The sequence below is a fragment of the Manacus candei genome, unplaced genomic scaffold (assembly GCF_025592945.1).
Source record: "Manacus candei isolate 608988 ecotype Guabito, Panama unplaced genomic scaffold, ASM2559294v1 h1tg000057l, whole genome shotgun sequence".
Taxonomy (NCBI): domain Eukaryota; kingdom Metazoa; phylum Chordata; class Aves; order Passeriformes; family Pipridae; genus Manacus; species Manacus candei.
The window spans coordinates 11,488,792-11,749,802 of NW_026138105.1; the positions used below are offsets into that span (position 1 = coordinate 11,488,792).

At 47.3% G+C, this 261,011-nt stretch overlaps 7 protein-coding genes and 2 long non-coding RNA genes across 13 annotated transcripts; 3 read left to right on the forward strand and 6 right to left on the reverse strand.

Moving 5' to 3' along the window:
• Positions 1-7,634: 7,634 nt before the first annotated feature.
• On the forward strand, positions 7,635-10,345 carry PPDPF (pancreatic progenitor cell differentiation and proliferation factor). The gene is made up of 5 exons (XM_051803415.1): positions 7,635-7,782; positions 8,600-8,688; positions 9,473-9,547; positions 9,704-9,800; positions 9,997-10,345. The coding sequence occupies exons 2-5, from the start codon at positions 8,634-8,636 to the stop codon at positions 10,106-10,108; spliced, it is 339 nt and encodes a 112-aa protein (XP_051659375.1). The 5' UTR covers positions 7,635-7,782; positions 8,600-8,633; the 3' UTR covers positions 10,109-10,345.
• A 4,838-nt stretch (positions 10,346-15,183) lies between these two features.
• SRMS (src-related kinase lacking C-terminal regulatory tyrosine and N-terminal myristylation sites) lies at positions 15,184-23,517 on the reverse strand. The gene is made up of 8 exons (XM_051803401.1): positions 22,778-23,517; positions 20,408-20,529; positions 19,417-19,583; positions 18,363-18,501; positions 17,766-17,924; positions 16,656-16,837; positions 16,347-16,503; positions 15,184-16,136 (listed from the first exon to the last, which is right to left on the reverse strand). Exons 1-8 carry the CDS (start codon positions 23,131-23,133, stop codon positions 15,943-15,945), a joined length of 1,476 nt encoding a protein of 491 aa, XP_051659361.1. The 5' UTR covers positions 23,134-23,517; the 3' UTR covers positions 15,184-15,942.
• Positions 23,518-24,793: 1,276 nt separating this feature from the next.
• On the reverse strand, positions 24,794-71,634 carry LOC127478134 (peroxidasin-like). 2 transcript variants are annotated; one of them, XM_051803384.1, is made up of 23 exons: positions 66,849-71,634; positions 57,597-57,668; positions 49,923-49,994; positions 49,592-49,663; positions 47,321-47,392; positions 45,743-45,814; positions 44,006-44,175; positions 41,788-41,905; positions 40,026-40,195; positions 39,270-39,542; positions 38,989-39,105; positions 37,186-37,344; positions 35,946-36,058; positions 35,490-35,646; positions 34,704-34,812; positions 33,769-33,926; positions 31,025-32,528; positions 30,426-30,560; positions 29,680-29,888; positions 28,808-28,922; positions 28,440-28,533; positions 27,866-27,983; positions 24,794-26,527 (listed from the first exon to the last, which is right to left on the reverse strand). In XM_051803384.1, the coding sequence occupies exons 1-22, from the start codon at positions 67,010-67,012 to the stop codon at positions 27,888-27,890; spliced, it is 4,221 nt and encodes a 1,406-aa protein (XP_051659344.1). In that variant the 5' UTR covers positions 67,013-71,634; the 3' UTR covers positions 24,794-26,527; positions 27,866-27,887. The 2 variants fall into 2 exon arrangements, with proteins under 2 accessions (XP_051659344.1, XP_051659345.1); XM_051803385.1 differs by lacking the exons at positions 57,597-57,668; positions 66,849-71,634 and adding an exon at positions 56,706-56,977.
• A 146-nt stretch (positions 71,635-71,780) lies between these two features.
• PCMTD2 (protein-L-isoaspartate (D-aspartate) O-methyltransferase domain containing 2) lies at positions 71,781-83,235 on the reverse strand. Of its 2 annotated transcripts, XM_051803409.1 has the most exons (7): positions 82,968-83,235; positions 82,927-82,937; positions 79,892-80,220; positions 78,517-78,619; positions 76,602-76,773; positions 75,562-75,685; positions 71,781-74,034 (listed from the first exon to the last, which is right to left on the reverse strand). In XM_051803409.1, the coding sequence occupies exons 3-7, from the start codon at positions 80,196-80,198 to the stop codon at positions 73,652-73,654; spliced, it is 1,089 nt and encodes a 362-aa protein (XP_051659369.1). In that variant the 5' UTR covers positions 80,199-80,220; positions 82,927-82,937; positions 82,968-83,235; the 3' UTR covers positions 71,781-73,651. The 2 variants fall into 2 exon arrangements, with proteins under 2 accessions (XP_051659369.1, XP_051659370.1); XM_051803410.1 differs by lacking the exons at positions 79,892-80,220; positions 82,927-82,937; positions 82,968-83,235 and having other exon boundaries at positions 76,602-77,667.
• LOC127478153 (uncharacterized) lies at positions 81,892-91,251 on the forward strand. The gene is made up of 3 exons (XR_007907127.1): positions 81,892-82,889; positions 89,190-89,330; positions 89,839-91,251. It is a non-coding gene; the product is annotated as an uncharacterized LOC127478153 (long non-coding RNA).
• A 5,299-nt stretch (positions 91,252-96,550) lies between these two features.
• On the reverse strand, positions 96,551-156,330 carry MYT1 (myelin transcription factor 1). 3 transcript variants are annotated; one of them, XM_051803388.1, is made up of 23 exons: positions 156,293-156,330; positions 137,348-137,448; positions 130,073-130,127; positions 128,160-128,190; positions 124,862-124,924; positions 123,845-124,092; positions 121,963-122,832; positions 121,197-121,331; positions 119,712-119,802; positions 119,075-119,188; positions 117,414-117,628; positions 114,671-114,876; positions 113,515-113,784; positions 112,718-112,872; positions 110,191-110,253; positions 109,904-109,972; positions 105,594-105,656; positions 104,931-105,014; positions 100,443-100,664; positions 99,937-100,028; positions 98,920-99,023; positions 98,660-98,803; positions 96,551-97,035 (listed from the first exon to the last, which is right to left on the reverse strand). In XM_051803388.1, the coding sequence occupies exons 3-23, from the start codon at positions 130,125-130,127 to the stop codon at positions 96,895-96,897; spliced, it is 3,435 nt and encodes a 1,144-aa protein (XP_051659348.1). In that variant the 5' UTR covers positions 137,348-137,448; positions 156,293-156,330; the 3' UTR covers positions 96,551-96,894. The 3 variants fall into 3 exon arrangements, with proteins under 3 accessions (XP_051659348.1, XP_051659347.1, XP_051659346.1); XM_051803387.1 differs by lacking the exon at positions 156,293-156,330 and adding an exon at positions 155,719-155,861 and having other exon boundaries at positions 114,671-114,795; XM_051803386.1 differs by lacking the exon at positions 156,293-156,330 and adding an exon at positions 155,719-155,861.
• Positions 156,331-221,029: 64,699 nt separating this feature from the next.
• Positions 221,030-236,269, reverse strand: LOC127478144 (uncharacterized). The gene is made up of 9 exons (XM_051803405.1): positions 236,187-236,269; positions 234,390-234,565; positions 227,739-227,919; positions 225,778-226,065; positions 225,623-225,682; positions 225,078-225,428; positions 224,291-224,366; positions 223,744-223,830; positions 221,030-222,997 (listed from the first exon to the last, which is right to left on the reverse strand). The coding sequence occupies exons 4-9, from the start codon at positions 225,950-225,952 to the stop codon at positions 222,550-222,552; spliced, it is 1,197 nt and encodes a 398-aa protein (XP_051659365.1). The 5' UTR covers positions 225,953-226,065; positions 227,739-227,919; positions 234,390-234,565; positions 236,187-236,269; the 3' UTR covers positions 221,030-222,549.
• Positions 236,270-238,701: 2,432 nt separating this feature from the next.
• On the reverse strand, positions 238,702-248,461 carry LOC127478154 (uncharacterized). Its single transcript, XR_007907129.1, has 3 exons — positions 247,863-248,461; positions 242,082-242,216; positions 238,702-238,825 (listed from the first exon to the last, which is right to left on the reverse strand). It is a non-coding gene; the product is annotated as an uncharacterized LOC127478154 (long non-coding RNA).
• A 5,308-nt stretch (positions 248,462-253,769) lies between these two features.
• On the forward strand, positions 253,770-255,193 carry NPBWR2 (neuropeptides B and W receptor 2). Its single transcript, XM_051803408.1, has one exon. It carries the CDS (start codon positions 253,883-253,885, stop codon positions 254,879-254,881), a length of 999 nt encoding a protein of 332 aa, XP_051659368.1. The 5' UTR covers positions 253,770-253,882; the 3' UTR covers positions 254,882-255,193.
• The last annotated feature ends 5,818 nt before the right edge of the window (positions 255,194-261,011 follow it).

A 261,011-nucleotide genomic window follows, 5' to 3' on the forward strand; every position in this document is an offset into this window, starting at 1 on the left:
AATTATGGAAGTACTGGTCTAGTGAGGCTTGGACCCCTTATGGCAGCTTGGGGTGAAGGGCCAGGATTGGAGTGGGGCCCAGGGCCACCAAATACCACATCCTTTGCTCTGCCCCTGGTGGGGCCAGTGGTGCAGAAGGTCTGTGCCCCCACAGGTGCTGGGAGGAGAGGGGTACCCTCTAAATCAGGTACCCTTAGGAAGGTACTCTTACCTTCCTAGACTGAGGGTTAAAAACTTACACATCATGTAGATTAAAATGTTCCTGACCTCTCATTAATGCTGGAAGGGAGGCTTTAAAAAATAATATAGCTTACTGGTATTATCTTAGAAGTATGATAGTAAAGCTATCTTTTACTTCTATTTAGCATTCCTTGCACAACATAATATGTACTGAATGCCAGAAAAAATAAAAAGAAATTTCCAAAGAGAAGGGTCTAAGAGTCTTTAAAGGGATTGCCCCAGCCTTGTTTTGGGATAGGGGTAGCAGTGTTATCACAGGTCTGGATGTGCTGGAGATGGACAGCAAGTGTGATAATGTGTGGGAGGGAGAGTTATATAAACCCCTTATTCTTTCTATCCATATCTTATTGCTTTTCCAATAAATAATCTCCTCCTTTTTTACACAAGGGCTGCAGACAACCTGGGAACTGCCCTCAGCAGGGCAACAGCTGCATTTGCCAGTGAAGATGGGGATGACAGAAATCCAAATCCTTCTGATGCTGGGCCAGGTGAGCATGGGATGGAACTCTCCGCTCTCCTTTCCTTCTCCTGTAAAGAGAATTTTAATTTTCACCCCTTTTCCCAGGCAGGAAAAAGAGAACCGGGCAGTGCACTGTTCTTCTGCACTGAAATAGAGCCTGACGACCCATCAGGCTATAAATAGTCCAGGACCTGAGTAGGAGAGAGGGCTGTCAGACCTGGCTAATCCCAGCTCTGTTAAGCCACTTTACCCCCAGCCTCCGAGAAGCTTAAAGCCACAGCTCTGAGCCCAGGTCTGGCCGGCGCCTGGGGAAAAGGGTTCCACTGAACACATGTGCTCCCTGGGGACCACCAAGCTCCACTGTCATGCCCGAGTGCAATCATTTTCCCCTCTGAAAAACAGTGGCAATTTGTCCTTAAATATTCAGCCATGTAAAATAACAGAGACCTGAGCAAGAAGAATCTGAGGGCGGTTGAAGTTTAGCGCCTTGTCTCCATCCATCTGGTTCCAGATTCAGGTCCCAGCTGAAACAATTCCTGTGCATCATATTTAGGCTTGATTCCCCCACCCCAAAAACCATGACCAAATGATTTAGGGTGACTCAGGAAAATAGGAATGCACCCCATCCCCCAGAAGGGATGGACAGGCTGCACGAATACATGGCAGGTACCTCTTACCCCTTTCATCATCACCTCGACCCCACCCAGCCCACTGACCCCAGGCTGGGATTTGGTGCTTTAAGCTATGCTAAAATTTTCATTTGCCCAGAAAAAATAACTGGGATTTATTTTTTTCCCAAAGAGCCCCCCCACGATGTGACTGGGAGAGTGAATAATCCACAGTGCTGTTAATTTGTATGGATCTGGGATGAGAACACCCCAGGCTGCCTGCCTGGATTTGCCTTGCACTGGGGGTGTTTCTGCCCAGGAATAATGTGTTCAGCTCCCTAAGTACTTGTGGGTTTGTTGCTATAAAATGCATCAGGTCTCCTCTGAAGGTGAGGCTTTGGGCAGGGCAGATGGCAGCCACGAGGAATGCCAGCCCTGATGTCACTCCAGAAGCTCTGCTCTCACTGGGGAAAAGTTCAGGCTGGACACAGGAATAGCTGTAAATTGCTATTTTCTTCCTTCTTCCTGTGCAAAGCAATAGAGATGCAGTCCTTGAAAGGAAGAAATGCAGGGTCTCATGCTGGGCTCATGAAACAGCCTTCAGAAAAGCAGATCAAAGGTGGGTAGGGCAGAGATTGTCCTCTAAAGTGCGGTTTGTGGATAGAGTGGACGCTGTTAAGTTTTCTTCGTCTGATGGTAAGGCTTCCAGCTCCTTCCACACCAGCTTTGGAGGCTTTGCAGATGCTTTGGACTCAGTTCTTTCAGCATTTACCACCTGCTGAAAGTGGAGGCTCAAAACACCAAGACACTGGCCATCCTCTCCCTGTGTGTACAACATGCATCCCATGGGAATCCCGACTGCCGGTGCACATAAAACAGGCATTCCCATTTCAGTTAAACCCCAGATTAGCTGGTGTTAAGACAGGATGGGATTTCCCTCTGAGTGTCCCAGGGGTTTCTAGGGCATGTTTACCGCTGGCTTTGAGGTCAACCTTTCCAGGTCCCCATATTGATGTGTCATGACTCTCCCTGTGTGTTTGCCTGGCAGCACTCCTGGCCTGAGGCACAAATAGGAAAAGATGATAGAATTAGGGATTCACAGAATGGTTTGGGTTGAAAGAGACCTTAAAGCTCATCTCATTCCAATCCCCATGCCGTGAGCAGGGACACCTTCCACTAGGCCAGGTTGCTCAAAGTCTCATCCAACCAGGCCTTGAGCACTTCCAGGAACTGAGTAGTTTTCATGGAACTTTCAATGTGAGCAGGATTTTCAGCTCATGCTCATGTTGTAGGTCTGGAGAGGGTAAATGAAGACAGGAGTGATGGGACAGAAAGGCAGGGGAAGGAGGAGCAGGAGAGTATTTTGAGGTCCTGCACTCAGTGCATGCTTCTGATACCTTTAAATTGGAGCCACATGTTTAAAAATAAACTCTGGAAGTGATAACAAGATGTTCAAGCCCTCCAGCCACTCGACCAGCTGGGGATGGAGTCTGGTGTCATCCCTGATGGATCAGCAGTGTATCTCATGCAAGGCAGGCTGCACCCAAGGACCCACCATCATGCTCACACTGCTGGGACCTGCCCAGTGAGGTTTTGGTGTAACCACAGCCATCGGGTGTCCAAAGTGGTCTGAGGCAGCAATGCTGAAGGGACAATGCCTAAAGGCCTTGAAAACTGCCCCCATTCATCCTGAGGGTGGGTGGTAGCACATGGCTCCAGGTGTGCCTTGGGAATGCTCCTCCAGGAACCCCTTTTCCACCAAATGGCTGAGTTGTGGGGTCAAGGCTGTGGAGGATAAAACTGCTCAGCCTGAGCTGCTGCCCTTCTGGGAAGCAGCCAGGATGAACATTTCCACGCTCTGAAATATCTTTTACCACCAGAGAAGGAGAAAAGCACCACTTTGATGAATCTCATCATGGACACTGACATTTCTGGTGCCTGAATGCAGCATCTGTGGGGGCTGTGAGAAGCTGATCCCTTAAATCTCCCTGTGTGCCAAGGAGGGGGCAGACCCCAATCTAGGTCAATCCCAAGTGAGATAAGGCACCTCTGCTCTGTGGTTTAGGGCTGTTTGCAGGATGCCTGGCTGCTCCTGGACCACTCTGGGTTTATAAAAAGCTTGTCTGGTGCTGTATCAAGCTACAACAGATTGATGTGTTTGTTTTGGCAGCTCTGCACATCTCCCATTTAGGAAAAGCCTGATTAATCCCGGGGATGGCTTTTCCTGTAAAGCCACAGCCACTGAGTGAAAAGAGCCCTGGCTGCCCATATCTTTGAATGGCTTTAGTAAAGGTGTTAAAGGGAATACCTGGATAGCAGCATAAGCTCTGGATGCATCCAGAGGGTGAAATGAGGATCAGAGAACTTAATGAGAAAACTTGTTGCTGAATCAACTCCCATCAAAAAGCCCAAGGATTTATTTTAGGGAATAATTTGTTTTCATATGATGGTAGTGACTGGTAGTTGACATCTCCCCCAATCCCACAAAGGAGATGCTGGTCTAAGAGTTTTCTGCAGAGATGGATCCTGCTCAGTGTTGCTGCTGGTTTCTGAAAGATGGTTTTCCAAATTTTAGAGGAACAGAGAGACCAAAAGTCAGGAACTTGAGGGACCAAGTTCACCGAAAGCCTCTGGATTACAGTGAACAGCTGTCGTCTCTCTTCACTGGCATTTCCAAATTGGAGATGTCCCTTTTGCATAGGCAAATCAGACAGTTTGTGACTCTCTACCTAATTCTTTCACCAATGTGTGCATTTTCAGATCAGAGTCAGAATTTTGGGGGGTCCTGATGCCAATTCCCTGTACCTTCTGGGAAATGAGCCCTTGGCACGAAGTGCAGGTGAAGACAACAGAGCTGCTCCCATCACTGCAGGCACAGGATGTGCCATCCCCAGATCTGGCTTTGGTTTATTCTCCTGCCAGGGTGGCACTTGGGTCACTGCTGCACATATCCCAGAAAGGCAGAGCATGATTTTCAAGTGACAGGTAGAATATGCTGCTCAAGCATTGTGCCTAAGGAAAGCATTTCCAGGACATTCCCTTTTCTGATTTAAACCCGTACAGGCAGGGAAAGGTGCCCAGGCATTTTGTGTCAGGTCACAACATGACCATGGGCTTGGTTTCACAGATGCTCTGGCTCCAACCCTGTCAGGGGAGGTGAGAGGAGGTGGCCCTAATGTGGCATCTGGGGTGAATAATTTGGGTATTTATTATCCATAGGTGGCAGCAGCTGCCTGCGCTGGGCGGATGCCGCCCTAATCCCAAACCTGGCACTGAGTAACTCAGCCGGGAAAATGCAGCGGAGAAGGAGGAGGAGGAGAAGGAGGAGGCGGAGAAAGAGGGAAGGAGGGAGAAAAGGAGGGCAGAGTCTGAGCGCAGCTCCTGCCTGCTCCCTCCTCTGCAGCAAGGGGGCCACAACAGAGGGAGAACCAGGGAAAGCCCTCGGTGGTGCAGGATCAGGCTCTGTAGCACTGTAGAGAGCTCAAGTCTGTGTTACTGAAGAGGCTGCCCAGAGGAGTTGTGAATGCTCCATACCTGGAAGTGTTCAAGGCCAGGTTCGATGGGGCTTGGAGCAACCTGGACTAGTGGAAGATGTCCCTGCCCATGGCAGTGGGAGTGGAATGAGATGAGATTTAATGTTATTTCCAACCCAAACCATTCTGTGATTGTACTGCTGTGCTGGGAGCAAGTGCTGCCTTCTTATCCAGGAAGGAAATCCTGGACGGTGGGAAAGGGGCTGCTGAGCAACTTTCTCACTATGGACCAAATTCCTGAAGCCATTGAGATGTCACACCCCTAGAGGGAATCTGGTAGCAGCATGAAGCCTCTTTGGCTGGGGACTGGGGTGCCCCATTGTCCCCAACATTAGCAAACATCCATTGGTGATGGCCCAGGAGTGCTGAGGGAGTCCAGAAGCAGCAGCTCCTTCAGTTCCGCAGCCTTTGCTGGCTTCCAGAAATTTCTGCCAAGTACAAAATGACACAAAAGGTTGTTTCCCAACAGCCCACACAAATGGCAGATAACAAAAGCCAATTGCCAGAAGCCAAAAGCGAGATTAAAAAAAAAAAAAAAAAAGAAAACACTGAAACGTTGCTGAAAAGAGAACTGAGGGGAGAGTTGCAGTCCACTCAGAGGCTCTAATTAGAGGAAAAACAAAGAGAAAATCTATCCAAATCTTGTCATCTGCTTGCTTTAAAACCACTGATTCCTGATCAATACAAATAAAATATATCTTTGTCTTCTCAACACACCCAGAATAGGCTTTGTGCTGGGAAACCAGACTGGCTGGTCCATCAATCCCTCTAGCTGCTTTGTCCCAGTCATGCTTCTCCCACTGCTTCATTGAGGCAAAATGGAATTGATTTTGGGATGAAAAGCAGAGCAAGGCATGTTTTGCTGGAAACTGATCCCCCTGAACCAGCAAAGCCCTGATTCACCTCCTGTGGCTATGGGTGCGACATCACACCCCCAGTGCTACCTGCTTAATGAACTGATCCTTTAAAAGCAGCCCCAGACATGGGTTTAGGTGGTGTTATTACACAGAGGGACTGGGACAGGGTTGCTCATCCCTGCTCTATCATTAATTTAAGCAATTAGCCCGGTTAGGCTCAGTGGGGTACACAGCCATCCTGTACCCACTGGGGAGAATATACTCCATTAGAGAATATAATCTTTATATCAATACACACTTATTGCTCTGTACATTATTCGAGGAACTGAGGATGGCAGGAATTCTCTTGGGAATTGAGGAGGAACCTGGGAAATGACACTGGCTTCACTAAAACAAAAGTGACTTTTCAGGTTTGAAGCATCAAATTTTTAGCCTTCTTATCTTTCCCTTCTGGGCCAGAAAAATCTCCCAAGCCTGTGCCCTAGAGCTTTCCATGGTGTGTGCAGCCAGCAGGGCTGGGAGCGAATGGCCTGGGAATGCCAGGACCTTGAAAACAAACCACCAGTCAAACCCAGTCATGCGGCACAAAAGCAAATCCTAATGCTGGGAATGGAAACAGCCACGTGCCTGTTGGTGTTTGTATATTCAAAGTCCACCACAACTTTCAGCCAAATCCTTCCCTAGAAAGCGCTGAGTCAGTATCCTAAAGGGGAAACTGAGGCACGGCTGGAGGAACTTGGTCCCGAGCTGGACCAGGTGTGCACTTGTGCTGGCTCTTAAACCTCTGAGGGAGAATTTGAAAATAAACAATTTGCTTACAGACTTGTGGTGCCAAGGCTCTCCCTGAAGCCATCCCAGCTGATTTCCTGGGAGTGTGCACATGGGCTGTGCCAGGGATGGCATCCACCCCAGTGGCTGTGGCAGCAGTGGTGCCTTCTTCTTGGGTAAGGCGGGGACATCTGGGGACATGGGTCACCTGGAATGTCCCCATGCCAGGGTGCTCCTATCCCGCAGAGAAACACAGTCCCAAGGATAGCTTGGACCTTTTGCTGCCCCGTGAGCTGGGCAGAGAGATTGATGACCTGGAGCAACCCAGCGCTGCCTCCCCTGGTTCTGGCTCCTTGCCCCAGTGCTTAACGAATAACTCAGGATTAATAGGAAAAATTGGGGCTGGGAGAGGAATGAACCTTGTTGTATGGAGAGTTTGTGCCAGAACCACCCCAGGCTGGGATATGGGCTCTCTCCTGTCCCCAGTCCTTAAAATAGCTAAAACATCCCCTTCCAAAAATGGTTTCCCCACGGCTGCACCTGAAAGTGTAAAATTTTATTGCAAACCCCCAGTGTGCTGGGCCACAGGAGTGGCCCACAGGAGCCACTCTGCTCTGGAGTGGCTTTTGGGGAAAAAATAAATGAGTAACCCTTCAGACACAGCAAGTACCAAACTGCCTTTGTGGAGACACTGCAAGGCTCTGGCATCTCTCTGAGAGTTTTGTTCTCAGTCCCAGTTCCATTCCACACGGAAAGCAATCTTCTGTGAAGTTTCTGTGTTCCTCTTACGTGGATACGTTTCCTCATACACACATCCATTGCCTTGGCTCTCTTGGACTCTCACCCTGCACCACCAGTGATTTATGGAATAGCATCTGTGCACTGGTACCCAAATATGGAGGAGTTGGACTGTGGTATGGGCTGTACTTTGGCCTTGCTTCAAGCTCTTTCCTCTGAAATAAAACATTCTCCCCCAAAACGGACACAGCCCAGCCTGCTCAGAACCCCTCAAACCCATATTTATTTATTCACTTTTACTCCAGTTTTGAAGTCTTTTTAACGCCACGCCAGATTTCAGCCACCGCTCTGTGGACAATCGCGACACTCCCCCCCGCGGGGAAGGGGTGTGGCCGGCCACGCCCCCACGGCGATTGGCGGATCCCGCGGGAGGGCGCGGCCGGAGGGCATTTAAGCTCGGCTCCAGGGCGGAGCGGCAGCGCCGCGGCTCAGGCCGTGCGGGCTCACCGAGCGGAGCGCAGACCCCGCGCCCTCCCCGCCGGACCCCAGCGGACCCCGCCGCCCACAGCCCAGCCCAGGTGCGGGGGGAAACGGGGCGGCCCGTGGCGATCTGGGGGTTTTTCTTCGAGAGGGGTTGGCGCTCGGATGCTTTGGGGTGAAACTTCTCCGTGCCTCAGTGTCCCCCGCTAAGGATGGCCAGGTTGCTTCTCGCGGGTGGTGTCCCCCACGCAGTTCCAGCTGTTGGGATCTGGCACCCTTGGCTTCCCTGAGCCCTTTTTTTTTTTTTTTTTTTTTTGAGCTTCCTTGAAGAAAAAGCAGGGGTCAGACTGTGGGAAGAGTCAGCTCCGGGCAGGAAGGTGCTTTGTGCAAGGAGGAGAAAGTTCAGTTCTCTCTAGTTCAGAACTGGAATGAACCACAACAAAGGTGAAGGGTGGGCAGGCTTGTCCCGGCTGTGGGTGATGGGGAAGCTGCCGAGGGCAGGCTGGGGCTGGAAACTCGTGCTGGAACACCCTCGGTATGTGCCCCAGCTGAACATTTCTTTGCTCCTTATGCAACATCCGTCAAGGATTTCATAACTCCAGCTGTTGATACAAGGAGGGGAGTTGGATTCTTTCAAGAAAAACACCCGCGGGGGGTCGGGAAGGGGCTGTGCGGATGTGCCGGGCTGTGCTCTGGGAAGGCGCTTGTGTACGAGGGAATTGTGTTGCACGTAGTTCTTAGAGGTCTGTGGATTTTAATCCCTGTGCAACTCTGCGAGCACCAACCACGGTTCCCAGCACGGGGCTGCACGTCCCATCTCTCCAGAAGCCACGATGTTTCCATTTACACCCTTGCAGGTTTCTGGGGTGCAGGTGTGGGTCAGGGGGGTGCTGACAGCTGCCTCTGTGCTCGCAGGTTTAGATCTGCACGGCAACCAGGATCAAGAGCCATGGCATCCATCCCATCCAGCGGCTCGCTCATGGCCACCCACAACTACCGCAGAAGTAAGGGCGGGCTGGGGGCTGGGGTGGTCTCAGGATGCCAGAGGAGCAGGCTGGGGGCTCTGCCAGGGGTTAGGGGGATATGGCTCCAGCAGAGATGGAGCTGAGCTCAGGTCTGTGCTTTCAGCTGGAGCACCGTGTGAGCCTTTGCTGAGAAAAGGGGACAGCCAGCAGTGTCCCTCCTGCTGCCCAGAGCCTCCTTTGGGCCCTGCAACCCCTGCCCAGCCATACCAGGTGGTGAGGGATCTCAAACCTTCACTTGTTGCTAAGGTTGTAGGGAAAGGGAGGTGATGGCTTCACCTTGCGCTGTTGCTATAGAAATGAGCTGCAAAACCAGTCTGGGCAATAGTTGCTACTGGTACCTCTCCTGGCAGAGACTTTCTGGTTTAATGGATTGCTTAAACCAGAGAGAGCTAAAGGATTCCCCTTGAGCTGAAACAAGCAACAGGCTTATAACTGTTGGACTAGAACACAGGAATCTGCAGCCTCTTGGCCTCAAGTCATCTGCATAGGCCTTCCAAAGCCACTAAATGATGTCCTTGGGGTTGCAGGTGTTCTCCTGCAGAGGTGTTCAGGTGTTTTTCCTGTCCCTGCTCTTGGAATCTCATCGGTATTCCCTTCCTAGTGTTTTTTATTGACCTGGCACTAAACCTGGGCAAGTACTGGAGTGAGCTAGTGATGAGACTGAGCCGTGTCACCTAGGGACAGTCACACCAAGGTCGTGCTTTGCTCCTGATGGCAAGACCAAGGAGCAGCAGTGGTTCTGATGGCCATGATTTCTCCATAGGGCGCCTGAGCTCCACATCCAGCAGCAGCTCCTGCAGCTCAGAGTACTCTGGGGAAGTCACCCCTCACTCCCTGGGTAAGTGCCACCTGTCCTGGCTCAGGGGGGGACTCTGCTCCCAGCCCCTCCTCTGCAAATCTGACTGGAGGTGACCCAGCCTCTCCCATGAGATGAGAGTAGGGTGGCCGTGGGTTGCACTGACCTGGACTTTCCCTGGCATGCACTGTCCCCCAGACCTGCCCAAGTCTGACCCCGGCCAGTGGTGGGCCAGCTTCTTCTTTGGGAAGACGACTCACCCGACCATGACAACCGTGTCGGAGTGCCCACAGAGGTGAGTGTTTTGAGATGACACGGGGGGAGCACCAGTGCAGCACCCAGGACAGTTGGGTGCATCCCCCTTGGTGCATCCTGACCCCATGGGCCGTGTCTGTGCACAGAGCACCCACCCCTTTGCTGCAGGAGTCAGCACAGAGCCATAACGCCACATGTCAACACCGGCCTGACCCTCTCTCTGCTCTGTCCTGCAGCTCAGGAGCTCTGCGGGTGACAACAGGACCAATGACTAGTGGCCTGGTGCCAGCCCCGGGCGCGGGACGGAGGCACCACATCAGCGAGCCCAGCTCTGAGCCCTCAGTGTGAGCCGTGAGCGGGTCGGCGGCTGCTCCGCATCCGGCGGGCACAGCCCCCTCCCCGTAGAGTAGCTGGCTGCTCCAGGGCAAAGCTGCTGCCTCGTGAGGGAAAAGTGCAGCAAACCCCGACGATTCCACACCAGCCTTTTTACTCTTTTCCCGGTGTAACTAAGCAGACTTGGTAACACGTTTTATTACCTTGAACTCCGTGCAATGGCAACTAATAAACTTGAGCAGCCTTTTAAAACTCTGTGGGTTATTTTCCTTGGGTTGTTCTTCGTGCGTGGAGGGGAGAGGGCAGAGGGGTGCTGGGGGTAATGGTGGGGCTGGACCAGGGCACAGCACAGCTTCCAATGCAGGAGCTGGTGATGCAGGATATCACGTGCCAGTGTGACTCACCGGTCCGTGTGTGTTTTGTACGTGAGCAGGATCTGGCTGGGCTGTGGTGATGCTGCAAATGCCTCCCCCCACCCTTTTCTCCTTACTTGGCTGCACAGCCTGTCGCTGCTGGCACTTGAACTTGTTTTGCTCCCTCAGTACGTTGCTGCCCTGCCCTCATGCCTTGAGGGGTAGGAGTGAGTGCCAGGGCCTGAACCAGTCTGGTTGGGGCTGGGGGAAGGAACTGAATGAAAAGTGAGCCTTCCATAGTGAGGGGAGAGATGAGGCTTGCTCAGGGTGTGCATTTTGTGAGTCTTGATGCCAGGCTGGAGCTCGTGGTGCGGGTGGCAGCTCGGAGTGCACGGGATTTGGCAGCCCTGGATCCCAGCTGGCCCATGTGCTGTACTGCTTTAAAGGCTGTTTTGGCTGATTTTTACCTTGAATTAGTCAGCTTGGCTGCTTGATCCTTCTGTTATCAGCCTAGCAGTTGGGAATACAAAAGCCTGCTGGTGCCAGGGAGCACCTTTGTTCCTGCTGGAGGCAGAAAAACCCTGGCAGAGCTTGATTTAAAGGTGCCAAATCTTCCTGCTCTACTTCCAGCCACAGCATGAGGTGTGGGGCTGTCCCTGTGTGCACCAGGTGCTGCAGCCCCGATGGCAGCTGAGGTCATGGAACCCCCAAGCCATGACTTTTCCCCATCCGGTGCCCCGAGGCAGACAGGGAGGAGGGCAGGGAGCAGCTGGGGAGGGGGGATTAGGGGGGGCCAGGCTGCTGTGCTTTCTATCTGTGCTGCAGGGGCATCTGAGGTCACTTCTCGCTTTGTTCCTTGTTTCTGGTTGGGAAAAGTGTTGAGTAAGCTTTTCCTTGAGCTCTGCTTCTCCTTGTCCTCAGGGCGGAGGGTCTGTGTCCCTTGTCCCTTTAAAGGGCCAGGACAGCAGTGGGACCTCTGTTCTCCCTGTGTAAGCATGTGCATCTAAAGGGAATGACCATGGAGGGTCCCAGCAGCCTTGGGCACACAGTTTGGACCTTGGAGGTTGCCAGCACCCTGTGGGTGACCCCCATGTCCACAGCAACACATCACCCCACAACTGATCTGATGCAACTTCCAGCCAGGAGGCAAACTGCTGTCTGTGGGGTGGCTCCACTTGTGTGCAGGGGGCTGTGTATCACAAGAGGCACATGGCAGCCTTTAAACTTCCCAGAACACAGGAAAATCAAGCAAAAATAAATCCTTTCTGAGTAAGACAAGACAAGGCTTTTTGTCTGGCTGGCAAGCTGGAAAGCATGGCTGTGGCACTGCTCCAGGGCCTTCCTTGTCTCAGCAAACCCTTTTGGGTGCTGCTCACCCCCGAGATGCCTCAGGGCAGCAGCAGAGTCTCCTCAACTGCTGGTTCCCAGCAGAAGCCCCACTTTTTTTTTTTCCAAGCCTGCAGGTTACAGTGTGGACACACAAAGGTAAAGTCAATATTGCTGTATTTGCTTTTTGGTCTCGTGATCAGTGAGGGTCAAGCCCAACAACTATCCCCAGGCACCCAGGGGAGGAAGTGGCAGAGCACAGGTACCAATCCTGCACCCCTGCTTTTCAGCTGGGCACGCTGATCATGTTGGATTTACAGCAGTGACTGCAGAACCTGCCTGTGGCTGCCCTTATGCCCATGGCTCCCTGTCCAGTGGAGTAAAACTGCCTGGAAAACCCCTGCTGAATTAAAGGGTGTTTTTTCTGAATGTCTGCAAAGTGTCACAGACTCAGACTCCTTCTCTGGTGGGACTGAAGAAACAGGAACAGCCCCCCAGATGTGCTCCCAGGCAGCTTCATGGTACTGCTGAGAGCAAAGCCTTTGGCACTGCCTTGTTTGCTTGGGCTTGAAAGGCTTCTAGTGCCTTTCTTGCACCTCCACAGCATTCAGACATATTTATGAAAAGCATCTGACAGCCAGGCAAGTTTATTTTTGTTCTCTTTCCATCTCCACTGCTGTGGGTGTCGGTCTCTTTTCCCAAGTAACAAGTGATGAGAGAAAACTCTCCCTCCACATTTCTATGAAATGACCTCAAATTGTGCTGGGGAGGTTTGGATTGGATATCAGGACAAATTTCCTCACTGAAAGAATTATCAAGCATGAGAACAGGCTGCCCAGGGCAGTGGAGCCACCATCCCTGGAGGGATTTAAAAGACCTGTAGATGTGGCACTTGGGGATGTGGGTTAGAGGTGGGATTGGCAGTGCTGGGGAATGGTTGGACGAAATGATATCAGCAGATTTTTCCAATCCCAGCAATTCTATGATTCCAGCTGACTTCCTGTGTCTTGTGTCATTGTGCTGCCTGCTGTGGTGAGACAGCAAGAGAGATACAGCAGTAGAAACAAGACAAGCAAAGGGGTTTCCCATACACTATACCCCTCCCTAATCATCCTCCCTCTTTCCACAGGGCTTGCTATCAGAGGGGCAATGCCATCTCCCATGGCACCAACTCCACTGAGATTGTCATCCCCCCTCTGCTCCCCCAGAGGTGTTTTGACTTTTGATTAACTCGCAAACTTGGTCAAAAACTCCCAGGTTTCTGCTCACTCTCATCCCTTGCAGTGCCCCTTGTACCACCTCGTTGCCTCTGGTGAGAAATATTTCCTTTCATTCCCTGCCTCTTGCTGCTTGGGGTTGTTTTGTTGTTTTCTTTTTTCCTCCAACAGTTTTGCTTCCCCCTCGCCCTTCAAAGGCTGATGTGGGATCTTAAAAATAGAAATGAGCTGTGCAGCTCAAAGACCTTGCATTAGCCTGACACTGTTTCCACATGCCATTGGGTCAAGGCTCCAATCCTTGAATGCACAAACAGGGCACATGCCAGACTGCAAACAGAGCAGCAGAATGGCTGTAACAACAGGATTTGCAGTGCCCTCTCCAGAGGGGTCCATGAAAGACTGGGGCCACACCATCCCTGCCTTTGTGCAATGGATTTAAGGAAAAGCCTGGTCCAGTTTTGGAGGGAGCTGCAGTGCCCAGCCCAGGCTGGGATCCTGAGAGCAGATGGGAAAATTTGGGCTCCCCCCCACCCCCACCAACTCTGTCTACTTTTAGAAAGCAAATAATGACTCGGAAAAATGCCAAAACCCAGCAGACTGTGCTGGAGGGCAAACCCAGGTAATGGATCAGCTTTTCGTGCAGCAGAGGAGGAGGAGGAGGAGGAAAGAAAAGCTGCTGTGGGCAGCACCGTGTCACGATGCCCCCATTTCCCTGCTCCACATCCCCATCAGGTCACTGCAGCAGCTGAGTGAGCTGTTTTGGAGCCATGTGTTTGACGAGCTGGTGCAGGCAGGAGGCTGCCTGCAGCTCTGCCAGCCCCACTGACCTCTCCAGGTATCCCACCATGGACCACGGTGTCCACACCAGCCCCATCACCCTGTACCAGCCCCAGCAACCCGTCACCCCATGCACATCCTTCTCCTCCTGCTTATTTTTGAGCTCAATCTGGTGGCAACCAGACCTGCAAATTGAATGTCTTCCTATTTCTGCAACCTGGTCTAGTGGAAGGTGTTCCTGCCCACAGCAACAAGGTTGGAATAAGGTGGTCTTGAAGGTCCTTTCCAACCCAAATCTTTCTATGATTCTATGCTGCAGCAGCCCCACTGTGCCTGTGCCACAGGTGTCCCTGCCCTTCCTCGGTGTGCCATGAACTCCTCACCTGCCAGACACAGAGTCGGTCTTTATTTTCTTGCAGGACCTGACTGTGTATAGGTGTTCTCTCTGCTCAAGTGTTTGATCAGGCTGAAAAATCCTTGTACAAATTAGGGTTTCCTCTTGCAACCGTGTCCAAACCCAACCTGTTGCTTTTTCCACCCGGGAACACTCGAACCGGGAGCTGCCGCCTTCCCAGGGCATGGCTGCAGTTCCACGGGCTCAGCAACCGCCTCACCCTCGCTCGGAAGCATGAGCAGAGCAGGATTCATCCCTCCCCTAAACCACATTCCTGCCTCCCCTTTCCAGGCCCCTCGTGCACTGAGACTTGCTCAATTAACAGCCAGACTTGTTTCCGCCGTTCCACACAGCACGGACACTGCCCAGGCGTGGGGAGCGTTGCATAAACTTTATTAACTTTATAAATTCCAACACAGCTGTTGGCTCAGTCCCAGCAGCCACCTGCAAACAGGCAAAATAGGCTCATCAGGAGGAATTCAGTGCCAGCTGCCTTTCACCCACAGCACTTCGTGCTCCTGCCACCAGTGCCATGAGTGTGTTAGTGCTCGAGCAGCCTCACTCAGGCCACCCTGGAGAGGCTGCCTGCACCAGTCTGGAGTCTTGGCATTGCTCCCAGTGCTGCTTTTCCATGAGTCCTTCCACTGCTGCCAAGGACAGCCTGGCCTCTGGGAGTGTGCATGGGCAGGATGGGCAACAGGGACTTGGCCGGAGCAAATGCTCCCCCGGCTTGGGAGGGACCAGAGGCTCAAGGTTGCCCTGTAATGCTGTGCCCTGGGATCAGTGAGGAGCTGGGGGTGGTGGGATCATCTCCTGGCTTTGCACCAAGGGTGGGGTAAAGAGCAAAACTCTCTTTTGAGTGAAGCAGTTTTACCTTCCCTGCCTGCACCTGGGATAAGAAGACATTAGATAATTTATCCCAAACATATATTTTTCTTGGAATTAACACACGATGGTGAGTGAGACAAGGATCCAGAGCAGAGCAGCCCAGAGAGGAGCTGCCTGTGCAGGGTTCTCAGGGCAAGCAGAGGCACACTGGGGTTTAGTGTGTACCTGGATGAACAGAGTCCAAAGAGACAAAAGAATGGTTATATTTGTGGTTCCAAGAGTGGGACTGGTTGCAAACCATTGCTTCCTTGAACCTATCCTTGATGGGTTCCTTGAACCCATCCCTGAAAGTGTTCACATCCAGCTTGGAAGGGGCTTGGAGCAACTTGGTTTAGTGGAAAGTGTCGTTGCTTATGGCAGGGGGATTGGAAAAAGATGAACCATGAAGATCCCTTCCATCCCAAATCAATCTATGATTCCTGGGAGGGAGCAGAGCAGTGTGGTATGGACAGAGCATCCAGCAGTGCCCTGTGAGGACTCCCACGGATGGATGCACACACATTTATTGATAAATACACTGGACACACACTACAAGAAAAATCAAGCGGAGCCACAGCTGAACATGAACTGCAAACCTTCATGTTGGTGTGGGGAGTGGCAGGTACCTCCCACCCTACTGGCTGAATGAAGATGTAAACTCTGGGTGATGCCTCTGCTACCACGGGGCTTCTCCAGACTGCTACACAGCCAAGTGCTGGCAATGAGTTCTCCACAACTCATTGCCTTTTCCCTTTGCCACCTCCCTGCATCCTGACTGCGAGGGACCATGGACTGTTTTTGGGGGGGATGTGCTTTCCTTGTAGCCCTGTCAAAGGGCAAACTAGTAGAAAGGAACTTCTTGGCAAGAGCTGGCCTGGAGGGTCTTGTGCAGGAAGGATGGTGGGAAGGGGTCCCTCAGGAGAGGGAGCTGAGCAGCCTTCTGTAGATGAAGCCCAGCTTCTCCCGCAGGGCCAGGAAGGTGGGACGCTCCTCCGTGTTCCCACTCCAGCATTCCAGCATGATGCTGTAGATCTCAGGAGGGCAGGAGCTGGGCCGGGGAAGGCGGTAGCCCCTGGTGATTTGCCGTACAGTTTCTTGGTTTGTCATCCCTGCAAAGAAGGAGAAGATTGCCCTGAAGGATGTGGGAGATCCTCCAGCCCATACCACCTTCCTTCCCCCAGCTCCTGCACCCACTCTACAACCACAGCAAATCCCTGTAAACCATGCCTAGAGTGGACAATAACTTGCTCATGCTCCAGGAGCTGCTTCCACATCCCTTGTGGAAGGGACAATACAATAATTCATGCTGGCAGCCCTACCTTCATACGGGATCTGTCCATATGTGAAGACTTCATAGAGCAGAATCCCGTAGGACCAGACATCGGACTTGAGGGAGTAGGTGCGGTAGTTGGCTGCCTCTGGGGCTGTCCACTTCACCGGGATTTTAGTGCTGCTGCTGGTGGAATAAATGTCATCCTGAAAAGCAATGGGAGATGGGACATGAGGGATGGGATGATCAACACAGAGACTGCTTTTGGGGCTTTGCTGGAGCTGCAGATTGGGAAAGAGGATGGCAGGGAACAGCTGCAGCACAGGGCAGCTTGGTGGCCCAGGGTAATGGGACTGACCTTGAGGAGCCGGGCAAGTCCAAAATCAGCAATTTTGCAGGTGAGTTCCTCTCCCACCAGGATGTTTCGGGCTGCCAGATCCCGGTGGACAATGTGCTTCTCCTCCAGGTACCTCATCCCATCTGCCACTTGGCAGGCGATGTTGAGCAGGTGGGAGGTGCCCAGGGACTTCCCTTCAGGACCTATTAATCCAGATGATCCAAGAGTTGGGGGCAATCTACCAACATCTGTTCTGGGTGTTCTGGTTTGGAGGGAGACCCTGTGCTGGCAATGTGGGACTAGGGGAGCATGTAAAACCTCGAATTGGAGGTCCTGGCTAACTGTCCTGGTGGTACTGTTTGGGAAGTTCAGCACAGCCATGTGCTCCTCAGGAATGGAGCTCTGAAAGGCACCACGTGCTGCAACAAAGATGCAACAGATTCATGTCTTGTTCAAAGGTAAAGGTGACCTTCTGCCATGCAAATCTCCCACCAGGCTTCTCAACCTGTTGTGCCTGTGAGCTCCAGCTCCTCCAGCACCAAATGCTTCTGGAGCCCCAACCAAAAACGAGGCCAGTGTGGGTGGGAGGAGTTGTACCCAGTAGAAAAACAGGTCTCAGTGGGAGCAGTTGTTTCCTTTCAAGACTGATTACTGCATCAGGAAAAGAAAGGCCAAGAAAAATAACCTGATGGTAGGATGATGAGTGGATCATGGCCTCTTATGAGCTCTGCACATGAACAAACCCATGGGGAGGTTTGGCCATTTCATTCCCAAAGAAGGTGGAGTTGCCCAAGCACAGCAGTAGGATTTGTGTGCACTGGTGGGAGCAGGCAGACCATGGATGGGTAAAGAAGGAGAAATGAAGGTCCCTACCAGCATTCTTGGGCTCCCAGGGGCTGATATGGACCCAGCCCACATGGACACCAGACCATGTTTTTGGGTCTTGGGGTCACCCAAGACCGTCTCCATCAAGTGCCCATGGATTGATCTGTGTTACCACTAATCTGAAAATGACCAAAACCAGACTGGTGCTCTCTTAGGGTCCCCATTCAGATTCACAGGGCACAGAAAGCACCCCCAGACCAGCAGTGCCCCAGGAGCCCTCTCCCCGTGGCGTGGCACGGTACTCACTGTTGAGGTAGCTGTGGAGGTTGCCTTTGCGCATGAGCTCAGTGATGATGTACACGGGCTCATCCAGCGAGCAGACAGCATGCAGCTGGATCAGCTTCTCGTGCCTCAGGCGCTTCAGGTTCTGAATCTCCTTGGTGAAGTCTTCTGCTTTCATGTCAGCTGGGTGAGAAAGCCAACACGGCCATTGTGAGCTACTGTCTCATGTGGCTGTTGGCACCTCAGCACCCCCAACTTGGATAAGGACCTTTTTCCTCCCTGCAGCCCACCCCTGCCTTCAAAGCTTATGTCTGCACAAACTGTGTCTCAGACCCAAACAGCCAAGAGACATTTTCCACGGGGCATTGCATCCCATTGTCACAAACCCATTTGACTTGACATGATCCCAAACCCACTGACTGCAGCCACTTTATAGTGATGCAGCCCAAGCTTAGGTCTGCCCACAGAAACAGTCCAGCGGCTCCTTGCCAGGTCCTACCATAATTTGCCTGATTAAACAGTCACAGTGACCAAGAGGATGAGGAAACAAAAGAGTGTGACTGATGTGGCAGTGAAGGACAGACCCAGCTGGCCGCTGTTAACATCTGATTCTCCACGTACCTTTTATGATCTTGATGGCCACTGGCACCGTGTTCCTCCACAGCCCTTCCCACACCTCTCCGAAGTAGCCCTCTCCCAGCTTCCTCCGCAGGGTGAACTCCCAGCGCGGGCGCTCCCAGCCATCCCTCTCAGGGGGGGTCTGCCAAATGGACATGGAATGACACTCTTGGAGCAGCCAGCCAGGCAGGACCTGCTGTGGAGCCTGCACCAGCTTTTGGTGGCCCACAGAACAGGACATGATGCTGCCCCATCTGTGTGCACAGGGGTTGCAGCCCGAGCATTGCTTTTCCCTCTGCTAAAAGTTCACAAAGCACATGGGGCATCATCTGCCTGACCCCTCCTCCCCCAAGTGTGCAAGGGGGAGATTTGGGAGACTACACAAAATATCAGGAGTTCAAGTCATAATTCACTCCTAATCAGCCTTCAAAAGTGGCTTTTTTCCATTTCCACAAATAAATAAAAATAATTAAATTAATATTATTGCGTAATATGGCTGATTTAGACTTCAGCTCATTAGGTATTTCTTTTATACTACACCTTTCAGTTTCACTCTTGGATTATTCACATGTTTAATTGCTATTTCTAAGTCGTAATCAGTGGATGGAATTCTAATCAGGAAATGAGTTGGCAATTTGGGATTAATACTGTAATTAGATTTATGAGTGCCACACTAATTGGTATGAAAACTATATAAAAGCAATGTGTAGGTCTTATATTTTCAGGAAAAAAATGGAAGCACAGGTATTTCCAGAATCAGTATTGAAGGGATTTGTAACAACTTGGTTTCTAGTCTTTGAGATGGAGAAGACATTTCAGAAGATTCTGTTAATTTTTCCCTGTCAAAAATCCATAGAAATGCCATGCCCAGCCTTGGCGTGGCTGATAAAAGGTGATGCTGGCAGCAACGCTAAAGGTGGGCTTTAAATTTAGTTTAATAAAGCTCAAATCCCAAATGGACAGAGTAATTATTTCTATTTTCCCTAGTCTTTCTTCCCTTTTTTCCATCCTGCTCATCCCTGGGAGCCGGGCTGCTCCGTGCCACTGGCGTACGCACCGCGGGGCTGCAGGGCTGCAGCAGAGGGCTCTGGATGACCTTCCAGTGCTCCATGTAGAAGGCGAGGAGCTCCTCCATGTTGGGGAAGGGGTGTCCCTTCTGGATGTAGAGGCTGCCCCTGGGGCTCTTGCAGATTCGGAAGTGGCTGACCTTGGTGTGGTTGCGCACTGTGGGGAAGCCCAGGTTGGGGAAAACTCAACTCATGCAATCAACAGCTCCTTCCCACCTTCCTGCTGACTTCACCCTCTCTCCTTTCCAGACACCCAGTCTTTTAATCATCCTGAAGCAACACAACTCGCCCCTGGAGTGTTATATCCCAATCCCCGCATCCCTTCTCTTCCCAACTCCTGGCTCAGAGGACTCCTGCCCGTGGGTGAGCTGGGCTCCTTTGGACCACAGAGGTGATGTTTTTTTATTAGGGATTATTTCCTGTGGAAATGGCGTGCTCAGAGAGCAGCAGAGGTGTTCAAGGTGGATAAACCAGTGGCAGCTGGGACTCCCACAGCCTGAGTGGGATGGGGGGTTTGCCATGAATTTCTCAGGATTGCTTTTATGTGGATAGGACCAGACTGTAACAGCACTGCCTGGTCCAAACCCCTCTGAATTCAGATTTTGGTCTGTGCAGCCCAGGCTCTGATAATCTGGAGTGGTAGCATATTTTTAAACAACCTCGGATGACAAAAGCTGTTGGAATGAAATCCTGGGAGTTAGTGCCATGACACCATCATTAAGTCGTGGGGAAATGTTTACAGCTTTCCTACCCCGGACGGGAGCCACGCACTTTCCTTTACCGCAGTAATTCTGCAATCCAGCCCTTCTCTGTTAGTTTTGTGCTCTCAGAAAGCAGCTGGTTCACTTCAGTAAGGTGCTGAAAAGTGCTTTAAACTTATTCCCTTGTTTTTCACCCCGCGCTGACCAAGCCAGGAGCTGCCTTAAGGAACTGGTTCCTTTCCCTGTGCTAATTTTCTCTGGATAATTGCCACAAAGTCACCTGAGAGAGAGTATTCGCCCTTGCTGCTCTCACTGTCCCGGACAAGGAAGGAGCCGTGCTGGTTGGGAGGCGAGAGGAGGAGCTGTTCCGCTTCGTTTCGGCTAATCCTGCTGAAGTACCAGCTGGGGAGCAGAGCAGAGGGGTCAGTGCAGTGTAAGGGGATGGTGCATGGATGGAGCTGCATCCATATCGGGGCATCCTGCACCTTCTGAGCCAGGGAGGGGGAGCAGCTCCTGGGATCCCACTTTTTGCTCATCCTTGCAGCCACCAAGCCAGTGGCACAGCAGCCAGTCCATGTCTTAGAACTTGTAACTGTGGCTGCCTGCATCAGGGCTGTTTCACTGAGTGGGTTCTGCAGGCACTCGCTGCAGTTTATAGCAGCTCACTGACTGCAAACCATTTCATAGAATCAGAGAATCCAAGAATGGTTTGGGTTGGAAGGGACCTTAAAACTCATCTAACTCCACCCCTCTTGCCATGGACAGGGATGCCTTCCACTAGACCAGGTTGCTCAATGCCCCATCCCACCTGGCTTTGAACACTGCCAGGGATGGGGCATTTCCTCCATCAGTGTCTGAACACCACTGTATTGAGCTGTCCAGGTCTCAGCCCCATCCCAAACCCAGGAGGTTTGTGCCCGTGGCTCAGTGCAGCACCTCGGCCGACAGCCTGTGGTGAATGAAGCAACAACCACCTGGTGCTGTGTGCAGGATGCTCTGGTGGGGTTATACCTGTGTCCTGCCACGAGAGCAACACCTGCAGGCACAGGATCACTTTGCACTTCTTGACCTGCGGTTTATAGACAGAAACAGCTCTAAGCCCATGAGGAAATGGCATCAGTAAAAACATCTGGTAGTGCTGGTTGGGGACTTCACAGCACCAAGCCGGGGGGAGGATGGGAGAACCAGCCAAACCCCTCTGATGTGTCACAGCACTGAGATTCATCACTGACTCCCCATCAAGGACAGGCAGGTTGGCTGGTTGCGTCCCGATGCAGCGGGATGCACGGGAGCGTGTGGAACCCCATCCAGCCTAAGGCAACCAAGACGTGAGAAGCTGAAGGTTTCGTCATTAGCTGGGATCGCCAGCGTCTGAGAAGCCGTGCAGGAAATTATATGTGATGGGGTTACAGCATCTGCACAAATTACCACCCAGCTCCGACCTGCGGCTCCGCGGAGTCTGCGTGCTCCTTACTGCCATCCGCCCTCCCAGCCTCGGCATCCTCCTCACCCCTGTCCTCGGGACGGGGCTGGGCACCAGCTGTGCACGGCTGGTGCACACACACGTGCACGCAAACACACACACACGTGTACACAAACACACACACACGTGCAAACACATACATATGCACACAAACACATACATGTGCACACAAACACACACGCTCCGCTTGTAGCCTGTCCAACTGTCCCCTCAAAGCTCACGCAGGGAAGGTCTCTCCCATCCCACCGGCTGCCAGCATTGCCTCTTCGCATTGGGGACCCTTCTCAGGCTTCTCCCGCTCCTCTCTTTCACCCCCGCTCACACAGCACAGGGCCAGCGCAGGGGTCTCCAGGGACACACCCGCCCCAGCCCTGCGCTCCCTGGCACTCGGCGTGACTCAGGGCCAGGAGCAGAGGGAACAGCAGTGTCTCGGGGCGCTTTGCCCGACGTGTCGGGACCAGACTGCCTTATGCAACAATGAGCCTGGGCTTTCCCCAGCTGACAGAAGGCTGAGATATCACCCCGAGCTCCGTGTCGGCTGGGAGAGGCACCGACAGGGAGGAAGCCCCCAGCTCCAGATAAGCAGGAGCCAGATGGCAGCAGCAGCAGCACTACATCTTGGTCCTACACATCTCTGGGCTTCCTGGCTTGTACCAACCGAAACTGCTTCCTCCCATGCTCCCGAGCCCTTTGGAGCTGGCAGGGCTCAGGTACAAGTTTTCCCAGCTCACTCCCTCCCTCCCTCCCTGCTGCCTCCCCTTTAATGCAGGACTAGAGGGAGAGCAGCCTGTTTATTTGGCACCATAGCTGCAACCTGTGCCCACCCCGACACCGCATCCCAGCCCAGAAACACCCCATCCTGTGCGAGGGTGATGCGGCCGGGAAGGGGCACCGGCACCTCTTCCCCTTGGCACATCCCCCAAATCTCGCTTGCTGTGCCGAATACCTCTCCACCACACTACCAGGAGCTGCAGGAGTTCCAGGACCGGGATGCCCAGGGCAAGGTAGATCCCCGCTCAGTCCCAGCACCACTGATGGCGAAAGCAGGGGACGAGGAGCCCGTTGTCCCCATCGCTGCGGAGAATGAGCGCTGCCTTTCCCTGCACAGGGATGCGCTACCCTGGTCCAGCCCCATCCCCCTAGGGATCCAGAGCATCGGATACTTACGGGCGGTGAGCTGAGGTGCCCTGGCTGAGGTTGGCCACGTAGGCAGCAGGGACGTAGCCCATGGCCGGCTCCCCCAGCAGCCGCCGGGCTAACACGTACTCCCCCTCTTCTCTGAGGACACGCAGTTTGTCCCCTGCGCTTACGCTCAGTTCCTCGGAGCTCCGGGCTGTGAAAGCGTATAAAGCGATACAGAGAGAAGACTTGGGGATGAAGGAAATGGAGTTCGGCTCCGAGTGCAGCGAAACGGAATCAGAACCAAGATACCCCAGGGAGCAGCTCTCCGTCACGGCACGGGGACGGAGCTTGTTCCAGAAGGATGTCAGGAAGCTCAAGCGCTTCCTGACAAACTGCTCCATCCCCGGTGATGCGGTGGGTGCGGTGGGCTATGCCACCGCGCTTCGGGGGGCCGGAGGAAGGGGTGATCCCGGGCTCATGCCGCCGGCCGGGCAGCTCATCCTGCCGCCCCGCGTTCTTCGCACGCGTCTGGGCGCTCGCCGGCCCTTCCCGGCGAACTTCCTATTTCTGAAAGTGAAACTGGTTCATCTGGTGAGACGAGTCTGCAGGCGGGATGAGTCTGCAGGCAGGAGTCCCACGCTCAGACCCACGGGCACATCTGGGAGACGGGCACAGCTGGAGCAGGGCTCGCCGCTCTCGAAGAAGGAGAACGGCTGTTGTTTTATCTATTAATTATTTTAAAGTGTGCTCTTTGCTTGTTACCAGAGCACCATAAACACAGCTCTCTGTTGTTCAAGCAGCTCTTGTCACAAGTGGCTGACTCCAGCTAATATTCTTCATCTCACTTGTGTGGGAGGATATTTTCTTTTTTCCATAGGACAATAATTGCATCTGCAAACGCGCGGGAGTTAAAACAGAATTAAGGAAATAACTTCAGAAGAGATCTGAAGTGTTTGGATATTTCCTGGGTGGATATTGTGGGGTTTATAACACAGGATCCTTTCTTCGTTCGGTCTACAATGACCTCCCAGCGTTACCACACTAAAATATTTGCCTCCTCCCACTAATTCCCCCTTGCACAGGACCTCTAGGGAATCCCCTTCCCAGTTCCACTGGGATCTGCTGCTGGCTCAGCCTCCACCAGAGGTGGGTCCTGTCCAGTCTCAGAAGGTCCTTGCCTGATGCAGGGGTTGGATCAGCCTCAGGCACCTGCAAGCATCCAGAGCTGAGCCCTGGCACACAACCCCCAGCTCCGGATGTGTCAGCACACCCACCCTCCCCCAGAGCTGGTCACACTCAGACACTGACATGCTCCAACCACAGCCATCAGCCAAAGGACAGAGTCGCCCCTCACATCTTCCTGAAGCAACTGAACATCACTGCTCTGGGGAGAAATCCCAACTGCAACCCCCCAACCCCTGCCTGGACTTTGTCATTTAACTGTTCCATCTAATTAGTGGGAGTTTTGTGCCTGGTCAATCCACTCCTGGCTCTGAGACCATTATTTTGATCCTACTCTTCTTGCAGTTGGTCTGGGTAGCTCATTTTGGGTGTGTAGTTGGGATTTGAAAGAGGCTGCTCAAAAAGAAATACAAGAAGTTAATTGTAGGGGTCTGGGCTGCAGACTGCAACTGGGTGGTGTATGAGGAACTAGCTGAACCCATCCCTGGGCCAGAAGCTCTAGATCTGCTGTGTCCTGCATCCTGGGTGTCCCATAATGGCCAAACAACCTGCAAAAATGCCTTACCCTCGGTGCCACACAGGGATGTGTAATGTTTCTGTGCATTTTTCCCACCTAAGCACTAGGAAGGGAACTGGGGATGGAGCACAGAAGGACTTGCAACCCAAAGGGAAGGGACAGCCCCTCTGCTGTCCTTCTGCAGCACTTGTGACAAGTCTGCTCCTCATGTCACGCTCCATCAGGAGCAAAATAGGCTGCTTGGTTATGCATTGCTGATAAGATCCAGTATGGAATGTCTATGCCTTAGTGTTTAGAAAGAGGACTTCTGGTGTGCAGGAGACTGGAGACTGATTTACCTTTATTGACCTTTGCCAGATTAGATTCTCTAGTGGTACAAGTGATAGACAAGTGCAGCTGATTTATAACACGCAAGGCTTTGGATGTTGATTTGCACCTAAATGAAAGAGTACTTCAAAATGACAAACATCCCTGAGGACTAAATACTGCCTCTGAGCTGAACCTACCAGACATGCACAACACAGACTCATCCCTGCAAACCTCTGTCTGCACAGGGCACACATGCATGGCTCAGTCCCACGCCAGGAAAGAGATGATAAATCACGACCACTTTCTAGTATCTTCTTTTTATTTTCCTCTTAAGTTCCAGGAGCATTTCTGCTGCTTTAAATCCCCTTTGGTACTATAAAACACCTAAAAATAAAATTAAAAAAAAATAAAGAAGAAAAAGCACGTTCATAGAAGTTTCTGGTCCTCGTGCTGTGGGAAGGCAGGTGGGAGGACACAGGAAAAGTGAGAAAGATAAGGAAGGCACAGATATCTGATGGATCAAGTATTTTATCTTCAAGTCCCTGTGACCAGCTTACAAGGAGGTATTAAAAACCAATCTGTCCACAGATTTGGGGCTGTGGTGGATACACAGGGACTTGAGTTCTAGCACCACTAAAAAGCACCTCCAAAGAGCAATGAAACCAGAAGACGTGTGCTGTAGATCTGGCTGCACAGTCCTGGTTTGGTTGCAGAGCACCTGGGAGCCATAAACACAAACAGCACTTTGCATTCACCCATGTGTCAAACACTACAGCGTGTCCTGCCAGCCTAATTGACAGAAACCAGCAGCTCCCCTCCACTAATGAGAGCGCCCATTACATCTAATTAGCTGAGGTTCTGTTCCAGGTCCTGTTACGTTTACACTTGAAATACATCTTCCAGCAAAGAGCCTTTTGGGAGGGAAAAAAAAGGAAGAGAAACATAATTCCAATTAAACTCTGAAAGGGGCAGAGAGCTGGGGAATGCAGGTCATGCTGAGGAAAATGCTTTTGGACATTGGACATGTAACAGTAGGTCACTCGAGGGGTCACGTAACCAAGGATGTGCCACTTGTCACCAATGACTGGCAAAGCACAGAGGGTGATTGTGGGCAGCCACACCATGCCTGGCACCCTGTCCTGAAGCATCCAACCATCCAGAAGACTTCCCTGGGCTTTGGGTCACTTCCTCACTGCTGGCAGGGACTGCAAGCCCAGTCCAAACCCAGTCCTGAGGTTCCACTTGGTCTTTCTGATGGCATCAGAAGATGGATGGGGGTTTGGGCTTCCTGTTTATTTATCTTTTCTTTTTTCCTGATTTCTCCAGACATTTCCTGACACCACAGTGTGTTTGAGGAAGGTTTTGCCTCTTAATAAATTGGTTCAGTTGGGTGCCTATAGGAATTTTCAGACATGTGGTGGGTGACGACAGTGGTGCGTGGGAAGAGGAGCAGAAAAGGGGCACTAAAGCAACTTCAATTAGTCTCCATTCCCCTGGGGGCTGTGGAAGAAAGAGGCATCTTGGCAGACTCTGGGCTGTCACCATCCAGGGCAGAGCCCATCCCCAGGAAGCTGACAGAGGCAGGAAGGATCCAGGGGCTGAGGGGCTCGTGGACAGTCAGTGCAGAGGGTTCAATACAGGCAAAAGTACAGTGGTCCTGGGATGGGGAGTGGCACAGGAGGTGTGAGAGGAGGCAGAGCTTCGTGGGGTCTTGTGGTGGCTTTCTGAGCCCTATAGGAGTGGGTTGGAGTGGTTGGTGGAGAGCAGGAGTGCAGGTCACAGGGCACCTGAAATGGCACAAGAAAGCAGAAAAGCTCTGTGGGAGGCAGCTGGAGGCAGAGAGAGCTGTTTGTGCAGTGCCTGGTTGGTCTGGAGCATGTAGGACTGCAACAGGAAAACCCTTTAAACCCACAGTAATACTTTTCAGGGACCCCGTAAACCCTAGAGTGCTTTTCAAGGATCTGAAATGATAGCAAGGAAAAGCCAACTCATATGTCACACTGCACTCTATGTCACACTTGTAAAGCAGAATCACTGACTGGAAAATCTATAGGGACCAACACACCTAATTATGCTGGAAAACTGTGGCCAGCCTTTAGGCTTCTCCTTCTGCTTTCTGCTGAGATTATCAGCACAGACCAACCTTTGCTTGCCCCATCCTGTCATCTAACTTCCAGAGGATGCTCCTTCTAGTACAGACTGCCTGGCAGAACAGCACTTACTGCTTATCTCCCCTGCTCATGACCCTGCAGTAATCATTTGCAACACATAAAAACCATTAACCACCTTCTCCAGACTGGCAGGTGCCAGCAAGCTGTTCACCCTCTCTCTCAAGGCTGTAGGGATCTCCATGGAAAGTGGGATAAGGAAGCTCAGGTTGTCCTCTCCACGCCCCTGAACGCCTGGAGCAGAGGTCTGGCAGCTCCCTGCCAGGACCCTGCCATTGCTGAGCAGCAGCTGGAGTCCCCAGCCTGGCAGTGCTGACAGGGACTTTACACACACACACCTCACAGTTGTGCTGCCCTGGCTGGGGCTGAGCAAACAGGGGACTGTTGCCTCCAGAAGAGAAGTGCACAGTGACTCAGATGGTGAGGGGGAAATCTCTGCCAATATGTAAGCAAATGATGGATTGCTCCATCTGCCCAGATGTCCTTGTTACCCTGGGGAGGAACCAGTCCATCTACTCCATCACTGAGCTGTGTGATATCTCTCCCCACAGAGGTCCTTTGGAGGCTGTTGGATTTGGGGTTATAATATTAAGTGTTGTTAGAAGAAACCTACCCAGAGTCCCAGGAGAACAGGCCCGAGAGACCTCACCCATCCCACCTGGTCCATCCTATACTTATGTCTTTCCCCATCTTTGCCAAACCAGTTCTTAAAAGACCTCCAGGAATGGATACGCCACCACGTCCCCAGACAACTCATTCCGGTGAGTCACTAATCATTACCAGCAGAAATGACTGTCTAACCTGCTGCACTTAAGCCTATTACTTCATGTCCCATTCATCACCACATTGCTCCATTCCTTTCTGCAACATCCTCTCCTGCATGTGAACACTGCTGAGGTGTCCCATTGCATGCTCAGCAGATCCACATTGACCCCAGCCCAGAACAAACACACTGACCTTATTCAAAGAGGCAACATGGTCATCTTTTTCTCCATTTGTCTCCAGTTTTCTTGACCTGTCCTTGTGTGCTGGTGTTCCTGTGCTGCCACCTCAGCTGGCTCTCTAGTGCGTTCACCTGGGGATGACAAAGCAGCAGCTCAAAGAGGAGTCTGCACCACTGCAGAGATAACCTTTAACCTGTCCCAAATACAAGGAGTCTGCACCACTGCAGAGACAATCTTTAACTTGTCCCAAATACAAGAAAAAAATGCTGGCTCAAATTTTCTTCACCAAGGTTCCATTTGCATTTTACCCTACAGTTGTAGAGGTCTGAGCTCACAGAGCGCAGCTTCATCTCTTCTCTCCCTATCCCACCTCTTCTGTACCTGCCACTAGTCCCCCTCTGATGGGTTGGTTGCTCTTGGCTCTGAAGGACACAAGAAGTCACAGGGGCTGCCTGTAGCAAATAGGTAAATCTTGCTCTTGGCTCTGAAGGACACAAGAAGTCACAGGGGCTGCCCACAGCAAATAGGTAAATCTTGCTCCTGAGATGACTCCATGTTAAGATAAAGATTGGGGCACCAAGTTTTACCTGTTTCCGTAGGGAAGCAACTGTCTTCTCCAGTTCAGCCACAAGGGACTCAAGGTTCTCTCTGGAGGAAGGGCTTGGGGAAGGCACCTCGTTTCTGGGGTCAGGGATAAAAAGTGAAAGGGATTATGCAAACAGCAGCTTCCTGGCTGAGAAAATCATTCCGCCTCAAACAGCCCAGGTATTTACACATCAGAGCTGAGGTCTGCACTGAAACGCTGGAGGACTGGACAAGCTCAGCACCCAGCTACTGATACACCCCTGACCTCCAGACCTCTGCAGAGTGCCAGTTTCAGAGGTCTGAATGGACTGAGTTATTAAAACCTTCTCTTATGTTTCATAAAATGGAGATAAAAGTGGTGATACTACACCTGGGGAAGGCAGGCTTGTGCTTGGCAGGGTTTTCCTCTGGGTAGCTGAAGCCAGGAGACCTCTTCCTTCGGAACCGCTGAGAAAGAGCCCTGAATTGCCCTCGTGTTTGGCAGTCTTGGGAAGGAAGGGAAAGTCTGCAGTGAGCACTTGTGTTTAAAGCAGAACACAAGGCAGAGCTGCCCCCCTGTACCATCCACCCTTGACACAACTCTCAGGCTGAAGGGAAGGAGGCAACAAAGGTGTGCAGGGATTCCCATGTCTCAGCTGGACATCTGCACCCAAAATACAGAACAAAAGGACCGTGGCAGGATCTGTGGTTTAATGGAGTTTTAGACTCACAAATGGATCTGTGAAGTGGCATGTGGTAGGGACCTGCATACCTGCTTCTGTGTCTCCCCCAGCCAGAGACAGAAGCCCACAGCTAGGTGGACCTTCAGTCAGGTTCAGTGAAGTTAACAGGCTTCCTAGAGAGGTGGCCAATGCCACAAGCCACTCAGGGTTTAAGAGGCATTTGGACAATGCCCTTAATAATTTGCTATAACTTTTGGTCAGCCCTGAATTGGTCAGGCAGTTGCACTGGATAACTGTTGTAAGTCCCCTTACAACTGAAATATTCTATTCTGGTCTATTCTATTCTAGTCTAGTCTAGTCTAGTCTAGTCTATTCTGTTCTGTTCTGTTCCATTTTAATTCTATTCTACTCTATTCCATTCCTATTCTATCCTATATTCTATTTGCACCCATTTGCTGACACAAGGTTCTCCCGGTGTAGCAGGAAATCAGCTGCAATTTCACACCAGCTGATGGCGTGTGACAAATGCCACCCAGAGCAGCCCCCGTGTCAGCTGGTGCTAGAACAGCCTGCTCCTCACCCTCACAACAGTCCTGCCACAAGCGGAGGTCCACGGCAGGGATCTCCTCACAGCTGACCATGCCCTGCAGGTACGATGCCACCCGGAAGACATCCCTCTGCAGCTGCTGGATGTGGTCACTGTTGTCACAGATGACACGAGCAAGGGACGTCTGTCTGATCTGAGTCAGCTGCGCCGGCGTGAAGACTCCGGGATTCTCATACCAAAATCTGCAGTGGGTTGTAATCACACCGTGACTCAGGAGTCAGAGAAGAGGGAGGGAGGGAGGGAGGGAGGTTGAGAGAGGAAAAAGAGTTCCCTGACATCTGTGTTGCAGCATGACCCATCTCAAGAGAAGCTCCTGCTCTGGTGTCAGGTGGCTGCAGACACAGAAGGCCTTTTCTGAACCCACAAACCTCCCCATGCTCCTGCCCTTAGTGCATGACCAGGCAAAGACGTGTCTCATTCACACAAACAGCAAACAGGAATTAAAAAAGAAGCTCCTGCAGACATTTGCTAGCATTTTCATGAGATATTGGACACACCCTCAATGATGCCCAGTGTTTTTCAGTGGAATGAGAATCATTAAATCACAAATGAACACCTTGACAGTAACTGTGATAAGTCCTTTTGCAAATGCACTGGACTGTTCTTCATATCACAACACAATAAATAATAAAAATATTACAGATTCTGCTTCTCCCTGTAAGGAGCGAAACCCCCAACACAGAATACCAAAGAATTTGGGATGACTCCAGTGGCAATACCTGTCTCCATCCCTCAGCCTTCTGAACTGCGTCGTTAACAGGCACATCAGTGTTGGTCCAACTCTGGTCCCAGGGACAAGATCCTCCACCATCAGCGCTGGAAACAGGTCAATATTTTTGGCAGTTCCATATAAACTGCACGATAACAGATATTAAAAGAAAAAAGTTAAAAGTCTATCAAAGAGTGGAGATAATATAAATCTGATACCAACATTGGAATTTGTATGCCAGGAACTCATCTGGACAATATTTATAAGGGTTTTATCTGAAAGACAATGGGATAAAGGCCTGCCTTGGAAAGAGGCAACCAGGGCAGATAGGACATGGTTTAGTCTGACTGGAAAATAGCTCCAAGGCTCAATCTGCTCCCAAACTACACCACAGCAGTGACTGACAACATTCCACCCAGAACCAGACTGATCACTTGGAGAGACCTCATTTGTCTTACCCCATTGTTAAATCACAGCTATTACCCTATCTTAACATCTGTGGGTGGCAATATCTGGAAAGGTTAGTCCATGGGTGTCCTGGGAGGAGCAAAAACTTTTCACTGACTGATCTCCAGTCATTTTGATGCTTCAACATCCAAGCTACAGTACCTCCTGAGCTTTTCTCTGATCTCCAAGTTCTTTATCTCATTTCGGAGGTCCTCAAATTCCTGTGCAGATGAAAGGTTGCAGAAGACCCTGAAGTCATTGTAGGGTGGGATGCCGTGGTCTCGCCCTCTCTGGATGTTGATAGCAGCCAAGTCCAGGGAGACAGAGTGTGCCATGGAGAAGAGTTTCTCCGTCAGCTCCATGTTGAGGAGTTCAGAAGGGACCCGCATTTTCCCAGGAACCCCAAACAGCCCACGGAGGAGGGGGTCAATCCCCCCCTCCTGTGTGATCCTGAAAGGGGAGAAGAAGGCCTTGTGCAGGGGGATGTGGCCTTGTTGGATGGGCTGGAAGGTTTCGTTCAGCCGGTACAGGATGGGGTTGATCAAGGTGTGCCCGAAGCGGAAGGCAGCGGTGGCAAAGGCGTTGAGAATCCCCGCATTGACATTGGGGTCGTAGCCTTTGTACTCACCCAGCATCTTCATCCCAGCCTCCCCAAGGACCTTGGGCAGCCACTGGGCATAGGTGATGTGCTGCATCTGGGCACCCACAATCTTCCGTGCCTCGTGGTACAGGAGGTCCCCGTCCCAGTGGGGATTGAGGGCGGCCAGCTCCGTGGCGACGCGGTTGTGCTCCCTGAACCACAGCGTGTGCATGGCCGTGAGACCCAGCTGCTCGTTGGCACGGTGGTCTCCTGCCAGGAAGCACGGCACGGGGCTCTCGTTCTCATCTCTCATGCATTCCGTGGGTGGCCCCACGGCAAAGGGAAGGAGATGCTTCCCCGAGCTGGGCACAACCTGCCCGCGCTTCAGCAGCCCGCTCTGGCTGCTCAGATCCCGCAGCTCCCGCGACTCCTGCTCCGTGCTGCCGTAAACGTTGGAGGCATCGATGTAAGACGTCAAGTGGTTGATCTGCTCTCTGGCATAGACAGAGTTCATCAGCAGGGAGGTCATCCCGCTGCCGCACACCGGGCTCGAGCGCACGAAGAACATGCAGCGCCCGTTCCTCACGCGGGGGTCGTTGGCGGGGACCATGACGGAGAAGCACGGCGGGTCGTTGCTGCACACCTCGCTGCAAGGTGCTCCGTCCGAGAAGCGGGACATGCTGATGGCTGCCACCGTCTGGTCCATGTCGTGGTCCAGAAACTGGCCCCACTGCATGAGCATGTGTGTGAACTGGTCGTCGGGGGTGATGGTCTCAGTCCCGATCATGGCAGTGGAGACGAGGCGAGGTAGAGGAAGGGGCAGATCCCTGGCATCTTCTGCCAAGGAAAACCCCCGGGGGAGGTTAAATCCGTTCTGGTAGGCGGGTTTGAGGAGCCTCTGGAAGGCTGTGAGAGATGCACCCCACATTGGGTGCTGGAGGTTGTTGCAAGAGCCGTCGTGGGTCCTGTACTTCTTGTGGAAGCAGATGTCGGAGCAGTTCGGCGTGCGACGGTGGGCAGAGCAGCCCGACAGGTTGGCAATCATGTTCAGGTAGTGAGGGGACACCAGGTCATTGTAGCGATAGCCTGCAATGGGAAAGGCAAAGCACCAGGTCAGCTGTCACCTGTTGGTTCCTACTATTCCATGTAAGGGCTCTGTATGTGAAAGCCACTGCTGGGACTGTCAGGATGGGCACAGGGAGGTCAGATCCCTGAGTGTGGTGTTGCAACATAATTTAAGGAAAGCAGAGGAAGCACGTCAGGCCCACAAAGAAGAACAGAAAGGGAAAACAGTTTGGTATTAACTGCATGGAGCTGGAAACCACAAATGTTGTGACTGGCAGAGCAAACTGTGGGGGTGGTCTCGGTCTCCACTGTAGGTTTATTTTATGGCTCTCTGGGTTATTACTGCCACCACGAGCTCCATCACCCATCCAAACTCTACGTGACGAGCAGCAGGAAGCCATGGGTGACTGCCAGGGCGCTGCGCTGTGTGAAAGCGCTGAATAATGCTGCACTGTGGGGATGCTGACAGGGCAATAAGGAGGAGAGGCTGCCAGTCCAACCAGCCCAGACCAGACCTGCCACCTGGAAAGAGACTCCTTGCACCCTGGAATACAGCCAGGCAGGAAAAAATATTTACAGGACCCAAACACACATGCCTGCTACATGATGATTCACACGTATAGGTAGAAACATGCAGTGTACGGGAATGTCTGTTGTAGATCGAGGAAGTGGATGCTTGGACTTTACTAAAGTACTTTTGGTGTTATATTGCTTTGTTCCTTGCTACCCTATCTTGATAAAAAGAACCAGAGTGGTTGAAATGCACCTGAGTTTATAGCTAAGGGGTCAAAGTAGTAGAAAGACAGAAGAGTGATATCCCCCTTTCTCTGTTACGGCACCCAAATACCCCAGAATCCACAGTAATTTTCTTGTTGCTACGTGGAGGGCAGGAAAAATCTGGGACCATGCTGCTCAGGGTCTGAACTTCAGACCCACAAAGATACTCCTTTATGAGTTAGATGGATAAATATTTTTTAAAGATTGGGGCTTTTGTAGCCAGTCAAGAAACCTTTACAGAAATGGGGAACTGAAACAGTTTCCTGACTATCAAGCTGGTATGGTGAATGCAAGATCAGCCTTCCAGCCATTAGGAAAACCATGAGATGTAGAAAGAATTGCAATCCAGAAAACACATTTCTTATATACCCAACATTTATCTGGATTTTTGGTAAACCCTTATAAACTTCCTGGATATCTACACATCATTGTTTTCACTTCAACTAATGCACAATATTAAGAAGGGAAATGAAATCTCTCCCACCTGTGACATTCATATCCACAATGAGCCCTTGCTGCACGTGTTCCTGAATCAGCTGCAAGGTCCTTTCAAAGATCTCCCCTGCCCTGGCTGTCTCGATGGTGTAGGGGTCCCGGGGGTAGCGGAAGAGAGCCAGGAGGTCATTGGGTGTCTTGGGACGTCTGTTTCCAAGAATTAAAAGTGATGCAGGAACATTAAAATTAATCAACTCTGCTCAGGGCAATGAGACTCTACAGGCAGCAATAGTCGGGCCCTAAGCCTGGTCTGGTGCTTGGCCCCCAAACCATTGCATAGACCAACGTGACTTGCCTGCACATGGCAGGTGATTAAAGAAAGGATATTTTTCCCCAGGAAAATGCACATATTTAATTCCCTCAACATCTCTGGTTTTTTCCTGCGATAGTAATTTACTTTTCACTTTTCAACAGCTAAAACCCAGAGGGTTTGGGGCTTAATAGAACCTATCCATCTTTTCAAGGAAAACATATATTGGGGTGGAAGAAGAGGGAATCACCATTCACTCGAGAATTCATTTTTTATTGAAGAAATGGTTAGAACTGTTATATTATTATTTCTGTTCACCCTGCAAAAAGTCAGTTGCATTTATAAAATGACTAGGCTGATTATTTTCTTTCCTATTCACTATCTCCAGAACCAGCCCCAGCTGACAAAATTTACATCGCAGACAGAAGTGACATAAGAGGCATAATATTAATGCATCTCATTTTTCCAGAATCCCAAATGCCTGTTGGGAAGCTCCATCACATCCTCACACCTCACACGTGGTGCAGCTCGAACCTCCAACACTCAAAACAACACCACAGTTTTCATTTGCGGGTTGTCAACGATAAAAGGAGGTTGGAGAAAGCTTCGTTTGTCACGGGTTTTTTATCACTTTTCCGCCTCAAGTCTGAGATCAGGGCACTTCACAGACTTACTTGCTGAAGAGCTCGGTGCGTGTGGAGTTGATGGCGTGGTCCACGCTGCTGATGGCCTCCCGCAGCGACGTGGCTACAAACGTGTCACCGCTCCGACCGACGTCCGTGGCTTTCCAAAGCACAAAGAAAGAACAAAATACCCTAAATTTACTTTGATATTAATTGCTCTTCCAAGTTCAAGAAAATCTGTGCACTCCTCCTTATCCATTACAGTTTCCCTAAAGCCTGGGGCAGGAGCTGGAAACCAGCCACTTCTTTCCCATCCCCATTGAAGGTATTTGGTCAAAGGTCGGACTTGATGATCTTGGAGGTCTTTTCCAACCCCATCAATTCTGTGATTCTGTGATTCTATGACTGACCAAGTATTTAAACCTCTGCATTTGCAGTGACAATGTTGTTCTGCTCCTCCCTGCCCCGGTGTACGAGGTTACAGTCAGATGATGATTTGTGAGCAAGTTGGTACATTTTTTAATTAGTCTCTCCCTCCCAGCAGAGGCAATAACTACATATACACTGTCAGCTGGGCTTGCAGGAGGAGGTTTAAGACAACACCTTTGGCTTTGCAGGGAGCAACTGCAGCTCAGCTGAGAAAACAGCAAGGGGCAGCCGGGAGGTACGTGGGCTGTGACAATGGAGCAACCCTGATCCAAGGGACCTGTCTGAAAAGAGGCTAAGGAAGCAATTTCTTGTATAACTATCTGTACAAAATGTAGATGTCAACACAGCATAGTACCCCCTTAGAGGAGATCAGGATAAGTTTGTGAAGGAGCAGTGGAGGTGCCGTACCGGTGATGGTGAGCTGCATGGCACTGGAGGTGAAGCCAAAGGGGTTCCTTGCTATGCACTCGTATCTGCCCTGGTCAGCCACACCAAGATCCTGAATGGAAAGGGTCCCATCTTGGCCAATATGGAACTTGCCACTCTCTGTGATCTGGATACCCTCCTGTTGCACCACCAAAAGACAGAAAATGTGTCAGTGGATGGAAAGCTCCCCCCCATCCCAGCCCTCAGCCTGCTCAGCAAACCCGGAGATGGATGTGATGAACAAAAGTGGCCACCAGATGTTAGCATTGCTCTTCCAGTGAAACCAGAAAGCCTTCCAAGGAAATGTCAGTCTTTATTCCACAGACTGATGTAACCAGTGAAGGTGGGAAAGGTGTTGAAGGAGGGAGTTGTTAAATGCCTCCCAGAGGAGCCACCCTGCTCCCCAGTGACTGTCAAGCACATGAAATCTTCACATACCTTGACCCAGGTTATGGTGGGCCGTGGGTCTCCCTGGGCAGCACAGGTAATGGCAACATCCTGGCCTGTCTCTGCCACCACATCTTGGGGGGGCTGAAGGAACACGGGTATCACTGGGCAACACAGAGGAAAGAAGTCACCAGGGCAAGAAATGCACCAAGGAAAATAGAGAAATCTGAGTGTAAAACCCTTCAGCAGGGGCAAAGCAGGGCTGGGCTCCTCCTGCTCTTGAAAGGATTCTGCAGAGGGGTGACAGCTCACCCCGTGCTCTCTGTCTTGCTACCAAGCTCTCTGTTCATTTATTTATGTAATTGATGTTCATTATTTTCTGCTCCTCTGAGTCTCTACTTGGGACAATTACACAGGAATGTGCTGAGTCATTTATAACCATTCACTCAAAGCCTTTCCAGAAAGGATGCTCTAGCTGAAACAGGGATCATGTCTTGATTCAGGCGCTGTCAGATGAGGCTCTCTGGAAGTGTTAGTCAGGACAGATTAAATAATTATATTGATCTTGCTGGTCTTAAAATATTCTGCGAATTTTGTGCTTGAAGCTTCACTGATTTCATGCTTCTAGATAGTGTCCTACCCTCCAGTCTGCCATCAGTAAAATTCTACCATGTTTGTGAACAAATAGGGAAGTTTGCTTACTTAGAACAATTATTTATATGGGAGCAAAAAGAAAATTCAGGAAAAGCTTTTAAAAAAGGAGAAAAAATTAAGCTTTAATTAAGCTTAATTAAGCAAAAATATTCCTCTGTGGCTTGTATTTTACAGAGGTTTAATTTTAGAATACCTAACTTTAAGCTGAACCTATGACCTGGCAGGTAATGTTTAAGACAAATGTATCTGGAGTCAAAGTCAAACGTTCCTGAGAAGGAATAATTTTGTTTTGAAGACTATTTTATTTTTAAAAGAATTTTACAATTATTTCTATGGGAGAGACAAAACTTAAAAATGGCAAAAAAAAAAAAAAGAGAGTAAGAATTTAATTCATACACTTTTCTGTAAATGATACGGTATTCCTTTGCCAAAATAATTTTCTTCCTGACAACTCCCAGACCGAAGCGGCTCCTTCCAATTCACAAACCTCGGCACTCCGAAAACCTCTCTTAACTTTTCCCACCAGCTGATGGAGCTCTCATGGAAAAGCAAAATCCCATCCCACGGCAGACAGGGCAATTCCCCGCCTGGTCAGACGGTGTGTTATTCACCAGAACCTTTGCCAGCCCTTTTTTACCTCGTGGGGTGACCGAGAGCTGCACCGGGAGGGTCCTGACCCCGATGGCACTGATGGCGTGGCACTCGAACTGTCCCTGGTCGTGCAGAGCCACCCTCAGCACCCGCAGGGTGCCCGTGGAGAGGATGCTGTGCCGCCGGTCGTTTGGCAAGGGCCCACCTGGGCAAACAAGCAGTTTGTAAATTCTCTATGAATGTCTCTGTGAGATGTTTCCCATCCCGACACTAGAGGGATCTGCATGATAGTTACAAATTTCGTTTCCCTCCCGACATCAGTCACCCTGAAATGCCATCTTTATCACACCAAATTTTCTCATCTGAGCAGCTGGGCAGGAGCTGTAACCCTTTTTCTTTCCTCCTAAGTCTTTTCTTAGTGCAACCTGCAGATTTTGTAATACAGCAAATAATTATCCAAATTATCCAATTATCCAAACTGGCTGTTTCATTAAATAAACAGAAAGATTTAGAATTGTCTTTTTGAATTAGTTACTGTGATTTTCTTCAGTTTGGAAACTGTTGTTTCAACATTTTCTCTATTTCAGAAGAAAAGCTGAAAACTAAACTGCTTTACCAAACCCAAACAAAATTCTTAAAACTTCTCAGTTTGGCAACCTATTTTTTTTTCCCCCTCCAAATAAGGGCTCTTATTTATTCATCCTAAATACCAAAATCCCCACACAGTCAAAAGTGGCTTTGAGACAAGCAATACTCCATCACTTGTCCTTCTCTTGTCTTACTTTTAGCACATGAAAGCAGTGCAAAGCCTGGTTGATTTTTAATTTTTGGCTTGCTGTGTGCAAACCTAGTTCCAATGCAGTTGTCAATCTTACTTCTTGTCACTGTGCTCCTTTCCACATCTCTAAAATATATTTTCTGGGAAGTGGAGTAAAACAGGTTAAAGGAGATGGAGGACATGCAGGCAGAGCAGAATTTCAGCTGGTCCTTCTTAACTCTGCACCAGGGCCATTGCTGTGGAAGCTGGAATACAACACCCGTGAATTCTCCACAGCACTAAACCATTAATTATGGCTTGTGAAGCATAAGGAAAAGTTGGAGGACCTCTGGGCCAAGTACTATTGGCTTCTGTCCCAGAAAGTGTTGGATGAGATCAGTTCAGTGGAGCCAGCACTAACAATTATTTGGGACTTTAAAAGTTCACCACCTGTTGTCCCAAAGTCCTTCTTCCTAAGCTAAAAGAAAACTCCGAGGTGTGTCAGCAGTGAATGGGGTTCTTCTGCAATGTGCTCCCCAAGAGCAGCAAATCAATGGCAATGACAGAGAGCTGGCACATGGTGAGACTGCTGAGGGAAGTGGTGGAATCATGATCCTTGGAAGTGTTCAAAAAAACAGGTAGATGTGTCATGTAGGAACATGGTTTAGCAGTTAACATGGCAGTGTTGGGTTAATGGTTGGACTTGATGACCCTAGAGGTCTTTTCCAACCCAAACAACTCTGTGACTGACACCCACTGACTTGGAGTGCACAGACCTTGCCTTTTCAAAGGAGGTAGGAAGTCACTGCAGAAAGAAATTTGAGGCTTTCCACGGGTTTCACGCTGATGCAAACCAGCACACTCCTTCCTTCTGATTCTGTGTGTCAAAGGCCCAAGAGGCTATTTCCTCACTGCTTAACATCATCCTTGGTGATCTATAACACACCTCCCAGTGTGACTAGCCCTGTGCTGATAACCATCTGTCCCGTGCCACCACTGCAAGTCACCACCCTGGACCATCAGCTCAGTTGCTCCCACCCACATCCCATGGATGATGGCACGGGAGAAACCACGAGTCAAGTGAGGCAGTACCTGCCCTTGTCCAGGTAATCACAGGTGGAGGGTGACCCTCAGCAGAGCAGGGGAAATCCACACTTTGTCCCTCAGTTACTGTCTGATCAGTAGGAATGACGAGAAACCTGGGAGAATCTGGAGGGGAAAGCAATGATTGCGCAGCAGGAAACACCCAGGCAACAAACTCGGGGAGTTCACAGGAGCAGAACCAGTCACAGGGTTCAAATACACCGTGCTGACCAAACACTGTGCCCCAGAAATGTCACAGAACATCACAGAATCAGTCTGGGACTCCTCACCTTGCACGATGATCCTTGCTGTCGCCTGGATGGAGCCCTCGGAGTTGGTGGCATTGCAGTTGTACTGCCCCTGGTCTGAGAAGGTGACGTTCTGAATGAAGAGTCCTCCAGAGCTGGTGATAGTGAAACGGGAATCCTGTGGCAAAGGAGAGCCTGTGCCGAGGGTCCAGCTGATGCGAGGGTGGGGGTGCCCAGAGACTCCACACTCCAAGGTGACGCTTTCCCCAATCAGCACTTCAGTGTTCTGAGGCTGGATCACAAAAGTGGGCTTGGCTGGAAGGAAACGAGTGCTTTAGAAACCAGCTCTGCTGCCTGCTCGGTTGCAGGCAGAAATTGCTTGGACTCCTCATGCAACCCAGCTAACAGTCACCTGGCTCTTCCCTGACCTCCAAATCCTCGCTGTGAGCGATGCCCTCAGCACTAAGTCCTCCTACCACCTCCTCACACCCACTCACCTAGTGCTGGAGCATCCTCTCTCCCATGTCCCCTTCACCCTTGATAACTCTGTGCTGCAGAATTCCTGCCAGACTTAAACTCCCTCCCCAGTCCCAAGCCACCTTCAATCTCTAAATCCCTTTCCCCACCACAGTGAAGGAACCCCCCTAAGCTCAGGCCACTCTCAAAGTCATTGCTTTGTTAGATACTCTCTCCCTCAGAACATCTTGGCACATACAAAGCTGTGACTAACTCTGATTTAGCTCCACTCCCATCCCCAACCCGAGCTGGGTCATCAAGGGGTGCACAAAGCTCCCTTACATGGGGTGCCAAAATAGCGCAGCACAACTTCTTGTGTCTTGACCTCCCCAGCTATGTTCTTGGCCATGCACTGGTAGACGCCTTTATCCGACTCCTTGGTATTCTGGATCATCAAGGTACCATCTTGCAACAGGTTCAGGCGGTTGTCATCTTTCATGTCAATCTTATTACTGAAAAACAGCCACAAACGGGCAAAATCTGGAAGGAGTAAACACTGGTGGTCCCCCTCAAGCTGCTGGGAGGGGCAGGGGCTTTGCTTGCATTGCAGTAAGTTAGTGTTTCTTGGAGGTATTCTGAGACTTCATGAGATTTACAGCAAGAATTCTGATTCACAGCACTGAACTGCAGCTCCAGCTCTGATTTGCTCCCTGGGTGTGCTGCTTTTTCTCTCACCACTGATTACATATGACATTTACAGCCCATCAGGAGAGCACACTGTTCCCATGCCACGGCACTGCTGCTATTGTCAGGGCATCTCTGCCTGGAAAGCCTGTTCTCATTACTTTCTAAGTGCAAATATTATAATGAACTAATATTGTTATTGTGTACAGCCACTTCTATTCAAAGTCAAGGCTCAAAGGCCTCAAGGGAGCAAAAAGCTCTGAGTAAGTCACCAGGGGACCCCAACACAGCTTGGACTCCAACCCAGCCTGAGAGCTGTGAAACATCTTCCTTCTTTCTGCAATAACCTGCAACTCCTGGATCCCAGCCCGTGGCAGAAGGTCCCAGTGCTGCATCCCATTTGTCCCAGCACGAAGGAATCTTGGATGGCTGCAGATGACTGAAAAGGGAGAAGGGACCTTTGTCCCCCTAGGACAAAGGCTGAACCCACTATGCAAACTAATATGCTTGCTGGGCATTTATTTAATTCCCCTGATGCCTCCTCACTCCAGTCATATCTCGTTTGTGGAACATTTATTATCATTACCCCTCTTACAATGCTGTCTTTGGGAGCCTGCCAGCATTTCCCTAACAAAACCTTCCTTCCCGGGGGACTTAACTCAGCCATAAACTTTTGCTCTGGGCTGAAACTCTGCCTGGTGGGGGGTTTGCTGAAGAAGCACACATTGATCATTTTTATTAATAACCGAGCCCTGCTCAGGCTCCACCAGACAAGAAGCTCGTAAAACAGCAAAGCAGCTTCACTTCCACAGTGGGCAGCTGCTTGAGCACAAAATATTTTATTGTGTAGCATTTCCCAGAACACTTTGGCATCTAGCACAGCCATGTACTTTTTCAGTGTTTCTGTACAGAAGGATAACCTATACACCGATTTGCAAATTCTGTCTTTCAGTGCAGCACAAAAATTTTTCTCTTTGAAAAAAAAAAAACCATTCTCCAGCACGATTGGCCTTTGTGTGAAAAACCTAGAGACTAGAAGCAATTCAGCAGTTAACAAATGGCAAGCATGGTGGCTTAGAGCAACATGAAACACTAATTTTATTTTTTCCCTGATCAAAAGACAATTGCTTTCAGCCTGCAGAGCATGTTTATAGGAAAGTTATAAGCTCTTGGAATCCATTACAAATGCAGATGAAATATTTCAAGTGCAGATGAAAACATCACTTGGATTACGTGGTCACCAGAGAATGCTATTAAAAGAAAGGTAAATACAACCCATGGAACAGCCATTTCTTTTTTCTTTTCCTTTCTTTTTTTTTTTTAGCATAGTGTGAAACAGTTTTTGTAATTACAGGCAGGCACTGAAGAGCTCAGTGCTTGAAAACCTTTGCCACCCCAGGGCTCATTGCATGAGACTTACTTGTTGTGCAGCCAAATAATCGCGGGCTTTGGATTTCCTTCTGCCCTGCAGGTGAAATAAACTGTGTTTCCCAAGAGGACGTCGACATCGTGGGGTTCTGAGGTTATTCGAGGCCTCTCTGCAAAACACCATTTGAACAGAACACAGTCCAGAGCAGCACAAAACCACCTCCAACCCAAGCAGGGCAGAGTGGGTCACACAACACCCATCCTGCAATGCCCCAAAACAGGTACCAGCAGAGCCCCAGGCACAACGGTGTCCACTCAGAGCCACCCCAAAACTTCTCACTAACACCAAATGTATGAGGGAATAGCATCATTCATCTGAGCCTGCTAAAAGCCCTGGAGAATCAAAGTGGTTGTTCCTATTCCCAGTTTGTTGGGCAGTGTATTAGAACCTCCCACAGCACAGAGAAAACCAGATCTGGCTGTACACTGGTTCATCATAGCTGCCCCAAGAGCTGGCCCCTGTATCTCCCAAAATAAGCAAAGAAGTCAGTGGCATCCTCATTTGGGTTGTTTTTCTGTCCCTGGCAGCCTGCTGCTCTCAGCAACTGCCTGCTCCACCTGAACACAGTGCCAGCTCCCTGCAAACCACACCACTTCCCTCCCAACAGGATTTCATTCATTACATCCCTAATTCACCAGCCCTATCCAGCCAAGCCTTTCACTATGTGCTTCACTTTAAGTTGTACTAAGCAAGTTAAACATTGAAAGGATGTGCTAAAATAGGGAGGAATTTATGTACAAGCTCTGCAGTGCTTGTTCTTGATTCAGGGAATGCTTACCCATTTAACAATCCACATTCTCACCAGCAATCCACTGAAACCAGAGGGATAATTCCTAAGATTGAGAACCTGCCACCTCCTCCAGCAGAAGGTCAGTGTCCTTACTCCTTAGACCACAAGTCAGTGGCTCATGAACTGATCCCCACAGGCAACAGCAGCACAGACCAAGCCCAGCACAGCCCCAGAGTACAAGGTGCTGACCCAGTGCAGATTTGCCCCTCTGGCTCACATCTGCTCACAGCTGAGGGTCAAATGGTGCCAGCAGATTTCGGACTGACTCAGATATCAGCTGCCTGCATCATTAGAGCTTTGTACTGAATTATGGATCACTTGCCTTTCCCAGCTGGCACAACACCAGCATGAAAACCCAGCGCCAGCAAAATCTTCCCACCAGGTGCTCTGGCTAATTTGACAGACATCCCACTGTGAGCCCATGCCTAAACCAGAACAAATTTGCACTAACAGCTGTACTGTGGCACTGGGTGTGTGTCAGGGACAGCTTATTGTGTGGCACAGCCACTCACAGCAGATCCCATTCCATGTGTCTCCAGCTGCTTTCCCTAGACCCTTCCTATTCCCTGCTCCCTTGAGGTCACAGAACCACTTGTGCCAATTCAACTTTTTGCATGGCTGTGCCCTAAATTAAGCTGTGAAATGCTCAAGACTTTACAGAAAAAAATAATGAAATCATAGGAGAAAAGCTGAATTCAAGGGACAGCTCTTTGAAATCCAGCTGAGCTCACACATCTGACACACAGCACACCTGGACTGGCATATCCAGGAGGGATTTTCATGGCCAGCCTGAGTGAGTGGGAACTTCTCAAACTGATTCTACCAGCAGTGAAGTACCAGGGAATTACAATCAACATTGTGCCAACCTCCACTTAAAAATCAGAGTTTTGTCTTTTTCTATATAAAATATTTAACTTCGGAATTTTTCAGAACAAAACCTAATTCAAAATTCTAAATTTAAGGAATAACAGCCTAACAAATGCCATACACCACACCAAAGTCAAACACATTCAGCTATGTATCTACCATGTGCTCCCATAGGTTTCCAGTTGTGTTTCCAGCCAACTGCAGCTCTCCCAGTGTTCCCCTTCTGTTCAGCCTAATGTGGGATATTTCCTCTGGTTACTGGTTTAGCTATGGATGGAGCAGATCCTTTACCATCCCTACTCTACCTAAAAACCCAGGACAACACCTGCCAGCCAAAACAGAGCTGACTTCAAACCCCCCCCCATGACTGTCAGCTTTTTCTGCGTTATCTCAATAACTCCTGCAACTCCCCTGGGATTTTCCCATTTCAGCAGTAAAGGAGGAAGAAGGCAGATGCTAGGGGGAGGAAAAGGGGTGGAGGAAGCAATTCCCAGAGCAGAGCCCAGCTCCATGGGCTGAGGGTGGCCGGTGGAGGGGTCTGGCCTGGCTCACCGCAGTTGAACTCCTGGGCGGTCAAGGTGACGATGGAGCGGCCGTGCAGGTCCCGAGGAGCCTCACAGGTGGCAGCTGTCTGGATGCTGCCCTGCTCGGCGTATTTCTTCAGCAGCTCAGCCAACCACATCAAGTCACAGTCACAAAACAAGGCGTTGGAGTCCAGCCGCCTGCAAGGGCCGAGGAAAAGGGCAGCTCATTTCCCAGCCTCCGACCGCTGAGCCGCCTCCTGGAGGCCAGGACACAGGAGGGGAACAGTCCTCGGGAGTGAAGGGGGCATCTGGTTGTTTTTCCCTGCATTTGATCATATCCCATATAAAGTTTGAGGTATCTCATCCCTGTGACGGTTAAATAGGATGCTTATCCAAGCAGAAGGATTTAATTGAAAAACTAACCTTACCAATTCCAGTTTCAAATGAAAATAATTCACTTAAACTGGATTATGAATTTTTGGCCTAATTTGAGGCAAAGAAAGACACTGATATATTAGGGTTTCCCCCTGGAAATTTCAGCCTTTACTGAATTCTATAAGAACAGCAGATAACACTGACTCTGTTAAAGCTTTCCATTTTCTTTTAGCCCCCAAAACCTCCCCCTTGTTTTTCATGTGCACCAGGTCAGTCCCTTTCTGTGACCAGCTGTGAGAGGTTGTAGCATTTCTGCACAACCATAAGAACTTTTATTACTGCAACATAAGCCTGAACCATGTGGAATGGAGCTCCAGTGACCTCCCAGTGCACTCACCCTCTTTCCCTCCACTGACCTCATTCCTACGAGCAGCGCTATCCATAAGGATAAATAAGGACTACAGGGGGATTAGTTCATGCTTCCTTCCCCACTGACAGTTTTACAATCAATGGGTTTGAGCCATCCAAAAAAGAAAACAAAAAACAACAAAACCATGGAAGAAAGGTCTAATGCTTTCAGGGTCACATATTTGAGAATGTGAGATTTCACACAAGGCCATGACAGAACATTTTATAGACATCCCAGCTTTTTCTCTGACACCTACAGACAGCATTTCACAAGTTTTTCCCTGTTAAAGAGAAGTGAAGCATTTTACCTGCTTGCAGAAATCACTGAGGGCTGCAGTGAGAAACATTATTTTATTGCACTTGAAAATCATGGCAGGACACCAAAATTCTCTACCTTTTGCATTTTTTTCCCCCAAACACATCATAGAATTTGTTTCCAGAGATCATAAAACCAAAGCAAAGCTCTGGGGGTTTAAGCAAGAAAGAAGAAAGCTTAAGAGACAGCCAGGTTATGTGGGAATAACACACTGGGGAATTCCTGCATGGAAGGAGAATCATGCACCTTGGCACCACTCTGATTATTTTCAATCTAGAAAACAAGCCTTTTCTTTTATGACTATGATTTTTCCTTCCAGGTTAGATACTGATCTACAGACATGATCGAGGTCATATCCGTGACCTGCACTTTCCATATTTTTCAAGGATGTTTTACGGGGTCAAACCGTTGTGAAGACTTTCCAGGAACGCTCATTCCTGTGGCATTATTAAGCTGTTAGCTGATTATAATTAGCCACTAGAATAAAGAAACTTCTAACTGGTTAAATAAGCTCTCAGGTCCAACCAAAACTGTTTCATAAACTTAGCGGTGGCCTTAGAAGTGCAACAACTGAAAGCTTTGCCAACCAGGCACATTCTTCCTCAGGTCCTGGCCATCTGATCGAAGATAAACAAGTGCTCTTCGCAGGCAATGTTTTTTACTTACAGCCGTTTGAGGGATTCCAGTTGAGAGAATGTCCCTGGATGAATCTTGGAAATCTTGTTGTTGTGCAAGAATCTGAAATGGGAGAAGCCAAGCCAAAACATTATCCAGTATTTGCACCACGGGGGTGACAACATCCCAGGTCAGAACTCGGTTTAACCGCAGCTCAGTTTTTACATTCCGTGTTTGTTTCCATGAGCTGCAGGAATTTCACCCGTCTGTGGGTACGATGCAATATGCCAAAGAGGAGAGTGGGTGTGGGCTGGAAATGGTGAGTCAAGATGTGATGTAACAGGTTTAACTGGAACCTTAAAGTTTCTCTGCAAAGGGAGGAGAAAGGGCACGAAATCCCAGACCAGACGCACCCTCTGTGTTCTGTGCCTGGGTCAGCTCCAGGGGGACCTTTTCTTTCCCCCCTGCAGATGACATGACAACTTTACAAGGGCAGCCACTGGAGGATGGTTCCAGGAGAAGTTAGACAACTCATGCCTTAGACTCAGTGTTGTTATTAACCCAAACTCATGAGTAAATCTAATTCAGAGAACAGCCGCCCAAGCTGGGCTTATCTCTGAACAAAACTGAGCAAAATTTTCATTTTTAGAGTCTTAGCCCACAGACAGTACTCCCCAGTTCTTAGGGAAAAACTCTGCATGAAAATGCATCAGTGGGGAACAAGACGGGATAATTAACTTCCCATTCCCATAATGTTGGGGAAATTTAGTTATGTTGGTTACATCTAAAACTAATAAGAGATCATTCATAAAAGATACGAAGCAAATTTTGGAGATGGTAGAACAGGAGAGAACACAAAAGCAGCACAGTTTGAGTGCAAATGTCTGCACACACACATGTGTGCACCCGAGTTCAGCCTGGTTGCTGACAAAACCAGGCTGACAAACCTTCCTTTAAAATTTAAATCCAGCATTTTTGTTGGATCAAATACAGTGACTGAGATCAGCCACGCACTGATCCAGGTCTGAATTTTCCTAAGGGTGTGGGATCCCACGATTTTATTTCCCTGGCACACATGGATATAATGCACATTTCCACACAGCACAGAAGGGTCTGCTGGTTTCTCCATGGAGCGGGAACATGGTCTGTTGTCCTAGTGGCTACATTACTACTAGAAGCAATCCTGGGGAGCAGGAGACACAGGACTCCATTTCCCTACTGCTTTCAAGAAGGATACATGTTTTTCTTGTTAGATTTTTTTTCTGACTTTATCCCTTTTCCATCCCCTTTTTTTTTTTGCACACTCTGCCCAACAGTGACTAATGTTGCTGACCTTATGGTCAGAGTAAAATTTCACTTGGCTTGGCCAGTTCTAGGGCTTTCTGCAGATTTACCCCTGTTTAGATGGAAACCTGAACATAACATAAAAAGGGAAATTCCCTTCGCATCCTCAGTCACCCATCTACTTGGCAAGTATGTAAAATCTCCTTCTTTAAAGAAGTTTCTTTTTGCATTTCCCTCCATTTTGAAGATCTCACTTCATGCTACCAAAACTGTTACACAAAAAGAAGGAGTTTTCTCCCTTCTCCTCACCCCCTTACTCCCAAGAAATGTCCTATCTTTACTTACAGCCTTTCAAGTTTAGGCAGGTCACTAAAAGTCTCCAGCTCCAGACTTTCCAGGTTGTTGAAATGCAAGTACCTGTCATACAGAAATCACACAGATTGCAATTTAAAAGACAGAAGATCTTCCCAGATCAATCCACCAATGCCCCCCCAGCTGGACACCACACTGTCTCAGGGTAGATGTTGAGAAGCCAGAATGCACTTTAGTGTCTCTGCTTTCCAGATCAAACACAGTGGCCAACGTGGCTTTTCCCTATCCTGTCAATTATTTACTCTTTCTCTTAATAAACTAAAACAGAGACAGAAAAAAAAAAGGATGGATTTGCCAATTTGTTTTTCTCAGAAGACCAAGACCACCATCACTGTGAACTGCCTGTTGCACTGCTCAGGGTCAGGAGGAAACTACTGCTCATGGAGACCCAGCAGCAGCTGCTCCCATCCAGGTATTGTACAGTAATTTTCCCTGTCTTTCCCAACATATCCTTGGATTGTCAGGGAGGAAGAAATGGCCTGACTACGAGGCATTTGTCGCCAGCCTGGGAATAGCAACACTTCTGAGTGGAAAATGAGTTTGCTGAGGATTAATTTGTAGAAAAAGGCACTGAACAGCCTGATAAAACTTTGAAATTGGTCCCTGCTGAAGGTGGGACTGGAGATATCCAAAGGCCTTTTCCAACTTGCATTTGTGTGTGGTTCTAAAAAGGGCTCCCAGCACATGTACCCACCCAGCAGGAGCAGAAACATCTCCGAATGGCTGGTGTGGGGCTGTTGTGTTCTGTGGAGAGAAGGCACAGCCCCCAGAAACAGAGATGGTGCAGTCACCTGGAACACTTAGATCTAAATAGCACATCAGCAGAACAGCCCAGCTCTTGCTGATACAAGTTTATGGTTTTAGTTCCACTAAAACCTAAAGTGTGACCTGCTATTCCAGAGGCCTGGGAGACCTTGTGTTCCAGGTCACCCCTTGTCATCAGCAAAGCAAACCTGGGGTCTGCAGAGCAACTCACAATACCTGGCACTGCCTGTTCTCATGAGCTGTGACATTCACCACCACAACTGACATGTTCCTGACCTTTAGATGCATCTCTTATGGTTCCAAAGTTGCCTAAACTCTTCCCTCTTATTTTACACAGGCATAAATTTCACAGCAGACACAGATTAATCACAGATCTACAAATACTCATTCTGCTATTGTAGCTGATTGCATTGAGAAATAATTGCCTAAGCCTCCACATGGCTGTTTGATTTGTAATGGAAGGATTCATGATAAATGGTCCAGTATCAGAGCGCAAACTGGGAGACGGTGACTCAGATTCTGCACTGGAGGGTCACAGTGGGGAAGAGATGTGCGTGCTCTAATCAGGCTCAGATGTCTGCTGAAATTGCTTTGGACCTTGAGGAAACCATCTGATACTGCCCATCAATTGAGCTGTACTTTTTCTTGAAAAGTTGGCTTGGGGGTGACAGGAAAATGGGGGTAGGATTTGAGCAAAGCTAATTCTTCTGGAACTATGCCCGCCCGAGATTGAAAACAGATGGGACTTTCAGCGGGTTGTTTGTTGGTTTTGTTTTTTTTTCTTTTATTCGTGACATCAAGTCTGGAATGCTCATTGTTGAAATACCCCTGCTGCCAGCACCAGTTCTCTAAGCTCAGCTTAGAGCCAGTTTTGGCTTCCTATATTTTCTCCCAGGCATCCTTGCTCAGCTGGCCGATGAAAAACCATATTTTACACACACACACACCTATTGTTAGGCTTGCCTGACACTTCCCATTTCCACTTCTGCTGTCAGCGTGGAGAACAAGCTGGATCCTATCCCTTTTACAGCAAAATCTTTAGTTATATTCCAGCCCTATAAACATTGCTGTTGGGGACAATGCACAAATCAGAATGATTTCACCTTTAGTTTCTCTTCTTCAGTGAGGCAAATAATTCCTAAAATTAAAATATTTAGGAAGAATAAATAATAAGGAAGAAATTCTTCCCTGTGAGGGTGTTGAGGCCCTGGCACAGGTTGCCAACAGAAGCTGTGGCTGCCCCATCACTTCTTTTGTTTGGATCTATCATTTTCCCCCATTGCAATTTCCAGATGCTTTACAGGAAGAGACCTCAGTATTTACTAACCAAAATCAGTGCTGGGACCAACTGTTTTCAAATTAACCCGGTGTAGTCTGGCAAATCTGGCTGATCAAACAGAGCTTCATCCTACCCCTTGCTAAAGTGCCTGGTACTCTCCACATCTGGAAACACAGCAAGCAAGGCTCATCTGTACTTACAGCTGTTCCAGGGAATGGAGCCCGTGGAAGGCATGTTGCTGGATGCTCTGAATTTCGTTTTTATAAAGGTAGCTTTCAAAAGGAGAGAAAGGAAAAAGCATTAGGCCAACTCATCAGAAGCTGTGTTCTAAAAATACAAAGGAAACAATAATGAACCTCAAGTCGAAGCAGAGCTTGTTGGTTGGATTCAAGGGCAACGTTTCATAGCTCTGACACTGACATTAACATCCAGGAACTCCAAACACAAAAAAACATGTCCTTGGCTGGCAAACATTACAAGCGGGTTGGTAAATTTTAAAGTGGTTAAGAAAATACTGAGCTACCAACTCACAGGTATTTCAGGTTCTCTAGATCTTCAAAGGATCTTCTCACGATTTGTTTTATCTGATTATTGTTCAGCAGCCTGTTCAAATCAAGAAAGAAAAATACAAGTGGTGAATCGAGCACATGTGAGATTTGTGGCTTTTCTGTTCTCGGATGCCCACTGAAAATTCCTGAGCTTGCTTGTCAGAGAATTTAAGATTTAAAGGGTTAGCAGATCAAAGTTTGTGTATTCACACCAGCCAAATCAATGAGAAGGTTTCTTACCCAGAGGTGCCAAGTGCTTCCAATATGTACAGTGTTCAAAGTCTTTTGCCACAGGCTTTTTGTTCAAACCACTTCTTGCCACAGTGGTTTTCAGCCCCGAGTTACAATTTTGGCCAGGAAAGGGATGAGGGGAAGGAAGACAGGCAGAAGGAGGCAGAAGGGAGGGGGATATTAAATCATTGCTGCCACTCTTGTACAACCACATTGGTTTTTGGAGGTGCCTGGTTGTGTTCAACCTGGGAGCAGGGGAGTGCAGAGACAGTTTTTAAGAGTACAAATGTAGTTTAAAGCATCAGCTCACAGTGGAGTTATAGGAGCTATAAAATGGTAACAGCTTTGTTCTAATCACTTGGTAAACCAATATCTGCAAATGAGAAAGAAATAAATTCAATTCTGACTCCTGAGGCTACTCAGAGACAGCCTCTTTCGATCTAGGGAGCCTTGTGCCAGATTTTAATAAAAAACCTATGGACCACATCACACTGGAAAGCAATCTCTGACTTGTATGTGCAGTTGCCATGACTGTGCATGCAAATGATGGCCGGTGCCAAGGACCAGAAACAGCTCAGCCCTGTAAGAACCACGCTGTGCAGCAGTGGTAACCACACAGCTGAACGCTACAAAAACCTCTTCTGCAGCCACTGCCAAGCCCAACACCGAGCAAAGACAATAAATCACTTATAAATAGCTCTTTAATATATGAATTTAGCTATTCATCGTGGCTGCCCAACCGCACTCCTGTGGGTCTGTCGCTGCGGTATCCCACTGATTGCAGATCTGGTGAAGCTCAGAGCTGGTGGAGTTTAGAGCTGAATAGCCCAGAGCAAGGATTTTATCAGCTACACTAATTTTTAAAATTCCTAAATGGAGTTGTGGATGAAGAGATGTGACTGTGTGCTGCAAAGATTTCTTTTTCTACCATTGTAGGAAAAAGTGCAATTCCCTCTGCAAGCAGCCAGACCTCACAACGCTGGGTCAAATTTAATATGTGCACTAAATGTGCATTTTCTATTTTACAAGCTGATTTTTGTGATAATTCTGCTCCTCAGGAATGACCTGCCACCAGGCAGCAGTTGGGAAGACAGTTCAGCACTTTTCCAGCAGTAAAGCCTAATCTTCTGTCCCACTTTTCCAGAGAAAATAGAGCAGCCAGCCTCTGTCATTACTAGCCAAGGTCTCCACCTGGGAAAACCAGTTTGTGCAGGTAAATGATGGAGAGAAAAGACAAAGAGATGGGGAGAAATGGTAGAAAGCATGTGGGAAAAGAAGATGAAGATAAAATCAAACACCTCAGGGATGACAGAAAAGATAAAAGATGACAGAAATACACATGTGTGATGGCAGGTTCACAAGTTCCCACCAGGCACCTGAGTCACACCAGCTTTCTACCAGCTTGTTCTCAGGTGGAGAATTACATTAAGGGCCCAAAAAGCACGTGATAAACTCAAGTGCACAGAACTTTGGAAGTCAGATAATAAGGGTTTGAGAAAAACCTCATTATTCTTGATTTGACTGCCCTCCCTTGATCAACTGCCCAGATGTTGTGGATGTGGGTGCCACTCCCAAACTGCACATCACCGGGTTGGGGACAAGCAGCCTGAAGAGGTTAAGGCAGAAAGTTGCTGGAGAGTTCTGCACAGGTGGGAGCAATGGCTCAATACACACGGCTGAGGTCAAACAGCCCTATTTCCCTCATAAGGAAGCAAAAGTGATGTCAAGTCCTTGGGACACACGATCCTGCTTTGACAGCCAGTTCTGCTGAGTGGAAATAGTCTCTGAACACCAACCCAAAGGTCTGTTTGGTGACTGAACACCCAAGGACTGGAAATAACTGCCTGAGAGCAGTGCAGGAGAGGGCTTTTGTCTATTTACCCACGGCACAAAGACAACACAGGGCCCAGCCGCGCCGGCTTCCTTCCCCGCCTCTATCAGCACACTTTCATCTTTGGCCAGAGCAGGACAAAGGCAGCTTGTTCTCTGTTATCTAATCCTTGGCCCCACTTCTGAGGGCATGATGGGCTGACAGGTGAGTGCCAGCACCATTGTCACTCCCATGGATGTGAGCACCTGGATCCTGCCACGCAACCGGCATCGGCCACTCCCCTCACAAGGGACAGGACACAGTGACCAGGTCCTGGATCAGGTCACACCAACAGCCTGAGCAGCCCCACACACCACCGTGGTCTGGACTCCTTTTCTGACCATTATCTTTTGTGCAAGGAGTTCAGGCCAGAACTGATGTCCACCAGGATTTCAAATTGCAACATGCTGTCTGACTGCATTTCGGGGCTATTTAAAGGCATTAACCTAGTCTGTTTTGTTGTCTTGGCTGTTTTGGACAGTGCAAGAGAGTGTAATCAGCGATGCAGCCAAATAAGATGAATTCTGGAAGTTCAGATGGCAAGCAGTCCACAGGCCTCTTATCTCATCGTCTGATACTTAGAAATTTGTTCATTGCCTGATTAAAGAATAAAAAGAGCATGGAAGAAGCCATCTCTGCTTCCTGTGTCAGGATTCCCCATTGTAATGGAAGGATAAGTCCTGGAAAACATTAGAAAGTGAGATAATTGATGAAGTCCATCACAGTCCACATATTCCAAAATGCTGCTTTCAGAGAAATCCATAGACAACACAGCACATCTGGCTCCTAGAAAGACTTTGGATGGCTTCTGCACAGCTGTCTGCTCCTTGACTCCTGTGCAATTCATCCAGGCAGAGAAATGTGCAAAATCCTGGCATGACCTGGCTATGGATCCCAGCTGCAATCCACAGCAAAAATGCCCAAATTCCTGCAAACCTTAGAGGATTGGAAGCTAAGATCTACTGCTAACCAGATCTGCTGGGAATAAATGCTCTGGCAGACAGAGGCTGGAAAGATCATTATCATTATTTTAAGCACACCCTGTAGCAAAACAGGCTAAATTAAAAGTATCAGAAGCACATTTCCTAGCAAAATGATGTGGCATTTCCCTTCGTGCCAGATGGTGAATTGGGCTCCAAATAAGTAGGTGTACTTAATCACACAGGTTTTATTCCTGAAAAAATCTTCTGGGATGTTTGAGATATACAAGGACCATGAGATCTGGCCCAGATCACCAGAAAGAATATTTTACATTCAGCTTCCTTTAGGTTTTATGTCCTGACTGCCTCTTCCTTCTTCCCCACCCTCTCTCCAGGTTGCCAAGCACAGGCTTAACTTGCATTAAATGAGTAGTTTTCTGTTTTTTGAAGAATGTATTAAATGATGTGACAGTACAGAATTCAGACTCAAACCATGTACTCTTTCCTCTTTTTGTGTGACAAAACACATGCTACAGTCATTGTGACATAACAGCTATTTTTTTTCCTCACACCATTAACAGAAATCATCATGTAGTGCATTTAAAGCGGGAGAAAAAGTGAGTTTTATGTTCAACTGTGCATTCTCCCTTGTTGACAGAATGATCTGGAATAGCCATTTCCCATATTTGAGGAAGGAACTTTTATTCTGAGATCCAAGCAGACTCTGACATCCCCTCCTTGCTGTCAGGAGCACGTTCTCTCAAGAGCTACTAGAGGGTAAAACACAGAGACTCCACGTTACTGCTGTTGTTCATCCTGAGACCCTTCACAGGCATCTAGAGCAGAGCTGCAGAAATACCCTTTGCTCTCACCCAAGCAGCAAGAGAAATGTGATGTGAGCAATGGCACTGACAGGACAAAGGGTCAGGCAGAGGCACACACAGCGTGGTCTCCACAAGGTCCCTGTTCTCCTGGGTGCTTGTGCCTCAGGCAGAACAAAATACATGCTGGGGAAGTTAAGAATTACTGCTTTGGTCGCTGGGTTGGATGTTTCTAAAGATGATGCTGGAGAGACCCAAGTAGCAGCAACCATTTGGTTGTGATGGTCTTGGTTTGAAAATACAGAGATGGACCAACTGGGTCAACATGGCAGAGTTCTGACTCCTGTGGGAGCGTGTAAGGACCAGCCACACAGGGGTGTCATCTCCATCCCCACCCAAAGATGACCTAAAGGAGCAAAAACTGGAAAGCAATGAGAGGCTGTGCCTCACCACGAGCTCGTAGTGTGTTTGCTCTCTTTCTTCCACAGCCCAACACCTGCTCTGAGCTAATGTTGGCTTCAGTGATGCAGAGAGCGCTGGCAAACTCCAGCAAAACAGCTGTCCAGGAGCTGTGGTATTTTGTGGATGGCATACAAGAGGTTTTTTTGCCTCTTTCTCCCTTCTACCTTTTTTTTTTCCTTTTACCAAGGGGACATGTTAAGAGTTTAAAAATACACAAGGAGATCCTCACCAACATCTGCACAGGAACTGAGCAGAGGCAATAGGAAGGGATGAGGAAATCCTACAACTCCCTAAGACATTTAGCCCAAGAGGACTTCTCCAGTGCACACAACATTGCAGAGAGCCAACAAGGAATCTCCCAGTGGTGCAGGATTTAGGATAACCTGTGGTGCTGTACCAGGAGTCCCCAGCCAGAAACACACAGTGACTGTATCTCTTCCACAAAGAGGGTTTCTGTTTTTAATGTTAAAGTAGTGCTCTGTGATTTATCAAATCTCCCACGCCAGGGAAAAGCAGAGAGGAGCCAGAGGAAGGTTTGAACTGTTGAACAGCCCCACTGGACATCCACACAGGCTCCCAGCTCACCTCCCTGCATCCAATGCAGGCTACAAAGGCTTCCTTATCAGGGTGGTTTACAAACTGTCAGAGTTGGATATAGTACAGCCATCCTGCCCAAACGGAGATGCGGAACAGAAGCTTCACCAGAATCTGCTGCCCTTCCTCTGCCTTTGTAAGAAAAGGCTCTTCAAAACACATTTATTTGCTTATGGAACATTTAAGTCCCATGGCAGAAAGATGCAAGCTCAGAGCTCTGTACGCAGAACCTGAACTACTCTATCCTCCAAAGATCCCACTTCGAATTTTCTGGACAAACTTTCCCAGGAAGTCTCTCAGGGATTTTAAATGATTTATTCTCTTTATCACTTGAAGACCTGTCTAAGTCCTCAGGCGAAAGTTTGCCATCTAAGCAGCATCAGCAGATTCTTCCAGTCTCATCAGTTTTGATGTGGGAATTGGCCAAACCAAAGTTCCTGGAGAGAAATTTGCTTCAGGGGTGCGAGGTCTGACGTTCTCTCATTCAGTTATCGAGCTCCTCATCCTGGGAGTTAAATGCTACGAGTGTGAGAATAACTGATTTTTCCAGTGTGCTGGCCAGACCAGGAAATACAACTAAGCATAGGAAATACTATCTAAATGGAAATGTTTCTATTACACATCCAGTTGATTTTCAGAATTCAAATATAAAAATGCAGTATTTTGTCAGAGCAGTGTTTCACCTAGGCCAGTATTCCAGCTCTGATGATGGTCATAGGACAGTATTTAGGAAAAGCAGGAGTGTCTGCCCACCATCTGTGAAAACACATTGTTCTGGCATCTGAAATCATGAGATCAGGGATGTTAGGGGGTACATAACTGCCTTTAGTACCTGTTCATGGACTTGCTGTCCTTGAGGTCCCTGTCCAGGAGAGTGTGGATGTAGAAAGGAAAAAGAACTGGACAAATTCATGGAGCATAAACAGAGAGACAGGTCTTTCCTCCTCCATCAGGCTGTGTATCTATATCTGGCTTTATGCTGAGTGTCAGGAGTCAGAAAGACAGAAGCAGAAGTCTTGCATGTGCCAGAGACGTGCCCAGCCCAAGGCAGGGCAGGAACTGGGATCTCTTACAAAGCTCAGCAGGTTGGGTGGAGTATCTCTCCAAGTGAAGCCCTGCCAGCATCCTTATTTTCCCCAGGGTTCAGCTGAAACTCGCCTGGTGGTCCTGCAAGCTGCCTGCCAAACATCTGCCTGGATCACACAGGGATGACATCATCTGGAACCACTTGTTTCCTCGACTCAGGAGAGCTTCAGGGGTGGAAAAGCAGGGCTGGAGATCAAGAGACCTCAGGAGAGCTTTGTGATAAGGTAAAACCCTATGGACTCAGACTCTACTTTCTCTCTACATATTTTAGTCTCATTCATCACCCTATCTGACCCCATCTCAAATGACAGAAATCCACCCAAAGCATCCTTTCCCTCTATTATTTTTGGCAATTAAGTACCACGTGGTGCTGTTTGAGAGAGTAATATGGGCTGTTCTGGTGCTCTGGATGAACAGCATCACTGGTAATAAAGTTTTTGACCAGCCTACTAGTGGACCACCTGTCCTATGAGCAGGGGCCTGGGCTACAGTCAGGGTACTTTGAAGCATCCTGCAGTCATGGCTTGGCCAATCAGTCCCACACACGGAGTGGAACAATCTTTAGCAAATTTTGATTTTTAAAAGATAACTATTGAACAGGTCTCTATGATAAAGTCCTGTTGTATTACCACTCTTCCTAAACTACTTACAATTAACTACTTAACAACTGAATGCCTTTTTGCCCAGGTCTTCCTTCCTTCAGCTCTGGTACCGCCACAGGATCAGGGATTTCAGATCACTCAAGGTATGACAGAAAAAAAACAACTTGGACTTTCTCTTACCATTTGGGACCACAAATGTACAAATGTCTGTCGCGCAGTACAGGTTCCCAAACAAGCTGGTTTGCCTCACTGAGGAATTCCAGCTTGGACCTGGAAATCCTATGGCTGTTAGCACTGTGTTACAGCTCAGATAATTGGATCTGAGTCTCAACAGCCCAATTACATCCAGCACAGTGCTGTGCTGACACAGCTTCTGGTTCTGATTTGGGAGCTGCTGTGTTTTCAGCTTCTTGGCTACAGGGTACAGATTTACTCAGATCTGCCTTCAAAACCTGCAGCAGCAAGAACAAGCAAAGGCTCCCATGATTTCCTTTGAGAAGAGTGAAAAGCTCTTTAGTACAGTAGTACATCAATGTGAGCGAGGGATGAAAGACTGCAGGAACTGCTTTCTACTCCCATTCTTTCCTGGAGTAGGGCAGGTGTAGGCATCTATTCCAGGGCAAGGCACAGGGACAAGGTGGCATTTAAAAGATGTTTTCTCACTTCACTCAAACTTACATAGAGCAACTCATGTGGTTCCTGCATTCAAACAGGCCACAGGAAAGAGGAAGCTTTTAATAAATCCCTTCACTATTTTGCTTCCAGCCCAGAGCTTCTTCTGTGGGCTACTCTAAGGCCATACCTGCCCAAACATCCTCAGTCAGTACTGGAATGCATCAGATTTTTAATTAAAAGATAGGTTAATTGTGAAAAATGAAGGTTATTAAATGGCACGTTTAATTAAAAAAATCTAAGAAATATGATCCAGAGTAGGACAGAGAGAATTTTAAAGCTTTAGTTGGATATGTACAATTTGATTGAAATAACTAAAAGCCCAAGGGCACCTTTAAATTGCTACAGGTGACAGTACCAACACAAGTAATAAATGGACATCCTCAGAGTGGAACTTACAGTGTGTTGAGGTTCTTCAGTCTTCTGAAGGCTCCAGGTTGTATCTCCTTGATGTGGTTGAAGCGTAAATCTCTAAAAGCAGAAGACATAAACAGGCCATTAGCAATAAGCATCATCCCCACGAGGAAGGGAGGAGGGCTGTTGGGAGGGTCTATCACACTAGGCCTACATCAACAGGAAAAATGCAGACAAAGACCAGGGAACAGAGTGGAGAAGGAGTGGTAAAAATGGTTGGGGTCTGCTCTTGTCTATAGTGAGCTGGGACAAGCCTATATTGATAAAATTCTATAGTGTAATTTCACAGAAAACTGAACACTGAAAGGACTCAGGTGATCATTTCCATGAGCAGCAGAAAAGGTCTGCAGCAAAACACCCCAAGTTCAAGTGCAATTACACTTGCATCTCATACTAATTTGTAGAGGAACACTCATCATCACGTGGACCCATATTTTAGCTCCCTAGCAAAACTATCTTTGCCCTAAAATGGTTAAATCTGCTCAAATAACCTCATATAATAAGCATTTCCCATTTTGCTCTACGATGCTCCAAGACTCACAACAGCTTATCACTGCCTGCATTTCAGATTTGTGCCAACTTCAATTAGAATTCCTGGACCCCAGGGGATTCTGGCAATTTCCAAGGGCTGCCCACGGAACTACATCAACTTGGAACCCTAAAACATGGGGTTTGGATTGCTAATGAGATAATAAAATAAGAGCTAAGTGGTTTAACCTGGTTAACCAAGTAGAAACACTTCTATAGGGACTGTGCATTGATTTGGCACCTTGCACAGTCCAGTGTATTATAACAAATCACAGAAGGCTGACAAATGGGGTTTGCTGCAAGTTTCTGTCCAAAGCAAAACAATGAGGTTGATTTTTTAATCCTACACTGCTTGATCTATCCCATTTAGAGAACACCCAGCTATTTTTCAGTTTAAGGCAGCCTTTTAAGGGCATTTGCTTTAAGAGGAAAAATACACGAGTTGCCCGTCATTCCGGTGATAACTTACACATGGAAGCAGAGTTTAAAATAATAATTCTACAAATAGCTACAAGTCCAACACTTATTTTTAGACAGGCATCAACAAGAATTGTGGCCTTTATAAAATTCAGATTAGAAAGAGGTGCAGTCCTTGCAGGTGAGCCCAAAGTGACAGGGAGTATCTGGGGGGGCTGAACCAGTTTTGAGCAAGTACTTGGGATGAGGCTACACAATAAGTAAAGCTGATTTTATTCTAAGATCATAGAATCACAGACTGGTTTAGGTTGGAAGGGACCTTAAAGATCATTCAGTTCCAACCCTCTGCCATGGGCAGGGACACCTTCCACTATCCCAGGTTGCTCCAAGTCCCGTCCAACCTGGCCTTGAACACTTCCAGGGATGGGGCAGCCACAGTTTCTCTGGGCAACCTGTGCCAGGGCCTCACCACCCTCACAGGGAAGAATTTCTTCCTAACACCTAATCTAAACCTGACTTCTTTCAGTTTAAAACCATAGTCCCATGATGTAATGTTTCTTAATAATATAGTCCCATGATGTAATGTTTCTTAATTTGCAAACTTAATAGTTTGCAAAACTAGTTCTTTTACGCCAAAAAGTGCGTAAGAATGTTCTTACTTTTTAGGCAGAAAATGCATGGCAATTTTACTCGCATTACACCGAAATATTAAATCTCTGCTTTGTTACCCCTTTGTTATTAGCGAATGCAACAGAACACAGGCAAGTGGATATTGTCTTTTCGGTGGTGTTTTTCCTTTAACTTTTCCACTTTGACCAAAGGAATCAGAAGACAGATACAGTAAGAAATCTTTCCCCTCTCTTAGTGGTAAATATTGCACACAGAAGAGTTAGAGTGCAGAAAGAAACAGAGCTTCACAGTATTTCAAAAGAAGGTTTCTAATTGTAATTCACCAGCTCTATTTGTCCACTGCAAACTGCAGTCCCAAAGGATCATCCTTTGGAACTGTAGTTTTTAACTTCACCTTTGACATTTTCAGGTGTGTTTGGCTTTATTTGCATTGCTTCAAATGCATGTTTCTTGCCCTTCTTCTTGGAAGGAGTTCCACATCCTTCTTCCCTGATGATGTGAATTTGAAGGTATCTTTACAGAGTTTTCAAGGGAATGACTGACACCATAAAGGCAAATACAATTAAACATTGGCAACAGTGATAGCACAATGTGCTGCCTGTTCTCCATGGCCTCACTAAAAGGAAATGAGGAAAGACTAGACCATGAAAAAAGGTGAAGAAATACAAACTTGATTTATACACTGCAATGCACAGATACCAACTCTGCCTGCCCTGGGGGGTTGTAAAGGGCTGTGTAATTAGTCCAGGCAGCTGGCTACAGGTAATAGGGAACATTACAAATCCATGGAAGGAATATACAGGGGTCAGGGCTGGAGCTGTTGATGCTCATGGAAGGCAGCAGGGAGCAGGCAGTGAAGTGTAAAATACCACTCTGGGTCACAGGCTGCAGCCGGGGGAAAAAACCCTACAACTATTTTAATGACCAAAGACAACTGCAATCCTTCCCAGCCCTCCCTCACACTGAGGCACTCAGCTCCCACAGCTGAAACAAAAAGCAAAAGCCAGAACGACAGGTAAGAGAGAACACCTCTGAAAACACAGGAAAAAATAAACCACTGATGTGGATGTCCTTGAGCAGCCAAGAAAGTCCTTGGAGATGCAGAGGCACCTAAATCTTCCTCTTTACCATCTAAAAGCCCCAACACTTTGGCTCATCCACAGTGTTTTCTCTCCAGACCTTGCCTTAGCCTAAAGCACCGCTGGCAATGAATGTCATGGAGGGTTGCACTGGGAATTTCCTGGCTTGCCTGTATTTGATTGAGAACATTCCCTACAGAGTTTGCCTCCTCTTACACAGAAACACTTGTTTCTCTCTATTCCCAGGGCGCTTATTCTGGAAATTTACATTTCTTTTCACGAACAAGTGTGCTTTTCACAGGGACCCACCACACAGCTTCTCCCATGCCCAGCTGCTTCCAGCTGCCCTGTGCACCAGCAGCTGGGCTCCCTCACTCTTGCCTGCTCCTTTCTACCTGGGAATTTGCAAAATGGGGAGAAAAGTTAAATTCCTTGTGATTTAACTCTCTCCCATGTTTTCAAGGCCAGCAGTCTGGGATTACAAGATACCTCCCCATAAGGAACAAAGGGAATATCTGATGCTAAAAGATATCCCAGATTCTCTTCTACCTTCACACACACAGAGTGCTCACTGGAGGCCTGGGACAGCAGCTGTCCTGGGTCACCCAATACTGATCCCTCTGGACAACACCAGCTTGACTGGCTCAGCAGAAAATCTCACCAACCCCTTGTGCCAAAGCACCACAGCTCCCACAGGAAAGTGAGCTGGAATACATGGATAGTCTGGGATCTGCTATAGAAATAACTCGCCTTTTCTGAATTTGGGAACTCAATCCCATTATAGAGGCTACACAGAAGGCCAGAACTTGCAAATGGATTGGGAAATGGGTCTTGACAGAAAGACACTCCAATCTGTCTGAGGATCTCAGCTGCTATGAGAACAATCATCCCTGCAAGCACTGTGTGAAATAATTATCAGTGATTAGCATATAAAATAATCAATGGCTTTTACAAGAAACTTTCACTTCTGTTTAATCTATTGAGGCTTTCACAGACTCATGTATTACTATGTTAACTAAGCAGATAATTAGCTACAAAAGGCATTTTACTGCAGTTCCATGGAAATTACTGGGTTGGTTTCATGGAAGCATCTTTTGTGCACAGCAGTAATGCTGACAGTTCTGGAGCATTTCACCCAGAACTGGTTGGTAAGTGGCACCCACACAATCATTACCAACAATGACACAGAGAGTAAAGGTGGTTTTACAGAGGTAAGATGTTGAGGTTCCTTCCAGTGTTTCCTGAGGAAGGCATGGTGTGAAAGACATCCTAAACACATCCTAAAAATATCCTATAAGTCAAGTTTCCATATATAAGAAGAACCAGAACATTTACCAGAAAAATGCTCGTTTCTCTTGCTTATCTGCAGAACATCAGAGTCAGCTCTGCAGGTTCCCCCATCCTGCCAAAATACTCCAGTCCTGGCAAGAAGGGAAAACTGCCTTGCTCAGATGGAAATGAAGTCTTACAGACTCACTGTCATCAGCTCCCAAACTCAGGAATGCCCCTCTCCCACACGAGTCCCCAAATGGCTTTAATAAATGACAGCCTTCATCTCCCAGTCCCTACATGGACAGCTGAGCACTGCCATCTCTGCAAGGCAGATGAGGAGACTGTGAGGAGGCTCAGGGCTGGGGGCTTTCCAAGTCCTGGCTATTTTGGGGTGTACCAGCTTAAGACATTAAGATTTGTCTGTTCAAAGAGTGAAGAGGAAGGAAAATATGTTCAGCATGGAAATACAAGTAAACGAGACGACAGGATCATGGTCGAAACAGTAGAGAGCGAGCAGATGCAGGGCTGTGGTTCCCTGTTACACTGCCACACCACTCACATTTTGAAGTTTTAGGGGATGGCAACACTAGATTTTAATTAAGAAATTACCACAGGCATTCCTGAATGCAGCTTTTTAAGATTTCAGTTCCCATAAACAGGAGTCAGATTTTCAAAAGGGCTCCCTCTGCGTCACAATCCAGCAGCCAGTCCATCAAGCTGGTTTGATCCCACATTTTCTGTGCATGTAAGCTGGTGGGAATGCTATGCTTCAGAGCCTGGCCTGGAAGGCAGTGCCAGGGCAGGAGGCATCTGCTGGTGCCTTATCCCTGGTGGAATCATTTCAACTGACACGTGGCATCCCTTTAGCTCCTGCCAGCAGGACAGGAGCAAAGAACATCTCCAATGCATAGTTTTGGTCCTGGACACATATTCAAGAAGGAAGATTACATAAAAAATTATTGAGGTCATCAATCTTAGATAATTTGAGCTATTATTTATTAGCAGTGGGTATGGAGCTTAGGGTCTGATCCTACTCAAACCAGCTGAGTCTATTCTTGGGCATTCCTGGCACCCAGGAGCAGGACTCTCTTAACCTAATGCCTATTTCCTTTGCACCACCTAGTCAAGATATTTCCCATATCAGATGAAGACAAACTTCCCTCCTTCTGAAGTGTGTTCTGACCCTGATCCACAGGAAGTAAAAGAAACTCTTTAATATGCAGGATAGTTGTCGGTCTTTTGCTTTTTAAAGAGCATGACCATTTAAGTTTTTATCCAGAATACACACACAGCTCTTCCTTAAAAAGCAGATGATAGAATCCTGATATACCTATGGAGAGAAGGATGTGGTGAGGGCAATGAAAATACAAATAACTGAAGTGGGAACCTGATGTTGAAGCACTGGGAAGTTCAGTGAAGGCAGGATTCCAAACACTTAAGATAGCTACAATCACAAGAGTTAGGATGCTTTCATCAAAAGATGCTGGAATGTTTCTAGAAGGAAAATATGTTTTAAGTGCCTTCTCTCCCCATTTTCCTTCCGATGAAGGTACTTCTATAAATAGAAGATAAAGAAAATTTCGGTCACCTCTAAAAGGTTTAATAAGGATTAAATTCTGCAGTGAAAGAAGCCAGCAAGAGATCCCACCTGGCACATGCAGAATGTGTGGGTGTGTGTTTAATGGCTGCATATAAGACCATCACACACTGAGGAAATGAGTAATCCATTCTTCAACCCAAAACACACGACAGAGACCACAATGGGAGCAGCATTTCCAAGAACTCATTTGCTCAGTAAACCTTTCCCCAACAAATGTATAAAACTCCCTCTCAAAACTATGCTCATTAATAGCCTAAGAGAGATACACCCTGTCCTACTCCAGCCTTCCTCCTGCGGGAGGAAGAGAGGAACTGAGCAGCCACCAAACAATAAGCACAATGATGTGAAGGGAAACAAAACTTGTAAGCTGGCCATGCTTACACTGCCCAATTAGCAGCCAGGTCTGTGAACAACTGGGTCACCTTCAGTTCATGCCAGCAATGTGCTCAGATCCCAGATCCTGCCCCGTCTTTGCCTGTGCCCTCAGCTATGTTTCTCTAGCAGGACTCATTCATTATGTGCTCTGCATAATGCAGAAAGGAGAATAACCCATGGATAATTGGATTGCAATCCATTAGCTGCCAGCCAGAGGAGAACTTCTTTCCGTGGATTTCTTCCACTCGTGCCTGCACGTTTCAAAGCTTATTGTCTTAAATGTCACACTGTAGAATAAATGATGGAAGGTTAAGGATCTATTCAAATTTTTGGAGTGTATGTTCCACAGCTGCTCCCCTCCTTGGGCTGCTGGCTAAAAGAACTGCCTGGATCCCAGCAATAACCAGCGGATCACATCTGGATAATCATGTTCCAATTGAACAGAAAACAGACAAAATACGTTTGCAGTTCTACACCACGAATTTTTATAGCTTATCTGTACACGTGTAGTCATTCCTGCCATCCTATCACTCCTGCCATTCTATCCTCTGCTCAGGATAAAACTAACAGACTTCATTACCAACGATAAATGGTCTGCTGCTAAAACCAGACATTGGGCTGGATCCTCAGCTGTACCCAGCTGGGATTGGGAAGGGAGGAGGGAAACGGCGACCAAAGAGGAGCCAGTAACAGCTCATCAATCCTGGAACTGGTTCCATGCCAATCCCAGCATCGCTCGGAGAAGGCCATGGGCGGCTCCGAGTTCCGCCAGCTGGCTCCAGCCCCGAGGGGGCCATCTGCCAACGGGGCTGGTGAAGGACAGCGTGTGCCAGCTAGGAGACTTCCCGACTCTTCCAGGATTGTTAGAGAGAGGATGGCACGGAGTCACGGAGGTCAGAAAGTCCCAAACTCCCAACTTCAAAGCAAACTCCATCTGGAAACTGCAGCTGTTCTGCGAGGGAACCGAGCTGGAGCCTGGGATCGTGTTTGGAGCTGCAGTCACAGACTCAGTCCTACTCATACCGAAGGGTAAGTGTGGAAAATATCCCACATTTTCTACTCAGAATAACTCCACGATCAAGACTATTCTTGCTATAATTCTGAACGTTCAGTCTGACACAACAGTCCTCCCAGGAGAAAGATTAACATACCAAAAAGTTGGAGTAGTCAGGGCTTGGTTAAGAAGCATTCTTTGATCTTGTACAATTCAAAAAAGTTTAATTATTCAAATGTTATTTATAATAATACAACGGGACGCTGGCTGGGAAATGCATTTACATACATTAGATCTTCAAGATAGCCAGGAAGTCAGGATTTTTTACTTGCCACACACCACACAAAGGCACATGATCTGCCAACAGAGAGCACTCACCAGGCTCATGTGTCTTTATATCTTTGGGGATCTCTGCTTACCAGTATGGGGTTTGCTTAAAATTATGCAGACAGTAGTAAAAGAGAATAAACCAGATAAATTGCCTTAAAAAATACTGGTCTACAGTCACCTCATTTTGGAATATTACTACTTTTACGTCTCACACCTGTACCATTTAGTTAATGTTTTAAAACCCAGTTTCCCATTCAAAGTTCTTGCTCTTCTGTTAAACTAAATAAACCTGTTTTCCAAATGGTTAAGCAGGGAAAACATGGACCATTTACAAGCAGTGCACATGCAAACCAGTTAGAGCAGAAGAGAGGGAATTAGGGTGACTGCACTGGAAAACCCGGTCACCTTTCTAGATTCAGTTTTACAGGCAATTCAATGCAACCTCCATCACAGCAAGATACTATCTGGAATTTTACTAAAGCTGCAAGGCCAAGCATGGGCCAGGGTCAGGGTTTTGCTCCCTGCAGCACAGAGAATGAAGTGTGCTGCTGCCAGAGGGAGCAAATGTGACCACATTTCAAACACAGAACAGAAATTAAGCTTTAATGAGCTCAGAAATATCTCAGTTCAGCCAATGAAACAAATTTTTCCCCTCAATAAAAATCCATGTTTAACCAAGGAGGAACCAGTTACTTTGCTAAAATCAAACAATGTCAGGCTATTTGAAATATTTTGATATTTCAAGATGCAGAGGAATAAGAGGGAGAAAAAGTTTGGTGACAATTGGAAGAGCCAGACACTGCGAGTTGCTGTAAGTGCAGATAATCCCTACACCGGTCTGCACAGTACTGAGCAGTGTCACACTGTAAATAACCACTCCATCAACAGCCCAGGGAGAGAGAAAGCTTTGGCAGCTGTAGCAAGTGTAGACCTCATCCTGTGGGTCACTAATGCTAGAACCTCTGTGGTCTCCATCCATGAAAGCAGGTCTGGATGGCAGCAATTCAATGCCAGCATCCTGCCCACATCATGTTCCTCAGGCTGCAAGCAGAGAAGATGCATCAGCAGCATTAGTGAGATGGCTGTGGGAGAAATGCTGGTATGGATGTGGCAGCTGAGATAAAATTTAGTTTGTTAAAAGCAGCTCGAGTTGAAGAAGTTTTACAACTGGCAGCAGTTTAAGCAGGATGAGTGCAAAGATTAATTTTTGACAAGTCTTTCCAACTATTTGCAAAAAGGGTCTTCCAAGCCAAGAGATCAGATAAGAACAGCACAAAGGGAAGCACTTTGTCACATGCCACTACATCTCAAACCCACCTTTAGGTTCAGGATTAGTTTAGAATCACAGGGAAGTGCTCTTCTGCCTCTCTCAGTAAGAGCTATTTAGGAGTCTCCAAGCATTACCCATCCTTTTCCTCCACCTTTCCTGTTTGAATGGACTCAGCCAGCAGCTCCCTCACTCACAGGTACTTTATTTCTCAAGGAATCTGTGAGTTATCACAAGCATTACTTTTCAAATAACCCTTAAGTTTGGTTTGCATAGTTGAGATAGAAACTGGAAAATCAGTACTTAAAAATTTAGGAATGAAATGGTGTTGTATGTACCAGGAAAGGGTAGAGACGAAAGCCTGAACTGCTTTATTTCCTCTCTCCCCTACACCCAAAGCTTTCTAAAATGCAAACTGCATACATTTATATAAGCTCAGTTTAATATTTGTGACTTTTGATTCTCCAAAACAGTCTTCCAGTGCTTGCCCTGGCATTATTCTGACAAAATTTTTCAATTCCCTTCATCGTCCCATCAGCAACTAACTGATGCCAAAAGAAGCAGTTTCTGTTTTGTGTTTTAAAAGCACGAAACAGTCTGTGAGGCTGGGAATTCTGCAGAGGAAAAAAAAAAAAAAAGGAAGATAAAAGTATGCCTTTGGCCTTGACTCTTTTTTTTTTTTTCCCCCCTTCTTTCTAAAGACCAAGCAGGTAGAGAAAGGCAGTAAAATGAAGTGGTTACTCACAGAATGTTTGTCTGGGGCGGGATCTCGGGGATGGTTTCCAACATCAGATGCATGCATCGCACCGTGGTCCTGAAGCACAGGCAGCGACTGGGGCAGGAGCAGGAGAAACCAGGCAAGAGGAGAAAACACAAAAAGCCTCCAAGAGCTGAAGGTTTGATGAGCATGGTGTTTGCTGGAGTGCATTTGCCTCAATTCTGAACTGCAGGGAGCTGACAAAAAAAAAAAAAAGTTTCCCAGCCCTGAGGTCCAGGAGGAGGGGACTCATCAGCATGTGTTTGCAATTAAATTAAGGCAGTTTGACAGTCCAACCGCCCACCCCCTCTGCCATTATGTACATCACTGAAGATCAGACTGTCCCCACCCCTCTTTAATTGTGGCACTGAAATATAAACTCTTAATTTTGATTTATTTTCTCCTTGCTGCTTCTTTCGAACAGCAAGTTAACTCCTCACCCTCCTGGGGCATTTGTATGACAGCAGAATGCACCTTCATGGACAATGACCAAAAAATGGTCCCGTGCTTCCAGGGCTGAGCTGGGATGCAAAAGATCCAGGGTCAAGGATTTTATGTCAAATTTTTTGCCTCAGCACACTCTGAAAACTAAGGAGAGTGTCTTATCCAACAGCCTGTCAAATGTGTTGGGCACTAAGACTTTTAGGATAGAGGCTGTCTCTTATTACGTGGAGTTACAACATCCAGCAAAAATACGTTTCCAGCCGTTGATGGGAGCGTGGAATGCTACAGATAAGTGATTTTAAAAGGGAGATATTTATCTCACAGAGATAAATAACCTGCAAATAAAGACAAATCCCCATCCTGCAATCTCTAAAGTTTCTTACACAGAGTAAAAGCTGATTCATTTCAAAGACCTTTTGCCAAATACAATTTCTTTCTATAAGGATGCCATTTGGAAAAATGTCAGGATTTTGGAGACATTAAAGGCAACTGAGGGGTGAAAAGGGAAAGAAACACTGAAATCAACCGAGTTTGAACTGTAGGAAAATAAGTCCTCTCTTTGTTTCTCCCAGTGAATGATAAAATTGAGACACAAAAGGCAGGATTTGTTCCCATTTGAATTAATCACCTTTGTAAAGAAGCTTAGACTGAAACCAGCTTGTCTTTAGGTTTGCAGTTATTACTACACAAGGTCCTAAATGTGTGGGTTTAGCATGAGGGAGGCACTAACACACATTAAGATATAAAGGCACTTGAGGAAGTACAAACACATCCACATTACCTGGACAATCAAATGAAGGTTTCCCATGAACCTGCACATCTGCTTTAAACTGTAATCTAAAAAATAATTAATGTGACAGAGGAGTACTTAACAAAAGTGACATTTATACCTTCCTGGTTCTCTTCTCCCTTCAGATTCTCTGTCACTTGATCATTTGGGGAGTGCTTGGGTTTGGGCTTTCACCTAAAATTTCATGTCATAGAAGGTAAAATCACTGTTTTTTTTCCAGCTATAAAAGAGCATTATACTGCAGGTTTTCTGCCTCTAGTCCTCAGGCAATCTGCTATTTGTTTGCCTGGACATCACTTGGAAATCTAAGCAAGTTTGCTGAACTCATCTGCTCCCCCTGTGGACCCGACTCATGATTTTGGGCAGAGTGTCCTCTAGCGGCCACCCAACCCAACCTTCCAAAAACGGGTCGTAAAAGGTCAAAATATCAGCTTTCGCCTTTATCCAACAACTGGCAGCTGAGATCAGAGTGCTCCGTGTGAATATGACAGCTTTTACTTCCAATTTGAGATGTCAAGTGCATTAGAAGCACATCCTCCATGTGCATCAGACAACGCGTGTTATGTTAAAGTCTTCATTACTAAAGTTCTGTTGATTGCTCCCCACATCATGTCTTTCCAAAATACACTGGTCTCTGTTAGGACAGGGTAGCACAGCTACTTAGGAGCTGCTCGGTAAGGAAGTTATTTCTAGGAAAATAAACAAAACTGCTCTCTCCAAACCACACCCGAGTATTTTGGACTCATTATTTCCCCTGGCACATCCCGGCCACTTCGCAAATACAGGGCTTTTGCCTCCTGCCTCCGTTACATCTTGGTGCATAAACTCTGAGCTCTAAACCACCCCTCTGCAAGAACAACAACAACAAAAAAAAAATCCCTTCTAGGTTTATTTCTATTGCAGCAGGAGAGCTGGGCCAGGCCCCACTCAGGTTTCCTTACGTACCGTCTGGAATCGTATTTCAGCGCCCGGCTGTGCCACGGGGGCAGCTGCAGGAAGGATTGATGGGTATTTGCCCACTACTTCGTAGGCATGGGATCTTCAGCCAAGCCAGCAGATTTAACAGCAGCCATAGGGAATAATCTGAGTGCAAAAAGGTAAGTGCTGCAACCCCCACATTTACTTAGAAGCAGATCTTTCCTTGAGCTTGAACCATACCTCTCCCACTTTGCTTATCTCCCCTTAGCAACAAATGGGATGATTGTGGGACGTTATGAAACACCAGCAATCCCAGACCCCTTACTCTCACATTAACTTATCTGATTTTCCATCAACATGAAAAAATTGTTTAAAAAGGAGTGTGCAGCTCTGAGCAAGAACCAGAAATTAACTCCTGAGCAACTAGAATTAAAGTTAACCCTTGTGTTCCATGGTCCAGCATTTCCAGCCTCTTCTACACAGGCTTTTCAGACCTGTAGAATGCAAGAAGTTTGGGGGTTTCTCTCAGGTGTGTTTCTCCCTCCCTCCCCCCCCTCTTTGTTTTAACTATCAATTCTGTCCCAGTAGAAAGACTTCCCTCAGGGGACCTACCCCCTCCCTACATCCCAGGGAATTGTGATGGTTTACGTTTTGCAATGAAGTGAACATAAACATTATCTGACAAATTTAATTTCCTCAATACCATTTCCATGACACATCCATGGCTTTCCAAAGCAGAAAAGGATTTTGTTTCAGCAAGCATCACGTGAAGGAAAACATTAACGTTGAACTAATCTCCTGTTATAGCTGGTAAAAGGACATTTATCATACACACAGATGACAGGAAGAAACACACAGACAGGCAATTATCCTATGGAATAAAGGTTAACAGATTCATTTAATTAGCAACAGCTGTATTTGCTGTTATGATCAGTTGCCTACCACAGCTGAAGCCAAAATATTATCCCCAGTACCAGAGAAATGAAAGCCTTGAACACACCTCTCAAAAATCTGCATTAATTAAGCACTGAAGCAGAGCCCAGGGGACAAGAGGGGAGCTGCAGGTCAGAATGCATGGAACAAACTCCTGACATGTTTGGTTTAGGCAATTCCTTGAAGTACAGAAATCAACTGAATCAACTCTGGGTATCTGTTGTCCACAGGCTGATCAGCCAAGTAAGTGAATTCATTCTTTAACTGTTCTGATATACACTAAGTCCAGATCAGTTGTGTGTGTGCTGATTCCAAAAATCATCTTGCACAACTGCATTACATAAAGGTTTGGAACTCATCAGCTGGGCAGGTTTCTTTTGAGATTATATTCTGAGGAGTTCATCTAAAACTATGCACCTGCACCAAACGTTTTTTCTAGTGTTCTAGTGTTTTACCCTTCAATTATGGAAATAAGTACTTATCTACAAAGTATTCTAATCACAACATGATGCAAAGCCATGTTAAGAAGGCTAAAAAGTCTTTACTGAATTTATTGATACAGAAACACTTATTAATAAAGTTTAAATTGTGTAACACTTCTGCATGCCTCAGGCCAATTTAACTCTAGTTTCAATACAGAGATTTTTCAACTTACACACTCATGATTAAAGCAGCCTGAAGTTCAGTTCTTTTCCAAATTTACTGCAGGATTGAAACCTAAAAGGAGTCACAATAAAAGTGATGACTACTTAGAACACAAAAGGAAACAAAGCAGGTACAATTCCTAGACAGCTTGCAGACCATACAAACTCAGCTCTAATACAATTCCTCTACTAGAAATGCCTACAAAACTACAGTGCAAGTGCTTGTGCACAGGGAAAATGTATTTACAATTCCCCCTTATTTACAGGCTATTAGCAATACTATTTCACAGTTATATTACACATAAAATTTCTACTATGTGTTTGTTTGGACCTGTGGTTTTTTTGGACAAGGGAACAATTTGACAATTTAGAACATAAATTTCCTGTATATATATATTTATTTATTCAACTTCATCCAGGAAAAAAATAGCAGTATTTATGCATCTTATAGAAAGCTACAAAAATCTAGCAAATGTAATAAAAAAGGCAAATCTGGTGAAAAATCCAATAAATTATCTTTTACAACTGCAGCTGGGATGGGGAATAAAAATCAAACAGGGATAAATGAAAGATAATTCTCCCTCAACTGGTCAGCTCTAACAGAATCTCAGGAAGGCTTACTAGTAAGAACCTGAAGTTTAATGTCATTTTTAAAGGAACTCTTTTAAAAGTTTAATAATTAAACCAAAGGATGACCTGGTAGCCAAAAGCAGGAGGCACCCTGAACTAGAGAGGTGTGGAAATTGTGCCATAATACACAAAGGCACCTGGTATGACACTTATTAAGCAGAAACATCTAACAAATACAGAGGCCACAGCCTTTGGGGGAGCACAGAGAATAATGACACGTAGATTAAGCCTCTCTTTACCACCATATTCAGGATATTCATCTGTGGGAAGAAATCCATTGCAGTTGCCAGAATTACACGGTGGGTACGTGCACGTTTACAGGAAACCATCAGCTCAGTGGCCACAGAACTGCCCTGCTTAAATTAGAGAAACAAAAACCTGAGGGAGCAAGCTAATTTGGGGTGCCATTTAGACCAGAAGTGGAGACTTAGGAAACCAGAGGCAAAACACAGCCTGTGCCTGTGTTATGTGCCCGCAGGCACATGATACAGTATTAGGAGATGATATTGTCAAAGACACACAGAACTCCTATGAAGCAAGGAAGAGTTCTTCACTTCGGGCTCAGGCATACAAGAGTTATCCATTTATTTTCAAAGCCACACAAAACTTTGAAACACTATTTATCATGAAGCAAGTTGTGCAACTCGGGACCATTAACCGAAAACCCGGCGTATTTTTGGCAAGACTGTCTTTCTTTCGTTGCTCCTCAGAGAATGAGGAGACAGCACATACACACAAAAAAAAAAAAGATACCAAAGTGATACCAACTTTAGTGCTTCAGATGGGGCAATGCCTTAACACAGCTGCACCACCTACTGAGAGGAGGCCTTTCATGCCCCCCAGCTTTAGGAGTATTTCACATCAACGCAAACTCAAGTTTCTTTCCAGCCTTTACCAGTTTAGGTAGATTTTTCAAACAGGCTGAACCAAGGAAAACTCTTCTAAATATGGTATTTTTTTGTCCACGGACACTGTGGACTCCCCATCCCTGGAACTGTTCAAAGCCAGGATCTGAGTAACCTGGTCTAGTGGAAGGTGTCCCTGACCACGGCAAGGGGTTGGAACGAGATGGTCTTCAAGGTCCCTTCCAACCCAAACCATTCTGTGATTCTATAATTTCATGCTGTCTCCTTCCACCACCACGACAGGAAGACTTGCACACAAAAATCAGAGCTCACACCCACAGAACTGCAGAGTGTCAAGTCCTTCCACGTGAGCCCATTAAAACACATCTTCGTTGTTGCAGGAATGAAATAACACACCAGGCTGAGCAACCTGGTTGCACACATCACATGTGGAACTCGTGTGCACGAGCTGTATTCCAGTCAGCTCACCTTGCCACAGCAGGGGCACACACAGAACACCTAAAAACTGCACCAGTCTGGCTTTCTAGACTGTTTCCAGGTTCTAGACACCCTCCAGAAAACTATATTGGGCTGATTTACTCCTCAGGCTGGCACTCTGCACTTCACTCTGTTCAGCCCAGATGATCACACTTATCTCACACGACAGCAAACCCCCACAGATTCTGCTTTCACAGTCTGTTTTCACAAACTCACTGCTCTGCGGCTCCTCTCTACCCTCTTCCCCATTCAGAATGACTCTGTAAACATTTCCAGAGACCACAGTCCCAGCTCTGACAACCCCTGCAACCTGTCAAAGTCAAGCAAGCTTTGCAATTCCTCACTTTGCCTCCAGCGCTTTAAAAAATAAAATAAAAAAAAACCACAAAAAACCCCCAACAACTCATTCACTAGAACAGGTGGTTCCCATTAAGAAAACCAGTATTCTGTAAAACACTTTTACTTTTTACTGAAAAAAATTATATAGAGTTTATAAGCAAAACAGAGCAACCAAAGTGGAGCTGATGCTTTCCTTCTCATTCAAAACCTGGATGCCACAAGGGTAATGCCAAAAATTTCTTTCCTTTCTGTAAAAGTTGTGCTTTTTCAGATTACTGGAAGAAACTAGATTGGCCAGGTCAGGTTTTACTAATAATCTGAACCATCCATTAAACACACACCATGGCAAACCCATGGCAGGTTTAGTGGGAGAGAGCACAGACAGGAAAGGTCTTTGGGGAACTGCTTAAGAGTTTTTCAAAACTGACATTCAGTAGAGAAGCCATGAAATTTTTAAGAGTATCTCTGTGCAGTTAGTTTCGAGGGAATTAAATCCTCCTTTCCACAAGCAGCTGAGCATTTCACCGACTTGCTTCCTAAGGAATCCCTGCTGTAGGATAAAACTATAGCACACAACTGAGAAGGACAAAGAAACTCAAAAAAGCTATAATGTTGAAGTTTACAGCAGCCACATTCCCCAGCCCACTGCCTTGCGTGGTCACATTTGCAGGCAAGCAAGTGGTGTACATTTGTCAAGCCCTAAGAAGTACTTTATTTTCTGCCTAATTCCCACTCTCTAGAAGAAGGAAACTACTTCTCCCTGTAATAAAGCAAGTAATACTTCAAGGGATCGGGCAAAGGCAGACTCAAGACCTTTTCTCTCAAAAAGTTTACAGGAGGGTCTGGCTTTAGTTCAGAGGGTTTGGTTTCTTCCTCTTCCTGCCTCTCCTCCTCGATGTCCTCGCTGTTGTTGTTATCATCTGACGGGTTGGAGATCCGGCTGGCGAAGACCTCTTTGTCCAAGAAAACAATGGTCTCCATGCGCCGGCGACGGACACGCCTCCGTTTAAATCTCGGGGGGTTCTTCAGCCCATTCCCAGTTTTGCTCATCGTTTCCTGATGAATTATTTTCTTAATGGTCCCTCGGATGGCGATGCGAGCCAGGTCCTGCAGGCTGCGAACGGCCACGGGGGCTGGAACGAAACAAAACCCGTGAGCAGACACAGAAAAACTGCCCCCCCTCCCAAAAGTACTCACAGGAAAAGTTCTGTTTGCTCAAATTAAATCAGGCCATTTGAAATCCCTGCTGCGATTACACAAACAGCTCTATTCAACTCCTGTCAGCTCAGATAAACTGCACTGCAACTTTCCAAACAAAATTTAATTGCGCATTTGTCTCATTAAAAAATTTCCCTGTTTTGATCTCAAGTTCTCAATTATTTTAAGATACACATCTTAAAGATCATAAGAATGCAGACTTAGCAACCAGAACTGTGACTGTTTAATTACTTAGAAAAAGCTACTTTCCTACTGTAGATAACTAGACATGAAGTTTATTTAACTCTTCCATAAAATGATTTTTCTACTGAGCTGTTACTTCAGCTTTGCCAAGTTCTGTATTTATAAAACACAAGTACTATTTATGCTCTTCAAAAACTGCTTCAGACTTACTTAGTGGGAGAAGACAGGATGAAAACCATTTTGTAGAAGTAATTATAGAAGCGTACAATAAGTTACTGTACTGAAATATCTCCCACAGCAATGGTTTGGAAGACTGTCCTGTCTTCTGCACTTATTTGCTGCCAGCCCATAAATACATGACATAACTCATAGAGCACAAAGAAAAAAATGTACTAATACACACACATTCATGAACTAAAATGAACTAAAACTGAAACAAAAAATCCCTATCTTCTACCAACAACTAAGCTTTCCTGGGACCTGAAGGAAGCAGAAAAAAATTACATGTAATATATGTGCAGGTCTCACTATAAAGCAACCTACATACAAAACATGCTGAAACATGCACTTAGTGGACTTTCCAGCACAGTATGGATTGTTTCCCAAGCTCCCTTCTGTCATGCAGACACCTTTCCAAAATAAGACCAAAGCCTGACTAATCTCTTTATGAAGGTATCTCTCCCTTCAGAGGCTTCTCAACCCTGAAATCCTAATCTAGAGATTGAGGCCACTGATACAACCTGCACTTCAAAAAGCCAACCAAGAAGTGCACAGCTTGTATTCCTCAAGCATTCCAGCTTCAGGATAATTCTGAATTGCTGTGGGGTGAGAGCCTTTGAGTAGATATTTTATTCACAGGTCCTGAGTGTGTATTTCCCATTGAGAACCACGACAGTACACAATTCAGGACTGAGTTGTCTGCACGTGCAAAAACAACAACCAAACATCCCTCAAAGTTCAGGTACAATTTCACAAGAAATCATTTGTATTTGGAATGATGGTCTAGTGGAAGGTGTCCCTGTTCATGGCAGGGCTTTGGAACCAGATGATCTTTAAGGTCCCTTCCTATCCAGGCCATTCTATGACTCCACAATTTAGAATCTATTTTATGCAACTCCCATTCTTGCACGAGACAGACAACTGTTCAAAAAGGAAGCACTTGGAGTAATTTTCCTTGAACGGATTCCCAGGGATGTCACACAGCTCACAGCCAAACAGCAGAAGAAACCTCCCCCATGCTCAGGAATGTCTGTACTCACGCAAGTGAACAAGCCTTGATTTTCCTGAATCTGCGTGGTTTGGCTGAATCAAAGGAGCAAAAGAAACAGCAAGAATCTTCTTGGTCTCCCAGGCAGAAGGACCAGTACGAGTTATCTTAGTCAACTAAACCAAAACAAGGAGATTATTGTCCATTGTGTGAACTACAGTGAGATTTTTGTACAGAAAAAAAATGAACAAATGACTTTTCTGTCTGAACAAGTGGTTAAAGTACTGGAAGCTGCAACAGTAAAAGGTGATAAGGAGAAACACTGGTGGGTTTTAAAAAAAAAAAAAATAGGAACTTCTTGCAGGATTAGCCCCAAATAACTCTTGCAACAGAGCAAGGGCACTGGCAGTTTGGGACACTGCTTTCCCAGACCTTCCTCCATTCTGGGCCAGAGCTGCTGTGTCTGATGCCTGAGAAAACTCAGTCACTGATGAACATTCACTCCTGAAGAGGTCTGCAGATCACTGGATTTATGTTCTAGCTCAAATTTCTTGCATTAACTCACTGCACACCATCTTACTGGGAAGGAACCCTGACAGGGAGAAAAGGCCAGACACCTACACCTCAGCCCATTGAAACAACACATCTTTACACCAGAGATAAAACTGAATTGCAGTCTTGAGCTCACACCTGGGGCTCTTGCCCACTTTTTACTAAAAGGCTCCATTGACACTTGTAAATAGAGACATCTTGCAGGCTCTTTCACAAGCCAGTTGGGATATGCAAAATGTTGTATTTTGTCATCAAGCCCAACACTAGATTATGTAATTGAACAAAGCCTTGCTTACATTTTCTGCAGCATGAAAGTAAAACTGCAATTAACAGACTTCAATATATATTAAAAGACTGGGAGAACTATAAATTTCTTAAATATTATGAATGTGCAGAGTTGAGTTTCCACTCATAGTGAAAACCAGTGCACTTAATGATTTCTTCAACCTGCTACAAGGGCAAGATAAAGGAACAGCTATTGACTAAATCAAGATCAGAATTAGGAATAACTGAAAGAGAAACAGAAGAAAAGCACTCAACCTTCTCTTCCAGAGGCATGACAAGAATTCCCCCAACTTTCAAGAGGTTCTTCATGTAGTCCTCGTGTTCCTTCTGTACTCCAGCACCACAGTAAACACGGTCATACTGAGTGCAGTCCGGGGAAATCTCTAAACAATTGCCAGTAACAAAGGATGGCTCACAAAATTCAAATCTGAAAGTGAAGACGACTTGTATCAGAGAAGAAAAATACAATTTATCCAATGAATTATCTTCAAAATTCTGAAAAAACTAAACTACAAAAGACACTTGAAAAAAACCCTCAGTTTTACAGGATTTCTCCTCCAAAGCCCACATATTCTAGACATTATTGTAACAGAACAGAGCTAGAAGTCTCAAAACTGCAGAACAATGAGGTCAGAATTCATGGATTAAACTCTCCAAAGGATAAGGATGCATAATTTCACACTTGAGATGCAGGGAACTCTTCAGAACAAGCTATTTTTAGTCACCTGATGCTGACTCAGTTATAATATGCAAATATAAATATTAGACCTCTGATTGCAGACAAAAAAAGTCTTTTAAGGACTGCACCTGGGTTTACTGTTGCAGTTTCAAAAGCTGGCTTTCAGATGTGGGGAACTATCACCTGATGCTACAGAATTATGCTTTGCTGAAGCCAATGGAAGTTTTGCCATTAGCTTCAAAAGAACTGTGATTTTACCCTTCACAAAAAAAAGGGACCTTTTGCCTACAGCATTTCTGACTCAGTGTAAAAGAAAAATGAATGATTCTATGATGCTTCTGCTTTTCTTACGCGCTCCAAAACTACATCAATTTTAAGCCCTACATTTATGAAGTTGTACAACACATCCATTCTTCTACTGGTATGTTGAGTGGCAGCTCAATATAGCATCTATTTATTCCTAAACACTTCCTGAAGCTTTCTGGTTTTGCAAAGCGTGCTGGACATTCAGAGCAGCCAGTGAACAGTTCCTGCACACGGTGTTCCAACAGCACAACCCAGCAGACATCACTCAGCAATGCCAACTTTCCAGTCATGATGATTCCTGAATTCAGCTCACTTTTGCTCCATAGCTATATTTGTCTGGAGAGAGAAAAAAAGTCTTCCTTAAAACATCTATTTAAACAATAGCAATGTGACTCTGAAAAAAACACCCAGCCGAGCACCATCCACGCCAAAAACCGTCAGCCTGCTGCCAACATCCAGAAAACACAGCCCTCTCATCAGCAGCTTTCCAGTACAGCAGGAGCAGCACAAGGCTGAGTAGTCTAAAATCCAGCATGTAATGACTTTAATTTTCTTCCTCCCAGGAGAGGAGGATATCAGGTATCCACAGATGCTTCGCTTCCCCGTCTGAACAAACTGTGCAACGGATCCAAAAATATGACAGCTACAACTTTTACTGCTGAGGTTACTATTGGCAGTGGTTATCTTGCTGGAAAGTTATTACTTGTGACAGCAGCAAAATGGAGGTTCTAAGGAAGAACATCAATCAAATCCCAAGCAGTTTTAGTACCAACTTAATCATCTTAAAACTACCTCCTTATTTTAAAACGTCATTTTTCTTCTTTTCAGATAAAACATATTAGGCCACCACAGAAATCAGTTCATATTCTTCTCCTCACCGTGCATGCTCCCAGACCACAAAAAGAACAAGTATAGTTAATTGCAAGTTTCGAGCTGTTACTGCAAGTGCATTTCAAAACAAACAAACTTCCTCAGCTCCCTCTAAGCCCTGCAACATCAGCAAACAAATCAGAAACTCCCCCACAATACACATGGGCTTCGAAGGTCACACTCTGCAGCTCAGCAAGCCTAAGGAGCCCGAATCCTCAGATTACCCTGAATCCAGAGGGGCCACATGGGAGCCAAGAACTGCCACGACTAAAGCCAAACGCACAAAATTAACCCCAACAGGCATTTTGCTCTCACTTGTCGAAGCTGTCGCTTGTTTTAATGAAGAAGTCCAATTTCTGCTTCGCGTATTCGATCACGTCCGAGTGAAGCTCCACGCCGTGGTTAACACCAAAGGGACCTGCAAATGTGCAACACCAGGATAAAGGTAACAGGCAACACCATGAAATCCAGGAGGATTAATACAGTTTGGGTTACTTCCTGGAACAGATTTTCCCGTGAGTGTCAGACAGTCAGTGTTTGTGTAGAGTCAGCTCTCTTAGCACTACAATGGGAATTGCAACCCTATACCTGCAATTTCTGGCAGCAAATGAGCCTGTCTTGCACAACTGATTCTGACTCATTTGCTCTCAACTATGCAGGAAACTTCTCCATAGCAGGGAAGCACTGCTGCCGTTGCTGTAAAACCTGGAAAAAAAATTCCAAGGCAGAACAACTGCCTGCATGCTTTAATACATCCCTAAAAATTTTTCATATTATTTTTATACCCTCTTGTTGATAAGACAAGGAATCAGGAAAAGTCATCATCCACTGTACTTCAATTAACAGCAAAAATAAACTGGGAGATACAGAAGTTGTTCTGCACTTGTGTTTTTTATTCAGAACTGACAGGGTAATTTTTGCAAAAATTCAAAAGAATATAAAAGCCCTGGAGTTACATATTGGTATCCTTGGTAATCTCAACAAAACTAGAAGAAAACCACAAATGGGAGATGGGAGTGAGACTCTACCCTGAGAACAAACATCTCAGCAGTTAAAATTCTTGACACCCACTAAAGGGAAGTTTGTACCCTACAGCCATTTGCTATCTATCCTGGCAGCACAGCTCTGACTGAGACACCTCAGGGTGAATGGAAAGGGCACAACTGCACTTGGGTGATTTTCTTTGTGTCACTGTAGATGTGGTCACAAAATCAGTTTTGTTGCACTCCGTGTTTTCCAGAGAATATTCCCACCCGTCTGCTAGTAAGTGTCAAAAGTGGACCTCAAACATGTCTCAGTCTAAACAGCACAGTGTGAACAGAAACAGGCACAGTGCAGGTGTAGTCACAGCTTTCTGTGGACATGCTTAATCCTGGTTTCAGCTTTGTACTCCTGATCCTGATCTGGGGTCATCTTTAGAAGGAAACTAAGTTCATGTTCCTGCAGGAATCCACTACAGCCACCTCTGGAAATACATCTGTGCCTGTTCTGATCTGCCACAGAAATCTGGATCCCACCTGGTTCCAGAGAGAAGGTTGCAAGAACCCTGATAAACAAGCTGGATTAATGCATTCTTTACTTTCCCGGCTATCTTTTAGTTCCATTACTTGAGGGATGATTCATTCCAGATTTCAAAACATGTTTTTCAAAATCTAACGCAAACAGTTAACGTGATCGAAAAGGTATTTACCCAAGATGAGTCCAACCATAGAACTCAGATAACCAGTGCCACTGCCAAGATTCAGAAATGACAGCCCTGGTTGCAGATCCAAAGCTTCCATCACCTCAGAGTAAATGCACGGTGCTGAGAGATGAATATTCCCATGCTTCCATGCCAAGTCCTTGTAGGCATTGTCTTTGAACTCTTCCAGGTAGTAATCTGCTCGATCAATGGCTCGGAAGGCCTGTTCCACCAGTTCTGTCCTGATGTACTGTGCTTCCTTCAGGTTATCAATTAATTCATCGTTATCTTCTCCCGCACTCACTGCGCCTCCCATCTTCAGCAGGCTCCTATAGACACTAAAAGTAAAAGAATAAAGGAAGGTGAGGAACAGAACGTGCACTTCAACACTAAATTATGCTGCTGTGTGTGAAGTACTTTGAGAGAGACCTTTTTGTACTCCCAAGGACCTCAAGCACTGGAAAACCATCACCAGCAGCACTCCCAGCCCCCATTCCAACAATGGAAAACAAAATGCAGCAGATCTGGCATCCAGTACCTGACACTAGTGGGGGGGGGGGGGGGGGGGAAGAAAATCACAATAGGCAATTTCAATGTGCAAGTTCTGTCTTCAAACGCTCCCAACATTTTACCAGCATGTCAGCTTTTCCACTGAACTCTTTTATATAAAGGATTATTCCAGCTCCTGTGCTCGTAGGTCATTTTTCACTGCAAGCCCAACCAACAGTGCAAGTTTGGCCTGTCTGTCAGAATTCTGGCCACCAGCAGACTTTCTATCTCTAACAGCATCAATTAAGAGACTAAGACACAGGCAGCAAGTCCAGAAAAATCTCAAGTTACATTTTCTTTGAACGTGCATCAGGACGTTGATTTCACAGAGGTTAAAAATGCCCAACAATTCTGATGCATCAGCCTTGCTTACTTTAGCAAATAAATGCACTTTCACACAGCTCATCTCTAGAGCTTGAGCCACCCCCATTAGTAAAGCACTTAATGATACAGCAACTGCAGAGAGAATTTCCACTGCAGCCTGTGGAATTTCTTAGGTCCTCTTAAGCCCTAGATGAGCTCACCTTCAATTTGGTAACTCCTGAGTGACAGAGATCTCTGAATTACAAACACTTCTGACTTCACTGACACCATCATGGACCTATTCAGGCTTGTGGGTGTGGGGTAAGGAAAGGAAACACTTTCCTTGACCGTGCATTACACTACACATGGTTATAATGCTTCATGTAGTTAAACAGCTACAGGTTTTAAAGGAAAAGGTATGGGGGGAGAAGAACACAGAACTTATCACTCAGAATTAACCTAGCTCTTCCCCCTTTCTCATATCTTAAGAAAAAAAAATCCTTTCCAGAAAACCCATGATTCTTTCAATGCATTTATTTACAATGCCTTTCCCTGCTCACAATAATAACCACAGAAACAGCAGCTTTGGAGTTCATTCCTGGGATCAGAAGATCTGCCTACAGCAAAATTGCTGGGAGTTTATTTGTTACATTCAGCAAGAGCAAATTATAGACTTTCATTTTCAGAGGAAACACAGAAAAGCTGCAGGACTCCAAGGAAATTTCACAGTTATTCAAATAACATGCCATTCTGATTACCTGGAGAGGCACACAAAACAGGATATACTTAGGCAGGGACCTCGAGCTAGTTTTTAATCCATTCATGCCTCAAAACACATCAATCCAGTTCAAGACCATTAATAAAACTTGAAATAAAAAGCCACCCCTCTCCTTTCGACAGTGACTCCTTCATTTTCTCTCCGAAAAATGATTGTGTTTTATTACTTCACAGTGGAAACACATCAAGTTGAAGGCTCAGGTGGGTTAATCTACCAATTATTTCCCCCCCCCCTTACATACTCAAAACCTCTGTGCATTTGCACATGTAGAGTTACCTGAATCTTTGTTCAATTCACTTTATGTAACATTCCACATTAAAACACTCTCTTTTCTGAGGGTATTGATTCCCTTGAGTTTCCTCTACATATTTTTGTTCTTAGGCTTGCTTATTTCTGCTACTTTTTCTGCCATTAAAAAAAAAATAAATTTGATTTTTAGGTTTAAACTAAGAATACAAAGTTGTGCCTTTAACAATGTTCCACTTTGGATCCCCAATAAATTCCTCCTGACGTACGTGAGCCCCACTGGGGCAACTGGTCTGACCTGGTTTTAGCTCAGCTATATGAACAAGTGTTTTTCCATGTTCTACAACATGGAACACAACAACTGTTGCCTGAAACATTTTTTTAACGAGATCAAGGAACGTCCGAGCTGTGACAGGCATAAAAAATAATCAGTTTTACTGGACATTAACTTAGTTCCAATAAAATTACTGTTTTATGTGCGGAACTCCTGACATTCAAATTCCTCTTAACGTAATTCTATATATTTCTTTAACTTTGTGGGAACTTTAAGACTGTGGGTAGGGCTTATTTTTAACAAACTTTTCAAAAGAAAACCCTCACCCTCCACAACAAGCCCAGATGGACTTTTTACGCAAAACCAAGAGATTTCCACAAATCCGAGCCAGGGACAAAGTTCACTGCTCGCACAACACGGACACCAAACCCAGCAGCGTTTTGGGGCTGAAACACCCCCCGGGGAAACACCCCCTTTAAGGAAAACAAAACAGAGAACGAGCAAACGAAAAAGCAGAAAACGAACAAACGGGAGAGAAAACAAACAAACATAAAAGCAGAAAACAAACAAACAAAAAGCAGAAAACAAACAAAAGCAGAAAACAAACAAAAGCAGAAAACAAACAAAAGCAGAAAAACAAACCAAGCGACCGGCCCCACGTGAGCAGCTGCGTTCAACCCGAAACCAAACCCTGGGACTGGAGCGATCCCTCCCTCCCGCTGCAAACAGACACCGCCGGGGGCTCGGGGGACGGCTCCGAACAATGCACGGGGCGCACAAACGCAATTCCTCAGCCCCAGCAGGTCTCCAGGGCAATCCCTGCTCTGCCATAACGCGCCGCAGGAAGAACAGCAAAGGTGGGGTTATTTATTGATTTAGTAAGAAAAGAGGCACCTGAGCGGCCGCGGTTCGGCTCCGCTCGGCTCCGTTCGGTTCGGTTCGGCTCCGCTCGGCTCCGTTCGGTTCGGTTCGGCTCCGCTCGGCTCCGTTCGGTTCGGCTCCGTTACGTTCGGTTCGGTTCGCGTCTTTTCGGTTCGGTTCGGCTCCGTTCGGTTCGGCTCCGTTGGTTCCGTTCGGTTCGGCTCTTTTCGGTTCGGTTCGGCTCCCCTCGGCTCGGTTCGGCTCTTTTCGGCTCCGCTCGGCTCACCCCAGGCCGGCGCGCTCGGGGCTGTAAACACTGCCCAGCTGAGCGCCGGCCGCGCCACTGCGCACGCGCGGCGCGCACCACCGCCGCGGGCTGGGGGGGGCGCGTGGAGCACACCACTGCTGTGCCCGGCGGGGGGCGCCGTGCGGGCCGTACCATGCGGGGCCGGCGCGGGGGTGGATAGGGCTGTACCACTGCGGGGCTGCGACCGTCCGGGAGACGCAGGGATGGATCCCGGTGGGATTCTCCGTCAGACATGCGGAAATCTGCCAGCAGCTTCTCACAGAACACACCCCCTGTACCCCCCACCCGCCCCCTCCGCCAAAACCTCTCCATGCAAACCCAATGCAACGTACCAGGAGCAGACACAGACTAGGAGTCCCTTCTGTCCCATCTGTCCTGGGAACATCTCCCAGTGCCAGTGTGGCTGGTTTCCCCCAGCCCTGTGCCCTTCCACCCTGCCCTAATTGCCTGTTCCCAGCACGGGGCTGCATTTCCACGCCTGCTGCTCCAGCTCATCGCCCAGTTATCCCAGTCCTTTAATGCCCACGGTGACAGCACGGTGCCCCAGCTCCCGCTGGGATCAGGGCTTCCCAGGGCGTGGGACGGGATAAGAGGAGCTGGGGAGATGCCAGTCAGAGCTGGCACACACAGTCCTGGCGCTGGAGCTGAACCAGGTGTTCTGATATTAGTCACTCTTGGGGAAAAAAATCATGGGAACTTAACGAAAAAAAAATAAAAATTGCTGTGAGAACTGGTTGATATTCTTAATTTTGAGCCTGTGAACACCTAACTTGAGTTACATCCTTGAATTTTGTTTGTTGGTTTGGTTTTTTTGCTGCAACCATAAATGCCAGGTATGAATTTACTGAGGAGTAAGAGATGCAAATTCACCTGATTCCAGGGGCTGAGCCTTGAAGGAAACATGGAGTATTGTAAAACTTCACAATATCTGACTTGCCATTTGTGTAATGAGGGATCCCCTAACATGATCTGAGTGTTAGGCATGTAATTTAAATTTTACCTACCTGTGTAAGCTCGCTCAGTGGTTGTAACATGGCAGGGCCTGACAAGACAAGGGGGAAAGGTGTCTCCTGTGACCTGTCTCGGACTGAGAGAAGTTATCCTCTAAAAGTGTGTGTTTGTCTTCATGTTTAAGTGACCCACACAGCTCTGGCTGAGGCTGCAGATCAAACAAAATTGTCTGGACTGGCCTTAGATCTTCATGGACTCCATACTACACACAGCTGCAAAATGAGAAGGAAGAACGACATCTAAACAAGAGGCTTCTTGATTTAAGTTGTCTGGAGATGAATTGTGGAAAAAGGCTGTCTTGGCAGACACAACAAGCCCGCAGTGAGAAAAGAAAATAAGAATTACTCTGGTAAATGAGACTCAAATAGGGGAAAGTGAATCAGCATCCGAGATTTATTTATGCTTTAAGGTGATTATCTCAGCTGCCTTCATTAACGTGGTAACAGCAGACTCTGCAAACAGGCAGCGGGGTAATTCTGTAGATGTCTGCACTTTCATTTCGCAGAAGACAGCTGCCTGGGAGAATGGGATTATTGGTGGGAGAGCGAGCACTGAAACTCCTCCTTGCTGATTCAACCAAAACAGGCCGTGGTGATTGTGCTCGGGCACAATGGGCAACGCAGCGGAAACTGCAAACGCAGGACAGACAAACTCCTTGCACGTGTGGATCCAGGGCTTCCATTCAGCATCTGCTTCCTCGCCACTAGCATCACTTGAAAAATAGCAGTTGTTTTGTGGGTTGGGGGAGTTTTTTTGGGATTTTTTTTGTCTGGTTGGTTTTTGGTTTTTTGGGTGCAAAATTTATTAAAATAAAAGCTGGGTAAAAAAATTCCCTGTTATTGCTAGAGCACCTGCAGTGTAGGCAGAGCATGCAGGGGCAAAGGGGAGCACTGCTTGTGCCTCTCTCTTGCAGCAGCGAGTCCTCAAGAAGCCCAGAAAGCCCTTGAGGAATGTTTTAGGGATTCCCAAATACCCTGTGCTCTCCCAGCTGTATTCATGAGTCCTCCCAGCCCTAAACTGCCAAGACCAATGAGACTTGCAGCCTCTCTGTTTCTAGACAGAGAATTGCAGGAATTAACCAGGAGAAACACACAGGGAAGATACTTACCCACTGCAAGTTCCCACCTCACAGCACCCCAAACATGTCAGGGACACAATGATGGGGAGGGAACAGCTAAAAGGACACAGTCACCCCCAAGAGACAGGTTATTTTCTGCACATGCACATCTCTGCTGCACATGGCCCAAATCTCTCATGCCAAGCTGTGCCTGTGCAGACATTGTCACTGCTCCATGGGCTCATCCCCAGCTTCCCACTGGCCCCCCCTGGTTCTGCTCCCCCAGGGGCTTTTTCCCACCTACCTTCTTTGAAAATGTAATTATTGCTGAGAACACCTCCATGTATGTCATAGCATTGGGCTCCAGCTCTGGAGGAAGCCAAAAATTGTCTGATAAAATTGCAAACCCCCCCCACATTTAGCAAAACAGAATGGTTGGCTATTTCATGATTCCGTGGGTCTCCAGCTGCCAATGCTTTGTGCTCCTTCTTTCCCTGCTCTTTAAAAACACCTTCCTTTCCTCCTTAGAGCTCACCTGGGGCTTTGTTAGCCAGGAGTTACAGTCAGTGGTAGATGAGTAACTCACTCCTGCCTCTGTGCTGTCCGTAAATGAGTGTGGGCAGCTGCCCCCGGCTTGGGGAGCCCCCGCAGACTCCGGGAGTGGGAAAAGCGGAGTGAGAGTGGGAAAACGGAGCCTGCTGGACTTAAATCCCAGCGTTACTCTCTCCCAGCCGTGTACCACAAGGTGTCCCCAGCAGTACAGGCATTGCTGCGGGGTTCGGAGGTTCCACCTCAGCATCTTCTCCGGGGCTGGGGCAGGGCAGGGACCCTCACAGGCACAAGTACAACCTCTGTCCCTATTCTCAGCAACCCCCAGTCTTACCAGAGAGAACCAAGTCTCCGTCCTTTGTTAGCTGAGATAATTGCTGAGAGCGAGCAATTTTGGCAAGCCAAAGCCAAGATTTTTCTTGCCTTTCCTTGTCTCTATTTCCCTGTGTTTTACAGTTTCCTCCTTCATTTTATTCAAACCAATTTCCTTAATAAACATTTTTGAAACACCGGTCAGAATGAATTAACTTCTGAACCCTGTCATAGTGATGATCAGTCAAAATGGGATGTTTTTATTTATTTGGAAGATCAAATAGTAAAATGCATTTTAACCCCTAAGCCAGGGCCCAGCAGCCTGAGCTGACCTGCAGCCTGGCAATACAGATGGTTGTTTAAGTCAACGGGGTAATTAGTGAGTGACAGGATGACTCACACAAATTAAGAGCTGGGGGAGCATTAAATCACGGGGTTATATTTTCCCATTTTTTCATTTTGTAAAATATGCTGTGTTGCCTTTTCTGGTCAGTTTGGCACTGTACCATTTCCATATGCAAATACTATCTGTGCATATGCACACATATGCATATATGCAAATACATGCAGACTTATGCATTTATACTGATATTATTATTAACACACCGACAGCAAATCACTTGAGATCCTCCTGCCCATGCAAAGGGTGTGTGTGTGTGTGTGTGTGTGTGTGTGTGTGTGTGTGTGTCTCCTAAAGCTATTCTCTTGCTTCACTTCATCCAAGGGCTCTGTGAGCAATTGCTGAAGCAAGGGGAAGAGCATATGTCTTGATTTCCACTGTATTGCACTGTGCATAACCACTGCCACTTGGAAAAAGGACTCGTAAAGACCTGGATTCATCTCACTTAAATGTGTCATTAAAGGAAAGCAGCCAGGAGTTGGTGCAGCCTGGCTGAGAGTGGGAGAAGGTGTCACCAGAGATCCGTGACAGTGAGGACGTGGAGCAGTGAGGTGCTTCATCTTTTCATGGTGTTGCCAGGAGAGTCAGCGAGCCCTGCTTTGTGCCCTGTCTCTCTTCTGCCATGATTTAGGGCACGACTGCCAAATAAAAATCTCAAAAATCAAGCTTTTCATATTTATGGGGTAAGAAAACGATTCCTGGGTCTTTTAAATGATTCATGGATTAAATAAAATCAATGGATTTTATGGATTCATAAATAATAAAAATGCAACCAGACAGCAGCCATATCACACTTCCCTGCTTTGCCTCTGGCAGTTCTACATGTCCTGCCTGCAAACTCACCTGTCGGGCTGAGCCAGCCACATTTGTCCATCTCCCCATAAAGACCATGGGGGCTCATCCGTCCTGCTCAGAAGGCCTTTCCAAAACCTCCCTCCTCCAACAATAAGAAAACATCTTCAGATTTCCAATGGGAATTTATTCCTGGCCAAGATGCACCTTATTTGATCTCCTACCCATATTATCCTCTAACATAAATCATTCCCCTTCCTCCCACCCTGAATGTATTTATGAAGAGTAATCATATCCCCTCTTAACCTTTGTTTTTCTAGGCTAAACAAGCCAAGCTCTTTTAATCTCCTCTCCTAAGATAGGTTCTCTGTTCTGCTAATCACTCTGCCAGTCCTTCCCCGCACCTGTTCAAGGATAAATTAATCTTTTCTTTTTCCAAAGAGAGGTCCCAGAACTACACACAATATCCCACATGAGGTCATACCAACACTGGTACTGGTATTTCTCTGCATCTACCAAATAAATGCTTTGTTGCATGCGACTTTTTACACAGCAAATGGAAAATAGATGCAAATCCATAAGCTAATAACCAGAACACAACCTTAACCATAACAGACCCTTACTCAAGGAGACTGCTATTTTACTTGAAACAGGCATTCTGCTGTTTTGCATTTGTGGGTCCAGGTCCTTAGCAGGCCTTATTCAGTGGTTTTCCACATTTCATTTACCCCAGATCAGCATCAGGACCTTTGTATTAAAGGTGGCACTGAGGAAAGTCTTGTCTGTGTTTCACTCAGCCTTTACTCAGGCAAAATTCCCTTTGAAATCATAGCTGAGGGTTTGAACTACGAAGATGCAGAATCAAATGATGAAAAGCATTTTGCATTCGTCTCTTCTCTTTTCAAAATGATTTTCCAGTTTTACTTGAGGTTTAATTAAATTTCTGTGACCCAGGCAGGGAGTTCAGCCTTTCCTGATTAATGCTCTTTTAGGTGGCTCTGCTGATAAGAGTTTAGCATCAACAATTGAGCTAACAAGCCCCAGTGAACAGTTTATAGCAGGAGACTAATTCTATTAACACTTTGCAGTGTCAGGACTCCACTTTGAGCCCGCAGCTGAGAGGAGAGATGGGGGAGAGGGAGCAAATGCAAAATTTGGCAACTAAATCACCAAGATTCAGCTTCTTTGTGGGCAGAGCTCATCTGGAAAGTATTTTAGCTGACAGCATCAGAATTTCACCTGTTCTTTTTTTTTTTTTTCCTCCTGGCTGATGCTCCACACTTTCTTGGCTCATTGTGATAAGGACTGGGAATAAGGAGTGGAACTGAATGGCAGCATTGATAAGAGAAATGAAAGGGTAATGCGATGACATGATACTGGAGTAGGGCCTTTGCAGTTAGCCCTGCCTGTGCTGGATGTGTACCAGGGTAAAGGATGGTCAGGACAAAGATGCTTGTGCTGACAGTTCCAAATTAGTCTGCTGTGAGAGAAAAATTGAGGTTAATGCTCTGCAGAAATGTTTCTTTTACTTTTTGGGTGACAATAGAAATATCTTGCAGGTCTGTTATGATTCACAAGAATTTTCTCTTTCTTTCCTTCTCCTCCCTACCCTGATAAAAGTACCACTAAAATCTCACTCTGTCTATGCTAAAGCACAGCCTGATGTCATTAAAACGCAGTGCAAAGTCTTGGCCAAGATATTGCGGTTGATCCACCTGTCCAGAGCTTCTCATCTCCAATACCTGGAGACCCAGCTTTGGTCTTGCCTGTTTTGAGCTGCCCACAAACCTCATGCAAGAATCTCCTTTGTGGGAGCCTGCAGAAGCCAGAATATTATTTTGAGGCCATTGTTTTCCTTTCTCCCCTAGACAGTCACCAAGGATAACTTGAGACATGCAGACCACCTGGAAGTTACCTGAAAACAAGGTGCTCCCTGGATTGGCAGCAGAACTCCAGGCACACCAAATGCACGAGGTGAAAACCAGTGTCCATCACTGCATGACCCACAGGTGCTTATCATTGCTTCTCCTGTTGGTGGAGAGCACAGATGCCTTTCTCCATCCCTGGCCACCATCTCTCCTGTTGACTTTTCTTTCTTCCTCAAGTCACCTATTTAGGACTCCCACTCATTCCTCCTTTGCCTGGGATTGGTCCTGTGGCTCTGCAGCTCTCTGAGGCTGTAGGAGGATCAGGGATACCCATGGGCAGGGGGCTCTTCCAAGGCTGGTGGCTGAGTAAGGAGTCTGGGCCCTTCAGGGGAGCTGTGGCTCCATCAAGACAGGAGCCATCCAGCCCCCTTCAGTACTTTCCGAGCTGTTTCTTCTGCCCTTCTCAGGGACAGGGATGGACAATAAGTGCTGCTGGTCCTCCCCAGGGAGTCTGCAGTCAGGGGCCATCCACAGGGCTGCACCCCTGTGTTCATCTGTGCTGTGGTCTCTGTCCTGTGCTCACAGTATGTGCCCATTTTTATTTCATTTATTTTACAAAACAGGCTAAAGATTCGATTAAATTATTTAGGCAATTTGATTACCTTCGCTGTCAAGACAGTCTTCGGGAAGGATTAGCAGTGTCTCAGCCCCTCAGCAGGAGCTGGAGGGGGGAACATGTCCCACATCACACACTGCCTCCTGCTCAAACCCTACCCCCTGTGCGCTTCAATCAGATGACAGCCCTTTGCTGTCCCTGGATGAAACCCCCGACAAAACATGCCGAGGGCTCACAGCCTCCCTCCCTCACTCTCCCCCCATGACTTTTGCTACAACATCACTGCAAATTGTACTTGTCAGCAGGGGAGCCCCCTCATCAGGGGACTCCAGCCATAATCACCGCAAAGCGGATGTGTGGATCTGAGTCCGGGATGCTCCCCAATATCAGATCACAGCAGGGACTCAGCTAATACCCTTGTTCCCTCTCCTGAAAACCTGAAGACCCACTGAGAAATCCTCGATGAGGGGAGGCTCAGACAGCTCTCCCGACCCCTCAGGACAAGAGGCAGCCCAAGCACCCGTCCCCCAAGGTGCTGCCCTCGTGATGCCGCGGGGGCCGCGCTCGCCGTGGGAGCCACGTCGTGAGCAAGCGGCGAGCGTCGACAAAGATCCTCCTGCCTTCATCTCTACAGCTGTTGGGAATGGTCTCGTGCACAAAGGGCAGTGTCCTCATTAAATTTCGCGGAGGGTTGCCATGTGGCCAGCTGAAATTCTGTTTTGTTTTATTTCGGTAATATATTCACCACCTCCGAACGTAATGGAGTGACAGATGGGAGCTGGGCCCTGGCTTTCATGGGAAAGGCTCCACTCAGCAGGGAAGCAGTAAGTTTCCCACCTAATCTTCTGTAACCTTCAGACTGCTAACAACTGTAAGAAGCAAAGCAATGGGTAGTTATTAAATTAATGACTTCATCCCCAAGCCGGTAATAAATATTTTATAGTTTTATCTCTCCACCCTGTAGACTGCTCTAGACAGACCAGACTGTTTATTAATCTAGCTTCTGGATTTATGTTATTTAATTGCTAAACAACCTCAGCGTGGTTGGGCTGGATTATTAAAGGTTGGAGCCTGAGAAGGAGTCCCCTAGCAAATGGCAAAACCTGAGGAGCTGATCCTTGATGTTGGACTTGACTCATCAAAACCAACTCTCCTGCAGTGCTAAGGCCGGGTTAGCCTCTGTTTGAGTCCAAACTGTTTGACCATTGCCTTACGTTCAGCTTAGGTGGACTCTGGGACTTGTAAGGAAGAGACAAGTTTTGGCATATCCTGGCTTCAATAAGGACATGCTGGTGTTAACCATGGGCATGGTGTTGCAAGGGCAGACATCATCTTAGTGTGGACAGGTCCTTCTGGGGCCTTCATGCTAGTCCTGGAGCTCAGGCAGAGCATATGGCCTTGCTCCATCCCTTCATGGCTTGTGTTCCTTCAGATCCTCACAGATAGTCCCTGACATTCAAACAAAAGAGCATTGCAGTTCTAGAAATGAAAGCAGGCTTTAATGGGTGTTATACTTCCTTGCTGACAGGGTCGAAAACGTCTTTAAAACTGATACTACCATTTTTACAACAATTGGTGATTTATTCATCCCACTGAAAGACAGGGATGAAGGCATCCGGAATAACGAGAGCTATTTGTCTGAAGAATGCATGGTTTCCTACAGCCTCAATCCCACGAGCCCTTCTGTACAAAGCAGAAGGTTGTTTCAGGATATATCTTCTCATAAAAGTATAGAAGTGAGTCTGTTAACAAGTGTGGGCCAGAGCCTTTGATCCAACTAAATTGTGCTGGAGCAATTTGCAGCTTGGGGCTGCTCCATTGGCTGCAGTGCCATCTCCAGCCCATCTGATTGCTCCCAAGCCTCAGCATTGTCATTCTCTGGTCCAAGGGGGAGTGAATTTGATGATAAATAGTATCTCTGAAGAGCAAAGTTCCCTTCTTGCCCAGGTAACCTGATAGAGAACAAGGCAACACTTCCTGACCACCCAGCTGTGTGTTTTTCAGGACCCCTCAGCTGTGGGAGGAGGGTGAGGTGGGTTGAGCCTTCACCCAGAGGAGCTGTGGGGCGGGGGAAACGAAAGTCAGAAAATATGCATGAGGCTGGGAAAGAGTCCCCTTTCTGTTTATAGCTGTTTAAGGCCAGAGCTTGTGGCTGTCTGGGAGAGGCCAGGTCAATGCTGACAAGTGGAACGTACCTCTGGAGGAATGGATCATTAGCAGCTCTTAGCAATTAACAGCGGCATCAGTGAGGCCAAGTGACCCTCTCTTTGGTCAATGGTTTATTGACATGTTTAGAAACAACCCTATGCATCCTTGAAGCCAGAGACCTACTCTTCTCTGCCTTTCAGCTCTCACCCTAGGCCTGGTGGAGGAGGCTTGAGAGCTCTCCCAAGCACATGTATAAACTGACAGTGTACCATCTTAAACCAATTCAATTCCCTTCCCTGCGATAAAGGACGCTGGTTCTGAGAAGATAACATCTCACAGTGATGGCTCCCCGAGCTGCAATTGAGCACAAATCCAACCGCTCTGTTGTGCAGCTCAGCCAATTCGTTAAGGAAGGACAAGCGAGCTCATCTATTAACTCCATCATCATAATCAAATATTGGCACAAGGAACTGCTCAGCAGTGCAAAGTCGAGCGAAACCCCCATAAAACAATTATGTGCCCTTCAGGAAAACAACGTGCCAGCCAGTTGAGGGGAACCTTTGCATGGGTTGGCCTGTTTTTCTCCTTTGTGAAGGGGATAAAATCCCATCAACTTTCAAGTTAGGCCCAGCAAAGCCTCAAAGAGATCTTGTCCTTGGGGCTCCTGGGAAAGCTGGGGCCCATCCCCAACAGTCCCTGCTTCCAAGGGTGTTTCTTCTCAGACATTTGGGACCACACAGCCAGGGCATCCAAGCAAGTCTGTCCTAAGCTTCTGTCAAATTTCCTGCCCCAGGACAGCTTGCAGATATCCAGTGAAGTGAGAAAAAGTTTCCAGTGAACACACACTGACATGGACATTCTTTAAGAAATCCTCCTACCCAAAACTTTGCTCTAAATTTTTTTGACTACAGTTCTGGCTGCATTTTACTCAGCCCTTCACATTTGTGCCCATGGTACAGACACTTCCTCCTGCTATAACCCGACAGTGCTTGTGCCTCCATGCAGGGACAGACAGGGAAGTTCAGTTCAGTTAATCAGACAATTGAATTTCTTGGTGATGAACCTGCCTGAAATTCCCATTTGACCCAATTCACTCAGCTCCAAATGGCCTTAATGTGATTTACCTTATTTCACCTTGGGAGCTCCAGCTACAGCAGAGCAAAACTGAATTATGCCAACTTCAGAAATTATGTTTCCAACACAGAGATCAGTGGAAAATTCTCTTCATTGCCACAGCTTCAAAACATAAACTCTTACCAGTGGAAAGGCTCTATTCTTCCAGGAGGGGAATCTGCAAAAATCACTGTCAGGCTGATATAACTGAGCAAATCTTATTGATAAAAACCAGCCATCTCCCAGCATTTGAGCTAAACCTCAGAGCTCAGTTTGGTGAAGCTTTTTTTTATAAATCTGAGAAAAGTGTCTGTCTCTGTGTCCTGTCCCAGATCTGGCATCTCCTGTACTGCTCCCGATGGCATCCCCTCTGCTCACACACTACCTGTGGGAACACAAAGCCACAAAATCATGAAATGCTGGAATAGTTTGGGTTGGAAATGACCTAGAGCTCATTTTGTTCCACCCCCCTGCCATGGGCAGGGACACCTTCCACTAGACCAGATTGCTCCAAGACCCATCCAACCTGGCCTTGGACACTTCCAGGGATCCAGGGGCAGCCACAGCTTCTCTGGGCAACCTGTGCCAGGGCATCACCACCCTTATAGGAAAGAATTTCTTCCCAATATCCCATCCAACCCTACCCTCTGTGAGTCTGAAGCCATTCCGTTTTGTCCTGTCATTCCATGCCCTTGTCCAAAGTCCTTCTCCAGCTCTCTTGGAGCCCCTTTAGGCACTGGAAGGGGCTCCAAGATCTCCCTGGAGCCTCCTCTTCCCCAGGCTGAACAACCCCAGCTCTTCCAGCCTGTCTCCAGAGCAGAGGTGTTCCAGCCCTCCTGGGAATGTGGGGTTTTGATTCTCCCCATCATGGCACTAGTGGGATTTTAGGCACCTGCGTGGCTGGATGGTGACAGTTCCTTATTCTTCAAAGCCTTCAGAGATGCCAAACCTAAATTCCCATTAAATCCTCCAGCTTAATAGGTGGGAAGAGCCAGGTGTGAAGTGCACAGTCCCTCAGCAGAGCTCCAGGTCAGCAGGGACATGGCGACCCCACAAGCCACAGTGAAGGACGAGGACAAAGCCCTGGGGGGACACATCAGGAATATTGGCAACAGCTCGAAGAAAGACCATAGGAACTAAAGTCACAAACAGAACCGGGTTTTATTACGAAATAACCCTGCCAGTACATAAGGAAGTTCTGTCTGCAAAATACATTTCCTGAGGAAAGTAGATCACAGTATTCGTTTTCACAGAATAACATGTAGCCTGCTATAACTTTCAATGTGACTCTTTATTATTTAAATATTAACAGTATTCCTTCACATAAACAAGTACTCAGTCATCACATAACCAACACACAAACGACAAAATAAATATACAACAAGAGCACAGTTCGTTTTTTTCCCCGACTTAAATATTAAATAAATAATAAATACAGAATTTTCATTTCCTGTTATCAGTGCCTGAAACAATATGAATGAAAAAGAAAAGAAAAACTGAAAAAGTCTCTCTTCCCCCCGGTGCCCCTGCCCCTGCAAAAAAACAAACCAAAAAATTATCAAAATGTCTCAGTTATAAAATATCTTTAAAAAAATTCCCATCCTTAAAAGAATAAATAACAAAATATATAAAAAATAACTTGGTTGCATCAAAATTACAAGTAGGAGTTGTAGATAGGGGTTTTTTCTTTTTTTTTTTTTTTTGAATATCATTTTTTATGGTCAAGAGTTTTAATTTTTAACTTTTTTTGCTTCTTTTATCTTCATTTCTATGGTGCAGTGTCCAGTTTAAAATAAGTATAAAATTAATAAATAAAAAAGTTAAATAAATAGCAAAAAGTTAACATAAGTTGTTGTAAATATAAATTACATACATCTTGCCAAAATTAAATAATTTACAGGATAATTAAACTAACTACTTTTTTTTTTCTTCTCTTTCTTCCAGTAAGTGCAATTTCTCTACTTTTAAATACTAACTGAATTGCAGTCACAATCAATTTGGACTCTATTTACATGTTAAGAACGTTGTGTTTTTAACACCTCAAATTTTATATTCTTTTTTTTTTCCCTTTCTTTTGTATTTTTGCACTTGGAATGGGTTCTAAAATAAGTGAACTCATGGAGTCTGATCCTGCAAACACTTAAGTATGGGAGCAAACCCACCCAGGCCAACTGCCCTGTGGAACTCAACACGGAACCGACACAATCGAGTCACTCACGGGCTTAGAGGCCGGATCCAGTGGCCACGGTAGCCACTGGGACTTTCCACTGACTTCTCCAAAGCGCAAATTACATCCTAAACATCTGCAGGATTCGGCTTGAAACAACACCACAGTCTTGCCTTTAGTAGGGGCCAACAAAATCCTCCCCAGCTCTGCCCACCCCGCTGCCGGGAGGGATGCGGGATATGGGATGCAGGATGCAAGATGCACCCACGCTGGGACCCCTCGGGGGGGTTCTGCCCCATGGAGAGCTCCGGATGGGAGCGGAAGTGGGGTGACAGCCGGCCCTGGCGGTGGAGCGGGGGCTGCAGAGCAGCGGCACAAAGACAATCATAGAGTTGTTCTTTAAGTGCACAGTGGGCTGCGTGTACCGAGCTGCTTACAAAATGCTTCTTTGGAAGAATACCCATTACCTGAATACTCTTTTTTCTTTTGTTTTCCTTTTTTTGTTTTTCCCTTTCTTTTTTTCTTTTGTTTTGCAGAATGGCGCTTGCGCTGTGATTTCCCCTCAAATCCTAGAACACCAAACCAAAAAAAATACTCATTGCCCCGCGGATACCTGTGAGAAATCAACTCCCGATTCACGGTGTGTAAGCACTTTGCTGGCCATCAATTAACATCTCTCTTTTTGTCGGTTTTTGCCTCTTTTGTTTTGTTTTGTTTCGTTTTGTTCATCGCAATCTCAACCGTTCTCTGGCATTGATGTATGATCTCTGGACTGGCAGTACTGCGCCACTGTAAGGATGATCACAATAATGAAAAGAACCAGAACTGTCATCAAACAGACTTCCAAAAAATCATATACACCGGACCATGACACATTAAAGAGTTCCTCTGTATGAAATATCTGGAATTGGCCTATTCATAATAGCTATTCTCATATTTAAGACAGACAAAGGAATACTGTAGTTGCAAACTCCAAAAGCTTCCCTGAGAACCTTTTTTCCATTGCGCTTTCCACTGGAGATCCAGAACTGCTCTTCAGATTTCTTTCAGAAAATAAAAATAAGCTACTTTATAATACTTCAGAGTTCCCATGCCCAGTGGATATCTGAACACTTCGGGGTTGGGAGGCCCAGCACAGGTTCAGATTTACAGGTAGCTTGCAGCTCCAGCACTTGTAGCAACATAGAACATAACTCATGTGTGAGTAGGTGATCTGGACATACGACCATAGACAACATGAGGGTTTAAGCCAGTCATACACTAGTCTTGGATCAGACAAGACCCTGTTCTTGTAATGTTTTAACCCTTGGATCAACTCTGCAAGAGCATGGCAACTCATGAAAGTTGCCTGCTCTTCACCTGCTACCAAGTCCCACAGCCTACTGAAGAATTTAACCTTCCATCCTGATCTACCTCGTGGTCCAGGTAGAAAAAACCCCACTTTTCTCAAGAAGGTCCAAAGTTAAGTAAACGAGAACATTGAGTTCGATCAGTTCCATGTCTCAGAAATGGCCTCTTGGTTACATTTTGGTCCTTTTTTTTCCTTTTTTTTTTCTTTTTTTTTCATTCATTAAACAAGTTTTCTAACTTGTAAACCTGAATACTTGGAGGGAAAGTTCCATCTTACAGTCTGTTTGCTTGCTCATGTCCGTCCCACGGCACTAAACCTGGATGCCCTTGACGGCTTGCTTGATGCTCTCCAGCAGGTCCTTGTTCTCCGGGTTCTGGTAGCATTCCTGGTTGGTGTACATGTCTGTCAACGTGTTCACATATGCATCAAAGTTCTGCTCACTAATTGGCTCCTGCAGACAAAAAAAAAAAAAAAAACAAATGAAAGGGTTAGTAGAAGCGCAGGAAGAGGCTGAAACAATTCTTTGCAATAAACCATCTGCATATTTTATTGTGGATGCCTGAAAGTGTTCAAGGTCAGGTTGGATTGGGCTTGGAGTAACCTGGTCTAGCAGAAGGTGTCCCTGCCCATGGCAGGGGGTTGGAACAAGATGAGCTTTAAGGTCCCTTCCAACCCAAACCATTCTATGATTCTATGTATGTACTGGCAATCAAAGGTCTCCACTTCAGAGCCTTTTTGTGTGCAGTGCTGTACCTGTGGGAATCTCATCATGCAACCCCTGATCCTGCCAGATCTTAACTGGATCCTTAATTTTATGGATTGGCCTTGTGGAACTATTAACAGCATCAGGTTAAGCACATTCAGGCAGTTTGACAGGCTGGAGGCTGAATAAAGCCATGGAAATGAAGAGCAGGAGAACAAGAGGACTGGTGGAACATCACAGAAGGAACCAAAGGCAAAGTCAGGACAGAAGCCTGGCCACCTTGAGCTTACAGCTGCCCACACCAGCACTCTGCTGCAGTACAGCTTCTGCTTTTGAGGGGCATTGTGGAAACCTTGCAAATATCTCATTTGGAGTAATGGGGGGGAAAGAAAGGGAGAAGGAAGAAAAAGAATAGGAATAAAATGAGCATACAAGTCTCATGGGCATTATTTAATTGGAGTTGCCTGAAACCTTGAAAAAATATTTGCTGAACAGTTTATTTGACCTTTTTGTGTCAAATACTTTACAAAAAAGCACTCAGCGAGCGGTTTTCTGCCAGTTAGGCAGCTGGGTGAATACTATCCAAAACTGCTCTGCTGGAGGATGGCTTCTCTCCAACGAGACTGAATTTAAATACAACCCCCAATGAAAAGGATTCCCAAAAAAAAAAAAAAAAAGGATGGCAGAAAAAAATAAATCAAAAGCTCATTCCTCTGATCATTGCAATGGTCTTTATGAGTTGTAAGAGGAAAACTTCCTCAATAACATGAGCCCCCCCTCCACACACCTGGTTTTGACAACAGTAATTACATTCCTGGGAATAGAGCGAAGGTAATTAATAGCCTTTTGTGGTTTTACTATTTTAATGCAGTCTTTTCATTTCTCAGTAACTCTACAGTAACATGCTGTGGGCTGTTAGACCTTGTTAAATTAAACAAAATACATTCTCTTTAAGAATGCTATTCTTTGGCTGCCAGCTATTCAAAACCGAATTGAAACTACCTGCATTATAATAGGAGCTCTAAGATCTTTCTGACGTTGAAATCCAATCCCTCCTGATCTCTGCTTGTGCTGTCTTAGCCTAAAAGGCACTGGGTGCCCTTGATAAAGTTTCCTATTTTGTGATAGTGCTCCCAGATGTAATGAGACAGAACAATAGATACAAAGGGAGATCAGCAGAAAATGACAACAAAAGGGAGATATAATGCAAGCTTCAGAGATAAGGGAGAAGTACTGATCTTATAAAGGACACGTAGGTGTATGGAGAGAAATTCTCCCAGTCTTTAATTGTGAATAAGCCTTATTGTGAACTGGGTTTGGCACAGCTCCCTTGATCACACCGGCTGGGGCGAGCGCTGTCAAAGTTCCTTACCATGTGCGGAAGGCGGATATTGGCAAGACTTTGGATTAGAGCCTGGCTCAACCCTGAGAGCTCCAGGAACAGGGCTTCGTTTTGCTCCTCTATTATTTTGTTTTCCTCCTCAATGTTCTTCAGGTTCTTCTCCATGGTGGAGATCTGCAGAGCAAGGAGCACGGCAGGGTTACCAACCCTCACTGGTGGCACCCACCACCACCCAGTGAGGGGCTTGGTCATGCCCCCGTGGGCTTGGGGGAGCATTCAAGCACACAAACCTGTGACTGTAGTTTCACCATGGCTGCTTCCATCTCAGAGTTGGACTCGTTCAGCTCACTGATCTCCTTGTTCAGCTGCTTGATCTCTTCATCGTTCTCCAGAACTGCAGGAGGGAAGGTCATGGACAGTCAGCAAATGCTCTTGGGAAAAGCAAAATGTTGGGCTTTCTGCTGAGCCCATCCTGCTGCATAGACATCTCCACTCCCAGCATCCTCAGGTCCTCACCTTGGCTTTTACATCCTCTAAACGGGATGCACATCTCACCTGCATTTTTTTTTACCTTTATTTTTTTTTTAAATTAAAGTTTGGATCATCACAGTTCAATGATACTTGGATAGGTCAATATGTAAATGCAAAAGCAAAGGGCAGCTGAGCGGCTGGAGTCCAGCACATCCCCACACCCAGCAAGGTTGATTGTCCTGAACAATCAGGTCACCTCTCCAGTCCTGAGTTTGGAAAGATGCCATTTAAAAACCTAATGCATGTCTTGATTAGAAATTACGAGGTTCATAAAAAAAAGCAATATTTCCAGAAGAGTGCAGGTATTTATAGGTTCCAAACTATATAAGTACTCAAGTTCAAGGCTCAAACCTTGTCAAATACCACAGAGATCTCAGTAATAGCACTGGAAAAGCAAAGTGCCATCGCTAACAAAATTCCAGATCCAGAAATATCACAGTATTAAAAGCCCTGAATAGGTGAAAATTGCTGAATGACTGCAAGGGATTTGTAAAAATGCCAGTGAATATTTGAAAAAAAAAAATCTCAATTTCAGCATTAATTCTTTTGCCTTCTTTATTGTCACTCCCTCAAAGTGTGTGACTCAGGGAGTGGGGCTGGTACCATACCATCCCCAGCACTCAGAAAACCCAAGGAATGGATTTTCATAGCACATGACATCTTTGCAAATCTGTGGCCAGATTTCAGCTGTTGAAACCTCCTCAGTCTGCAAAGAAGAAGATCTACAGGCTCAATACCCCAACACACCTGCAAGGCAAAGGAGTGAAAATCCTTACCGTCGCTGGTCTTGAACTTTGTGTTGAGAATTTCATCCCCTGAGAGTTTTCCTTTCTTCCCAGCAAAAGTAGCTCTTGGACACCCTGACAAACTGAAAAACAAGTAAAGATGGGTTTCATAAACTCTCAGTATTTATAGGTTCTTGTGTTCCCAACAAGAGCACACACCATTTGGTGGAGTTCACGCTGTGAGACAGTTCTTCTAAAAGCTTTTTATGGTACAGGGGAAATTGCTTTATGAATAATGCCACAAAACTCCCCATTTATAAAGTGAGAGCAATTTTCTTTAAGCAAGGATTAAAAAACACATTGTTTCCTAAAAGACAGGGTATGCCAGGTGAGGAAGGCGAGATGAGTCTCGCTAGCTTGGGCATTAAGCCCCCTGTTCGTGGTGCTCAAGTGCTTTTCTAACATGCTAATGGAGATTTAGATTAGATACCTACAGGGAGGTAGATGAGTCCACAGCAATGCTGTCACACTCACACTGATTTCCAGGTCTGATTTACCTTCTGTGAGTGAGGAAGCTCCCGTTGGCATGGCCGGAACCGTCACAGCCTGGGGTAGGGCAGGTTGGGCCTTCATTCTTCAGTGACTTCCAGGAAAACGAGGAGCCATTGAGTGATCCTTCCTTCTGCCTGCGGGCTGCGAGAGGGCACCCTGACGCACTCCGGTGAGAGGCGTATTTGCCACTGATGTGCCCGAGCCCAACACAGCCAGGAACAGGACACCTGGGCACAGGGAACCACCAGAAATTACGGCGTGGCCATAAAGAGGAAGGAGCGGAAGGAACGGATAAAGATGTGAGGAAATTAGGGATGAGCAGGAAGGGGGGAGCCTTGGAAGAGAGCATTTGCATTTGGGTCTCGTCTCAGGTTTATGGGGTAGATACTTAGTTGATGGAAATGGCAGATGGGAAATTAAGAGCTACGACTACTCCTTCAAAAGAGTCAAAGAGAACCAAGGAGAATTCTGCAGAAGGAAAGAATGTGGAGGTCACATCACACACAGCAAAAGCAGGTCCCAGTGGAGTCAAAAAACATTTGTTTGCTGCCTCACTGAGGGCAGAGATGGTGGTTTGGGCTGCAAGACATGGGATCCTGAGATACTGCGAAGCTGACACTCTCACACTGAACCATCACAGGTGTACAGCCAGCTCTGCACGGTGCCACTGCTGAGGAATGCAGGGTCATCAACTTTATCACCCTACACTAGCACAATCAACCGGATCTAGGAGCACTGTCTGTGCCCATGGGGACACAGCTCTTCCCTGTGAGCCAGTCCCTGAGCCAGGAGCTGCTCAGGCTGTGACCTGTGCATGAAGAGCTGTAAACCTGCTCCTGCCAGGAGGGTGTCTGAGGAGCTTCTGAGCTTGTACCCCAGCAGACAGGACGAATCACTAGGCCATCACTCAGCCTGGCATGACCTCACTTGCCTCCTCCTCCTCCTGGTTCACATCCTGCCTCTGTGGAAAGATCAACCCACGCTCACAGAGGGATAAAGTGGGAATTACCATCAAGGCAGCACATGAGCCCTCCTGCCCCCGCACTTCTGCTGCTGCTTATGGATGGCTGAAACCCACGGGAGCTGTGAGGGGTGTCATGGAAGCACCAACACAATTTGTGCTGTTGGCAAGCAGGCGAGTGGCTCTCCAAAAGGCACCTCTTTCCTCCCTCCTCACAGCCCCCCCACCCTAATGGCATTCTCACTAAATCCAGCCAGCCCACAAGTCCAGTGCTATCTATCAGGATTTCTGCTGTGGTTTGCATTTGTTTAAAAATGCTTGCCAATTATAAATACAGTTAAAAGTTTATTACTCAGGGGAGGTTGCTCTAAAATAAGGGAGGTGGAAGTAGGTAAGAAATGCCAAAAATAACCCCCCACGTCCTCAGTATGGAAGCAATTAGGGACTTTGAGGCTCCCCAGCAAAAATATCCACCGAGCTGCTCCTGAAAATCGCAAGCTGCGTTTCACTACAGAAATTATTACCCTGATTGTTTACATTCTGCACAAAAGGGAGATGACAGCAGAAGGGAGGGGGGCTCTACACCCAGCCTTTCCCCAAGATAATTTGAAAAATGCTGATCTCGATTTTAATCAGCTGCAAATGCAGCACAATTCACTTATAATATCCCTGCCAGCAGGATCCTCAGTAAATTCATAACATCATTGCTTTTATATGATCACGAGCAAATTACTGAATCCTCAGGAGGAAAAGAAGAAGGGGGGGGGAGGAAGGAGAAAGAGAGAAAGAGACAAACCCCAGGATTTAGTATGCAGCCATTATGGCCCAACCGTTACATATTTTACGCCGTTAATTTAAGTTTTATTACATTTTCATTGTTAAAAAATAAACCAGACCCTTATTGTGCAAACCAGTTGTCTTGGACATTTTTTTTAAATTATTTTTTGTTAATTATTATTATTTAATGGAAGCACCAGCAGCGTTTGATCAATTAGACACCTGTGGATGCTTCCATTCTACGCCAGGGCTCGGCTGAAGGTTGAGGTGATCTGTTCAATCACGTCTGCAGCAAATTACTTGAAGGATGAACAGCAAAAACAACAGGGACTAAATGACTTTCTCCTTGGTGGTGATGTGCAAAGCTCGGCCGGGTTCCAAGTGGCACTCGGTGCAGACGGAGGGTGGATTTAGAGCCAAAGCTCCTTAACGCAAACCGGCACCGGGCACACCTTGCTGTGGGCGGTGGAACACCCTTCCCACGGGATGGGGGAAGGTGGCAGCGATGGATTGTTGTACCATGTTGCTTTGCACATCTCAGAGGAGCTTCTGTTCCTCCTGGGTGTGCTGGAGAAGCCGGGGTTACTGCCTGTGCTGTGGGATATTAGGGAATGCCTTCACCTCCTGCTCTGTAGAGACCCTCAGATCCCACCCGGCACTGCCTGCCCCAGTGCCCACAGTCCCACCAAGACCAGTCTGGGGATGGACAGTATCAGCTTTCCAGGAGTCAGGAAATCCAGTTCTGGCAATGCTCCAGCCCTATTTGAAGCTTGGAGCCCAGAGAATCTATGGATGTCCTGCCCCTGGAAGTGTCCAAGGCCAGGTTGGACGGGGCTTGGAGCAACCTGGTCTAGTGGGAGGTGTCCCTGTCCATGGCAGGGGGTTGGATGAGATGGGCTTTAAGGTCCCCTCCAACCCAGTCTATTCTAGGATTCTATGATTTCTTACCAGTTTAGCTTCCCAGCATTTTCATCTTTAGTGTGAACTGGAGAGAACCCAACCCCTGATAAGGATGCTGGTGGGACCATCATTCTGCTGTGGGAGTCCTGACAGCTCATCCCATGTTCCTATACAAGCCCCAGCTGCACTATAAAAACACAGCCATATAAAAGTCCCTTTTCTCCTTGCACTGGAAAGTTATTTTTTTTGCAGAGAAAATGCACTGGTGAAACTGCTTGGCATATTCCTGCCTGGTCCTGTCCTGAATGGGAAAGGTACAGATGAGAAAAAACACAGCTTCCCCAGCCCCACAGGGCACGTATCCCTGTGGAAAACATGGATAGGAATGACCTCCCACACCCCTCTCCAACCACAGTGAAAGCAAAGGTACAACAGCCAGCAGCTGCACAACAACAATTTGCTGCTCGTCCTTTCCTTCCCTATGTCTCTGGTTAATGGCCCAGCATTGCAATGCCACCAGCAACTCAGTGTATTTGAGCCAAAAGAGGATTTTTCCCACAGATTCTCAAGTAGGTTGCTTAATTTTTAATAAACTCTGCTAACTCCTGCTAATTATCACACGGCTCATTTAACTGGGAGGCTTTCCTTCCTGTAGACTGAGGAGGAAGAACAGAGCAGATGGCTCAAATATCATCTTTTTCTGAAAGGTCCTTATGCCCCAGCAGGCACATCTCAGCTTCCTGCAGCCCCCACGGGATACTTCCACACCCACTGGGTCCTGCTCCAGCTCAGCCTCTGCTCCAGGACAAAACCTGGGCACACAAAGGTATTCACCTCTGATCCCCTGCAAAGGCAAAACCAGCCCTGGGGCTAAAATAAGTTAAAAAAATCAATTTGGAGACAGTCTGATGATCCAAAGGGGTTTGGGCAGATATGCCAGCACTCATGGGCAACGGGAATCTCTTGGAGGGAGTTGATAATTTTTCCCATGTTTCTTTTTACCCCCTTTCACCTGCACTTTCTAGGTGAGTGGACAGGCTCCAGAAAGGCTGGGGATGCTCTGGGTTAACAAAAAACAAGATCCTGGAGTCAGTGCTGCCTTTGATGTCCTATAGCTGTATAAAGGGTTGAGACACTGACCTCAAACACCACATCAGGCCATGGACACTTAGCCTGTGATGCTTGGACTTCTTAGAAGTCAGGCCAAATGGATTTCACAGCTCATGAAAATTCCTGAGGTGCACTAAGGGATTTCAGATCTCTATTCCCTGAAGGAATAAACCTCCTGGGACATTTTGAAAACTTCAGCCTGAGGCAGCAGAGAAAGGTTTTATTCGGTTCACTCTGAATATTCTGCCCTGGCAAAGACTCTACAAAACATGTTTTATTCAGGGTTACTGGATCCTGACTGGACTCATTGCTGGATAGTTTCTATTTCTACTGTGTTCCTGGGAGTTAAGCAAGCCCCTCAGCCCTCATCTGCCCCTTGCTGCCCAAAAACCTGCAACATTTGGCTTGACTGTGGGGTTTTACCCTCATTTACAACACTGGTGGGTTTTCTTAGGAATTATATGAAGCACAGGTAGCAGAGGAACTGTTTGTGCCCTACCAGCCTACCTTTCACATCTGCAGAAACAAACAAGAAAACATACACCATTACCTCCCCAGCACCCAATTTTTCAATCAAATTGCAAAATTGCAACACCAAAAAACCAACAGAAAAGCTTTGTAGATGATGCTCAAAGCAGAGTGAGCCAGGAGGGATGTGGGAGGGATGTTGCTCCCCCACGTAAATCTGTGTGAAGCAAAGGGGATACAGTGAAAAGCTCTACTCAGGAGTTATCCCCAGACTTACTTCATCAGCTCTGGGTCTTCTTTATCATCCTTTGTCGGGGTGATCTTGATCCCACTTTTCTTGGCACGAGGGCAGCCTGACAGACTGTGGTTAAAAAGAGAAGAAAGGCCTGTCTCACTGGCAGAATCCCTGCCTTTGCTATTCCCCCACTTCAGTCATCTTTCCCTTGAATTTGGCACAGTGTTTTTTGATCTCTCTCGTTTTACAGCTTCACGCCACAAGGAGAAGTCAGAAGAAAAAAATAATAAAAAATTGAGGGAGATGGACAGTAATTAATGGTGTCTAGATAAGAAGATATCTGCTAACAGCCTGCAATGTTTAATGGAACTGTTGAAACAGAAGGCTCAGATCTCTGCTATTAATGTTCTAAAGTGATAATAGAAATCATAAATAGGTAGCAATATTAACAGGAACATTGCATCAGCTAAAATCTGACCCTTTGTCTTTTATTCTGTTGAAAGGAGCTTCTAATCAGATGCTGGAAACATCAGAAAAAAAAAAAAGAGAGAGAAGTCAGATTAAAGAGATGAAAATAGGCTTCAGTTGTCAGTAACATTAATGTTTTATTCAGAACTTTACAACTCTGCCCACTGCAGGGGAAAAAAAAAAAAAAAGGCAACACAGAAAGAGGCTACAGAGAAAATAATTTAAGGGAGATCTTACCTTCTATGCGATGCATAATTTCCTGTTATGTGACCAGAGCCATCACAACCAGGAGTAGGGCACCTGCAGAGGCAAGGGAGGCTCGGATTAGCCCGGGGGTGCGAGCAGGGGGTCGACACTCTGTGACAGCTCATTTCAAAGAGAAATCTAGGGATTGTCAACACAGAAGCAGGTTTTTCCTTCCTGCCCCTTCTCCCTCTGTAAGAACAAGGTCTGGTCTGTAATATCCACAGCACCAAAGTCAGCGCATCGCTGTGTGATGTGGCGTTGGAGAGGAACATCGGAGGCAAGATGTTGGGATGTTGGGAGGGATGTTGGGAGCACAGTGAGTGGCTGCTCTCCAGGAGGGACACAGGTCCCAGCCTCTGTCCCCACCCTCAGGAAGGGGACAGCTCAGGAGCTGATAATGAGCTAAAAAAACCCTCCAGGACAGTGTCTGTCATCTTGAGGAAGTTGCAAGGAGACAGCAGGTGCCATCCAGGGCCAGCAGGATGGATGCAAGCATAGAAAAGGAATGAGAAAAATAGCCTGGACAGGGGGCCCAGCAGGGCCACCACCAAGAGGAAGGTCCCAGTTCAGGTCTGGGTGACTTGGGTGTGGGGGGTGGCTAATCTCAGTGGGGGCAAATGGACAGCCCGTTGCAGGAGGGTACTCAAAGTGCAATACCAGCCAATGCTTCTGATGGAAAAAGATGAAGGAACAGGAGGAAAAAGGTTAGGTTAACCCTGGGTTCTCTTCTTCATCACTGTAGGCAGGACACAGGGGGTGTTGCAGGGTGACAGCACCTCCTGGACCTCGGGCTGGGGATCTCCAGGTCACCATACATGGTGCCCCAGCAGCTTTTGGTGCTTCGGTGCAGAATCTGCCCTTGGTCCTCAGCCATTGCCATTACAAAGGGACCTTTGAAGATGCACCCAGGGTCGTGAGTTTGAAGGTGAGCACCCAGCACTCTGGGATGGCACTGAGAGCAAAGCCTGGAGAATGGTCCTGTGACCACCCAAACCTGCACAAAGGCTGGCAGGGCTGCGAGCCCGCCGAGCGGCAGCGAAGATGATGGCACGAGTTAAGCACCGCATCGTCAGGGGCTCAGAGCAAGAGCGGTGAGGGGACATGAAGTACCACGAGCACAAAGATCTGTTCCGAATGCTGTAGGTGACGCGGCGGACATAAAAGTTGTCATGGGGACAAGGAAGAGAGGCGAGGAGTGTTCGCAGAGGATGTGCACGCCAGCCTGCCAATTAGCCAGGGCTTTTTCAGTCAAGTGATTAGGACCGGGGGAGGGGTGGGAGGGGGAGGAAATCCGCGGTGCTGCCGCAGGACGAGGGGGAGATGCTCGGCTGCTCCTTCTAACCAGAGCTCGGGGCACATCCACGAGCTTGCAGAGTGCCCATTCTCCTCGGGGAAGGGTTTTGCTGTGTCTCACCTTTCTCAATCCCTATTTTTAAAGCCTCCACTGCCTGGTTTGGACCACTGGCAAGTACCTGCCCCAGAACAGGGACTGATGTGTGTCCAGGACATGCTAGTGGTGTATGGGCAGCCCCTGAGGTCAGTGCCCTTGGGAAAGGCAATATACTTTCCCAAAGGTTGCCCAGGGAGGTGGTGGATGCCCTGGAAGTGTCCAAGGCCAGGTTGGACAGGGCTCTGAGCAGCCTGATTGAGCTGAAGATGTCCCTGCTCACTGCAGGGGTTTGGACTAGATGACCTTTAAAGGTCCCTTCCACCCCAAACTATTCTGTGGTTCTGTGCTGGTGCCTGGCCTGGGCAATGGTATAATTGGAGTGCTCCAGCCTCTGAGAGTCAGTGAAGCAATGATTTCCACAAATGTCTTTTATCTGGCAGCTTGGAAAATAGCCTTTCAAAAAACCCTCTTTTTTGACCAGAAAATATCAAAATTCTCCTATTTGCACAAGCTCAGAGGGAGAGTTTGGCATTTGCAGGTCATTGAATAGTCTCTGTTGGCAAAAAAATTTGTTACTTCACCTCAGATTGGGAGTACAGGTACACATCCTGATCCCAGAAGGATGTCAGGGACACTAAGTCAGGACCGAGGCTCAGCCTGCTCAGATGCAGGAAAACATAAATGCTCAGAGATCCAGAGCAGTAAGAACAGGGATATATCCAGCAGAACCCCAACAAGGATGCAAATGCTTCGACTCATTTAGAAATTACAGGTTTGGGAGATGACTGTGACATTTCCCTGCTATACACTCTTAAAGTAGAAAGCAAAACTATTTCTTTGTTGTTCTAGCTTCAGGGTGGGAGGAAATTATGAAAACACTAGCACCAAACTCTTTCTGCCTTTCAGGACTTTCAAAGAGAGGAGAGAAGTAATTTGATTTTTATTTTTAATTATCTGGAGACAAATCATACCAACAGAGACCTTTTATTGCATGTTCCAGCCTGGAGCTGTTTTTTTTTATATCAGGGATATTAACCCCTGAAATAGAATTTATAATAGAAACACTGACATGGTCTTATCTGGAGCTGTGAAAAGCTATGACTGTGCAATCTGTAATATCTCCAAATCCTCTTCTCTTCCTCCCTCCTCTGCTCCCATCCTCACCAAGACATAGAAAAAAAAAGAGTATTTGAGAAAAAATATTAACAAGCTTTTTTTTTTCCCCAGAAGTCTGTTTTATACAGTATTTTGATAAAAAGCACTGACATTGGATGCCTGAGGGGGGCAGGGGATCCTGCACAGCAAAGCTGGGTGCAGTGTTTGATCTCAGGTACAACCCTGTTTGATTTTTGTCTGGTCCTTACTGGAAATGGGCACTGCTCCCGAGAGCTTTTAATATCTTCAACACTAATTTTCTGATCACTTGGCTACTCTTTAAGGCTGTTGGAGAAACACCAGTTCAGCAAGATTCTTTGAAGAGGTTCTTTCAAAATACACAGTCTATAATGCATGATTAAGTGTACTTAGCACTAACCACGCCAGTCCTTTCCTTCCACCAGCATATTCTATTAATATCAGCTAATCCTGCCACTTTTCCCACCTCTGTGATAAGGAGCAGGCATTTAACAAACACTTTTCCTGGTACCAGCACCCACGTTGGTTGTGGGGCACAGAGCAGTCCCAGAGCCATGCATCCCTCCAGTCCATCACAGAGGGATTTGGGACTTTATCAATCATCTTTGTGACCAAAGAGGCTCCCCCTGACTCACCCATGGCTTCAAAAATCCTTGATTGTGTTCAGGACACAGCACATTTGTGGTTTTTTTCATGGTGAGCCTGTGCAATGGGAAGCTCTCCATTTTACTCTCAGTGGGGGCTCTCCAGTTACAGTTGTGAATATCTCTGTGTCTGAATGATCCAAAAACTGGATTCAGCAAAGCAGGGAGCTCAGAGGAGACAAAGGTAGGCTGGATCCATGGAAGAAATGTTGAAAAAGTTCTCAATAAGCTTTCCCCCAAAGAGGGAGTTGTGTGGAGGAGGCTTAAGGTCCCCCCAGTGTCTTCATCTGTTTTAAATACAATTTCATCTTTCTTTAGGGAAAGCAACCTAAGAGAGCATCTGGGAAACCCTCCTATGAAGAATAAGCTCCTACTGAAAATGAGGAGTTTGGGGAAGACACAGCAAAGGTGAAAACAAGATTCAGAGGAAGATATTTGAATGAAAATGTCAAAACCAGGTTCCTCTCTTCAGAAGCAGCAATGGAAACAGGGAAAGTCAGATGCCTGTGAGCCCTTTGCCACTGGCTCAGGATCTGGCCTCACCAAACATTTGCACACTCCCTCCTTCATTCCCTCACAAATCATGGGAATGAATAGGAACCTCTCTCACTACATCCAGAACAGCCACTAAAATTTAGTCTAAAAATAGCATCCCAGGTTCTCCAAAAGAGTTGGCTTTCCTATGTCCTGGTGGTGTGTTCCCACCTGTGTCTCTGCCCAAAAATAAAGCGTGAGCCTTTCTCCAGGTTTTGGATTATTTGAGAGGAACAAAAATGTTAAATGAAAAGGGTTATGGCCCAAACTAGGGAACAAGAGCTTGGGAAAAGAAAATAGCATGTCTACAGTGCCCAGAGGAAACCTGCCAGATATTCAGGTAACTTCCAATCACTGCCATGAGCCCCTCTCCCCAAAATAAGCCTTCCTTCATGCCATTGCCTCTTCAATGTGACAGCTGGAAGCTGGACTCCACCAGAGTTCCTTGCAGGTAGGTTTTGATCAGCTCTTTGAAAGGAGAAGGGAAGGGATGGAAAAGCAAAAGCAGAGCAAGAGGAGTGGGGGCAGGAAGGGAGAAGAGAGAAAAAAGGGTGGAAATAAAGAAAAAAAAAGGAGTTCCAAGTTGAGCGCAAACATACTTGAGGTCAGCAGAGTGGGCAGCCATGAGGTTTCTGAGGCTCTTGTCAGCAAGAGGACAACCAGAAAGGCTGAAAGAGAAGAGATGGAATATCTGGATAAGCAAAAAAAAAAAAAAAAAAAAAAGGAAAAAGGAAAAAGAAAAAAGGGCTGGGGCGTGGGGAGGGAGAGGGGCAATAGAAGGGGGGGAGGAAACAGAACCAAACTATCCACATGGTCAAAAAATATACTAAAAGAAAAAAAAAAAGTTGTCTTTAGAGTTCGAACCATGAAAAAAAGGTCAACCCACCTGCGGTGAGAGGCATAGTTTCCCGTTATGTGTCCACTGCCATCACAGCCTGGGGTTGGGCAACTGGGCAACAACAACAACAACAACAGGGATCATAAACATGGGAAAGAAATGGATTCCCCAAGAGCCACAGATGGGCAAAGCCAGCTCAGCCCCCTCAGGGTCTATCAGGTGGGTCTCAGCCCAGCCCCACTGCCAGACCCCTTACACCAGCTCCATCCATCAGATCTCGGTGTGTGTTTGCACGTTTGCATGGATATAAACCAGACATTTCCCTTTCAGCTCCCTTTCCTCCCTTCTTTGTTCCCAAAAAACCTAAGGATCCTGTGAAAAAAAAATTTTAGGAATTGCATAAATTTGTGGCAAATGCAAAGGAAGTGTTTAAAATCCTTAGTTGCTTGGAGTGCTTGGTGGCAGCTGGGGACTGACAAGAGCCTGCTGGGTGGCATGACCTGACAGGTATGAACATCCCTGGAGGGTGCTGCCAGGTTGAATGATTCCTGCAATACTGAAACTCTGGCTGCAGGAATCATCTTGTTCAGTTTTCAGAGCTGAATAAGGTGCGTCAGATTTCAGGTTTCTGAAATGATTTGGTTTTTTTCCTCCCAGCCCTTTTAGCTACAAAGAAAAGCTTGAAAACACTTTTCACTGCAGAGAGGGAATGAAAGTAGCCTCTGACTGTGTGTCTGGAGGCTCCTAAACAGAGGGTAGGAAGGAGCTGCTGCATCCCACCCACTGCCTTCAGTGGATGCACTTCCCATCCATCCCTCTTCACTGCCTCCTCTGTGAATTGTACTTTCATGGGCAATGGAAAAAGGAGCTCTCCCTTCTCCATGTCCAGGGAATAAAATCCAGTTTGTACACGAGCAGCAAGACTCTGGCACAGTCATGCCCTCCTGCCTCAAGTCAAGGGTATATGAGAAAGCAGGGATGTCCTGGGGCACTACAGGGATGCCTTGAGAGAGTCTGGCCCAGCAGGTTGAGGCTTGGAGGCACCTATTCCCTGCTCACCCTTGAGTCCTTTCCCAGCCACAACTCCCACACAAACACAGCGAGCCCTGGAGCCAGCACTGACATGGTGATGTTCAAGCAGCAGGGATGTCTGGCTGTGTGGTTCCCACTCGTGTACCAACAGGAGGGCGATGGGAAGATACAGGTGAGGAGCACCTTCCCTGCCATCTGTGCCTGGAAGTGGCACAAGAACTACATCCAGACACGGAGCATCAGGCACAGCAGGCGAGTCTGCTCTTAACTACAGCTAATTCATTACAGCCTTTGGGCCAGAAAGGAATAAGGATGCTAAATGGGGAGGGAAGCCTCAGCACTGCCCACGACACCATTTATTTATTCCAGGGCTGTTTCCATTCAGGAAATTTCTGTACCATCACAATAAAATTAAGACACGGGAGGACTTGAGGGCTCTACCTCAGAAATTGCTATTCACGGTGCTGCTGGGTTTTAAAAAAGCCTTTAGAGCTTTGGATAAGGGCAGCTGGTCTGTGCTTTGCTCACTTAGAGAAGATGTTGCTGCTGCTCTCCCCCACAGATCTCCTCCCTGCCTGTCTGCTCCCTCAGCCTCCTGCCTGCAGAAGCCAAGTAATGAGCGAGTTGTGTAAGGTCAGTAAAACAGTGCCCACCAGCTCTTCCCTGTTTAACATGCAGGGGGTCAGATACACAGGAAAGAAGCCAAGAACAGCTGGGATGCCTGGGAGGGGAGACTTCCCCACCACAACTTCCAGTCTGATCCCGAGGTGCGGTTAGGTCAGACTGAGGTCCAAGCTGCCATGTTTGGATCAAACTCTTAAACATCAACCATTCCTGTGGGAATCAGTGTGGATGCAGAGCAATACTCCAACTAATAGCACAGATCTAGGTCGGTACTTCCACCCACCCGATGAATAGACAGATGTGAGCTGGGGCAGGGTCTCTCTCCAACACAAACTGCAGCCTGACAGCAATTTTGCTGCAGCCCCAGGTCACACTTTGTGACCCTGGATTATCACGGTGCTGGGACCCACTGCTCTAAGCCAACGAATCCTCTCTTCTCAATGAGACATCTTGTGGTTCAACACCCCCATCAAGAAGGTGCTGAGATCCCTTGGGTGCTCTTGGCTCCACAGCATCACTCAGTGCCCTAAAACAAGGGGTCAGGAGATTGGGCAGGCTCCTTCACTGTGCCAGAAACACTCTTGCAGGAAACACTGAGGAAAAGAAAGGGGTTTTCCTCACCCCTGCCCATGAATCCTGAGAGCACCAAGCTCCCTAATAGGTTCTTTTTATCACTGAACAGTAAGGCCATGTAGGAAGGGATTTTTCCTCATTGATCAGCTGTTGTACGAGGGTGGGGTTTCTCTTGAGCTTTCATATGAACCACTCAGATGAGCTAAGACCAACCGCAGTAAGAAAAGAGAACTACAATTCTAATTTTTAAAATTAATTTACTAGCAAATTTTGTCTCCTACCAGCCTGGTTGTGCTAGGTACATATTTAGTAAATTTTGGAGGAAGAGACAAAAAGGAGGACTTACGTGAGCAGCTCTTTCTTGATGTCCTTGGAGAGGAATTTCAGCTTGAAGTTGGTTAAAGTAACTTCCCCTGGGTATTTTCGCTCTTCAAAGTTTTCCTCTGACACTTCTTGCTCATCAGCTTCCGAGGAGGCAAAAGAGTGAGCGGCAGGTTCTGACTGCAAGAAAAGATCCAGGAACAGGGATTGTAGTGGTGGTCATTGCTGCTGAACTGTGGTGGGAAAGATCCCAGCTTCATTCCAGTTAAGAGTGCAGCATTCCCAACACTCCTGAGCCCTCTGAAAGCACCTCACAGTACCCAAACCATGGATCCAATAGTCTGTAATTTCCTGGTTTTGTAGGAGAAATGTGTAAAACGTGTCTGTATGTGGATTTCCATGTGGATTTCCCTCACTCCAGCCGGGGGTCATGGCTGGATTCCCCACCTGCAGGATTAATGTCAGTGACATACAGGGCCATCTCTGCTCATGGGAGATATAAATCCTGGCAAACATCACCAGGAGCACCACTGGTGCAAATGAGCTGAAAGGATTTACAACAAAGAAAGCACTGCAGACCCAGGGCAAGGAATGTGGTGGGTTCTTCCTTTGCAACCCCAACAGTTCTAAGACCATCTGCCTCCTGCCTGCTTGTCTCTGGCTGATACCTGATAGTACTGACAAAGCTAGAAATATTTCTCTCCTAGGCTCAAAGGGCAAACTAGGTGTGTGTGGAGGGGGAGGGAACAGGACAACTGTGTGAGCAAACATGGCATTCAATCGCCCATGAGGGAGATTCAAGCATGAAGAGTCACTTCTCACCTCTTCTGGCTCCTCTTCCCGCTGACGGTTTGGTTTAGTGTAGTCAATGGGCCCATCCCATTCATCCTGGCGGGAGGTCTGGCTGGACTGGGGGGAGGTCATGGTGCTGCTCGTGGCACTGGTGCTGTTTTGGCGCTGCGACACATCTGGGGACTTCATGCTGGGACTGCTGCTGCAGCTGCTGCTGCTGGGAAAGGTGCTCTCCCGTTTGCGGTGTTTGTTCATACTCAAGTCCAGAGTCCCATTTTCATCCACCTCAATGTCCATGGACTGAAAGGTTGGAAACATGCCCAGTGTTAGCAGCTGCCAGCAACTCCCTGTGGGGATCTTGCCCCCATTTGTCTTTTACAGTGCAGCAGGCAGCTTTTCATGTCCCGTCCTCTCCACAATCAGTTATGGAACTGAATGAAAAGGGATGCTCTTTCCTAAATATTTCAGGAAGGCATCATGAAAATGCATCCCATGTGGCATTTTGACTCAGTTGATTAACACAGGCATCTAGTGCCACTTAAGATGCCCCATGGGATCCAAAACATATGCCCAAGGCTCGGGGTGCTCCATAGGACTTCTGGAAAATCTGTGTTCCCCTGAAAAATAGCTGGAAATCAGTCTGGATACAACTGGGGAATCTCAAGTGGCATCAGATACAGATCAGTGAGCAACTGAAACCAGCTCTGAGAATCACAGAATCGTTGGGGTTGGAAAAGCCCTCTAAGATCATCGAGTCCAAATGTTCACCCAGCATGGCCAAGGACACACTAAACCATGTCCTCAGGTGCCACATCTACGTGTGGCACTTTAATCCCCCCAGGGATGGTGACTCCACCGCTGCCCTGGGCAGCCTGCTCCAGGGCTTGACCACCGTTTTAGAGAATAAATTTTTCCTAATAAGCAGTCTAAACCTGAGACTTGGCTTGGCAATGCTGCTCATCTCCCATGGGTAATTTGAGCATCTCCACAGCATCTCCACAGCCAAGATTACCTCCTCCAAACTGCACCAACCAGAGCAGGGAGCGAAAGGGTGATTTGTGATGAGTGTCTGCCTTCCCTCTACACTTAAAAACTGAAACAAAAGGAAGGGCAAACCGAGGTATTTCTCCCATCCCAAACTTCAAGTCTGGCCCCTGGGCAGTGGTCCCCAGGCACATGCACCCACCTTGCCGGGGGCCTCTTGCTGCTTGGTGCTGAGATTCTCGGGCATCTCCCAGCAGCGTGTGGAGAGGTTGAGGATGGCAGTGGCAGCCATGTGCGCAGCCTCAGCGTCGTGGGAGTAGTCGAAGCCTGTGGAGGAAGATGAAGTGCTCTTCACGTAACTGCTGGAGGGGCTGTGGCTGGGGGAAGAGGCCTTTGGAAAAGGTTTGGCTGGAATAAAAAGAGAAGGAACAACACAAGGCTGATGTATAACCGGCATGGGCAGCAGAGAGAAGTTAGTCTGACACAGTTAATGTATTCACAAGTTCCTGGGGTTATTCCCAGTCCAAGGGCTGGTTTGTTGCCCGAGATGTGCAACAGGAGCAATGCTGGCTGCAGCTTATGCAATGATCTCTTGGTGTGAAAGGTTAATTCGTTAACTGACTCTGCCATCAATACCCAAAACACAAGTGCTTTTCTTCATTAGAGCTACTCCTCAGTGGAAGAAGCTAAAAGAGAAGGCCTAGAGAAGCTTCCTGGCTCTTTTTTTGTCCTCTGTATGTCCATAATTTATCTGCAGAGCTGTCTTATGGGGAGATTTCTAGTAGCACATTTGAAAACATAAAATTTAAAAAATTGCATTATTAGAAAAACCATGGTAATAAAATATGAGCTTCCAAGGATAACACGGTGAAATACAGATTTCCTGACAGCTGACATATCATTTAAATATGCCTGAATAACTGGATTTATTATACAGCTGCCACTCTGTTACTGTATGTCACAGCAGCAGCAGTGCCAACCTGGAAATGCAATTTCTCTTCACACCCTATGAAACAAAAGCGAGTATTTGTCAGGGTGAATGCACAATAAAACTTTCCCTAATAATAAATAATAATTTCCTATTAATAAGACTTGAACCTGGTCCCATTTAGGGGGGAACCTGACCCACACAGGGTCCCTCTAAGTCAGTAGTTTCAGTGGGTGCAAACAGGATCATCTGATTTAGAACAGTCACAGGATTGCATTCTGAATCAATTACCAAAATCTCCAAATCCTGAATTCATTCCACTGTGCCCTTTCTGGGGGAAACCATCCCCCCTTTAGGGGGAGTCTCACCCAGGGAAGACTCCTAAGCTTTGGCCTGATGATGGCAAAGCAAAGACAACCTCTGTTGATGCAACTATGGAGCAAAGTGATTTCATTATTCCCATTATGAACTTGTAATATAAGACACTATAAAATACTAATCTTCCCCAGCACCGCTTTCTTCCTCGTTGCGTGTGTATATAATGCATATTGACATTAATGGGAGTTATGCACACACATGCAGGGGAGTATAAATCCCTCTGGATGAAGATCTCTTTAAAATAAGTTCTCAGTGAAAGGAGCAGATTTCCCCGCTATGATTGGCAATCATATTCATCCTGTCGCTTTGATTAACTCATTGGAGGTTTGCCCGAATGGTTATTCTCGTGTCTGGCTGCTTGTTTTCCCGTCCGGTTTAATCCATGTCTTTGTGGTGGGGTGTGGGGTATCCACCCTCCCAACCTGACAGTATTCAGGATCGGGAGATGCCAATTTCAATTTCACACCGTGGGCTCAGCCATGCTTTTCCATTTCGTAAGTATTTCTACCACTAATAGACTCGCAATCAGCAAATTAGTGAAATAAGTGATGAGAAAAAATAGAAAGGATTATCCTAGTGGGTCTGCTGGAATTATTTTTGTCAGTACAATTACCCTGAAAATTCTTTGCTAATATTGCAAATAACACAATCTATTCAACGAGAGAATCACTTGTGCTGGGAAACAAATTACTTTTCCATCAGCCCTAACCCAGGATGACAGTGGCAGTTGTGCTCTCTGGCCTCCATCCAATTTCATTGTCTGATCCTGTACAGATTTAGTACTGTAATAAAGGGCGCTCCCATTGTAGTGCAACAACCAGGATGCTTTCAAGTACGAGCACTTTTTTACAGAGCAGCTGCATCAGGATTAAACAGGATTGTGGAAGTGGGATTAGCCAGACAGAAAGCCCTCTTGAGGCTGCTGACTTCTGCAAACTGGGCTCCTAAATCTTTTTTTTTTTTTCCCCTCAGAAAGATGTCTTCAGGTACATGGTTGGTGCCAAAGGGAAGGGGGAGGTTTAACACATTTGCACAGGCTGTCTTCCCATGCAGTGTCCCTCCTGCCCCAACAGTCCAGCCCCTCAGGGTTTATTTATCCATTTCATTTTCACCCACAGTGTTATAACCAGTGCAAGGTCCTCAGAACAGAGCAGAGGTGGGTGGCTATGACAGGAGAGAGCTGGAAGAGAGAGGTGGGTGATCGATAGGTAGCAGAGCTGGAGAGCAGAGTACGGCAGGAAAGACAAATGGGTGGAATGGGTCATATATAAGATGGAAGAGAAGAAAACTGTAATCCATTTAGCTAGATGAGGAAAGACAGATCAATAGATACGAGCTGCAAAGCAATGGGGACCAACTGAGGACAGCTGTGTAACTTCTCCCACCTCGAGACATCACTGAGATTAATGTTCACACTACAGTTCTTCCAAAAGCTGAGGCCAAAGCAACTCTCCTCCAAGCAAAGCTTTACCAGCGGCCATGGGCTCCTCTCATCTCAGCCTCCCCATCCCAGGAGGGATCCAGCAGTTCAACCCCAAGCCTCTCCCACCACCCCAAAGCCACAATTCCAAGAGCCTTCACAACATGCTGACAAAGTCAGAAAATGCAGAAACCCAGCCCGTCCCTGCTCCCAACTTACATTTAAAGGCTTTAGGTGAGGTTTCGCTAGTCTGAATCTTTGGGGCAAGCATGCGTTTGCCAAAAACCTGAGCATCAAAACTTGCATAATCGAAGGTGACCTTGGAGTACTTCTCCAGCTCCTTGGCCAGGTTGGCCCGTGGGGTTGCTGGGACCATGTTGGGCCGGTAGCTTCCGTACTGAGGGATCTCCAGTTGCTTCACAAAGCACATAGGCCTGAGGATGAAACAATGAGCAGCAATTATTTCTCCTTTCCGTGGTGAGATGACTGTTGGGAGGGGACTAGACACGATGGGGATGGGTAGCTGCACCTTGTTCCCGAGGGTTTGCTGGGCTTGAGGAGGCAGCAACAGCCCTTTTGCACTCCCTCAGCAAGTCTGCATCTGGTTTGGATCTCTTAGGTTCCATTTTTATTTTTTCACCCTTTTTTTTTCTTTTTTTTTCCTCTTTTTTAAACAAAACACCAAGGTGTCAATCTCACCTGAAACAACAGTCCTGCCCACTGCTGTGGCATGGCAGCATTTTCCAACACAGCACAGGAATGGGTATCACTCACTCATGGGACCCATGACACGGGGTGGCACACAAAGGCGTGAGGACCCCAGTTCAGCTCCACTCCCCACTGCAGGGTCGTTGCAGAGGCACCAGGGCCTCTCCCCTGCCTGCAGTCCCTCCTAGAGCCCCGCTTCGGCAGGGCTGCCTATCATGAATCAATTTGTCTTGCATATAAATTGTATATAAATGGCCTATTGTTATTCTCCTTCCCGTGACCTCTTTCCACCAGTGACTCCTCGGAGCGGGAGCTCCTTGGAGCATGGGCCATCCTCGTGATGCGCTCAGAGCGCTCTGCGCCCGGTGCAGGCTCCGCTGCAAATAAATAAGTAATCGCCCTAAATGGCCTTTCCAAAGCACTGAGAGCTGGTGCACCAGGGTGCTCAGCAGTCCTGGGGAGCAAATAAATAAATTAATCAGAGCTCGATGCCTTTGTGGGAGTGCTGCTCGGGGCTCGCACCGCGGTTTTTATCCTGCTCTCGCTGCAAAATAACAAACCATATTACGATCCATCTGTAGCCTCATGAATCACATCAGCTGCGGAAGCCAGCATCTATCAGGGACATCCTTAATGTGAGACAGGCCTTTCTCCCGGGAAGATAGAGATGGGCGAAATATCAAAACAAATGTGACTGGTTTGGGAATGAGTGGCAGGTTCTTCTCCCCTGAACCACGCGGGCTAAGGAAGAAAAGCAGGTGGACTTACACGCAACTGCCATAGAGTGATTTGTATGTAGCCTAAATCTCCTCCTCCCCCCCTCCCTCAGTCCACCCTACTTATAATGCTAATATAATAGCCATCACTGGCTGGCAGTTTGTGCTGCAGAGCGATCGGCACAAGTGCCTTCTGCTGCACTGGTAAAACCCTTTGGCCTGTAGCCTCAGCATTAATTGATGTTACAGAAGCAATTCATTGTCCTCAATGCTCTCCCTGGGACCATCAATTAAGTATCTCCCCACCTTGGCGAGACCTATGATTGTAATAACAGGACTCAGCAGTATCAAGATACAGCTGGAGGGAGCCGTGACGGCCGCTCCTGGGAGCGTGGCCTGGCAGGGAGGGCTGGGGCAGCGCAGGGATGTGGTGCTGGGCTTTGCTCTCCCGCTTACCTGAGTATTCGGTCAGAGTTGGAGCTGGTCTTTGAAGGATCACCAGACTGGGTTTGTTGCTTTTCATGTGATTTGGCTAATTTTTCAGCAGCAGCAATGGGGCACCCAGATAAACTGTGGGAGTTCGGTTTGTTTGTTGTTTTGTTGTTTGGGGTTTTTTTTTGAAAGAAGATAAAAAAAGAGAAAAGGAAACCAAGCATGAGGAGTGAGCACGAAAACCTTCATTTCAGGGACCCAGAGCTACACTAAGCCCATGAGAAACATTTGCTTCTTCCACATTGAACAAGTAATGAGACAAACTCACCTTGCACCTGCAATCACATTAACATAGAATCATGATATATAGAAAGGTTTGGCTTGGAAAGAACCTTAAAGCTCAACTAGTTCCAACCCCCTGCCATGGGCAGGGACACCTTCCACTATCCCAGGTTGCTCCAAGCCCTGTCCAACATGGCCTTGGACACTTCCAGGGATGGGGTAGCCACAGCTTCTCTGGGCAACCTGTGCCAGGGCCTCCCCACCCTCACAGGGAAGAATTTGTTCCTAATATCCAATCTAACCCTGTGCTCTGGCAGGGGGAAGCCATTCCCTCTTGTCCTGTCACTGCACCCTTATAAGAAGAAGCCAAAGCCGGTACCTCCTGTGCGTGTTGCGGTTGCTGTTGACGTGACCCTGTCCTGTGCAGCCTGGGGTGGGGCATTTCAACACGTTCTCGTGCATCGCCAAGACTTCAGAGCAAGAAGGGGAAGGGGAGAGGGGAAGGGAAACAAAAACAACTTAATAAAAATCAGAGAGAAGGAAAAAAAAAAAGACAAAACCATCAAGTCTTGTACGCTGGTTTCCTAGAAATCAGGGAACGTGAAATGCTGTAATTAGAGTTTGTGGAGAAAAAAAAAAAGATTTTCAAGGCAGCAGCACTCAGGTCAGCACTAGATTAGCATCTCTACACACAGCCTGGGCTTTCTCCTCATTTGCTGATTGCAATCCAGTTTCCCCCATCTAGCCCCTCCTGCCCACCCGTGTTTTGGAACCAGTTCTCCCAATTTCAGGTAGTTTTAAGTGATTGAAGTTGTATCTCTGCTTTTATCCTTAGGACTGGTCTTTGTTTGATTTTTTTTTTTTTTAATTTTAATCTTCAGGATTATTGCTTCCTGCAGCGCTGACCTTAGAAGTAAAGAAAATAATTTGATCTGCAAGCTTTTGCAAAGCACACAGCTTGTGTTAGTTATTTATTAATATTTTTTCTTGCATTCCAGCCTGTGAAGATAGTTGTACTTTCTTCTTGTTTCCTGTAGTTCTGTGTTTATGGCAGGTCTGCAACCTTTGAAATTACTGATAAGGAAGGGCTCCTTTTTTTTTTTTGTGGTCTATTATGCCATTATCATAAACATGCAACCTTGATTTTTATGTATCTATGCAGGGAAAGCTATTTAGGATGCTGGTAGAGAGGCAGAAATAAAATATCTCTCTATGCACATACAAAAATCTGCTATGATGATGATAAATATTTTCTGTAGAACAGGTGAATCTTGATATATCACCTTGTGAATTTTACAGTGATAAGAGCATAGAAGAAGACTCAGTTATCCTGTACATCCTGAATGACTCCTCTCCTTTCCTGCATGTCCACATGTTTGGACAGCAAGGAAGAACAATATCCCCTTCTTCCCAATAAGATATCCCATATGGGGAATAACATGTGACTTTCAGTGTAAAGATGGGCACTGCTTAACACACTCCTGGAGGTGGGCAGGCGTTTTTAAAGCCCCCCTTTGATTTTCAGAGAAGGGACCTCGTTCTCCACAGGATGGTGCTAAAAATCTTTAAGAAGGGCAGGACTTCCAAGCAAATCTCCATCAGGTTTCCTGTGAGTAGCAATAACACTTTGGTGGATAGCAGCATCCAGGATCAACCTGGAAAAGCACCATCCCACGCCAAAAACTCTGTTATACTCCAAGGAATAACATCAGGCTTGTGCTAGAGACTCAACCATAAAACTCACATCATTTGGGACTGTCTGGAGAGCTTTGAGGCAGCGCTACCCATCAGATGTGAAATTCCCCCTAGGAAATAAGGCCTCAGAGTAATTTAAGCAGCCCTTGTTATCCCACCATGTACTCACTCTCGGGGGGGATCCTGTCTTTGTGCGGGCAGCCGGAGAGGCTGCGGTGGTGAGGGTAAAGCCCCGTGACGTGGCCGGTCCCATCACAGCCAGGAGTCGGACACTTGATTTCTCGCTTCTCGGGTCTCGAAGGATCTGAGGATTGTGGGGAAAGGGCGGTGGGGAGCAGGTTAGTGGATTAGGAGGGGAAGAGGTGGAAAGGAGAAAAAAAAATTGCTGAGGGTGCTTCCCCTACCACTTTTGCAGTCAAACAGAGAGAGACTTTGGGTTTGGAAGTTTTTTTTCCTGGAGGTGGAATTGTAACACAGGAAGTTGAAAAAATTGGAATCAGTAAAGTAATTTGAGGAAGAAACCCAGTTTGGAGCATGGAGCAACTCACAGTGACTGAGCAGGCAGCCAGCTCAGTGCCAGAGGATGCCAAAGCCCCTGCCCCTCATGTTCCTGTGGCCAGACTCCTACCTCTACTTTAAAACCCCCTTGTGTTTTAAACCAGCCCTACAGCTCAGACTCAGATTTTCAAGGCCAATGGACAATTTAGCCAAGCAATTCCTCTGCTGAGAGGAAGGATGGTGTAGGGCACATCATCATTTTGTGCATTTGCTGTTGACCTCTAGGATGTCCCCATCCCTCTGGGCATTGAGGATTTGTGGCTAAATTCTCCCAGTGGGCTGTGATTTCCCCCACTATCAGCCTGATTATCACAGGGTGCTGAGCAGACAAGTTCACCTCTTTTATTGGGAAAGGAAGGAGAGGCTTGTCCCTGTACCTTTGCCGTAGTAGCTCTTTCGGATGCTGTCCAGCGGTTTGCTCTGTTTGTCATCCACCTGGAAGTGCTTTACGTGTTCCCCTGGCAGCCGGCTGGGCTCCCGCACGATTTTCACCTGCTCGGCTTTCAGCGCGATGGCTTGTTCCAGCAGCCCCAGGTTCCCCCTCGTCATCATGTCGTACATCTCTGACTCGTCGGTCACGGCTGATTTCTGGGACCGGGCGTCGTCGTCCTTGTCATCGTCCGACCGGACCTCCACGATGACCGAGTACTCGGGCTTCGGGCTGAACTGCCCTTCACAGTGGCTTTTCTGGGTGTCCTGAGAAGTGTGAGGAGCTTCTTCGCAGATCACTTCAGGAGCCATCTCCTCCTCCTCTTCATCCTCGTCTTCTTCCTCTTCTTCCTCCTCATCATCCTCCTCCTCCTCCTCTTCCTCCTCATCATCATCCTCTTCCTCCTCCTCCTCATCCTCTTCTTCTGCCTCAGCCTTCTCCAGTTTACAGGACTCCTCGCAGGTGGCATCATCCCTGTGCTCTGGACACAACTCGCTGCTGCGCTCGCTGGTGACCTCGATGACCTCCTCCGCATCCTCTGTCTGGATGATGATCTCCTTGTCGCACTCCTCTTCCACCAGCTCTTCTCCCGCATCCTCATGGACCAAATGCACAACGTCAGATGGTGGTTTGGAGACCTGCAGCTCTGCTTCGGGCAGCTGCCCCTCGATGGCGAGGGTTTCCTCTGCTATTTGGCCCAGGTTTAGGAGGGAGTTGGCAATTATTTCTTGGTAGCTGCTGTAGTTGGCCTTGCTGGGCCCAGACGTACTTGATGCTGTGTTTTGTCCATAATGGGTTGATTTTGCTGGGCTCCTCTCTGAGGAGGGGGGAAAGAAGGAATAGAAAGAAAAAGGGAGAAAGAAAGAAAAGACAAAAAAAAGGAAAAAAAAAAAAGGAGGAAAAGAAGAAAGGGGGAAAAGAAGGAAGGGAAGGAAAAAGAGGAGAAAAGAGGAAAGGGGAGAAGGGAGGAAAGAGGGAATGAGGAAAGGGGGAAAAAGGAAAGGGGGACAAAAAAAAGGGAGAAAAAAAGAAAGGGGAAAAAGAGGAAAGGGGGGCAAAAAAAAGGGAGAAAAAAAGAAAGGGGAAAAAGAGAGGGAGGAAAAAAAGAAAGGGGAAAAAGAAAGGAGGAAAAGAAAGTAATTATGTAAACTCATAAACGTTTCTTTTTTGTATTTAAACTTATCTGAAACCAGAGCCTGGTTGTTCTACCCCTGGCGTGGCCTAATTTATTGCATTTGAGGATGGCAGGTAGAAAGGGAATTTCCACATAGAAGGGAAATCATAGGGGTTCAGATTTGCCATGTTCCCAGCTCTTCCTACCCTCTCACACATACCCTGTCCCATCAGCAGCCATCTCATGCCCCTGCTCCAGTGCTCCCCAGACCAGGGCTCCAAAGCAGTGAGCAAGACACTGTCAGGACCCTGGCTGAAGACTCATCTCCTTTGCTGGTCACTCCTCCTCTTGGATAGCAGCTGGATCTGGCCGGGGGCATGACTCCTGCTGAGCCCCTCTCAGCACCAGTGTGGGACCCTGGCTGCCTTCCCCGCTACCACCTGAGCCACACAGCAAGTTCCTCTCTGCTTTCCATGTGTCTTTCCCCAGGGAGCATCCCTGTTGGAAAAACTCTCATTTTTATGATGCTGCAGACAATCGCTGTGTGTCCCCTCTCAGCTTAAGCAGAGCTTTGCTGTGTTGCTTCCACCCAGTGCAATAATTGAAGGACCCATCCTGTACATAATTCAGAGGAGCTATAACTCCTGGTTGTTAACACTCCCTGCCCTTTCTTCATCTGCACAACACAGCTCTGCAATCAATAATGATAAAGCACCTTCTGCCTGCTCGGGGCTGCGGGTCTCCTCCTGCTCCATCGCCTCCGCCTCATCCTCCTCCAGCATCCCCTCCGACTCATCGGAGCCAGACTCCTCCTTCGCCTCGGCCTCCTCGCTGCCGTCGCTGTCGACGTTGTAGCCTTCATCCAAGGCCAGTTTGAGCGGGTGGGATTTTCTCTTCGACACCAGATGTTCGGCCTCCGCATCCTGAAGTTTCCTCTTCTTTGCGAGAGGGCAGCTTTGTAAACTGCAGATGGGATCAAGGAGCAGAGAGAAGGCATTGCCAAGGGAGAAAGGCCTGGCTGCCTCATCCCAACTGGTTAGGCAAAGGCAAGTGGGACAAATACACAAATACTACCAAAAAGACCATCCAGCAGCCCAGATTTTTTAGCTGGTTTAACCCTGCATGGCCAGATCTGCTCTCAGACCATGACTTTGTGCAACTACATCAACTTTTTTTCAGAAATGAGAGCATGGATGCTGGGGTGCAGCTTCCTTGCAGTTGTTGTCCAGGGAGCAGCAGGATCAGCAGCTCCCAGCACCACTGTTGGTGATGGGCATCAGGACCATGAAACCAGGCAGGGGATGGAGAACTGGACCCTTGGGGCTCATCCACCAACTGCTCCAATTTCACCATTATAGGGTGATGATAACCATCAGTTAAGGCTGGCATGGCCTCAAAGGCAAACTGTGTTCTTTTTTCCCCTCCCCATCCGTAGAGACACCGAGCAGACCAAAATCTCTGCCTGTCAGCAGCTCCCACCAACCCCTGGCACCTGAGTCAGGTACTTCTGCCATGTTTTGGGGTCTGTAGGAAGGCTGCTGTCAGCCTGGAGAGGCAGACCTCCCCAGGATCCCTTGGGGACTGATGGAGAGACAGAAACCAGCTCTCTCGTGGGCAGATTTGGGACAGAGGAGTTGGGTTGCTGGTCTAAATCAGATTTTCTCCAGTGAACCTCTGTGTCTGGGTTTCTTGCTCACAGTTTTCCCCTCCACTCCCTCCAATGCAGTCTCACCTTCTGTGTCTCGCGTACTTCCCACGGATGTGTCCTGAGCCGTTACAGCCTGGGGTTGGACAGCTTGAGAGGGGAAAAAAGCAAAACATCAAGAACAGCAATAGGACTTGGGGAATTACTGTTTAATTAGAAGTGTATAAACTACGGTCAGTTAAACAGGTCCTGTGCCCAAGGAACAAAATAACTGCAAACGGGAAGATAATTTCCCTCAAATGGTTCGGTTTGTCCCTTTGAATTCCAAGGGAGGAGGGCAGGAGAGCAGCCTTGCAGTTTGCTAAAAATTAATGAAATTACTCACCCCATTTAATTAGATGAACGGGTTCACTATAGTTTTATGAGTATGTTTAATTAAAGATTTGCGTGTGTAAGAGCAAGCTTTTAAAGGCAGACAGCTACTGCGCTCTGCCTCCCCGCTGCCACTCCAGTTTTCTTTTTCTCAGGAGGAAAACACGGGTTTTTTCCTTATTTGGTGGCTTATCAAGAAACTGGAGTTCCTTACAGCAAGAAATGGGTGGCTTTTAGAAAAGTAGGTCAAGGAGGTTTTTGGCAGAGCACTTTGGGTGAAGATCACCGGGACTAAAATCCTCAAAAGCACCTGAGAGCCCCACTTTTGGAGGGATGAATGGGATTTAGGTGACCAGATCTCCCAAATCCCTGCATTTTTTTCCCTGCTGCTCTGCAGAAGAGGGTGAGTTAAAGACTTGCAGGGAGCTCTGAGCCACACTCTCAGCCACCACTACCTTTGCTTGAGCATCCCTCTGCACGGGACCACGCGCCTTCCCTGCAGGGGTAATTAGTCCCAGCTTCAGGAGCTGTAAGGGCTCCAGATAAGAAGCATTAAAGCAAACATTTTGTGGCAAAACCAGATTATGGCATTGATTATAGGATGCCCAAGTGACTTGCCTGATGTCTGAGGAATTCTGGAGTCATGTAGGATTAATAACCTCATTTAGCACTGTATCACCCTCAGCCCAGGAAGTTGGAAGCACTAATGAAATCTCTCGATGACAGTGCAAAGGGAGAAGGCATCACCAGCCCAGAGGGGATCTGGCCAGCCTGTTATTCTTAGAGTAAAAAACACGGGACAACATTAAATAGTATCAAGTGCCAAGTCAGGCTTTAGGGACTCAGTAGAGAGCTCAGCCCTTGCAAAAAGCTGAGGACACGGAAGGTCTGACTGCACTAATGGGTGTAGCAGCTCTGGGGGCACTGGTGGGTTATTAATGGTTCAACTCCCCACAATACAAGTCAGATTGCTGTGTTCAAAGAATATAATTCAACCCAAAAGCAGGACAGAAAAGGGCTGCTGAACTGTCAGGAGAGTAGGAATCCTTCCTCCAGGGAGACCAGCTTGATTTAGGTTAGCAAAGCTGATGCTGAGAGGGCAAATGGTGGCAGCACATCCACTAAGGGGACACAGCTCTCTGGATGGGTGAGAGCTGCACCTCCTGGCTCCTCCAAGACAAGTCCCCCTCCCTGCTGTCCCCTTTGCTTGTGGCCTGTTTTGAAGCATCCTCCAATGCCATCACTTGGGGGATGGGTCCCAGCTCTTTTGGCATCCACACACAGCCCAAGCCCCACCACACCCAGAGTCTGGCCTGGCAGTGAGGTGTCCCTTTCTCCAGCAGAACATTTGAGGTCAGACAGAAAAAGATCTCATCCCACTAACATGCACAACTGGAAGAGGGAGCTCCTCCCTTTGCTGCTCATGATCTAAAAGTCTATTTAATTTTAATTGCCCTCAGTCCTGACTGAGGCTGCTGTGTCCCCAGCAGTCCCAGACACGCTTCCAGTGACTGCACACCAAAAGACAGAGCAGTGTTTATGTCACCAGTGACTTGCCTGAAAAAGGCTTATTCGGTGGGAAACAAGAGCAGCTCTGATGAAGATGTTACAGGCTTTTATAAGTTTTCCTGTATCAATTAAAGCTAATTATCTCCCACCCCATTTTTGATGTGGTGAAATGAAGCCTGCAATAAAAAGTACGTAGGAAAGAGCCAAGTGGTTGAGCATCGAGGTTTGCCAAGGCAGGTGCCGATTTGGGATGTTTCTGGCTTCAATGTGTTAATTTAATGCCTTTAAAAAGCACCAGCACAGAGGTGATGCTCGACACGCTCTGGGCCAGGTTTTCCCTCCCCTCTCTCCTTTGGGGAGGTTTCGTGTATTTTGGCAGGAGTCCCAAAAGGGGAAAGGAGCTTCGAGGTCTATTAGAGCTGCTCTCCATCTCTCGAAAGCCACCACACCGACCAGCTCTCCCCCTCTCTCCAGCCTTCATCTGCTTGACAAAAGGGCTTCTTATTGTTATGCAGACGATGCCCTGCTTCCAATTAGTCGATTAATCGTCCAGTTATTCAGGCAATTAGGTGACAGCTGCAGAGATGGCTTTGTGGAGCACTCTGTCCTGCCCCTTAGATATGTCACCTGCTCCAATTACCACCTCCACTCAAGTGTTCAGCAATAAAAGTTGGAGAAGGGGCATGCCCACCTCTCGCTCCTCCCGGCTCTCCAGAGTAATAGGAGAGTGGAGGAGCAGAAATGCTCTGAAATTGGGTTGGTTAAGGTCCAATTACTCTTTGACACACACGGCTTTCTAAGGAAGGCTGCTAGGAGAGGCAGCCCCTGCTATTAGTGCCTGTCCAGGTTAAAGACTCCTACCTCTTGCAAAAGCCCTTGTGAAAGGTTTAATGGGAGCTTAGAGGTGGGGGAGGCTATTATATCTATTAAGAAGCTCTGTGGGGCTGCAGAGGCTCCACTCCTGCTCTTTTGGCTGCTGCTGTTGGCAAGCCAGCACTGCTAAATTAGTGACAACAGGACCTCAGTGACTGAACAGAGGACGTGGGGCCAAAGGAGGAGCATCTGGCACGAGAAGTGATGTGACACTATATTGTTTGGGGGGAATAAGAGGTGGTAAAATATGTGGAAAAGAAACTGTGGTTAGCTGGTTAGTAGGATGTTGTCCCTAATGATCCTGGAATAAAAACATCGGCATTAGATTTTGCTGGGGTTTAGATGTGGGATTGGACAGAGGGTGGCTCCAGTCTAATGTGACCCTTTCCAGAGCTCCTGTTTTCATCCCTTTAAGTCTCGTGGTTCCTGGCATGTTTTATCAAGTGGTACTCATAAGACTTGGACGCAACAAGGTGCCTGCCGATATAAGCCCCCCAGCAAGACCTCCACCCCACTAGTCCCACAGGTTTGCTCCCCACACACAAATTCCCAAGCTGAGGGGCTTATCCCAAGCCAGTCCCACCATGTGCCCCCCCCCCCCCCCCCCGCCGAGGAGGAGCAGGGTCCTTACCTCACCTCCTGGCCGATGAGCTCCGTGGGCACTGGGCGAAGGGGCAGATGCAGCAATGGAAACAAACACAGGTCAAACACACAATAGGGGTGCCCGGCCCCACCCCCGAGACATCCCCCTTCTCCGGGGGAAACTCTCCTGCCTGCAGCTGCGTTTCTATTGCCTCCTGGGGCATCCCATTTAGGACAGAAAGGGAAAATCTATCCTGCTGTCGTTTTACTGCATGCCAGCCTGTAGTAAATCATAATCCTGCCCTGTAAATCCTCATATCTGTGCTTATTTTCAAGCACGTGAGTGCACGTTTGCAGCTTCAGGGACCACCTCTCTTCTCTGAATACAGATAACTTTGAAGTCATGACTTTGGAGCTATACTGACATGCATACAACTCAAGTTTAGGTAAAGACCAAGTTTTCTCATGCCGCCTTCTCTACATTTGCCCTTAAAATCTGCTCATCAATTTCTTTTTCCACAGTTCACAATTGTTTTGCTGCAATGGGCATATTCACCTCTAAACCACCATTTTTCTCTTCCCCTTGTCACACTGGACTGAGCCCCTACCAATGCTCAGACATAGTAGGAGATGGTTAACTGAGGTTTAGGGTAAACAACAGTTTGTAGGGGTTTCAGGGATTATTCCCCATTTGTGAATAAGAGGACTTCTCACTGCTCACAGTAACTATATGCAATAACTTCACATCATCATAGCTGAAATCTTACATCCAGCCAGGAATCCAAATAATCAGGAGGAAAAAAATCCCTCAACATAAGTTTAAATTCACCCAGGCTAAAAACTATAACACGTTTGCTCAATTTGTTTGAGCTAATTGGGTTTCCTGGGATCCAGCTCCCAGTGGGATGACTCACAAGCTTCAACAAACTGGAGGCAGTGGCAAGTCCCAGGGTGTACATAATAAATTACCTTTTCACATGGAGAAACCCAGATTCAAGTGTGGGGAAGGCAGGGTGTGAGAAAATAAATAGAATTAGGGGGCTCTCATTTGCAACCTGAGTGAGCACCTTTGTGTATGTGCAACAAACCAATGAAATCCAAATATCCAAGCTTGGTTCAACACAACTGGCAGCATCTGGGTTTGGTTTTTTTTTCAAAATATGCAGATGCTGTGAAAAGCAAGGTGAGGACAAAGGAAGGTGGTTCAGCCCCTCTGTAGGATGAAGCTGCAGTCCCTGCAGCCATCACACCTTTCCAGCCTTGTTCATTCCTCACTTCCAGCCAGCTTTGTCATTTGTCAAATCCACAACCATAAAAAGGAACCAAAATAGATAGGCTGGTCTGTAACCATCACACACAGGGACCACCTGAGGTGACACCCCGGGCTCTGCATCAGAGCCCCTCACCTTCTCCCGAAGAGAAAGCGCGCAGAGACCTGCACTTATTTTCCTTTTCCTTTTTTTTTTTTTTTTAATTCAGAAAATAAACAGCAATCAAGCTTTGCATTAACCAGTCGTTTGTCCCCCCATCCCTGCCGGGGGACAGCCCATTTGCTTCTCCAACATGAGCTACTTCTGCCAGGCTCTCTCAGATGTGCGACTTCAAAGCCGCTGGCAGAGTGAGCATGATGAAAGCCCCGGGAGCTGATCTGAAGCTCCAGTGATTGCCATCCCCTACAGCAAAGCAGGCACGGGGGCTTTTTTTTTTTTAATTTGCTTGTTATTTTCCTTCTTCTGGGTGTAGAGGATGAGGGTTAAATATCATAAGGACCTGCATAGGTTTGTGGTTGGGAGTTTTGCAGGATTTTTAGAAAAATTTCAGTGGGGTTGGGGAGCGGGGGGCAGTGAGAGTAACTTAAAGAGTCAAGCCTGGACCTGAAAAATCAAAGCCTATTTGGAACTAGCAAAGTGCAGGGAGCTCAGGACTGTACAGCCTGGTGCTGTGGGATAAACAGCTGCTCACCTCTGACAGACTTGGATCGCGTGCGTGCTCTCTTATCGTCATTTTCTAAACTCATCTGCAACGGAAAGAAAAAAATCATTGCTGAAAGATAACAAGAAAATTATCATTAAAGGACAATCTTTCATGTGGTTGTTGCTTCATGTAAATACCTTGGCAGCAGGGAAAGCTTTCCCATGTTTTTGAGATGAAGGTTTCTTGCTTTGATGCAATTGTTCAACACACCGTGCCCAAACTTAGCAAGTTTAAATTAATTTCCACATCCCAGGACACAGGAAGGACCCTCTGCTTGTTAAGTACCACAGAGGGACAGACACCTGATGTGATGCTCAGTGATGGAGAACAGCTGTGCCTGAGATTGCACTTGTTAAGGGCAGAACTGATTTCTCTGGGTTTGCATCACAGAAGTGCTCTGAGCACCCCAGTGGAATGCCAGCATGTATTCAGAAATCTCTGAATTTGTGTCCAAAATGGTCTCCTGCCTGAGAAGGGCAATTTTTCACAAGTGCCCTGAAGAGCAACCTCTCCTCTCTTCTTAAATTTACCACAAAGAGGGCTGCGTCTAAATAACACCCCCAACGTGGACATCAAACAGGAGGGGCTGCAGGGAACACGAGCATGAATAAGTAACACTGGGGACTTCAAAGTGCTTGATATTAATTAAACATCACCACATACCACAAGGTAGCAGAAGGCTGAAGTGCAGCCACCTCTGGGGTGCAGCACCCAAGCCCTGGTGTCAGGGAGGCTTTGAAATCAGGCAGTGCCTGGAGGTGGGAGCAGGAAAGCAGGGACCTCCAAGGCATGGCAGAAAGACACAGCTGGAATAATATAAATGGTATTTCATTAAAGTTGTCAACAGAGGTGCTGAAGTGGTCAAAGAGCTGGTTTACATCTTGCCCTCGACACAGATGCTCTCTCTGCAGGCAGGAATGTTTGGCAGCAAATGCCAAGGGGAAACAGCAGGATTGGGATGTGAGCAGGGACAGAGATCATAGCCTGGTAGGCTGGGGGCAAGACAATTTGGGTTTTACTGCAATGTTACCACGTGGAACATTTCCTCCTGAGACAACAAGAAGGAAAGAGAAAAGTGGGGGAAAGGACCATTTACAAGTGGGATTTGACATAATAAAAACAAATTCACTTTAGAACATCCTCTACAAGGCCCAGTTAGAGAAGGATCCAACCAGCTCCTGGGCCATCCCCAAATGAGGAGGTTCCAGGCTAACCCTCCAACACCCCTGAGAGAGCAGGGACACCAGCAGCTGCTCCCCTTGGTCAAGGGGCAGGAAGGGACATACATGCAGAGCACATCTGGCAGTAGGGATGCTCTGCTGGCAGTAGGGATGATGCAGGTGTGATATGTGCCACTGCATCCCCACATGCATCTTAAAATCCTTTCTTGATGGATGGGCCAGGGGTCCTCACCCTCAAAGGATGCATCGCTTGGTGCTTTCCCTGAGATTTGGAGGCAGAAAGGAGGAAGGGAGGGAGGCTGTTGGGCAGGTAGAGAGAGGAAATCAAGGTCCCCAGCCTGTGGGGCACCACAGCTAAAACCACCTCAGAGAGGAGGGATGAAATTTCTCCGAGTACCTCTCTCCTTTCCATTGCCACCCTCCAGAAATTCACTGTTAGCATGCGAAGATTTATGTGATTTGTTAGATGGGGAGGTTAGAGAGGAAAGGAAAAAAAAAAAAAGAGTGGTGGTGGGGAATCAAAACCTGGAGCAATTTCTGCATCCTGTCAGCATTCAGCTCATGGCACCGCGGCGTTGTGCTCCACGTTTATTACAATCTTCCCAATAACACAGCAGACAATTACTATAATTTGTATTTTTAAAGCCCTGGTTCCCTACGGACCAATGGCTCACGTTTAAAGTGTGGAGAGGAGCAGGTGTCACAGGGACTTCATTACATTTATGAGCCTTTCAACGTCGGCGTGTGCTGAGCTCGCTCCCTAATGCCGCCGCACGCCGACAATACAACTAATACCTTGGATTGCTGGGAGCCTCCAACCAAAAGGAATTTCAGAGAGGGCTTTTTCTTTCTTCTTTTTCTTTCTTTTTTTTTTTTTTGACTGATCCCCAGGGAATTGGCACATGTTGGGCTGGTGCCTTGGCAATGTGGGTTTCCTGCAGATCAGTTATTCGAAGTGGCAAAGGAGGTCGGGCTCTGGGAAGGGCAATGGGCATCACCTGCAAGGGGCCAGCCCTGGCCAAAAAAAGAGGTCACAGGGCCAGCATGGAAAAGCAAAGCAAAATTTCAATTTTCCTAACCCTGTCCTTCAAGGACAGGCAGGGGGGAATGGCTCAAGCTGCTTGTCTAAAAAAGTTGGAGATCTATAAATAAGGGAAATCCCATTTCATGTTACATTTGTCTTCAGGAAATTAGGTATCACTTCCGAGGTAACCTCCAGGCTCCTCACTACACCACAGCACCTCAAAGTAATTCCTGACATTGCCTACCACACCTTTTTCAAGCCAGGATCAAACACCCTGGGAAGACAGAAACACACTTTGTTACCACATGGGCAGTGGGACAGGAGCCACCTAAGACAGGAACAGAGCCAACCTTGCTCAGGACCAAAGAATGCAAAATCCAAAAAGGCTGCCTTGCCTGACCTGCTGTACAAAAAAACCTCCAAACCCAAACTCTTGAATTATTGAGGGTTTTCCCCACAGGAAAGACCCCTTTACTTTTTTAGAGAACTTGTCACAGCCTCACCGCTGTGTATTTATTCCACTTGCATCACAGGCAGGATAGGGTGAGCTCTGCACTCCTAGAAGGTTTTCTACCATCGGGTTTCTTTTCTCAGCTTAAATCAACAGCAACAGCATCCTCAAAAATCCCCACTCCCCACTAAAGTGCCAAAACACCAGGAATAAGATCCATTTTGGAGCTCAGCCCCTGCTCCTTCTAGGCAGCTTAAATAACTGGCACAGCCATGACTGCAGTTCAGGAGCCTCCGTGGTATCGAGCTCAGATGCAGGAAGGTTACATGAAACCACTGTCCTTTACTGTTGCCTTCTCAGCCAGAAACCCTCTAGACAGACTGTTTTAATGCAGAATTCCAGGTTACACAGTGCATGTTTGCAGTCCTGGAGACCGACAGGGTATTTTCATTAGGTCTCTCTCTTGTTCACATAACAGCCAGTCTGAGAAGCTGTCTGGATCTCACTCTTATTATTTTAACTCTGAATGAAAACAAAGCAATCCAAGGGGAAACCCACAAATAAACTATTGCTACCAAATGCCAGCCACAGGCATGTTAGTCCAGCTAGAAAACGCAGAGGTTTATTCTGCTCCCCCTCACTTACCAGTAGGTTATGTCTAAGATTGAGTCAAAATAAGCATCTAGCAAGTTTCCTAGCCCAGTGCCGCAGGAAAGGACCCTGTGCTGGGTCTCAGGGTACTTGCTTCAGGATTCAACTCAATACTCTGCCATTGACAATCAGAGTAACCTTGGGAACATCATTTCATCCCTCAGTGCCCCTTTCCCCCCCCTTTTCTCTCTAAAGGGAAGAAATACCCCCTGCACCATGGCACCATGTGTTTGCCCCACACTAAGGAGCTCCCTGACACAACCAGAATACAAGTTATAATGATGATGTGTCAATACTGCAAATATAAGTCAATGAGGTTCAAGCAGATAAACTTGAGAAAGAGTTTAACCCGCTGTTACAACGTGAATTTTAACAGCCTGATTCTACAGTAAAGGTCTTGTTCTGCTGCCAAGACAGCAATACAGCACGGATCCAAAGTTTCCTTTTATGGAGTACCTACAGGGTTGATATTTTCTTCTTCCTTCTTATCTTAATACACATTTCCTTTCCAATGGGAGGCTAAGGGGCATAACAGAACATAAACCCACTGGGAGCCCACCATGTGCTGATGCCCAGGTGTGCCTGGGCTTAGACAGCTCTATGCAAATCTGTACCATTAAGGGCCCTACTGAAATTCCCCCGGGTCAGCAGTAATACTTTATATGTATTCAAGAGCACCACGGAGCTCAGAGAAAATAAACATGCTGAAAAAGCCTTCAGCTGGACAAAGGGAGGTGAGGATTCAGCGGGACTATTTATTTTACACTGAAAGCAGCAGAGCTTCCATCAGTGCTTATTTGTGGACATAGCAAAATGCCAATTGCAAGAAGCTGCATCTGAGCTTTAGAGGGACAGACGGACACACAGAGCCTCTATTTTTAGTTTAAAAAAACCCTAAACTTATATTTGCCTAGCAGCAGAAGGAAAATGCCAGAAGAAATTACATTTTTCCTACGGAATTGTTGAAAAGTAGTTTTCTGCTTGGTCCTCCCCCTCTTCCAGATCCAAAGAGTCCCTCAATTAACTCCTCAAGGGAAAAGGCAGCAAAACTGCCCTTCAGCTCCTACCAACTGGTGAGGACAGGTTTGAATGGCCTGTTCTGATTTCTTCTTTTTTTTTTTTTGGGGGGGGGGAGGGAGTATTTCCCCCACCCTACCAGGAATTCCTCCTCCTTGGCTGTTGCAGGCTGAACATGGGCAGAGAGACCTTCATCTGGGCCTCCAAATTTCTCCCCCTTGCTCTCTGCAAAGTACCATGGTATCTTTGGTCACTGTAGAAAATGAAGAAGATTTCATCCTGCTGGAGCTTCTCTAGCTGTGAGTTTTTTAAGTAAGGGATGATGGAGGAAGAAATACCCTTGATCAACAGGGTGCCTCTACTTTTAAAAAAAGGCTCAGTAGTAGCTCCCAGCTGCTATTTTAGAACCACACTCAAAGATTAGGAGGGGTTTTTTTTTCCTCTTCTTCCTTTAGGTTCTTCCTTGCTGTTTGATTTAAATCCTCCTGACGTTCCACCTATTGTGAGTCCTGTCCTCGGCTGAATAAACTCCTGCCTGCCTTTTGCTCTGACTGCTTCCAGGAAAGGACACCCTGCGCGGCGTTCCCGGGCTTGGAGTCGGGGCAGGGGGGGGACGTGTGTGATTTTTCCTTGATATGTTTAGACGCAAACCCACAGCTTGTACCCACCTCAAATCCAACACTACAGCTGTGTCACAGACATCCTTCCTGAAGCCGTGCTGTCAGCTTGCATTTGCAGGAAGGGTCCAACCCCCCCGGAAAGCACCCGGTGCTGCGAGTGAAACGTCTCCCGAGCGCCGACACTCTGTGGCGATGGCAGCAGCATCCTCCACACAGCAGCATCCTCCACACAGCAGCATCCTCCACACGAGGGAAGCGGAGCAGAAAAGCTGCTCCTGAGCATCACGTCTGACACAGCCGCAGCTGCACCGTGCGCGTCCGGGCCGGGTGATTTCATACGCTGTAGTTTGAGTTGACATACACTTTCCTCTTGACTGTCTCAGAGGGCTCCAACACGCGATCCCGACGCCAGGGAGGCCTGAGCGGCTCCATACATGCCGATGGCTCTCACGCCACAAGAGGAGGGGTAGGGAAGCGGGGGGGGGAAATAAATCGTAGTTCTTCAACCTCGTTGTTTTCCAGCTTGATAATAAGCTGCCTTTTCCATAAGATTATCCTCGACTGGCACCACGTGAAGGGGTTGTGGAAGTGAGCTACGTGCGTCTCTCCAAAGAGGACAAAACAGCCGGCGCTCGTGGCAGGGATGGGCTCTGGTGACCCCACCACCATCCCTGCTTGTCCTGACAGCAGTCAGCCTTCACCAACAAGCTGTCTCCTTTTCAGCTGCACCCCAGCTAGGTCCCGATGGCACAGGAAAATAAAGATTTGGGACACAAAGATTCATTTTGCCATCAGATACTGTGGTCCAGGAGCGTCCATGCGGACGGGCTCAGCTGGCTCCGTGCAGAGATCAGCTCTCGCCAGCACTGCAGAGATCTCATTTCAAACCTGTCATGGGAAATTGTATCCCATGCCTGGACTTCTTTAGAGGCAAAAATAAATAAGTAAACGTGCCCCACATCCCATTGTCCTTCACCGCTGCGCATCCTGTGGATTACGAGCTGTGACTGGCATGAAAAACTACATTTAAATACAATATGTATTTATGAGCACACTTGTAAGTGCAAGTGTGTGCACACAGTGCAGATCCAAAGGTTAGAGAGGGATCAAGACCTCTCCTCCTGCGAGGTAAGAGGGCTACACACACACACACAATATCCAGGCTCCCTCCAGACTCCCTCTCCATGTCTCCTCCTCTCACCCCCGAATCAGTCACTCAGTTAAAACGCACATAAGCAGAGCTGGGGATTGCAAGAAATGGTTAATATTCACAATGTGCTTGTCAGAGGCAGAGCACTAGATGAGCACCAGGTACTGGGAATATTACCTTTTGTAATCATTGCTTTATTAACATACGACAATCTTATTAAATCTAATCTAAGTGCTTATTTGGCAGGTTCAATAGAAAAGCCTTAATTGAGCTCATTTTAAATGTAGCAACAACTGCTTACTCTGCTCTCTAAGAAGGTGTGAGCTTTCCTGGCGACACCTGTGTGCAGCTGACAGCTTGTTAGTGAAGAAGGATGGCTTTTAAGGGTGGATTTTTGCTGGCTTGGGGTTTTACCAGGGTTTGGTTTATTTGGGGATACAGGAAGGGTCGGTAACATCAGTCACCCAAGGAGGCTTCCTCACCACCCAGGTGGGTCCACCCACACACTGGAGATGATGCCTCACTACTGAGAGGTCAAAATAGGACAGGAAGCACCACATGTGTAGTGAGCAGCCCAGTTCTCTGCTTAATTAAAGCTTCCTAATCTGCTGGCAGGGAATCTGCCAGGAGGTTTGACAGCTTTGGCTGTACCTCTTTCATCAGCCACAGCTGCAGCAGTAAATGAGTGGCTCTGTTGAGCCCAGGGAGCTGTCCGGGGTCCCGACAGGAATGAATGCCTCGCTTGTCCCCTCCAAAGGCACCACAGCTTCACCTGGTGCTCGAGGGGCTCCTTCCGACCAGCCGGCGCCTTGGAGAAAGGGCCTATTTTAACAGTCCTGGGAGTGACCTAAATACCCAGATCTGAGCCATCCTTGAAGGATGGCACCGGAGAGGAAGGCAAGGATTTAACTATCTGGACTCAAAGCCAAATCTTGACAGCTGGAAGCCCTCCCTGCCCGAATTCACCATACAGGAGGTTTGGCTGTAGCGAGGAGACAGAGACTTCCAAGTCCTGCCCGTCACTTTGGGTACCGGAAAGGCTCCATCCCCCCAGGACCAGCTGGTCCATAGGGGCTGGAGCAGCACGTGGCCCTCGTCCCATGGCCAACACATGGGGTGGTGTGTGGGGGGTGTCACTGTGCTAAAAAAGTAAAAGCTTGTGTGCTCACCTTGATGTGTGTGCCGTGCAGGCTGGCGGCTCCCTCGCAGCTGCTGATCTTCTCTCCACAGGTCCACCTCTGATTCAGCAGCTCACCCCGAAACTCATTTTCTGGGGAGGGAAAGAGGAACACAGGGTCAGGACCCAGAGTCAGCCTGGCACCTCATCAGCAGCATCAGCCAGAGGTGAAAATGCAATATTTATTCCCTGCCATACAAATCTTCAGGGTCTTCAGGCCCTGAGCAGGAGCCCAGGATGCCACACCAAGGCCAAGACCTCCAGCCATGAAGAATTTGCATCCTCAGCCTACCCCAAACCTTGCAACACTGCTCAGCTCGGTTGGAAAACACACTATTAACAGTGAGTAATCACTGGGGAGCTGGACACCTCATGGTGCCCATGGCAGCTGGCAGAGGGCTTCTCCCTTTACACTCTCTTCTCTTTCCAGAGGTGAAGCTAATTTTTAATATTTCACAAAAGTCTGCACATCTAGAACAGTGAGTTGGTATCACTGACTGCAAAGGGGGGGTCCCCATATAGGTTTCCATGGCCACTTTCTGGCATCAGCATCCTGGGAGTGGGTCATTTCTCACCCTGAAGTTTATTTTTGGGGTGATCTCAAAGACAGGAGAAGTAGGGAGAAGGTTCAGACCAGCTCAAGGAAACCTGTGGGAGCTGTGTTGCCAGCAATAGATAACTTGTTGTTTAGGGCACCAGGCAAGCAACTTTGGAACTGCTCTGTCACAAAACAGCTTTTAGGAGAACATGCAGAAAATCACCAGGGAATTGACTCCTCCTTGCCTGTGTCTGTTCTCCCTCTAGAACAGACTACAAAACAACCAGTAATTCCCACAGTGCTCTTGCAGGAACAAGTACATGGAAAGACTGGGATAATTTGATCCTGTGATGATGTACATCCAAGATAGTGCCTAAGATAGGTGACTGTGAAAGTCATCTTTATGTGTTTGTCCTTAAACAGCTGTTCTGAAGCCAGGAGTGCAGCGAGGGGAACTTTTCTAGGTTTCATGGGAGATTCACAACTCTGTTTGAAACGCTGTGTTCTAGCCTAGACCCAAGAAAAGGCACAGGGCTTGGAGGCAAAATCCAAGAGTTGCTGAAACATTATTCTGCTTTGGAGAAGCTCCGAGGAAAGGGAGCAGGGAAGCACAGATGGCCAGGCAGATGATTAAAACCAAGCAAAATGGGGAAAAAAAAAGCTAGAAAGGGAGAGAAGAAAGGAGAACAGAGGGGAAAAAATATCAAATAAGAAGAAATAAAGATGTTTCAATAACACATTCATAGGCCATTACAGCCTGCCTGCTCATCTGAAGCATTTCACTGATCATCCTTCTCCTAAACATGTTTTAAAGCAGGAGCAACCTCTATGGGATGGAGCAGAGAGTGGGTTAAACTGTAGAAACAATGGATCCAGAATGCCAAATCAAAGCTCTACTTGGGTTTAAGATTTTTGAAAGGTTGAGAGGTCATGAGATACAACCCCGAGGAGGAAAAATTAGCAACAAAAATGCAGATTCATCCTTTTTGAGCCTGTTTTCTCATGTGTGCCTAAGTCATAGGCTAAGGGTGAATTCTGGAAGCTGCCATGGATAAATCTGGCTCAAAGTGTCAGCTTGTCCTCGCCACAGGCCCCATCCCAACCTCCCAGATTTTCATCCCTTTAAGCAAGAAGGGAAGGCACTGAGTGTTGGGACGAGGAGCCTCGGCTAGGCTGAAGGTGTGTTGGCCACAGCAGCTCAGAGCCTTCCTGCCTGCTCCAGTCCCTCTGCCCAGCCCACTTTGGGTGGCCAAAGCAGCTCCATCAACACTGGAATCAGATTTCCTGTACTTTGTGCTGCTTAAATGTGTCTGGTCTCCGGAGAGGATCAGCTTGCACTGCTGGCTCTGCCTTTTCCACCTCCCTCCAGATCCCGGGTTCAGCAGAAACAAAGCTCACTGGTTATGTGAAGGACATGTGTGTTAACCCCTACCTGTGCCACCCAAGGGAAAGTGTGAGATATTGCCTGAAATATGAGTTTTAGCCCATTGAAAGCAGATCCTGGAGTTAATGGTTGATTCTGGGGTCCCCTTCTGGCACTGAACTGGGACAGCTGAAGCACACAGCTGGGAGCACTTGCATCCACTCCCCCTTGAAAAATAATCTAGATGCTCAGCTGGTCTGATGGATCACTGCCTGGTGTTCACATCCCAAAGGAAACCGCCAGCTTTCCCCCACCAATTCCCTCCTCAGGACCCTCCACACAGTCAGGACTGGAGCACACACTGGGGCCTCCAGTGGACAGGCTGCTTTTCCCCAGGAACATTTAGGACAATCCACAACCATCCTCTTCCTAATGATGTTCTTTCCCAAACCTGTCAGCTGTGAATCAAAATATTGCAAGCTGTGTACAATCCTGGCACAGAAGAACAGGTTCTGTGAAACACTTGGGTCACTCTCATCAACACCAAACAAGGTGATGTGGAAACTTGGGAGGGAGACCACAGCAATTCTGAGTGTTAATCAGACGTGTGTGCTTTACTTTCCACTTACAGAGAAAGAAGAAAGCACAGATTTCCCGGAAAAAAATGAAACCCTCTAAAGAATGGCAGAAAATTCCCCCAAAAATAAACACAGCAAACCTCATAGGAAGCTTTGGAGGGAGAGTGAATAGAAAACGAGGCAGGATGCTGCAGGAGGGAGCTACCTGGGTGGCAGCCAGCTCCCACACATGTCCTTACAGCACCAGGGGAGCCACATTTGCAGCAACACTCTGTCTCCAAATCTCAGCAGAGATTGCACCTGACGTAGCAAAGCACTGGGGTGAGAGGAAACTTCCACAGAGAAAAGGTGGGGGGTGAAGGCCTCCTTTTCTCATAAGATGCACCACTGCATATTTAAACTGAAAGACTAGAAGAAAAACATATCAATCTTCATTTGCTCCCCCAAGTGTGACAAAAGCAAAAGGAAGGGAGAAAGATTTTTCTTCATCTTTACTCAGGAACACTTTTTATGAGAAAGGTGAATCCTGTGTTAACAAGGCAGCAATGTGCTGAGAACAAGCTGGGTCCTTCAGTGTCCTGCCACACAACGTGGGCTCACTTCTCAGAGCAGATATAGCAGCAGTGCCAGGGCTCAGAGGGAGCATTTTGGTCCCCTTCTTTAGTGTGAATTAAAATAAATTAAAAAAAAAAATCAAAACCAAATTCTACAACTTCTCTAGGCTGGAGAAACCACCCCTGGACCTCTACACTCCTCTGCACTGCTGGATGCCCAACATCCCTGCATCTTACAGAAAAGAGGGAGAGCAACATTTTACACAGGCGAACAGTGATAGGACAAGGGGAAACAGTTTTAAACTAAAAGAGGAGAGATTTAGATCTGCTGTTAGGAAGAAGCGTTTTACTCCAAAGATGGTAAGGCACTGGCATAGGTTACCCAGAAAAGCTGTGGTTGCCCTATCCCTGGAAATGTTCAAGGCCAGGTTGGACAGGGCTTGGAGCAACCTGGTCTAGTGGAAGGTGTCCCTGCCTATGACAAGGGGGTGAAACAAGATGATCTTTAAGGTCCCTTTAACCCAGACCATTCTATGACTCTGATTTTGCAGGGCACTGCCCACACACACACAGCTCTGTGGCCACTGGTCACTGCCTGGAGAACACCAAGAGCTGAATTTGCTTTCCTGCATGGCCCCAACCGAGGGTGCAGTGAGGGCTTTTCCCCTGGCAGGCAGCATGAATCAACTTTGATTTAAGGCTTCAGTCTCAGATCCAAACTGCAGCACCGAACCCCCTTGCACAGCCTCCAGGACTCAGCACAGCTAATTGCCCCATGTTCCTGCCCAACCCTTACCAAGAAAACACCCCTCTGAGCCGGTACCCCACACAGCTCAACCTTCTCACATGCACAGCAGCTCAGCATCAGGGTGCTTTTTTCAAGAGAAATTAATGAAAACCTCCGTAGGGATCAAAATACACTGAAAAAATAGAACCTAGCTTCTGTAGCAATTCTCCTCCATTCTTCTCTGATGCCAGGGGTGTTGGTTTAACCCCCTCTCGGGGCACAGAAAGCCTGTCTGTTCGAGGCAATTATCGCTGTGTACCGTGGCATGGTGATGTTCAGTGCTGCAAATTCAGCTTCCCAAACACGCATTTAATTTAAGATCTAATACTGGATGTTAATTGTATAGTGCACAGTAAACGACTGATCATTAAAACATATTAATTGAGGTTTAACAGCTGTGTAATAGATATTACATCTCATACTTATCAGCAAATATGATTTAATAATCAGTTTAGATGGGGTGTATGGATGGGAGATGTAGCATGGGTGGATAGATTGTGGTTGTTCTTTGTTCGTTTGCTGACCCCTAAAGATACTTTTCCTTATGGTTGGAGGGGAGCTGAGCAATCACCAGGCAAATCATAGAATCATAGAATGGTTTGGTTTGGAAGAGACCTTAAAGACCATCTTGTTCCAACCCCCTGCTATGGGCAGGGACACCTTCCACTAGACCAGGCTGCTCCAAGCCCAGTCCAACCTGACCTTGGACAGTTCCAGGGATGGGGATGTTGAGCTTCAATGTTCTCACCTGGGCAAGTTCCAAAGGGTTTATAATCTCCATAAGAGGAGAAATGAAGGAGTCATGAGTAGTTTCTCCTGCAAAGCTGGAGCTGAACTGCAGGGACCTTTACCCTTGACTGTGTTTGCACGACTCAAAATTTGCTCATGAGCTCACTGCTCCTCATCCCCACCGTGGCCCCACTCACTGAAGCACAGTGCAGGAGGTTGCCTTGCTGCACTGCATGGCTGTTCAGAGACCCAACAACTCATTGTAGCAATGAGCTGAATTTGTGATTCCACCGTTCCAACAAAAACATAGTACTGGCTTAACCCACCATGCTACCAAACCACATGCTGTGACATCAAAGGTTATGAAATCTGTGATGTGCACTCTGACCTTTTATTTTTCCCCTTACCCAAAGGAAAGGAAGGGCTTGATTTCAATAGGATCAAGCCTTCCTAGTGCTTTCACTGCCAAACAGACCCCTGCAGCACAGCGTGCATTGCTGACACACTCAGCAGCCGGCTCAGCACCAGCACAGCCCCGAGGTGTTCAGTGCCAACAGCCAAGAACAGCCCTGCTCAGCTCTGCAGGTCCTGGGGCACAGGAGGAGGAGAGCACCAGAGTTTCCATCTCACTATGCAAAGGGGGAGAGGACAGGTCACTGCTAGCACAGTGCTGCTGCTTCTCCATCTCCAGCCACAAGAACCTGCCACTCTCCTTCCAGCAATTCCTGCAGCACAGGGAGCATCCCCTGCCTCAGCTCCCTCCTCCGACACTGCCTGAAACACAAGTGACTCACATTCTACTTCCCAACCCCATGCCACCTCAGCCCTTGGCTCATCCTGCTTCTGATGCTATCAGCTGCCAACTTTGCCCAAGTGGCTGTGTCAGCCCCTGTGGTCACCTTAGCCACGCCAGCTCATGCTTTGCCCTGTCATACCTGGCACTTTTGGATGCTTTTGAACTCTTTGTCAGGTCCTTTATGGGAAAGGGGGATCATCCCTTCCCCCTTGCACTAGGACGACACTGAGCAACTGGTTTCATCACAAGATTATTCAAATATCCCAAATACAAGGACATGATGCAATGGGAAGGGAAGAAGCAGGGCAACCTGCTCCTTGGAGAGGGAGCAAAGCCCTCAGTGGTGGGGTTCAGTAGCAGGATCAAGATCCACCAGGAGCAAGGTTCAAACATCACCTTACCACAGAAGACAACATCCCCAGGCCCTGGTGATGGCTGTGCTGCCATCCTTCACCTGGGGCCCTTTGTCCATCCCTGCCCAGCACCTCTACACACCAAGGTGAGCCCTAGGAAAGGACCAACATTTCATCCTGTTTCTCTGCATCAGCCAGCACCACAAGAGCTGGAGCCCTGTGCACCCACAATGCAGGGAAGCAAATGAGGCTGCAGTCTCTCCTCATTAAGAGCAATATTCATGCTCCAGTGTTCATGGCCAGTTAATAAGACTTTTTATTAGAGTATTTTTTCTTTTTCTACTAAGTGGCAGCAGCACAGTACACAGCACTACAGAGGGTATAAAAGGTGTTTTTCACCTTCCATCCTTGTACCACTTGTGTACTGTTCAAGAGAGGAACAAAAGCTGCGTGCCCAGAGCAGCGCTGCTGTCTGCACAGGGTTCTTAAGTATTGATCAAAAAGATTAAAGAGTGAACACTGTTCAACATCCCATTTTCCCCCAGCTCCGTGGGGGAGCTGTCAAAGCACAAAGCTGCTCTAAGTGTGGCAAGCAAGGCCACCAACAAGAGGTGAAACAAAGCACTGAGGTTCTCCACCAGAGAATCTCCAAGGCCCAGGGCAGCAAAAGGTCCTGGAAAAGCTCTCAGGCAATGCAGATCCCTCTCTAAGGCAAGAGCAAGACCTGAGCCATGGACTTCTCTGCCTCCTGCCTTTCTCCTGCCAGACACTAAGTGTTCCTACTGCAACTGGAGGAACTTCACTGACACAGCTGATTAATTCCTCTCCAAATATACCTGAGTCTGAAGGAAAAGAAAAATAATAATATTAAAGAAGAAAATAAAATATCAAGCAAACCCTGGCTTATCACTTGTAAATGATGAGTGCCAGCATCCTCCCCTTCTGCCAGGCTTATTCACAGCATGGACCACTCCTGCCCCTGGCTTCATCTCCAGCATCCATCCTTTTATGCACTCAGAGGGAGCTCTGCCCAGCCACACTCATGTGCTGTGCCCAGCACATGTGCAAACAAGCATGTAAAGTGTCAGGTTTGCAGGAAAGCATCTCCCAGAAACATGATGTTGCTTCTTTCTTCTTGCACATTTCCCTCATTTTTTTGTTCTAATTTGGCTTTCCTGGTAGTTTCTCTATTCCACAAAAGCCAAATGCAAACCGCGTCCCTTAATCTCCAAAACAGCAGCTCACTGCTGAGAAAATAATATAGATGTAACTTCCAGCATCACACACTTTCTTTTCCATTTATATGCAAATGACGACCTTTCACCCAAGCTGTCTCAAAGAAGTATTTCCTTAAAAATGCAAATAGCATGTTGCAGGCAGTTACTCTGGCTGAGTCTTTCTTATATTATTATTATTATTTCTTTTAACCTTACCAGCACTGTAAAACACAACAGCTAAACTGCACCCCGGCAATAATTACTTTTCATACCAAATTGAAAGCAACCGTGGAGCCGACGTGTCGAAACACCAGCAGGAGAGTTCAGCGCAGATAAATTCTTAGAGATGGTTTTAGATAAGCTTGTCTTGGGCCACTGGGAAGGAAGCAGCTCCAAGACACGCTGCTGCTGAAGGAAAAGACCTGACGGCTCAGGGTGAGGTTACAAGAGCATCTCCGGTCTTGTAAAACCCTTCCCACGGGGCTGCTGATGTGCGGGAGCCCTCAGGAAGGGCCAAACCACCTGTGCAAGTCGGGCTGAGCACAGCAGGCACGAGGAGAACATCCACTGGCAGTGCCAGTGTTGGACAGGGGTGTCCTTCCCCACCCACGGTGGTCTGGGAAGACCTTTAGGGCCGTGTGTGCACTTTGTACCTGTGCTGTGCAAAGGGGCTGCAGGGAAACATCAGGACTCCTGGGCCTGAAGGTGAACAGTGACAAGAGTGGTTGAAGAAGAGGCCAGTGAGGAAGCAGCCACAATGAGATAAATGCACTCAGAGGAACAAACTCAGAAGATTTCAGCTCCAAGACTCCTCTAGTTCACCTCTATTTCTCCCACCTGGTGAGAGAAGGGTAAACCTCCAGGGAGAGCAGCATAGTGCTGATTCCATCTCCACCATGGCAGCAGCCACAACACCAGCACTATGTGCATCTCCCCACCTGTGGGGATGGGGACAGGGTTGTCCCCCCTGACTGGTAGTATGACCCCACCCTAACAAGTTGAAGGGTGAAAGGAGGCATCAGCAACTGCTGAAACCAAAGCCTTCCCTTCCTCACAGCTGCTCTAGGCCCGCACAGGGAGGTACTCCAAGCAGAGATGGATGTCAAAACAGACTGACTTGGATGCATTGATCTGGCTCAAGTATTTGACACGCTGCATCCAAACTGCTCTATCATTAGTTTGGAAATCAAGAGGGAAGAGGAAGAGAGAGCCCAAGCACTGTGCTTTCAGAGGAGGGTACAAGGCTGCATGCTGGGGGAAAGCCAAACGTAAAGAGCAAAGGTAATAAATCAGGTTCTTCACATACAGAAATAGCAAGGAAGAAAAGCCAGTTAAAGACAACCTTCCTGGGACAGGACAGCACAGGGCTCAGCTCAATACCTGCTTCTGAAAATTTCCACAGCATGTAGTGAGAGTAGAAGAAACCTCTACCATTTTAGTCATCCATAGATTTAGCTGTCAATGACTTGAGTTTCCTTCTGGGCTCCAAACCTCTGGAGCTGCCCCAGTGTTGACTGTCATAGGCAAAGTGAATTTGAATCTGTGGTGGGACCTTACCCTCAGCCTCACAGATTCTAGACAAAAACAAAACTGCAAAAAAACCCACAATAGCTAAAACAAAAATCCCACATTATTTCTGCTCAACATTGGCCCAAGTTGGGCACACAGAGGGGTTTGAGGGACACAAATCGTCTTGTCCCCAGCACAGGACTGGGGCCCATCAGCAGTGTTTGCTCAAGCAGGTGGATTTCTGGCAGGGATTTCTACCACATGTGACACCAGGTCAGGCAGAGGAGGGAGAAGCTGCCTGGAAGAACCAGGCAAGGGGCTGGCAGTGCCTCTGATGCAAAGTTAGATGACTAAATGGGCTACTTCCCAGCTGCCAGCTTGTCTTTATGATATTAAGCCTTTCCTCTCTGCTGCCATATAAGAAGTGAAAAGTTGACACGTAAGCGTGTGTCATATGGAGTCAGAGAGACAGAAGCAATAAGGCATAAAAGGAGGTGAGATCATCGTGCAGCAACAACTCCCCTGGGGTACGAGGCAGCTTTGCTCAGCGCCCGCTGGCTCCCAGCTCCCACCAGCAGCCCCTCCCATGGCGTGGGCCCAGCACACTCAAAACAGAGCCCATTCCCTCTCTGAGCCCCCCAGACCAGGGGGACACACACAGGGTGCCCCACTCCCCACTATGAAATAAGGCAATTAACAGCTTTTGAAGGGTCAACTTATTAAACAGGAGTCTCTGCCAGCCAGAGTGTCCCAGCCCCCCAGGATTATTGCTGCTGAATAGGGTGGTTGCTGTGCACTGCTTGCCTGAAGAGGAGAATCATCAAATATGTTAAGTTTATAGCCCTGCTGGCACTGCTCCGAGCACTCCTGCAGGCTCCCTGTAATTGAAATTAAATAGAGACGAGTGATACCTTTCTGTCCTTCCCACAGCCTTCGCTTGCTTGGGAATACGACTCAGGGAGAACAAGGAGGAGGGATGAGGCAGCAGCTGGACACCCATGGGCATTGCTCTCAGAGCAGCTTTCATCCCCACTTCCAGCCACTTGCACAGGCTGAGCCTGCTGTGCTGCACTGGTTTTGCCCCAGAACTGAGCCAGGAGCAGAGAAAACCCACAGTCCCCAGCAGTGCAGTCATGCCTGAGCCCCACAGCCAAGGATCAGCTCATATCCCGTGAGTCACAAGTTTCTCTCCCCTCCAAATCATTTTCTCCCAATCCTCCCCTTTCCAGCAGGGAGTCCTTGCTCTCTCCTCAGCAGTGCTCCCTGCTCAGTGGGTGAGCACAGCAGGAGCAGCCAACCTGCCAGAGCCACCTGCCTCCCCAGCAGCCAGGAAGCTGCTCCATGATGGGAGGGAGCCGAAAGTTTCTAGGGAATGTGAGAGAGAAGCTGACAACTCCGTGCTCTGTTGAGACACTGCAGGCGGAGTTAACTGTTTCAAATGTCATTTTTTTTTTAGAGCAACAACATTGCTCCCAGGCACTGTTTTGGTTTTTTTTTTTACTTTTTTTTTGTTTTGTTTTGTTTTTAATAAAAACAAAAATGGAGCAGCTCTCTCCAGAAGGCTATTTAATCCTCTCCTGTCACTTGTGTTCTTGGAGAGCGCATTTCTCTGGGCAAAAGCAGCGAGTTACTCGCTGACTAATTACATCAAAATATTGAGGGCAACAAACAAACCTTTAACTCCACTTGCCAGAAGCTCGCTAGATGCAAAGCTTCAGAATTATGGAAGAGAAGCGTATGCAAAAGCAGGAGAAGCTGGGACCTCAGATGTGCTCATGGTAACATCAAATTTCAGAGGGATGAATTAACTGTGCCCCTCTGCAGAGCTCCTCTCAAATTGGGCTAACTTTGGTCAAGATAGCTTTACCTGGAATCCCACCCACGCAACAGTTTTGACTTCTTACAAATCAAGATTTCATTTTCCTTTAACAGGGAAGGGAATTCATTTATTTTCCTCTCATTCCCACACACGCACTTGGATTTTGGGTACAGCAAGGACCAAACACATGTGCACCAGGAAGGCTCATTTTAGGTTACAAGCCCCATTAGAAGGCAGTTTTTGGCTTAAATCAGGCAATTTCTTTCAAAGCCCATCTGACACCTTCACTTATCCCAGCAGCACAGTGGAGCAACCTCTACTTGGGACACAGTGTCACAGATCCAACCCCTCCCTGCCCCAAAACTTTCACCAGACATTCAGTCAGTAGGATTTCAGCTTTGAAATCCTTCCCATCACCCTGCATTGGCCATACAGCCAAAATGGGAAAAACCAGTGATGAAAGAGGAAAGCCTAATTCTGCATTTAGGCTTCTGATGGGCTTCTAAGAGGGTTTGGATGCTCAAGAGCTGAAACAGGTGACTTAAATGCAAGCTTTGGCCCCAGACTCGTGACTGCCAGACAGCCATCACATTCCAACCCCCACAGCTGCCTCTCCCAGGCTGGACAGCACCTGGAGCAGGGAAAGGCTCCAGTTCTGAAAATGTGGGTTAACCAAAGGCAGCTGCTGGGGAGGCTTCTCTGCACTGTGTGGGTATTTGTGCACTCACATAATGAGGCGCTTCCCACAAACCTTAACCAGCCACACTCAAGGAGCCCAGTGACAAGTGCAAGTTATTCAACATCAAATTGTTGGTTTCGAGGGATTGCTTAAAAAAGAAAAAAGAAAAAGAAAACTCAAAAGTGCTTAGAGTGTCATCTATAGATTTTTCCAGCAATACCCCGGTTTTTAAATACTGTGTGCATGAAAGCTCTCCCAGAGCCATCTCTTGTACCTTCTAATAATATTCACCAGGGGATCCTCCTAATGTGGGGTTTGAATCCATCGCTGCTGAATACACCTGACTCTTGACCTGCAGGGAGGGTTCAGGTAAAAGTGCCCGTGAGCTGCTGCTCAGAGAGACGATTACAGTCCTCAACATCGATCAGAGAGGTTCTGATTGCACCCACAAGGAGCAAGAGGCTTCCCCAAAACTGGCAGAGAGCTGACTTGCAGATACTGTCCTAGGGAGAGCCACGCACCTGCCAAAGAGTTTCAAGCAAAGGAACGAAGAAACCCGACTCTCTGCTGCAGTTTATATTTAATTAGAGGAAAGGCAGCTTACGCAGCAGTTTCGGAAACATATTGTCTTACAGCATATTGGATATTTGTATCTTAACAGCTCGACATCGATTTCTTTTATGTAAAGGAAGAGGGGGGAAGAGCACCGCGTGCCCTAAGTTGTGTAAGCTCCAAAGAGACGCCTGTACCGCTTGGACTAATGTTTAGAGTAATCAAAGGCGTGAGCTCATGTATTATGGATGGGAACGAGAGTTTTCAGTCTTCTGCAAAACGGAATCTCCAGCGTTTGGTATTTTGTTAGCAGCCTGGCACCATATGGCTCTCCCCTGCTGATATTCTTTCACACCAGAACTTTATGTTCAGATGCTTTAGTTAATATTTTACCCAGCAAGCATAAACAAGATGCAAAGATTGCAGTCGACAGCAACCTCCTCTTAAACCATATACCCACGTTAATAGTGAAGGCTTCTTTCAGCAAGTACTTTACTGAACACATGCCTGGCTTCATTTTTTCCTTAGGGGTCCAAGCTGGGCCATTTACTTTAACTGCCTTCCCATCAAACAAAACGCAAGCAGCAAAACCAAGAAGGATGTTTTCACTCCCTCCTTACACTGTTTCCTGGCTGGTTCAAGGCAGCCCTGGATGAGTGCAGGTGACACACACATGCCAGTTGTATTTGTCTACAAAGTTGTATTTGTCTCTGCTTCTGTATCATTTCAGCCTAAATTTTATCTTGGAAAGGCAGTGTTTTTCTCATTCTCCCCTCCTGAAGCAGGGATGGAGCCCCAGGCAAAGCTCCCAGCCTTCAGGGAAGCCTCACCCAGGCACCAACACCCTAAACTGACCAAGACCAACATGCATCCAACTCTGTGACCAAGATTTGTGCTTCCCCCCACCAAGTTAGACCCAGAATCACTTGCAGCTTTGAGATCTGGCTCTAAATGTTACACTTAAATTCCCCACACACGCCCCCACCCTGCAATATTCTTATTAGCCTTTAATATTCTTAAAACAAATAGGACCTAACAGATGTCTTTTCAGCCTGCACTCTTATTAATGAGAATATTGTAAGAATGGAAATCAGGTCACAAATGTTTAATACTTTGTTTAAAAAGTCTTCAGCTTCTTTAAAGAGTTCCACTAATCCCAACATGACAGATGTACAAGGCAGTTTTGCTTGGGGCAGATTAAAATTCTCGCTCTGATTTGCTCTTTCATTTGGTCTGATTAAAATAACATTGCGATTTTTTTTTTAACGTGCTGACTTCAAAATAAAAAAGGAAAGAATAAAAAGTGACCAGTAAAGGCCAGTATGATCACAATAAAAGCAAAATTATTGTTGTTAAGATAAAAAAAAAAAAAAAAAGCAAGAGAATAGGATTGGGGGAACAGCCAGCTCATACCCAGGTTAGCATTAAAGCTCTGTGTTAAAGATGAAAGGGGAACCTTTCTAAACTATGTTCTTCCATTTGAAAGTGTTTATTAATCTATTCTCTCTGAAGCAAAAAGTTCAATGAAAGACAAAGATCAAAAGTATTCTAATTTAGGTGAAAATTATTTTTTTCCTCTTTTTCTTTTCCCCCCCCAAAACCAAACCAAACTGAAAAGTAGAGCATTGCAGAGCATGGCACTTCAGTATTCTTCCCTGAGACTGAGATTTGCTGGAAATAGCCCAGCTGATAGGACAAGGTGATCTTGGTCACCCTTTCCTCAAACAAACTATGCTGGGAATTCCCCATTTCTCTTTCTTGACTTCCTTTCACACCAGGCCACCCTTCCCTGGGCCAGCTTTCCCAGCTACCTTCCTTTTCTTGTTGTTCCAAAACACATCAGGCATCCGAGTCACATATGAATGTGTGCGTGGCAGTTGGCACACCAGGATGCTCTGATGGGAGAAGCAGAGGAGCAGCGTGCTGGGATAAAGCCCCAGCCACGCTCCCAGCCCATATCCTCTCCCCACATTCACCTGTAAACAAGCCAGAGCCATGCCTGCCTTTTCCCTCTTGAGTCTGCCCAAAAACAGCCACGATTCCCAGTGCTGGGTCCATCCAGGGCACTGCTGGACCAGTTTCCTGCCTCATCAAAGGCTCCTGTAGCATGGAGGGAGGCATGGCTTTAAAAAGCAGCCAGTGCTGTTCAAAATACAGCCCCTCAGAGGGCAAACTCCTGCTTAAAGAGACCGAGACTACACACCGAGATCCCAGTCTGGACCTCTCCAGCCCAGAAACCTTCTCTGCCTCCCCATCCCCTCCTGCAAGCCCACAGCAAAGCCTCACAGAAGCATTGTCAGGATCAATTACCTCAACAGTAGAAAATCACTAGTTTTGTGTTCTATATTTAGCCATTTTTCCTTACAACTCCAGCTTGTGCCTTCTATAAAAGAGTCCACAGAAAACCCACAATGTTAAAAGTTTCTGAGGATCTGCTCCATTCTGGTGATTTTTAACATTTACAGTCTTTAAACATACGTGCTCAACACATGCTCGTGCCCCTGAGATGTCCTCACCTCAGTGCCCACCTCCAGCTATTCCCAAGGCAGAAACAACCTCCCTCCCACACCAGATACTGTGAGAAAGCAGCTTGGGGAAGTCAAGAAATGCCCTCCTGGGCTGCTGCTCCCGTGCAGAGGACGTCCACGGAACCTGAATGGGAAGGAGATGCTTGGAAACTGCTCTTCACCTTCCATGTCTCAGCCCTGTCCCAAAGGGCCAAACCACGACACAGGCTGCTCCCAGCAAAGCAGATCCTGAACTCTCCAACACTGCACTTTCAGGAATTCCCTTGGACAGATTAACCTGCCAAGAGGGGGAACTTGCTTCCTCCAAATATACACCCAAAAAGCCCTTTTTCTCCTTGGTGAAAATATTCATGGGGAGCAGGAAATGACAGATTTCTCTCTCCCCTCTGAATGGAGCAGAAGAGATGTCCCAGCCCTGCTCTTACCATTACTCATGACCTGGTTCCCAGATCCCAAAGAAGAAATCTCATGTGAACTCATTTCATTCCTGGAGCAAGGTGCTTTGAGGCATTTCTCCACCCCAGAAACTTTTCACAGCCTGCGCTTATCACCTCACCTCTCTGTTCACACCAGGATTCTCCTCTCTAAGGATTGGCCTGTGGATCAAACTTCTACTTTGCAAAGGTAAACAACCTCAGAATTGATACAGAATATTTTACAATGGGAAGTTTCACACAATCCAGCCTTAAGGATGTCAGACACCAGTGGACCCTGCACCACATACCAAGGAGAACAGCATGTGTACATAGATGGTGGAGTTATTCTTTGTAAAAACCAGTAAAATCCAGGATAAAGACTGAAAAGGTGGGAAGAAAAGGTGGAAAGAATGAGGTTTCCTGACAGCAACTTCTGCCCTGTCAAAACTCCCGAAATACCTGGGAACTGAGAGGCTGTTAATGGTAGTTAATGCCAGACTGCTAATCCCTTTCACACAGCTGCTAGCTCCCAAAAAGCCAAATAAACCTGGAGTCTGAGGCCACCTTGGTCTCCCCTCTGAGTGTCAGCATGCACAGCCAGGGAGCAAACAGCATCTGCACAACAAATAACCCAAAGAGGGGGGTTGTTGGGGGAAGAAGAGGAACACACAGCAGTGTATTCTCAGCTCTGGAAGTTTTTGCAGCGTGGATCCTCCATGCTCAGCTCCCGCGTATGAGAAAGAGGAACAGCTACAAAGCGACAGCTACAAAGGAGACTGCCTTTTCATTAAGGGAAGAGCTCTAGCAACTAAGCCACACAGTTTACAGCTGTAAAAATAAGCCCTTCCATTTACAGATTCACACACACACACACACAAAGCAAAAGGGAGAGCGGGTCCTGTCCCCCACTTTGCCATTAAACTCTCACGTCTGAATTCCAGCGGTAAGGCGATGCTTCCCCGCCCCTCCCTCCCCTTCCCACGCTTCATTTCATGTTTTCTGGGAAGCCCAGCCCAGCCGCGGCTCCAGACTTTACTGTAAACCTGCCGCTTCCCCTTCCTTGCTCTGCTCTCTGGGGGCAGAGGGTCCCCCCAAACTTTAGAGAGGGGATGGCATCATCCCTTACAAAATAAGCCCCACACGAGGTTGTGAAAGGAGAGCTTTACCCCCTGCTGGAGCTAGAGACCATTTTGCATTGCACAGACTGATTTCTGAGGTTCAGGAGTATAACCTCTCCTGCTCTCCTCAAGCCCTGATGCCAAACCATGGGGGGATTTCAGGGAGGGAGAAGAGTTCATATTCCTGAGCTCTAAAGCTGTGTCATTCAGCCTGTTCCGGGTGTATTGCTGACTTAGGGTGCACTGCTCCCCCCAAAGCCCAAGAAGAGCAGCGTGTCCCATCCAGAACCCAAGTTTGGAGGCAGCACCCCAAAGCCGAGCCTTCCGGGGGGGCGGGCGGGGGAAGTTTAGCACCGTCTGCTAAAATGGCAGCTGCTCTGACGCCGAGCTACGTCTTGCGAAGTCAGCCCTGCCCTCATCATCATCATCATCATCATCATCTGACTGCCAGGATCCGCGGCCGCCCCGCTCCTGCTCCCGGGGCTCTGCGGGACGGGGCAGGGGACACGCAGAGCGGGGGCTTCGCCTGCCCCTGCCCACCCTCAGCCCCCCAGTTTGCGGCTCCCGGTTGTTGGGGACAGTCCCGGCCCCGCTGGGTGAATCCCCACCTGGAAGGCACCTGGGCTCGCTGTGCTCCCCCCCCTTCCCTCCCACCCCAACCCGGGGACATGCTCGGGTACAGCCCAGCTCTCTAAAACAAGAGCGGGGGAATGTGGGGGAGCAGCCCTCCAGCCTCCGGGCTGCTCTCCCCCTGCTCCCTGTCCCCCCAGCCCTGGGGACAAGGATGATTCCCGGGGCAAAGGGACCGGGCACCGAATAGCTCGGACCGAGAGGGAGTGGAGGTGGGGAGAGAAAGGGGAACGTTTTGGCTCTGCAGGGAGGGAGTTCTCACCCGCTTCCAGCCCAGGAATTGCCCGAAGTAGAGGAGGCATCTCATCCCAAAGCCACCCTTGGTAGTGACCTTAAGCACCGTCCCGCAGCGGTGGCTCCTCCAGCCGGGCCAAGCCCCGGGGGTCCCCACGGCAGGTGCTCCCAGGAGGACGTGGCGGGAGGAGTTTCTGACTTTCCTACAGCGGCCCCGCTGCTCCCTCTCCCCACGGGAGTTGCCGCGGGCCGGCGGTGACCCTGTGGGGGAAGGGGATGCGGATTCACGGTCCCTTCCCCCGGGACTGAGCAGGAGACAAGCGGGACTGCCTGCCCAGACCCCTCCTGGACGGGACCCCCGGAAAGTCGCCACCCTCGACCGCGGCCGCCCATCCCCGGCGGGGTCGGTACTCCCTCTGTAACAGCACCCCGGGACAGAACCGGACCTGCTGTTCCAGGGGTACAAGGACCCCAATTCCACCGGGACACAGGGGACAACTCTGATCTGCTTTCTAGGAAGGGAAAAAAACGAACTTTCAGGAGTTTTCCTACTCCTTGTGCGACGGGGATCCCACAGAACAACATCACTTGGGAAGGAAAAAAGAAAAAGAAAAGGGAAAAAAAAGGAGAAAGCTAAAAAGGAAAACCAAGTTCTCCTTGTTCTTCCCGAGGCAGGAGAAGAAGGGGAGGGGAGGGAAGACGGCAGGCAGGTTTGAAGGAGCCGAAGGGGACAAGTTATGCCCGGGTTTCCCGGCCGTAGCAGCCGGCGCTGGTTTGTGCCTTGCAACACGCGCCTGCTCCAATCTGCGCCGCTCGGGAACAATAAACAGGATCATACAAAGAAGTGGAAAGGCGGCATCTTTGCTTCTGGTTTCTATGACAGCATCAGAGGGAGACAAACCAACTATAAACTCTAATTCCTAGATTCCTCCTCCCCCCCACCCCCCCGCCCGCCCCAAACTCCCTTTTGTCTGCCATTAATTAAAGTGGCCATATGGAAAAGGCTGATAATAACAGCAGATGAGCCAACGAGAGAGAGAGGGAAAGAAAGAAAAAAAAATAACTAAAAGTAGCGGCAGGGCGATGGCGAGGGTTTAGCCGGGGCTTTTTGCACTAGTTTTCAGCGGCTCTTCGGAGCGAGGGGGCTCAACAATAGCAAGAGAAGAGCGGCTGTCCCCCGCACCACTGCCCGGCCCGCTCGGGGGAGGGGGGTGAGAGGGCAGCCTGCCCCCTCCCCTGCCCGGCTCCGGGGAGGTTGGCATGCCCCAAGCCTCCTGCTCCGAGAGGGCTGATCCCCACGACCTGCTCTTTCACGTGGGAGAACCTCGGAGGGTGCCGAGACCCCCTTTTGGGGCCCCCTCCTCGAGGAGTGTTGATCCTACCCGCCGGCAAACTGCGCCCCAAACTCAGCCTAACTCGCCGGGGTCGATCGCAAGCACATCCTCAGGCACCAGCCCCCTGCCCCTCGCTCTCTCCCCAAATTACCCACGCAACAACAACGGCAACAAACTTTGCTAAAATTGATAAAGAGATTAGCCAAGCAAAGCCTCTTCCGAGCAAGCTAAAAATAAGAACACGCAGATTTCTGTCGTGGTCAACGTATAGAGAGAAATCCGCAAACATGGCACACTTCCCTTGTGCCTCGCTGCTATAAATAGAGAACTCTAAAGTAGGCAATATTTGGAAAGAAGAGGGGGGGGAGCGGAAAAGAAAAAAAAAAAATAGGAGAAAAAAATAAAAGTCTGGCAGTGTCAGGAGCGAGCAGCCGCCGGCGAGGGGAGCGGGAGGCCGCCAGCCCTCCGCACCCGCCTCCCCGGGCGAGGGGTCCGCGGGGCTCCCCAGCGCCCCGGGAGTGCGGAGCTGCGGACTTGGGCTGGAGTTTTTGCAGGAAGGGGGCTGGGGGTGTGGGGGGAGCCCGGGGAGGGACGCGCGGAGCCCCGGTCCCGCGCCCGGCCGTCAGCACCTCCGAGAGCTCCGCGGCCGCGGGGCCGCCGCCGCCGGCGCAAACTCCTCCCGGCGCCCGGGAGCGTCTTCTGCTAACACCTCCCTCCTGATAAACATCCACCGATCTCGCGGTTCACAAACCCGGCAAGCATCCTCTTCCAGAAATATTCAGAAAGTTTCCCGGCTGAATGCGACGTTGTGCTTTTTTTTTTTTTTCTTTCAGTAAATCTCCTCCTTTCTCATCTTATTCAACCTCTTTTCAGTCAGAAGCATAACATGTCCACTAGCGTCTCGCATCCGGCGAGAGAGCGAGCGAGCAAAGATGGACCTAGGAGCATGATGATCATCATAAAAATCCCTCCGGTTCTCCAGTGCAATTTTCAAAACAACAACCCAGCCTTCGTGCTGTAAAGGCGAAACGCCTGCGTCTGTTTACATCAACTGTGAGCTCTGAAAGCCTTTCCCCTCTGTCTCAATCCAAGGGAGGGGAGGGGAGGGAAAAAAAAAAAAAAAGAACAAGAGGAAAAAAAAAAGAAAAGAAAAAAGCCAGCATTATCTGCCTTTGTCAGCGAAAGAACATAATATTGACTTACCTTTCCCCACAGCTATTGTCTGCCCCTTTACAAAATGACATCACGGAAACCAATCATGAAATTTGCATGGGGGAGGTTGTGGGGGGAGAGTTCTTGGAGGGCAGCCCACTTCCCTACACCAGTAACACGCGTGTAAGACGGGTTGTTGGTTTCAATTAAATATCTGATACTCCTTAGTGTGTGAACTCTTAAGCCTGCTAAAGGCAATGTCTCATTTACTTAATGACCGCTCTCATTAATGGAAATGGCACAGAGGGGGCTTGCTGCGCCTTCCCTTTGTAAATACACTACCCATGAACCCTTGGGGTTGCAATATATCTGTTTACTCTCTGAGGTGAAATAAATTTACAGTATAGCATCAAAGAGAGCGAGCGAGAGAGATGGAGCTGCTGCCTTGAGTGCACAGAGAGTTGGGGCTCTCCCAGCCCCGCCAGCCCCTCTCTCCTCGCACTCCCCCCTCCCCAAGACCCAGCAGAAGGTGAATGATTTTACCCGAGCTGATTCATAATTAATATGCACGAGGCTCGGGGCTCCTTTGATAGCAGCAACACAAAAGGACGGCGAGCACGACAAGCGCCGTGCCGTGTCCCCCCCGCGCATCCCGAAGCGTGGTACGGCCCAATAATTCCTAATAGCAGCAAGCAGCGAGTGACAGATGCCCTGGGTTAGCACAGCTCCAGCGAAAGTACTTTACAATATTTATTGGTGGTTAGGAAGATGACCTATCACCATAAAGAACAGACTGGGAAATTTATCGCCTCTATGAACCTGGAAGTATTGCATATTAGCTGATATACATATTCAAAAGTGAGTGGTTAAAAGGTGTATAAATATTTTATTTTTTTTCCCCTCCCCTTAAAAGGAAAAAAAAAAAATATTGATGACACAACGCAAATTCCCAGCAGACAACACCTCACTCCGGGAAAGAGAGATCATGGCTCAGGGGTTACATTCTGGACTTTGTGATGGGAAGAACAACACAAGGAAAAGTCCTAAAAGAAAACAGTGACTAAGATAGCGTGGAGACTCTTTTTAAGTGAGAAAAGTGCATGTTCCTGCATTATCCATCTTTTCCTCTCAGAAAGAGTCACACTTTCATCATTTCTCCTTGAAAATGCTCTGCTTGGTGGAGATCTGGCCACTCTGGGAGGAAAAAGTCTTCTCCGAGCTGGAAGGAGGGAGGCTCTGGGGAGAGACCCCGGCACCGTGTGGCAGGAAGGGCATTAGCACATCCCATCTATGTCCCCTGACAGATCGGAGCATTAGCACTTAGATTACAACTTTTTGGGAATAGCGGGGGAAAACACAGGCAGGCTGCAGCCCCACGGGGTGGGGGGGGACACTTTTCTACCCAGTGCTTTTCCCTGAACCCTCGTGCCATCCCCAGCATCACCGAGACAATTAAGACTTTATTGTCATCTTAATGAAGACTTCCAAAAAGATGCAGGAGCTCACAAATGTACAGAGACCCCAGGAGTCCTTAGAGAGCCGAGCGAGCAGAGCCTGGCAGGAAAAGCTGAATCCTGCTGGGGATGTGCTCTCCTGTGGAAAACTCCAGCTACAGAGCCACAGAGACCCCAGACACCTCTCCAGTTCACCCCTGCCCTGGTCGGGTCAGGTGCAGGCAGGAGCAGGAAAAGCCTCTCCAGCTGCCCAAAGCTGGACACCTGCCTGACAGCACGAGCATAAGTGGGTACTGCAGGCACTTGTGCTGTCTCACCCACGGACCATCACAGGGCACGTGGCAGGAGTGATTTGATTTCCCATCTCAGCCATTTTACTGAGCAGTGGGCGACAGAAATACTAATTTTAAACTGTTGAGGCCACTTTGGAGATTCTTACGATGCCCATTTCCATGGCTTGCCAGCCTGATGTGCTCCTAAACCATTAACATAAAGGAGATATTCAGCAGAGAGTTCTCCTGAAAAGCTGTTTTCTATCTCCTTTGGACACGCCACGAAGATAGGGATATTTTACATCCTAAACCTTTGGCATTCAGAAATTCTATTAAACTCTTATCTGCAGGCAGCAGGCCTGGTGCTACACTGCATCTCCATTGTTCTGCACCCGTGATAGAATCAAAGGGAGGGCTGGGTGGACTCAGCTCCTCTGTGCTCACAATGCTGCCTGCTCCTCTCCACCGCTATTTCATTTAGACACGAAATGCTAAAACTTGAGAAACAAAAGCACAGTAGATCGGCTGGAAGGCAGGAGGGAAGCGTGTTTACTTGTGTGTGCTTCCACATAAATCGGTGCACACGCACACTGCATGGATATGAGCACACACATGTGCCTCTCCAAGCGTTAAGAGATGAATTTTATTATTGCTGTTGTTGCATTTATCAACACGCGACGCACCTAGAAGCCCTGAGGCAGCTGACAGCTTTGATACCACTCTACTAAGCTCTGGGCTGCGAGAGGGTGTTTGGCTTTTCTTTGTTCCCAAACTCGCCAGACTTCCCCGTCTTCTCTCTGCCGTCCTCCCAAAATCTCCCCAAACGCTGCAAACAAGCAGCTTTCCCTGGAGTTTCTCACCAACAACAACTTCAGCAGCGGCAGGAATTCTCATCTCGCACCCCTCAAGCTCCTCCCGACCCCCTGAAGACCTCTGTCTCAGGCCAACACCCGCTCCCCCCACGCTGGAGGAGCCCGCGGGGGAACGCGAGGCCACGCGTGGGCTCCAGAGCGGCGGCGGGTCAGCACCACGGACAGCTCCGCCCGCTCCCTCCTCGGCGCAGTTGCGACTTTTTAAAGCATTTTTCAACCTTTTTTTTTTTTTTTATGTTCTCCGTCCCTCCCCATCCCCCCCAGTCTCTCCAGAGTCACTTTACAGCTGTTTTCAGAGAGGAGATAATTATCGCGCGTTTCCAGGTCTGAAAGAGCTGTCGCTTCCCTAAAGGGAGCCGTGCAGCAGAGAGGTATAAATTAAATGTTCACGTATTTTCATCTTCAGGGTGTTGAGACAGGGGCTCCGAGGGCCCTTGCCTGCGGGGCCGAACCTAGAGAGGATTTTTACAAGTAGAGTCCCTTCACACCCCTCCCTTCCCCTGCTCTACTTGCCGGGTTTTTTTAATCTTACTGTGCTCATGTTTTCAGATCGAGCGCTTCAAGTTTGAAATTATTTAAAATAAAACTCCATTTGCCTGTGTAAACACAGACATAAACCCACCGCACTCTGTTCCATTGGCTTCTTTGAGTCTGTTTCAAAGAAAATTAGATCTCAAACTTTACGCATTCGTAATTGGCACCAACTTCTCCGGTTACCAGCTGGGGGTGAAAGATTCTTTTTTTTTCTCCTTGTTTCTTTCTGAAAGCTTCTATGCAGATGGGCTGGCTGCCTTAATGCCTCAGACTACAATTAGTGCTGTTGTATGCCGAATAGAAATGGCCAGCATTAATATTGTATATGGAACAGCTGAAGGGTTGCAGAGAAACCTGCCCACTACAGGCCCCTGGCAGATGGAACAACATGCACAGGCACAAAAAACTTTTAATAACCCTTTGCTCGCTCTCCAGCGCGCCCCTTCTCCCCGATTTGGGCGGTTCCTTCCCGAAGAGGCAATGCCTTTGTCTAACCCAAATCTAGAGCTCTTTTCTCCCTGAAGGACAACAATTGGAGCAATCACCATCTTTTGCAAAAGGCACCTCGCATTATCCCAAAACTTCCTCCTTTGTGCCTCACTTAATACAGGCACTGAAACACACACCGGCTGAACAGGCACGAACTAACTTTTTATTTAATAACATCACTCCCCGCCCCTTTATTATCCAACAATGTACGGGGGGAGAGGGGGGGAACACAAAGCCAAATCAAACCACCACCCCTTTCCTCTGAAGAACTGTGACCAGAAGCTGCAGAAAACAGGATTTTCTCCTCACCACCCTTCCCTTCGCTCCTCGTCCTTTGTAATTAGATGAAACCCGCGGCAGTGGGGACAAAGCCCCGCCGGTGCCTCGGAGCAGCAGCACCGGGGGCCGCGCACCCCCCGCACCTGGAACCTTTCGCAGGCGAGCCCGGAGCAAAGCGAGGAGGGGTGGGAGTGAGACCCGGACCTCGCTTGCTAAACACAAACACGGGAAAACTGCGCTCTGAAATACACTCGGAAATCCCTTTCTGCCACGACACTGGGGAGGAAAATATAAAACAAGGAGGGACCGGGTAATTTGTGGGGCCGCGATCCTCCCCCCTCACGGCAACCAAGCCCCTTTGCCAAGGCGTGACTTAGGCAGCACTAAGCAACTCAAGTGTTTCAGAGGAGAAACGGTGGAGACACACTGAGGAACAGCCTCCCTACGCTCACACCCCACCCCTCCCATCCTCCGGCGAACGGCTACTAACCGAGGAAAGTCCCGCAGAGCTTCATCCTTGCCGGGTGGCGGTGGCTGCCTGGCCCGGGGCGGCTGGGGGAGCGGGCGCGGAGCCGCCCGGGGTTACTCCATCATCCCTGGGAAAAGTTCCCGTCCGGAGCAAAAACTTATGGGCGGTGGCGGCCAATGGGGCCGCGCCGCAAAATCCTCGCAGCGCACTCGGCGGCCAATCCGGTCCCCCCCGCCCCCGCCCCGGGATGCGCACCCCCCTTCACTGCCCCCCCTCCCAGCCCGGAGGGGGGGGCGGCTGGGGAAGGGGACCCGTCCTCCCCAGCGGGAAGGGGCTCAGCACCTCCCTCCTGCCTGTAATTAGGAGAGAGATGAAGTGATGGTGTGCACATCCCAGTGGAGGGGTGTGGGGGGGGGAAGCATCCCGGGGGAGTTCAGTCATGGAATGGTTTGGGTTGGAAGGGACCTTAAAGACCATCTCATTCCAACCCTTTGCCATGGGTGGGAACACCTTCCACTAGACCGTGTTGCTCCAAGATCCATCCAACCTGGCCTTGAACACTTCCAGGGATGGGGCAGCCACAGTTTCTCTGGGCAACCTGTGCCAGGGCCTCACCACCCTCACAGGGGAGAATTTCCTTCTAATATCTAATCTAAATCTCACCTCCATTAATTTAAAAGCATTCCTCCTTGTCCTATCACTACCTGCCCATGTAAATCCACCTCCATTATGAAAGAGAGACCCCAAAAGACACAGTAGCTGCTTGTGGAGTGACAGCCCCCCCCAGCTCACCCTGTGGGCAGGGACACATGGCAAGTCCTGCGGGCAGTCCCCAGGCTGGCAGGGCTCTGGGCAGTCAGCACTGCAGTCACTGGACTCTTGCATGCCCAAGCTGGTTTAGAAATCCATGAGGCTAATAGTGGCCACGTACAGCTTGTTGGATGCTTTGGTTGAGCCCGGGGTGCACTGGGGAAGGGAAAGGGGGAATTTGTTCTGGGAGGGATCCAGAATGGAAGAGATGTCCTCCTGCCTCAAAGGACAGATGGCAACATTGGACTGAGTGGATCCCAGCTGGAGAAAACTGGATACAGGCCAGCAAGCAGTACTCTCATTGGCCTCCCAGATGGAAAAGCAAGGAAATAGTTACCAGGAAATAATAATAATAATAATAATAATAATAATAATAATAATAATAATAATAATAATAATAATAATAATAATAATAATAATGTAACTAACCAGGGATAGCACTGAACTTTGTCACCCTGTTGTCTCAGAAGACAAAGTGCCATCTCTACGTTGTGTGACCCCCTGCTCTCTGCTCATCAGCCCAGATTAAAAGAAGTCCAGCTCTTTCCATGGGCCAGCCCAGGCCTGCAGAGAAGGAAAAGTGCCATTTCTGAAAGTGGGAGAGAAGAGAGTTTGCCTGGCAAAAATTGATTGTCGGTGTAAAAACTCATCACCCTCACCCAGGTGGGCAAATAAGTGTATTTGCAGAAAGAGAGCAAGACTGGCCCACTGTCAGCTCCCTTAATTTGGAAAAGGGGAAAAACCTGTGCTTGGAGGAACAGGTGGCATCAGTAATAAGAAGAATGGGACAAAGGGATATTAACTGAAAGAGAATTGAAATCAACTTACCTCAGCAGGGGATGCCTAAATATTTGAGTATTTTTTATTTTATAAACATAATGGGGGAAGCAGTTGGAATAAAGGTTGGAAAAGTATGCAGAAAAAAGGAGGGCAATTCTCACTTTGGGGCAAGATCCTGGGCCAAACTCTTTGTTAACTACACCTAAGTCCTCAATCCAGATTTCTTTGCAGGCAGAGAGCTGGAAGAGAGGGAATGGAGGAACATCTTTGCTGGGTTGAGGAAGGAGTGTGTGAATATCAAAGTGCATCTTTTCTTCCCCACATCCATCACGATCTTCTGCTGGTCTCAGGGAGGTCTAAGAAAATAACAATAGCAATAATCATTGTCATTGGGTTGAATTGAAAGGCAGGCGTTTGAGTCAAATTAAAAATCTAACTGCTGAATAGGTGGGATTTTTTTGGGATCCTTACTCGTAGAAGGACTGGGCTCAGCCACACTTAGCTCAGCTGGTTCAGGCATCCATGCTGGGTATGGCTCAGGAAAGGAGCTGTAGCTGGGCCCCCTGTAAGGCTACATCTGATTGCACAGCTCTCTCTGCAGAAAGGGGTGTGAGACAGCCTGTTTGGGGACTGGCACCTCTTCCCTCTTTGAATTAACAGTTCTGCCTTTGCAGAATATTCTGTGCTTTATTGTCCCTTCAATGCCCACCTTGGAAGATGAGAGGTGACATTGCAGAGAGCTCTGCGCTTGGAAAATGACTTTCAGAATTACGTTCTGGCAATTTGAAACTTCCTCTCTCTCATCTTCAGCCTCTTGGGGCTTTAATGGGAGACAGCAAAGTGCCTCTTCCTCCTCCCCTCTTTTCTTTTCCTCCCCTGTTCTCCGGCAGCTGCAGCGGCCGGGATTCAGCAAGGTCACTCAACTCCATTGCTTCCTGCATGCAGGAGATCTCAAATTAAGGGGTGTTGGGAGCAGCCTGTTGAGATGAAACAGCCTTCACTCAGCTCCAGCAAGCAAGGAAACAAAACCCCTTCACAGTGGATCCAGACTGTCTCACCTTCCCTGAGCATTAGCCGGGGGAAAAGGTAAAGGCATAGAGGAGCAAAAACCAGAGTAAAAAGAGTCCATCCTTGAGCAGAAAGCTGCTGTCTTTTGTCTAGCAAAGGGAGCCCCAAAATTTTATTAGTGACCTGCACCTACCTCATCTACTCCTTCCTGGTGTTTTTATCAGCATCTCACCCTGGTTCTTGTTTTCCCCAAAATTTCTGCTGCTGCCTTCCCTTTCCTCTGTTCACCAGCAAGGCAGAGTTGGCCCTGATTTGCTCCATCTCTGGGTCTTGGAGCACTGTGCAGCGATGGGACCTCATCCCTCCGGGCTCTGAGCTTGCCAGCAGTGTGATCCTCTTCCCAGGTGCCACTGGCCTTAGTCCTGTGCAGGTGTTAAGGGGAGCAGAAGAGTACACAAATAGGAATGGAGGAGAATCGTAGAAATTCCACTGGTATCTGGATATTCCCTGCCAAGGGGCCTGGGAAGCCAAGAAAAGACTGAAAGAAATACCATCCCTTTGTAGTGTGATTTCTGGTGATGCACTGCCAGACTGGGGGGAGTTTATTGTTCCATGTGTACAGTTTTGCACCAGAAAAAATTAAAATCACCAACAAGTTCCTCCACATACTCCGCCGCCTTCTTACCAACAGCTTGTGCCTCACTTTCCTTTTCTTAAACAGCTCCCCCAGTCCCTGCCAGCCCTGGCTTTTCCACAAAGAAGAGGATAGTTCCAATTATCTGTTGACTGTTTTCTTCTGTCTTAAATCCCTCTTATGGCTGCGTGAGGGAAAGCCGGAGAAGCCGTATGCAGATATTTTCAAGCTCAACTTGATAGGTACTGTCAAAACTGCCAGAGTGTGGTGACAATAAACATTTTAGCTGGCTAACAATTTGCTGCAAAAAGGGTTGACCCTGAAATCAAGTTCTGCTGTAATGAACACTTTGTCTCCAAATATTTGCATTTTTGCTGACAAGGTTCACTCTCCAGGAGATTTCCTCCGCCCGTGAGCAATCTGCCTTCAGAGGAGATGGAGGCTGGATGCGATTTCCCGAGCCAGTTCCTTATCTGGCGTGCAGGAAGGATGAGCACGTGCCCAAAACCAGCAGAGCCACCGTGGATGGGGGATGCCCAACCAGGGGAGCTGCTCAGCTCCAGGGTGCTGATCACCCTCATTGAGAAAGCCCTTTTCTGTCTGGTTCTGCATGGCAGCGCAGCACTGACAGCCCAAAGCAGAAGTCAGCTTGGTTATCCTCATTTAACAGATTGGGAAATTGAGGCACGTGGGGATTCCAGAATGTATTTGGACTGTCTTTGCCGAGCTGGAGAGGGAGCAGCCAAAAAAGTGACAGCCAATGTAGACTGTTTGTTATCCAAAATGGTGGCAACAGAGGAGGAGGAGGAGGCTGAGGCTGTCCTGGCACTCTCAGCGGCTCAGTTTGGTGTTGCACTTCCACTTCTCCAAGCACATGGAAAATTGAGTCTGTCCACCTTCAGGAGCTGCTGCACTGAATCTTCTTCCATCTCGTTCGAACTGGGCAGTGTTTTGACCAAGGTTACATAGAGAGCCACTGGCAGAGCTGAGAGCCAAGTATCACCTTCCTTAACCCTGAGTCCAAAAACCCAACTGCCTCCACTGTATAAAGGAAGGTGCTCAAAGTTCCCTTGCTGCAAAGGCAGAGCTGCAATGCTTATGTGTTTAAGGATGGAATTTCAGCATCCCAGCTCCATTGCTACAGTTAATCCTTAATACTGGGGAAAAAAATCCCCCAGTGGGCAGGTTTTTACACAGAAAACTCCTGGCACTGATTTTTTGAGGGTAGGAAAGGGTGTTCATCCAATTTCCCTCAGACACCTGGCTTCTCTATTTCGAATAAAAGCTGCTCTTACCGTGTCTATTAGCCGTGCTCGCCAGGCCAGGGTTGTGATTTGCTTGAGATCCTCAAATTCCTAGACAAAGTACACAATAAATTCTAATAAAACTTCTCACTGCTGCAGGAAACCGGGGGGGGGGGGGGAACAGACAGAAAGAATCCTTACAGGTTCACAAAAAAGACATAAAGGGAAGGAAAGCACAGCTTATTTCCTTTTTATCTTCCTTTCCCCTCCCTGCTGTAATGAAAGGCAATTTCCACTAGCACAGTGTTGCCATTTTGCCGTAGAAAAAAATCACAGTTTTGGCCTGTATTTTTTCTTTTTTTTCATTTTATTCATGTCAGAGCTGTTGCATTTCTGGCAGTGGCAGTAGCACTGTGCCTGGGAAGGCATCTGGGCTCCCACCTTGATGCTCTCTGGCTCTGCCATCCCATGTGATACCTCCTCGCTGGGCTAAGCACAGCCACAGCCTCCCAGGGCAGATCCCACTGCTCAGAGCAGTGCTGGAATGATGAAGATTTTGGAGCATCAGCCCTGGCTGGCCGGTCACCATGTAATTTTAGGATCAAAGTACAGCAAGGTATTACAGAATTACTATGCTGGTGTGAGGGGACAGAGTTAAATTCAGAGTTTTTATTTTAAAATGCTGTGAAATGCAATGTCCTAAATGAATATGAGCTATTTTGGACAGACCTTGTGAACTAGGCACAAGCATGGCTGTTAATACCAGTGAGAGAACTAAACAGCTGCTGCTGTGCCCAGTTGTGCCTGATCAGCCCACAAGAGCCCTGTGAGCGGTCCCCCAAAAAGCAAATCCTGCTGCAGTTGCCACATACAAACACCCACAGAGGAACATGCAGGTGTATCCACATCCTTGAAATTTTCTCCCTGTGACCCCTCTATATGTCTTTATTCTGATTTTTTCCCTCATTCTTCTTGTTACAAGGTAGGTTCTCCGCACTGGCAAACATCATTATCATCCTCTCAGCCCTCCTGGGCTTTTCCCTCTCCTGGTGGACAGACTAAGACTACTCCCATTTTCTTCTCCATCATAAACTCTGGGTGCCACTGGGAAGAAAACACCCTGGTTAAAGGCTATGAGCTGAGTTTTTCCCATTGTTCACAGTCCAAAGAGACAGTTTACTCTTCTTCCTCTTCTTCATCCCCTCACTCCCTGGTCTCTGGCACAGGAAAATTACCACAGCTCCAAGACACACACCACGAGCCCCTTGCCAGCTGAGCCATTTCACCCTGTCCTCGTTGCAAGCCGTGCTGGGAAGCCCAGAAAGCACAAGGGAGGGATAATTACCAGTCCCAGCACTGTGATGATAATTAATACTCTGCTAAAAGGAGCGCTTGTCAGGTCAGGGAGCAGAAGGAGGGATGGGAAAACAAACAGGCAAAAATCAAACCTGAGCAAAGGTTTGCTGTGAGGAAGGGCCTGGGGACAAGGGGCAGGAGCAGCTGTGAGGTGCAGATGTCCAGGGTGATGGAGATGGTGTCTGTGCTCATCCACAGGCTGTTGGAGAGGAAAATAGGTGTTCCACCCCTGTTGGTGGACTGTCAGGGAGCTTTCCCATGTCACAGGATCCCCTTCCATCCTCCCTTCATCCCTAATGGGCTGAGAGTCAGGAAAGTCCTGCAGCCAGAAATACTCGAAGCCAACCTGCACCAGAGCATATTCACTCCTCTGGAGACGTGAGAGGGGTCAGGGGAAGATGCCCCCAGATTTTGCTGTTTCAGTCACACAGGGAGGCTGAGCCTCTGACCTTGTGGCTCCCTGGCATCTCCTGGTGCAATCCTCTAAATTTAAGACTGACTTAAATTAAACACCATTTGGGGGATATCAGAGTCCACCTTTTAATTGAAGTTGTAGAAGAAAATGTAGAAGACATATAAATAATTCAGTGATAGCAACGGGGATCTTAAAACCTACACTTCATAAATCTAAACTCAATAAATCTGAGCAAGGTGAAGCATAAGAGAAAGTAGCCAGGGAAAAGTGGGCTTGGGGCTTTCCCACAGGTAAGGTTTCTGGACAGCCTTGGGCAAACAGGTTCATTCTTCTTTTGCTTGGTCCCATCAGCTGAATGATCAGTAAAATGCCTCCGTACACACTGGGTATCATCCCGTTTGCAACAGCTGAGTTAAACCAAAAAAGACAACCCAGAACCGTGGTAAAGGGTGAGAGAAACAAGGAAGCGCTGGCAAGGGAGAACAATATGTTTCCAGACAAGATTTAAAGAGAAATGTTATGATAATACCAGTTTGGCGTCATACTGTCATAACACCATCAAAATGACATGCTGCCACCACTAATACGACTGTTTAGGGAATATGCAACATGAACAAAAAAGCAATTCGCTTAGAAACAAACTGGGATGAGTCTATATTGTAAGAAAACAGAAAAATGCTGAGATCCAAGGGAGGACCAGACAAATGCTTCACGGTTTCTTGTGACAGTGGTACAGACAGGGACCAGAATCTCTTAACAGAGTTTGCTCCTTGTTTTCCATGGCCTCTTAGCCTTTGCTGGGATAATCTGCTCATAGGGGAGAAACAGTTTAAGGACAGCTGTTCTGGCATTAATTAAAGTGCCCTACAGTTCTTTCCTAATAAAATCACTTTTCTTCTAAGATCTTCTTCCTCGATTTAATACCTGTCCCTAATTAAGTCCGGTGAGAGGAATTCACTCCTTCAAATGAGTTAAAAACGGATGTTCTCAAGGCACCTGCATCTGAAGAAACTTGTTTTTGAAGTCCATGAATTAAATTAAGAGGGGACATTTTCAAACTGATCGCTCCCTTCTGATTAGCACAAACGAGCTGCTCCACCAGCGCCGTGTTAAAAATTGTCTCACTTGCTTTTCCGGCTAATTTGGAAAGAGTTCAGCTCTTAGGGTGCTAAATAGTCACATTAAAGACTACAAACCCACCAGTGCATTTAGGCTGAGTCCTTTAAAAAAGGAGAGTCAGCATCACATCACCTGAGGATGCCCCTCTCCACAGACAGCTATGGAAACACGCTGCCCTACAGCGCTGACAGTGACTTGTTGACCAACAAAATTCTGGCACGAGCCCCGTGTCTCAGCCATGGCAACCGGGCTGAAAGTGTGGCAGTGGCAGCTGCTACGCACAGAACAGCGCTCTTAAAAATATCACGGCTGAAACCCATTAAAGAAAACAAAAATAGAAAATATGCAGGAAAACGAGGCTGCGTGTGAAATAGATCCCAGGAAGGATGCTTGGTACATTTATAGCTATAGCCTGCCCCAAATTTTCCTGGATGTTTAACCCAATGCTTCTTCACTACAAGCAATCCAAATGTTATTTTATTAATCTGAAAATGTCAAACTTTATGCCTTTTTTTTTTGTTCCTCTTGCTAATGTGATCAAAATTGAGAGCTGTGTTGTGTCAGACTAAAACCAGAACACTGGTATCTGCTGATCTCCCAGGCTTGCCCAGACCTGGTTCACAGCACAGTTTTCCCTCTGTCCCATCCCTTTGGTCCCAGCCAGACCCATCAGCTGCAGAATTAGATGACAGGAAGCAAAGGGAGAAGCTTGTTGCCTCACTCCTCCCAACACAGCATAAATCTGATAGAAAATGGCTCAGAGACTTTCTGAGGGGCATCTTTAATGATAATTTCATACCTCTTGTCAGAGTCTGCAGTGAAAGGGATCAATCAATGAGGGGTGATATGCTGGGACAGAGCCTAAGTCCCTCAAAAGCCACCCCATCTCCAGCTGAGCCTTGGGAGAGTGAAATCCATTCCCAGTGTCAGCCCAGCGAGGCACACAATTATGCAGGGAAGGTTTTGGGCTCTCCTGGCTCGTTACGTCAGGCCCCCACACCAGGAGCTGGAGACGTTGCAACCACCAATTTACTTACGGAAGAGTGAAGAGCTGCCCTGTTCCATCTCTTCCTTCCCACCTGCTGGGCTTTATCTCTTAAAACCTGAAAAATAAGGCAGAAAGATTTGCTCCAAGAGCTTTGACCCATGAGCTGGTTTTCTCACGTTTCTAAAAGCCGAGCATTCCAAAAAAAACCCAAAAAAACCAAAACAAAACAACAAACCAGCCCAGCCTTTGCCATCCAGGATGAATTACCCGTGTTACAGCAGATCTGCACGGTGGTAGGCTGGTTCCTGCTGGAGCTGGGAGTTTGCCATGCTTTCCTAGAAAAGCTCTCTGCTGCTCTCCCTGCAACATTAATTCTGAACAACAGAGATGGAATGAAATGTAGGTCTGAAAGCAAGCCACGAGGCAGAGAGCAATATTTAGCTCTCCTCTCCCAGAGGTCTCACCTGTGTTGGCACTGTTTTAAAGATGTTAGAGTGGGATTAAGGGGCTCAATCAGGTATTTTATTAGTTACAGGAGCCCATTTTCCTTGTTAAATAATTGAATGCATGTGCTTAAGGCAAAGGTCTAGGCTGGCTGGTGACTCCAGGCTGAGCTTTCACAGAGGATCAGCTGGAGTTGGCAGCATCAGTCTCTCTGTGAAGATATCTGGCTTTCCTTTCCTCTGGAGTAGACGCTGCATCTTACTATGAACATCAGTTCCTCAGACGTTTCTAACAAGGATTTCCATGAGGAGATAAAAAGGTTCAAAAGTCCCTTAAAGGAAATAATATTTCTTCTAAATAAGAGCTAAACAGGAGCTGAAACTGTGTTTTCATAGGGATTTTTTTTTTGTTGGCTAAATCTTTGTCCAGGAGGATAACTCAAAGGCTTGGTTAGGTTCAGGTCTTCGTGAGGCACTACCCAGTCCAGGAAAAAGCTGAGAAATGTGCAGCAAAACTGCTCCTATTAATTTTTCAACTATTCTGCACATTTAATAAATTAAAATACCTCTGCAAATACTTTGAAGCTTATTCATCTCTGATAACACTTGGTACCTTATCATTTCTAACTGTGTTACAGAGAAAAACATATTATTATGGATTTTGTGGTAGATCCCTCAATTTATCAACCTCAAAAGATTTCCAAGCAATAGATGCTTCCTATGTAAGTTAATATGTCACAAGCTATCTGTCACCCAGGGTTTGCTGAGTCCGCATTTCTAATCAGTGACTTGACACCTTGAGTTAGTGAACACTTAAAGGTTATATCTGTGCTAAGTAAATGATGTGACCAAAGCAGTTTCAGCCTCCAGCAGGGGACACTGGGCACCTTGGTCATTCCAGGTGTCTTGCACATGTGGTTACATTGCCCAGGGATGGGCACCACGATTTCCTCACCTGAACAAGCACCACTCTTGCAAAAATCCACAGAAGGGGGCACTGAAATACCCCAGGAGTCTGTTGATGGTGGAAAGCCTCCAGTTTCCAGGATATATAATTCCATTCTGCCTCCTTCACCTCTCCCCAGGGCCGGGGCGGAGATGCCTGTCCTTGCAGGCATTCATCATGTCCCTGCCTCTGTGATGCTGCACTGGCTTCCTGGCCATCTGCCACGCTGTGTCCCACAGGCACTGCCTCTGCTGTGGGTGAATGATGACGGCAGATACGGGGTGTTATGGGCACTGGGAGGCTTCACATCACTAAATAAATGTAATGAATATATATGATTTCATTTGCCAACACCACCCCCCCCGTCTGCCAGATGCATTTCTACACTTTCATTTGGTCTCGCTGATGTACTGCAGCTTCACCCTGTGTAATCCACATGAGCTCCATGTGCCACAGAGCAGAGCTGGGAGACCTGTCAGGCGAAAGACTTTCAGGTGAAAGATTCTGGCACTTCATATGCATGGATTGCAGCTGGAAAAGTCATGTGTCTCACTGCATGCCTGCCCTGAAAGTTCTGAGGTCTGTGGCTTTCACCCTATCCCATCCCATCTGCCACCTGAACACCTCAGAGCACACACACACGTGCTCATGCAGTGTAGTGTATGTGACCTGCAGACCTGGAAAAATGAGAACAAGGCAGGTGTTTCCAGACACACGACAGACTCTGGGAAGGGACAGGGATACCAGTGGACAGGCACTGACTCCACCTCAGCCGAGGAAACCCGTCTTTCAGCCTGTGACAGATTTACTCCTGTGACCCAGCGAGCAGAGGTCAGAGGACCCTGACAGAAAACAAATGAGAAATGACATCTTTCAGAAATTCCTGCAGTAGTTTCTTTCCCCTCTGGCTGCTACATCTCTCCCACCATGTAGAGCTTTGGTGGAGGGGCCAGGCAGAGAAACTCCCTTTCCAGCCTGGGTGCCAACTGGGATGTCTCCCTGGGGCTCCTTAGAGTTTGCTCTAGGCCATCTCCTCCCTGTTACAGCCTGAAGCACCCCTCAAACTTTACACACTGCTGGGGCAATGATTTGTAGAACCACCTACCAGCATCTCCCATTGCCCCTGCTTTGGCTCACACCACTCCTTACAGCTCCTGCAGCCTCCATGCCTGTGTCCAAAATAAAACAGACGCATTAAAAGTGATTTTGTCCAGAAGCAGAGACACGGTGCGACTTTGCATGCTGTTGTTTGTCTCCCTCTGTCATAGCCCCTGTCCTCTCCTGTCCCCTTTAGGGGTGCACTTGAGGACACTCATCTCAGAAAGTTGCTACAATTCCCTGTCCCAAAGTCTGGCTTGGGAGCCCTTAAACATGAGACAGCACATGCATGGGTGCAAATCCTTACCATAGGGTAAGGACTAACCCCCCTCCCCATTTGCTTACTAAAATGTCCCCAGTTACAAGGGGTGAACACATTCAGGTAATTTATTTTATCCACTCATAACAAGAATGGTGCACTGTGAGACAGAAAAACACAGAAAGAAATGAATTAACTGGGTTAGTTTTCTTCACTGCTTAATTGTTCCAGAGAGGCAGAGTTCTGGGGCGGGTGATGAATCATTGTTTGGGAAATATTTCTTCCAAGAAGATGATTTGAAAAAAAAAATACATTTATAATTTATTGCAACCTCTTGCTCTGTCGGGGAACGGCAGCCAAAGACAGAAAGTTCCTCCCTCCCCCGTTCACCTTCCCTCAGTTCATTATCACTATAATCTTGTCTCCCGTACCCTCTCCTCACCCTTTGAATATTACATCTCCTCCCGCCTGTGTGTGGAGGTGTAGCTGCGTGCAGGGATGGGGGGGGGGAAGCCGTCGGGAAGGGAGGGGGAGACTGGGAAAAATCGTCACATATTTCAGGCTGGCTCTATTTAAATGAGTTTGGGATTGTGCTTCTCTGGAGCAGATGGCCCTGGAGATAATGATGCCTGAGCAGCGGAGGCTGGAGCCCCTCTCTCCTGTTGCCATGGTAGGCCACGGGGCTGAAATGGATTCTGCTTATTAAATTTGCGAGCTCTTGTGTACTCAGGATGAATGGCGTTCAGTCATAAAGAGGCCCAACCTCCTAATGTCGCTGGATAGTTTTATCTTAGAAAGCCAGGCACTCTAACTCCGCCAGACGAGGGTCTCATTAACCTATTAACAGCAGCCGTGAAGGAGTTCAACCCACGGGGGCTTTGAACAGGGCGAGGAGGGTGCCAGGAACGTGCCAAGCACTGGCAGGTCCTCGTGGCATCAAACCCCGGGTGAGGGCAGTCGATCAACTATCCACTCAAAAAGGGGAGAGCTTCTCTCAGCATGTCGGGACCTGTGTGCTTCCCACAGGGGTTTTATGGGATCCAACCCCCCCAGAGCCCCCTCCAATGCCATGTTGGCTCCTGTGTGAACAGCAACAAGAGTCTGAGATCCACCAGGCCAGTGAGGCTTGCACAGGGTTACTGCCCAGTGTCTGATTTAAAACACAACCTCTGCTTTTTAAATCAAGGCCATGCAGAAATAGGTACGACACGCCTTGGAGCCTCAGCAAGAACTTGGTAGGACAGAGATTGCAGTTCGTGATAGGAACTGCAGGAGGAGAAAGTGGAAAGATACGAGGTTTAGAGGGCAAGTTTCTTAAAAAAAAAAAAAAGAGAGAGAAAAAAACAAAAAAATCAAGGAAAGGATTGGTGCTTTCTTCTCTGACTTTCCTGCAGGACCAGCCTTGGCTAATGCTCATAGCATCAACACTCCTCTGAGAGACTCAAAATATTGCAGATTAAATAGAGCAAGCTGAAAGGCTTTACCTGAAAACATTCTTGCTTTCTACACAAAATTGTGGGTTTGATTAAAGTAAATATTTATATATCTGTTCCAGACATGATAGACAAATCTGGCTATTTCCAGAGCATTGGAAACAGGTGTTTCCTGCTGGTAGCCCTTCCACCCAATTCTTCTACCCAGATTTGCTTCAAATCACATGGTGAGGCCTAAAATAAAGCATTAAACCTTTTTATAATCCATATTAGGACAAGTTTACCGGTGATTTGAAGTGTAGTATAGTTGGGATTTTGGTTTTCACTGCACTTTTCCTGTAGAGCTGCCTTTCAGAAACACGATGATGGTTTGAAAGAATGGAAATTTAGTATGAGTGAGACGTCTGTTACATTATAATGTTATTAACTTTGATTAACCAGAGGTTGGTAAAATACCACTGCACTATATTTAGTTTCGTATCACATTTTTTTACATGTTATTATGCAAATTTTCGCATGAGCTTTATTTCAAATGCAACCCAGCTTTGGTTTCTTCCCCTGCAATCCTCTAGGAGCCAACAAAACTCAGCTGCCTGAGCTGTGCTGGGTGGTTTCCCTGCTCTGGCAGCATCCACCTGCCAATCCAACCTTGGGATATAAAATAATCACATCAAAGATTGTCAGCACTGGACTTTTTTTCCCAGGACTGAGGAAGTGATGACTGCCTGCTTTGGTGCAAGTCTTCCCATTCAAAGAGGAGGGGTCAGATACCAAACACTTGCAAATACCTCCATGACCTGAGGATGGGCTTGGTGTGGTCTGTAGCTGTGAAGCTGGTGAGAGATTTTCCAAGGCAAACATTTTCCCTCCCGTCATTGGATGATGTTGATTTATCGGAAAGGGAAGAATCCATGGAACAGAAATGGAGATTGTACCTCTTCCTTCTTCCACGAAAGGTGAGCAGGGAGCTCTGCGTCTTTGAGTCCTAGAGCATCTTGGCAGGTAACTCCAGAGTCACACAGAAGGGGCTGGAAATGGTCTAAAAAATCCTCCCTGGCTTCCAAATCCCTTGTCACAACTGTGTAAAAGTGTCATTGCACAGGGTTGGTGCAAATAATCACCTAAACGGTGGGAAGATCATTCTGGCCTCTGCAAATGAAGCACAGAAGTCAAATCCAGCCAAATTCCTTGGCATTCAATCCTCCTACTTTTAGAACAGATCTCGAGGTTAATTCTCTTAATGAAATAGTGGCAAAAGGGATGTTCACAAGAATTTTGTTCACTTGGCCAAGCCAGCTGAATATTTAGCTTTAAGATTCCTATTCATTTCAGTGAGTGCTGAGGATCTGCATCCTGCAGCTGACTTTGAAAATCCTGTCTCATCCAGGGACTCTGGACATATCCCTCATCAGCTGCTGGCCTCAGGGCAACTTTTGCAGCATGTGCATCTTTAAGCAGAGATGATATGAAATAGAACCCTCGCTCAATATCAGCTATTTAGAAGGTTCTGCAGATCAGAGGGGAAAAACATGCCCAGATTTCCAGAGAGCTCTCAAAATACAACCCCAGCAATACCGAGCAGATGCAATTCAAGGTTTAAAAGGCTGACTGGAAGTGCTGGTAAGGTCTTTATATATTTATTCTCTTCCAGCAGTATCCCCCAGCAGGTCTCCTGGCCTGGGCTGGCCACTGGAGCTGGAGCTGGGCTGGAGGCCAGCTTCATGGGTGGATTGGGTGTCCGCATGCGTAAGCCTGCTCTGGCGCTCGGTAGGTGCAGTCTGCAGGACTTATCCAGGGTCACCTTGAGTGTCTGAGTGAGAGCAGACACTGGATCCAAGTCTCCTGCATTCCAGGTCAGTGTTCCCAGCCCTGACCCACGACCCTCTTTGTGCTGAAATCCCCACCTATAGCGAGGGTGAAGGACAGGACAGGCAAAATGCTTCTGGGGCAGCTGCCTTCGAGGGCAGACCATAGAAAAGGGATTAGCTCTGCCTTCAAAATGCAAATCCCCTTGACACACGCCAAGCTCGCAGGCACTCCTGGAGCCATTTGCCCAGCCCTGACTTACAGCTCTTACACAGACTCAAGCTTGCCAACTTCATATTGGAGGTATGAACACCAGTGAATTAAAATGGAGCCTACAAATGAAAAGCCGATTAGCAGATATTAGAAGGACACTGAGCTGGAGAGGCCACAGTGATGGAGAAAGGCTCCTGGCCCTTATTTGGGTTTGTAGCACAACCTCATTCCTGACTTCTGCAGCTCCCTTGCCTTGTCTTAATCCCCTTGCACAGGGGTAAACTGACACCAGAGAGAAGAGGTGCTTCTGCAGACTCTCCATGTCAAAATCCAGCCCCCAAATCATAGAGGACCACAAGAACAGATGGGGAGCACAGCAGGTTTCTTGCTCTCCAGAGTCACCCTATGCAAGGTGACTGGAAGCAGGTGGTCTTTAAGGTCCCTTCCAACCCAACCCATTCTGTGATTCAATAATAAGGTGACTGTGTGCAGCAGAAAAGTTCTCCATTGCCATTAGGGAAAAATTTCAAGCATTACAGAGAAATGTGACTGAGAGGCTTTCGCACGTGTTGGACATGCAGGAGCTGTCAAGCTGCAAAGCTCACTCAAGAAGCTGGAAAAGCTACACTTTAGCATCACAAGTGAGAGTAGAAAATCTCTTTTCCTGCTCCCCAGAACAGGTTGAACTTAAAATGGACCAAAAGGGCAATTGTGGCTTGTGGGAAGGGAAAGACTTGGCAACTTCTCATCAGCATTATTTGTTCCACTTCTCTCTCCATCATCTCTTGATGAAGAACTGCTCAGGAGAGGCTGGCACAGGATGGGCTCAGGAGTCCTCATACTCACAGGGAAGAGCAGGAACAAGCAGGAGATGCCGAGAGAGGTGATCGAAGATCCCTGTGAATTTCCTGACAGAGTCAGCTTTATATCTAAGAATTTTTGTAGCAAACAGGGAAAAGGCACTTTGGAAACACTGGCAAAGGCAAGTTTAAAACACAGGATGAAGATTGGTCTTTTCCCTTCCTCTATTACCAAACAATCAATTTGGAATCTGAGATCTTCTTGCTTGTGAATGCCTCCTGTGTCTTCCCGAAGTGGGACATACCCACAAGCAATTTTATAAATTGAAGACAAACACTTCAGTCACGAAGCCAGCTTAACTTCACAGGGAAAACAAGAACAGCATTAACCCGGCATTCTTGGAGTAACATTTTAGATTTTTCTGTTGAAAAATAAATTACTGACTGCGGGAGGAAGAAAGGAATCATTTCGCTGTGATAATTGCAAAGCACACAAAAAAGGTAATTTTTTGCCTGACTTACATTTAGAGAATGTCTCAGCTTTTACCAAACAGCCTTGGTTACCAACAGAAAGAAAGCACTGAAATATGCAAATATTTAAAAACTAGCAAGCAAATCCCTGGAGAAGGCGGAACAAAAAAGAAGCGGGGGAAGGGGTGCCAGCAAATACAGAGATGTCACAGGCTGGGAGCTGCTTCTCTGAAGCCTCTTGGAAGTTCTCACCAGGGACAGTCCAGGAAAGCAATGGCATGAGGACATCCTCTGAGATCCAGCTCTCAAGCACACTTGAACCTCAAAAGCAAATTGAGGCCGTGCAGGCTGTGATGTTTGCAGCAGCCTCAGCCTGCCCTCTCACACACTCAGAGACAGAAATTTAAATGCTCTTTAAACTCCCTTAACCACACTACAAAGCAGGGACAGCTTCCACCTCCCAGCTTTTTCCAGCCTGGACAAAGACCATATTCCAGCTTTTTTTTACACCTGGCTGACATTAAAGGTTGCATCTCATGCAAATCATGAGACATGGGGATTTCATCTTCTTAATCCCATCAAGACCTGTACTTCAAATCTTTCACCCTCGTAACTTTGCTTGCCCTTGGTGACAGGGTCTGTGTCAAGTGACTGGTCACCTTCAGCCCAAGGAAAGACCCTCTGCTAGGTGGCCCTCCTCAGGGAAAGCAGCTGGGCTTTTTCCCACCTGCCTTGCTCTTTTCTTGCATATTGTCAACAGTATCAGTAAACACGTGTTACCAGTTACACCAAAGATGCTTCCATTTCTAAAATGCTTTATAGGGACTTAAGGTTTTATTCTGTTGGGTAGTAGCTCCCTCTGGAAATGAGTGTAAAATGGGACACGTTGGGGCTTAAAAAGTAGCAAACCTGGGCAGGCTGCAAGTTCTCAAGAGGCAGAAGGAAAGATTCCTTCATGAATTATTTGTAGAGCTGGGAAGGAAACTCCTTGCAGAAGAATAGAATGATGCAAATTCAGGAGATAACTACAGGAATTCGCAGAATCCCTCATAACCAACCCCGTGGCTAATTCTGGAGACCCAAATCACCACGTTTAGGAGAAGGATTTTGGAGGAAGCATCGCGCTCTTCTTTCCACCGCTGTTCTGACCGGTACGGACGGCCCCTTACAGGGAGCGGTTCCCACGGATCCGCAAATCCCGGGCGCATCCCCATCCCTCCCCATCCCGCGGGCCGTGCCTGGGTGTCCCCTTCGTGTCGGTGACACCGGGGAGCCCCGGCCGCGGTGGGTGGGTGGCAGGGGCGGGCACGCGTGTGCGTGCGAGCCCCACAGTCGCTGGGTGCATTTTCTCCCCCGCACGCCGACACGGCTTCGCTTTTGTTTCCTGAGTAAATAGAAAAGCCACGGTGGCAGGAAGGAGAAAGGCAAGGCAGGGCTCGGCAAGCAGCGCCTGTTTACAATGACAAAGGGCTCTGCCACACTTCGGGGAGGAAATTTTCCTTCCAGACTTCAGGGCTCATTAAGTGAGTGGGCACAGCTAATAGGCTTTGTGTGCGAACGGCCCCAGCCTTGCAAGGTCCAGCTGTCACTGGGGCGAATGTCAAAAATAACAGCGGGCTCAGCCATTCTCCACCCCCGCTCGGGCTTTAAAATTTATCTTTAAAAGGGGGAGGAGCAGGCGGTGAAAAGTAGCAAGCAATTAATGGGAGACAAAAGCAAATGGACCCGCCGGGGCTGATTGCGGGAGGGGGGAAAGTCCCCCGGAGCTGGGCTGGAGGGTTCGGGGGGAAGAAATAGAAAAGCTGAAGAACCCTCCTGTCAAGCAGAAACTGGTTGCGGTGATAAAGGCACGGGCAGGGCTAGGAGGATGCTCAGGAATTGAGGGTCCCGCGGTTCCTCTCCCGGCTGGGCAGATGCAGCCCGTCTCCCTGCCACGTGTCTTCTCTCCCCGAAATCTCCCTCACAGATGGTGACTCCGAAACAGAGAGCACATGTCTTCCCTCGGTTAATCCGGAGGTCGGGCTCCTCCGAAGTTTAGTCTCTCACTGCCAGAAGAAAGCTGACAAAATTATGCAGAAATAAATATGCTTCTATGTTTAACTTTTCTCTTTCACCCCATCCAATCTCAGCCTGCCCTGAAATAATATTTGCATGCGTTTGGTTTATCCCCCTGTCAGCACCGTCTGGAGGGAGACACACAAATGGCTCGTTTGAGGGTATTTGTGATTCATGTGATGCATCGATGGAAAAAAGGATTTTAAATCTCCAGAACTTTTAATAGCTTACTGGGTCTCGGCACCCCCCAGTCCCACAGAATGTGCCTCCTGTATTTTTAGCTAAACTTGAGCTGACTTTGACTTAAGGCAGCAGCATCCCACACTCCAGAACTTGCCACCAGTTCTTTGTTTTAAAGGATGTACTATTACTCCGTGGCCAGTTACCCACATTTTTAAAACACAAGGGGACATCTCTCCACTTTTCCTGCTGAAAACTGTTTTTCCTTGAATCCTACAGCTATTGGGACTCTGCATCAGAGCAAGATTGTGCCTGATCAACCTGAACTCATGACATTTATACAGTGCTTTGCTACTTCTGGGTAGAAGACATGAACTACAAGCAGTGGGTTCTGTATATCAGACAATTTAGGGGTCAAATTATGGTTTTCAGGCCAAGAAGTTCTATCTTTGTGAAAATCCTCCAGATCCCATGCCTGACAAACAGGGTTCCTGAAACTTGCAAGGGTTGGCCTTAGTACAAAGATTTAACCAAATGGTTTAACATAATTTCCCTTTTAGTCAATAAGAAGTTCAACCTGCAGGGGCAATTTGACCTCCCAGCACCCCAGAAGTTGGGCCTTTCCTACCTTTAAGTCCAGGTAGAGCTCCAGGCTGCTGGGATGCACAGAGCTGTGAGTTCAAGGCAAAGGATGGCTGCGAGGACACACTCCTAGAGGACTTCAGGGCACCTACTGCAGAGCCAAGCAGCCTTGGAGAGGAGGTGCTGACACATCTGATCAAACTCTGGCCTTGAACAAGAGCTGCACACCTTTCCCATGTGCAGATATGCTGAGATAAAAGACAAAGAAAACTCCTAGGAGGAAGTTTTGGGTTAGTTTGAGCCTCAAAATATGGCCACAGAAGAGGTAAATCATGCCTGGAAACCCTTGAGGGTTCCTGAAAACAGCACAGAAATTTTGCCTGAATGAGTCACGCTGGTGAGAGCTTGAGCTCTCAAAAGACGCAACAATACACCTTGATGGGAAGGAAGCAAAGAGAGGGAGCCTACTCCAAACACATCTGCTCAGATCCAGGGTTCAGCTTGTTGCACTTGTGAAGGGAAATCTGTGCAAACAAACAGTTATTGAATGGGTCAACTGAGCAGAGCGGCTGAAGGAGCCGAACAATGGGGCGGTTTATTCACTTAATGTATGCCAAGGCCATTCACCAGGCAAGCACCTCTCAAGGAGCCACGTGATAAACAGACTCAATTTGCCGTTTGCCGAGGTCATGTGTTTGGGATGCCGTGGACAATATTTGAAAATGGGAGCTACAAGGCCAGTGAGGAAGTGGTCTCATTTCCAGCGCCTCCACGGTGCTGGGGTTTTGTTCTCTTTACTGAACGGTGGTAGGAGAGGGGTTTTCTGAGCTCCTCCTTGAGATGTGATGCTTTTGTTTACAGTGTTTTACCTCTCTGAGGCCTTTGGAAAATTTGGAAAGCCAGTGTGTGCTCTTCTACATTGCCATGCACCCCTCCATCGCCAGTGTCTTGTCAAATGGGATTTGGAGTCCAGCAGCAAAGGCAACATGGACCCACCGGCATCTGGAGAAACAAAAAGTGAGAGGTGAAGTCAGGGTTTCATTCGTATTCAGCCTCAGCCTTCTGGATGCTGCAAAACACTCAGAGATTCAGCTGTACAAACAGTGGGTTTGACAAATTCATCCTCCCCTTCTGCCCAAGGACCCTCCATGGCCGCTCACAGCTTCCCTGCATTTATTTACTATTCAAACAGATTTGATGGATAGCTTTTCCTTAAAATAAAGCAAAGAGACTGTTGATGGACCACAGCAGTCTCCAGTTGGAGTCCTTCTGCTGAGTGGAGGTGAGGGGATCACAGGCTTTAGCTGATCCCCATTTGTTGATGGAGGGTTTGTTCAACCCTCCTTAACCTGCAAAATCCACTGTTGGTGGTGAATGCCCATCTTTGGCATGGGATGAGACTCGAGGAGTGAGGGTGGTGGGATGGGGTTTGACACTGTTTGCACAGTCAGGTGGGGATTTGCTCTGGTTGAGCCAGCACAGGGCACCCAAAGCTGTTGGACAGCTGGTGAGCAGGATCCAAACACCTTTTTAAAGTATTACCCTTGATCTTCAACAAAAATCAAGAGAAGTGAAAAAGCAGGAGAACAGGCTGATGAAGAAGGGAAGAGGAGGAACAAGAGATGTGGCAGGAAAGGGAGAAAGGATAGACAGACAGACAGACTGGGAAGGATGGTGCTTGCACCAGGGGGAACATCCCTCACCCCCAGCTTTGTTGGGCTGGAGGTTGGGACAGCCTGGCTGACGGGCCCCCCCAGTCTGCCAGAACGAGACAGAGATTTGGGGGGCGTGCATTGGGCAGCCTCACCTCTTTTCCCACACCCGTGGTCCCCTTCCCCCTCGGTGCCGGGACTGACAGGATTTCTTACGCATCTGTATGCAAATCGCAGGCTGCCGGCACCGGGAGAGGCACTTTGTTCAGAGCATCCCCGGCACAGCTGCTCCGATTCCCGGGGCCGGGCAGACCGGCCCGAGCCCCTCCGGCCAGAAACACCGCGGGGCCTGGGACATGGAAGCACCAACTAAAGCATGGCACAAATTTAGGAAAAGCCCCCAAGTGCTGCTCGTCCTACAGCCATGGTCTGCCATGACTACGAAGTGCTGAAGGGTCTTGGATAGGGGCAAGGAAAAATAAAGCATTAGGGTAAATCTTTGGGGAAGCAGAAGGTAAAGAAGGACAAAGCCAAGCCTGGAAGATCAAACTAGATCATTTTTTGTATTGACATGGCTCCTTGTGTCCAGCCCAGTGCCTGGCTGGGAAACAATCTGCTCCCAGGTTGGAAGGAAAATTCTTGCAGCTGAGACCTGATGGCAGGGCTTCAGTTCTCTCCAGCCCCAGAGACAGAAAGCACAGCCCCCACCCTGCTCCCAAAAATGATACCTTTGGATTTCTTCAGTATCTCGGCCAAACCCCTCCTTCTTCTGCCTTCTCTGTGCATTTTTTTTTTCTGTTAGAATCCCATCATATTCTGAGAAGAAAAAAAAAAAAAAAAGTGTTTATTGTCTCAAACCCCTGTTTATTTTCAGCAAGAAGTGTTTACAGGGCCCTAGTGAGTTCCCAGTCATCTCTGCAAACAGAGAAACCTGAAACACTCAGGGAGGTGATTTTTCAATAGACCAAGACATGAGCACTAGAAATCTCTGCTGATGCTGAAACGACCATTGCTCCCCAAAACAGAGGCTAATGTTTGAGCTGCTGAAGAGCAGGGGGTGGCTGTCTGATGGGATGGGCAAACCACAGCAGCCCCATGGCCTCACCGAGCCCTCCTGTACCTGGACAGCCACCACTTCCACTCCTCACCGTTGGAAATCACCACACATATTGAGGGAGCAATGGGAAACACCCAAATAAAATGTGTGGTGCTCGCAGGACATGAAAAAAATGAGCACAAGGTGGTTTTTTACCAGCATCAGGCTGACGGTTTGGCTCCATACGTGGTCAGGGTGACCAACTGAGTGCAAACTCCTCGTGCCTCTCTAGAGCATCTTCCACCCGAGTTGTCATTTGCAACTCAAACAGCCGGTGCCTCAGGGGATCTGTTTATTTTCTTCTTTCTGCTGGACGAGATTCTCTGGCTCAACACTTTATAAAAGCAGATTTTATTTTTCCCTTCATCCCATGCGACGCAGATGCAAATGGGGAACAGTAGGATGCCAGCTTATCTTTTATTTGTGCTTTTAGGTTATAATTGCAGTCTGAATCACTGACTTTTAAGTTACGCTAGGTTCTGCCTCAGCAGAGAAAGGGAGAGGAGCGGAAACAGGGAATGATCCCTTGAAGTTCAGTAACACCAAGCAGCTTTGCTTTCAGACAAAAAGGCATTTGCAAGTGTTCCTCCCATTTGTTAAAGGCACAAACTATTTCCGTGATGAAAAAATAAAGAGAATTAATTGAGATGGAGGGGGGAGGGAAAAAAAAAAAATCGAACAAGAAAGGCAGCTTTGGTTCCTACGTGACCATTGTGCTCACGATCATATTATCCATTTTCTAGCTCTGATTTGGGGGATTTCGGAGTGTTTTATCTCACCCTCTCCCCAAAATCATCATTTTGGTGGGCTGCAAAGCCAAGCTCTCCAGCCTCATCAACCCCATCTCCTTGTGCAGCCCCGCCTGGAGCTGGGGAGGTGTCTGTCTGCTGACACCAGGCCTGTCCCCGCTCCTGCCAGGCCGGCGGGTCCGGCCATGCCCCGACCTGCATTAACACATCCCACAGGAGCCAGGGCTGCCGGCCCCGCGCGGCCGCAGACGTGGGAGGCAATAAAGCAATCTCAGCCCTGCCTGCTGCTCCGGCAGCGGGCGAGACACCTGGACAGCCCGGCCATCCGCTCCCTCCTCCTCGCCCCTCCGCAGGGATGGGAGAGTGGCAAGTTATAAATCCCCAAACAACACGGGTTTAGCCCATGGAAAGGGCATTTTCACTCAATACGGAGTCCTAATTTCCTTTTGAAGGCTCTGCATGTTTGATTAGCCAACTTCAGCATCCCCATAGCATCAGGTCAGGGTAATTAGAGACCTTGTGTTAATGAGGAAACAATGGCTCAAAAGCCTAATTGACACTTCCAAGCCCATGCATGCTGCTAATTGTCAGAGCAGGACCCACAGCCCCTGTGTTAACCCATGTAAAACCCTTTCTATGAATAAGAGATATCCCCTCTATTCCCAAAACCAGGAAATCGCCAGCACCAGGACAGGGGGGGAAGTGCAAGGGGCTGGGACGGGCGCTGAGAAATGGAAGGTGTTGGAATGGGTGCTGTGTGCCTTTCTCCGTGTTAAAAGTCTGTCCCAAGGCTCCTGACAGACAATGTCATCAAGCACTGCCCTTTGTGCCCCCGGCAATGACCCCACAGGACCACCCTCCTCGGAGGTGAAGGGTAAGGCGGCCGCCCCGCTCCATCAGCCCTCTCAATCTTCCCTGGACAAAGCCTGTCTCGGGGGAGCGGGTCCTGGGGAGGGGGCCAGGGCAGGGCTGTCTGGTGGGAAGTGGCAAGGCTGGGTCGCACAGCAGATAGTTTTGGAGGAGCAAAGGGAGAGCAGAGGTGAAAGGGCAGCCCTGCCTTCCCACCACCCGCCCTCCCCACCACCGTGTCTCGCTCCTTCTGCCCTTTGCTCCTCCTTCTTGCTGCTCCCCCCAGCCTGGCCTCAGAATGCGGGAAATCCCTGCACAATTCATGGAGTGTTTCACTCCCAGATAATTTACGGACGCAGCATCTGCTGGACATGGGAGGGACACTGGACTTAATCTCAGTTTTCACATCCTCTAGCCTCTTTCACAATGAGTTTAGGTGTTATTCAGCCAGTTGGACTAGATGGTCATTGTAGGTCCATTCCAACTGAAATATTCTATTCTATTCTATTCATTTTTTTCCCTAAAAATAACCTCCCAAAGAACTAAAAGTGCCTCTCTGTCTGATCCCATTTGTAGATCTAATGCAGTTCATCCAGGCAAGCTACACTGAGAAATTCAGCCCAAGGATCATGCCTGATCCCGTGGGATCTCAGCCTTGGGTAGGGTGTGATGGAAACACCAAATCAACCTTCATTTCTTTCCTCTGCACACAGCAGGGGCCGAAACCTGTCTCATCAAGTAAAGCCTTCCTTAAATTAGGTTGATATTATGGACTTAAGAAGCTCCTGGTGACAGGATCGACACAGACAGGCTAAAATAAACACCTGAGCTGAAAGCAGAGGTGGAGGCGAAAGACAGCAAGTCATAAGAGCTCTGAAACACCCCACAGCTCACAGCTTGGGTATCCTGGTGAGAGACATCCCTGCCGTTCTGCCTTTGTACAGAGCAGCCTCAGAGGATGTAAGTGGGAAATGGATGTTCCCTTCGTGTCAAAAAAAAGGAGACAAAACCCCCCTCACCAGAAAACACACCTCCACCCTCCACTAAATTTGCCAGACAAAATCTGCTCCACCCCAGCTGATCTCCCATCCACGCGTCCACCTCTAATTGTAAAAATTAATTGTGCAAATTAATTCTGAAGCGTGCTGGTGTCGACATATCCTGACGCCTGGGTGAGGGCAGCATCGCTTTGGGCTGCACCCCCGGGTTTGCAGTCCTTCTCCCTGGGAGCAGAGCTGTCCCCAGCCCTGCCTGTCCCCATCCCCAGGCTCCAGAGGCCCCAAGCAGCATCTGGGTGTGGGGGAGCATCGGGCCAGGCTGGGCACAGACCAGATGCATACTTCTATATGAGACTCACTAATGGCCTTTCAGGTACAACATTATTATTTTGCTCTAATGGCGTGCTTTTCTCTTTCTTCCTCGCTGGCTCATAAAAGGCACATCATAACTACAGAGGGAGGGGGGGAAAAAGGCGAAAGCTTTGCAAATTACAGCAATCAGAGAGCCTGGACCATTAGCAGCATCTGGGACTGCATTTTACATAACAGTGGACACTTTCTTTGAAACAATTACAGCTAATAATGAATTAGGATTGACTGGGCTGTAAACGTTTCAAATTGCAATTCAGAGACTGTCACTCCTCACCATCCCCTTCTAGATGGAAAAAGCCCTTTTAATACTCAGCACAAGTAGTATAGTGAGGATCTTGGGAAGAGATGAGCTTCTCCATGGCCACGAGTGCAAGGTCCTGTGCCGTGGTCTCATCCTGACCTCTGATGGATTTGGGATCTTGCCTCCAAACGTGGCCCATGGCAGATGATTCAGGGAAGGGTTTACAGTGTAAATTGATGTATCAGGGCAGTTTGTCCCTGCCTGTTTAGACTAATCCCAGTTTAGGGATGGATCAGCAGGCTGCCCTTTTCTTCTAAGGAACTGCTTTCCAAAGGGACAAAGGGATAACTCCTCCCTAAATCAAGCTGAGGAGTTGCTGTGGCCCATGGGATGTTCTGTCTCCAGCTGCCCCAGCCCATGAGCTCAGCACTTCTGTGACTCTCCAGCCCAGTCTACTCCCAGATTTCTGTCCCAACCGGTGGGGATCTGGGGCTCAGGTCTCACATGTACCCACAGCTAAGACTGTACCCCAGTGCTGGCTCAACATCCATCAGAGAGTGGGGCTTTTTCTGCCTCATCTGGGGCAATGAGACTCTCCAGCTGTAGGGAATTTTAAAAGTGTGTGAGCTCAATAAAACCTAGGAAAGTTATTGCTCTTCTTACCTTGCTTCTGGGGGTTGCACTGGCCCTGCAACGCTTGAGCACTCACCATACCCACAAACACAGGAGCCATCCCTGAGCTGACAAGTCCCTGTGTCTCCCATGTCCCCCCAGATAGCCCCAGACAGAGCAAGAATAGAGCTGGGGGGTCACTGGGGCTCAATCCACCACCCTGGCCAGCACAAACCCCTCCAGCTGGGCTGTGGGCCCACATGCTCAACCTCCCACTGCAGCTGCCTCGATAACACAGGTACCCAAACAGAAAGTTAAGAAAAAGGCATCAATACCTTCCCTCTTTCCAGAACAAAAACCTTCCTTTAAAAGGCAGCAAATATATAGAGAGAGACTGAGAGGAGGGAACACTTGTGGCTGCTCTGCTGGTAGCACAGATGTGGAATAAATGGTTGATCTCTACCCTCTCAAAGCCCCCTTCTCTCCCGAGTTGGCAGGTCCTAAAAGGCCACTTGTTTTGCAAGTTGGCTGCTGTCTCACCCATGGTCTCCCAGGGAGCCACAATGTCACCTCAGGTCTCTAAGATCATTCACACTGGCTGATGCTCATTCGTGTTCCCAAGAGGATCACCAGCCACAGACTGAAGCAGAGGGGACATGAGGAGACAGCAAGGATCCCAAATCCTCCCAATCCCAGCCCTTCTCATGGGAAATGCAGCATATTCAAAGAAGAAAGGAGGCAAAATCAACCTCAAGCAAAAGCAAGCCCACACTCCTGTGCCTGATAAACCCTGAGGAACTGTTTTGTATCTGTTCCTTGGTGACATTTGAGTTTTGAAATGCTCAGCAAGATCTAATTGCTCCAATGTCAGCAATTCAGAGAGCATGGCTGCCACCTCTTGCACCCCAAGCCCACCTCTCCTTCCACCTAAACCTGTCAGATTTTCATTGACAGCATCTCTTTCCCATCTTTGGGAAACCTGAAGCCTGCAATAATGCAATAAGCATGCCTGGCAAACGCCTGCCTATTTTATAGAGATGGCTCACACCAGTGTTAAAACTCTAATTATAGAAGAATAACAAGGCTCTAAAGCTCAGAAGCACTTAGATATTATTTCAAGCCAACCAACGAGGAAGTTACAGCTGCTGTAATTAAACATGACACAGAGAAGTCAAGCATTAAACGCAGGTTCATTAAGAAAGCGCAGGGACTCGGTGATCCATAAAGGCAGGACCTTGTAGTTGTTGGCCAGCTGGGGAGAAATTCAGAGAGGGGAAGTCTCACCCATCTACCTCAAAAAGGCAGCAGCAAATCTGCTAATTGTGTTTGCGTGATGGTAACGAGCCACTGGCAGGACTTTTTGGAGGACAGTCACTGGCTGTGGTCGGGTTCTCAGGGCATCACTCTGTGCAGGGACAGCAGCAGGGTCAGCACCCAGCCCCACAGCACCCTCTGCCTCACCTGCACCTCTGTGAACAAGCTCTTACATACAGGTGCAAAAAGAGAGGGGAGAAGGCAAGATCCTGCCTTCTCCTTCCTGGTTCCCTCCCAGCTTTGATCCCCTCAGGGTACCACGCTCCAGGTGTCCAGCCCAGAGCCCTGAACCTCTCTCAGGAGTCTGCAAATGAGCACGTACTAATTCAGCAGATTTCTGGCCTGTGTCCTCGACTTCTGCAGAAGCATCCCACATAGTGGCCATCTCAGGGAGCTTCAGAGGAGCAGAAATGGGATATTCTATGAATTCCAACTGCAGGATGCCACATTTTGTGGTTTTCAATCGAGTTTTGCAGATCTGTCTGCCATCTGCCTTTAGTACAAGAAAAAAAAAAACCAACCCCAAGAAAATGCTCTTGTTACTTGGGTGCTGCTCCACCACCAGATACCCTGTGCTCCCCAAGGTGCTCTCGCTGGGTGCAGGGCAGGATGGGGCTCACAGGTGTTGAACCAGGTGGTCTATAGGTGTTGTCATGAGGCAGGGCTGTTCCCCCCAGGTTTACCTAAGCCTGAGGCTTTTTCCATATGGGAATGGCAGTGGGAAGGGGAGGCAGCTTGGCACAGTAGGACCCCACAACTCCCCACACAGCATCCTGGGGGCAGGATCCACGACCACAGAAGCAGGACCATAACCTACCACCCCACTGAAACTCCCGAGGGGAGAAACACCCCCCTCAAGAGGGGGGCTCCTCCAGCCACAAACCCCTACACGCCACAAAAACAGACACTAACCCCCTCAAACCACCCCAAGCACCTCCAGACCTGAAAAAAAAATAAAATAAATAAATAAAACCCATCAAGACGCAGAAGAGGGGGCGAAGAATAGAAGAAAGGAGGATGAACAGCGCGACCCCCCCTGACCCGGAGCGTGCAGCCCCGCAGCCCCGGCTTTGTGCGAGCCCCTTCCCCCCTGCGCCCGCCCGTACAATCAGGGCAGCTGCCTGGAACGGGGCCGGCTGCCGTGGAGGAGAGGGCAAGGGGGCAGAGAGTAATTTATTTACTCCTCACAATGTGCTGTTTGAACAGACTCCCAAAGAAAACGGAGGAGGAAGCAACACACTCTGCCAGGCGGGAGGAGGAGGGGGATGCGAGGCTGGGAGGGGGGGAGATGGCCCTAAATGGATTAAAAATTTACCCTGCAACTGCGGGGCTTTAATTGATACACGGGGAAGGGGAGGGGGGGGGGAAGCGGTAAAATTTTCCTCTAATTGTATTAAAGATACACTAATTAGGTTGATTAAAAACAGAGAGGCTGTTTCTTTCTTTCCCCAGAAGGCCTAAGGGTTGGAGATGGGGAGGGGGGAGAAGTGCAAACAGATTGGAGTTTTAAAAAAAATAATAAAGGAGAGAGAAGAGTGCTCAGCCCCTGTGAGAGGTGCAGCCACATTGGCTGCCCAGAGCACCAGGAGAGCAGGAGCAGTCTCTGAGGAACTTCAGAATGGCCAAAGCTTCACCTTTTTCCCAGAAATCAGGTGCCAAGGTGGCAGTCACTCCCAGCAGCTCCAGCACCCCAAAATGCAAGGCTTTGTTCAGCTGCAATGTCCTAAAACTGGGGTTTGCAGTTATTTTGGCCCAATTTTGTGAATTTTGGATCATCCTTGTCTACACAAATGCCTATAAATCCTTGTGGGTACATAGATGTGTGCACATATTATAAACTTTAAAATACAGGCTGTACTTTTGCCCCAGAAAGAATAAACCTAATGCAGTGGTTTAACTGTTTTGTCCCCTCCCAGGTGATCCCAACCATTAGAGAACAAGCACAGTGAAAGGGAGAGGATGGACAAGTTCATTTCCATCACCAAAACCTCCCATTCCAGTGCTTTCCTCCTCTCTTCCTGGCTTCTGATCTCATTTCTTCCCCACTAATGCCCCACCCTCAGCCCAGAGCCCGCTGAGCAGGGTCTGACACCCCTCTGAAACCCTCTTCAGAGCCTATGTCAACTTCTTACTTGGGAATTCCTGATTTGAGGAACCACTTGGCCTTTCCTCCTTCTGTAAGAAGGACAGAAAAGTACTTTTCAGCCTGGGGAAAAGTTTCCCAGGGAAAGGTTTTATTGCTCATATATGAGGCAGTCACTAATTGATCTGTCAAATGGCCAAGCTGTAAAATGGGAATGGCAAACAAAGAGCTGTGACTTTAAGGGAGATAAACAATATCGTGCTTGGTTTTTTTTTTTCCTTCCTTCCTCTTCCAAATGACCATTTTCTCCTTAGTCTGAAACCACGGGATGAAGGGCAAACTCAAATTGAGGAAGGAAGCTTGATGATTTCTGATGCTTCCATTACTGCATAATCAGGGACTAAAACTGCAATCAACAGAACCGCCTTTGCAACCCAGCAGCTTTCAAAAAACTCAAGTGAAAGGAAGATAATTTTCTTTGTGGGACTTTATGTTCCTGAAACACCACCTCCCTTCCGCCTTATTTTCTTAATGTTTGTTTAGAAAAGAGAAGTGGAGGGCTCTGAGGAGACACAAGGGCTCTGCATGAGCACAGCTAAAGTGTGGTTTGAGCTGGAAGGGACCTTTGAAGGTCATTTATCCAGAGGTCAAGCACACAGTCATGTGGGACAAAGGTATTACAGCCCTGAGAAGGCAACTAGTCACCAAAGAAAATCCTAGAATGGTTTGGGTGGGAAGGGGCCTTAAAGATGATCTCATTGCAACCCTCCTGCCATGGGCAGGGACACCTTCCACTAGACTAGGTTGCTCAGAGGCAGCTGGATCCAGGTGCCTTTGTATTTCAGCAGCAAAACTGCCATATTCCATCACCCCCACCTAGAACTGGGGCTCCTTGGTGTAAACCTCTCCTCTGGCTGGAGCTCGTGGTGGGACAGCTGATTTGTCTGCCAGCAGATGACTGCAAGGTTCTGTGACAAGAGGGCCAACAGTGGATAAACTCAATTTCTCCCTCATCCAGCGACACCAGCCAAGCCAGCAGTGCTACCTTGAGCCTCAACTCCTGGACTCGGGTGCTTTGAACCCAAATATAAAAACTCAGTATTTCCTTACATTCCTCACTTTAATTTAGCCAGTGTTAAGGCTCTGGCAGGGGAAGGTTGTGCAATTGCTGCCCGCTGGGGCAACAAACCAGTGACACAGCAGAGCCTTTCATCTCCAAGTGATGGGGTGCACACTCACACACTCTCCTCTTGAAAGCACCTCTTGGCTTCAGAGGCTTCCCCATCCCCTTTGACAAACACCTCCAGCCTTTGTAGGTGACTATCACGCTCTGTCACAAGTGACATGTCCCACCAGCTATTCCCTCTGCTCCAAAAAGCATCACTTTAAGGCAGCTTTTGATGGCGTTTGACTCAGCCCGTATTTGAATAACCTCTGAGCATCAGCAGTTTGCTCTGGCTGGAGGGGGCCTAGTGCATGCCCAGGGCATGCCAGGAGGGCTTGGGGCACGGTGGTGGCTCCTGGCAGGTGAGAAACACCCAGAATCGTGCAAGCAGCCCAACCTGTTGCATTGCAGGGTGGTCTGTCTCCCTGCACCACCTCCACCTGCTCCCCTGGGTGAAGCACCAAGATGATTCCCTACTGTTTCAGTGTTCTGATGCAGCCACTGCTCGAACCAGTGGTGCAACAAGGGAGTAAGAGGAAGTCAAGGGGGCATCAGCATCACCACCCGGCTCCCAACCTGCTCCAGCTTCACTACCCTCCACCAGGTCAATTTTTGCATTTCAGGTGTTCTTACCACTCTGATCCCAAATGAGTAAAAAGTAAATAAAAGCTCTTACTGCAAAATTACACAATTGTTTTGCACCATGGAAATGATAACTGAGGTTGTAAGACAGCAGTGACCTCGGCTCTCACACTGCTCACAGCTTTCAATTTACACAAGGCAGCAATTTATTTTACTTTTTTAACTACTACTATGTTTGCTGGAAAATTAAGTCTTAGAAGGGCTAAAAATATTAACAAATTTAGGTTGAGAAAATAGCAGGAGGAGGAGGAGGAGGAGGAGGAGAGCGGATTTAAAAAATGTCAAAACACTCAGATGCAGCATTTTTAATGAAATGTTTCACTTCAGAAATGCCAAAACATTTTGTTTTGACATTTTCAGAGTGAAACTTAATGATATTTTTTTCTTAGAAACAGCATGGATTGCTTTGTAATAACCTGAGTTAAAGAAAAAGGAAAGAGGAGAAAACTTTTCATCATCTTTCCAGGAACGCACTGACATAGAAAGAGCATTTCCTTCCCTCCTCCTGCCATTTTGCCAACAAATTTAAGCATTTTCTCTCTCACTTCACATTGCACTAATGAGTTCCCCTCCTTTTCTGCACTGAAAACAGACTCTTGCCTTAGCCTGGCTTCCAAGATCCTCCCTTCTGGAGGATCTCCTGCCCACTGCAGCCCAAAGAAGTTTTAACACAAGCAGCAATGGTTTTTTTTCCTCCTTGGGAGAAGAGCTTCCCTCTCTACTGTTGGGGTGCTGAGCATCCTGCAGCATGAAACCTCTCTCTGTGGTACCACCCATGCCAGAATTCACCCTTTTCCTGTGTCTCCCACCACACTTTGGAGGCACAGCTGTCCTTCCAGTCTGGAGGTGTTGCACCCAAACCTCCTGCAGGACAGGGGGGAGAGGGTTTGTCCACAGCCAGCAGCATCCTGAATCCTGAGCCCTTCTCCTCTGCCTACACAGAGATAAAATGGACCATGAAAGTTTATCAGCCATGAACCAAATGGCTGTTTATATGTGCTTATTATGCAGTTACTTGTGATCTGAAGCCCTTCTTGTAACGCCTCACTCATAACAGTCACTATTCTGTGCCAAGCTGCTGTAGCCTAACACTGACCAGTGCAGGGGCAGGGGACTGGGAAGGTGTTTCTGGAAGCAGCCCTCGTGAAAAGGAAATAAAGAAGAAGCTGAATAACACTCGAGCCCAGGCCAGGACTGTGGGGCACCAGGCACCCTCAGCATGTTTTCAGACATGGGGTGGGACTCCCCAGCCTGGCAAGAGGAGCCCATCATATGGCATAAATCCAGGCTGAAGCACAGGTGCCAAGGGCCTCTCTGGGTAAAAATAACCCTTGTGAAGGAAGATACACAAACAGAAGGAGTTGCAAGCTGTGAAAAGAGTAAATAGAAGCTCAAATCCCCCAAATGAAGTAAGGCAGGTACCTTTTGCAAGCTCCTCTGGTCAGCTCCCAGCCCAGGTATGAGCAGCTGCAGCTGGTGGGGTCCAGAGCTGGGGCAGCTTTTGGCTCCTAGGGAAGGAGGAGGGATGATTTTCTTCTCACAGGTAAAGAGCTGACTCCTTGCATGGGATGGCAGGAGCTAATGCAGTTGTGGGCAAATATATAAATAAAAAAATACATTAAAAAAAAAAAAAAGCAGCTGTGAGGAAACAAATCCATACTTTTTCCATTTCTTGTTAGAAAACACACACCCCAAGAGGCAGAGGAGACTAATGGTGGCATCACTCCATGGGAAGCCAAGCCCAGAAAACCCTGGCAAATTTTCTCTGGGGGAAGGAGGTGTCAGAGACCCATGTAACCCTGGCCCAGCCCTGACCTGTGCTGAGTAAGGCTGGAGCAGGGTCAAAGCTCAGGAGAATGTAATCAAAGCCCTGAGCAGCCTTTTCTTTTGGAGGCTCAGACACACATGTTTCACTGTGGGACATTTCTCTTTGCTCAGTTGCAGAAGAGATCAAAAATAATGAATTGCTTGCACACCCCCTGCACATGCAGCCCCATATTTACATATGGAAATTAAATCCTTGGGTAGGCAAAGACAAGCACATCCAAAGGATTTACATCAGGCTCCTTACCGAGGCTTGCTTGGAAGTATCTCCATAATGCCAAAATTCATGGACTGAGCCACAGCATGTTCTCGAGTGGCTGATGGCAGAGGGAATGGGAAGTGTTTAGGATGCCCTTGACCACGGTTGCACTGTGGTTACACCTGCAGCAAGGGCACATTTTGCCTGGCCAGCCCCATGCTCCTCAGAGGGGAGATTGGACCCAATATCCCTCCATTTGCTAACGAGTGTTCTGCATCCTATTTAAAGGACAGTGCTGCCTATTAAGCAATTTCCTCTTTTCTAATTGAAATTATTCAGTATAGCAGGTTTTGTGCTTGCAGCTGAGTGCTCCCAACTGGCCACAGGCTCAGCGGGAGGAAAAGAGCTTCAAACACCCACCCTGTGCAAGGAGAGGCATTTTGTGGCGACACAAAACTACAGGGAGAAAGCAACAGCCCCCAAAATGCGAACTGTCCCTTTAATTTCTGTCAAGGCTAAAGCCCACAGACTACAAAAACAACATTTTAATTTAAATTCCGATTCCACATTCATTCATGGGAGCTGGCTCCGAGCGGGGATTTCATTAAAGGCTTTAATAGATTTTATAGGACTTGTCAGATCCGGAAAGGTTATGGAGCAAATGCATTTTCTCTGCTTCCAGAATTTCAACAACGGCTCGGTAAACAAATTTACCATGAAAATGCAAAGAGTCCAACCTTGTACAGACAAGGAGAAATGAACTTCATCTGAGTGACTTAAAGGCATCAAGATGCACTGCCTGTCCCTTCCCCAACTTGCTTCTCTCCACTCTTTTCCCTTGGCATGCTGTGCAGCTTAGACCACGTTTCTTTTTTTTTTTTTCTTTTTGGTGGAAAGCCAGGTAAGGAGAATCATCTTTTTCCATTGATCACACCTGGATGTGGAGACATTAGTAAATATTGGCAGCTTTAGCAGCAAAATGCACGGATGGGGGGCTTAGAGGGGCTGATAAAAGACCTCTCATCCAAGATTACCTCAGGCCTTGTACAACTGATTGACTCAGGGCAGTGGGGTTTGCAGCTAGAAATTGTTTTGCTAGAAAACCTTGGGTGTTTGAGGACAGATTGCATCAATTGGTAAAGGTGGGGTGGTGTGGGAGAGTGAGCAGACCAGAGAGCTACAACAGCCTCAGCTTTGCTCCTGACCCATCACAGGTTTCATGACCCCTGTGTCAGGGTCTTCTTGACAAGACAAGAACGAAGGTGGTTTTGGTTGAACAGCCACGAATGCACAAGCTCCAACAAAATATTTTGCAGGAGTCTTCTCACCTGCTTTTTTGCCCCCAACAAATCAGGCTCAAAGGCAGGTCCTGATGTCAGGCCCAGGAAGGAGCTGGGAAACCGAGGGAGATGTCCCACCATGGGGACACGGTGCCATCAGCCAAAGGTTGGGTGCTGGGGTGTCTGAGCTTGCCAGTCCCAGTGATCAGGAGGTGTCAGGCATCACTAGTAAGAGCCAAACTGCAGGAATCAAAGGCTGATGCCTTGGCAACCGAGTCGTGGTGATGCTGAATAAAGTGAAGAAAAAGCCTCTTGTTTTTGGATGAGCTCTGTAAACAGAGATGAATGTCAGAGGAGATTTTGCCTGAGCATCATTTATAGTCTGTATAGTGGCATCACAGGGAGAAATCAGCCTGGAGAAAATTATAACTAATGCAAACCTCCAACCAAAACCTTTTTTCTGTTGGAGGGTAAGACAAGTTGACGACTTTATTATTATTATTACGACGATTATTTTCCCTCCTTATGACTTTGCAATTTGAGATTGACAGGTCCTTACACAGCTGCTCTGGATCCTTTCCCAGCTCCACAAAGAGGGATGTGAGAGTGAAAAGCAGCCGAGCGGTTCAAGGGCCGCTGACGGGGTGGGAGCGGGACTCGGCGGCTCCACCACAGAGACCCCATAGATGTGGGACCCAGCACCGAGAGGTGCTGAACATCTGGGAGTCCCTTTCACTGGGAACAGGAGCTGCAGGTGGCTGGGGATGTGGCTGGTAGCTACACTGTAATTATAGGAAGCCGGGGAGAGAAGCAGATTTAAATCAAGCGAGTGCTGAGTTAAAGTAGAGAATTCCTGTGTAATTTATGGTGCATTAAATAGCCTAAATATTCTCTCCTCACCAGTTACTCTAATAGCTAATAGCTCCCACTTCAAGGCAGCATTTTCTATGATTCACCTCAATCTTGATTTTTCTTCCTAGCTGGCATGTACCACGTTACAATTTCCTCCTCCACTGAGTGGTATTTTTTTCAAATGAATCCAAGTTCCGTAGGACAACAGCTTGCTAAACTCCTGTTACATCTACCAAGAGGGAAGCTTTACACTAATTCACCAAATAGAGCCTCAAAAAGCACCTCAGGAAGGTTTGGTATGGCTGTACCTAAGAGGTATGTGTGGAAGTGACCTCAGGGTCCTGCAGACACCCCTAGGACACATTGATTGTTATTTGCAAGGTGTCAAAAAGCCTGGATGGAGCTTCCAAAGACTCATCTATCCTAGTTCAAGAAGGGGTAACAGACTATGTGACCACTTATAAGGCAGAGAAAAACACGTTACATTAGCCCAGATGAGTATGATCAGCACACACAGAGCAGAAGGTCAGAGATGAGGCTGACAAGCACAGAACACCTCTGGACATCCCTGATTCAACCTCCTACTCCAACCAGGGCTAACTTTGAAGTTAACTCAGGATGTCAGAGCCTTGTCCAGTCAGGCTTTGAAAATCTCCAAGGATGGAGATGCCACAATCTCTCTGCCAGCAGAACAATTGTTTAAACCCTGTCTGCTTTAACGGGAGCCACTTCCCCCTCTTGGCTGTGATGCACTAGTTTGTATCACAACTTTTGGACTGCTGTGATGTGCAGTTTGGTGGGACCATCCCCCTCCATGTCCCCACAGGCACTTCCAGGTGTTTCCAACACACCCCCCACATACATTACTGGAAGCAGGACCACGCACAGAAAACTCTCTCAACTCATTCAAGCAAGCCTGTAAAGTGACCTGAAGCCCAGCCAGGGCTGTGAGCTGACCCAAAACCCCAGAGCCAACGGGCCCCAACAGCCAGCAGCAGGAAGATACTCTGCAGAGCAGAAGTCACAAAGAAATAGGAAAATCTTTTCCCTGCTGCCATCTACAGTTTGGGTTGTGGCAGGAGGCTGGGCTGAGAGCCAGGGGAAGGCAGGGAAGGGAAAGGCTGAACTCCAACACTATCTCGGCTCTTCCCAGGGAAGGCTCCTCCACCAGCTCCCGGGAAGCTGCTGCCATCTATTGATGTGAGGGACGCGGCTGCCTCGGCAGCAGCAGCTCAACAGACAGGATGGAAACAGCTTCGTGGCACACGAGCTGCACAGACCTCATAGACTGGAACAGGTTTGGTCCCTGTTCTAAAAATCTTCGTTCTTAGAAGGGGCCCGAAACCGGTCTCAAGCTCCACGTGCTGCAAAGCGTGTCCTGCTCAGCAGTTTCTCCTTGGCTGAAGTTAGAGGCACCAAGCAGAGTTATCACAGCAGAAAAAGAAAGAGGAGGAGAATGGATGAGTAACTTCATGGTTTAGAGTAAAAAAATTCTGTTCTGTACATCTTTGGCTTCCCCTGCATGGTTAAGTTGCACATTCATCCTCCCCAGACTGCTTTTTGGTTTGCATCTGCTGTTCCTCCTTCCCTGTGCTCCTTGGGACGTGGCTTGGATGAAGAGAGTCCCCTGGCCAGAATTATTTCAAGAGAGGGGAGAGAGGAAGCCAAAGCACGCCAAAGGGCCAGGGTAGAGCTGTTCAGCCAAGGATCACACAAACCTTGGATGACCAGGATGCAGCAGGAGCCAGAGCAAGCAGTGTCTTTATAGGGTCCCTTTCTCCCCAGGAGAGCTTCCATCCAGGTGAGGGCTGTCATAAAACCAGCAACAGGGTTCATGCTGCAGAGCTGAAGGCACAGAGCTCACAGGGGTCCAATCTAATAAAAGTTTGAAGGGAACAGTAGTAAATAAATCTGAAGTTAATTTTGAGACGGTTTACTTTTTGGATGCACGAGGAAAGAGAGCAGAACACCCCCCAAGCCCCCACCTAGGAAAAATATGTGGGGATCTTGTTCAAACAAATGTGAGAGTGATAAAGCTTTTGGATTAATAAAGCAGAGGGAATGCAGAGTGGTGTGTGCTACGGGGGAAATGAGGTCAGGCTCTGTCAATGCAAAGACAACTCCAAAGCGCCTCAGACTCATTCAGGAAGATTTCCAGGGACTAAAAGGACCCTCTTAGTTCAGCCTCTTCCTTCAATGCAAGCTTTGTGGAGCTCCCACTTCCAGGAGAGGCAATATTCCTTCCTGCTCCATCTTCCTCCAGCCTCAGGGCTACAACAGAGCCAGGTTTGTTGGAGGGCACAAAGGGACCACACAGCATCTCCCCCAGATGCACAACCAAGCACATCCCTCCTCCAGCTGCCCCTGCCACAGCCCTGTTCCGCTTCTCCTCTGCAGTTACACTCAGCATAAAGCACCAATTTCCCAGTTCCAGCCTAAATATCAGCTCAGTTCAGCCTGGCAGCCAGCATCACCCAGAATTGTACTTTTCCCCAATTCCTCTGAGCTCAACCTTGGAGAATCCTTCATGTTTCACAGAGATTCTGTCACCCAGGTGTCACACTGCTGTCCTCACCATGGGAAAGGACACCTTCCTCCCTGCCACAGCTGGATGAGGACCAGAGGGGTGCGAGCACAGTCATTTCCAGCAATGCCAGAAGGAATTTGCAGAGTGAAATCAGTTCCCTCCATAAAACAGCTAAGAGGGAACAGGACAGTATGGCTTTTCCAAGGGGTAAAAATAAAAAATTTTAAAAAGCCTTTTTTTGAGAGGAAACTCAGCAGTGCAGAGTCTCAACATGTTTTGAGGCTTTCCCAACATCATCCCAGCAGCAAACTAAATTATCATGTCTGACATTTCCCCCCTCCCTGCGGCCCTGCAAAGGCCAAAATAATTCCTTTGCTCTGGATACAGATCAGTTGGCAAACAAGATTTCAGACACAATTATTTTGCCCTGAGAGGATTCTGCAGCTGCTCCTCTTTCTCTTGAGATCAATACCTAAAGGATAATCCTGCAGATTATCCTACAGTTTGGTGGTGTCAGCTCAAGCTCCCTTGTTTGTTTTATTTCCTTTAAGAATTACAACTCCTTCTGCTTGGGGGGGGGGGGATTGTTTTTATATTCTGTATTGCCATAAATGAGATTTGACATCACAAATTGTCTACAGTTGCTTGGAAGTGAATTTTGTTGACTTTTTAGTCAGATTGGAACATTTTCTGAGCACATACCGATTTCAGGTGGTGATTCATCCCTTCCCAGAAGAGCAAAGCAAACAATAGCAGCAACCACTTAAACAAAAGCAGAGCAGATTTTCATCCAAATCTAGCACCTCTATTCTTTTAAAGTATAACAAGTCTGTAGGAGTTTATTCTCCTGCAAGTCCCGTAGGCGGGAAGCAGCAGCGATCAGAAATGTGTTCTTTGATTTTGAGAGTTATTTTTATTTGTTTTTAACCTGTCACACAGTTCTGAAAATCCAGAATAGCAGCTCTTGACTATTTATGGCTGAAAAGTTTCCCAGGTGGTAAACTTGAAGGGATGGGAGAATATCTCTGCTGCTCTGAGGGCGGATAAACTGCTGCTAAAATAAAGTTTTATCTCAGTATAACTGCCTTGGAGTATTTGTTTGTTGCCTAATAGATCAGATTCTTAAAACTCCATAAAAAATCATCAAAAGCATCCTACCTGTGGGATGAAGGAATCTTCAAATCCCAAGGGACTTCTGAGGGATTTCTGAAACTGTAGGGATAGAAGAACAGGGAATGGTTTCAAACTGAATGAGAGTAAGTAAGTTTAGATTAGATGTTAGGAAGAAATTCTTTACTCTGGGTACAGGATGACCAGAGAAGCTGTGGCTGCCCCTGGTTTCCTGGAAGTGTTCAAGGCCAGGTTGGACAGGGCCTGGAGCAACCTGGTCTAGTGGAAAGTGTCCCTACCCATGGCAGGAGGTTGGAACGAGATGAGCTTTAAAGTCCCTTCTGACTCAAATAACTCTGTGATTCTGTTAATGTGAGACTTCTAAAAATCCACCTGTGGCTGAGGTGGACACAGGGAGCTCCAGTTCACCCTCTTGATCAGCCTGTGAAGGCAGAAGGCAGTGGCATGTTCTGTATGTGAGCTCCAGCTCAGCACACAGGTCCCCCCCACAGCACCACATCAGTGTGGGGCTCAGCTGGGCAGCAGCCACCTCCCAAAACCAGCAGGAACACCGAGATACCACCCACCTCCAGTTCTGATCTGCAGACCTCGCCCTGCCCCTCTCACATCCTTTGAGATCCTGCACAGGAACACAAAGGGCCAAAAAGCCATCAGGGAAGAGCATCAGAGTCAGTGCAAAGGTCACATTTCTTCCAAGAGGATGCACTGAAATTATAACTTTTAGCACCAGCTGTATCCCTCGTGATTTTTGTGACAGTCAAAGGATTTATAGCCATGTTTTGCAATGCATCGCAATTATTTTTTTTTTTTTGAGCTTTCTATAAGGTATAAAGTAAGGAAAGGGACCTTTGGGTATGAAACCTGCCGGGTGCCAGGCGGGTGAGGCGACAGGGCGACAATCCCACAAGGTGGCAGAGCTCCATCGCTCATCGCCCGAGTGCAGGGATGCTCCAAACTCTCCCGGAGAACACCCGGGTCCGGGGTGCTCCACACCGGGGGGACCCCTGTGAAACTGCTCCTGGCAAGGGGCTCCCCGTGGGGCCCCCTGAGCCTTTCCCAGTTTCCCCCCAACGGGTGTAAATTAGGTGTGAATCTGCCCTGAAAGCAGGAGCAATAGTTCTTGGGGGTTTTTGGCACAGGGAATGGAACAGACAAAACCCCTAATTTGTTTGATTTTTGGATTTTTTTTTTTTGTCTGCACTGAGGTTTCAAAAAAAAAATTGCTGGGAATTATCAGGAAGTTCTTAACCCACTCGAGAGAATTGTAAACTGGGAAGGCAAATGCAAACTCTCAAGCAGGCAAGAGCTGCTGTTAGAAATTAGAGCAGTGTTCCAGAGGGGGGGAACAACCAGGGTTTCAGCCCTGAGGCTGAGCACACAATGGCCGGTGAGAGCAGAATTCCTGATTTTCAGCATTGTCACCTGGTGTACAGAAACACCCTTCTCCTCTTGCTGGGCTCATCCCTTCCCCTTCTTCTCTGAACACTTCTCTGACAATGGAGTGTGGGGCAGATAACTGGGAGGTACATGGATGAAGAGGACGGCAGCAAGGAGGGCTCCCCGTGGGACATGTGTCTAAGGGAAAGACCAAGGGGGTGAAAGCCTGTCTTTTCAACATCTGATATTATTTTTGCAGATTTCTTTCCAAGCTGTTCAGAAACTGGCAATTTCTTCCTGTCCTCCCTGGATCTGCCCCACTACAGTTCATTTAAACAAGTGGCAATAAACTGCTTATAAATACATTTCAGCAGAAGAATAACATTAAGTTTATAAGTTTCAGAACAACTAAGTAAAAACAAACAAACAAAAACAGACTGAAAAGAGAAAGAATCAGTAAGAAAAAAAAAAAAATCAGCATTATCTTGTCATAGGAAGAGCAGCAAAATAAATGCAACTCCCAGCCCTTTGCAGTCTGATGCTGCCAGTGAGGTTAAGCATCACTCCATGCTGGACAGAGACAAGTTTGGTTTAGTTTGGGTAAAGCAGCACTTTCCTCCAGACATGGTTTTTCGGGGATGTGCTTGGGCTTCAGAACAGACTCGTGATTTTCCCTCATGCAATCCACTTACTTTCAACAGGTTGTGAGTCTCTCTTATCACCAAGGACTCAGTTCAGAGCTGACTGTGGTTTTAAATAATCATCAGGGAACAAGCTTGGAGATTCAAAGAAGAGAAGTGAATCTCAGCCAGTCCAGTAAATGGACAAATGGAAGGTTTCACGCTCTGAGTGGAAATCAGGGAGATGTGATCTTTAACAAGGATACTCTCTGAAGTGATGGGAAGCTGCAGGAGGAATTTTCCACCAGAGGAAATCACACTCAAAGGAAAGGGGTAATTTACCGAAGCAAAATTAAACCTTCTGCCACTCAAACACCCAAATTGGAGGACTGACAAAACAGTTACCATAGCAACAGGTAGGAAAAAAATGTCACAGAAAACTCAGATTCCCCCCCCCAGAAAAAAAACTTTTTGAGAAAAAAACAACTAATTGCATTGAGCATCACACAGGCATGTAGTGGCTTAGCCAACATGGGCTGGGGTTTACACTGAGATGCTGCAGAGCCAGGACAAAACTCAGGGTTTGTTATTGCAAACCCTTCCTCTTCATCAGCCTGAGAAATGCTGGGAAACCCTGACTGGTTTGTGAAGAGCTTTGTTTGCCTGCTTTCTAGGAGGAGAAAGCCTTCAAGGAAGCCCTGGTGGGAGTTCTCCAGGAAAGCAAAAGAAAAAAGGTTCCAATAAATCAAGTTTATGATATATAGATTTGGCCCATGGGGCCAAAGAGGTCCAAGTGTGTTTGCCCCCAGCATTGTCTCCAGACCCTGTGCAGTGTATTTCTAAAGGGCTTTCCAAAAAGTGGTATTTACAGCTTTACTGATCAGTTCTTGAGCTGTGCAGTCAGGTGTACAGCAGCCAAACTCAAACATACCCCAAGAGCCAATAACCTCAGCTTCTCTGGCCTACGAGTGCTCCAGTGCTCCTCAGGAGCTCTCAGCTCTGTCCACCAGCTACATGTGATAGAACAGACCAAAAAAATCCCACTTTCACAGCCATGACACACTCTGGCCTCTGCAATTCAGTCGACTCCTGCCTCTTCTCTAATTACTTCTTCAATTATTTCAAATCGTTGCATTTAGGCTGGAGAAGAACCATCTGGAGTTGTTCCATGGCTGAGGAGGCTGTTGCTGTCAGGACAAGGACAAAGGGCTTTGTGGACCACAAACTGTACAGGCCCCACCAGCACCTCAAAGACTTTGCTCCTGCATCTCTGCAACCTGCACATCCTCTCTTCTGAGCATCATCCCTCACCTCAGAGCTCCCAACCCCAACAAGAAGAGCTGCAATAAAGGCATGTTTGCTGCTGGTCAGTAAAAACCCCTACAAACCACATAACAACAACCTCTGCAAACATCACACCTCTCCACAGAGACCTCAGACAAACCAAACATTGCTCTGCCCTTTCATAAAAGCAGCCTTTGCCCAGTCTAGGAGGTAATTACTGGCTCCACAGATGCTTCTGTCTTACCATTTGTGGGTATTTTTGTCTTGCCAGAACTTTCCTGCACACTCCATTCCATGCTGACTCTCTGCAGGGCTCATCCATGCCTCACCTACCTCCTTCCATATTCCTTCTGTGTTTTTTCCTTAACAAAGCAGCTTTTAATTCTGATGCAGCACTTCCAGTTCTCTGAAACAGCACTGAAAGGACCTTACAGTCTCCTCAGGTTTATATAAACATCCTTTTCATTAACCTCCACGGTGACTGTCTGAGCTGAAATGACAACATTTGGCAAAAAACAGTAGAAATGGCTTGGGCAACTCTTTTAAGAAGGTCAGGAAAGTGCTTAATTAAAGGAAGAATTGTTTCATGGCTGAAAACATTCTCTTTGGTGACTTGTTTTCTTCTTCCAGGTCTTTCTGCTTGCTCTGACAATCCCCCTGTAATGCTATAGACTGGCAAAGCCCCATCAGCACCCAGAAAATAGTGCTTTGCTTCTCCCCTCTTTGTATCCCTTCATGGAGTCAACAAGAAAATGCTTTTTCTTTTTCCAAAACTAGCACTTCCAGCCTGTGATTTCAGCTAGTTTATAACACAGCACTGCAAAACAACACTGAGCTATAGAGAAAGATTATGGGAAGGTCTGACACCATTAAAGTTTGGAGGAATAAATGGGATTAGACTGTTAAACGTGATTATTTTCCTCTGTCTTTCCTTAGGGTGCCGATCACTGGAGCACAAGTGCCACGTGCATTAATTAATTGAAACAACACATTTACATGATTAGGGATTAACTCCTGTGCTTCTCCTTTGGCTAATTAGTGTATCTATAGATCTATTTAGAAAGAAAATACCTTGGGGAAGGCAGGAGCCTTCAGAGTTTATTTCATATAAACTGGCTGTCAAATTCAGGGATTAGAAAAATGTTCGCTTCTCCCTTCTTTCCCCTGGCACCTTATATTTGCTTCTTTTATTTCTCTTGACTCCCATGCAGCATCCACTGTAAGTTTTACCAAGAAAACACTACTGGGTTTTCCTTCCCTCATGTCTGTCCCAAGTTTCCTGTTGGTTGTCATCCTTGGGCTGCTCATGGACTCCTTGGGCTTCAACTGTCAATACACTCCAGTGGAAAAGAATATTTGACACTGGGGATTTCAGTCTGGTGGATTAATTAACTTTTCCCACTCAGGATGTTGCTCCAGCTCATGGGGAGCAGAGATCTGCAATTTCAATACCACGAGCCCGGCGAGCCCAGCTCTGGGAGCCCTTCTCTGGCAACCTGGGAAGAGGTTTCACATGCATCCTCTGAATCCAACTGCTGGTTTCCATGGCAAATAGATGGGATCACCGAATTACAAGTTGTCCTTGTGATCTCTATCACCTGCTTTACAGCTTGTTAGAGGCTCTGATCCGTTCCCCACGGTTTGGAAAGGCTGGTGAAGCTGTTGGAAAACACAAAGCACAGAAGAATTACTTAAATAAATGAAGTAACTTAAGAGAATTAAGCTCTTTCAGTGGTGGAACAATGCATGTACCAATCAAATTATATTTTAAAAAGCAAAATTATAGCACTGAAGAAAATGGACTTCTGGATTAAAAGCTTTTCCAGCTTATTCTTGGGGGAATTCCTCCCATACACACCCCCAAGAGTTGTGCCTTGACACAAATCCCAAAGAGGCAGCTTTGCATTTTGCTAGGAGTGGGAACATTCACCTCAAGCCCATTTTTTGACTGATGAGAAGTCAAGCTCCTGTCAGATGAAGACCTCATTTTTTCAGGGATTTGTGCACCTGGATAGTGCCCTGGAAAGATATCAGACACTGGCCAGCACTAACAGAATCAAAACCAAGAGCATTTTTTTAAAACTGCTGCACTCTAACAAGTGTTAGTAACAAATTTTGTGCAAATGTTCTGCATTAACTCAAATTCCTACTCTTTTCCACAAGCACTTGGATCACCAATCACACATTTAACTCCAGAGACACCCTAAGGAAAAGCAGGGACTCTCACCACCAGGATGACCAGTCCCCATTTAATTTTCCTTTTCCTGTTGTAGGACACAGGACAAGAAGATTAAAGGTAAACCTGCCCATCTCAGGAGGCAACACATGGCTTTGTACTAGTCTGTAGCTACAGACAGTAAATGCTCCTTCCCCAGCAGAAAGCTGCACAAAATATTGACTTTTAACACCAAGTAACCCTTTAAAACGTTACCTAATTGCACAATAACTTCCTACCACTGCTCAGAGAATAGGCTTTGCTTTCCCTATTCTCCCACAGAGGCTTTTAGAGACCTTCCTGGTGGCTTAAAGGCACCATTCCAACGTAGAAAAAGCAATAATAAACCCCTGTGTCCCTGTAGAGCCTCACTTGAATTCGTATAAGTAAGCCCCGGCCAAAATCTTTACAAAATAACCAGTTTCACCATCACCTAAACCCTAAAGCTGCTCAGCTCCCTTCCAGGATGGGCTGGGGAGAAGGAGGAGGAGCAGGGAGAGGAGAGTTAATTAATTAATCACCTGTACTTGATCCAGGCTTATTTCTTTCCCCAGCTCCAACAGGGGAGGTTTCTCTGCTCACGGTAGGGTGAGGAAGAGGAGGCTGAGTCCCATCCTGCTGCTGAGCTGTCACGTGGCAGAACACAGCAAACCTTGGCAATAAGTCTCCTCTCCTTTTCCCCTTTACAAGGATTTTGGTTTGAAGTGGAGGGAAATGCCTGCTGGGGATTGCCTGTGGCATAAACACACGATACATTAATATTACCCCCTGCAGATTTGCATTCTGCATCTCCTCATTAGTATATTCACATAAACACCCCTGTATTTACATGCTTTACTTACACTGTCACTATTGCCATAACTCCTGTGCTTTGACATCTGAGCATATGCAGATGTCACCCCTCAGCTGTGAACTCCTTTGCTGCACAGATGCAGAGAGGACCACGATGCAGGTTTCTGTATCTGTTCCCAGGATCCCACCCAAGGGGGTTTGGGGGGCAGAACCACCCCACAATGCTGAAATGTGTCAGTAGGAAATTCGAACAGAAATATGAGCAGTAGCACTGATTTTTGGTCAAGATGAGATTGTTGGAAAACCTCCTCAAGGGGCTTCCAGAAGAAACCCTGTGATGCTGCAAACCTGACACTGCAGCCACTCACACACCAATTCCCCCTCAGTACCAGGGAAATGTCATTTTACACACCAGCATCGACCAGCACGTGACAGATCTCCCCAAACTATCGGTTGTGAATCAGATTTAAGAGGCTCTCTCCGAGGACCTCATTCCCTCCTCTCCAAGCAGCAGGCAGGGAAAGCAACACGGCTGAGCCTCATTATCTCTCTGTTTGCCACCAGCCATCAGGGGGAAATGTGGTTTCAGGATGTCTGTGCTCCTCACAGCCTGAGAGCGAGCCTCACCACGGAGGCTCAGCAGCAAACATTATATTTTAGTGATTCACACAGTTTCCCTTATTGAAGGCTCATGAACTCATTTCGGAAAGCCGGGAAAAGCACAAGATTCACTGCTGGGAGAGATGCTTTATTCTGACCGAAAAAAAATTGCAAAATGAAATCCCGAATGAGCTTTTTCATTCACTCCCGCACAATGACCCTTGCTCATCATCTTTAGACGTCTAAATACACAGAAGGTACCTACAAGGCCAGGTTAAAAAGCTAATGCAGAGACCAGAGTAAAGTTCCCATGTTGCAAACTGCCTTCAAGAGAAGTAAAAGCTGCCTCCAGAGCTCTAGAGCTATAAAGCAGGATGTTTCTCCATTTTTTTTGTCATTTCTGTAATGTCTTGGGTTCCTTAAGTGTTTGAAATAAAATTCCTGAAAAAAATATCGCAGCTACATAAGTATGTTTTGATTTTCAGGCTCAAAATCCAGCTTTCTGCTCTCCACCACCACCACTCATACCCAAATGTATTTTTCTATTGTAATCACACTAACACCCACAAAGACAACGGGAATTAAAACAGGCTAAGTGGTTCTTTATCTTTTCTTAAACTAATTTTGAATTTTAATCTCTGCTAAATAAGCTTTGATGGCTGAAATAATTTAAAACATGCAATTGAACATCAAAAGTATTATTCTTTTCTCTTGATTTTGACAGGATTTTAAGCAAGCAACACATTAGCTTACAATGAGGAGATTCAAGAAGCCCACTCTTTTTTTTTCTGCATACAGAACAGAAAAGGAGAAGGACAAAAATCCTCTGCAGAAGTGTTTCACTTGGCACTCCATTAGCAGTCGGTCCTTCTCTTGGCTTTAACGAGCAGAGCTGATGGCTGTGGTGACACACCTGCTAAAAGTCTGCCCCTGCAAGTCCAAAGCTGCTCATATATTTACAGTGACAGCACTAATGGAGCTGGAGCGGATGTGTTGGTCCTTGGGATGTGGTGGAGCAGCCTTCCACACCTGCTAACTCGCAATAAATATTTCCCTGTCAAAAATCTGTGGTGTGATGACTCACAGAACTAAAATTAGGTGGGTGCTGCATCTGCCTGGAGGGCAGAGGCAGCTAAAAAAAGCAATCTTAACAGGTGTGATTCACAGCAAGAAACAGGCCACTTGGGATGTACTTTGGTGAATGGTTGGAAGGTGGGAAAGTCACAGACAAAGTTGGAACCAGATGATCTTTATGTCCCTTACAACCCAAACAATTCTGGGATTCTGTCATAAGTAAGGGAGAAGCTCTGCTGAAATGCATCAGTCAAGAAGGTCCAGGCTCCTCTCTCAGGTCTGTGTTGCTCCTGTGAGGCTGGGAAAACACTGAGCTGAAAAGCTGAAGACGGATAAGCAAAAGAAGCAAAACGGGAGGTGATGGGAGGAGGAGCAGTGAGCAGGCTGGGGTCCCCCTGGAGCTGTCTCCTGACACTGCTTCCTTCCCTGGGCCGGGAGTGGTGCACCTTCCAAGCTGGGAACTCCTCATTAGACCTACTTGCCCATTTTTGTTAGCAAACGGCTCTGTATAATTCACTAACTGCAGTCATTTGGGAGTTGTCTTCAAACTGAGTATATGGAGAAACAATTTTGTCGGGTTTCTTAGAGGCTTTTTTCTTTTTGAAAATTGAAAGAAAAGTGCAGCCATTTAAAGATTAAAAGAGAATCCATAATCCACAGTAAATGCTGGAGAGTCTTACAAAATTAGCCCACTCATTCCTTAACCTAATCTAAAAGCATAGCTCCCACTTGACAGACTTCGAAATATTTCATAACATTTGCAATGTTCTCAGCTTCAGCTTTGAAGCTCTCCCCAAAGACTGGTTTTTCCCTGTCTCTGCATGGATTTATAATCACCTGCCAACATCTGTGCAGATCCTGAACTATTCGGGGATTTTAGTGCTTTGAAGTGACAACACATCAAAGCCACAACACAATCAATGCCGCCCCCACATCACCCCCAGTCAAATATTGATGTGCCAGGAAGTCCCATTTCCAGTTTGCTCTAATTTGTTGCACGCAGAGAAAGTTTTATCTTCTCCTATCCCTGCCTAGGAGTTGGTAGGACTAAGGATACTGCAAGAGAAATAAAATTCCATTGCCCTTCTTGTTGGGTGTGATGCCTGCATGGGATCTCCCGCCTGAATTTGATACAGAAAGTGAGTGTTCACTCGTGTAAAACAAAGCTGGCACCATCAGCAAGTAAGTTTCCTGAACCAGGACAATGAGACTCCCTTGGGAACCACCCTTTCTCTATCTGCCTCACCTGCTTCCCTGGTTTTCCTATCTGAAAAGCCAGCAGGTTTTCAGGTAGGGATGCACTGCCATATTTGGAAGGAGAAAGCTTCATCTGTGGCTTGGTCACACGTTTCCCCCACCAGGAGAAGCCCAGGATGGATTTTGCCTCTTACCCCAAGCAACCCCAACTCACACCCTGGGAAACACCTCACCTAACCCCACTGCACCCACAAGGACACTAAACCCTCCTGCCTCAGCACAGCCCTAAGACAGAACATCTCACAGAACAGGTAGCCAAACACCCAAACTGCCAGGAGGAAGGGGTTCAACAGCCAAAAGGGGAAGCACTCACATTTTTACAGCGCAGGTTTCACAGCTGTTTGCACCTGGCACAGGGATGCAGCTGAGCACACGGAGCAGCCAAGAGGCTGGAGCACAGCACATCGTGGCCAGGCTTGCACGTGGAAACAGCTGTTTTCCCAAATGAAGCAGCTCTGAGTAGCCAGCAAATAATGAAGAGCAAAACTGGAGGCTGGAGGTAAATAACTGGGGCTTCATTAGCGGGAAGAGGAAGCAGATGGCTCTGGGCAGCGACAGGGCTGCAATTTGGTGGATTTCAAAACAAGGAGAGATTTTTAGAATAAAAAAAAGAAAACAAAGCCCTTCACTTCTCTGGTCAGTTCATATTATCCTTGGGTTTCTCAGCAAGGGCTTTGTGTCCGTGGGGAGAGCGTTGTGTTTTGTAGGAGGCTAATATGATTTAGTGGGCACACACAGGTGGATTAGTGTTTGCTTTTGCAGCTGTAATATATGGCGACTTACGAAGGAGCCTGAGAGAAGAATAATGTTTCTATACTTCACGACGAAGGACTTAGTGTCGTTTTCACTCCTATTTGTACAACAATAATTTAAAGTGGTGCTGGGTTTGAACAGACGAAAGTAAAAGCCAGTGTGAAGATCTAAGCACAGAGTCACAGGCTCCCCTTGGCTCACCCTGGGTGAGGAAATGAGCTCATATTAATTCTCAAATAAAGTACCATCATTACATTTTTTTTTCTACATAGTAAGTACCATCTTCACAAATGTACAAAACATTTCCTGCTGGATTTTTATCTCCCAACCCCTGCATTAATTGAATTGTCAGGACCATCCTCCCCCATCATATTTTAACTAGACTTTTTGGCTTCCCTTGTGCTGGAAGATGAGTTGTGGACATGATGCCGAACACTTTCCAGCCCCAGTAGCTGAGCTGCAGGAATAAATCTGCTTGGTACAGGTGGAAACTATCAGGATTCTGGTGGCAAGCTTGTTTATGAGCTGAGTCCACCTCACAGCCTGAAAGTGTCTGGGAGAATATCCTGCAGCATCTTGGCCTGGGGATGAGACTGGGATGCACTATCCAGAAGCCAAGGTGAGGTGGTGATGTCCTGCTTCATCACCCTGTGCCCTCCTTGCCAGACAGGAGGGGCATGAGAAGTTCAGTAAAATTGATCCCTGCTCTGATCCCAGTTATCACCATGTAAAACCAGCCAGTACTAGAGCATCATCAGTGCCTGTTGCAGGGGATGCCAGCTCCTTCACTGTGTGCTAATTAACAATGCAGGGCCTGTGCCAGAATTGATCTCATTTCCCAGAATATGGAAGGCTCAGCCAAGCAGAGCCCAGCCTCTCAGTAACTCGGGCAAAGGCTACTGCAAAGCTCACCAAAGTGACCCGCTTTGAGACCAGCAGCTGCAGAGGGGCAGGATGCCCGAGGAGGAGGATATGGTCTGGCAGCAATCCAAGGGGAACACAGCTCATCCTTGCAGCAGGGGCGATGGAGCGTGGCAGGGTTTTTTAGTGCCACCAGGAGCACACCTGTGATGGATTCCCAGCCCCAAGCTCAAGTACAGGAAACCAGGGAAGTCGCCAGCATCAGCGACTCTCAGACGTTCCTAAATCACTCTCACCTCAAGAGTCTCCTCCTGTAACCAAAAAAGCTTGAAATGTAATAGCAGCTGCATCCAGATTATGGTTTTGCCACCTATGAGGAAAGTCCCCTCCTTGCCTTTGAGGCTGGAGGGCTCATTCCTCCTGGGGACCATCTCTGGGAGGAGAACGATGGCAGCTGCCCTCAGTGTGGCCTGACAGCCACACAACAGCACTGCTCATCTGCAGAGAAGTCCACACTGGGCACAGCCCACGAGCAGCTGTTTGCCCTGGCAGAGGGAAGGGAGCGAAAAAATTGATGGCTTCTCTTCAGTTCAAACTATTGTTCTGACCAATTTTTAAGAAGTATGCCTATAAATAGCCAGTTCCCTTCCAAAAAGTCCATTCAAAATGACATTTTGCTTGCTAATGTCTCAATCAGATGTGATAGGAGAGAAATTTCTTCTTTTTTTAAAAAATAACTATTTTGTTTGTAACAATCCTGCCTTGCAAAATAGTTGAATGTTGACAGAAAAGGCATTTTCATTAACAAGTTCAGCTGTTCCACCTCACTGTGCTGACAAGCTCTTACCAAATGGCATTTACAAGCATTCCCTGGTACGAATTATTTGTAGAATCCTCTCCCTGCACTTTCAAAATCCTTGCAGGTGGATTTTTATCCCGGTTTCCAAAGGAGATGAGGTTTCTGCAACTGTGCTGTTTGATCTGGCTGCTTCTCAAGTTCAGTTCATTACCAGTGTTCAAAATCAGTCAGCGATGAGTGGAACGGTGGGTGGGAGAAAGGAAGGAATGGTCTGAAATAGAAGTTTTGTGAAAAGTATGGCCTGAGTAAAACAAATGAAACAACAAAAAATGTTACCCATTGCATCTTCTGTTGGCACTGTGCTGCTGAGCAGGCAGCACATGCTGGTGGACCAGTTTGCATCCGTGCAGCTGGAGAACATCCCTCCCACTGCCCTGTCTTGTCTGGACAGGATGGCCAAGAGGCAGGATACGGGATCCAGTTTGCTGAAATGAGAGAGAACAGATATGAGATAAAGGATACAAACCCACGGGACATAAAAACTCATTAGTCCTCCTGCTGTAGGAGATGCTGCAGAAAGAACCCCCGGAAAGCAGAGCCGGCGTAATGGGAGCAGGATGCTATAAAACATGAATCACAGCCTCCAAATGAGAGAGTGGAAGTCAGGACCACACTCTGCTAATATTCTTTCTTGACAGCAATAGGAATACTTAGGGGAAAGATTCAAGGAGCTCTTGTACTTGGAGCTCTGAAAAACACTACAGAGCTCTTCAGGGGCAGTGTTAAACAAAATTGCAGTCATAAAAAACTCACAGTATAAGTACAGCAGTCCTCATTGGAACTGTGTCTGAATGCAGAGTATATGTGTTGGGGAACTCACCTCTGGAGCTCCCCCAAGCCATAGCACGTAGGAACCAGGTATTGGAAAGACCTCTCTAGGGGTAAGGACACTGGAGCCAATTGTGTGAGGAACAATGAAGTTTCCAAGTCTATGAGATTTGTAGAAATGGGAATTTGCAGAAATGATAGATGAAATGATAGTAGAAATGATCTACAGGTAGATGCAGGAGCAGATTTCTGTGATGACCTGATGCCCTCTCTCCCGTTTTCCATGACTGTGACTGTATTAATATATATCTAAGCAATAGGGGAAATTCAGGCTGAAATCCTGGCCCTGTTAAGTTCAGGGAGTTTTGCAATTAATCCAAATGGCTTCATTTTGATGACATTTTGTCTGGCACTAATCAGATTTGTCAAGTGGAGCTTCCACTTGCAGGACACCCTGTGATATCCAGCAGTCCCTCCAGGGAGCACTGGGCTGTGTTAGGAAACAAAGGGCACTGGCCTCTGATGCCATATATTGGTTTCTTCACCCTGGCAGTGCTCAGAGAACTTGGAACCTGGATATTGTCTCTTTGTTGGCTGTTTAGGTTTGATATTTTAGTCCTACACAGACCCTTTTGTCTCATATTACCTGCACTGTATGAAACAAAGGGTAGAGTTGCTGCTGTCACCATTTGGGGTCTTTCTTCCACTGTAAACACAGTGCCAGGAACAGATAAAAGACAAAGGCAGAAGAGATTATGGGAGGATAATCAGGTAGCTTTGAAAATAAATCAAAGAATGGGACTTGGAATTGAGTTTTTTCAAGCTCATTTGTTGGAGTCCCCCATGAAATCCACTAATGCACTGTCGTGCCTCAGAAATTGGTGGTAATTTAGTTCCACTTACTCTTCCCCTCTCCTGAACTGCTGTCTCCTCATGTCCTATTCTTCCCTTTCAGCTGTTTTCATAGCTCATCAGGACGTAACCAAGGCTCTATGGCTGAACAAACAAAGCCTAAAATAGGTCAGTGATTTAAAACTACGAAGCATCCAAAGGCTACATCGAGGCCCTGCTGGCCTCCACATATCACAGCTAATGACAGAAACAGCACCCAGGAACTCATATTTTAAGTAGAAAGGCCCTGGTTTCCTTAAGAACTTGCTCAGCTCCAGGTATTGCTGAGATCTTGTTGGGATCTTGTTAAGTTCCTCAAGCTTCCCCTTCAGCAGCCTGTTCTTACCAAAACAAAAGGGAGTCAGTGGGGTTCACAGAGAGAATGAGCAGCTGAAGTGGGCAGATCTGTTCACGTTGAGACATGGATGAGTCATTGTTGTCCATGGCACAGGCTCCCTTGACTGCTAAATGAAAGGCACTCTACCTTAATTGAGAATTATCATCTTCACTAGGCCAGCACGGAGATTCAAGATTAATTTTACCATCCTCAGCTCTGAAGAGTCCTTTCAGGCTCATGCTCACGCAGCCCTGCACTGACAGCCAGTTGGAGTCCATCGGCTTTATAGGACGCGAAGCGCTGCTCAGTCTGAGCTTCTGGACCTGTCTCTCCAAATGCATCCCTGTTTCCTGGGGAGAGAAGACCTCTAAGCCATGTTGTGGGGTTGTATCATGGAAGGAATCTCTGCAGGAAGCTGGGAGGCCTGGCTGCACCTCAGCAGTGCTTGTTCAGGGACGCTATCGCTGACGATGCTCTGGAGATGCTCCTCCGAGGAGCACGGCACCCTCTCCCTTCCTGTAGCTTCTTCAGCAGGAACACACGACAACAACACTTACCTTTTGCTTGCTTACCCGCCAGAAAATAAAATTCATTTCCTGAATTCACCCTGCCCGTTTTGTTCATTAAATTGTCTTTTCTTATTTACAGCGGGGAGGCTGTTAGGATGACACTCATGGATGTGTGCAGATATTTGAAATGTACCCACTTCAAACACCGCTCAGGCGAAGAGTGGGTAGTTAGGCTCAGACACAGTATGAAAAATAATATGCCAGGCCCAAATGTCAAATATAATCATAGGTGATATTAACCTCCCCAGTGAAAGGAATACATCCCTCTGTGAAATAACCTGGCTTTAATGTTCAAGATTGCTACAACAGATTAAAAGGCAGCCCCTGATAAGTTGCCTACACTAAAAGCATCATGGAAATTGAAAACATAATGTACCTCACTTAAGTGATTCACACTATTAATATGTAGAGGTTTTTAAGCTATGGTTTTATCAAAGTTGAACAGTGGGAATAAGTGAGGGTTTTTTTCCTATTTTTTTTTTCCCTGAATAACAAAAGAAAACAGATGTGTTTATGTCCAGGGAAGAAAGAAACAAAATTGTTTCTGAGAAATTGAAGTTGGCACCTCGAGCAAAATCAGTTCTGTGCTGGGTAGATCCAAGTGTGGGATGTAAAAGCTGGTCACCTGTATGAGATAATAAAGAAAATTGTGATCAAAACCCCAGACCAGACACACATTCATCCTCCACGCAGACCAAAAGGGCAAAGGAAAGGAAATGTAATAAACAATTAATAATTTTACTCTAGATTTTGATGCAAGCAAGTCCTAATTCCTATGGTAATGCTGAACAAGATGATCTGTGGATGGTTACAAGAAAGGTTAAGTGGTTCCTCTTAGGATGGAGATGCTCACACCAACATATGCACATCATCACCCAGCCCGTGTTCACCCACAGCTTCCAAACCTTCTGAGGTTTAGAAATATCAGGTTTCCTTTCAATTACAGCCTCTCATAGCCAATTTCATTGGCAAGCCTCAGGCTGGCTCTAAGAGCTAAACTGTACTGTTTAATCTGCTTGTTGACTTTCCAGCTTTAGTGCCGCCAGAGCTGCACCTTCGGTCTACAAAAACATCACGCAGCTGCTCCTGTTCCCTTAAAGGCTATTTAATATCCAGGGCTGTTAACTCTTCAGAAACAGCACAGCGTGAGTTTGGAAATCCCTTGCCAGTTCCTCTGCAAGCTGAGGATACAGCTGCCTTAGAGCACCCTTCCAAATGGACACGGACAGTGAAGATATTACACCTCGCCCACGTGTTAGATGGCTCTCATTTTGTTTTCACAGCGCTGTGAAACACCTGCGTCCAGCCCCCTCGGGAAACCCTGAAGGACAGAAGAGGCCAAAAGTATTTTCTCAGTGCCATAATGAGAAGGAAAAAAGGCAGCACTCTGTGCCACAGTCTGTTTTCTCACTGCTTTGACAGCATTTATGAGACACCGGTTGCCCCGATGGGTTTGAATCTTGCTGTAGAGCATCACTTGTGCAGCCACTGCTATTTCAAGTCTCCCATGGGACTAGAAAAACAGGGGGCTTTAAATGAAATAAGCCAAAATTTCTGGGAAGGAAATCCCAGTATCTGTATTTATATATGTACGAGCTGCAGGGTCAATCATGGAATGGTTTGGGTTGGAAGGGACCACAAAGATCAATGAGGGGTTGTGTGGAGAACTTGCTGGTTTCGTACTGAAAGAAAAGAGGGTTTCAGAAATTATCTCCTTTCCTGTCCCTGCAGACTCCAGCCAGCAGGTCCCTACCTCAGTGACAGATATGATGGGGTTAATACTGCTGCATGCAAAACTTTACTAGAGCCTTGGGAAGGGGCTGGGCCTTGCTTTGTCACAGGCTCAGATAAATATTTGGTACCTCAGAGAGTCCTTCCCATTTCTTCTGACCACATTAATGCCTCAGCTACCACCATTTCCAAAGATACCCAAATCCCAAAAAATCTTGTCCTTGTATTTAAAGGCCTGGGGGATGCTACCCCAAGCTGAGGAAGGTTTACCCATCTCATCTCTCTGCCTGTAAATCCATCCAACACTTTTCAAGGAGAATTTCACCAGCTTACTTTCTGCAGGAAAGGTTTCAATGCTATCAAACAACACTAGAGCTCTCAGTACCCTCTTTCCTTTCTGTCTGCAGCAAAAATCCTATTTGAATTATTTCTATGGATAGTTGTCAAATTGAAATCCAGAGACAGAAAATTGAATCCTGATGAGTTCAGATGACTTTTTTTTTTTATTGCATCTGAATAATTTCTGATGGCCAAAGCTATTGAGAAAAACTCACACTGACTTCAGCAATGAAAACTGGACCCTGCATTGGGAAGAGCTGCCAGTTCAGCAGCTTACCAAAAGCATTATCCCACTTTTCAGCCTGGAAAATGAAAAAAACCAGTTTTCATGTTCAGGTATGTTTCTGCCTGTCATTTTGGAATCCACCCACTTGTCCATGCTTTTATCTATAAAGACAGACCTGGTTGAAGCTTAATCTGTAACATATGGGTATCACATGTGGGTTTTTTGACTGTGCAATATTCTTAATTACAAACATTACAAATTCAAAATGAACCTATATGGGGACCTTCCCTTGTATGTTTTTATTCTCTTTAAAAGTTTCTGTCATGTCTGCCCTGAAGACAGCAAAATACAATAAAACATACTCTGTAGCTAATTCATACTAACTGTCATTGTTAGTCATTTAACAGGCAATGTCAAGACAATGCCCATGCAGCTGGAAGTGTCTCCACTTGCTGTCTTTTTTAATCAAGAATTAACTAATCTTTCTTCTCACAAGAGAACATGAGCCTTCTCCCTTCCCACTTTCCAGGCCATTTGTCAGCAAAGATTACTCCAGATTTATGACACAGTTTTGCCAGGGCAGCCAGGGTTAGTGGGTTATTTTTCCAAAGGAACAGTGCTGGTTGGTCTCTCAGTTCTTTGGAAATGTCCACCTTTTTTCTGGTTTGTATTGCTGGCTCTTGAGTGACCTAATAAATGCAGCTCTCTAAGCTGTACAAGCACAAAAAAAGTGGGTCACAGGCTGCAGCAATTACAAAATACAGGAAAAAATACAGACATCACAGTTGCAACTTTCAAGTTATTCACCAGAAAGCAGGTCTGCTCCTGGCTCTCTCAGGAATGACTTTTCCTCAGAGCATTGACTAAACCAGCACTGTGTACTATATAAATAGGAATTAGTTGAATTAAAGGCAAGACTACAGTAAGTTGTAAAATCCCTCTACCCAGACAACCCATTAAAGTGACTGATATCCTTTCTCACCCTAAAGGTCCTGTAGGAAGGGCCATGAATACATTCATATTTGTTCCTTCTGCTCTGAGCCAAGAAATACAGAAAGATCTGCAAATGGAAAAGCAGCACTTCTGCAGAAAGCAAACCCAACTTCTTCCCTAGTTCACCTCTAGTGAGAATTGGGAAACACACTGCATAAAAACCCAAAAAGCAGAGAGCAGTTTGCACCTCCCTTGTGGTCTGCACAAATTACAACAGACTTTTTTTTGTGGGTGGTTTGTAGCTAGTTTTGCTGTTTAGTTTCCAGGAGAGGAAGGAGTCCTCTTGCTTGAGTCATTTCCACAACACAGTGAAGTACAAAGGAACATGCTCAAGTAATTTGGGGACCATGAAGAAGAGCAGGGTTCTCACATCATGGCAGTGTTTTACTCCTGGACTGAACCACTTTAAGGAACAACAGTAAACCTCTGACTTTTGGCCCAGCCTTTTTTTGGCTGGAGGGGTCTTCCTATGGCTTTCTTTCACTTTTGGCAATTTATTATGAATTCAGGGTATGTAAAACCTCAGGGAGTCAACAAATAGAACAGGGAATGTCCAACCTGCACAGGGGCAGGTTATCACGGAGGGGAAATCCTGCCATGAGTGAAGGTGTGAACGCTGGATGGTGTTACCTGCTTCCCTCCTGCCTCTGGGAAACAGAGGGCAAACTAACTCCTGAATTTAAGATATACAGAAAAGGGATTTGACCCTTCTCTGGCACCATTCCAGTGAGCTTGTTGAACATATAAAAGCAATGATGTTGCTCCTCTGAAGTCAGTGATTTTATCAGTCTTCTCACTTAAGAAATGATCGATTTTCTCATATTACCAGGCTAAAACCTAGCCTGTAATACGCAGGTCATGAACTCATCTGTCTCCACCTTCCATGTCTCTGGGCACAGTACAACAAATTAATGGTAACAATAATAAACTCCTTTGGAGTTTTAACGATTATTCATTACCTGGAGTACATCAGTTCTGCAGTCTCCTCTTCCTTGGATGCCTCATACTCTGGGCTACACTGCTTATATTTAAGAGAAACAATCAATAAGCACCATGCAGTCCTGGCTTTCTGGGATGCTAATCTCTCTGTTCCAGAGTTAGGCACACAGTCCCCCTGGCTTCAGCTAACATTCAGCCAAACAAAAGAACCCATTCAACAAAAAGAAAACATGTCCCCAGACTGCTTCTCACAAGGACAGTGATGTCCTGGGACAGCACGTAAGTGATGTTGACAAGGGGACACTGGAGCTTTACAAAGAAGAAGAACTGGGGCATGTTCCTCACCAGCCTTCATTCTCCAGCACAGAGATGAAGAAGCTGAGAAGCCATGTCCATACCCCAAATGCTTTGTCGGACCCTGGGAGGGTCAGAGTGGGTCAAGAACAGGGTTGAGAAGCCGCTGCTCCTCTGTGGGATCCTTCCTCCACAATGAAGCGACCTGGGTGAGAACAGAAGCGAGGGCTGAGACCTCAGGAGGCAGCAGGAGGATCTCCAGCAACCTCAGTGGGTCAATATTCATTTGAGAGGGACTTACTGACCTGTGAACATGTGACTCACATCAAGTCCTCGCCTTCTGAGCAGAACATCACACCTGGTTCCAAAGCTTTCATGGATATTTCATTGGGCTGCACACCGAGGCCAGGAGAGCAGCAATCCTGCTGTCAGAGGGCTCTGAGCTCTCTCTCTTCTCTCATTTTGGCCTCTGAATATAATTCATTTAAGCTTTTATGAGGCAATTCCTATCCAGATTTTATTAGAAGTCGAAGGCTTTTATTTCCTCAGTGTATTCATCACACAGAGAACTGATGCTCTGGTTAATTTTATTTCTGTACTTTCTGTGTTTTAATAATGATCTCCCCAGTTCCATTCAGCTCTGAAAAGATGGGGGAGATAGAGAGATATGAGGTGGAATAATGCAATCATGTACTGCAGACAGAGGAATAGTGGTAAAAATGAAGTGTAATGAATATGTGACTGAAGCAGAGACATAAAAGATTGCTTAAAGTATAAAATCTGATATATTTGCACACCTACCAGGCGTGTGTGTGCACTCTTAAAAAAAAAAATATGCAGGTATGCTTTCAAGAAAAATGTAAAACGGCACAAAAAATTACTTTTATCAAAAAATATTCCAGAAATGCAAATACAATACACACTTATAGCTCTGGGGCCACATCTCTGTGTGCTTTTTTTTTCCTCTTTCACTGTCTTTTTGAAGCCAAATAAGATAAAGACTTACCGGAACCAAAAATAAAAAAAATCTTCTTGTGACACTGTGGAGATGTCACACAGCTTCAAGCTCCTACAGGTCAAGGCTTGTTCTTCTGGTATTTCATTGACCCCCCCAGCTGAGGTCTCTCTGTGTCCCTCAGCTGCCTGATGGAGGATCTCAAGCCAAGACAAAGACATGAGCACAGGACACTTCCACAATCTGCTGTTCCATTCATTCTCTGTCAGATGATTTCTTCCAACTGCATTCAGCCAGCTCAGAGCATCAGGCAGACTCAGCAATGGCTGTCTGGGGCTCATGTAAAGGCAGTCAGGCTTTGTAAGCCTTGATTAAGATCCAAGAAGGGATTTAGTTCCATTTTAACATATTTCCTTTATCTGATACTCGTGGTTTGCATGTCACTGAATGGGTGTGTTATGGTTTCTAGGGGATGCACGCAGTGCAGACATTGAGAGACTCAGTGGTGAGTGTTTCCTACAAGCCACATAATGGGAAAATTAAAATCTGCCTGTACTGGACATGAAATCCCCCTGGAAGAGTCAAGGAAATTAATTTGAAATAAATGGTGAAGGCTCCATCTTTCCCTGAAATCCCGTGTATTGCTGCCAGTGAGTAACACACAGCTCCTAAGGAAACAAAAGAGGTGTAATCAGGTGGTGGGTGGTGAGTGGCAGTGCCCCATTGCAGTGTTTTGAGGTGCTGGGTGGGGGGACAAGGGCCCTCAGAGAGCCCCAGAGCCCTGTAAGGTCCCTGCTCAGTTGCTGCACACCCTGGTTGAATCATGTAAAGCCCTGAGGACAGAACTGCTGCTCTGGTTCCTGCTGGAGGGGAGGGAGGACTGGATGTTCCATGCCTGTCCTATATTTGCAAAAGTTGACAAGTCCCCTTTCTGCTTCCTTTTAAAATGCAAAAAGTCCTTGAAGACACCGCTGAGTTTTGACCTTTATTTTCACTGTCCCTGTCCTCCTGCACCCAGACAGCCCACAAGCTGAACAGAGAGTATCATTTTTAACAAGATGCTGAGGATTCAGCAGAGTAATTAATCTCAACAGAGAGACCTGTACACTTTTCTCTAGTAATTCACGTAAAGTGGGAGGTTAATGGGATTCAATAGAGCTGCCCTTCATCACTTAGAGAGAGATGGGCTTTGAACACCCCCAAGTGAAGTGGTTCTGGCATAAATGCTCCTCCTCCTCCTCTGTCTGCCCTGACCCCTTCATCCCTGAGGGGATGCCACATCTCAGTGCTGTATGATCCCCCTCTTGAGGCTGATTAGCCAGAGCAGGAGAGTTCAGGGAGGTGAGAGCATCGGCATCCTCACGGTGACGTCTGATCGCTGATGTCTGCGAGGGCTCCCAATTAGCCTGGAAACACTGCCTCTGGCCTGCAAACACCTTAAAAATTAAGTTTAAAGAAAAGCCGCCTGCGATGCCTTTCTCCAACCCTCTCTGCTGTATCAAAGCCTTTGAGAGCAGCTGAGGACAACTTTTATATCCGAGAAGGGCCCATTTGAGCATCGACTCATTAGTGCTGCGGCAGTGCTGCGCACAGAGCCGGGGAGCATCCATCAGCCCACTTACCAGGAGCACTCGCTGAATATCAGCAAGTGTTTTAGGCTGTGAAGTCACCTCTGAGGGAGCCACCAAAGGGTCTTTCAAGCAGAAAGGTCACCCAGCTCATCTGCTTCCAGGGAAGCTGATTAGAGACGACTTGTTTCGGGAGCCATCGTGCCCCACAGCAAGTCCCTTCTCTCGGGTTTTTCTCTCCCTCCTCTTGCAGTAATGATCTGCAGCTCATCAGAGGGGGCTCAGCAGGGGAGGACAGCAGCAGCACTTGTTTTAATAAATAATATTTGTGAGCTGGCTTTCAAGGCTGCAGCTTGGTGAGGAATCTGATGAGGCATCAGGAGGGAAGATTGAGAGAGGCACACCGGCACAGATTACCCAGAGAAGCTGTGGCTGCCCCTGGATCCCTGGAAGTGTTCAAGGCCAGGTTGGATGGGACTTGGAGCAACCTGATCCGGTGGAAGGTGTCCCTGCCCATGGCAGGGAGTTGGAATGAGATGAGCTTTAAGGTTCTGAAGGATAAGGCTGTGCCTCCTCAATCTTCTCTTTGGTAAGTCAACACTAGAAGCATCACCTGGGGCAGTGGTACAGTGATACATTCCCTGAGCAGTGACACCAGCCTAAGGCCTTCCCTGTGGTGGGAAGGTAAGATGCTTCCAGCAAGGCTGCAGGATTTCCAGGTGTGTTTCTGCACTGAGGAGGTTTGGGGGCAGTTCTGCTCAGGTTGGGTGTCTTTTCAAGGACTGGCTGCACTCTCGGCTCTAAGTGATCACAACAGACCTGCTCCAGCTGCTGCTCGAGTCAAGGTCCTTGCGAAGGAGAAATCATCACCAGCATGTTTGCATAACAGAGAGTTAGGAAAAGCATTTGCACTGGGAAAACAGAAGGAATATCTTTAGTTGTTATCTACACCAATTTAATGTGACTGTTAGAAACATCTGATGAAAATAGTGCCAGAAACATTGCCAAGCGTATCTCCCCCCAAAATCAAAATGCTTCAGAGCATTAGCCCTACTTTAATGATTCTGTTTTTCAACTAGAAAAAAGGCAGAGGGGAAGGAAAATTCGGGAAAATAACACATTTCTTTTTTTTTTCCCCTTTCAAAACAGCTCCTTGTTTTTCCAATACATTTATTTTGTCTTATTATTTCTCATGTAACTCTGAAGAAATTAAATACTTGAAAACACAACAAAACATATAAATTAAACCAAATGTTTTGATTAATGCAAAACCACTGACACTTCTTTTCCTGAATAATTTAAAAGTTAAGCTTAGAAAACCAATTTCTGGTTCGAGAAGCCTTTGTAAAAGAGAATGTTTGGCATTTTGCAGCACTTCTGTTAAGTGGACTGGTGTCAGCATCTTATTCTTTTAATGTTAAAAACAATTTTAAGCCACCCAAACTCCAGCTCTGAACTATTTAGGAAAAGATGTGTCTTTCTAGCCCTTCTCTATAGTCTCTCAGCAAACTCTCTGGTTGTACTTGGCATTTCTTAACTAGGATATAAATATTGTACTTAAATTATGGTAACTGTGTCCATAGCATGTTTGATCTTTGAAGTAAAGATGTAACTACAGTGGGCCATATTTTGTCCTTCATCCCTCACTCTTGTGTCATGAAAATGCACAGGATTTCTCCATGGAAATAATCTGCTCTTGAAAGGAAAATTAATGCAAAGTAATTTCCACGGGTGGCCACTTCTATTTTTCAGGAGGTTTTTGTATGTGAAGACAATTCTTCCATACAGCTACATTAAAATAGAGGGGGAAAAAAATGAAATTATCTTTCTCCGAAAGTTTTATGGTGCTGTTTATGAGTCTGCTGTTCAGTTACTGCAGGAAATTGTAAAACAAATTCACTGGGAGAAAAGAGAAAAATATTGTCCCACAGGCAGAAGGAGGACACCAGAATCATGCAGAGAGAAGCCCTGTTAGGTGACACACACTCCATCCACAGCTGGACTCCCTATCCCAGAGCCAACATTTCTCCCTAACCCCTTGCAAGGTTAAACACAGCTGACTTACTGACCCATACCTGGACCTCAGCTTCTGAGTACATCATCAAAAAGTCATAGAGACAATTACATGCACCCGCAGTGAGGTTCACACACAGACTGGGTAGGAAGGAACCTGTAGAGTGCTGGCAGACGTGCAAAAACTCGGCCAAGCTGGGCAGAATTCCTACTCAATCAACATGGGCAGAGGTTTGGCAGTGAAAGGTTTGAGCTGTGTTTAGCACGTGGTTCCCTTGGATTGGCTCCTTGGGGGAAATCAACTGGACAGCAGCAGATTGGACTCATCTTTTCCCGGGAGGGCTGCTCAGGTGCACACATGAGAATGGCAGGAGGAGCCACCAAGTACCCCCCGTGCCTCAGAGACATTCTGTCTTAAACTTCTGCCTCAGGGCTTTCTGCACATTTTGTATCTTCTCTGTGATCACGGTGTCACTGAGGTGATCTCCAAACTTCTGCTTCAACAGCACCCTGATGATTTTGATGCAGCGTTCGTCCATCATGGGCTTTGCCTCCCGGAAGGTGTTGCCCCTCCGCCCCGTGATGGAGTGGCTCTGGATGTAGTCGGAGGTGAAGAGCTTGTAGAGCAGTGTCTTGCAGGCTGTGCTGATTTTCTGGTCAAACCTGATGGTTTCTTTGAGCTGTTCCTTGGTGTAGCCGTTGAAGAGCTCCACCACCTCGCACGGTTGCCGGTGGGGCTCCTCCTGGAAGGACAGGGATTCCAGCCTCTGCACCTTCTTCCTCAGAGAGAGGACATCCTGTTGGAGGTCAAACACCATCCTCTCCAGCTGCTCTATCTTCTCCACCCTGAAAAATTAAACTTGAATGTGTAAGGGCAAGAAGGCGCGATGGCCTCACCGTGGGATGTAGCATCTCCACCCCAGCAGTGATTACACACTTCCTGCAGGAAAGGCCAGGACAACTTCTCTGACAGAGTATCAGCCCATCCAACTATGGGTGAGGAGTAAGGCAAGAGAGAAGAATGACATGGTCTGGACTTTTCAGTAACTCAGAAATGTTCAGTTTAACTCTCAGCTCCCCCTTGTCATGCAGATATGGAGATTTTGATGCTCAATTTTCTTCTCAACTGTAAGGAAAAACGTAAGCCCTATCCTGCAAGTCCCAGGAGGCACATATTTGTGGTATTAAACAACAGAAATGTGGGAAATTGCAATGCAAAAACCATAACGTGAATCTTTTTGGCACGCATTTCTTTGCAAGAAAACTTTCCCCTAGCATCCCTTTATAACTGGATACTTGTCATCAAAGTAATGAACAATAAAACAAGGAACACACAACCATGTTCAAACATGGTAGGTGTCATTTTGATTGTTATTGGCAAGAGCTTTGTGGTTTCTGCACTGTTTTAGAGCCTTCTTGCATCTCTAACTCCAAGCCCTACAGTCAGAAACACCTGGCTCTGATTACAAAGAGACTCAGCAACTTTTGGTTCTTAAATGCACCACTTTGTCACCCAGCTGTGATCTCACTGCTCACTCTTGCAGTGAGGAAGAAAACACAGTTAAGAACAAGTGCCTTCTTTTGCTAATTACCTTTCCATCTCACCAGGACTGAAACTTTTTTGAACCCTCTCGAAGTCATCCATCTCTTGCAAAGTGTCAATCTTTTGCTCTTCACGGCTGGAAGAAACAAGCAAGTTAAACAGAACTGCCATAAACAGCTTCATGCTCATATTCATATTCATACCTGATGAGAATTATCTGTGATTCAAAGGCTGTAATTTAAAGCAAAGCCACTTCTTTTTTCATTTGCAGCAAGAATAAAATGGATTGAGAGGGAATATCAGAAGTTTTTCCCATGGACAATCTCCTGTGCAACCCCTCTCATACAGATGTGGAGGACCACCCACTGACCCCCCCAAGGAACCAGGACTCCAGAGCAAAAGGGACTCAATTGCTCTGCTGTATTTACCCACACAAACTCCTGTCACATTTTGTGCTTTGGGTTTAAGCCTCCGTTAACATTTACTCAAATCAAGCACCACCAGGGAATGGAAACAGAGTGGACAGACCCCGTGCTATGAAATCAATGTATATGGTGTGAAACATTCAGGGTCCTCACTGCTCTTTCAAGTGTTACCTGTTCAGACAGATGTGTTGCTGGCACTGGGACAAGATGCCATCTGACTTCCTCTTCATTGGCAAGGCAACGTAATCTGCAGCAGGGATGGGAGACAAGTTGAAAAATCATCTGTTGAGAAGGTCCTGGATCCCTCTGTCTCCAGAACAGAGTATCTAAGCACTCCTGCTAGATTGCATGGCAACAGATTATTCCCTTTGCACAAACAGAGTGATCCAGACATGTTTTCCAGGATTGATCAATTGGGATTTTGTAATTAGAAAAAGGTGGTATCTCAAGGGCTTCTCCTGTTCTCATCACAAAAGAAGCCATGGGCAAGGTAAGCAGAGCCAACGTGTCTCTGGGCACTGCTGTCAGTCAGCAGGTAAATAACACACTAACATATTTTTATAAGTACATTTAACATGTGTAGTGATGAGTGGAAAAACAGGGAAATAGGCAAAGGTTTGACTAACTGAGACACAAGGCTTTTGGGTGTTTGACAGTTGTTCAGGCAGGCTACATTGCCTTTTGGCTTGTGGGGAGAGAACTGCTATCCCAGGAGACAGAGTTGATGGCTGATAGAGCAGATACCACACACCATCACAGAGGTATCTCCCTTTAGACAGCCTTCCTGGAGGAGATCTCCCAGGTGAAAAGGACCACAAAATTTAATCTCTAACCTTTGTAGCCCTGAGAGAAAGCACACACAGCCCCAGAGCAAAGCAGAGGTCTCCTGGCTGCTCTGCAGGTCCCCATCCCACTGTGCCGCTCAGGACCAGGCAGGAGAGCAAGAACCCAAGGTTACCTCTGGTAGCTGGACCAGCCCTCTCCTCTTCACCCTGGGAAGTCCCTGGCCCTGGCATGGCCATGGTGATGAAGGTGGATGGAGGAGTGAAGGCGCTGGCTGGGTGGGGAGGACCTGCCAGTGAGCAGGGGCTTCCTGCTGCAGTGCCCAGGACACGTCTCTCCTTGAGGATGGAGGAGCTGCCAGCGTCATGGGGCAGGCTGTCCTCACCTGCCCTCAGCAGTGGCTTTGCAGGGTAGGCCCTGTCACCGTGGTATTTCCTGGATGCATTCCCCGGGGTCCATTTTGGGAAGGTTTTCCTGGATTTTTTTGGTGGGGATGGCATCATGCTGTGGACAGCCGGTTCTGCTTCTGAAAGGAAGGAGGGCGCTCAAGAAGTGCAATGGGGCATCAGTGTTTTGTATCTCCCACCTCCCTCCCAGTGCTTTTTACCCTGATTGCTGTGATGTGAAATTTATGATGGGACTACAATGTGCTCAGCATCCTCCCACCCCAAAAGCCCCACGGAAGTAGAAGGGTGCAACCCCCCAAAAGACCTTACTCACTTAACTTCTCCAGGAGCTGCCTGTCTTCCAGCAGCTTCTTCTCTAAAATATCCTTGTGCTCTGTGGGAAGAGAGGATTTTTCAGTGCTCCCTCTCGACAGGTCGGTCCCGAGCAGCCCCAAATTGCAAAGCCCAGTGCAGAGGGGTGTCACTCACCACTTATGCCTTCCACCATGCCCCAGTAGAGCCCACTGAAGCCGGGGCAGCGGGCCAGCACCTGCTCACCCACCGTGTAGAGGTGGAAGGGCTTGCGGGGCTCCTTGATGTTCTCCATGTTGATCACCCGGCTGCCGTCGGGCCAGTTGATGAGGACGTAGAGCTTGGCTGACATCAGGGCTGCCCACCTGGAGCAGGGGGAGCAGCAGGGGAATGTTATGGCACAGCTCCGGGCTCTCCCGTGGTTGGAAGTGTTGGCAAACAACACTCTGCCTGGGGCAGTGCAGCCTGCAGGTAGAAAATACTTCTCCCTGTATCTTTACTAGTTATTTCTCCTTTCCCATTCCTGCCCTTCTGTGCTTGCCTCATCCTAAACCCCTTGGCTGGGAGGATGCCCTGGCTCTGACTGAGCACAGCCCCACATGCCTTCAGTGTATCCAAGTTCAATTTGAATTGGAACTGCAGGGACAGCCATGATATGTCTCACCTGGGGTCAGGCAAGACCAGCTCTCACACAGGACACCTTGGGCAGATGCTGGATAAGCCACTGAGCAGACACAGGCTGGTTCCTCTGCCTGTGTGAACCATCACAGCTCAAATGGCTTCAGTGGTTCTACAGCAATTTGCTACAGTGCAGAGCTGTATCTGTATGATATCAAGGCAGTACAGAGAAGAGACTCAAAAAGACTCAGGAGTATTCCAGGAAATTATCATTGCTTTGCCTGTGCAGTTATTTTCCCCAGTAAACATCAAAGTGCTTTGATAAGGGGAACAGCAAATTCCCTTCATTTCACATGTGGGGAAACTAAGGCACAGACCAGTGACAGATATATCTAAGGCAGTCAAGTAGGAAAGCTGTAAGGAGCTGGATCCTGGGTCCTGGCCACTTCTCTGCCCACTGAGATACTCTCTTTCCCCTCCTGGATCTGCAGACCTAAAGCCCTGGAGAAAACAGAGTGCTCAGCAATCAAACAGCAGCCAGGCTGATGGTGACTTCCAAAACCTCCTGTGCCAGAGGAGCAGCTAAGGAGACAAAGGCTGCTGAGCTCAGGAGGGGTTTCTTTGCACTTTTCAAACATGGATGGGGACAAAATCAAGCAGAGATCACCTGCCAGAGCTCCTGAGGGCCCTGGCAGAGCATCACCCCAGTCCTGCCTGCTCTGCTTGGCAGCAGGATTCTGGGGGCAGGAGCTGAGCTTGTGTGCTGGGCACAGTGTGGAGAATGGCCACGGTGTCCAAAGCTGATGGGAGGGAGCTGGAGCAGGGAGAGGAGAGGTGGAGCAGGGACAAGGTGACAGGAAGGGCAGCTAGGAGCCAATGTATTGCAATTTCTTGTTTTGCCTCCACATCCACATTAAAGTCAAGCCTGAATGTGATTGCCCTCACTTGGAAGGTTCAAGTTCACCCTGGAGAACTTTCTCCTTCCCCCCCCACCATCATCAGCTACAGAAAACCTCCTTGCAGCAACCATAACTCTCCCCAAACCTGCCAGCCTGCCCTGCTGGCACAGTCTCACACCTGGTTCTCTCCAACCTCCTTCTGGCAGAGACACAGTGACATTTATTTTTATCAGGTAGCACCATATATAAATTATCCGGGCGGTAACTGCCTGTCTCCCCACATCCCCTTCCCTGCAGCAGGAGCCTGCCCCCAGACCTCTCCCGAACACAGGGAAGGCTACAGACCAGAAACTGAGATAAATGCATAACTCAGCCTTCTCCCTCTCAGAAACACAGCTCCACATTCCAAACAGCAAAAACCCCTGCCCAAAAAGCTCTCTAGAGGGGTTTTGCTTTAACATTTAAAGAATGATCTTTAAACACTGATCTTCATAGCTGCTGCTGCTCCCTCCTTCCCCACTAACCAGTTGTTCATTTACCCTAATGAAGGCAGCAAAACTACACAAACACACAGAGAAAGAAAGAGATCAAAATCCTGATAGCAACAGAGCTGCTCCTTGCCTGGTTAGCACTGCTCCAGGTGTTGAGTCTTGCAAGATGTCTCCTGTCTCTCCAGGTCTCAGCTGCCTGTTCCGGGAGAGGTGGTGACCAGACACTTCTTTGCCTTGGGCTTGTCCCTTCACCACAGTTCCTTGTCAGGTCTCCTTTGTCTGGCTTGGAAAGCTCCCACCTGCTGTCCTCACTGCAAAGAAAAAGAGAGCTTTGGCTTTCTTTTTTTCCTGGTTGTTTTGTTTCAGTATTATTATTCCTGTTATTTTTCCATATACATACATTATTTTTTTCCTTAGCTTGTTTCAGGTCTGTTTCTTACGGGGAGAGAGAGCAGAATAGAAGAGAAAAAGCCTTGGGTTTTTTGGAGCATGAATAAACCTTGCATTTCCATGAGTTATTCATGAATAATTCATGAAAATGCATGATTAATTCAGGTTCATGAATTATTCAGGAATAATTCTCGAACATTCCTGGTTAATTCATGCTCACACAGCGAGTGAGTCAGGCTCTAGGGCTTGGTGAATTCCTTTCTCCCTGAGACAGGAGAAGAGAGGCTTAGAGAAGCCGCATTGTGCACTTGCTGTTTACTGCCTCTTAGAAGAGAACATATTTTGGGCCCTTTTTGAAATAAGGACTTGAAGAAGAGAATTGAAATGCCTGCAGCCTCCTGCCCACAGAGGAATAGCACAGCACCAAAAGGAAAAAAAAAAAAGAGAGAAAGAAATTGGACTTGCTCTCAGAGGAAAACCTGGCAGCAAGTTTTACTCCATTTCAAAACATCTTTTTTCCCCCCTGCCTTCAGATCTCTCCCTGGTTAAGATACATCTCAGCTGCTCCAGTTTTTACCTACTGTGTAACAAAAGGACCATGCACAGGAGTTTCTGTACCACGAATCACAGGGACTTCCCAAGCCATTTGCCCATCTGTCCCTGCATGTGTGTGTAAACAGTCAAACAGTCTCTTCTCCCAGGAAACAAGCAACAGGACAAAAGAAAACAGCCTCAAGTTGAACCAATGGAGGCTTAGATCAGATATGAGGAAAATTTCTTCATCCAAAGGGTTGTGGGTCCCTGGCACGGGCTGCCCAGAGCAGTGATGGAGTCACCATCCCTGGAGGGATTTAAAAGACATGTAGATGTGGCACGTGGGGACATGGGTTAGTGGTGGGCTTGGCAATGCTGGGGGAGCAGCTGGGCTCGATGATCTTAGAGGGCTGTTCCAGTCTAAATGATTCTGTGGATCTACAAAAAGCTCCTTGACTCAGTGTCCCAGCTGGCCTGGTGCTCACACTGGCACAGGCATCAAGCTGGCCATGCACAGCTCTGCTTTCCCTATTTCTCCAGAGCTGCCTCCACAAGCTGCCTGCCCAATTAGCCATCCTACCCCAGCCACTGAATGAGATGGAAATACAGCTACGCAGTGAATCCAAACAGCACTGCCCGCTTTATCTTAGCCAAAACCAGCACTAGAAGCTGTTGGAAGAAAGGGACAATTCAGATGTTCAGTGACATATTAGAAAAGGACCTTGATCAGCTTCACAGGGTAAGAAAATTTCTGTATGTCTTATTTGTGGTATTTACAGCTTAAAAATACACCTGTCAGCCCAGGTAAAACTAGATGTTAAATAGAGAATTAGCTGAGATTAGGTAAAACAGCAGATATTAATATAAAAGCAGAAGCATTTGACTTCTACATAGTTTTGAACAATGTTGCTGAAAAATGAAAACTGCATAGGAAGAAGAAATGGAAAAGCAGTGAAAAGTGGAAAAATAATAGAGGAAAAACAACAATGGAGATGAGATTGGATTCTGGATTGATGCAGAACCTGGTTCAAATAAAATCTTGGGCTGGATTAAACAAGCATTGTCTGCTTTCCTTTGAAGAACCAACAATATCCAAAGCATAACAGATGAACAGTCCTGGGGTAGAGGTGGGTAATTTGACTGGAAACCGCAGGAGAGGAAGGATTGCAGGAACCACAAGAGGAAGACAAATTGTAGTCTCATCAAACAACAGAAAAGTCAAGTGCCCATGTATAAATATACAGTGTTTGTGTTGAATTATTCCAGGAAAATGCGAGCCTGAAGTGAATCCCAGGTGTTTGACTTCATGAAAATTAGCGAGTCCTGATTAGATTTCCCTCCCGGTTGTGAATATGAAATCCCTGGCCAGATGCCTCCGTTCCGGCCGTTTTCAGGAACCTCTCTTCTGCATTTCCTGATTCTTTGAAAACAAGTCCCACACTGGGGCCCCGGTGCCAGCACACGTCACCCTGCAAGCTGCACTTGCTGAGATTTAGATTTCAGCCCTGACTAATGAGCAACAATAGCTCCTTTGTGATCTTACCCAGAGATACACCAGATGAACCCTGTTCAGCATCTGTTTGAGTGCTGCCTGGTCTTTATCAGAACAATCTTAATTGATGTGTGAAGGGATTTAATTAGCAAACACAGGTGGTTTTAGTCTCCCTTTTCATTAACCTCTGCAATGTTGCTCTTCCTTTGGCTGAGTTCAGCAGCCTGTAGAATTCTAGAATGGTTTGGACTAGGAAGGATGTTCAAGACCACCTCATTCCACTCCCCTGCAGAGACACCTTCCACTAGACCAGGCTGCTCCAAGCCCATCCAACCTGGCCTCGAACACTTCCAGGGATCCAGGGGCAGCCATAGCTTCCCTGAGCAACCTGTGCCAGGGCCTCACTACCCTTGCAGGGAAGAATTTCTTCCCAGTACCAAATCTATCCCTGTCATCTGTCAGACTGAAGCCATTTCCCCCTCATCCTGTCACTCCAGGTCCTTGTCCAAAGTCCCTCTACAGCTCTCCTGGAGCCTGTTTAGGTACTGGAAGGGCTCTAAGGTCTCCTCAGGTTCTTCCCTTCTCCAGGCTGAATAACCCCAGCTCTCTCACCCTGTCCATGTAGCAGAGGTGTTCCAGTCCTTAGAGCATCTTCGTGGCCTCCTCTGGGCTCCCTCCAGCAGCTCCGCATCCTTCTCATGCACTTCACCATTTCAGAACGCAGCCAAAGTTCAATAATTGAGCTGCATGGCTCGTTAATTTTTATCAACATGATGAAATGACATGGGAACCCTCAAGTGCTGTGGTTCAGTGGGAGCAGACCTGAGACCAGCTCTGCTTTCCTCCCACGCTGTGGGGAGAAGGGTCTGGGCAGCGCTGGGAGGGATCAGTGTTGCCAGGGCACATGGTGGACAGAGAAACTCAGGCACTTAGTGCTGCCCCTTAGTCACCAGTCCCTTCTGGGATGGCAGGTTGGTTGATGGAGTCATTAGGATGGATCTGGGTGACAGTTTTGCAGTCAGTGGTGACAAACCTGTAGCGTAAGTCACTGTCTGTACCCGAGAGCGACCACCCGGTGACATTCTGCATTTGTAATGAAATAAGTACAAGTCCCATCTCTGCCTGTGATAGAGGGAACAGTGAAATACAACCCAGGCTAATGAGGCAGGAATTAACTGCATTTTAATTAAAGAATGTTTCTTTTCTAATAAGCTAGAAATTATCTAAATTACTCAGAAATGGGGAGTAAAGCCACAATCAGGGTCAGCAGCCAGCTAGACTGGTACATACAAGTCCTAACTACCACAGCTGGTTAAATGCTTTCCTAGATTGGAGCTTTTCCCTGTTATTCCCCGTGTGACAGAGGCCAGAAAACAATGAGAAAATGAGAGTCTAAATGCACCAGGCAGAGCTTTGCAGGGCTGCAGAGGCTGCGTGGGCTCCTGCAGAGTGCACTGGCTGGCAGGGCTTCACATTTACCTAATGTAAGTTATTATTCCTTCCCTATTATTGCCCTGAATTGACTAAGATATTTTTTAGAGACTAAAGTATTTTATTTCTCTCCAGAAAAAGATTTCCCTTGTGTAATTCCATTCCCAAACCCCTTCCTTTTCACCTAATCAGCTTCCCACTGTTTTGCAAAGCCTTTTTTCCAGGCTGTCTGTATTTATTTGACCTTTGCACTCCACAACATCTGTTTCTTTATCTGCTTGGCAGGCTGATTTCTTGGGGCTCCTTTGTAATGTTGGCAGTGAGATAGCAGAAGCACAGTTAGCAAAAAAAAGAAAAAAAAAAATAAGGGGAAAAAATCACCCCAAAAATGGCAGGGACTTTGAGGGAGGGTAATGCTATAAAACACGATTGCTTTTAAATATCCCCAAACCTTTTACTGATGCTTTCAAGTATTTAACTTTAGCCTCTTTCTAGTATTCAAAAGGACATGAAGGGGACTAGCAGGAATTAACCCAACTAAGGAAGTACCAGAAATTAAAGAATAGATCATTCGCATGAGACTGAAAAGGAAGAAATTATTTTAAATTGCAATTACAGCTGTAGGTAGCTGGGAAACAGAAACCTGCTTAACCTAAGGTATATGAGCAGCTCCTGAGAAAGTGACAAGACTGACCACACTTTTAAAATAAAGCACATGCCTGCCTAGTCACAAAATCAGGGCCAAAACCTCAATGTTCCACACAGTAACAAACCCCACTGAAAGAGATGCTTCTGATGTACAGGTCAATGCAATTTAAAAAAAAACCAACTAAAACTCAAAAATGCATTTTTGAGGTTCAGATTTCCAGAGTGAAATGGTGAAAAAGCAGAAAAGAAAAAAAACATCCCAGCACATCATCTTACAAGAGGAGGAAATAACACAGCAAGAAAGGGCTGATGTGGAAAATTCATCTCATCAATCACCTCTTGGATCCGCACCCCTGGGCACTCACCACCCTTTTCCACCTCATTCCTGGATGGAAAGGTGCTGCAGGGACATGAGATCTCTGCTTGGGAGCACCAAATCCGAGTGCTCAGCCTCCATGGAGCCAGCACTGTGCTGCCAGATGCTCCTGCTCATCCCCTGAGTCACTGCCCCCGTTACCTTGGCGAGCGCAGCCGCAGGTACTGTCAGAGGAGCCCCAGAGCCAAGAGAACATGTTGTTTCCTGCTACTCCACCAGCACAACCCCAATTCTGAATTCTCATCATGTTGCTAATTCATTAAATACAGTCAGGAGCACGTTAGCAGTTGCAGAAGGGACTCACTGGGTGGCACACACTGCGTGAGCACCCATGAGCACATGCATGGTGCTGCTGCCTCCAGCCCTCTCCACGGCATCCCTGGGGAACAGAGCTCTTGCCCTCAGCATTCCTCTGTTGGTTCCCACTCCCAGTTTTTTCCCCTTTTTCTGGCAGAAAGCACAAAGAGCAGTTCTTCAGAAGGAACGAGGTCTGGGTTGATTTTGGACAAGAAGCTATGCCAGCTGGGACCAAGGTGCCACAGGGGATATCTCATCCCTCTCCACAATGTCTTGGGGTGCTGCACTCTGGATCAGAGCTTCCACAGCAGCACCTGATCCCCTGCCAAATAACATGAAACCCTCAGATTTTACCTTACATTGCCACAGCACTGATTATTTCTCACAGGCCCTCTGATGCTGCTGAATAATTTATTAAATTCCCTCTTTGAGTGAAAGGGGACAGAGCCCTTGCAGAAACGGGTGCATCAAGCAAAGCCACCCTGGTGTCACCGTGCAGGCAGTAAGTGTGTGGCAGGATGGTCTCACCAAGGACACCATCCACAGGGATGCAAAGGGAATGGAAAGCACTGTCAAACAGCCTTGTAGCAACACGCTGTAAAATCAGGCAGAGGAATTGTCCTTGACCAGCCTTCTCTCCAGGCCCTGCTTTGGGAGCTGGCATTAGCAAATGGGCTCTTGTGTGAATAGATCTGTCAGAATCCATGCGAGCGATTCCCACCCCAGCCCTGCCTACTCCAAGTGGCATAATTTTGGTACCTGACTACTTCAAAGGTGAAAGCATATCCTCTCTAATTTGCTAAATTGAAAAATTTACTCCTCTCAGGAGACAACCTCATCTCCACCTTCAACCTCTTCAGCTTTGTACACTCTGTTCGTAACATGAAAAGGTTTTTCCTTAATTTCTTCTCCAGGAAAGAAGGAATTGATCTCTCATTTGTAGCACTTTAAATTGACATGTTGACTACAAAAATCCACCGCTCATCTCATCAAAGGCTGATCTAATAGTGCCAATTACTCCAGTAATGGAGATCCTCACAGGGATGGGTGGATTAGTAGAAAAGGGAAGTAGGGGTGGGAGAGACAAAGTGACAGGATTAAGATAGATGGGTCCTCTCACATGCAAGGAGGCACAGGAAGAAGTGGGATCTGGGAAGACAGCATTGTTTTAAATCAGGATATCTGCTGTACATGGCAAGACAAGACATGACACATTCCTCATCTTGTCGACAGGAGGGATTCGACCCACTCCTCTCCAGCTGTGGAAATGTGATGCAGAGTCTGGTCCTCACTCATCTGGTAAGTGACAGAGCTGATCTGAGCTCAGCCTGGAATCCTGGGGATTGACAGCATGGACTTGTACAAGATGTAACTTGAATGCTTGTAACAAGCCCAACATCCACTGACAGTCAGTGGCAGGGCAGGCTTGTTCATCCTTCCCGCTCTCCAGGTATTGCTCTGGTAAAATGCGCTCTCTAGTGTGGGCAAAGCAGCAAAGATGGAAGGTTCTGAGTGCCCCAAAAAGCCATCAGCCCATTCATTCCACAGCCCTGCTGCTCAGGACCATCAGTTCTGCACAGAGCAGGCAGCGAGCTCGTCACCACTGGCATTACCTGTGGTTTTGAACCGGGAGCTGTGGATCACCATCAAGCTTCAAGCATTTCTAGTGTCAAGTGCTTCACATAGTCCCCTCCAGATTCTGATTCCAAGTCAGTTCAGCAGTAGGTTTGGGGAGTGTTTAGATCGAGTCTCACCATCCTGCAGTGGAGGTTTGTGGCCTCTCTCCAACCTACAACACAGTAAAAAAAAAAAAAAAAAAGATCTGCTAAGGTCACAATGAAAAACCCTGAGCTAAGCTTTCTTTAAACTCTCTTACCTCATAATTTTGATTGTGAAATGCTATTTAGGAAGACCAAGACTGATCAAAAGCAGGACATTTTTGTAGATTTTTGTAAAAGTGGGGGTTTTTTGAAGGTTTAAGATGGAAAGATTTTCACTGAAGTAATTTTGCTCTTACAGTTTTTTCAGCATCCTGTTATTTTGAGTTTCCGCTTTTATCTCCTGCCAACCTTTACCTGTCCAGAGCAAATAGTTTCCCTGACAGCTTCCATCTCTATGTGCCATTTCCTGAGCATTACCTGCATGAAGCCTCGGGTGCTCACTGAGGAAAACTCACTTCTTTATATTCTTTGCAGAACCAGGGAAGGTCTTGCTTGCTCAGCTGGGCACTGAGATAGTTTGCTACTCAAACCTACTCTGTATGGCATCACTGATGCATTTTTGACTGAAATAAATCTGTTTGTTTTCTGCTCTTAAATAAAGAGTGAGTGGCTCCGTGAGCAACACGAAGGCGCAGGAAACACAATCAGCCTGTTACTCAAACACCATTTCTGAAGGGATTGTGCTCTGCTTTTTAGAGAAGATTAAGAGCTCAATTACAGTAGAGGAAGAGTCTTTCATTAAATCACACATAGAACATAACAAGGACAAATTATAAAGCTCTTCAGAAGCAAATCTGTGTCAGACTGCTGGGTAAGGAGGCCTTTCACGGGGAGCATCAGTTGTTTCTCCTGCCCTTCTGAAGAAATGAGTCCCACACACCTCATCTTTTTAAGGAAAGCACATAACCAGATACCTATGGGGCATATGAACCCGGAGATGAGGGATTCAATTCTTTTTTTTCCCCCCAAGCATTTTAAGGCACTTCATGGCAGAGCTCAAAGGGGACAACAAGGAGTTACAGGGCTGTCCAGAATCCTGCACCTGGGAAAGAGTGAGTCCAAGTTTAGTCACAGATTTGTCATTGCTTGATTTCGTTCTGTTGTTATTCTGTTCTCCTGAAATAAATTATGGATAATTAAAGGCAGTTAGCTAATTGGATTGTAAGCAGGTGCTAGTGGAAAAAACACACCATTCCCCTTTGAAACCCCAAACAGAGATTAATTGAAATTCCCTTGGAAAAGACATCCCAAAAGCTCCTAATCTGTTGATAAAAACAGTCACCCGAAAGGAACAAAAAGCAACATTTTTTTGGAGGTTTCACAACAGCAACCCCCATCAAGCATTAGGATTGTCATTAACACACCAGAAAACCCTTCAAAGGCTGAAAAACCTTTCTTGGGAAGCAGTGCCAGAATGCACAAAGTTGAAAAGTGATCCATGAAGGCCTCACATTTCCATCAAGGGCAGGATGAGATGAGTAGGAGAGCATGACTGGGGTTCTTCAAAAGCCAGACCTTAGAGCAGAGAAGGGATTAAACCCTGATATCCCTCCGATTATCCAGAAGTGGATCAAGCCATGTGAGAGAGCTCAGAAAGCAACAGTGCTTGTGACAAAACAGCAGCATGTAAACAGAGGGAGGAAGAGAAGACACAGCTAAATACATCCTAATGCTCATCTTCGGCCTGACCTGATGTCATTGGTGCAGTGAGTCACAGACATCTCCAAATGTGGGTGGCAGAACTGAAAAGTCCACTGATAAGCAACAGAAATAATTAAGAGCATAAAAGAGTGAGAATAGGGATTAGGACCTGGAGAAGAAAGAACATAAAAAGGCTAGGCATCATATAATACTGTGCATAATGAGAGTAAAATAGATGTTGCTACTCATTATATATCAAAATAATCATAGAATACTTTGGGTTGGAAGGGACCTTTACAGGTCACCAGGAATGACATTCAAAAGAAACAGAAAAACAATATGTTAACTGAGAAACCTATATTGAAAACAACGTATGATTAGAGCCAAAACAGCAACATCTTATCTTTGATCTGAAGATTTATCAATAACCAATGCTGTCTGGCACTAAGGGAAACACTGAAACAAAATCCCTCTGATCAGATTCTCCCATGCTGTGCTATCAAACATCTCCCTGCTCCTGCAGAAACATTGGACTTTGGGATGTGACCCCAGTGTGGCAGTATCACGTGTGAAACACCACCTCAGAAAAGTGCATCACTTCTACCCAATAAGTCAGTTTTTACTTGATCACTAAACTTCTCTGGAAAGCACTGGGTGCAGGATAAACCCAGACAGAAAAGGGATGTCTCTGTGGAGAAGTGGGCTGGGTTAATTTCTCATGAGGTCATTAACTGCTGGTTTCATTAGGCTGCCTACAAACAAACCTTAATTGCCTAGTGGTTACTGCATGGTGAAAAGCCATTTTGGTTTGTTAATGTTCTCACTTGCCAATGAAATTATTTTTAAAATGCCTTGTAAAGTTTTTCCCTTCTCAAAGAAGGTGTGATAGACTGGTGTGTGAAAATAACTCTCCTATAAAAGAAGTGTGCTTCTTTTTTTCCCCCAACCATTCCATAAAAGCCCCCGCTCACTTAAGAGCTTTTTATATAATTTCAAATATTCGCTACATGGCCAATTATTAAAAGAGCCCTGAACCTGTGGTTCAGTTAATGACCATCTCCTCCATATTTTTTTTACATGTTTTTTCCTTCCACAAATGCATCACCATGCACGAAGTCACATGTGTTGGAGGTCAAAAAAGTCTTGCAGAGATACTGGAAGCCTCCTGTGAAGACCCAATTTAGGGAGAACTTGAGCTATTTTCTGGTTCTGAGGATGAAGATGCTCAGGATCTTCCATTTTGTCCCTGAATCCTGCTCTGGAAAGACTAGAGCTCAACAGAGAGCTGTGGGAATGATTTATATTGCACTGAGAGGAGCCAAGGTCATGCAAGGGTCTTTCATCAGGAGCAAACAGCAGCCTGGAGGATGGGGTAGACTGAATCCATACCACCAAATGCCCATCCTTCACCTTAATGCAAAGCTGCCACAGCTGCCCCCAGAGTTGCCATGTATCACTTTTTATATTCCTCCTGTTGTGTATATTTTTGAGCAGCTGTAATATGTGGCTTTTCATGGTGATCCAGTGGGAAACAGCTATTTGCCTGCTGTGATATCCACTAATAACTAATACCAACCCTTTGGTTTTGTTTGGGGTTTTTTTGCCTATTTGTTTGTTGGGGGGTTTTGTTTGGGGTTTTATGGTTTTGTTTGTTTTGGTTTGGGGTTTTGTTTGTTTGAGTTTGTTTTTTTTTATAAATGACTGGTGAAGTTGAAACTGCCAAACTCAAAAGAATGTAAACCAGGCCTGACTCACCAGAAATTACTTCTGATTGGGTTTAGCTGCGTTAGACCATTTGCAGGTTTTACTTTACACCATCAGCCTGCCTGGACTCTGTGTGCTCAACATTTCACAAAGGGAGAAGCCAACTGATGCTGCACTGAGCTCCCTTTCAAACAGCAAAACCTGCGTCAGCACGACAGAAAAGCAGGAAAAAAATTAATACAATATTCATCAGTTAGAGCAGAGCAAGAGTCCCACCATCTGCCCTTCTGCTGTTATTAATTTTGTACATTTACAGACAAACCTGGGTCTGATGCTACCATCTCTCCTTTCAGTCCCTGATGTTATTTGCCACCCTCCAGCTTTGATACCAACTGATCTAACTCATTGCTGTCCATGTGGAGCAGAGGGGAAAGGCATTACCGGGTTCTACATGGACAAACATTCCCTTTGGAGACCCCCCTCTGTCACCAGACTCTGGTACAAACATAGCATGACTTGATCCTCCTAGTTAAAGGCATGATGTTAATTGGCACACATTTGTCCCTTGGACTTTCCAGCACAGCAAATGTCAGTGCTCATAATCCCTGCTCTGGCACCAAAACATCTGAACCCCCCAGTACATCTCTAATTGGCACCTACCAGTGGAGAGCTACTGGGGGCGAACCTACCCCCAGCAACCACACAGAAAAACAAAACACTTGACATTGGTAGTCTGGGTCAGAGCTGAAACAAGAGGGAAGGTATTTTAATGCAGATTAGAGAGGGTTTTTTAATGCTGAGTTCATTCTCCGAGAAAACAAACCTAATGAAAGCTTTCAGTCTCCTCACCTGCCATGGACATGTATTGCTGAGGTTGCTCCTGGGTTATGACTGATTTTTGTTAGTCGGTTTGGGACTCTAGTATCCCTCCTGGTTAAGGTGCAGAGATGATATTTCAGAGCCAGACAAGCTCAGCACAGCTCCTGCAACACACAGAATTTCCAGATGCAGATATTCAGGCCATGCAAACTGATACTTTTTCATCCCAGCGCAAAGGTAACTATTAGGACGTCACCAATGTACCACACGCTTCTCAGAGCTGTCCCTTCTGCCCAGCCCTCCCAAATCCCTTCACAGACTTTGTTCCCAAGCAGTTATTGATGGCATTCAGTAGCACATGGAATTTCATCCTGGTTTTCCTTCATCTTCTCCTCCCGAGCTGTCTCCAGTCACGGTGTGTGGGCACTGACAGCGCAGCATTAACGCGTCACCTCGTTGACGCCAAGGTGCCTGTCACAACTTTTCATCAAAAGCAGGGAACAGATGATTCTCACTGGGTCCCACACAGCCCTGTGGGGACCTTGTGTGGCTGCAGCTCTGGTACCAGCCCTGGTGCACAGGTGACACCCAACCAGGGGCACCCAAGGGATGAGGTTGCCCGAGCACCACGAGGCTTCCACAAGTAACGCAGCCACCCTACAGCACAGAGCTGGAGGAGCTGGGACTCTCCTGGGGGAAACAGCAGCAACGTTAAGCTCTGTTGGAGTTCAGCAGCACCTGCATCTTCCATGCTTTTGTACGGTTTTACCTACTTTTTAGCAAACCATTGAACAAGCAAACCAAAACCTCACTGGAAAATATGTGAATAATACTCAGCTCTTGGTGAGACAAAGACATATATGTTTCTCTGCATCACACAACAACCCCAGTTCCTGAGGAGTGGGAAATAAATTTATCTCCTTGAAACAGCCCCTTGCAACTACCCAATGCAGCTCCAAAGGAAGCAGAGCTCAGGGAGAGAAGCACTGCAGTGAATCCTCCTTGATCGCTCTTCCCCGTGCCTTGTGCTGCTCAGGGAGTGACAGGTTGTAATGACAGGGAATTTGCAGCAGCCTGAAGCACCCAAGCAAGCACCAGTCACTCTCCAAAATGGCCCTTCAAGAGCTGATTGCAAAATCTGGGATTTTTTTTTAAAAAAAGTTATGCCAAAAATGTCAAGTAAGTCTTCATCTGCAGAAAAAGAGCCAAACTCACTCTGGAATAATAAGGATGAGCTGAAAACACCCCAGTATTTTAACCCCTTTGGTGTTTAGACATTTCAACCACTTTCCTAAAGGAAGGATGCATTAAAGATGCACGGGGGGAAGGCAAAGGAGGTGATAAGTCTTTGAACACCCCTGGCTCAGGAGATGCTTCTCTATGTTGGCAGCGTTTCATCCTCATGCCAGGCTGGAACATCTGCTCCCGGTCACCTTCGGACACAGGGCAGGGACAGACCGTGTTGTTCATCACGCTCAGTTCACCACCTGGGATAACATATTCACATCCCATTGCCATTTACGTAGGAATTTCAGGGGACACACAGAAGGAGCCACCCATTCACAGGGAAAAGCATTAATTTGCACAGCCCAAATCCCCAGGACGCTGCAGACTGCAGCAACCCAGACTCGGCATTTGCACTTCAGCCTGTGTGCCTTATTTTTTCCCCCTCTGTAAAGTCCCCCCAGGTCCCTCCACACTCAAATTCGCAAGATAATTAGAAGCAGCATTAGGAACAGGGATGGGCAATGCAAACGATTCCAAGGCACAGCAGAATTTCTCTTCTCAGGGCTGACATTTCCAGCCAAGGTGAGAGGAAAAGCCGACATGAAAGAGGTGTGAAATCAAAGCAGTAATCAAATTTAGGTATAATGAGAGAAGCTGGAGAGGTTTTCAGTGTTCAGAACAAGATTAGCAGCTCCAGGCACAGGAGGAACGCGGCCTTTTCCACCCTGTAACAACTCCGCGATGCAAATTGCATTTCGAATCCCTCTGCCCAGCTCTGGGACCCATTCAGCTGCCAACGTGGTGCTGAATTTTTAAAGCAAAGTGGAGGCTGGTTGGAGAGATGGTTTGTAAATAAATATCACGGAAGACAGCTTGGAAGCACCAGCCAGAGCAAAGACCAGCAGAGCCTGGCCCTGGGGTGCAGCACAGCCACCCAACACATGCCTGAAACTCCAAGAAATTAATGCATTTGCCACTTGTTTTCCTCCCACAGGAGATATAGAAGGTGTTTTATGGAATCCCTGCCTCCTCCAGGCTGTTTCAGCATGCAGAAGAGCACAAGGATGAAGATTACACCATCTACTGCAGCTGCTTCCAATTCCTGCCTCAAATCTCTCCAAAACTTGTCACTACTGAGCCTTCCCAGAGCCCCAGCTTTGCTTGATCCTTGCAAGATTTCAATGCTGAGGAGCATGAAGGAAGATGAGGGAGCTTGCAGAGACCAGAGACGCAATTGCTGCCTCAGGTGCATTTCACTGCCCAAGTTAGTGCCTCTAAAACCATTAAAATCAACCCCTTTGACAGCATTAAGCCAACATGAGAACATCAAAGCCTGTAAATGGTTGGAAGAGTCATTTCTTAATATTTCTCTCCCAGTCTCCCATTTCGTGCTGCTGTTGCAGGGGCTTATCCCATCACCCAGCAGCTGCAGCAAGTCCTGGCAATCAGCTTCAGATGGATTTTTTAGCGCTGAGCAAATACGAGGCAATTTTACTCATTCCCCAGTGAAAGAAATTTCAGCTAAATCAGATAACTTCTGTGTTCTGAGGCTGGCCAGGCACTAACTGCTTCCAGATCCCCAAGTCTGGATGTCAAACTGCTGTAATTTCATTATGAAGTGGAGCTGATGGTGTCACCCAAGTGCTGGCTTTGGGGTAGAAGGTGAACATGCCCCAGGGCACAGCTCCTACAGCAAGAGGGGGGACTACAGCAGGAACAGCCCCAGACCTGCCAGCTTCCCTCATCTCCTGCAAATAGTTCCTCAAGAAACTGCAAACCCTTCCTTTTCTCTCTGCAAAAGGAGCAATTCAAATCTCCAGTTGCCCTCAGATTCAGCCCTGCCTCCGAAGAGGATGGAGACACAGCAGGAAGAGGAGGGATTAATAAGTCCTGAGTGGGATGGGAACAACAAGGATCTGGCTGTGTTCACTGTCCATCACATCCAGCACATTTACAGCCCAGGGGGCTGGGATGGCCCAGCAGAAGGACAGCTGCTATCAGGACACCTCATCAGGCTGCTGGGGCCCTGGGCAGCCAAACAGGCACTATGACAATTAAACCAGGCCAGGCATTGCTTCCCCAATCTTTGTCTCCCTTCTCTGCCACCCAATTAGCTTGCTCCAAACCCTGTCCAACCTGGCCTTGAACACTTCCAGGGATGGAAACAAAAGCAGTGAAAAGCCATTTACTTACATTCCATCTACTCCAACAGCTGACACAGTAGCAGAGATGAGGTGCAGGCGATCTTCCCATAAATATTATTCCCACCTGGATCCCCTTCTTTAACACGTCTGCTCCTTCCTCTGCCCTCCATCCACGTCTGTTGGGCTAGAAAACATATTTGTAGAAGGGAAGAAACGACAACAAACAGCTCAGCCATTGGTCCTATAGTATAATGAGCAATAAATGAGTTACTTTGCTTCTCTCACACATCACTGCTGCAGGGTGATAATACCATTTATCATACCTGAATGATAAATGCCCACTGAGAAGGGAAAAGCATCCATTTATTCCTAAGCCCTGCAAGTCTTTTACTCAGAAGAAATTGGAGGAACAAAGGTCTACAGCCTCAGCAGGATGATGGGCAATGCCTCATCCTCCATCCCTCTGGGCCAGGGAAGGATTGCTGGGCATATTGTTTAAATAAATAACAATAAGGTCATGAAGCAGGAATGAAAACTCCCTAGAAAAGTTTTAACTGAGCAATCCCAAACATTAAAAGTTACTCCAAAATATCGGTCAGTTAAATTACTTTAATTTTATATACAAAGTTATTCTGTCTCAAAATAATTGGGATCTATATAATTGCATTTCCAAGCACTAAATTCAGACCAGCCATGAAGACCACAAGAGGCAGGAGAAGAAAAAAAAAAACACCAACAGAGATTTTTAAGGAGACAGAAATTGAAGGCTGGGTTTTTCCCATTATAGACAGTTCCATAAATTATCACCTGCCAGCTCCTTGCCTTGGCTTGTGAGGCCATCGCTGAATACTGGGGCTAGAAGTAGAAAAAGGCTCAGATATCTGAATTAAAGGACAGCATAATGACAAGAGCTGCCTTATAAAAGCAAGATATGATGGACAGCAGGAACAGCTGAAGCCAACAGAGACGAGTCCAGGAACTATTCATGCTTCAAAGATTTCTGACAAAACCCCCAATAATCCAAAAGCAGCGTTTTGTCTGGCAGAGCTGATTGTAACCATGTGCATGTACTTCAGTCACTGTCAGCAAATGAAGATTTGCTTGGAGCTCCTTTGGTCCACTATTGCTTTCTTCTTTCTGTCCAGAAAATGTAATTACATCTACTCTTTGGGAAAAAATTACTTCTTTGAGTGGTTCATGGCAAAGAGTTTGTTCCCGTACCCACTTGTAATCAGTCACCAAGAGAAATATTTTCTCAGATCTCTTCAAAATTTTGGAGTTATTTTAACATAAATAACTTGGTTATTTTGTTCCAAACGATAAGGGAATTCAATTTGGCTCTGCTAGCTTTAAAAGAAGCATTTCTTCCTAGTCTTTCAGAGAGAGGAACAAAATGCTTTGTTGCAGAAAAATGAAGAGAGGGAGAAGTTTCTTTCCCCCTGAGCTGCACAGTACCAAGAGGCAACAAAAAAAACCATCAAATATCCAATTCTTGTAGTTTAAGGGAAAACTCTGAGGATCTGAACTGTGGGAAAGACAGAGTGGGAGAAGCAGGGGATCTGCTGGGGTTTTTTTTTGGGGGGTGGGGAGAGATTAGAGAAACACCACGGTGTTCAAGCAAAATCAGTAAGAATTCCAGACTCCATCCCTCAGAGAACAAATGCATCGATTTGACCCAAACGCCTTTCAAATTCAAGTGAGTCAGAGGCGTTTCCCCAAGCTCTGCTGAGCCATCAGGTACAAACCAAACCACAGTCTGGGACCAGGGCAGCAGGTCCCTGGCACGGGGCAGGGATGCCCCCCTGGGAAGCTGCCTGCATCACCCATGGGATTTGCAAGATCTGCTTCTACAGCCCAAAGCACCCAAAAAGCTCTACATTAAAGTCTTCAGTTTGGGATTTCACTTCTCCATCTGTCTGTTGTCACTTGGCAGCTGCTTCACGTCAACACCCTTCTGACGGGCACAAAGTTTCTCCTGATTTCCAGCCTAAACAGAAAGCTATTTCCACTCATTCTTCTGCAAATACTGGGAGTTTGTGCCTAATTTGCTCTTTCTCTCCCTGGTGTGCATTTGTACACCTAAAGGTACCAAAGCCATGAGCATTTCATTTTTAAATTATGCCATTTTTGCAAATTATCTTCTTCCCAGATCGTTGCATGGATATGGTGCTGATTCAGCACTCAGAGCCTTGGCACCACTAAGTCCGAAGTTTTCCTGATGACCTCCCACGGCTTTGTATCAAGCCCCTGCAGAGAAAATACAGCAAAGAAATTCCAAACAGAGCCCCTAGAAAAGATAATAAAATGCCACATGCCTGTGTTGCTGCAGGGAAGGATCAGCTTCCCTGTTTAGTGGTGCTTATTAAATCATTACAAACAATTAAAGCAGCAGAGGAGAAGAAGGCAGTGTTATCATTTCCAGCTCTCCAGCCTGCCTCTGCCCCCCGGCAAGAATTTCATAAAGCACGGATCTCTCAGCAAAAGTCCCTCAGCAATAGATTTCCTACTCATGGAATACAGCAGGCAGACACCTTGGCTTTCCTGGACAGAAAGGGAGAATTCGCCTCGATGTTTTTCTGTCATACAGCTGTGAAGTCAAATCCCCCTCCCTGACCTACCGGGAGAGTCCTGCAGGGCACTCCCATGTTTCTGTGGGATGACAACTCTGGAGATGCACAGGGAGACTCGTGTGAGCATAAGGGACCCCCACAAGAGCAGATCTCTGTTCGGGCTCCATATTTGCTCACAAACAGGATCCAGAAGAAAATCTGCTGTGATTGCGTTTTCCCAGAACAGGTAATTTCCAGCACATTTATCTCTGGAGCTGTTCTGCCTTCCACAAAAGCAGAGTGCTTGGGATCACTTTGGAGCCGAGCAAATAGCTCCATCACGGACAGGAGCACCAGAAAACAGAGCAACACCTAACAGCCGAGACAATCCAAAACCAATTATCAGCCCATCCCCACATCTCCTGGACTCACTCGAATGCTCAAGAGAGTTAGAAAAGCCAACTGTTTTCTAAGAACCGGCTGTGCAGTGGAAAGGTGAATGACAGGCACAACCAGCCCCAACACAATCGCCCCTCGGCAGGGGAAGGAGCAGGAGAAATCCAGCAGACAGGGTGGGAAAGGCTCTGTTACCGACAAGGATGCAGCTCCATTGATGTTCACTCACTGTTTGGGTTGCTCTTACATTAACATTGCATCTCACACACCACAACTGTGTTTTCCCTCCCTGCAGCCACACGAAAAAGACACACTGATCTCTCACCTTTTTCTCACCTCTCTCTGCCTGAAATCGCTTTTCCCTTATGTAATGGGCAAAACAGAGCTTGTTTTCATGCTGGAAATGAGTCCATAAACTCTTTGTCCAGTTTGACATTACAAACCCCCCCATTACTGAGGTGCCCCAGGGCAGCAAGGAAGGGAAAAACTGAGAACTGGGACGGGAACACCAGCCATGGGTACGTGATGGGCAGCATCATATTCTGCCTCTCTCATGGATGTTTTATTTTCCAGCCCAGAAAATTCCCTGTCCTTTCCAGGGCTGCAGAAAAATGCTGTCTGCCTCACACAATGAGGAGTAAGCCAAGCAGGAGTGCTACAGAGCTGCACTGGGAAAACAGGGGAGATGCTAATACACCCAAAAACTCTTATTGCAGAGTAAGGAGTTCGTCACATCCTCCCTGTAAATTAGGATGTTTTAGAGATGGAGAATTGATTGCCAAGTAACCTGCAGAGACACACAGCTACTCCGTAGTTTTCTAGGACTCACTGAGCGACACAAAAAGGTTATTGATGCAATTGGGGAGTGCTTCTGTATAACATGTGCTCCTGTACCTCCTGACATCCCAGCCGGGGAAACAATTTACTGAACATTTACAAGAGGAAAGAAATTGTTACTACAAAAAAACCTAACCCAACAAAAAAACCAACCAAACAAACAAACGAGAAAAAAAAAAAACAAAGCCAAAAAAAACCCCAAACCAAAACAAAACCAAAAAAAAACCCACAAACCAACTTCCTGGCAAGGAGCCTTGGGAAGAGTTTGTAGAATTTGGTGAAAACAGGCCATTTACAAGGAATTTTTCCTCTGTTTTCAAGTGGAATTGAGAAGCAGGTGGAGATGGAGAGGGCTCAGAGCCTGAGTGTGCTCTGTGCCCAACACAAAACATCTTCTCTCTGAAATCACTCACCTGGTAGGAGGCCCTGCATGGCCCCAGGAGTTCTATGCTTTGGAAATTATTCCCTGTGGAAAACACAGATACATCTTTATTACTTTTATCTTCCTACTCCTCCTCCACAAGCATCCAAAACTTCTCTATAGTGTGGCTGTCTGTAAATAAATTTGTATCAATAGGATTTCTGATGGGAACCTTATTCACCCAGCAAGCTGTGAAAGCCTCACTCAGTGACCTGGCAGCTTCAGTTCCCAGGGAATTAAGTTCTGGGGTTTTGCTTTGGGGCCCAAATTAGATTTTAAAGAGAGAAGAGCCAGGTTTTACTGTCTGTTGCTGCTCTTTTGGCTACTTCAGGTGCGCACACTGAATCCAGTCCCTCCCTCACTTGCTCAGAGCCAAACATCCCCACTATGTCCATGACCAAGGGGTGCAGATGAGCAGAGAGAACAAGACATAAACCTCACCTTGCAGTAATCCCTTCCCTTTTCCTTTCATCTTCTGCTTTATAAATTATTTTTATGAGTTCTATAGCACACCATTTCCTGCTCAGTTCACCACATTTATCCAACTTCCATTTTCTCCATCACACTGACACATCCAACAAGGCTCATGCTCCTAAAGCTGAATTTTCATTAGCACATATTCGGCCACAGGAATTACAATGACCTATTTAAGTAGGTCAGGCTGGTATTAATGGCAAAAGTGAGCTGATTGCAGTCCAAAGCCACGGAGTCCAGTCTTAGTAAGCTCAAACCAGGCCTCCTGCTTCTCTTTTTGCCTTATAACAATTGCTGGTATCGGAACCACATTGTTTGTTGGCCTGAAGAGTGTTAGAGAAAGGTGATAGCACTGTATAATTGAACTTGAAAATGTGCCAGAAGACAGATTTCATGTGTTTTGTTGGGGTTTTTTTCTACAATGAACACTGTAGAAAATATTAGAACATTTTTCTCAAACATGATACTAAGGTGAAGATGAGTCATTTCACTGTCATAACACGGGAGGGAGGGGAAGCCAGAGTGAAAAAAGCAGCAAATTCATTCAGCAGCAATTTGCACTTCATAACCCTCCACTGATTAGGCTTTTAGGCCAGAGGAGGTCTGCTACTTAAGCAGAGAGGCAAAACATTGAGCTGTTGCTTAGATATTGGAATATATTGCACAGAGTCTGCTCCCTGGCAAGCATCTGTGAAGGGCTCCGGGCTGTTTTTCCAAGGATGCATTATAGCCCTGTTGCAATGCTGTTGTTTGCAAGGACTCAAAAGATTTTCAAAACAGGTCAAGGGATGACAGAAAGGGTGACTTTTCTGAAGTGACAGTTCAGATGGCTTTAAAGAAGTCGAGGTGACAACTCCTATCACCTGGAAGTGGCAGATACCAAGGGCTCTTAGAAGCTGTATAACAACCAGATTAATAGCAACTAAATAATGTATATTCCTGCATGGAATGCCGATGGATTGCAGCACTGTTTGCCCTGCACAGCCCTCATCTGCCAGCAGCACAGCACTAGAAAGGACAGGGAAGAAGAGATCTCTACCTGCTGACTCACATCCATTCCCAATCCACCCAATTTGGGCAACAAACATCCTTTTATTTCTATTTTACTCCCATCCTTTTAAACTAGCATTCCTCCTCATTTCTTGCTTCTTACCTTTGAAATCCAACAACTGTGCTGAAGACTCCCCTTGCAGACACATCTGATAAAGGCAACCGGCAGGAAAACAGATCCTTTAGTCAGATCCAGTGGTCATGGATAGCTTCGGGAGTTCACAGCATTCCGAGAGAGCTACTGAAAGGAAGCAATTAGAGTACCCTGGAGTACTGCAGCCCAAGGTCCCATCACATACAATGCTTTTTCCTCACAGGCACAGGTCCCACAGTCAGATTACACAAAAGCTGTGACTCACATGGGCTGATGGAAGAAGCTGAGATAGGGAACAACAAAAGCTTCAAGCCCAGAAGACAAGCTGATCCATAGATTGATCCAGCAGATTAGCTTCCCCTTCTTCCAGATAGTTAAGGAGGATGAGGCAGCAGCATCTCCGGTGGAGTCAGGGCCATCACAGGACACGTGGGATGATTTTTGCCAGTTGTTCATGGCAGCACCGACAAAAGGGGAGCCCCAGGCCACTGCCCCGAGCCCCACAGACCCTGCAAAGGAGATGGAGCAGCACAGAAAAAGGGGACAGACCCCTTCCAGAAACCTTCCTCTCCCAAAGAGCTCTGCTTTGGACGGACTGGACTGGCACAAGGCAGCAAACCAACCGAAGCACAGACTCGTTTCCAGCCCTAGGAAAAAGCAGACAAAAATGCTGGAGAATAAAAGCATCCTGTAAAGGAAGCAGATTTTAATTTCTGTAACAAGGCTGTTTGAAGCCAGACCAACGGGGGGGGGGAGGAAATGAGGGTGTTTAAATCAGTGTTCTGCCTGCACTCTAAATTCTCACAGATACATATTAATTGCAGCAAGACTGGTACTGTGTCCTTGCTCACATGGTCACGGGTACACTAGAGCCAGAGCTCTATTAATTAACACTCCTCTGGGTGCATGGCCTCCTGCTGGGAGCCAGGCAGACTCCTGCAATGCCACTCACCCTCTATGGCTGGGTGACACTTCTGGGTGGCCCCAGGTGGCACCACAGGGCTGGGAGATGTTTGGTAGAAGAGCCAGATTCTCCAAAAGCTGCTGGGGATGAGAACTGACCCATTGCTGGAGCCTCACAGCCTCCTTCCTGGCTTGTGGGGAGCAATCATCTTCAGCCACCCACCTCCTGGTGCTGCAGTTTTTATTCCCTATCACACCTGGTCTGAGGAAATTGTTAACAGGGCATTTATCTCGATTGCTCCCCTGCAGAGACAGACAGGGCAGTTATTGATATGTACTTTCCCTGACAAAAACGGGCCATTTATAAGACTCATTACTACGATTTTCCTTAAATCACCTCCAGTACCACTTTGCCTTCACTGCAGCTTGTGATGGGTTGGATGTGTCACCAGTCCCTGGATCCATAGCAATTATTACCATTCAAAGGCACTTTCTGCACCACAATTTACCAGTTTGCTGATGGAGACATCTGCCCTACACTCACCCCCCAGAAAAATCAGCACCTATACCCTTTGTTGGATCCCAGGGGTGTCCCACAAGGGGAGCACCAACACCTGTCTAAGCCAGCCTGGCTCAATATAGCTGGGAAGGGCTAGGAAGCAGCAGGACACGAGCCAGCTTGTGGCAAAGGCAGAAGCACCCAGCACAGGGGTGATGGATAAGCTCAGGTTTCTCTTTTCCAGTTCACCCCAGCACTCACCAACTGCTCCTTTGCTGAGTGAGCAGCACACCAAGGAGGAGCAGGTGCTGCCTGGGGGTGCAGTGACCAACTTCTCCACATTTCCAAGCTTGCATCAGAGCAGCTCAAGGAGAGCCAGTCCCGAGGAAGAGGCTAGAGCACAGTGAATATTATCCCATAACAAGTAACCTGACCAGGCACACTGGCTTTCCTCAACAGAAGCCATTGCAGACTGTTTGACATAATCAGTTCTGGTTATTTTTGCAGGTTCTGTTGTGACAGGACAAGGGAGGGAGTGGCTTTAAACAGCAGGAGGATGGGTTTGGGCTAGATACAAGAAAGAAGTTTTTACAATGAGGGTGATAAGGCAGTGGCAGAGGTTACCAATAGAGGTGGTAGATGCCCCATCCCTGGGAACACTCAAGGTCAGGCTGGATGGGGTTCTGAGCAATCTGTTCTAGCTGACTATGTCCCTGCACATTGCAGGGCAGTTGGACTAGATGACCTTTAAAGGTCCCTTTCAACCCAAACTATTCCTTGATTCTATTATTAACCTGCAGTGCTTTTGAAAAGCCTGAACACCTCATACAAATAAATCACCTTAATAACCAACGACTGCAAGACAGTCAGACGAGAACATTTTGTTTTGGTAAACAGGGTATTGATTGTGTATCTGTGTCCTTGAGATGAACTTGACTCTTCAACAGCAGCAGGAGCCCAACAAAACAGGTTCTCCATAACTCCAAAATGGTGGATTGCCTTTGCCTGGAGTGAGCAGCATGACAGGTTTATGAAGGCAATAAAGCACCATTGATTTAGCATTGGCGGGGATTTCCCCCTCCCTAAAACACCACCTTTTCTTTGCACAGTTAACTTGAGCTGCACAGTGTGAACGTGGCTTTCAAGAGGCAAAGTTCATCTCCATGGCATGGATTTGGCAGGAATAGAAACTTTGTCCCTGTTGCATGATCTGGCAGTGGAGTTGCCGGCATGAGAGTAGGTCCCAGCAGCTCAGAGGGAAAACACTGCTCATGTCCTTTGTAACAGCATCTTCAAACCAGTGCTTCATTTTCAAGGTTTCATAGCACCATAATATTTACAATCAAGTGGAAGGGATGCCCAGTCAGAGAAAACACAATGAATAAAACATCCTCTCAGCCTTCCCTCCAAACACCCCCCATCACACTAATACACACGATGTGCCTCCGTTGTGCACAGCCACTGGCTCTGGTCAGACCCAGAGCCACACAGGGGAAAGATTTTTCTCTGTTGGTGGAAGGGCTCCTGCTGCAAAGCAATTTCCCACATGAATTCAGATCTGTTGGCAATTGTCCTCCCCAAAGCAAGCGAGTTTTACTGAAGAACTACACAAAGAGCACAGCTCAGAAAGCAGGTGCCAGGAATTTGTTTGGGGGATATAAGAAGCAAAAGCCCCTCTACCCACACCAGGCAATGAGATTTAATTAGTCTCCATCATCTCTGGCAGGTTATTTTAATCATGCACATCCTAACCAAGGCACGGAGAGCATGTTCACTACGGATAATGAGGAGTAAGGCACAAGGCAGAGGGTAAAGCACAAGGGAATGTCACCGGCATCGCAGTCCCTGCATCCTTCCCCAGCCCATCACAACAGTCCCTAAAACAGACAGCACCTGGGCACACCACCACTGGACAGGGCAGTGTGTTGCCAATTCCAAAATAATATAGTTGATGAGTGAAAGGATGACTTTTAAACTATCCCAGAGATGTGCTTCGTGCTGAAAACCAGAAAGCCTAAACGGAAGGATTGTGGATGCAAAGTACTTTCAAACCCTTTTGTCCTGGGGAATAGTTACAGATCACCAAATGTAACATCACATTCTCCTGAATTTCTCTGCCTTCGTGTACTTTCTTCTCTGAAAAAGACAACAGCAATTCCTGGAAACTGCCTTCTCCCTGCAGACCTATCAATACCTTGCTTCATTTACAACTACTTACAGCTTTACCAAAATAGGCAAGAAGACGGCTCCAGGGGTGTTTCATGTAAAGAAATATCATCCATAGCATTCCTATGCATCTTGTGGGCAATATAATTTCTATTTCATTTTCCTTAAGCCTAATGTCTGGTCAGATTTTGGCCAAGATAAGGAAAATATCTGGAAGAGTGGTACACTTGGCATAAAAAAAAATTCCATCTGCTGAAAAAGTCAGTTATACCCATAGTTTTAAGAAATTACCTCCAAGTGCAATGAAGTGTTTTACTCCCCCCCTCCAGTTACCGGTGCACAATAATCTTGTCAGAAGAGTGTAAATATCTACAGGAGAGGAGCAAAGTCAAACACAGCTCTTGGCTACACAGCTCAGATCAAAAAGCTGACCCGTTTGGTTACATGCACACAGCCAGGCATGGCAGCAATGGATGGCTGCATTTTCCCTTGCCTTGTCTTGGAATGAAGGCCAGGTAACATTTAAAGGGCTAAAGGAGAATCAAGAGACCCTTGATTTCCTTTTTCTTCTTGTTCTAGGGACATGAAGGTAAAGTGATCTTACACTGTTGCTGGTTTTGCTCTTAGCCTGAGGTGCATTTCTGTCAAGCTTCCCGGGACTCCTGCACCTCCTGATGCACATCTGAAGGATTTTGCTTCATTTCCAAAGCTGCACCAGAGACCCAGCTGGGGAAAAAAATCAGCCAAACTCCCCTAGAGCAGCTGAAACCAGCACAGATCTGGCAAGGTCTGTTTATTTGTTCATTTTGCGAGCTGTAATGTTGCTTACTCTCCTCCCACTCCCTCTGGGGTATCTTCCTTTGTTAAAACCAGCCACTGTTCCCTATTGAAGCAGTTTAACCCCCCGCTTCCCACCGTTTCACATATCCCTCATTCAGCCATCCCTGGGTGCTGTCCGTGTCCCTCCAGATCTCCCTTATTCCTGAAGGGAACAGCCTGGAGCATCAGCTGCTCACCAGCACCTACCTTATTTACTATTTAAATAACCCTGCAGAAAGAAAACCTTTTTTTTTTTTGCCCCTCTTCCCTGGTTTGAGCAAGTGCTAATTGTTCAGACATGCAACGCACACACACAGAGGCATCATGGTGATATGATTGCAAAGCCGGGTAACGTCAGCATCCCAGAGACCCTCCTCCGACTCGGATTAGAGAGAAGAGGCTCACCAGCACAAGCAGCAGGTACTGGAGGAGGCAGCGGAGCCACTCACCAGGTAAGAGACACTTCAGCCCTCCTTCCCCAGCGCTGGCGGTCCCGTCCTGCACTTGATTGCTGTGCAACAACAAAATGCAAGAGAAGGGAAGCACTTCTCTTTGCAGAGCCTGGGGACCAGTTGCCAAACCTTTGATCTTCATGGGGGTAGGGGAGTCGGTGCTTGCTCATTCCCAGCAGAGGAATTCTTGGAAGAAAGGGTCAGGCGTTAGTGATGGATGTGGCAACTGCTACTGATGTGGAGGTTCTCGCTGTGAGTCGAAAGTGGATTCGCTTTCAGAGGACTTTTCTCCCTCTTCCCTGATTAATCCTGAACTTCTGAGATTTACAGGTTTGTCTGTCCATCTGTGCCAAGTTTGGTGTGCTGCCAGTGTTTTGCACTGGGGATGGTCTTCACAGTGAATAAGATCATAGCCCACCCTTACTTAGAGCATTACTTTGACTGCAGCTTAAGCCCCTTTAACCCTTAGTTTTGGAAATACTCCCTGAACTATTTTTCCTCCTCCTTCTTTTGCTAGGGGACCCTGGGAGTGGGGGAGTAGCAGTGTCAGAAACTTCTTCATTGTTTGTGAAATCTCAGTCAATGAAGAGCCTGAACTCCGACACCAAGGCAGGCACTAATTAACAACTGCAACACTTCTGCTCCTGCACAGAAAGCAAGTGCTGTGCCAGTGGAACAGCCGTCCCTCGAGTCCTCCTGTGAACAGCCAGACAGGCACAAAGCTCCCCCTCTGCCTGCCTGTTCCTGCCAGCCCCAGAAGAACACTCTCAGCAGACAGCTGAACTGGAGCCACTCAACTACCCCAGAAGAGAAAAGGCAAAGTTCACCAGAATGCCCTCAGAAGGAAGAGTTCCTTGACTTACATAGAGAATTATAATTCTCTTGTTTCCTTGGTTCATGAAGCCTTATGTGCCTTTCAAGCACTATCCCCTCTCTCATCACTTCGAAATCTAACTTCTCCAGCATGGGGGGACAGGAGAGATAAGTTAGCTGGTCCATGTTGCCTTACAATCCACCTTTGAAAATAACCTGTGTCTACATGAGATAGTGGCTGCTTCTCCCAGGGGAAAGAAAAAACCAAAATCAAACCACAATAAACCCCCTCAACAACGACAAAACCCCCATCCCTTCTTTCTTCCAGGCTAGCAAGGCTTTCAGTAACATCTGAGGGTGGTCTGTAACCAACAGGCATGGGAAATAGCTCTTTTTGGGATGATCTGAACAGCACCTGCAGCAAGGCAGGCAACAGCTGCTACCTGGACAACAGCATGAGGTTCAACTTCTCCTTCCAAGAGCAGGCAGCTGATTTCTATGTTGTCCTCCCTGTGATTTACTCCGTGATCTGTGCTGTGGGGCTCACAGGCAACACTGCTGTCATCTATGTGATCCTCAAGGCCCCCAAGATGAAGACTGTGACAAACATGTTCATCCTGAACCTTGCTATAGCCGACGACTTGTTCACACTTGTCTTGCCCATTAATATTGCGGAACACCTGCTCCGCTACTGGCCCTTTGGAGAGGTCCTCTGCAAGATCATCTTGTCCATAGACCACTACAATATCTTCTCCAGCATTTATTTCCTAACAGTGATGAGCATAGACAGGTATCTGGTGGTACTGGCTACAGTCAGGTCCAAGAGGATGCCCCATCGTACGTACCGAGCAGCCAGGATTGTCAGCCTGTGCATCTGGATCCTGGTCACCATCATAGTTCTCCCTTTCATCATCTTTGCCAACGTCTACACTGATGACCTGGAGATAAAGAGTTGTGGTCTCAATTTCCCCAAGCCTGAAAGGTTTTGGTTCAAAGCCAGCAGGATCTATACCCTCATCCTTGGCTTTGCCATTCCAGTATCCACCATCTGCATCCTCTACACCATGATGCTCTACAAGCTAAGGAACATGCACTTGAACTCTAACGCTAGAGCCCTGGACAAAGCCAAGAAGAAAGTCACTATTATGGTCTTCATAGTCCTGGCTGTGTTCCTCTTCTGTTGGACCCCCTTCCACTTGGCCACCATCGTGGCTTTGACCACCGACTTGCCCCAGACCTCTGTGGTCATTGGTATATCCTACTTCATCACCAGCCTGAGCTATGCTAACTCATGCTTGAACCCTTTCCTGTACGCTTTCCTGGACGACAGTTTTCGGAAAAGTTTCCGGAAGCTGCTGGAATGCAGAACTTCTTGAACAGTGGCTTGGGGATCACAGATTCTTGCCCTCCCAGGGCTTTGCAGGGGCAGCTTCACAGACTGAAGGGGTGGCCAATGAATGCACAGTGTCCATTCTGGCATTTACAAGTGTTGTGTGTGTCTGTTTGTAATGCTCATCATCCACAGTTTGTCCTGCTCCCTTGCAGCTCTTATTTCCCCTCTTTGCTCCTCCCAGCTCCTCAGAGTTGCATTTCTGTATTTTTATTTTTAAATACACACCCTGAGTTATTAAGGACAGAAAACTTCCTTTCAGAGGTGCATTTCTACCACATAGTGGTCCTTTATTGCCATCTGCTGTACAGCACCGACAGGCTGGAGAGCAGTTTTCAGAATAATGCAATGCTCAGTTCTTTATTTCCATGTTATTAGGATTGTTTCATGGGGCAGAGCTAATGAGCACTTTCAATGAAATATCAATAAAATGGACAGAGGATGAGTATTTGGAAGAAAAAAAAAAAGAAACCGTTTTCAAGTCCATGAAATACATGTGCCTATGTGTTATATAGCTTTGTTTTTGATTTTGGGGGTTGTCCATCTTCCACCCCACCCCAAATTCCCTCTTTTCTGGACTGTTAACACAGGTTAAATTTAGACCAAAAGGAAGATTTGTGTCTCAAAAATAGGGTTAAACAACTCACCATACAAATACTATGACAACTGTGGGAATTTGTGTTAGAAATTATTTTTAACTAATTGTTCCTGTTAAGTGTCAAATATATATTTACTTAAGAGTGATTAATGAAATAAACCTCATGGGGAAAAAGAGTCTGGTCCTTCTTTCACAAGAGAAAATTTACACTACTTGTGCCATATCTTTGCTTTATATATATTGCATTTTACCTACTGCAAAGTAAAATAGGGTAGATTTGTAACAAAATTAAGGTGTTTATAAGCAATAAGAAAAACCTCTAGCAAGCACTGCAGATAAAGTTCCTTCTTTAGCAGATAAACAGTTCAAATACTTGAACAGAACCAGGACTTGAGAAGAACAGTCTGAAGATCAGAAACACCATATTTAAAGCTTGGAAAGCTCACTCTCACACCCCTTAGCCCTGCAAAGTATATAAACTACTGGTTTTAGGAAGGCTGCCTCACCTAAACCTTTTCCCTCAAGCTTTCTCCAAATATACAGGTAACAAGCTGGGCTCTTACCTGTCCAAATTCCACCAGGAAAGCATGGGACAGGTAAAACAGAAGAGGAGTGGGCTGCAGTTCTCAGTTTAAATGGGCTCCTGGGGCAATTGGAGAGGATGTGGGAGGAGATCCCAGGTGAGGCTGCTCAGGGCAATTCAGTTGGGTCAGTGCCCTCAGCATCCCAAACTGATAACCCTTGATACATCATGATGGCAATTGCCTTTTTTCCCTTTTAGAAAACTGAGATATGTTGCCCTCTCCATATAAAAGGTGTTAATTTTGGAAGAACAGTGAAGCAGAACACATTCTTCCAGGTGAAACTTCTCCAGGAATTTTGCTTTAGCACGGTTGCCACCTGCTGGTAATGGGGCTTCCCAGGTGGAAAAACCTCTCTGAGTGTAGAAAATTAACTCAGATGGTGCCACCTCACACACAAGTTGCCTGGTTAGCTGAAAGGTCACTGTTCATTGGCACTAGGTCTGTAGGAAAGGCAATATAATTTATTAGGTTGAAAACCTAATATATTTCGTTAGATGGAAAGGACCTTTCGAGTGTAAGTCATCCACTTTCAGACCTGACAGTGTCATTGCTGGAGCTTTCCCCACTAAATCACAAATCATGACTGTCCCAGATTCACAGTGCAGCTCAGGCAGGGTCACCTAGAGCAAAGTTGCCAGAACCACGTCCAATTGGGTTTGAATGTCTCCAAGGATGGAGATGCCACAACTTCTTCGGGCAACCTGTTCCCATACTTCACCACTCTCACAGTAAATTTCTTTCTTAGGCTTAAATGGGGTTTTCCATATTTCAGTTTGTGCCTCCTGTCCTGTCACCGGACATCACCGAGGAGTGTCTGGTTCCCTCTTCTCTCCATCCTTTATCAGGCACTTCCAGGCACTGCTTATATCCTCTGGGACTTCTCTTCCCCAGGATGAACAGCATCTGCTTACAGCAGCATCCTGCCTTCATTCGTGATTTTCTCCATGTAGAATACATAAGACACGAGTGTCGGCTCCTCTTTACTCTTGTAGTGTGCAAGGCTCCAAGGGGAGAAGCATTTGCATCGGCCAAGGTCTCCTGCCGTGCTCAGGAAGGGCTCTGGCTCCCAGGAGAGCCCCGAGGTGTCCGGAGTGTCAGCCAGCAGAGCGCCCAACACGCTGTATTTCAGAGCAGCGGCACTAAGCGGCACTCTCTGCTTTCAGCTCAGCATCGCAGCATCTCCCGCAGCTGCTCAGCCTCACGCAACCCAGCACTCTGCTTCTGCGGGGGCACCGGCAAAGTCGGGGTGCCCACGTCCAGGCAGACCCTCAGAGCACAGCACCCGAGGCCAGGCTGCTTCGGCTCCTTCTGGGAGAGCAGAAAATGCCTTCGAGGAGATTCTTCCCCCACACACAGGGAAACCCTGCATGCCAACTCATTCCTTTGAATTTCCTCCCGCTGCTGGGACTGGCTTGCCACACCAACCCACATTAGCTGCATCTTGAAGATTGGAAGCGGCGAAATAAACCCCATTAACAACTCACTGAATAAATTCCCTCCCAAACCAAACATCCTTCTGGGGTCTGCAGGTCACAGGAGGCTGAATTAGGGACCCACAGGGCCCTCCTATCCTAACCCCTTCCCAGAGAGACATTCATTGGAGCAGGGAAGTCAGCTCAGCCTCAAAGCTGGGGGAAATTTCCTTCTGGGACAGTCTGGAGTGTCTTAATGGGTGCAAAGATGAGGGACAGCCTCGCTGGTCACAGCAGGAGCTGAAGGCTTTCCATTTACTCCAGCCCAGTCCAGTGGCACGGAGGAAAGCAGCAGGTTCCTGCCTGCCTCCTTTCCAGGAAGGAATTTGCTTCCCGTTCTGCTGCACTCATGACCACAGACAGCCCTGAAGGACTCTGCTTCATCATCCCTGGGAGAGGGGGAACAAGTTGTTTTCCACCCCAGAACCGGAATTAGGGTTCATACAGGGTTTATATTCCCACTGCAGGCTTTAAACACAGGCGTCTGAGACAAGGGGAGAGGAGGGGGATTGGAAATGACTGTTGCTTTTTAAGTCTTCCTGCTGCAGCAATAACGGCTGTTCCGATCAATTGTCCTCATCCAAGCTGTGCTGCAGCTTGTTCTCCCTCGGAAGCTCTAATCCCCCGGGATTTAGGCAGTCTCACACTGTCTCTCTATGGCTGGTCACGATTTTGGGTGAGAAAAGAAACAATAGCCTGCTGATTGATGAAGGCCTGGCTATCAGAAAGGTCTTTAGATGAGGAAAAGGAAAAATGAAAAGAAAGATTAAAAATGGGCAAGCAAAAGCTTGGACTACAAAAGATGTGAAATGGAAAAGTCTCCAGAGGATACTGTTAAAATCAATCCAAGAAAGAGGATTTGTCCCTGTAATGTATGGCCTGACTTATCTTTAGCACTCCCCTTGTTTACTACAAGTTGCTGGGAGGTGCTGATGAGCCACTGATGCTCCCACCACAAACCCAATGAAATGGGGACCCTCTGCCTTTGCTGCTAACTCTGGGAGAAACAAGCCTGGTTTGGTGCCTTCAAAGGGTCTCAGCACTTCAAGGTTTGACATTCCTGCCTGCTGCTGAAGGGGACTCCCCAGGTTGGGTTACTCTCATGGTGAGCCAGGAGGTCACCTGAGGACCCTCTGTGGGCTGTGGGGACACAGCACCGGCAGCTCCCTGTCCTTGCCCGAGACAGACAGTGTGGGTAAAACCCACCCACACCATCACTGCAGCCATGGCTGTGCCTGGAGCCAGTTTTGAGATGATAAACCCTTCTTCCATGTCAGCTCTGAGTCCTCCAGAGGAGCTCCAGGCTTGTCATCGTGGAGTGACAGGATGAGACAAAATGGCCTCAAGTGGAGAAGAATTTAGATTAGAGAAGATTAGATTAGGTACTAGGAAATATTTTTTTCACTGAAAGGATGGTCAAGCATTGGAACAGGCTGCCCAAGGCAGTGGTGGAGTCACCATCCCTGGAAGTGTTCAAAAAAATGTGAGGATGTGTCACTTCAGGACATGGTTTAGCGGCAAACATGGTGGTGGTGCTGGGTTGATGGCTGGACCTGATGACCTTTTCCAACCTTAATGATTCTGTTGTTCTGTGATATCAGGCATCCTCCAAAAAAAACAAACAAAAAAAATGTTCCAAATAAATCTCTATTGAAAAGCCACATGCCATGTTGCCAAATTTCTCTCACCCCCCTCCCTTTGACTGGAAGTGAGGAAGAGGAGTTGATTTAAAGGCAAAGACCAAGAACAGTGACAGTAAATATTGCCAAGAGTTTCTTGTTGGCATTTGTGTATGGTAAGTGAAGATGCAGAGGGAAGGATCAAAGCTCTCTGAATAGCTTTTAATTACAAGCCTCAATTGCTCTGTTTTCTCTCAGAAAAATATTACAATTATCTAACAAAGCTCTTCAAGTGGAAATAGACACCAGCCCAAAGCTTGAAGGGCTGTTCAGTGGCTGTTTTCTCTTAATAAAAAAATAATTTATGTCTAGATAAAAACCAGGCAATCCTATAAGTGCCTACGGCCAAGCCTGATGCTCCCTGGATAAACAGATGATGTGAAGCTTTCCCCAGGAGGAGGTGAATAGTCCAGAGTGCACCAAAGGCTGGTGGTGGCTCTGCTAAAGCCCCACACCTCGGGGGTGGGCAGGCATGGGGGCTCTGGGTGCTGCCATCAGCATTATTGTTCCTGTCAGGGGGAAAATAAGCTGTAGTTTGGGGCTAAGACCTTTGACAACAGGCAACTGTCCCCATCTTCAGTTTTCCTGAGAAATGTTTTCTTCCTCTGTCTTTCCCCGGGATTTGTGTACAACTCCATCATCTCTCCTTGCTCTGATGCTTCTTCTCCTGCACAGCTCATGCCAGAAGAACAAGACACCTTGGGAGTTTCTAAGGTCCAAACCATCCACTGTACAAGACTCAATAAACCAGCTGAATAAGGAAATCAGAGGACTAAGGATTCCGTTTCATAAACTTAACCCTCAAATGAGATCAGAAGCTGGTAATTAATAAAGTCAGATTTCAATGCAATGAAAAATCTCCCCTGAGACCCAGCCTGCTGCTGCTCAGTATTGATGGAATTCCTACAGATGTAATTACATTTTCCTTATCTGTGTGATGGAGTCAGTGGGATCCTCCAAGCCACTGTCACGCTCAGCTGAGCTCCTTCATCCAAGCTGGGGCCATGAAGCTGACAGCCCCCATTTCATGGTAGATGGGGCAGGTCAGAGCCAACAGCTCATAGAATTATGGAATCAGAATCTGGTCTGGGTTGGAAGGGACCTTAAAGATCATCCAGTTCCAACCCCTTGCCATGGGAAGGGACACCTGCCACTCAGAGCCCCATCCAACCTGGTCTGGAACTCACCCCACACCATCCTGGTGGATATTCCCCAGGCAGGGGCAGTGCTGACACACACTCACCAAAAGATGAAGCAGTTTTCCAGCCAAGCACATTCAAATTAAACCCCAGTGCAGGTGCCAAAGCAAACTGTAGGGTGATTGGCCCTGATCAGCTTTTCATTCCCACCTCCCAGTCACCGCAGGAATGCAGGGAGAAGGGTAAACACCAGCACCAGGGTTGGGCTCATTTTCTGCCCTTTTACAGCAGGGTCCCTGGAGGCAAGTGATTATCTCCAGGAATTTTAATGACAAGGGTGTTGGAACCAGGTGATCTTTAAGGTCCCTTTCATTCTGTGATTCTCTGATTTTCTCTGTGGTTAAGCAAAGCAAGAGCAGTGCAAGGCTGAGATGAGGGAAGTTCCAAAATGTGTGAGCAAATGACCTGTGCACACAGAGAAGTGCTATTAATGACTAACATTGAATAAACATTAAATAGCCAAATCACAATATGGGATTATTTTCACACAGAGCTGAAAAGCCATTAATCTTAATTTCATATTGACTAGAGAGCTTGTGTTTTTATTCCTCGTCACTGAATGAATCAGCATGGCATGAGCTTTT

Bases quoted from the DNA above. Each gene is read 5' to 3' on its own strand.
- PPDPF (XM_051803415.1), top strand. From the start codon at position 8,634: ATGGCATCCATCCCATCCAGCGGCTCGCTCATGGCCACCCACAACTAC. The intron at 8,689-9,472 runs GTAAGGGCGGGC...ATTTCTCCATAG, and splicing joins CACCCACAACTACCGCAGAA to GGCGCCTGAGCTCCACATCC. The intron at 9,548-9,703 runs GTAAGTGCCACC...ACTGTCCCCCAG, and splicing joins AGTCACCCCTCACTCCCTGG to ACCTGCCCAAGTCTGACCCC.
- SRMS (XM_051803401.1), bottom strand. From the start codon at position 23,133: ATGGAGCAGTTTGTCAGGAAGCGCTTGAGCTTCCTGACATCCTTCTGG. The intron at 18,502-19,416 runs GTGCGTACGCCA...TCCATTTGGCAG, and splicing joins TGCAGCCCTGCAGCCCCGCG to ACCCCCCCTGAGAGGGATGG. The intron at 17,925-18,362 runs GTACGTGGAGAA...TTTCTCACCCAG, and splicing joins GGCCATCAAGATCATAAAAG to CTGACATGAAAGCAGAAGAC.
- LOC127478134 (XM_051803384.1), bottom strand. From the start codon at position 67,012: ATGCTCATCAAACCTTCAGCTCTTGGAGGCTTTTTGTGTTTTCTCCTC. The intron at 57,669-66,848 runs GTGAGTAACCAC...TTCTGCTTTTAG, and splicing joins CCGCCCCAGACAAACATTCT to AGATTTACGCTTCAACCACA. The intron at 36,059-37,185 runs GTAAAAAAGGGC...TGTGTTGCCCAG, and splicing joins GCTCTCGGTCACCCCACGAG to TGATACCCGTGTTCCTTCAG.
- PCMTD2 (XM_051803409.1), bottom strand. From the start codon at position 80,198: ATGGGAGGCGCAGTGAGTGCGGGAGAAGATAACGATGAATTAATTGAT. The intron at 75,686-76,601 runs GTTGAGTGCTTT...GTTTTGGTTTAG, and splicing joins TCATGCCTCTGGAAGAGAAG to TTGACTAAGATAACTCGTAC. The intron at 74,035-75,561 runs GTGAGTACAGAC...GTTTCGTTCCAG, and splicing joins ATCAAGGCTTGTTCACTTGC to CCCCCGTGGCCGTTCGCAGC.
- MYT1 (XM_051803388.1), bottom strand. From the start codon at position 130,127: ATGAGTTTAGAAAATGACGATAAGAGAGCACGCACGCGATCCAAGTCT. The intron at 99,024-99,936 runs GTAAGGATTTTC...TCCCTCCTGCAG, and splicing joins AAAGTTCAAGACCAGCGACG to TTCTGGAGAACGATGAAGAG. The intron at 98,804-98,919 runs GTTTGTGTGCTT...CTTGCTCTGCAG, and splicing joins TGGTGAAACTACAGTCACAG to ATCTCCACCATGGAGAAGAA.
- LOC127478144 (XM_051803405.1), bottom strand. From the start codon at position 225,952: ATGTCAGCCAAGCTCTACGTCCTCATCAACTGGCCCGACGGCAGCCGG. The intron at 225,683-225,777 runs GTGAGTGACACC...CTCTTCCCACAG, and splicing joins CATGGTGGAAGGCATAAGTG to AGCACAAGGATATTTTAGAG. The intron at 225,429-225,622 runs GTGAGTAAGGTC...CCTTCCTTTCAG, and splicing joins GCAGCTCCTGGAGAAGTTAA to AAGCAGAACCGGCTGTCCAC.
- NPBWR2 (XM_051803408.1), top strand. From the start codon at position 253,883: ATGGGAAATAGCTCTTTTTGGGATGATCTGAACAGCACCTGCAGCAAG.